The sequence below is a fragment of the Grampus griseus genome, assembly GCF_964374135.1.
Source record: "Grampus griseus genome assembly, chromosome: 14".
NCBI classification, from domain to species: domain Eukaryota; kingdom Metazoa; phylum Chordata; class Mammalia; order Artiodactyla; family Delphinidae; genus Grampus; species Grampus griseus.
Genome location: NC_139008.1, coordinates 7,295,384 through 7,582,322, shown reverse-complemented (window position 1 = coordinate 7,582,322; position 286,939 = coordinate 7,295,384). Strand labels below are relative to the sequence as shown.

The window sequence follows — 286,939 nt, the reverse complement described above, 5'->3', positions numbered from 1 at the left end:
GAATTCTGCCTGAGGTCTGTAGCCTGGACCCCGGCAGGACAGGGGTGGTGGTAAGATGCCCCACTCTCCCTGCCCTAAGGGATAGAGGTCACCCCGCCATGCTCTGTCTTTTAACATCCCAGAGCCCAAGGGTTTAGGTTCTGAGACTGCAGAGCACGAGAGCAAATTACCTACAACTAAAAGCCCTGGGTTGTTGGTGGTAAACAGGTCATTCAACTGTAATCTGTATCCACAACGATTTTGCCAGTCTTTTTTTAGATGATGTTTTCTTAACAACCTACACAGAACTTCAGTCTCCTCCCCTCCTAATCCCCTGCTTTGCACAAACATGAAATTAATCTTCTAAACACCCAAGGCGGTTCCAAAAAGAAGTGAGCAGAGAGAAAGCATGGGGGTGGGCTTGGGGGGAGCCCCACCCTCCCATCATCAGAGATCTCTCTCCTGTTTGACTCACAGCCCAGGAGGGGCAGGTAGCTGAATGGCCACTGATGCTTCATAACATCCCCTGCAGCAAACCCTCTAAGCATCCGTCGGGCCCTGCTTGCATATCTCCAGTGACGGGGGGCTCATCACCTGTAAAGTCAGCTTGTTGTATCTGAAATAACTTTGCCTAGGGCAGAATTCTCCCTCAGAGTAAGCTGGCTTCTGCCCACTTTTGCGCTTCTTCCTTGGGCCTAGCTCTGCCCTCTGGGGATTTTAGGACCAGCACCTTATGCCCCACCCCTGTTATTGATTAGTCCAACCATTAACAAGAAACCTGTTTGCCTGGCCCTTAAAGGGAAATGATCCCTTCCTTGGTGTTGGCCACAGATGGGGAAGCCCATCCCCCCCAGATACCCAGATACCCCCCCATCCCACCTGGAACACATCCTCTTTCCCTGCACCCTGCCCACGCTCAAAGAATATCTTATATAAATTAGAAAAAGATACCCCTGAATCCAGGTAGATACAGCTTCATGCCAGGATCAGGTGTTCAGCCTTTGTGGATCCCTTAGCCAAGTGCCCTTGAGCAGTGAACGACATGCACAACTGTACCAGGTGGCCCTGCACCTGCCCCCTCCTGGGTGCCGGGTCTCAGCAAATGGCCGTGTCATTCCCCTGTGGTGGCTCATGCCGATCAAGTTGGCTGGAACCTTGTTCCCTAGAATCCTCTCCCCTCTAGTTGGCCTGAAGAGAAATTTGTGCTCTGAGGCCATCAAGGCTAGAGGTGGGAGAGACAGACACAGAGATGCCAGCAGGTTCTGGTTTGTCCTTGCCCTTTCCTCTGTCCTCCTTTTGAGGACTGCGGGCCCTGCCGGCTCACAGTGACCTGGGCCTTCCACCAGATGCTTGGCTATGATCTCACAGAGCAGAAGCTGTGAAGGTACTTCCATCAACGTCTACACTGGCTCTGCCTTCCCACTCCAGCAGCCAGACCCACTTGGCTTCCAGATTTTTCTGCAAGCTCCACCTGCACCCCTGCTTAGAGAGGGCTGGCTGGTGACATTCCCGGGTACCATAAAGCTCCTTACTTTGGACCTTTCCTTCCCAGACCCTCCCCAGCGGTGTGGGTGCTAATTCCTATACTATAACCCTCACCGGGGTTCTGCTTCCCTCACTGAGCCCGAATGATGCCCACCCCTTACCCACATCAGAGTAAGTGAGAGCAGCCTGGATGCCCCCTTCGTCGTCAGGTCATAGTTAATTGCTCCCCATGTCCTGTTGGCTGTACGCCCTTATTGCGCCTCTAATTGACACACTCCCCCCATGTGCTCCTCCATCCAGGCCTCTGTTCCTTCTTGCCTGCGCTATTTTTGCACTATTTTATCAGTCTTTTCTGGTTTTCTAGCTCTGGTCCAGCTCTGTGTCTGTGGCTCGTATTTCCCTCTGCCCCAAATCTCTCTGCAGCTCCCAGACACGCACGAGCACCAAGACTTTTACCTGGGGTTCAGGGACCCTGTCAGGCCCACACTCAGCACCTTCACAGGCAAGTCCCCACCATCTCATCCCGTGCCCTGTGTCAGCCACTCCAAATCGCCCCCTCCACCCCCGCTGAATCAGTGTCACTAATGATTGTCCTGGGGGAAACGAGAGGGAAAGGTAGTGTCCTGCAGACAGGCTGTCTGAATCCCACTCCCCACTTTGCTCACCGCTCCCGTGTCTGTCTGGAAAACTCCTATTCATCCTTCAGAACTTCAGCCTCTGTGTTCACCTCCGCTCACTTGTTCTCTGGGCCACACCCTCCCCGCTGGCCCCCATTAGAACGGATCACTCCCTCCGGTTCTCCTGTGGTTCCTTGGGCTTCCAGTGTCCTCGCCCTGTCCCACTGGACGGCAGCGGCGTTTTTCTCTCTGTCTCCCTCTGCCTATGAGTGACCAGTCAGCAGACCTCCCACGTGCCAGGGTGATGGGAGCTGATGCGCTGAGGAGCAAGGGGACATCACGGGGCGGGAGCCACGTGCTCAAACTGTCATCAAAGAACTTGCGAGGGAGCCAGGGCCACACCACTTGGGGACACCAAAGGGGCAAGAGAGTTCTGGGAGAGACCACTGAGGGTGTGTGTCCTGCCTCCCCTCCTGGGAAGCCTGGCCCTGGGCAGTGTGGGCTCACCGGAGTGGACATATAGGAATAAGGGGTGCCTGCCTTGGAAGGAGGGATCAGCTTGGAAGTCACCCAATTTGTCCTGTTCTTCTTCCTCAGCAGCAGCAGTACTGCTAACAATTACCATCGCTTTTGGGATTCAGAGTTTACAAGGTGTAACAATCCCCAGTTGCTCTGAGGTTCTTAAGGGCCCAGCAAGTGGGGTACTGCAAATGCCCACTCGTGGGGGTGGAAGCTAGGACTGGAGTGGAGTCAGGCCTGCATCGGGACCTCTGTTAAGTGTGCTCTGGGTCCCAAGGTGCCCAGAACACCTGGTTAGGCCGAGGGAGGCTGAGAGACAGTGATGACCAGGCTGCACTGAAGTCAGGAGCTGGGCTTTGGGTACCTGCAGCTCAGCCTTTTCTGGGTCTAAACTTAGTTATCCCACAATCTCTCTATGGGAGTCGGGAAAGTCCCTTTTCTTCCCTGGGCCTCAGTTTCCTCATCCACAAAATGGGAATAACAAAGTACAGCTCTGGGTTTGGCCAAGTGACCCACATGGGTAGTGGCTGTGGAGTCGCTTTGAATCCATACATCCGCTTGGTCTGGGAGGGAGGGTTTGGGCCACAGGCTGATGGTTGCAAGGCTCTCTGTGCCCCAGATTGGATGGCTGGAATGCCCTTGCCCTCTTTTTCTCAGGAGCTGCAGAATGCCCCTGTGTGGGTGAAGGGGATTCTCACAGGTGACCCGTCATGCTCATGTGGCCAACGGGGCACACTTTGCACAGAGAAAGAACGGAGTGAGACAGACACTAGCTGTGGGATGGAGTGGTGGTGGTAGTGGTGTGTGTCCTGGACCCAGAGGGATTCTGGGACTATAGCCTGGCCTGGGGATGGGTGGCCAGAGCTGGAGGAGGATCCTGTGTACATAGAGTGAGTGGCACAGACTCTGTAGTTGGACTGCTGGCCCCATCCCGGCTTCTCCATGTCCTAGGCTGTGTGCGCTCCGCTGGTTACTTGCGATGCCTTTACTTACTCCTCTGTACAATGGGGTAATAGCAGCACTGCCCTCTGAGAGTTGCATAAGGATTACTTGAGTTTATATACTATGACCCCAGGCCCATATTAGCTGTTATCATTCCTACAAGCTGCTGACCCGGTGCAGCAGGAAGCCAGCAGGAGGTTCTGGGGAAGGACAATGCATTCTGCAGCCCTGGCCTCCGTGCAGCGTCTTCTCTGGTGATGTGGGGCCCGTCGCCTCCCTCTGAGCCTCAAGTCCCCATTTTGGGTAGCCATGTGGGCTCACTGGGACCCCAGCCACCGAGGGGCTTGTTGGCCAGAAGCCCCGCTCTGACAAAGCCGGCGGTGGAAGCAGATTCTGGACCATCAGACGCTTGTCTCAGGGCTGTCATGCGGGCTTTTATCAGAATAAACAGGTTTTGTTATGCATTTCACAATCTTAGCATCTTTAATTTATCGCACAACAAATTGGAGAGGATTTAGCATGTATTTAATTAATTTGATGAAAATAGTTCAACAACTGTAAACAAGGCTGCAGAAACACTCTTGCCAGGAAGCGGCGCGTCGACTCCTTCAGGGCTTAGAGAGGGGCTGTAGCTTGAGGCTGCGCTGACGCTGCAGGACAGAAGAGGTGACACAGCCTAGGCACGGGGGTGAGGGCTACACGCTGGGCGGGAGGCCAGGGGACAGCCTGGTCACGGACTAACTGGGAGCCTCGGTTTCTTGTGCTCATGAAGGGACAGTAAGCCCTGCCCTGGTTCCTGCTCAGGGGACCAGGTGAGGATTTCCTGAGATGAGGATCTAAGAACGTGAGAGCTTGTTATGGGGTCTTTGATGGGAAACTCCCAGCAGGAGGATGCTTGGCGTGTGCACATGTGCACGTGCATGTGTGTGCATCCCCTCCCGGCTGCCAGTGATGCCTGGATGCCTGACCAGTGACAACCCCACTGGGGTCAGGAGTGCCCCTCATCCTTCCTGGGGGCACATAGGAGCAGACCCTCCTATGACCCCCAATGTACAAGCCCTTCCACTTGAGTGTGTGTGGACCTGTAACTTGCTTTTAACCAAAAAATATGTGGCAGAAGTGATGAGATGTCACTCCCGTGATTATGTTACATTATATAAGACTCCGTTTGCGCAGACTGGAGAGAGACTTTCATTACTGGCTTCCCGAAGTAGTTATGTTGGAGAAGGCCATATGGCAGGGAATGGCACAGAGCCTCTAGGACCTGAGGCCACCTGCAGTGGACTGCCAGCAAAGAGTCCTCAGCCGCACAGACACCAAGAAGTGGAAGGAATTCTGAAAGAGCCAGAATAAGTGTGGGAGCGGATTCTTCCCCAGTCAAGCCTCCAGATGAGAACACAGCCCGGCTGACATCTAGACTGCAAGATGCTGAGCAGGTGACTCAGCCAGCTGTGCCCAGACTCCTGTCCCGAGGAAACTGTCAGATGACAAATGCGTGTGTTGTCTGAGGTCACTAAACCTTTGGTTGTGTTTTTATGTAGCAACAGAAAACTAATTCAGGAGGCATCGGGAAAGAACTGATCTCTGGTGCAGCTGTCCCTCACCTCCGGCAGAACTTACACTCCTCGAGGATCAAGGCCCTCGTTTGTAAGGACGGGTTATCGGAGATTCCCTGGGGTAGCTAAGATCTGAGGTCCACTCAGCACGTAGTAGATGTCAGAACACAATAGGTGGCTTTGTGAAATGCTGAATACGACCGTCTCCAAGAACCATGTGATTTTGGGAAACCGAGCTATGCCTGTACATTTGACCTGAGTATTGTAAGACTTGCTTCCATTATTAGGGACTTTATAGTTTACAAGGAACCTTCCCACTGGGCAGGGGAGCAGGAATTAGCCACGGGCCAGCAGTAACCAGGTAACTAGGACACGTGGTAAAAGGAGCCGAGTTTCTTTGTGGATCTGCTCTGGGCTGCTGGGTCCTGGCCCCAGGTTCCACTTGGCCCATCAGAGACATGCGGCCTCTCCTCTCTGCGAGCTGATGAAACTTGGAGAGCAGGGAACAGGAGGAGTTGGAACTGGTCCCAGCTCCCTGGCTTGGAAGTTTGAATGGATGGTTCTCAGTGATGGGGATGCAGTCAGCATGGGTGTGTGCAGGGAGTGCCTGACTCCCTGATCTGGCTTTGAGGGGCTTCCAGGAAAGAGGCACAGGCTGGAGAGGGGTTCGAGTCCTCCTGGAGGCTGGGAGTCTGCAAGGTGAGGCTGCCCATCGAGGGCTGGACGCCAGCCGGATTACCAACCTCACAGCTGCAGGCAGGGCAGATGCCGAGGAGATCGGGGGATGGGTAGTGCAGTGGTTACTTGCTCAGAGCCTGGAGCTTCTTACTTACTAGCTGGGTGACCTCAGGAAGTCACTTAGCCTCCTCTATAAATGGGGATCCTAACAGACCACTTTCTAGGGTCAGGGTGAAGGTAAAAAGAGGCAGCCCTTAAAGCACTCGACGGAGTTGTCTGGTCCGTCGTAAGCACCAATGAGGCTTGGCTGCTAAGAGTTAAGGCCGAGGAGGGCACTCCGCTGCTTCACTCCAGGCACCCAGCATCACGCAGGAGGTCCTCAACAGGGGTTTGTGAGACTAGTGAAAAGGGAGCCCCAGGGCTCGCTTCCCCTCGTTTGTCCCTTCATCGAGGTTACATCCTGCAGAGGATGTGGGGATGTCCCTGAGTTCAGTGCAGAGCCCCTCCATCTGGGCCGTTCTAGCAGTTCCTCCATTCCTGCCAGGCAGGGTGGAGAGCCGTGGGGTGGGGCCTCTCCTGCCACCCTGGGGTTGGGGGGGCCCTGCCGCTGTATCTCTGCTGACTTCTCACCCTCGGGGTTCGGGGGAGGGAGCTCTGACTCACACCGGCTTCTGAGGCCCCCTGGAATGACTTTCCCAGGCTGGGCATGCCCCCACTGTTTACTCTTGGCAAATGGGACCTTCCTGTTTCTAAGAAAATGGCTTTAATTGGTAATTATCTCATGTCTTCATACAGCATCTTTCATCCACGTGCCTGCAGCACCCAGCTTGTTAAACGGAATCCTTAGAAGGTACTGGGACTTCAAAAGTGCCCCTGGGCCACTGGGGCGCCTTGCAGGTTCCCCACAGTGTGAGCACCCCAAAGTCAACACCGGGCGTGTGCTGCACCATTGGGCCCCAGGGTCTGGTGACGGTGAGAGTGTGACCTCGGGTGGCTTCCCTGAGGACCACGATGTGCCCAGCCCTGCGTGGGCTATACCAGGTCCAAGGCAGAACTGCTCCCCGCCCCATTCCCCTCAGGGCCCCCAAGACTAGGGAGACAGAGGTCGATTCAACAGTACATATTTCTTCTTTTTAATTTCAATTTGTCAGATGTAAGCAGGTCCCTCAATTAGAGGTTGTAATAAGAGTTGTGTAGTTACACAGTTACGCAGGCCTACCCCTCCTCCTGCTCCATTTCTCCCCTGCCGCAGAGGCCACTGCTCTCATTTCTAGCTGATTCTTTCAGAGTTCCCTCCGTAGCACTAAATAACAAGCTTGTGTTGCTACCAGTTGGCTTTTCAGTGTCAAGTTTATCTAAGGACTTCCTACTGTAGGAGGCGAGCACTTATCTACACACACACACACACACACACACGCACGCACGCACACACACGCACACGCACGCACACACACGCACACACACACGCCCTCCACATTTCCCAACCTACCATCCTCCCAATATACCTGTGCTCCATTCCACGTAAGATGCTGACGCTTCCTTGATCTTTCCGGAAGGTCTCAACGAACGGTTATTACACAACTGGGACGAGTTTGAAGCTAATCTGAGTCTTGAACAGTGGAGGATACAAGCCCGGCCTGTGGTCGAGCCAGCGTCTGCAGAAGGAATCAACGCGAAGCAGAGTCCACAGCTGTTGATGACAAGTGCCCGCTGTGTTTCGGGTCCTCTGCTTCGGGCTGGGGTGCAGGCCTGTATTTGCGTGACACAGACACAGCCAGCATTCCCCTGCAAGTTAGCATCTGGAAGTGCAGTGACGTAACAGCCGGCTTATACGCTGGGCCCGAGGACGATCGGGCCACGTGACCTTGCAGTTGGGGGATCTTGTCACTGACAGCCATGTCTTCTGCCAATGACCAGACAGGGTTTGTAGCCCCGACTGATAATCACCGAACATGTTCCAGGCACGACGCTTTAACCCTCATAACAAAGTTGCTGAGTAAATACAACCAATTTCGTTAGCAGAGGCAAAGTATTATATATAGGATGGAGAAACAACAAGGTCCTACTGTACAGCACAGGGAACTATATTCAATATCCTGTGATAAACCATAATGGAAAAGAATATGAAAAAGAATATATATATATGTATGTATAACTGAGTCACTTTGCTGCACAGCAGAAATTAACACAACATTGTAAATCAACTATACTTCAATAAAATTTTTTTTTAAATACAAACAATTTCGGGTTACGGGTAAAGAAACAGAGACCCTGAGGCAATTAAGTGATGTGCACTAGGGTCACAGAGAAGTCAGGCCCAGCAGGACCCGAACCCAGGTCTAATCCCAAATTCAAGCTCTAGTCTATCCACAGCCCCCAGACCCTGGGGAGAAGATTGCAGCTGTACGGCTGTTCCCTGTACAGATCAGCCCACAGGCCCGGGCTCTGGGGAGGGGTGCCTTCTAGGGAGGGCTCTGCTCTCCACTGTCCCTCCACTGTGGGTGCTCCAGCCTGTGGAGCGGGAGGGGGCCCGGCTCCATGATCTCCTTCACAGGGGAAGGAGGCTCCACCTGCAGGCTCTTTTCCTGGGGGGTAGGGGTGGGAGGGGGCATTAAAAAGCGGCCCACCCCTTCCCTGGTAGCGCAGTGGTTGAGAGTCCGCCTGCCGATGCAGGGGACACGGGTTCGTGCCCCGGTCCGGGAAGATCCCACATGCCGCGGAGCGGCTGTGCCCGTGAGCCATGGCCGCTGAGCCTGCGCGTCCGGAGCCTGTGCTCCGCAACGGGAGAGGCCGCAACAGTGAGAGGCCCGCGTATCGCAAAAAAAAAAAAAAAAAAAAAAGTGGCCCACCCCCTGTCCTGGCTTCTGATTCACCCCACCCTGAGCCAGGCGGGGGTGGAAGCTGCTGGATGCTGGGCAACCGGGCTATTTGCTAAGCCAGGGCAGCAGGGCGTGGTTTGACATCATTATAGTTTGTCCTGTTGCCTCTGGCCTGGCTCGCAGGAGAGGCTGTGAGGAGGCCCCGAGCAGCAGAAGGCACACATTAGTGCAGCAAATGGGCCTGCTTGGCAGCCTCCAGGCCCCTGGGGGGGTCCCAGGTCCAAGCATTGCCTGTGCCACCGTCTGCCACCAGGATGTCCCGCATCTCGAAGAGTGGGAAGCCCTTCTGGACGTCCCCGCTGACTCGGCTCCCAGGTGTCTCTTCCAGGATGTGGTAAACGTCTTCCAGTGGCACCTCGAGCCAGCCCTTCCCTGCCTCAGGCCTCAGTTTTCTCAGCTGTCCAATGGGATGAGGTCTGTGCTTTGCGAACCAGGGGGCTGGTCCCCCTCTCCCCTTCCCAGCCCAGACCCCAAACACATGCGTGGTCAAGCCTTCAGATGTTTCCAGTGCTAGCTGTCCGGCCATCCCTGGCCTTAGTCCCAGACATTTCAAAGTAGAGACAAGCCTTCCTTGCTATGCATTTTCTGAATTTCTGACCCATAGAAACAGTGAACACGCCACTGTGATTTGGGTGATTCTTTACGTAGCAATAGCTAATAACCCAAAGTAGAATTAAAATGGGATAACAGAGGGAAAGTTCTTCCCAAGGCACAGAGCTTGGAGAAAAGCCTATGAGCCTGACGGCAAATACCCGGAGGCAGGACAATGGAGGCTGGAGAGCTGAAGAGTGGTCCCAGTTGAGTGGGTACAGGCCATGCATGGCCCAGCTGCTAAACTGCCACAATTATGCTTCCCACCAAGGCTGTTACTCTCCAGCCACAATTCATGTGGCTATCCTCCTAAAAGCCCTCCCCTGCAAAGCTCAGTCCTAGGTTCAAGCCTAAGTTTTCTATTGTTTGTGTAGGTCAACAGAAGGTAGCACCGTCACCTCCCTGTACTGAGGACCTAGACCTCTATTAATGCAACCCAAGAATACCTGCACATGTCTGAGATGAGCTGTGAGCTACAATCCCTAGGTTGCTCCTGTGCTCCTATACATCCCTGCAACTCCTCAGCACAAGTTGTTGCTAGGTCTGACCTGCCTTGTGGCTACTGAGGCTGGGAAGACAAGTCACTGTCATCCTCTGCAGTGACGCGGCAGTGAGAGCCCCCACTTCTACCCGTGGACCCCTGGATCCTCCTGGCTGTGACCTGGTCGCCAAACCGTCCTGTCAAACTCTGTAGCTACTTAACTCTGAGGAAGGCAAGGTGAGCATGTGAGAAGGGTCTCCCCTGGGGGGGCCGGGGGGTGGTCAAGCCCGGGGTCAGGAGGTCTGGCTTCTGATACCTGCTTTTCACCATCCCCCACCTCCTCATCACATCCCCAGTCATGAGATAAGAGACTGGACAAAGGGGTCGGTCCCCTCCCTCTCCCAAGGAGGCTCACCAAATAATCCCTGGGAGGCAGGACCCTAACACCAGGGAGGTGCAAGCTTCCTGAGGACCACTTTCCCCACTCAGAATCCAGACCAGTAAATCCGGCATTGGTCGCGGAACATCCAACACGTGCTGCTGCCACAGTAGTCCCTGTGCTCATGGTGGAGGCATCCGCCCCCTCCCAAGTGACCGGGGGCCAGACGCAGGCCACCACTCTGCAGTTAATGTTTCGAGCAGAACCCAGACTTAGAGCCGATTTACCCTTTGCTCCTTCTTATCCCAAAGGAAATTGCCTTTCACATACATCAACTTTCTAATTAGCAGGTGGGGTGGCCCGAGATCTAAAGGATAATTAGGGGGAGGTCTGTCTTTTCCCAAACTCCCTGCTGTCCCCTCCTCCCCAGGCCCGCCCCTGTCTGGAGCCTTCCTCTAATTTGGAGCCACTTAGAAAAGACAAGGAAGCCTTTAAAGCTAAGAAGAATGTCTCCCAGGATGCCTCCTGCCTGTTTCATAGCAGCGGCAGGAGGGCTGGCCAGTGTGCTCGATCTGCAGAAGCATGGGAGAGGCGCCCCGTTCAAGGGGCCTGTGGCCACAGCATCCTGCTATAAAAATAGCTGCGGGTTTGAAGGCTGCAGGAGGAGAAAGGACGGGATTCCTCTGCTCAGTGGGCCAAGAGTGACCCTAGACCAAGAGAAGAGGGAGCCCCAAGCCCGGTCTGGGAACTCTTTGCTGGGTCCTGCTTGGGGCCTCGAGGTCACCTCTCGATGGTCGGGAGGCCACCTCTGAACAGCCCTGCCCCCTCTGCTCCCGTCTCCCGCTGGGCCCCGGCCCCTCCCACTTGACCCTTCATATCTGAGCAACTCCGTAGGTGCCCCAGGACACCCACACCTTATCTGCTCTCCTCCCAGAGCAGTGACCTCTCCCACTGCGTCTTCCTCATCCTTCAAGGCCCAGTTCATTGGGTCCCAGCCCATAATGTCCCCTCTGAACGGGTGGGCGTTGGCACTTTTTGTCTGGTCCCCTCACTCTCAGAGCCACACCTGTTTTGTTCAGCGCTGTGCCCAGCACCCAATAAATAATTGATGAGTGAATGAAGAAACTCAGCGTACATTGTCTGACTGGGTTACTACAATGACCCAAGCCCAGGAATTGTCAAGGATGAGTTCTTAGTCCCCCAGAACACCCAGTGGAGGGCCACAGTAGAAAATCAATGAGCATTTGCCAATTTGAGTTGCCTTTGCTCGGGAAGTGGTGAGCTCCCCATCACAGGTGGTATGCAAGCAATATCCACTTGATGGGGAGGCTGCAAAAGACACTCAGCAGCTAGCAGGGCTGGACTCAGAGGACTGCTGGTTCCCTCCATGCTCCCATAGGCCAGGTGAGTAGAAGCCTCTAGGTGGGGCAATCGTGGTGAGGGAAAAGCAGGTGGTCCTTGCTCTGCGGAGTAGAGGTTGGAGATAGACAGTGACTCCAGTGGGGGAGGGGAGGGGGCAAAGGCTTGGAGGAAGGAAAATGAAGGAAGGATTTGGAAAGCACTGGAGGTCAAGGTGGTGGCTGGCAGGGGCGGTGGGGGCAGTATCCCGGGGCAGTATCCCAGGGCAGTGGGCCTGGGAGGGCAGGGGACAGCCTGCTGATGACAAAGAGTTAGTGGTGAGAGGTTAGGGGTAAAGTCATCTGCCCCAGCTTGCTCTCATGTGGTCTGGGTGACAGCTGTCACCCTGCAGGGGGGTGGCCTTGTCCTAAGGCAATTGGTCTCTTTCAAGTTCCCATCCTGGCTTGGTCACCCCTGAGACCTCGGGTTGCCCTCTGGAAAGTGGGGTGCCCTTCACAAGCGTCTAAGTCCTCTGACTCCCTGGGGCCCACCTGAAATTCCAGTTCTGAGACTAATTGCTCCTGGAGGCACCTGGCTGGGAGCACAAACCCCTCGGGGGTCTCTCTGACCCCAACAACTGGCCGTCACCCAGTGGTCAGCCGAGCTGAACAATGTGACCTGGTGATGGCAACAGACTTGCCGTGGCCCCATCAGGCAGATGGGGGACTGCGGTGGTAAGTTTCATCAAGAATTCCATCCAGGGACTTCCCTGGTGGCACAGTGGTTAAGAATCAGCCTGCCAATGCAGGGGACAGGGGTTCGAGCCCTGGTCCGGGAAGATCCCACATACCGCGGAGCAGCTAAGCCCGTGCGCCACAACTACTGAGTCCGCGCGCCTAGAGCTCGCGCACCACAACTACCGAGCCCACGCGCCTAGAGCTCGTGCTCCGCAGTAAGAGGAGCCACCGCAATGAGATGCCCGTGCACCGCAACGAAGAGTAGCCCCCGCTCGCTGCAACTAGAGAAAGCTCGCGCGCAGCAATGAAGACCCAACGCAGCCAAAAATAAAAAAATTTATTAAAAAAAGAAAAAGAATTCCATCCACGTGGGGGCTCTGCCCTCCAAACCGGGCCAGTGACTCCTTCCCAGGGCGCGGGGCTGCCTGATGGCTGCTTCCAAGCAGCCAGCTCACTGGCACCATTTCTCAGATGGGGAAGACTGAGGGTCTGTGTGCTGCTGAGAGAGTCCCACCGTGAGGGTGGAACTCAAAGCGTCTTTCTCTCAGGACCGCTGCATGCTCCCCACATCTCCCCCTACTCCCCCCACCCCAGGGACAAGTGTTTCCCGACCATCTCTCCTTGGGGGTTTCCACGGTCTCCACCAGGTTTCTGACTAGCTCTTCCTGCTTTCATAATATGACGGAAGAGGCGGCCAGGGAAGGAAACCACAGGGACTCATTTACTCAGCACTGCGAGCTCTGTGTGACTCACTCCGAGTTTCATTGCGATTCCCTCTTGCAGTTCCCTCCTCCTGGCAGGCTGGGCGGCCCTCGGAGTGCTCAGGACTGTCCTGGGCCCTCAGGAGCCCCTGCACTGTCCTGAGCAGTGATCCCCAGAAGCAGGAGCTCAGGGGCATCCAGGCCTCGCATATGGACACCTCCGGCCAGCAGGAAGCAGGGGTAGTAGCCCCGGATAGCATCATCTCTCCCCTCTCAGCAAGCCCAGAGCCAGGAGGCCCCAGGGCCAGGCTCATGGACCAGGCCAGGAAAGGCTGCTGCCACAGCTGGCATGGACAGTGGCCACCTGCCCCTCCACTCAGGCCCAGAAAGGGGCAGGCGTCTGCCGTGCTCGCCCAGTTCATCTCCCACCGTGGGTGGAGATGGGGCTGCGACTGGAATCCTGGCTCCTGTGCCCAGAGCCAGTTTCCCTTCACCCTGACCTGCTGAACACCTGTAGCCCGTGTGGTTGGTCCCTGCCAGCGGGCAGCATGGCAGGGCCTGGCCCCAGCTCAGGGCGGCAGATTCCATCACAGTTCTCGGGGAGGTCAGAGGGGCTGGTAAGAGTCAGCTGGTCCAGGATGGCTCGGGGAGGGGAGCATCGCCATGGGCACAACCTTCTGGAACCACTAGAAAGGAGCCCTCATCCTGGCACCACTACTTATCAGCCTGGGTGAGTCACTTAACCCGTGTGTGCCCCAGTCTCCTGACCTGGAAAACGGGGTAAAGGAGTCAACGTGAAGACACAAGTTTTAGGGTATAGCCTGACTTGCTGCGCTCCACTAACGTTAGCTACTCTTACTGTTTTCATCGCCATCACGTTCCCTCCCCCAAGACAGGGGATCAGCCGTACCGGGGCCTGGAGGCCTAAGGCCAGCTCCGGGGACAGTTAAGCCGTCCTGCGCCTGGGGCCGGGTGGGACCACAGCCTGAGCCCAGCACTGCCGGCCCTGGCAGCCCGTCAGGCGTGGTGGTCCCAGGTGGGGGCCGACTTGGCTGGGTAGACTGGGCAGCCGGGCTGCTTTGGGGCCCCTGCCATGGGCAGGTGCAGGCTCGGCTTGTCACATGAACTAGAGACTTCTTGGGCCGGCCTAGGCCTGGTGGGGACGGGCTACGTCCCACTATGTGTGTGGCCAGAGCGGATGGGCATGTGATTTCTCAGTTCTCCTTCATCAGAATCACTTCCATTTTTCTTGTCTCTTTGCTCTCTCAACTCCCTGGACTATTTTCAAGGCCCTGGGGGGGCCCAGGCTGGGGTGGGTAATGGTGGCAGTAGTCCTATTGGTTGAGGGGTCCCTGCAGGCCAGGCTGATGCAGAAACGCTCTCCATGGGCTGACCAAGAAGCGTCACGAGCTCCCCGCTTTTCACACGAGAGGCCCGAGCCTTCTGCAGGATGGTGCTCCCCGCTTTTCACACGAGAGGCCCGAGCCTTCTGCAGGATGGTGTCCCACCGAGAGTCACACAGCTCGAGGGCTCGGGCCACGGTGCCGCCCTGAGTCTCCCCAGTTGGCGTGGGTGGCCCTGCCTTGGGAGCTCTCCTGAACTTGCGTGGCCCAAGGCCAAGTCTCCCTAGCTGGCCCCAGGCCTCAGCTTCTCGTGTGCCCTCAGCCAGGAGCCCCTTCCTGGGCCTCGGTCCCTTGGCCGCAGAGATCCTGTTGGCCCTGCACTGGTGGAGATCGTTGTGGTTTGGACAGTCTCTGGATTCCACAACTCCACCCACTCTCAATGGCCCCTGACAGGTGTCTGGCAGGGAGGCCCCCTTCCTGTCCTTTGTCACCTTCCAAACTGTCGTCCGGACGTGGAGCACTATTTAAAGAGCTGTCGCTGCGCTCTCGCAGCCCTGCTGCAGCGCGAGGGAGCCATCCAGACCATGGTAGGCTGGTGCTGCCCCGCCTCCTGACCTTGACCTCATCCTGTGACCTTGACTGCATTTGTGATTCTGACCTTGACCTCATTGCCTGAACTCACCCTGACCTTGACCTTGACCTTGACCTGATGTTGTGCCTGTCCTGACCTTTTCTTCACCCTTGATGTCATCCCTGCACCCGGCCAGTCCATCCTTGTGGGTCCTGATTTGGGTCTCTGCCTTCCTGGACTCGGTGGGGGCTGCTGAGGTGAAAGCTGGGGCGGGGGGCGAGGAAGAGGAGGGTGGAGGGGGACAGGATGGGCCAGGCTTGGAGGTTTCAGGGAAAAGTGGGGCTCTGATATCACTAAGAGAATATGTTTCCTATGGGGGTCGGGGTCACTATTCCAGGACAGCCTGGGTCCTACGGAGCCTGGCATGGGGGCTGCTGGCCTTGCTATGGGGTCCTTCAGGCCATGTGGGGCCTGCCCTGCCACCTTCCCCTTGCCCCTGTGCTCCAGCCCCTTGGGTCTCCCTGTAGGCTCTCAGTGGTGCCGTTCTTTCATGCCCCTGTCTCACTCACCCTCATCGGTCCCTCCTGGCCTGAGAACTCTGTCAAGCCTCAGCTCAGAAGCCACCTCCTCCAGGAGGTCCGCCCTGAGTACCCCAGCGGTACAGAGGCTCCTCTGTGTTCTCAGCATCTTCCCCCCCCCATCACCCTCTAGTGATTGTCTGTCTCCCAGCTGGACTGTGAGCTCCTTGGGGACAAGGACCAGGCCTGATTCAGCTCTAGGTCCCTGGGATTGGGCACAGGGCCTGGCTGGAGGTCAGCAGGTACCTAATACATGTCCGGATGCTTTGAGGGAGACGTCATCTCGGTTTTATAAATGAGGCTCAGGGCAGAAAACTGATTTTCCTAACATCACAGAGGCTGTGAGTAGCAAAGGCAGGATTAGAACTCAGGTCTGGGTGACCCCTTCTGCCCTGAGATGTTCCCTTCAGCGGATTTTTAGAGGCACATTATAAAAGGGAATTTCCAAGACAGCTGGGCTGGAAAGGGTCCTGGCTGGGAGATCAGAAGCCCGGTCAGGGCCCTGGGCCTCAGGTTTGCCTGTGCAGTAGGAGAAAACAGCCCCTTCCTTCCTTGCAAGGTTCTAGAACAGGGTCTGCCACACAGTAGGGTGACGTTTCCCCCAGATGGACTTGAAAGCCTGGGGCGAGACAGGGATGGGGGATGCCGTGGCCAAGGGCAGGTCTGAGGAGAGAAAGGGCAGCATATCCCACAGACGGAAGTGACTGCTTTTTATTAAGGAAATGTATATGTAATTATGTGAGATGAATTCCACAGGGAGGTTCTTTTCTTTATGACGTCTGAAGGGATTTATAAATATTACAGGGGTTTTACAGAATCATAACGTCCTGGCCGCCCTGCCAGCCCCCTTTCAAAGGATTAGTGAAGACAAAGGACCCAGTAAAAGCTAATTATAAGTCATCCGGGCACTGGGGCTCCTGAAGTGAGCCCAGGAACCCAGAGGAGTTGGGGGCAAGTGCGGGGATGGGGACATTGGGCGAGCGGACAGGAGTGAGCCGGGGGAGGGGAGACCACAGAGGCGCTGGGGGCGGGCGCGGGGGCTCCAGGGAAGCCCGGACCCTGGGGTGGGGTGGACGGGGCTGGGCACAGAGGGTGAAAGGGGCTGAGATGGAGGCCCGAGCTGGGTGTGGGACGCCCACATCTGTGGAGGGTCCCCTTCCACCTCCTCCTCTGTGAAGTCCCGCCTGTCCTGTCCCCCCCATCACAAGCCAAGTCTGGGGCTCCTTGCACATGGGGACCTCAGTGACGGCTGCTGAGAGAACGGTCCCTTGGAGGGGTTTGGGAACAGAGAGCTTTCAGCAAATGCCCAGTAGTGGACGACTCTCAGGCACCATGATATCTGGAAAGAAACACACAGAGGCAGGAAGTCTGGCCACAGACACTCCACGTGGGTGGTCACCTGCTCTGCCTGCTGCCCTGAGATATGCCCTGAGCTCTGGGCCGCTACTTCCAAACCAGTCCAGATCGGAGCCAGGCCCTGGGCGGGGGAGGGGAGCCCAGCGGTGAGACAGACACAGGGAGATATGGCCGGACAGTGTGCTACGTGCTACGGGGTGTGGAAGCCCAAGACTCGTGGGGAGGGACAGAGGGGGTGGGGGAGCTCTAAGTTGGCCTTGGGAGGGGTTAGTCAGGGAAGGCTTCTCAGAGGAGGAGGCGGGGGAATTAAGCCTGAAGGATGAGGATTCACCCCGATGGAAGGCAGGGAAGGTGTCCCAGGTAGTGGGAATGGCAGGAGCAAATGTTGGGAGAGAAGGAAGCTCAAAGCAAGTGGGGGGGACCCAGGTTGCCGGGGGAGGATGCTCTGGGAGAGGGAGCAGACGTCGCAGGGCTAAGGGATCTGGGTGTTACCCTGAACACCGGGGAGGGGGGCAGGAGAGGAGGGGCCCCCACACGGTGGCTGGTGCCAGAAAAGACCCCCCTGTCTGCTCCGCATCCTGGGCACTGACCTCCTGCATTCTGGAGTCAGGGGCCTGTCGGGGAAGCCGCAGGTAGCCCTGCGGGGTAGCCGCTCTGTTGGCTTCTCGCCGGGAAGAAGAAGCGGGGAAACGCCCTGCTTCTCTGCCAGCCTTCCTGAGGAGCCTGGTCTGTCTGCTGGGGTCCGTGGGGGTGGGCAGTGTCCTTCAGGAGATGAGCCCTGAGGGTTGAGTGGGGCGAATGGGGGACCTTCCCGGGAAGGGGCTTCTGTAAGGCGTCCCCTGGACCCTCACAGGCACCCAGGGGAGCCCGGAAAAGAGCAGAAGGCGGAGCCAGCTCCAACGTCTTCTCCATGTTCGATCAGTCGCAGATCCAGGAGTTTAAAGAGGTTGGTCAGCCGCCCCCAGGGCCGGGGGAGGGTTACAGGAATGCACGGAAAGCCCTTAGGGAGCCGGCAGGGCGTGGGCTCAGCCCTCAGTCGCTGGGGGGTGATGACATCACTATCCTTAGAGGCTGCCGTGCTATAGCTTAGCCTCTGGAGAGGCGACGAGCTGTCCTTGGGCAGCCTCTACCCCGCCTCTCCCCGAGCCTTTGCTTGCTGTGTGACCTAGGGCAAGCCCTTCCTCTCTCCGAGCCTCAGTTTCACTTTCCGTAAAATGGGGCTGCTGGGAGCATGACATGAGGGACGGGCACGAAGCCCCAGCACGTGCTGGCACACAGCAGGAGCCCAGGGCAGGTTGACCATCACTCTCATGCCGGCGTCATGCTGAGCTGGGTGACCGGGTGGCCAGAGGGCCTGTATTGAGGTTGCCCAGGCAACAGTGGTCGGGAGGACAGCCCCTTGCAGGGAGGGGGGATCTCTCTGGGGAGGGCGCCTGGGCTTGGGCAGGCGGGGGTGGCTGCTCAGTGCCCGTGTCTCTGCCAGGCTTTCACCATCATGGACCAGAACCGGGATGGCTTCATCGACAAGGAGGACCTGAGGGACACCTTTGCTGCCCTGGGTGGGTGCCCAGCAGCCGGAAGCTTGGGGATGGGGGGCAATCCGAGCCCTGGCCATCCAGAAAGGGTCGGCAGCTGGGGGCAGGCCAGGGCGGTTGGCGCAGGGGATGTGAGGGGCTGGTGTTCTCTGGGGGTGCCGAGGAGGGGCGGCCACTGCCTGGCAGGTCAGGGGAGATCCCGGGTGTTAGAGGAGGCCTGGCCAGGGGAGGGAGGGGGGCAGCAGAGCAGGGGGAGACACAGGTGGTGGGGAAGAGGGGCAGTAGTGGCCCGTGCAAAGGCTGGGAGGGGGAGGGGAGGGGGAGGGGTCAGCAGAGCAGGGGGAGACGCAGTGGGTGGGGACGAGGCTGGAGATATCCAGGGGTGGGACTCGGGTTACCGGGCGGTCTTCAGCTGCCAGCGAGGCTTTTGCCTTCTCTGAGGGCCCAGGGATGGGCCTGAAGCCTGGATGGGGGCACTGGGGCTGGGGGACAGGGGCGTAACCAACTCACTTCCGGACTGAGCCTTAAGCCCCCAGAGATCTGCTTGTCCCCTGGGACCGTGAGGAACCCGGGTCCCCGTCCCCTCCCGGGGCACCTGAGCCCTGAGGCCCAGGCCTTCCACCCCTGTGTTCCTCAGCTTCAGCTTCTTTGGGTCTCAGTTTCCTCATCTGTAACATGGGGATAACCACCAACTTGCTCTCCTTTCCAGGGAGGCTGAGGTGGTGGCAGGCGGGTGGTGAGGCTGGGGGCAGCCCCGTGCTGACCACGGCTGGATGTGTCCCCATCCCGAGGTCCCCCAGCAGGGGGGCAGGGCCTTAGGGCTGAGTGGGGGGCGGGTGAGACGGTAGGGCTGGGGGATCCTGCAGGATGCTCTGCTCTCTGGGGCTGCCTGCAGGCCGGGTCCCCTCTGACCCTCCTTGTACTCCTGGGTGCCTCCCCTAGGCCGCATCAACGTAAAGAACGAGGAGCTGGAGGCCATGGTGGAGGAGGCCCCCGGGCCCATCAACTTCACCGTCTTCCTGACCATGTTTGGGGAGAAGCTGAAGGGTGAGTGAGGCCCCAGGGGGCCCTGGGGAGGGGATGGGCGAGTGGGTGTGGGTAGGCAGGGCCCTGCGTGCTGACGTACCCCGCACCGATGCACGATGCAGCCCCAGACACCAGCCCCCGGGGCACACACGCAAGACCCTGCCTCGATTTCCACCTCCATATCACAGAGTGGGGTGAATGTGATGACCCCCAGTTTGCAGGGCTGTGCGGCGCCCAGCGGGACAGTTTGCGAGAAAGCCCTTCGCCCACCGTCAGGATGGCGCCCCAGCCCCAGCCTCACCTTCCTAGCCCTGGGCTCATCTTGGCTGTTCTGCCTTACCGCCCGCTGCTGACAGGAGAAGGTGGTATGGGGGAGGGGCGTTCTGGAAGCTTCTGTGGCCAACCCCAGTACAGGATGGGCTTCTCCTCCAGGGAAAGGATCAGGGGCCTCATTCGTGAGTGAGGAGACCCAGGCTCAGACGGGTCACCACACCTGCTCCAGGTGTCCCAGCATCGAAGTGGCAGGGATGGAACTGTAACCCCGACTCTGGCTCTAACCACTGCACTCCCCTGAGATGCAGCATCAGGCCGGGCTGGGGTTCTGTGGTCAGAAGGAAGGGCCAGCCTGGGCTGCGGCTGCCCTTGCGGGGTGGGGCTCATCGTCATCCCTGCCTGATACCCTCCCCTGGCGCTTCGGCTACAACTGGGCTTAAGACCTGGTCTCACACTGACCCCCAGGGTGACCTTGGGCAAGGCTTATCGGCTCTTTGCACCTCAGTTTTTCTGTCTGTAAAATGGGGGCTGTGTTAGTTTCCCGAGGCTGCTGTAACAGATGACCACGAACTTGACGGCTCAAAAAACCAGCAATGGGGCTTCCCTGGTGGCGTAGTGGTTGAGAGTCCGCCTGCCGATGCAGGGGACACGGGTTCGTGCCCCGGTCTGGGAAGATCCCACATGCCGCGGAGCGGCTGGGCCCGTGAGCCATGGCCGCTGAGCCTGCACGTCCGGAGCCTGTGCTCCGCAACGGGAGAGGCCACAGCAGTGAGAGGCCCGCGTATCGCAAAAAAACAAAACAAAACAAAAAAACCCCAGCAATGTATTCTCTCAGTTCTGGAATCCAGAAATCTGAAATCTGGCGGGTCGGGCTCCCTGCGAGGCTCCAGGGGAGAACCCGTTCTTGACCTTTTCTAGCTTCTGGTCTCTGCTTTGGTCCCATCTCTGCCTCTGTGGTCATACTGCCCCCTCCTCTTCTGTCTCCCTCTGCCTCACTTTTGTAAGGACACTTGTTATTGGATTTAGGGCCCACCCGGATAAGCCAGGGTGATCAGTCCATCTTAAGAGCCTTTCCTTACATCTACAGAGGCCCTTTTGCCAAGTGACATTTCCAGGTCCTGGGGATGAGGACCTGGGTATATCTTTGGGGGGCCACCACTAAACCCACGACAGCCTGGTGTTGTCCAGCTGACAGAACAGTGCCCTCAGGCCCCCCTCTGGGAAGCTGTTAAGGGTTATTCCTGGGACCATGGCCACCTCCTTGAAGAGCGCAGAAGTCCAGGGGGCAGGGCAGGGGCACACTCACAGGCAAAGACATGCGTGACTCCAGCCATGGCTTTAAAGCAAGTCCTGGAGCTCGTGTCCGTCTGCAGCTGAGCTAAGAGCTCCGACCCAGGGCTGCAGCTTTTTCTCATTTTCGCAGGGGCTCCGGGGCTGGAGCTCCAGCTGAGCCTGTCATGCGAACGTGGCTGAGCCTGGGGTGGGGACAGGAGCCGGGGGGCTGGGCAGGCACCACCTCGTCCCTCTAACTGGGACAAGGACACTGTCATGAGGTTCCCAACAGCAGTGAGGGGAAGCAGTCTCTCTGCAGCCCATTTGATGAGGTTTGCAGTCTGCAGAGCAGAGGAGAGAAGGGAGGAGCGGGTGTGGTGAATGTCCAGCCATGGGGCCTGAACCCAGGGCAGCTGGTCCACACACAGCCAGTCCTGAGGAAAGCAGGCTGGAGCCAGGCTGCCCCGGCACAGAGGTCTCTCCGGAGACCCTGGGAGGCAGAGACTGCACAGCAGCTCCCCAAGCATAATCCTGTGGCCAACCCTTCTCCTCCTGCAAGGCCAGGCTGTGACGGGCCCTGGATGGAGCCTCTGGCCTGGGCACACTGGCTCCCTGCCACCCTACCTAGAGGAAGCCCACGGCTCTGCCTCTAGGAGCTCCCAGGCTGGCAAGGTCAGCACTGAGCCCGGCCCAGTCACTCAGGGCCAGTCTCAGAAATGTGGAGTCACTCAGACATCATCCTGTCCTGGATTATCCTGATGTGGGGACACAGCTGGCCCTGACCCAGCCTGATGGGGGAGACACAGATGACGCTGACCCAGTCTGATGGGGGAGACACAGATGACGCTGACCCAGTCTGATGTGGGGACACAGATGACCCTGACCCAGCCTGATGTGGGGGACACAGCTGGCCCTGACCCAGTCTGAGTAACAGGAGCACAGCATGGCAGAACAAGAAGGGGGCTCTGGAGGTTCAAGGAGTTGGCTTCAAACCCTTCCTCCCCTTATATCTGGAGACCTCAGGCAAGTAACAGAGCCTCTCTGAGCCTGAGTTTCCTCTTTGACAAACTGGCGCATCAGGACCTACCACAAGGGGTGTGCTGGAGTCCCATGGGGCACAGTGCCGAAGCTGCGGGATGGACTTGGCACAGAGCGCTCAGATGTGTCTGTGGCCATAATAATGTTGGTCAAGACCTTGCCCATTAATGACCCTTTATCTTAACTGATCCTGGGAGGCGGGCAGCAAACCCCGCCCTTGTCTCCATTTCACCAATGACACAGCTGAGCCTTAAGAAGGAAGGGGACATCCCGTGGTTCCATAGTGAGAAGGGAGGTCAGTGTGACGGGGAGAAGAGCACCAGGTAAGGGTCACCAGGCCACCTGCTGTCGTTCACACAGTCCCTGAGACCTTGGGTGAGACCCTTCCTCTCTCTGGGCTTCAGTTTCCCCATCTGTACCACCAGGAGGCTGGGTATTTAATCCCATTGTGTTAGTAGAACCATTTCTTCTAATGACATCTTTCCCCAAAGCCCACACCATAAAAGTGATAAAACCAGAACTGCTCCGGATGCGCTCTGCCTCTCCTGTCCCCCCACCCTCACTCCCACAAACCTGTGGACCCACCTGCCCCGCCTCTGGCCTGGACAACCTCTCAGACTCCTCCAATGCCGCTGCCAGAGCCCCCACCTCCAGCCCCCAAGTAAAAGCTGTTCTCCTCCATCCGTCGTCGAATCACATAGCATCAGTTGTGAGAACTTGGACGAGTCACTTAACCTCTCTGAGCCCCAGTTTCTTCATCTGTAAAATGGGACCAATGGGCAGGAGGGTTAAGCCCATAGTAAAAGCCTGGTAGGCCTTTCCAGGTGCATCTGTGCAGGCTGATTGTTGCTATATGCAGAGCCCTTGGCTATTATACTGTTCCTTGTTTCTCTGAAACATCCCTTCTCTGGCCTCACTGTGGACTAGAAGCTGGGGAGGAAGCTCCCTGAGCCCTTGGCCTCTGTAGGGGCCATGGGACCTGCCCCAGCCCCAGCCGCTGCCTGGCCTCTTCATCCTGATGCTCCCCCTGCCTGTGTGCGCTGCTTCTAGGTACGGACCCGGAGGAGACCATTCTCCACGCCTTCAATGTGTTCGACACTGAAGGGAAAGGTTTCGTCAAGGTTGATTTGTAAGTCTCCTCGGCCTTCTGTTTTGGTTTTTCTCTCCCCAAAGCCTCAGGTGATAGATGGACTGAGGTCGGGTCAGGGTGGGTCGCAGCCCAGTCTCCTGTCCTGCCTGGAACTCAGGCATCTCAGGCAGCTTCCAGCCAGGAGCCAGGAGGCCGCTGCCCTGCCCAGTTCAGCCATTACTAGATGTCCCTTCCCCTCTCTGGGCCTCAGTGTCCCCATCTGTGTGGATGTGTATGGGGAACATGGGGTCCCCAGGCGAGGACTTCCCAGTAGCGAGGGAGGAACGGGTGGGGGTAGAGGTGGGCCCTGAAGGATGACTAAGGCTCCCCCTGGCTGGAGCACACAGAGGAAGGCAGGGCCTGTGTGGGCCCTGGACCTTGGGTCTGCCCTGGGGGCATGGGAGAGCCTAAGCAGCAGTTAGGCAGGGGCAACATGGAGGCCAGCCTGGAGGAGGAGAAGAGAGGGTTGCAGCGGCCACAAGGGTCTTGGCCATCGGGATGGAGGCGAGTGGATGGGTGAGTGAAATACAAGAGGCCAGCACCAATGGGATCCAGGGTGTTGGGAAGAGGACCAGGTAAGGGTCACCAGGCCACCTGCTGTCATTCACACAGTCCCTGAGACCTTGGGTGAGACCCTTCCTCTTTCTGGGCTTCAGTTTCCCCATCTGTACCACCAGGGTACAGGGGGGTATTTAGTAGATGTTAGCCAGGGCCCAAGTGGATGTGGGGATGGAGGCGTAGCCATGGGAAGGCACCAGCTCAGCTGGGGCCGCAGAGAGAGTGCGGTGGCCGTGGGCAGCTGTCCGGCCTCCACTGGGCTGGCATCACTGAAGGAGGGAGCGCTAATGCCTGCTGTGTCTGGGAGCCTCAGCCCAGGGAGAGCACAGGGCAGACAGCCAAGACTTGCGGGCCGGGGCGGGACGGGCAGAGGCAGCCGGTCCAGGGGCTGAGACACTGAGTGTTCTGAGCCAACCCCTGAGCTGTCCCTTCAGGGCCTCCAAGGCCTCCCTGGGCCTGTGGGTGACCCTGGGCAGGCAAGATTTCTTCCTTAGTCACAGGCTTCGCGACCAATTACTGTGATGCTTGAGGCCTCGGCTGGAGGCTAATTTTGCTTTCTATTCAACGTTAGCATAGCACGTGATGGAGGTGGGGTGGGAGAGGGCAGGGGGGCAGGGAGGAAGTGGCGAGGGTCTATCTTGTCTCTCAGACATTCTTACAGCCCCTCACCCCCCAGAGTTTTGAGTCACATTCTCCTCAGGGGTCGGGGAGGGGTTCCTGAGGTTCCCGAGGGTTTCTTCAGGCCGCAGCCCTCTCCTTCAGCCCTCCCTCAGAGTCCGGGTTCCCACCCCCATCTTGGAGACCTAGGGGGGCACTGGGGGAACCCCTGGGGTGACCCGAACCCACCCCTCTACTGCCACCTACCTTCCCTCCCACTAGAGCAAAGTCAGGGCTGGGAGGAACCCTTTGGAGACCCAGTTTGGGAACCGCGGGCGCCATCCCCAGGCTATGGGATCTGAGAGACACGGCTGCCTGCCAGGCCGGCCACAGAGGAGGCTCTGGTTGAAAGAGAGTCTGTGAAAAATCCCCAGCGTGGAGAGTTGGAAACTGTGACTGTCCTGTAGTAACATAAATAATGGAAAATGTGTGTCGGTCTGGAGCAGGGCGGCGGCTGCCGGCGCCACAGGGCACACGGGTGCTCAGGGCCCTGTTCAGCCCTCTGGTCCCACCCCTGCCCTCTGCACCCCCTGAGAGCTCCCGGGGGCACCAGTCCCTCCCCCACAGCCTCAAATGCCCCACCTCTGGCCATCCCTCCAGGCCCCGGGCAGCTCTGGCCACTGTGGGCAGCTGCTCCTCTGGACCACGCAGGGGGACAGTTTCCCTCTCTGTAAAAGGGGGATAATAGTACTCACTTCCCAGGGCTGCGAGGAGCAAAGGAGGCCTGGGCAGGCGCAGGAGGACGCGGGCCTGGGCAGCCTTCCTGCTCCCTGGCTGAGTGCAAGCACCTCGCACGCTCCGAAACACCTTACAGATGTCCACAAAACTCGTAAGCTGAAGAGGCGGTGCGTCTAGAGCCAGGGCAAAGAGGCTCCCCTCAGTGACCTAGAGGCTGATTATTGGTGCACGATGGGACATCAGAGTGGCCCCCACAGTCATGTCGGGGTCCCAAAGCCATGTCATTGGGTCCCCACCTGATGTGAAGAGGGGAGTCCACGTTACAACGGAGGCTGAGAGCTGAAGTGGCTGCCCGAGGCCACACAGCCATCTGGGGGCTGTAGGGCCAGCCCTGGTTGGGGTCCTCCTGGGCCATCAGCCCCAGGATCTGCGTGTCCACGTCCAGAGTGGCCCTTACCCTGAATGTGACCCTTTCTCTCCCTTGAACAGCATCAAAGAGAAGCTCATGACGCAGGCAGACCGCTTCAGTGAGGACGAGGTGAGCGCCGGCTTTTCAGGTCCTTGCTCAGCACTGACGAGCAGCTTCCTGGGAAGCGCTCTTTCTTTAGTGATCTGCTAAGATGATGCCCCCTTGACTCCTAGGATGGGAACAAGGGTGGTGGGATCCTGGCCTGCTGGCCTGGCCTCTGTGGCCTCCGCCCTGATGCCTCCCTCTCCAAAGAGGGGAGCGACATTCTGCCTAATGCCCTTGGGTGACCCCCGGCTCTGGCCCCCCCTCGGCCCTGGTTGAGGCTGACTCCCGGCTCTTTCCCCAGATCAAGCAGATGTTTGCTGCCTTCCCGCCAGATGTGTGTGGCAATCTGGACTATAGGAACCTGTGTTACGTCATCACGCATGGCGAAGAGAAGGACTAAAAGGGGACCGCCGACGGCCCCCCCCCACCCCATACACACATTCAGAGGCAGCAAACACGGGGCTGGGGGTGGGGGGGAGGGGCGGCCGTTGAGGAGCCCCTGCAGCCAACGTGTGTGTGTAAGGAAAAGGCTCTCTGGCCTGTGGGTCAGGGGCAAAGTAAGAATAAATAATGTAACAAGGTCTGAGGTTTTGTGATTAATGCTCCGGTTGGGGAGAAAGCTAAACATTCCTATGTTGTTGGTTTTTCCAAAATTTTTCACTTCCTGGCTTTGCTCAAATGTTCCTGATGAGCTGGTGTTTAGAACTAATTGATCCCCAGCTGGGGCACAGACACTGTCTTCATTTATGAAGCTTTTATTGAGCACCTAGTGCGTGCCAGCCCTGGTGCCAGGCCCAGCGACATGGACATGAGCCAGCCCTGTTCCTGGGCGGAAATATCATGCAGTGAGAGAGACAAGAACTGGGGTGGGGACACAGTGGGGAGGAGGTGGGAGAGGGCCAGGAGAGACCTGGCAGCTAGAAGCCAGACAGAGGCAAAGAAGGTGGTGGGGGAGGGGGCGGGGGGTGGATTCAAAGGATGTTTATGGAAGACGCAAAGATTTCTTGAACAGGGCACGCATAGCACCAACCATATGATAAAAGGGCAGAAACTGGACTTCAAATTGAAAACTTCCACTCAGCAAAAGATACCATGAAGGGCGTGAAAAGGCAAGCCCAGGCTGGAGAAGATATTGGCAACAACAGATATTGACAAAGATCTTAAATCCCAAATATACTTTTAAAAAAATCCTACACATCAGGACTTCCCTGGTGGTGCAGTGGTTAAGAATCTGCCTGCCAGTGCAGGGGACATGGGTTCGAGCCCTGGCCCGGGAAGATCCCACATGCCGCGGAGCAACTAAGCCCGTCCGCCTCAACTACTAAGCCTGCACTCTAGAGCCCGCAAGCCACAACTACTGAGCCCCTGTGCCACGAGTACTGAAGGCCGCACGCCTAGAGCCCGTGGTCCGCAACAAGAGAAGCCACCACAATGAGAAGCCTGTGCACCACAACGAAGAGTAGCCCAGGCTCGCCACAACTAGAGAAAGCCTGCATGCAGCAACGAAGCAAAATAAATAATAAATAAATTAAAAAAAAAAAAAGGATGTAAGGTCCATGGAAGCAAGGGTTTAAAAAAAAATCCCATACATCAATAAGGGAAAGATAACCAAAACAGAAAACAGAAACAAGGTAGGTGATGAGGTCAATGGCAGAGCTGGGAGTGGACCCAGGCAGCATGGCTCTGAGCCTGTGCCCATAAGCTCTACCCCACACTGCTACATCCTGCACTGGGACATGGGGGCGGGGACTGAATCTGGGGTCACAGTGAGGAGGTCCCTTTCCTTGTCCCTTGCCCTCCTGCACTCCATGTTCCCTCTGGGGGAGGTGGGGAGAGAGGCGTCCCCATCAGCCTGGGGCTCCCAGGCTCAGGACACGAGGGGCGAGATCCGCAGAGCAGGGCTGGGGCAGGCCCGAGGCAGAGGCAGAGGAATATTCCAAAAGATCCCTCCCTCCTCCCAGGCCTCGCTCTCTCTGCTCTCGAAGAGTTTAGCTTTCCTGGAAGTCAAGGACTCGGCTGCCGAGGAACTCGTCAGACCTGTTTGTGTCCCCAGGAACCAGGCCAGAGTCAAGCTTTTGGAGGGAGTGGGAGCCGTGGCTACCTGCTCTCCCGTCCGGCAGCTCCGGGCTGCCCTACTCCGTGACACCAGGCCTGCTGGCCCTGCATCGGCCTGGCTCCACGAGGACACGGGGTGGCCAGTGGGGAAGGCCGGAGGGGCTCCATGCAGCTCAGGAGGGGAGACTGGGAGCCCTTCCTTTGCTCATTCATTCCTCCGCCCTTCAGACAGCTGTCCACTTACACCCACTCTGTTCCAGGGCCCAGACGCACTCAGTAGCGCCTATCACACCCACCTGGGCTCTGGGTGGGGGACCCACAGGGACAGGAGGCACCAGTGGTCTAGGGCAAAGAAGTCGGGAGGGGAGTGGGGGACCAGTCGTGAGGCTATTGGTGGCTCCAAGGCCCTGGCCTCTGCTTCTCTTGGCGTTTTTCACAGCGTTGCTTGCTCGGGACCCCTCCCCCTCCAGCTGGGGCTCATTGGTGGTCTTGGCTGCCCCTGACCTGGGCCTACCACCAGCTTCCTTCAGTCTCCATGACTCTATGTCTAGTTCCCGAGGGACACCTGGGTTGGCACTCCACGACCCCTAGATGGGTTCCTCTGGGTCCTTCTCTGGTCCAGGCAGCTGGGGTGGTCCACAGAGCTGCCCCTTCCAGGGGTGGGGGCTGAGGCTCCTGAAAGCCAGAGAGATATTGACTCCTCCCTCCTGAGTCATCATATCTGGAATCACCTTTTTAAAGGTACAAGAACTACTTGTGGCCTCCCCCACCTGCCCACCTGCCCCTTTACCACCATCTTTATGGTGCTTCCCTGCACAGCCTCATTCAGTTCCTTGAGTGCCCTACATTCCCTCCTGCCACAGGGCCTTTGCATATGCCGCTCCTGTTGCCTAGGATACTCTCTCATTGGATAAGTGCCCAATTACCCCTACTCAGCTTTCTGCTCTCAGCTCCACTTCACATGCCCTGTCCCTGGTGCCTGGAATAGGTCAAATCCCCTTCTGTGTACTTTCATGACACTAAGTACTTTTGCTGGGGAGATGTACATGACGTTGGCCTTCCCCAAAGAGCTGCAAGCCTGGGATCAGGTTGGATTTTGCCCATCACTCTACCCCTAGCAACCCTCACTGGACCTGGCACAAAACAGACTCTTGGGAAACATTTAACCAACTCCAGGCGGCCCAGAAAGTTGATCTTGAGGTGCATGAGGCCTCTGGAGGCGGCTTCCGTGGCCAGCACTGAGGTCTGGGCCTGCAGCCAGGCCAAAGCCATGCCCGAGTCTCCCTGGGACCTGCCTATCTGTCTGGGCCTTAGTCTCCGCATAGGCAGAATGGGACCCTGTGCTTCTCTGGGTCCCAGGGATTTCCAGCTCCTCGGCAGCAGCAAACCCTGAGGCCGTGGCCATCCCCAGAGGTGACCTGTCTCGTAAGCTGGCCGGGTTGGCTCTCCCGGAATGCTTGGTGGCTCCAGCGCGCCCTGGAGGGTGATGGGCAGGAAGCCCAGGCGTGGCCATGGCAGGTCTCCGTGTCCCCAGGGAGTTGCGTGCAGGGATCCTGCCCTGCCCTGGTCCCGCCAGCTCCCCCAGCCAGCTGGGTCTTATTGAGGGTAATTAGCCCAGTGAGACGCCTGGGTCTGGGCCTTTCATTTTCCACTGTGATCCGTTAACTGGGGCCTTCGGACGGTGGCCCCCGTATAAATCACGAGGGGTCACTGTTAGGAGAAATGGCAAATTCCTTCCACCCGTGTGGCTGGCGAAATTGATTCTGAGAGCAGATTCCCTCCTGGCGCTCACTCAAGAATGGCCAAGTCCTTTGAAGGTCTTTCCAGGGTGGACCCCGGGGCTTAGAGCCGGCTGGGCGGGGAATCGGCCCGGGAAGCTCTGCTAACCGCGGGCGGGTGGGGCCCCACCAGGACCTCGTGGCTGCTGGAGGGACCCTGCCTGATGCGGCTCTACCATCACTCTGTCTCCGTGGCAACCCTGGGGGTGACTCTGCACCTCTTCACAGCCGGGAGTGGCAGGGGTGGGGGGCTGGGGGGAGCCAATGGCGTCCTCAGCCAGGAACGGGGGCGCTAGACCTCAGAGCAGTAATGAAACATCCCGGTGGAATTTCAGGCCTGGGGGTGGGGAAGGCAAGCGGTGAGGTTCCGAGGGGACGCCCCAGTAGCCATAGAGTCTGTTTGGTAGGAAAACTACTCCATTCCTTCTGTGAGCTGAGCCCTGGGCTGGGCCAAGATTTCAGTCTGGCTGAGGGTTCATCTGGGGCTCCCGGGACACCCAGGTATCTGTGTCTATTCACCTCTTCCTGTCTGTCTCACGCATCCAGCCCTCAAGTCTCACTTGACAAAGGTGAAGGGAAGCTGAAGGCGGGGAGGCCAGGACCAGGGATGAGGGAGGTTGAGGAGTGTCCTGTGAGTCTGCGCATGCAGGGTGGGGAAAAACTATTTTTTTTTAAATTTATGTATTTATTTATTTTGGGCTGTGTTTGGTCTTCGTTGCTGTGCACGGGCTTTCTCTAGTTGCGGCGAGCAGGGGGCTACTCTTCGTTGCGGTGTGTGGGCTTCTCATTGCGGTGGCTTCTCTTGTTGCCGAGCACGGGCTTTAGGTGCGATGGCTTCAGTAGTTGTGGCACGCGGGCTCAATAGTTGTGGCTCACGGGCTCTAGAGTGCAGGCTTAGTAGTTGTGGCGCAAGGGCTTAGTTGCTTGGCGGCAATGTGGGATCTTTCCGGACCAGGGCTCGAACCCGTGTCCCCTGCATTGGCAGGCGGATTCTTAACCACTGCACCACCAGGGAAGTCTGGTAAAACCTATTTTCAAATCCCTGTCCTGGGGCAAGAGCGTGGAGCTGGCTCAGGTGTCCCACAAGGCAGAGCCGGGCAGGTGTCTGGAGTACAGGGACCCAGGCTTTGGACCTCTCTGGCTTTCTGAGCCATCCTGGGAACAGGCTCCTCAGTAGGGAGTGAACTACCCGTGACTGGAGGTATGCAAGCCGGAGATGGTGAACACGCGGCAGGGATGGGGCTGGCTGGCTTTTAGAACCTGAATTGCTCCTCAGAGCAGAAAGATAGGGGTGCATAAAGCACCTAGCTCGTTGCCTGGTGCACAGTGGGGTATCCCTCTCCCCATACCCACGTGGCTTCACTGTGGTCCAACCAGAATCACAGAGCCCAGGGCAGGCTGAGGCAGAAGAACTCTCGGTGAACAGATGAGGAAGCCGAGGCCCAGAGGGAGCTCCCCCTTCCCAGCTCCAGACCTACCACATTCCTTCTGTCTTTCCGTTCACACTCCTGAACATGGTCAGGATCACATTCCTGTCCAAGACGTGTTATTGGAGTGATGGGTTCTAATGCGTGTGTGTCAGTGGGACAGAGCTGGGGGCATGTTAGCATGCAGCCTCTTGGGTGATGACGGGGGACTGGGAGATGTGATTTGGGGCCTGTAGCAGATCGTGGGGGACCTGGGACTCCTTAGTGACCAGGAAGAGGGCATCCAGGAGATGGGCTGTGTCTTGCTGAGCAGGTCCCTCCGTCTCTGGGCCCCAGACTTCTTGGTACCACGAGGATGCTGGACTGGGCTGGGGAAGCCCGTGGCGTGGGCCTGGCGATGGGGCCGGGAGGGACAGGCCGGCCTGGAGCCGCCCTAATCGGGGGCTTTGCTCCGACTTCAGAGCTGGCGGCTTCAGCTTCACTGGAATTGTCCAGCCATGGTGGGGGTGGAGAGCGGGTGCCTGGTTCCCATCAAGCTCCAGAGGCCCCTTGGAGGGTGGAGTGGGTGGCAGGAGGACAGGGCTGAAGATCTCAGTTGGAGCATCTGGGGTTGGAGAGCCTCAGCGCCTTATGGCTGTGTGACCTCAGGCCAATGGCTTAACCACTCTGGGCCCTCGTATTTCTCATCAGAGAAACAGGGCGAGTGGTACATCCCTCTGAAAGCAGCACCCGGTGTAGGGCCTGGCCCTGGGTGGTGGCCTCAGTCTGCAAGACCTGGTGTGCCGAGCTCTCACTCTGGCCGCGAGGGTGGCCCTTATGGCCGCACAGCGCCATCTATTGACGGATGAGAAGCCTCGCCCGGCTCCGGCTTCCCCAAGGCCTTTCCGGCCTGCATCTTCGAAGCGGCCATGGGTGCAAGGTTAAAAGTGCAATTTGAGGGCAGACAAGTTGGCATGTGAGTCCTGGCTGCCTCAGTTCAATTTCTGGCTGGAAGACAAGGCAAGCTCGTTTACCTCCAGATTCCTGTAAAAGGCGGCAGCAGCACTTAAGAGCACCCTCTGTGTACCAGGCGCTGTGCTTCACATGCATTCACACGTAGAACGCCTCAACAACCACGGGGAGTAGAGCCTACTACCATCCCCTTTTACAGATGGGGAAACTGAGACCAGAGAGGGTAAGACACTGGCCCTAGGCTGCACAGTAAGTGGCAGAGCTGGGATTTGAACGCAGGCAGTCTAGGTCCTCGTCCCCTACTTGTCACCACAGGCTAAGACACAGCATAGCTGCCTTGCAAGGCTGCGGGTAAGAGTTACCCTTGGTAGTTGGGCTGAGACCCTCGGCTCAAGGGGTGTGTCACAGTGACTCCAGCACAGGAGTTGCAGTTGCCCTGGGTTCTCGTCTTGGCTCCACTACTCACTCGCTAGCTGTGGGGCCTGCGTGAGCCGCCCAGCGCTGGTGCCTCAGTGTCCTCATCGATGGCTCAGCGCAAGGGTCAGAGGTGAGGCAAGGAAGGGCCCCCAGCCCCTGGCAACCGTGAGCTCCTCATTGTTCTCAGGCGCCGGGGACGTCCTTGCTCTGAGCAGGTGGGCCCCTGCTGGTCCACGTGTACCCGGAGCTGGTTGGTCCACAAAGCCATCCTCATACTGCCACGGTCCTGCATCCCTGGGGCACCAGAAGGCTGGCAACTGGGGAGGAGCTGGATGTTCAGACGGAAGGGAACTTCATCCTGGTTCCCGCATCCAGGAGAGAGGGCTGAGGCTACCTGAGGCCTGGGGCCGTGAGTGGAGGGGGAAGCAGCCGTGGAGGGACCTCATCTGTCGATCCCGCCTCACACCTTCCTCCAAGTTTGGTGGGAGAAGTTTTCCTCTTCTTGCAGGCCTCTAGGGGTCCCCTGCACAGCCTAACCCTACCACCCACTTGGGAATCCGGGCTCTCCCAGGACAATGATGGGGGTGGGAGGAAATGCCTCCCGCCACCTGTTTGTGATCTGCTCTGAGACCCCTTGTTTTCCGGTCCGCAAAGGGGGTTACATTATAGCTCTCGTCACTTCCAGCTCGAAAGCTCCCGCCTTTCCCCTCCTCCCACAGTGGGCCCATCAAGGTGTTGGATTAGCCAAGGACATGGTCCTAGGCCTCCAGACACCTCCACTGCGGAGCAAGCTTCCTGGCCACCACAGTGGGGGATGGAAGGGCCAAGGAGGAGGCCACAAGGCTCAGGCTGCTAGGATGGCCGTCCCAGTCCAGCCTCCCTCTTTCCACATGGGCCTCCGTTGAGTGGAATGCCCCTTCCTGGAAATGCCCCCATCAGCTCTGTAATTACTGTTTTTTCTCCTTCCTGCCCCACCTCCAAGCTTAAAGTGTTTGCGAGAGATAGGAGTCTGCTGTAGAAGCAGGAGGCCTGGGCCAGCTTGAGCAGCTCCAAATAAAATGGAAAGGGAAGTGGGGGCCCCAGAAACCTGCTGTCCAGTTTGGGAGACTTGGAGACGGGACCATAGATCAAGCTGGCCTAGAGGAGACCTGACCAGGGACCGTGGACACTCCCAGGGCCACCATCCAGAAAGGCCCTCCTGGATGGAACCTGTCTCTATGCAACCTACCAGTGAGGGGGTGAGCTCCCTGTCACCGAGTGCTGGGGACTGGTCGGCCTGAGCCACCTGGTACTTAGCTCTTGACAGTCTCCACCACACTTGGACCCCCCTGCTCTGAGGTTCAGGCCTGCCACCATCTGGGAGGTGGGCCAGGCAGGCAGGAGAGCCCATTTTACAGATGAGAAGGCTGAGGCCCAGAGAGGAAAAGTGACTTGCCTTTGGGCATGCAGGCAGGAAGTGGCAGAATAACCCCCAGAGGCGGAGGCTGAGGGCTCGGGGCCCAGTGTTCTCCCCGTTGCCTGCCCTAGGGGTCTAGTCCCTGGCTCTGGGCTGTTTCCTGGGGGTGGGCACAGAGAACACGGGTGCTCAAAGAGTGTTCAGGGGTGGGGCAGGTCATGGACCCCGAGGCAGACACCAGGGAAACGGTGAAGGTCTAGGATGAGGGGGCATTTTAGACGGCCCGGGGATGAAGCAAAGCGGTGGACTCTGAGAGGCAGGTGATGGGCAGTGCCTGAGGCTGGAGAGAAACTGACAGTTTTTGGACACCTGGGTGCCAGGCCCTGTGCCTGGGGCTTCATGTGGTCGATCTCTCGGAAACCTCTCTTTAGCCCTGTGATAACTGAAAATAGATCTTGACAAAGACCGCATCTCCTAAATACACTTTTTAAAAATGCTACAGATTGGACTTCCCTGGTGGCGCAGTGGTTGAGAGTCCGCCTGCCGATGCAGGGGACACGGGTTCGTGCCCCGGTCCGGGAAGATCCCACATGCCGCGGAGCGGCTAGGCCCGTGAGCCATGGCCGCTGAGCCTGTGCGCCCGGAGCCTGTGCTCCGCAACGGGAGAGGCCACAGCAGTGAGAGGCCCACGTACCGCAAAAAAAAAAAAAAAAAAAAAAAAAAAAATGCTACAGATCAATCACGGAACAACAACAACCCCAAATCTACAAAAACCCAGGTAGGTGATAAAAAAAAAAATCCAGATGGCAAAGAAGGACAAGGTGCTCGACGTCATTCCTCATAAGGAAAACGCAAATGAAAACGTCGATAAGGTACACATCTCCCAGAATGGCTAAAATGAAAAAGATGGTGCATATAGTATTCCCATCCTGCTGATGAGGGAGCTGAGGCTCAGAGAAGCTAAGACCCCCGTCCAATGGCCAAGGATGCCCAGGGCCTCCTGCCCTCCAAGCCCGCCATCTTTCTACTCTTAAGGGTGTGGCCAGACTGCCTTTTGCTGACCAGAGACTTCCTGAATGCATCAGTCACTTTGCAGACCACCAGCGGGCACCTCCTTTGGCAGGTCCATGCTGGGGGCTGGGAGTCAGGGCCAGCTCACCCCTGGTCTCTGTTCCGGAGCAGCTGTGTCCAGAGAGCGGTGGGTGCCTCCATAAACCGCCCACGTATGGGCTGCGCAGAGTCCTGGGGGGTCTGGAGGAGGGACCCCTTGCTGCCAGGGCCAGAGGGAGAAGCAGATTGGCAGAACAGGAGGAGCTTCAGGGGGACCAGCAGATGGCCGAGCTCACGGGTAATCAGGAGGCAGGCCCTGAGACTGGGAGAAGCCCTCAGGGTCAGAGGGCAGGGCCTTGGGCCTCCAGCCAGAGCTGGAGGTTTATCCTGAGGGCACTGGGAGCTGCCCTCCAGGGCTTGGGGGCCCACATGGGCAATGTGGCCCGGCCTTCCCTCTAGGGAATGGATGGCAGGCCAGTACTGCCATCCACAGAAGTCGTGACAGAAGCCACTGCTGGACACGAGGCTGGGCACAGGGAGAGGTGTGCGTGCCCTGTCCTGGTATTCTGTCCTGCGGGCACTCGGAGAAGCCGGAGGCCACTGTCCCGTCTTTGCAGATGGAGCCAAGTAACTGTGCCAGGGGGACAGAGGGCAGTGGCTTCTGTGGCCATCTGAGTTCCATTGCTTCTGGGTCACTTTTGGCTCCCGGGCCATGCCCTATGAGCTCACAGAAAAGTCGGGCCTACCATGAGCTGCTGGCCAGGGAATTCTCCACCCAGGAGGGAGCCAGCTGCTCCCCCTGGCTGGTCCCTCCCCTGCAGAGGGCTGGTGGCCATCAGGGGACAAAGCCCGGACCCAAAGTCCCTCTAGCTCCAGCCCCCAGCTGGGCCCGGTGTGTTATGGCCACCGGTTTGGGGTGGTGTGTGTCTGCCTGGTGTCACCAGTCAGCTTGGTCAAAGTCGACCAACCAGAGTGAACGAACGTGCTGCCGGGTCCCAGGGAGTAGGGCCTAGGGGCCTGGGCCACCTCTGCTCTGGGCGCTCTTCGGGGCCTGTGCCCCAGTCAGGCCTGGGCTTGCCGTCAGGGTGGACACCCTGCTGCCTGCCTCTGCAGCCCGCGGCCCCACCCATCCGCGCCCCTTTCTGGACTGGAATGTGAGTCCATGGAGCGAAGTGTCCGCCAGGCCCTGGAGGCCCGGGGGCCTGTGATTTGTGTCCCGCACATGGGTCATCAAAGGCTTTAGGAGGTCCCCTGGCGGGCCCTCTGCGTTTCCAAAAGGTGAGATCATGCACCTGAAAGCAGGCCCGCCTGGCCCTGCGCCCTGAATGGGCTTCTTGTTCTCCCGAACCCGGCTGTCAGCTTCTGGCTTGTGAAAGGGAGGTGGCTCTGTCAGCCACTCCTGCCCGGCCCGAGGCCCTGCCAGAGGCCAGGCAAGGGTGGGGCAGCTCAGGCGTGACCCTGAAGGTGCCCACCGGTCGGAGGCCCTGATCTCTCCACATCCCTGGTCCCAACAGGCTGGGCGTGGGGTGGGGGTGCCGCATCACGGAAATCTACACTGTTCGGCCCACTCTGCATCCTTGGGGCTGCAGAGCTCCTTTATTCAGAAGCTGGGCTCTGATACCTCCCCTGGGATCCAGCCATTTGCTCTGGAGGTGCTTCCAGCCCAGGAAGCAGAAGGACAATAAGTGGGTCTCAATGGTGTGATACGGCAGGTGGGATCTTAGAAGGATGAGCACAGAGAAGCGGGTGAATGCTGGCCTGCAGGTGGGGGAAGGCTTTGTGTAGGGGGAGCTATGGTAGGGGCGGGGTTGATGGCTGACTCAAAGGCCTGCAGGGGCGCCGGTGGAGGGCAGGAAGGCAGGCAGGGGACGAGGAGGGGGACAGCTGTTGTGACGCCTCCCAGAGAGAGGCATGAGGCCTGAAGCACTGGCCAGGGCAGGATGTGGGGGGGAGGTGGGGGAGGGGAAGGAGGAGGCAGTCTGCCCAGATGCTTCCAAAGCCTTAGCGGGTGACCCTGTCCAGCTGGGCCCTCTTTTCAATTTTTAATCCCTTTCTTCAAAACCCTCCATTGCTCCCCATCAACAGAAAGTTTCATTTTGACCTCTCCTCGAACGCTTTCTCAGCATTCCTCCCATAATTTGTTAAATTTTTGTACTCTCTTTGACCATTTTTATATTTCTTCGAACTTTCAAATAAACAAATAAATAAGCCAAAAAGTCCACAATTTTTCTTTTTTTAATACTTAGTGGACCAAGGAAATAAATGCTTAGAAACACATACAAACCTTTTGATGCCGTGTTTGAAGTTCAAAATGATGATGAACATTTAATGTCCTCCAGCGGGGATTGGTAAGCTTCCTGGAAAGGACCAGACAGTAGATCTTTTAGGCTCTGCAGCCGTTTGGTCTCTGCCACGACCACAGAAGTTGGCCATTGTGCAAAAACAACCAAGGATCATACGTACACAAATGACGCATACCTGTGCTCCAATCCCACTTTACGTACTGAAATTTCAATTTCATATAATCTTCATGCACCAGTCACCGAATCACATCCTTCTTTTGATTTTCAAGCCACTTATAAATGTGAAAACCAGGACTTCCCTGGTGGCACAGTGGTTAAGAATCCACCTGCCAATGCAGGGGACACGGGTTCGAGCCCCAGTCTGGGAAGATCCCACATGCCACGGAGCAACTAAGCCCGTGCGCCGCAACTGCTGAGCCTGCGCTCTAGAGCCCGTGAACCACAACTACTGGGCCCACATGCCGCAACTACTGAGCCCACACACCTAGAGCGCAACAAAGAGAAGCCACCGCAATGAGAAGCCCACACACTGCGTTGAAGAGTAGCCCTTTCTCACCTTGACTAGAGAAAGCCCACGCACAGCAACGAAGACTCAACACAGCCAAAAATAATTAAATAAGTAACATTTTTTTTAAAAAGTAAAAACCATTCTTTCCTTGCAGGTGGCACAAAAACAGGCAGCTGGCTGTTTTCTGTAGTTCTTGGACTCCTGTTCTGTAGTGTAGAATGGTTAATCTTTTGAAAAATAGTAGTTAAATACTTAGAAACGCATACACATCTGGTAAACGCGTATACTATACATTTTAGTTACTTGTTGCTGCAACAGAGTGCTCCAAAATTTGGTCGTTTAAAACAGAAACAATCGTGCTAAATCTCGTGATCCTGTGAGTTGACTGTGCTCAGCTTGGAGGTTCTTCTGCAAGTGATGTTCGTTTGGGCTGCAGCCACCCAGGGGCTCATTCACGTCACAGGCAGCTGATGTGGGAAGTTGGCTGGGACTTTAGCTGCTGCTGTTAACCTGAATGTGGCTTCTCCACATGCTTGACCGTGATGGCTAGATTCCAAGAGGGGGTTTTCTAAGAGGGAAGAAGCAGAAGCGGCCAGTCTCCTTAAAGGCCGGGCCTGGAACTAGCACAGTGTCCCTTCCAGGGCATTCTATGGGTTAAGCACAACCCATCCACTCGAGCAGAAGCTGGCTGAAGCCCATTTAGGGACTTAGGGCTAAAGCAAACCTGCTCCCTGGATTCGAGGAGCTCCTAGGGCAGCCGGCCCATGCATAGTTTGACAGGATCAGGGCAGAGGCCTGTGCTAAGGGCCGGGGGCACCAAACATTCTGGGAGGTGGACTCCGAGTCAGGATTTCGGAGGAGGTGAGGCAGGGCTGAACCTGGAAGAAGGTGCCGGAGCTGGCCAGGTAGAGAAAGAAAAGGCTGTTGATTCCAGGCCCGGGCTGTGCAAGGGACCCCAGGCCACAGCTGCTCGGCCCCATTCTGGGTCAAGCCAGGCATCCTGGGCAGCTGCAGAGGGGGATGGGGGGTGGAGGGGCGGACCAGACCAGGGGAGCTGGCAGGCGTAAATCTGCAGGGCTTTGAGCTCCAGGCTGCAGAGTAGGGACCTTGTCTGAGGCACTGGGGCGACATGAAGGGTACAGATGTGAGGCGGTCTCCCCAAGGAGAGAGGAAGGGTGCTGGCCTTCACCCAGAAGGCCTCTGGGCCCCTCCCATCCTGGATTCCCCCTCAGCATTGTGCCACCCCCTGACGCCATGACCTTGGCCAGGCCTGGGCCCCGGAGTCACCCGTGTCGGGCAGCAGAAAAGCCAGCCAGCCAGAGGCCCACCCACGACTTCCCACCTGGGAGTACAGCCCCGGCTGCCGACGGGCCGCCAGCCACGCTGGGAGACCCCAGGGTCTCCACAGGGGAGGCCCTGGCGCTCCCTAGGCCCGGGTGTGCGGCCCAGGCGCTCAAGTGCCTTTCTGAGAATCCCCGAAGAAGAAAGAAATCAAAGGCTGGGGATTGAAAAACAAGGATGGGGAGGATATAAAACAAGATTTCTACTGAAATAATGTCCTCTAATTGCTGGTAAGAGACATTAATTTTCCTTTTGAGGCTCCCCGCGGCCCCGGGCGCCCCAGGACGTGCCAAGGTGGCAGCCTGTCTAGCCGGATTATCTCAGCGCCCGTCCACAGGGCTGGCACGGCGCCCACAGCAGGGGCGGACTGGGTGCCGCTCAGCCCAGGGTTGGGGGGGCCTGGAGTGGAGAGGGAGGTGGGGAGGGAGGAAGCCCCTGATCTGGGGGCTGAAGAACGAGGGGCCTACGGGGTCTCGGGCAGGCCCCCTGGTCGGGCTCCACCCAGGATGGACGCAGGGATGTTGGGGCCCCGGGAGGCCTGGGCCCCTCTTCTTTGCTGTGGAACCACTGGGCTTTGGACACAGGGCATCGGCGGGGTGGAGGCCTGAGAAACTGCTTCCTCACCTCTTCTGTCCTTGACCGTGGTCCCCACAGAGGACAGGTGAGGCCAGCAAGGGTGAGACCAGGGTGACAGAGGCCTGAGTGAGCACCCGCCTGTCCACGGCTCTGCACAGCTCCCCTGGGGGAGGTACACCTCATTATTATACCCATTTGACAGAGGAGAACACTGAGGTTCCAGATCTGGGATAGGTCCCACTGTAAGAGGGAGGCTGAATGGAGCTTCTGTCCCCAGGCCCAGGGCCCTTCCCATCACACCCCGGTCCTCAGACAGCAGTGGGGAAAAATGCAGGGGACAATCTAGATTCTTTAGCAGTGCATCCAAGGCAGTCCTCATCTGTTCCCACCTCTCTCATCTGTTCTCTAAGTGTCCCTTCTTCTGGTCCCTCCATCAGCTGGGCTGGAGGCTTCCTCTGGGCTCCCCCAGTGCCAGGCTTCCTCTTCCAGCACCCGTCACACACAGCGACTGCCCTGGCCCCTCACTGGCTGGCGCTCCCTCCCTCCTGGGAGCACCTCAGCGTCTGGGCTGCGTCTGAGATACCTCTGTGTCCCACACCAGCATGGGGCCCACGTCCACCAGGGTGCACGGGGGATGCCGGGTGGAAGGAAAGCCCCAGGCTGCGAGGCAGTGGTGTGGAGTCTTTCAGCGGGTGGTGGATCTCATGTCATCTTTTACCCTAAGAGATTTTTCCTTCCCTTTTGATCCCTTGCGATTTATGAAAAATAGAACACATGTGTTCCTGATTAATTTCTACAAAATCACAGAAATGTTGACTTTTTAAGAGAGTCATTTTATGTGGAGGCTCCTCTTAGATTCTTTCAAGACTTCCTCCTCCAGGGAAGTTGAGTTTGGGGAGGAGACGGGTCACCCTGCCAGCCCCCAACCTTCCATTGACACAAGAAGCAGCTGTGTCACAAAGGCTGACCCTGGTGGCCAGGTGTCCGGGGGTGTCCCCACCTCACTTACAGTCCTCCTCGGCTCCTCGTGGCCCTTAGGATAAAGTCCAGGCTCCTTAGCCTGGCATTCAAGGGCTATGCAACCCAGCTCTCCTGGCAACTCTGGGGCGCCCTCTCCTCCCTTGGGCACCCTAATATCCAGCCTCACTGAACTTCTACTTCTTCCTAAAACATTCCATTCCGTTCCTCTCTCTATCCCTTTGCACATACTGTTGGCTCTGCTGGGAATGCTCTCCCTCAACTTTCTCCACCTGACAAACTTCTACTGATCCTTCTAAACCCAGGTTCAACGTCTCCTCATCTGTTCAGCGTTGGCTGCCTAGCCCAGGCAGTCCCCCGTGCTTACCCCAGCATTCTAAGTATTGAGTCCTCATTTGACCAAAGAGGTTCAGTTGCACTGCCTTTGGCCTGCCTCTTAGGGTCACCAACCCGGGCACGCAAAGATGAAAGGCTGGTATGTCATGGTAAGAAGTAATTAAAGGGGACAGGCAAATCCTCCCCAAATGAAAGCCAGGCACAGTGTTTATTTTTGGTGTTTTATGGGGTGATTTTGAGGATGGGAGATGGAAAAAGAGAATTCCACTAGGAATAAGCAGCAGATTTCATCACTGGGCTGGGAGGAAGGAGAGAGGAGAAACAGTCCCTCTGGTCCAGTGCTCACCATTGGGCTCCACCTGGGTCCAGAGGAACTGAGTGGCTGCCCTGGCCCAGAGCTGGTCCCAGGCAGGATTTAAGACCCCAGCAGAGGTCCCCTGGCTCCCCACCTTCCACCCCCGTGCCCACCCCACCCTGAACCCTGTTCTCAAGTGTTTCGTAGCTGATCTTGTGAGCTGGAAAGAATGAGCACAGGTTCCCATTTTACAGATGAGCAAGCTGAGGCCCAGGAATGAAAGCAGCAGCTTAGGCCACGTGCTCAGTTAGTAGCCGGGCAAGGACTGGAACACGGGCATCTGCCCTTACAGCTTAGGCTGATTCTTTCTAGCCCAGCTGTCTCCAGCCATGGGAGAGCGGCCCTCGGGGTCTCCAACCTCCCACCCTGATAGCAGAGGGCACCAAATCAGTCTGTTTCCTCCAGCTGCACCAGGCCCTGGCCTCCCGGACTTCCTGCTTCCAAGCCTTACCATGACCTGCTGCTTCTATGCATGAGGAAGGGGGACAGAAGGTATGAGGAGTTCCAGCTGTGAAATCACATGGCCCAGCTGTGGGAGGCTGTTCAGTGGGCGGGCGGGCTCTGAGACACAGAAGACCCTCATATGCCAGATCACCTCCTCCCTATTCAGCCACAGTTCAGAGAACCACCTACCCTCTCCCCAAACACAAGAGCCAGGGAAATCACAGAGGGCTTCCTGTAGGTGGGGCCCAGCTGTGGGTGGGAGCCATCCTCTTGAGTAATGGGAGCCTGAAGCCGCAATGGAGGCTGGGAGAAACCAGGGGTTGGGAAAGAGTAGGAGCTGCTAAGTGCTGCTAGGAGGAGCGGGTGGTGGGAACGTGAGGGGAGAGAGCTTGGCTCGCAGGGAGCATGCAGTGTATCACGGAAAACTGCGTGACCTTGGGTGAGTCCCACTTCCTGAGCACCTGTTAGGAACCTGGCTCTGTGTCCTTCACAACCAGGCCCCAAGGAAGGCATGACGGCAAATGCTTTATCCATGAGCAGGGACCAACATACACCATTTTGGAAGAGGGCTGGACGTAAATCCCCCATCAGCCAATACCGATCTAGATTCCCCTCTGACATCTTTAGCTTCTACTAGAGCCCTTCCTTGCTGTCTCTTGTGAATTGTGTTTAATTAAGCATTTTCAACCACTCTGGCAGGAATGTAAATGCTCACCAATCAGCCATGTGCGTCTCTGTTTCCCAGCGTCCTTTGCGATTAGCCTGGGGCCATGTGACTGGTTCTGGCCAATAGGATGTGAGCGGACGTGACCCACATCCCTTCTGGGCTGAAGCTCTTATGAGCCAATGTGTCTCCATGTCTCTCTTCTCCCGCTGTGGCAATCTTGGAGGGCCTCACGTTCCAGATAATGAAGCTATGAGATGGAAGAAGACCTCCACATCGGACTTTGCAGCAAAAATTAAACTTCGTGTTGGGCTATGCACAAACTGGGGTTTGAGGCTTCCTCTAACGCTGGTTGCCTGTGCATTGTTACCCTGAATAACACAATCCTGGGGAATAGGGATTATTGTTTCCATCTCACAAATGAGCCCACTGAGGCCCAGAAAAGGGACTTGGCTGAAATCTCTAGAACCACTGTGCCCAACGCCAGACCCTGTGAGGTGTTCCCAGCCCCTCGCATTGTCAGCTTATTAACAATAGCCCACAGAGGCACAAGCCCAGGAGAGGGAGAGGCAGAGAACAGCTACAGCCTGCTTTTAAAAAATTGCATGTTGTGAAAACCCCTTGAGGCTTGTGTAAACCGTGATGTGCAGGGTGACTGCTGTTCAGAAAAGCACAAAGGACGCCCGAAATGGGCCAGACGCCTGGGTCCCTCAGGGGAGCAGCGGGATACACGCGGGGCATGAGGGCAGCGTGTGAGGCCAGCTGCCAGACGCTCCACCTGCGGCATGATGCATGGCAGGTAGGGGCCGGCAGGATGACAGAGACGAGGCAGAGATAGGGCCTGATTTACGGGCACCAGGGAAGAAAATGCAGCCAAGATTTATGGGGGCTCAAGTGACTCGTTGGAGCCGAGTTTATTACCCATCATGTGCATCTGAATGTGTATTTACGGCTTTCCAAATGATTCTGTCTCGCTGAAAATTATGTGCAAAGAACATCAACGGCAGTTCATCTGCATTGAGAACGGCTGATCCAGAGTGGAGTTCAAGGCCTCTCCTCGTCGGCCAGGGAGGCTGGGGGCTGGTCTCCTTTGTGTGTGCACAGGTTCGAGAAGCGGACACGGGTCAATGGACGCTCTGAGCCAGGCCTTGCATTGGAGCCAGTGAGCGGAGATGGACCCATCTCACAGGGCGCTCACTGTCTGCCCGGCACTGTGCCAGGCACTGAGCCAGGTGCTAGAGCTCACAGGTACACTAAGGAGGCAGGGAGGGTGAGAATACTAACTCTGCCACTTCACTGCTGGGTGACCCTGGGCAAGCTACTTAACCTCTCTGAGCCTCAGTTTCTTCACCAAGAAAATGGGAGTAACAATGATGGCTACCCCAGACAGTAAATTAGGAGGCATACAAGACACTGCCTGAAAGTGCCTAGATTCTCTGATCAGAAGGAATTCTTTTCTCTCAGAGTTTTAGGTGCATGTGGGTCTACTGGAACCCCAGGAATGTGGATTCCTAACAGGGGCTTGTCTCAGGACAGAGACAGTTAAAAGTGAAAGAAAAATACTGGGATCACCACACCCCCACCCACCAGGCTCTCAGTCTTGCAAGATGCCCCATTCCTGGTTCTCCTGCCAGAAGACAGAGTTTTTCTTAGAGCTTATTCTGTTTTCATTCACTTCACTTCACTTCCAGGATTTGGGTTATACTAAAGTTTAACCCCGGAGAAAAACAAACAAACAAGCCAGAAAACTCACAGCTATTCCAGTCATCCTTTGCATTTCGATTTCCCTCCCAGTCTACCTCTTAGGACTGACTTTCCAGAGTCCTCAGATGGCGGCTTTATGTATTCTGTCCAAGCTTTTTAATTCTCATCCGTGGGAGAGGTAAGGTGGAGTGTGCTTACACTCTCTTAGCTGGATCCAGGAAGTCCTATAATTGGGTTTGGTATGACACATTCAGTGACCTTGTTAAACTCACTTACTAATGCTCACAAGTTGTTCACAAATTTAAAAAAACAACTTTTAATGCAAAAATCTCTTCAGTGTGAAGAGCAGCAATTTGTTTCCTCCAATCTTTCTATCATTTTCTTGCCTTACCAAAGGGGTTGGCAAACTTTTTCTGTAAGGGCCAGATAGTACATATTTTAGGCTTTGCCGGCCATATGGTTTCTGTTGCAACCACTCAGATCTTCATTGTAGTGTGAAAGCAGCTATAGATAATACATAAATGAATGGGCATGGCTGTGTTCCTATAATATTTTCTGTACACAAACAGGTGGGAGGGAAGCACTTCCGGAACGGCAGAGTAAGGACTTCCAAAAATACGCTGCTTTATAAAAGCAATGAAAATGCTGGCAAAACCTGTCAAAATCAACTTTTTCATGGCTCTAGAAATTAACCAAAGGCTTTCAACACTTGAGCAGTGTTTTATTTTGCTTTGTTTTTTTTTACATTATATGGCCAAATCCCAGTCAGAACAGCAAGCTTTGTGAAGTGTTAACTTGCCTTATTCCCATTTCCCTTTTCACAGCTCCACTGTAGGTTTTGAAAAGCAACAGCCTCACAACTATGGTGGTTGTGAAAACCAGTAGCCCAGCAGCTACTAGAAGGGAAAGAAAAGGTTTGGAGCTTCCCCAAAAACCCCACGGCCAGAGAATTGTCACTGTTTGACCTGTAGGGCAGCTCCCTGAAAAGCAGCATTCTCAGGGATTGTCTTTTATTTGCCCTCAGTCTTTGCTCTGTGTGCCCCAGCTCCAGGGCATTTGTCAAAAACAATCAGCTGCGGGCTTCCCTGGTGGCGCAGTGGTTGGGAGTCCGCCTGCTGATGCAGGGGATGTGGGTTCGTGCCCCGGTCCGGGAGGATCTCACATTTCGCGGAGCGGCTGGGCCCCTGAGCCACAGCCGCTGAGCCTGCGCGTCTGGAGCCTGTGCTCCGCAACAGGAGGAGCCACAGCGGTGAGAGAGGCCCGCGTACCGCAAAAAAACAATCAGCTGCAATTGTTTAATTTTGTAGCTGCCTGAAGTGGCACCAGTTGGGGCTAAAGAAAATATTAAAAGGAAAAGCCGGCAAATGAGATGTCCACAGGGGGCTTTGAAAAGCTCCAACATATTCTTGGGTTGCTTGAAGGCCATATGCACGTGCATAACTCTGCACACGCCCAGGAAAGACCTGGGACGGACCTAATTTCTCACCTCTGACTGACCTTGAGGCTCTGCACAATCAGGAAGTGAAAGCTAAGGCTAGAGCATTGAAGGTATGCCCCATCACATATACAAAGCCCCTCAACAAAGGCTGGAAGACTTACTGGTTTGAAGGGTTTAAGGAAATCTCTATCTAATCATTAGCTGACCACTAAACTAACTGAGCAGAAACTTCAGTGGCCAAACACAGCAAAGAACGCAGATTTTGCGGAATTAGTTCAGGAAAGTCACTAAAGAAATAAACGGTAGCAGCAATAATAACAACAAACCCTTGGCAAATGGTGTTGCATGGGAGGGGGGAGATCTGATTTCCAGATTTGCCTCATCATATTCTTTTTTTTTTTTTTTTTTTTGCGGTAACTGGGCCTCTCACTGTTGTGGCCTCTCCCGTTGCGGAGCACAGGCTCCGGACGCGCAGGCTCAGCGGCCATGGCTCACGGGCCTAGCCGCTCCACGGCATGTGGGATCTTCCCGGACCGGGGCACGAACCCGTGTCCCCTGCATCGGCAGGCGGACTCTCAACCACTGCGCCACCAGGGAAGCCCCATATTCTTTTAAATGTCCAGTTTTCAACAAAAATTCATGAGACCTGCAAAGACACAGGAAAGTATGGCCCATTCACAGGAAAGTGTTCCTGAGGAAGCCTAAACACTGGACTTACTAGACAAAGACTTTATTTATTTTTTAAATTTTTTTATATTTTTGTTGCATTTCTTTTATTTATTTATTATTCATTTACTTATTTTTATTTAGTTTTGGCTGCTTTGGGTCTTCGTTGCTGCGCGCGGGCTTTCTCTAGTTGCGATGAGCGGGGGTTACTCTTTGTTCCGGTGCGCAGACTTCTCACTGCGGTGGCTTCTCTTGTTGTGCAGCACGGGCTCTAGGCGCGAGGGCTTCAGTAGTTGTGGCACGCGGGCTCAGTAGTTGTGGCTCGCAGGCTCTAGAGCACAGGCTCTAGTCGTTGTGGCGCACGGGCTTAGCTGCTCCGCGGCATGTGGGATCTTCCTGAACCAGGGCTCAAACCCGTGTCCCCTGAATTGGCAGGTGGATTCTTAACCACTGCGCCACCACGGAAGCCCTAGACAAAGTCTTTAAATACCCTGTTATAAATATGTGCAAAGAACTAAAGGAAACCAGGTCTAAAGAATTAAAGGAACAACACTCGTAACCAACTGAACCTAAACAGACAACTACAGAGCACTCCAAGCAACATCAGAACCCATATTCTTCTAAAGTGCACATGGAATCATATGTTGGAATCTGCAGTTGGAATCATATGTTAGCCCATAAAACAAGACTAAATAAATTTAAAAGGAATGAAATCATACAGCATGCGTTCTCCTGTCTCAACAGAATGAAATTAGAAATCCATAGCAGAAGTATACTTGTGGAATAATATGTGGAAATTAACTAACACACTCTTAAATAACTAATGGGTCAAAGAAGAAATCACAAGGAAATTAGAAAATACTTTGAGATGAATAAAAATGAAAACACAATATACCCAAACTTGTGAGATGCAGCTAAAGCAGTGCTGAGAGGGAGTGTTATAGTTCTAATTGCCTATATTTAAACAGAATAAAGGTTTCAAACCAATAACCTAAATTTTTACCTTATAGGAATACAATAGAGAAAAAACAAAACACAAAGTTTGGTTCTTTGAAAAGATCAGAAAATTTGACAAACCTTTCGGTAGACTGACCAAGAAAAAAAGAGAGAAGACTCAAATTACTAAAATCAGAAATGAAAGTGGGGACATTATTACTGACTTTACAGAAATAAAAAGGATTATAAGAGAATACCAGGAATAAGTGTATGCCAGAAATTATATAACCTAGATGAAATGGACAAATTTCCAGCAATCACCAATCTGGGTGACTGTATTTTTCTAGTCTAATTACTCTGGGTAGACTCTCCAGTACAATGTTTACTATAAGTGGTGAGAGAGGAAAATCTCATTGCTGTTTTACTGGGCATTTCTTTGATTACCAGCGAAGGTGAATATTTTAAAATATGTTTCTTGCCTTTTTTTATTTCTTCTTTTGTGCATTTCTTTTTAGCCATTTTTCTATTGGAACATTCATTTTTATTTATTTGTAATTGCTTTTTTTAAAGTTTATTTATTTATTTATTATTTATTTTTGGCTGCGTTGGGTCTTTGTTGCTGCGCGCGGGCTTTCTCTAGCTGCGGGGAGCGGGGGCTACTCTTCGATGCGGTGCACGGGCTTCTCACTGTGGTGGCTTCTCTTGTTGCGGAACACAGCCTCTAGGAGCGCAGGCTTCAGTAGTTGTGGTGTGCGGGCTTCAGTATTTGTGGCATGCAGACTCAGTAGTTGTGGTGCACGGGCTTAGTTGCTCCACAGCATGTGGGATATTCCCAGACCAGGGCTCAAACCTGTGTCTCCTGCTTGGCAGACAGATTCTTAACCGCTGCACCACCAGGCAAGTCCTGTAATTGCTTTTTATATATGACCCTTTGTCATATTTGTTGCAACTGGCTTAGCCTTATTTGTAGTTCCCCAATAAATTTAATTAAAAGGGTCTCTAAAACACAAAGAGATTTAAATTTTATGTATTAAATTCTACCTATCTTATTCTTTTTTCCACTGCTTTTATGTTTAGAAGTCTTTAGTCACCCCAAGATCAAATATTTGTCTATAATTTCTTCTAGTTTTTTTTATAATTTCCCTTTTTACATCTAATTCTTTAAATCCTCTGGAATTTATATTGAAGTATGGTGTGAAGGAAAAAGCTAATTTTATTTCTTTCCAAATAGCTAAGCAAATGTCCTGGCATAATTTATTGAATAATCTGTTCTTTCCCCACAGATTTGCAATGCAACCTCAGTAAGTTGAGATGCGGTGATCACCTTGGCAACGGGACTGTGTTAAAAGCATTTGTTCTCACCCAGTGGAGGGCTGGTGCCCAGCAGGGCTCAGTCTGGCCTCACTGCACATCTTCCCTAATTAAGATGCACTTTTTGGTTTTGTCTTTTTTAAAAAACAAAATTCTCCTTTTATAGCCATGATGCCAAAGGAAAATTAAGGCCAAGGTCCTTTCACGTCTGATCTGTTATGAGCTGGGCCTGCCAGAGTAGTTGGAGCATGAGGGGGCGGGGCATGGACGGTGGGGTGAGAAAGTGGAGAGTGATGTACTCCTGATACATCCTGAGGACCTGGATGGATGTCATCAAGGTCCTTGAAAAGCTGGAGGGCGGGGATGAGAATACAACTATGATGTAAAACAAAGCAGAGACTTCCGCTGTTGGCCCAGAGGAGCCCAGCTTGGGGCCCCAAGCATTCCCTTCCCTCCTGGGAAGGCAGCTTCTGCCACCAACAGGCAGCAAAGCCCACACTGCCCGTTCTCTGGGGTTCTGGCCTTAGGTTCCCAGAGTTCTCCTTCCCTGTCAGGTATCTGTGTCCAGGCTGGAGGGGGTGAGACTTGGACCTGAGTTCATTTGCCAAGAGCAGGAGAAGGAGTCCTCCTCTGGGGAGGTGCCAGGGAGCCTGAGCCCTGGAGTGGAGACCGTGAAGATGCTTGATAACAGCCCTGAATGTTGGGTGATCGCAAAGCCACCTGCTGTGAGAAGAGAGTGAGCAAGAGGCCATGGCAAGGGGCTTCCCTGGTGGCGCAGTGTTTGAGAGTCCGCCTGCCGGTGCAGGGGACGTGGGTTCGTGCCCTGATCTGGGAAGATCCCACATGCCGCGGAGCAGCTGGGCCCGTGAGCCATGGCCGCTGAGCCTGCGCGTCCGGAGCCTGTGCTCCGCAACGGGAGAGGCCACAACAGTGAGAGGCCCGCGTACCGCAAAAAAAAAAAAAAAAAAAAAAGAGGCCATGGCAAGCTACAGTGGGAAAATGCAGAAGCCATGGTGGGAAGACGCAGAAGCCGTGGTGGGAACACGCAGAAGCCCTAGGTCTCCAGGCTTAATTAACCACCCACCCCCTTCCTCTTCTCCCTGAGGACCCGGGTACCGAGGCCTGTAGAGCCCGGGTCCAGGCATCCTTCCTCTCGCGCCCTCCCTTCCCCTCCTCAACCAGCGACAGAGGACGGTCTGAAGGCCTGGCCCCTGAAGAGGCAGCATCTCTTCCCGTCTCACACCCAGCAGGAGCATCCTTTGGGTGAGAGCCCTGACGCCCGAGATCAGAGCTTCCCAGCCCTGTGCTGCAGGTGGGCTCCAGGTAGTCTCAGGTGGCGGCCCTCGGAGGCTACCAGGGTGGTGCCGGGACAGCCAGAGACCCCGGGCTGGGCACGTTGCTGGGTGCAGCTCTGCCTGTTTACCCCGAGTGCTGTGCAAATAATATCCTGTTCCCTGTGAGCCGTGTCGTGAGAAAGATCGGGAAGCTCTGCCCCAGGTGAGGGCCAAGCAGCTGCACTTCAGGAGTGACCGGGCCTGACGGCTGCTCTTCCAGCTCCCCCACTGGCGCCCGGCCCCGCCAGCGTTCTTGCCGCTCCAGGAATCTGGTAAAGAGAGAGGACAGTGCCGCGGGCAGAGAGGGTGAGAGATTCTGGCCCCCAAGTCCTACAGAATCTTCGCAGATCAAACCTCAGGGTTTGGCTGAGATTTCTGGAATGTGTCAGTCCTACAGAGGGGCTTTCAGAGCGGCCAGGGACCTTACAGGTCATTGTAGCAGTTAAGCATATAGGTTCTTGTTTTGCCACAAAGAGAAATGAAGCCCTGATACAGCCACAACATGGATGAGCCTTGAAATCATCATACTACGTGAAACACAAAAGTGTCTGATTCCATGTCTATGAAATGTCCAGAGCAGGTAACTCCATAGAGACAGAAAGTAGATCAGTGGTTGCCTAGGGGTGGGGGGGCAGGAGGACTGCGGGGTATCACTAAATGATACGGACGCACATGTTCTCAAGTCAACTGTGGCGATGGTTGCACAGCTCTGAATATACTAAAACCCCCTGAATTGTACGCTTGGAATGGGGGAGTTGAATGGCATGTGAATTATTGCTTGATTTTAAAAAGCTCAATTACAAAAAGGGGGGTGTAGGCTGCAGGGTGAGGTGACCTGGGTTCAAATCCTCGCTCCACGACTTGGTACCTGGGGCAAGTCACTTAACCTCCTGGTGCCTGGATTTGATCACCTGCAACAAATGAAGATGACAAATCCTGGGGCTGGCGTGGGGACTGAATGAGTCAACGCACATGACGGGCTCGGCGTGGCGCCTGACCCGCGGCAGCAGCTGCTCTTACTAGTTCAGTGAAGAAGCCCTTTGTTGGACAAGGAAAACGGAAGCGCCAAGAGGTTAAGTGACTTGCCCAAGGTCACTGTCATAGACTGAAGAACGGCCCCCAAGTGTATGTCCAAGTCCCAATTGCGGAACCTCTGAGCATGACACTATTTTGAAAGAGAGTCTCTGTGGATGGGATTAAGTCAAGGATATTGAGATGAAGAGATCATCCTGGATTACCCAGTGACCAGCGTCCTTATGAGAGACACATAGACGACAAGACAGACATAGGAGACAAGGCCGTGAAGACAGGGACAGAGGTTGGACTGATGGAGTCAGGAGCCAAAGGGACGCCTGGGGCCACTAGAAGCTGGTAAAGGCAAAAATGGATTCTCCCCTGGAGACGTCGGAGGACGCACAGCCCCGCAGACACGTTGATTTCAGATTCCAGCCTCCAGAACCGTGGAGGATACGTTTCTGGCAACCTGTTAACGCAGCCCCGGGAAACTGGTCGGGTCGCTCAGCCTGTGGGAGCAAAGAGCCAGACTTGATTCTAATTATCACTTGATTTTTTAAAAATTCTTTATTGGAGTATAATTGCTTTACAATGGTGTGTTAGTTTCTCCTTATAACAAAGTGAATCAGTTATACATATACATATGTTCCCATATCTCTTCCCTCTTGTGTCTCCCTCCATCCCACCCTCCATATCCCACCTCTCTAGGTGGTCACAAAGCACAGAGCTGATCTCGCTCTGCTATGCGGCTGCTTCCCACTAGCTATCTGTTTTACATTTGGTAGTGTATATATGTCCATGCCACTCTCTCGCTTTGTCACAGCTTACCCTTCCCCCCCCCACCATATCCTCAAGTCCATTCTCTAGTAGGTCTGTGTCTTTATTCCTGTCTTACCCCTAGTTTCTTCATGACATTTTTTTTCTTAAATTGCATATATATGTGTTAGCATACGGTATTTGTCTTTCTCTTTCTGACTTACTTCACTCTGTATGACAGACTCTAGGTTCAAGTTGTATTTATGTGAATAAAAACCAGCTTCGACCCCAGATACCATGAGAGTTCCGGAGGCAGGTTCTGTGATCCCCTTTTAAGATGGGGACACTGAGGCCGGATTATCACTTGCCCATCAATGTGTCACACACCCATCAACATGGGGGAGGGGGAGACCGGGACGTGTGAGCCCAGCCGTCTCCTTCGGGACACACTGGCTCATTAGATTCACCAGCCCCCGCCTGAGAAAGTATTTAATTTGCCTTTTACAATGCACCAACTGCATGTTAATTAACTGGTAATTGAAAGTTATAGGTGGCGTTAGAATTTATTAATAACATTGGAAATAAATCTCCCTGGAATTCACGTAATTGCAAATCTCATGAAATTTTCTTTTTTTTATAGTCCATAAAACAGGTCTGGCAGAGAGGCGTTCCAGAAACCTCGAGATAGTTGGGATTGCAGGTGTGGGATTGCCAGTGGGGAGGAGGCTTCTGTTCTGACCTAGGACCATCTTGGATGCCCACCTGGCCCCCTACCCACCACCTCAGTCACTGCCTCTGGGGTCTGGGAAGGAGTCCCTCTCCTTTGTGAATGTCCTGTGACTCACTGCAGTGACCAGAGCTGGGCACTGGGGATGCACGTGTGACCCTGCCCACAAGAAGATCACAGCCGAGTGAGGGACGTGGGGTGGGGGGTGGAGCTGTGAGGGTGTCTTGTTGATCCAGGGAGGTGAGGGCTTGTGCTGGGGGACCCCAGTAGCACCTGGACCACCTCTGGCTGGGGCCCAGGGCCAGAGTTAGGTAGTTCCTGCCCATCCAGCAGGAGAATCACCTGCTGTGTGTCTTTGGGACATGCCAAGTGCAAGACGAGAAGAATGTGCCCCCAAGTGCCCTTCCCCCCAGCCTGGAGGGGGCCAACCTCACCCAGTGCATTCTGGGAAAAGAGATACAGGTGACCTCTGAACCCCTGGGGGTCAGGCGAGTGTCTGATTAATTTCCAGCCTCACCCTGATTCCCTCCTGGTCCCAGGAAACAGGTCACCATGTTCTCTTGAGTTCCAATCCCAAGGCGGTGCAGCAGGAAACGTGGGGTCTTATTGGAGTGCCCGAGAGGAACCCCAGCCTGGGCTCACCAGGGCTTCTGGCCCACTTCTCAGCTTTTGACCATGACCATCCAGCACCTCCATCCGGCTCCCCATCCCAAGGCAGCACGTCAGCTGTGAATTTCTGCCTGAGGTCAGGATGTGCCCCGAGCAGTGGCAAAGCGTACCCCCTCAGCCCCGGCTCTTGCCATCAGCTTCTCATTGCCGCGTCGGGAGAGATGCTAAAAATATTTTATGATCCGTATGGCACAGGATCCCACCCATCAGAACAGGTCCTCTTCCTAGCACTGGAGCGGGGTCCTAGATTCTGGGGAGGCTACGGGAGGGGTCGGGATGGTGGGGGGCACGTGAGGAGCTGGGTCCGTCAGCACAAGGGTGTTTCGATATTTTAACTACAGGTTTCGCTGCCCCAGTGGGAGCTACTGAAGATCAGCCCAGCCCGAGTCCCCTCCACGCTCACTGTGGCCACCACATCCGGGCACTTGCCAGAGTCACCATCTGACCAAGGGGATCCTGAATTTCTGCTTTGGCTGGTGGCTGACTAAGGGGTCTGGCGGGGGTCCCTGGGTATGAGTTCAGGAGCTGCAACCAGGTCCCACACCTGCCCTGCCCAGGAGACCCTGGGGACCCGCCCACGGAAAGGGGGGCCCGAGCCGGGGCCCTGCCTGAGCCTGTGCCCTTCAGATCCTTGCTTCCCTGGGCTCAGCTACGCAGGAGGGTGAGGAGAAGAGGGTCCTGCAGACTAGGGCTGCTCAGGATTCTGGGGGAGGTGGGTCTGGAAGGGAAGGTGTTAGTAAAGAGCTCTCAGTCCCTGTCGTGGTTTGATCCGGACACTGGGGCACAGGAGAGAAGTGTGTGCAGGAGGCATTGCCTGGAGGGAGGCTGGGTGTGCCCTGAGGCTGGCTGGAGGAATAGAGCAGGCTTGGGGGAGGAGACAGGGAAGGGAGTGAGGGGAGGCGAGGCCAGGGGGTCGGCCTGAGCCAATTCTCCCTCCTTAACCCCCTGGGTGGACCCTGCAGGCGGGGCTGGAGTTAGGAGCTCAGAGATGCCCATCCCCTGCACTGGGCTGACCCTCATGGACCCCGTCCCCAGGAGCTGCAGGGAGAGGGGCAGTTTCAGGCAGAGGAGGGTGCCTGGCCCTGGAAGCCCAGTCATGGATCCTAGGGGCGCTCTGAGCAACGCAGCCCACCATCTGAATCCATCTTGGGACCTGCAGGCTGAACAGGTTAGGGTTTCCACACATCAGCACAAAGACGCTCATGGTCACGACAGCACCAAGGACCAGAGGGACACAGCCCAGCTGTCAGGCTGCAGGGGTCAGAGGAGGTGATGCGTCTGAGGCCTTTGCCCAAAGCCAAGAGCTGTGCTCCCGATGGGGTTGTAAGTGCCGGACGCCCCAGGCACCCCCTGCTCTCCCACGTCCTGCAAGCACCAAGTGCTGGCCTTGCGGGGCACCAGCACCCAGACTGCACAGAGACGAGACCAGGTGGTGGGTCTCTTCTGCAGCCGGCAGCCAGGAGGCTAGAGGCCCGGATGGTGGTACCAGGTTGCAGAGCCCAGGCTGGGGGCCAGAAACAAGGGAGCCACTGCAGGTTCATGATCAAGGGGGGATGCGGCCAGGCTCGCATTCCAGAAAGATCGATCTACCATCCAGACGGAGAGGAGAGGCCAGACGGACAGTGAAAACCGGCCACGGCAGCCCATCCCCTCCGGGTCAGCTTCTCCCCCTCCAGTGTTTAGGGTCCTCCAAGACCTGGCCCCTGGCATCTACTTCAGTCTCCTGCGGGAATTCTGTCTGCTGTCATCTACCTCTGCCCTTTGCTCTCACTTGCCCAGCCCGGCAGTGCTGTCCCTTGGTCTCTTGGTGGACGTGAACTCCACTCTTCCTTCTAGAACCACTCGCTGGGAGGCTGTGCAGGGCACAGCTCCCCTGACCTCTCCAGGTCCACGAATCCTGGTGCCCTGGCCCCATCTGACACCCCGCAGGCTTGGCCTGTCCACCCTGCTGGCACGAGCCCCCCCCTTGGACGTTGGTTCCCTCCTGAACCCCTTCTGCTCCCAGTGGCTCTGAGATGGGCCTGGGAGCACCTGGACATCCAGTCCTGGGGGCAGGGTCACTCCAGACTCTGCCAGCCCCCAACCCAGGCCTGCCCCGGAAAGTGCAGGGTCCAGGGCCAGGGTACAAAGGGAGGCATCGTACGTCTGAATATTTAAAACTTATACGTTCAGCTAATCAACTGTTAAAGAAAAGATGCTCTACACTCCTACTGTGACAAACATCCTTTAGAAGGACCAGGAAGGCCAGGTTGATTTCAGGTTGTGACCTTGCAGAGTTCTGCACTGGCCCGTGACGGCCCGGGCAGAGCCAGGCCCTTGCCCTTTGACCCATCCCACGCCGCCCACGTGCTTCTGTTTGCACTGAGGGCCTTTGTGTGTGCACGTGGGCACCCACTCTGCCCGCCTGTGCTCAGTCTACACCTCCCCACCTCCAAGCAGCAGCCCCTGATCTAAGGATGCTGACGCCTGTGGGGTCTGTCCTTGAGACATTCAGGCTGGGGGCCGCTGGGGCAGCAGATTTGGGGTCCTGGGTAAGGCAGGACAATCTCTCTTAGGGCCCCCCGTCTGCCGCTGGCTCAGCGAGAACGAGATGCCTCGTGTCCTGCTTCACTAAGGGGTGGGGGGGCTTAGCTTGTCAGATGGCATCAGTCCTCGCGTAGCCCCAGGAGGTGCACTGCTCCATGAATGAGGCTTCACCCCACAAAGGGGGGGTGCTCTGGGCAGAGAGGGCTGCACTGTCACTAGATGTGGGCCTCCCGGGGACGGCCTCCTGCAGCACCGGCGGGTCACCGCGGCCGGGCTCGGCAGCAGCCGTCATAGGTGCTCTTGCTGGGTAATGGGGTGGGTGTCCCCATCTGGGGGAAGGCATTCCTTTATTAAGAAACTGACGTCTCATCTGGGCCAGGCCCTCGGCGGGGGCGTGGGCGAGGGAGGTGGGCTGGGAGGATGGAAGTCAGCCAGACCCAGCCCTGCTGTGAGCGAGCCTGCGGGGTGCCAGCTCGGGGCGGGCGAGGATATTCTAGGGAGACAGTGTGGGGCCGGGGGCAGGGGGCACCAAGCCCGAAGCTTCCGGCTGGGAACACAGGGTCTTGCAATGGGAAGGGGGCTGCCATCAGAGCAGGGCTCCCCTGGGTCCCCTCATGTGCGGTGGGGTGGTCCCAGCAAGGGTGAGCTCCGGCTGGACACGGCCTGCAGGAGGCCCCGGGTGGCATTCAGCCAGTCCCCCACCTCGGCTGAGGGCTCAGGGGAAGGTCCGAGACGCTGGGCCCCCAAGTGGACGAAAATGTCCAGGACCCCAGGCCCGGGGCAGGAGCATGGTGGGTAGGGGTCCCTCCGCCCAGAGCCCCGAGCCCTCCCCACTTCACTCTCCATCTAGCAAAGCTGGGCCCAGGCCCAGCCCAGATGCAGCGCTGCTGGGTAGAGGGTGGGGAGCCTCTGAGGGGCTCCCCTCGCTCTCCCAACCCCCCGTGGGGCTCCCGGGGGGCAGAGCCAGGCCTCCCTGCCTCAGGGCCTTGTGGTCCCTTTGGCTCCCGGGGGCTCCCGTCGGACACCCCTGGGGCTGGGCCCGGCCGAAGCTGACCCGGCACAGCCAGCCTCCCCAGAAGCCGCCGCCACAGGACACCAGAGCACAGCGGGGAGAGCACCTTTATTGTCGGAGGGTTACAGGTTTCCCGCCACCTCTGACCGCCCCTCCGTGAAGACAGGCCTGCAGGAAGCCACGTCTTGGCTCCCACACGGCCAGCCCTGCCTCAACGGGGGCAGTCGAGGCCTCAAGGGCAGGGAGAGGTTACCAGGGCCTGGAGGGACCAGGCCACAGCCTCCCCGGTGCAACAAGGGCAGTGGGGACGAGTCGCTCCTGCCACAAGGGGAGATGCACCTGGGGCGGCGCCAGCACCTGTGAATGTCTGAGTTTGCGGCCGTCGCTGAGACAGCGAGAGGAGCACGAGGGCCAGCCCAGGGCACAGGGGACCCGGTGCCGGAGAGGCCTCGAGCGCTGTGGCCTTGAGAGCTGCTCTGGGGCACCGGGGACCTGGGTGTCTGCTGCGGAGCCTGGCTGGGACCACAGCGCCGAGGGTGGGAGCATCTCTCTCCAGCAGGGCCTGGGAATCAGGCAGCAATCCCTCTTCCTCCTTGGGACATAGGACTTGCCGTGTAACGCAGAAGTGGCCAACCCTGTGGCTTCCCAGAGAGCCTGGGAGAGGGCGGGGCTGCAGGGATGGCCCCTGGAGGGTGCACATTTGCATTAAATCCTCCCTCCTCCCAGCTCAACGGGGTCAGAGAGATTGGGATGCGGCGGTGGGCAATGCCAATTCAGTTTGAGGGTCCTTGCACCCCAACGCTCCTCTCTCACGGTCTCCAAGTCCTCGTGACTGTTTCGGGTTTATTCAGGGTCTCCCTGGCCTCCGAGAGTAGCTACAGGCCAAGCTGCTCCCCAACCCGTGGAGCAGACCCCGAGCCCAGGCAGGGGAGTCGAGGGAGGAGGCCCAGGGCCCCCGCTGTCTCGTGCTGGGCAGGGCCCTGCCCTCCTTCCCAGCTGGAACCTCAGGAGCCGCCCGGCCCGACACCCGCCCTGAGTTTCCCCGTGAAGAGGGGAAGCTGGCAGGGTAGAGAGAACATGGGTTCAAACCCTGCCCCAGCCATCCCTGGTCTGGGGACCTTGGGCAGGTGAGTCATCCTCTCCAAGCCTCTGTCCCCCGTGTAAAGTCGGGATAACAAGCCTACCTCCTAAGGGTTAAATGAGACAATGTAGGGAAGCTCCTCAGACAGGCCCGAACGACGCAGGGACCCAGTAAATGATGAGTATGACGACTATTCTCACAGCCCGCCCGGCCCACCAGACCCCGTCTCCAGCAGGGAGTGCAGGTGAGGAGGGAAGGGACCAGGGCAGGGCTCTGGCCTCGGGCCCCTGCCCCTGGAGCTGCCATCTGTCCCCAAGGCCCCCAGCCCCCAGGAGCCAGTGTTCCTGACGATCGTCCAGGCCTGGAGCCCGGTCCCACTCGGGGAGTCCTCAGGTGCCAGTGGCTGCACAGGCCCCGGGGCTGGGTCTCTGGCGGAGTCGGGGCTTGTCCTGGAGCGCTGGCCTCTTACTTCCCGCCGCTGGCCCGGCCAGCGCTCCTCTGCCCAGGGTCGGGGCCAAGCAGGGCAGCCAGGGAGCCGTCGGGTGGGGGGCCACCACGCTTCATCTTGAGGTTGGCTTTCAGAGCGGCGTCCTGGCCGGAGCCTCCGTCAGGGGAGGCCAGGGGATCTGGAAGGAGAGCAGGAGGGTGGGCTTGCACAGGGCCTTGGGAGCAAGCAAAGCACCTTCACTTCCAGCCCCGCCAGCAACGGAAGCTCTGTGCCCAGTGAGGACACGACAAAGCAGCAGCTGGCGTCTACTCCTCACGCATCCATTCACTCACTCACTCATTCATCCATTCACTCGTACACTCATTCACTCATTCATCCACTCATCCGGGCGCTCATTTCATTCATTCTCCCATTTGCTCATCTATCCATTCACCAATTCACTCATTCATCCACTCATCCGGGCGCTCATTTCATTCATTCTCCCATTTGCTCATCTATCCATTCACCAATTCACTCATTCATCCACTCATCCGGGCGCTCATTTCATTCATTCTCCCATTTGCTCATCTATCCATTCATCCATTCTTCCATCCATTCTATCCACTCATTCATCCATTCTTCAACACATGCTAACCAGGGCCAGGCTCCAGGCCCTGCAGAAGTGCTCGGGAGAGTCATGGAAACCTCACGCCATAAGGGAACAGAAGGTTCAGCAGAGAGAGCTTGGTGGGGAGACAGGAAGGCGGCTTCAGGGAGGAAGAGATCCCAGGGCAGGTCCCGAAGCGGGAGCTGGTGCCCAGGAGGCCAAGGGACCAGCCTGAGCAAAGGTGCCGAGGTGGGAAAGGGCCTGGGGTAACCGGATGACGGCTGTGTGTCACTGGACACCAGGTCATGCTGGGGAGGGACTTGGGACCTGGATGTCGGTCACGGGCAGCAGGGAGCCACGGAGGGTCCTTGAGCGGGGGTGGGACAGGGCCAGACTGGCAGCCAAGTGAGGCGCCACTGGGGCAGGGAGAGCAGGCGCCAGAGGCAGCACCACGAGGGCGGCAGGGAGGCGGAACAGGGGGCATTCGGACTCGGCGGCCGCCTGTGGGCCTGCCTGTCCCCAGGTCCTGGTCACCACGCACCGTGGATTCCAATCATGTGCTCCAGGATGAGGACTCTCTCGGCCAGGATCTTCAGCGCCTCCCGCAGCTGCTGCACCCCCTCGCCCTGGGGGGGGGGGGAGGAGGCAGCCAAGGTCAGGGCCGTCCCGCCTCAGTGTACTGTCCCAGCCCTCCCCACGCCCGCCACTTCCCTCCTGCCACTTCCCTCCTCCCAACAGCCATCACAGGGCGGACATCCCGGCGCCAGGGCTGGGGTTCGAATTACTATTCAGAGACACGGAACTTGACGCACAGAGAGGGTAACCAGAGTCCTGTGGCCACACAGCCTGGAAATGGCCAACCGGGGCTTCACACCCAGACCTGTCTGCCTCCAGCCTGGGCTCGTCCTGCTCCCATGGCTGCCTGCTGCTTCCTCTGTGTGCCCTTCTTTCCGGAAAATACTCTGCTGTGGGCAGAGCACCTAGTACGGGCCCACGGGTCGGGGGTGCTTTGCCTGTCTCCTTCCTGGCACTGCCCACCCGAGAGATTTCCAGGGTGGTCACCCGGGAGAGAAAAAGAGAGGGCAGAGCCACGGCTTCTGGGAAGCCAGCAGGAGGACGCGATGATGGCATGTCTGCGTTTCTGGGAGCCAGCCTACACATGGGCGAAGGACCTCGTGTGTCGAGACACGTGAATGAGCTGATTAATCGAGAAGACAGGTGACAAGGCCACTTTGAAATAAAAAGTGATGGTGGAGAGACAAGGCCCCGCCCTGGAGTCAGCAGCAATCAGGCATCTTTGGCTGGTAGAACATGACAGCTCTGTCATGACATTCAGATTAAGTTAGCTTAAAACAAAAGAAAACCCAAAGCAGGCTACTGAGTTGCAAGAGAGAGGCCTTCCCACCACAGGCCGTGAGAAGCCGGGCTGTGGGTGGCGTCTGGGATGGGGGTGTCCCAGCTAGGAGCAGGCGGTCCAGGCCCCCTTTGTCAGGACCCGGCTAAGCCTCGGTCCCTGGGCCACAGGATTCACGCCGATGAGATGGGCCGGGGGAAGTCATGGGTATCCTCTCTGTCTCCCCATCACAAGTGACCCCCGTATCCACATCTTCCTCCCACTGCCTCCTGTGCCCACCACGGTTGCCCTGATTCCAGCCTCTTCCCCCTTCTCCAGTCCCGCAAGGACCTCTGGAATGTCCCCTGGCCCCAGCTTCACCTCTCCAGCCCAGCCCGCCTCCCGCAGCCATCCGCCTCCAACCTCTGCAGATATCCCCACCCCCAGCTTAGAACCTCCCTCAGCTCACTCAGCTGTGTGCCCACTGAGCTGGCCAGCCCGCTGAGCCCTGGCACTCCCACAGGACTCATTCTCAGCTTGCAAGACCTCCCCTGCTGGCCCTACTGCCTCCGCCCCCTTTATCCATCACCCTGGTCCCCAGCCTCCTCTCCTGGTCCCAGAAGGCGTGGCTCCCCACAGCCATGCTCGCACTCCATCTGTGCCCCCTCCCCATCCCATCTTGCCCTGGCCCCTGTGTGCTCCCAACCTCACTCTTTCATCGTCCTCTCCCACATCCGCATGCCCATGCATCCTTCAGTCCACCACAGCGACCTTGGGCACACCCGTGTGCCAGGTGCTGTCATGGGAGAGTCCTGTCCCTGGAGAGGGACGCCACGGCTTGAAGCCTCCTTAAAAGAAAGGTCTTTTCTGCAGGTCCGTGGTTCCTCCGGCCCTCTCCGGCAGGGTCTCCCCCCGACTCAGGCCCCAGGCCGGTCACCCCATCAGTGCTACCCCATTGCAGCCAACTTCACCCTGTGCTGAAGTCGCTATTCACTCAGCTGTCTCCCCCACTGGGCTGGGACCCCATTCACCCCGTGACTGATGCCCGGCTCAGGGCTGACGGTGTCAGTCCAGCTCTGTTGGGTACCCGCTCTCCTGCTGAGACACAGCCAAAGGGCAGGAGGGAAGCACGGGCCCAGGGGCACAGTTACCTCGGCGGTAGCTTTCTCTTCCTCTTCCCCCTTCCCGCCAGGCTCGCCCTGGGAAGAAAGTCGTGCAGTCAATGATGGGTGTGGGGTGGGGCGCTTCTCCACCCTCTCCAGCTTCTCTCCCTGGGCACCCCTGCACAGCCCGGCACAGGGTTGATTTTAGGGGCTTAATTCTGTTTCTAGGGAGGGAGGAGTCAGGTTTGGAACCCCAAGAGCTCAGGTGTTGGCCCTTCTAGGGATCACATCCCCTGCATCTCAGGTCTCTGCTTCCCTGACTCTAAAATGGGGCCAGTAACCCCAGTAACATCAGCCTCACAATAACACCTAGGTGGCCACTTACTCCTGTGTGACCTTGAGCAAGTTACCTTACCTCTCTGTGCCTCGATTTTCCCATCTCCAAAATGGAGGTAATAATAGCCTCATAGAGCTATTAGGAGGATTAAATGAATCAATCTCAATAATAAGCTTGGAGAAGGCATGGCTTTGGAGGCTAACACTCTTGCATTTAAATCTTGGCTCTACCGTTGCCTAGCTGTGTGACCTTGGGCAAGTTGCTTAACCTCTCTGAGCCTTAGCTGCCAGTTCTGGCAAATAGGGAAAATAAAGCACTGTCTCATGGGGTCACTGTGAAGCTTAAACACGCTATGGATGAAGAGGGTTTCCACATAGAAGATGCTCAGCAAAGATCCACCCCTTTGCCCCCAGCCCCATGCTCCTGACATAAGACTTGGGCACGAAGGAGGTACCCACCTCCTTGGCCCTGGAGATAGGGGCTGAGACTCATGAATTCTTATTTCCAAGAGGAGAATTAGAGGTCAGCTATCTATGTCTCTATTCCTAGAAGGTTCAGAGAAGGCAAGGGACTCTGCAGGTCACACAGCACATTAACCCAGGGGCCTGGGCTCCCTGGAAGGGACCTCAGGACTCTCATCTAAGCCTTGCAACAGGAGGCTATTTCAGTCCTTACTTCATACGCTCAGCGAGGGGGCTCCCACCTCCCGAAGTCACCCCTTCTTAACTTGGGCAGCTGGCACTGCAGCCAGGTTGCCCGTTTCTCTCCCCCTGCCCCATCCTGGCTGGGCTGGATCCGGCCATGCCTGGGGAAGCTGGGGGGCTGAACTCAGCCAGGCCGCCTGGGGCAGACGCCCGCCCACCTGGTACCCTGGGCCTGTACCAGAGCCCATCGTCCTGGGGGTGGCCCATCCACACGGCCCCACACTTACAGGCTGCCCTGTCACGCCCCGCTCTCCAGCCAGGCCCTGTAGAAAATCACACAAAGCAAATTAGGCTTTGCCTGCCCTTGACAACCTCTCAGTCCTCCGCTGGCCCTCCCCCTGCACTGGGCTCTGGAAATCTGAAAAATGGATGCGGGGAGGAGGGTGGCGCAGAGCAAACACGAAGGCCACAGCCGGGTGCCTCCCCGGTCCTGGCGCCCCCGCCACTGGCCTGTGAAATGGGGCAATGCCAAGTGTGGTTATCACTCGGAGAAGGGGACCGGATGGCAAAGCACACATCCCCCCAGCACGCGAGAGAGGGGCCCTCAGAGGACGAGTGACAGCAACGGTGATCGTGAGGGTGCCTGCGTGGACTCCCCATCAGCGCTGATGCCCAGCCGGAAGGCTCCCCAGGGCCCCAGACCTGTGCATCCCGCCGTCCTCCAGCACCCTCCCCCGGCCAGCCAGGAGATGCCCCCCCTCAACTTCTCCAAAGTGGAACTCCCGGTTCCCCCCCCCGACCCACCCCCACCCTGCAGTCTCTCCTCTCGGAAACGGAAACGGCTCCACGGTCCCGCAGCTGCTCCCACACACACCTTGGAGCTAACCTTCCCTTTCCCTCCCTCACCAAATTTATTCCATCAGCCAGACCTGTCAGGTTCACTTTCTAAGTATGTCTGTTCACGTTGCCATTTCCTCTGCGCTGCTGTGGCCTCCTCCCTGGTCTCCCTGTCCCACTGCCGCCTCCCCCGCCTTCCATCCCTCCCTCGATAGCCAGAGGGGCCTTGGAAAGCTGTAAATCAGGTCACGGACTCTCCCTCCCTGAACCCCGATGAGTCCCCTTTCCACTGTGACGCAAATCCACACAGCAGCCCTGCAGGTGAGGCCCTGCCCGCTTCCCCACCTCCTCTCACCCCACGCTCTCCTCCGCTCAGTACGCGCCAGGCATTCCCCTGCTTCGAGACCTCTGCACCTGCCCTTCCCTCGACCAGGAACGCTCTTGGCATCTCTGTAGGACTTCCGGTTCCTCGGCTCTCAGTCGGAATGTCACCTCCTCCTGCCTGTCACCCCCTCCTGTCACCATAGGTCCTTTCCCAGTTATTCTCTATCACGTCTGCCTCCTGCACTAGACTATCAGCTACCGGAGGGCAGGGATCCCCACGTCCTTGTTCCTGTGCCCAGTACAGTGTCTAGAGCAACTGAGGTCCCAGGACATACATAGTTAACGAATAGCGTTCATTAAGGGTCTCCGAGGAGCCTGGCATTCTCCACCTGTTTTCCCCATTATTTCTCACAACGAACCTACCCAGAAGGGATTTTTATCCTCAGTTCACAGATGGGGAAACTGAGGCCCAGGGGCTCAGGGACTTGTTTAAGGTCACCCAGCTGGAAATTGGCAGAACCAGGCTTCAAACCCAGGGCTGTCCGTCCTACTCGAGAAAGTCGGGACCACATGGTCCCCTGTTATTGTGCCTTCTCGCTCTTCTTTGACCCCTGACTAGGAGACATCCCTCCCCACAGACCGCCAATTCTCAGAGGCCTCGACTCCTTGGCAAGGATGGAGACGGAGACTGGGTCATCAGACTGGCCCCACCATCCACCATGAAGCCACAGTCCAGCCCACCTCGTGGCCATTCTGACATTGTCAATACTGGGACGATGGAGCCTTGGAACCCAGCCCCATCCCTGCCGTGTAGGGGCCTCGGTGGGTCCTGGCAGTGGGTCCTGGAAGGGGGCCCTTCGACACCTGTTCAGTGGGGCCCGGGGGAGCCAGGGCCATGCCGGGCACTGTCTGGTGACCCTGGCATCCCAGCCCTGGCTACAGACCCTCAGGTTTAAGGAAGGACCACCACAAGGAGGAAAGGGGCCAAGATGCCGCCAGCCTGAAGACGCCCCAGGCTGGTGCCCGGTCACGCCGCCTCGAGCGGGGCTGGACGAGCAGCTCTGACTTGGTCCCCTTGAACCTGTTGGAATCTTGCAGGCCCTGGGTCCCCACAAGGCTGCTGTGGGCACGGTCTGCACAGCCACCCAAGGCAGCCCTGCCCGCAAGGGCCTGGAAGACCCTAAAAATCAGCCAGCCGGCAGGATCAACCACCCCAAAGCACCCACTGCGTTCCTGGCACTCTGCTGTCCTGCTGTGTGACTCTGGCGGGTGACAGAGTCTCTCAGCCTCCACCGCCCCATTGCTGCTGGGACAGAACGATGGGATCCCTTCGCATCGCTGACCTGCCCTGTCGCCGTGCACTTGGGCCTCTGGAGGAGCCCCACTGCCCCCAGCCCTTCCCGTGAGAGTATCTGCCGGCCTTCCACGTGCCCCCCTCCCCCTCTTCCTGCACTTTTGTCAGGGCTGAGCAGGCCCGGCCTGAAGGGAGGGGGGAGCCCCCAGCACCGGAGAAGCAGGAGAGACCGCGCTGCTGGCACGGGGCTCCTGGCGTGTGGAGCTCGGCCAGACGCCCCCTGCCAAGCTCCTGCAGTTCCCGGGGCTCTCCGACCCTCACCGCAGTCCTGTCACTGTCACTGTCCTTCTCTCTCACCTGCCCCCACCCCTTCTCTCTGGGGCCTGGGCCTGTGGCAGGGAGCCTGAGGGGCCAGGAGGGTGCCCTGGGGCGCCCAGACCCCTGGCTAAGCTGGCCACCCCACCTGACTCAGGGGCAGATCAGGTCTGAGGGCCTCCGGTCCCCCCTGCAGCTACCCCCTCCCCCAGGCCCTGCCTGCCGGCCTGGTCTCTACCACACCCACCCTGGTTCTGCCCTACGCCGTGCACCCCACTGGCCCTTCTCCTCCACGCCGCATCCTCCTGGTGTGAAAACACGCGGGGGACAACAGAGAGAGATCAGGAGCCGTGGGACACGGGTTCTTTGACGTCTAGAACATGTGCTCTAGAGGGCTGTCCTGTGGCCCGGGCTCCGGCTGCGTCCTCGGCTGGCGTGGCTGGGGCCCTCCCTGTGTCTGGGGAATATTTGTCAAATGTCTAAAGGGATGAATGAATGTGTGGGACTCCTGAGGTCCCAGCACCCACAGGGCCAAGGCCCGGACCCACCTCCCTTGCAGTGGGAGGGGGGGCACCTCTCAGCCACTCCACCCCACCCGGGGGCCTGAGTTCCAGGGACCTCGGAGCCCTCGGTCTGGACAAGGCCCAGGGGAGGGGCTGCAGGAAGCTCCGTGCAGACATCCCCAGCCGCCTCCCTTGCTGCCTCCACGTCCAGGACCCCCCCCCTCCACGTGACCTCCCCCCCAGGCCCCTGGGCCCCTGCGGCACAAGGCACATCCCCCCGGCAATTTATTTCTCTTTCACTCCCTGTGACAATCCACCAGGGAGGCCCTGTACACCCCGTCTTAGCAGCTGAGGAAGCCGGAGCCCAGAGAGGCTGCCTTTCTGCCCGAGGTCACACAGCTGGGAGGCAGAGCAAGCTGGGGTTCCGGACCACACAGTCAGGCGTCAGAGTGGCCCCCGCACAGGCAGGTCTCCTTGAGGAGGGGCCACGGGCTGGGGTGGACGTTCTGTGATCCTGGCCCAGCTCCACCACACCCTCTGGACGACCTCGGGTGGCACTTGGGTCTCAGCTCACTTATGAACCGGGAGCCATGTTAGCACCTCCCTGGTGTAGGCGGAGTGGGCAGCAGACGGTCGCTGCTGCTAACAAAACCAGGACCCCACGCCTGCCTTCCCCTGGGGCCCGCCGGGACCCAGGTGGGGACCGGCCAGGTGGGCTGGCTCCTTCCTGAGCAACTGTGCTGGTAAGAAGCCTGGCTCCTCCTTTCCTGGCGAGACAATGTCTCCTCCCTTGCCAGAAATGGGAAAGACCTTACCTGGGATCCTGGTGCACCTGGGGGTCCAGGGGGACCGTGTGGTCCAGGGGGACCTGCCGGCAGAGTCACAGATGGTCACCTGGGGCCAGAGAAGCCCGCTGCCCCCATCAGCTCTGGAGAGGACCTTCCCACCCTCCCACCCCAGTCCCTGCCCTGGGTCTGTCTCCATGGGCAGCAAAGGAAGGTGCGGTGAATGAATGGTGGGGGAGGGGGGCACCCGCTCCCTTGGCCTCCCCTGCCCACCGCCAGAGCAGAGAGCCCACCTCCACCCACTCTCCCTGCAGCCCTGACATCACAACCAGAGCCTCATCCTCGGGGCCACCCCGCAGCCCCTCCCCAGCCGGCTAGTCCCCCAGCAAATCTCGAGTCTCTCCCTCCTCGGGACCTCAGACCTGACCCCTCTGAAGCCATCCTTCTTGCCTGGGTTACTGCTGCCTGACCATCTGCCCTCCACGCAGCCCCCCAGAGTGACCTTTCAAATAGGTCCCTCTCAGCCCAGCCTCCTCCACCTTCATCAGTCAGATACCCCCTTCTGGAAAGTTCCTCTGCATCCGTGCCTTTGCCGATGCTGTTGCTTCCTCCTGGAGCTTCTCCAACCCCTCCACACCCCAGCAAACTCTTTGCTACTAGTCTCAGGCTAAGCGTCACCTCCTCCAGGAAGCCTTCCAGGAACCTACCCCGCCTCTTCTCTAGGCAAAGCCCTGACAGACCAGCTGCCACCTCTGGCCACTGTCGGTTTGCATGCCTGCCCCCCACCACGGGCCAGGGAGTGCCCAGAGGGTCAGGCCAGGCCTGACGGGTGCAGCACAGGAAGTGGTGTTCCTGACTGAACTTCCCGAATGCTTGGAAGAGTGAGGCCTCCGTCCCCAGTGGCCGGCACAGGTCTGCGCCTCTTGGGCTGCTAGGCTGTACCAGTGTGCCCCCGGCACGCTTAGGGAGGACCCGCAGGAAAGTGTACCGCTGGTGGGGTGACGATCTGGACTCAGTCTAGCTAAAGGACAAACACCCTCCCAGCTCACTCCCAAATACCACCTTTTAAATGGGGCCACCCCAGCGCAGCTGCTCGCCCAGCCCTGCGTTCTCAGACCCTGTGGGATTCACTGATAGTATGGGGGTGCCGTTCGCCGTCTCCACTAGAATGGAAGTACCATGAGGACGGGGATCTTTGCTTGGTTTATTTAAGTACCCCAGGAACTTAGAACACTGCCCAGCTGAACAGTGCTCGGCGAACACTTCCCGAATTCTGAGAGAGTGAGTGAATGACAGAGAATGAGTGCCCGGGCCTGGAGCCCTAATCAAGAGGCGCCCCACCCGCCGGCCCCCAGGGCCTCTGTTGCTCGTTCATTCACAGGTAGAACCTGTCAGAGGAGACGTCCACACACCTGGGTGCCAGCCCCGCCCCACAGTCCCCTCCTCCCCCAGCGAGGGTCCCATCCCGTCCCCTCCCCACACTCCCCTCCTCCCCCAGCGAGGGTCCCATCCCGTCCCCTCCCCACACTCCCCTCCTCCCCCAGCGAGGGTCCCATCCCGTCCCCTCCCCACACTCCCCTCCTCCCCCAGCGAGGGTCCCATCCCGTCCCCTCCCCACACTCCCCTCCTCCCCCAGCGAGGGTCCCATCCCGTCCCCTCCCCACACTCCCCTCCTCCCCTAGCGAGGGTCCCATCCCGTCCCCTCCCCACACTCCCCTCCTCCCCCAGCGAGGGTCCCATCCCGTCCCCTCCCCACACTCCCCTCCTCCCCCAGCGAGGGTCCCATCCCATGCCCTCCCCCAGGGCCCTGCTCTCTGCCTGCAGGCCCAGGGCCTCCTGTCTCTTATGGGCAACGCCCCACCAGCTCCCTGGGTCTCCCGCATGGCCCCCACACCACCCGTGCAGACCCAGGCCTCCCCACACCCAGAGCATCCCTGCTCCGGCTCACACGAGGGCAGCCCGGGGCTGCATCATGTGGGTGTCAGGCCTTGTTCTGGCAGAAACACTGTGTCCAGTCCCGGGGAAGCTGCCGCCGGGAGCAAGAGGCCCCACCTCAAGCCACTGCTGGCTGGGGCAGACCCAGCGCCCTGCCAAGGCCATGACCCCCACCTGGGCCCCTCAAGGCCCCTTGGTCCAGGCCAAGCCCAGGAGGGGTCACCGGTGGAGACCAGCCTGTGCTGTTGCCCTCTGTGCTCACCTGGAGGGCCGGGGGGGCCCCGGGGCCCCGGGACGCCCGCCAGCACCGTGTCCACGGCGGCAGAGGCCAGCTGCACGTCTGCATCTGTGGGAAGGGCAGAGCGGCCCGTGACCTGGGGGGCAGGGCCGGTGGGGCGGGGGGGCTAGAGCTGAGATCCCCCGGAGCCAGGGTGGGCATGCCCGGCCCCGCCGGGCCTCACAGCAGCCCTGGTGAGCAGACGCCATTGCTCCCACGACTCAAGAGGAGCACACAGAGGCCAAATCAGAGGGCAGGGGAAGCCCCGTGGGCTCCATTTAAAACACAAACTCCTTCCTGAACACTCCAGGCCCTTGACTCTGGCCCCACCTTGCTTACCACCCGGGCTGGACGCTCTTCCAGGGTCCACCCCACATACCCATCCTGACGTACCTGGCTAGCTCACTCCTGTGGGGCCTCCTCCAGGAAGCCCTCCCTGCCCACCCCTCTGAGCTGCAGGGCCCTGGGCTGCCTCCATCAGGGCCCCAGAGCCGGGTGGAGTCTGTCTAGTGGCCTGGGTCTCTCCAGGGTGAGCCCCGTGTGACTTCACTCTGCCCTATTCTCAGAGCCAGGACCAGACAGCCAGGCTTGGAAATGTCTGGATGGGGGTGGCTGCCTCTGCCTCTCCCTCCACTCATGGAAGCCTGGAGAGCCCTTCCATAGGCTTCATGGCGGGTGGCCTCCTACAGGTGCTCAGTCCTGGCCAGCCAGGTGCCCCCACTGGGGCACCCCCCACTGTCCCCAAACATTCACACTTGGGTCTTCCAGGAAAGCTGCCCTCCCTGGAGGGCCCCAGGGCTGGGGAAGAAGGGTCCTGTCTGAGGAGGGCTCCCAGCACTAGACGTGGCAGGCGGGCAGTGCCAGGTGCAGGGCATCGTGCCCAGGCCAGGGCAGGCTGCAGCTCTCCTGGCCCAGGGATGCCGGCTGAGCCCTTAGACTCCCAAGGCACTTTACACGCATCATCCATTCTCCCCACTAGGGGCCACCACTGAGCCCACCGTGAGGGTGAGGCGGTTGGGTCGTCAGGGAGTTAACACTTTCTCCTGCCCCTGTATCTACTGAGGGCAGCCCAGGCCCCTCAGTCCCCTTGGAATGAGCCCCTCCCTCATGGCTGGGAGCTGTGTTTTTTCACCCCCAGAGCAACTCCATCAGGATGTATTACCACCCCTCCTCTACGGATGGGGAAACTGAGGCTCAGAGCGGGACACAGGTCTTAACGCTCAGGGGAGGGCTATGCTGCCGCGGGGCGGAGGGGGCAGAAACACCAGGAGGAGGGTCTTGGGTTTCTCCGACAGCCGACAAAGCGGTCCCTGGGATGTCACCCATTCAGAATTTCAAGTCAATCCTGCTTCTTAAAACCCTTCACACTCCCCAGGGCCCTTAACCAAAACGATGCCCGCCGTGGGCTGCCGGCCCCACCCCCACCCCCGTCCTCGGGGCCTCCCTGGAACCGCCCTCCCCGCGCGCTGGGGCGGCTGTGTGTGTGCTCAGAGGCGCCCTCTCGCGCTAGACTGTAGCCTCTGCAGGCAGGAGGCTGTTTTGCTCACGGCTGTACGAGGCGGGCGGGTAAAGACAGAGTCCCACACGTCGTAGGTGATCAACACATGTCCAGTGGCCTACAGTGAGGGGATTTGTGGAGAGGACACGGGGTAACGGATGACCCGAGGCCAGGCCAGAGAGCGGAGTGACCCGTGGGGGTCAGACCCCGGGGCAGGAGCTGAGCGTGGGTTGCCGCCCCACCCCGCGTCAGTCCCCCCCTGGCGACCCCGCCCCCCACTTGACAGAGCCAAGGCTCCCTTCACTGACAGTCCGCTTGCTTCATGGGGTCCTCTGGGGAGGGCTGGTCCCCCCGAAGACAGGCTCAGGCCCGCCCTCCCTCCCCACCCCTCAGGCATGCCACTCACTGTCCTTGTCTGTCGGCGGCTGCAGGGAGTAGAGGACGCCTTGGGGGCCGTTTGGAGGGAGGCCTGGGCTGCCTGCTGGGCCGGGGGGGCCGGGGGGGCCGGGGCGCCCCATCTCTCCAGGAAGCCCACGGGGCCCTGGCGGCCCCAAGAGGCCTGCAGTGGGGAGGAGAGGAGTCACAGGAGGGCCGGGCCTCGTGGCTGATGTAACAGAGACGAGAAGCAGACCCTGAAGGGGACGGGGCTGGCGAGGGTCGGTGGTGGCCTCCAGGCCCAGGGACACCCTGGCGGCCTCTTCCGGGAGCTAATAACATGACTTCCCCTTCCCAACCCAGTGCACAGGGGACCCGGGGCAGCTGGATGGGAGGTGAGGGAGACAGGAACCACAGAACCAGTGGGGGCTCCGGCCAGATGCCCTCTGCCCGCTCCAGGGACCTCAGCTCTGGGGAAGGGGCGCCGAGGGTGGCAGCCAGCCTGGGCCAGCCCTGTACCTGCCCTGACAGAGCCCAGGAGGAGCTGGGTGGTCTCTGGAGGTGTTGTTTACACGGCTGAGCACAACCCCCAGCCCCCAGGAGCACCCCCGGAAACCTGCGCCCACAACTCCAGAAGCCTTCTCTTCCCACAGCCCGGGGCGAGACGGAGCCCTAAGGTGCTTGGGGTGAGGCTGCCGTGAGGGGGGCAGTGGGAGGAAGTGGGCCTGGAGCCCCCCAAGATGGCAGTCATTAGCCCCAGCAAGAAAGGGGGTGTCTGGGATGCCTCGCCTGCTCAGACAGGGGAGAAACCCCAACTCCCTTCCCCCAGTGGACAGAGTCGGGTTGTGGCGTGTGGGGGTGTGTCCTTACCAGGAGGACCCGCTGGGCCCTTCTCTCCTGCCTGGCCCCGGTCACCTTTGGAGCCTGGGGGACCTGCAGGCCCTGGTGGTCCCGTCTGTCCCGGGGGCCCTGGGGATAGAATGAAATGAGGCCTGAGACACTGTGGGCTGACCTGCGCCCCCCGTGGCTCCAGGCTTGACCACCTGGGCTGTCCGGTCAGACCTGCCTCCAGGAATCCGGCCCACCTGGGGCCCCCCACAATGGGCAAAGGGACCATCACTAGCTCACATCAGTCATTACAGCTTGCAAACCATTTTTGTTCCTATTAACTTCTATGATCTCAAGAGCTACTTGTGTCCCCACTTGACAGATGGGAAAACTGAGGCTCAGAAAGGTGGCCCTTTGCTCAAGGTAGCAGAGCCAGGCTGTACATGAGTCAGAATCCTCTCTCCGCGTCCTGCTGTCTCCTTGCTCAGGCTCAGGAACTGGGCTTCTGGCAAAGAGCTTCCCAATGAGGCCTCCTTAGAGACCCCAGGAAGCCCTGAAGGACATGCCTGCCCAGCTTCACAGTCTCCAGGCCCCACGGGTGGGCAAGAGTAGATGGAGAGGCCAGAGTCCCCCTGTGTGGCCTGGGGACAGCCCCTTCTCTCCCTCTGGAAGCCCTGGGCCTGGGGAGAATGCTCAAAAATGCCTGCTGAACTGATGGAGGCCCTGGAGGTGCCGGTTTCCAGAGAGATTCCCACCTGCTCGCGAGGATTCCAGGGTTCACCCAGGTGTCAGCATTTGTAGGGTTTGTGCTCCACCTGGTGGCCATTCTTGGGAACTGCAGTCCCGGTAAGAAGAAAGGTGCCCCAGGAGACCTGGAACCCATTCCAGCTTCCTCCCTCCCCTCCAGGGGGTGTTGGGGCCTGGGTCCTCCAGGGGATGAGAAGCCCCCCCTTCCCCCAGCCCCCGCTCCCTCCTCAGTCCAAGAAGAAGGATCTGAAGATGAGCATGGGGCAGCCCTCTGGAAATGAGACTTTGGGGAGAGGGGCTAGAGAGGTGCGGGGGGGCGGGGGGGGACCCAAAATGAGATGCCCCCTCCTCTCATAGCAGGCCTAAGCTCACCCCTACACCCTCCCAGCCTGCAGAGACTACAGAATATCTGATGCTTCCCTGGCCCCTGGAATGTCTACCGGAGGCAACTCTCCCACTGCTGGGGGTCTACAGGCAGGGAAGGGGATGGAGCGTGCTCAGAGCTGAGTCTGGGCAGGAGTGCTAAGAAGCTGGGGGCTCAGCCTGGGGACAGGAGGAGGGAAGGCGTCACCTGCAAAGGGCTCCAGTGGGTCCGAGAATCACTGAGTCAAAATGGCCCTGGATCGCTGGGCGACCCCAGGGGTCACTTTTCGGAGCCTCAGTTCTCTCCTCTGTAACCTGAGCTGTACGAGCTTACTGGAATGATTAGCAATGATATCTGTACAGACTAGGGTGATATAAAAATATTTAATAACTGGCACAGCACGGATACTGACCAGTCAGACGAGACCTCAGCCTTAAACCCTTGAGTTCAGCCACACAGACAGTGCCAGCTCACCGCCCAGGGTAAAGCCCCAGCACTTCTCCTGGCACGTGGCAGGCATTCAACAATGCTGACTACCAGTATTACAGTTATTATTACTTTCTGCAGTCCCAGGGAGCAGAGCCCAAACCAATGGATAGAAACTGCAGAGAGAAAACGTTTACCTCTGACTTCAAAGCGTGGTGGGAAGGGTGAAAACAACAGGTGAGTGGATGTCTTCCAACTTGGGTCAGAGAGTTCAGAGAGGATCCGCCAGAAGGGGGGCAGTCAGTAAGCTGCCCGTCCCTGGTGGTATACAGGCAGGGGCTGCTGTAAAATTGGATGGAGCTGGGCTGGGGGCCTAAGTGCAGATGCTAAGGGGAAGCAGGGAAGTCAGTGAGCACAGTAGCTGGACTGTGAGGCAATAAGGAATGGTGAGGACTGCGGCAAACTGCAGACCTTGAACGGGATCTGCAGGGGCAGCTGTGACTTAGCTGCAGCCAATTGTTTCTCTTTTTTAAATTTTTTTTTAATATATATTTTTGGCCAAACCACACGGCATGTGGGATCTTGGTTCCCTGACCAGGGATCAAACCCGTGCCCCTTGTATTGGAAGTGTGGAGTCTTAACCACTGGACCACCAGGGAAGTCCCGGCCAATTGTTTCTGTTAAGAGACAGCCAACCCCAATGGCCAGATCTTCCATTTTTCTAAGAGAAGCGAGAAATCCTGGTTTTTATGTGAAATCCCCCCAGGTTTTAAACATTAGCTCAGTTTTTCAAAATGCCACGTGGGCATGTATGACCTCCTTGTGCAGACCCTGGGAGGCCATGCCTCCCCTGTAGGCCTCACTCACCGGCCGGGCCCGTGGGCCTTCTTCTTTGGGGCCCGGGGTGGGCGAGAGGGAGGGCGTCAGGGAGGAAATCCTCGTTCCAGGGCGGTGGGGTGCTCTGGGGGGTCGGCAGGTCATTGTCTGGGCCTAAGGGCCGCTCTGCTGCTTCCAGAAGGAGAACCTGGGCCGGAAAAGGGCAGAGGGTCAGGCCCAGGCCAGGCCGGGGACACATGTGAATGGGAACGTGTGCCCCAGGAGACAAGCAGCTGCCCGCTGCTCTTGGGACCACCAGTCCCCTCGCTGGAATGTTCTCCCACCCCTGCCCCCCTCCCCTTCCCATTCAGGAAGCCCTCCTGACCCTTGGGCTCAGGCAGGTCCCCTTTGGACACGTTCAGAGTCACCGTACTTTTCTCCTAGAGCGGCTGTCACTGGGATTAGACACTGGCTGTTGGAATAACGACCACGGTCACCTCCACTTCACCGGCTCCTCTCAAGGGAGGGACTGGGCCCGCCTGTCCCCCACACTGCCTGGCTCAGGGCACAAACAACGCAGTCAGGGAATGTTTGTGGATGAACGGATGGATGGAGGGAGGGAGGGAGGGAGGGGCAGAGGGCAAGAAAGGGAAGGGGAAAGGAAAGGAAAGAAAAAAAGAAGAAGAAAGAAAAGAAGGAGGAAGAATAAATAAATGGGTCCAGCTTGATGCACGTTTAGCTGGAACTCCAGAGAAACAGAAGTGGCCGTGGTCACCCAGGGCCAGCCTGGAAAGCAACTGTCCTCTCCCCTGGAGGAAAGCAGGGGTCAAGAACCAAAAGGACCCAGGGCCTCAGTTCACGTGAACTGGGAGCCAGGAGGCCTCAGAGAGGCCCTGCTGTCCCCAGAGAGGCTAGCAGGGGGCGCTGCGTGCCCGGAATCTGCACAGGGCAGGCAGGCAGATGCTAGCACACAGTAGACCCCCCCCACCCCAGCAGAGGCGGCCCTGGGGTTCCCGGGCCATATCAGATGGAGCCCGGCTTCCTGTGCCGATCTGCCAGACAGGAAGGAAGAAGCCCAGTGTCTCACGTCCCCTCCAGCTCTTAGAAACCCGAATCCCGCGTCCTGCTCGAGTCTCCAACTCAGCGTGTGAGATGAAAGTGTTCTGAGTATGGAGCTGAGCACACCCCCGCCGCCCCCCAGGCCCCCCAGCCCCCCCCATTAGAATCACTGGTGTCTAATCCCGCAGGTTTTGCTGCCTGAAGGCATCCAAACTGAAGTCCCCCGGCCTATACCCCACCCCACGCCCACCCCAACGCGGGAGTCCATACTTCCCGGAGGGCCTAATGGGCCCCCAGGCCTCTTCCAGTGCCCCTCCGCCTGCCTGTGGCCCTCGCTCGGCCTGTCATGTCCCCGCTCCCCAGGCCTGTGGCCTCAGGCTCTTCAACAGCCCTCTGCCTCCCCCACCTCCGCCTGCCCCCTCCCTCTCCTGCAGCCCCCGGTCCCCACAATCAACAGCAGTGCATGAGGACCTCCTGCAAAGCAAACCCCCTAAACACCGCCCATATCTCCACACACTTCGTACACAGGCGCCCGCCTTGGCCTCACCTGCGTCTCTTCCACCCGCTCTGCTCCAGCTGCCCTGAACTCTCCCAGTGCCCCTCAAGCCCAAGACGGCCCCACCTCCAAGCCCAAGCTCCTGCAGGGCCCTCCACCAGCCCTGCCCACAACCCCGACCCCCGGAAGATTCTGAGATCCAGTGAGCTGTCCCCTCCTCCCTGTGTCTGTCTGACCCTCTGGGCAGAAGGGGGGCCTCCCCTCCTGTGTGTCCCCTCAGCTCCTGTACAATCACTTTGTGCCCACAGCCAGGGCGGCGGTGGGAGCAATGCCACCAGCCCCGCCCTCAGGAGTAGGGACCACCTGGGGAGGGGGCGCCCTCCTTGCTCTGGGTCCCCAGAGCCCAGCACAGGTTAAGTGCCATGTGATGGGGGAAGCTGAGGCCCTGCTACCAGCCAGGCTGGTTTGAATCCCTGCTCTCCTACTAGGTGACCACTGTGTGACCTTGTGCAAGCATTGTGACCTCTGTGGGCCTCAGTTTTCCCATCAGCAAAATGGGGGTGATAACACTGACCCTGCAGGGCCACGGGAGATCGGGAGCGCTCAACACATGAGCAACCCGGTTAGTCCTGCTGATGCTGGGACGGTGGCCGGGGGGCGGGTCACGGGAACAAACGGCGGCCTTCACAGCACCCAGGCCTGGCTGGCTGGGCTGAGGCTTTGTGGCTGTGCAGACAGGGTCCCTCTGAGCACCCCCTCCCACCAGTTCTGCAGTGTTCCGGGGCCTGGGTGACAGAGTCTCTGAGGACTCTTGGGAATAAAGTGGCACCCCTGCATCAGATCTCAGGTCCCCATCTGTGTTGGGTGGGTGGGTTCCTGACCCTTGAGGCTCTGGTGACTCCCAGGGCCCCTGTCTCTCAGCCCCTCTCCTTTCTGGTCCTCACAAGGGCTCATGAGACAGGAAGGGCCACTGCAGCCCCATCACAGGTGAGGTGGAAATAGAGGCTCAGAGACTGCAAGTGACTTGCCCAAGGTCACCCAGCAAGTAGGTGGTGGGGCCAGGGCCCCATGTGCTGCCTCACCCACCTCCCCACAGCCGGGCCACAACCTTGGCCTCAGTGGAGCTTCACGGAGGCACAGAGAAGGGGAGCGGCTGGCTCAGATCACACAGCGGCTCAGGGGTGGAACCCCATCTCCTGAGCCCTGGAACCCCCTCTAGGAAGGGAGGGTTACAATTCCTGTCCCAACTACTGACTGTCCACTGGGAAGCTGACCGGCCACGGCCAAGTGGAGGAGCTGGGCGGCAGGGGAAGGAGACTTGTCTGTCGGTGCCCATGATTTGGGACCCAGAGCTGTGGGTGTGAGGATGGAGGTGGGGAGAACTGTCAGTACCTGGCGCCCCAGGGCTTGGGGGCAGGAGGGTGGGCGAAGGCAGGGGTAGCTCCCTTGTTTCTGGCCTGGCTCTGGAGATGGTGGGATTGCCTCCAGTCAAACAGGGGCGCAGGAGAGGGCAGGTCTGGGGGTGAAGGTGATCAGTCCAGGGGTGAGTTGAGATGCAGTGTCTCGGGGGAACCTCCAGATGGAAATATTTAACAGGGAGTAGCCAGGAGCAGAAGGGGGTTTGGAGCAGCTTGGAAAGATCAAGGAGGGGGGTCAGGCCCAGCTCCCAAGGGGACCTGCCACCTGCAGCCTTAGCCCTGCACCAGACACCCGGCTCACTTTTTCCTGGGGCACTTCCCACGCAGACACCAAGGCCCACAGAGCCCACGGACCCAGGCAGAGAAGCCCTGGCCACGGTCAAGTTAGAATCAGCCCCCACCAGAGTCCAAGTCCTCCTGGCCTGGCCATGGCCAACCTCCCAGAGAAACTGACCCCATTCCTGCCGGGCATGAGCACACCAGGGCGGGCAGCAGTGGGCGTGGGGACTTAGCCCAAGAAAACCAGACCTTGGCCAGCCTCGGAGGCAGTGGCTCTGATGACGTCATGGCGGCCTGCCTGATTGGCCAGGACACCGCCCTCCTGCACTGGAGAGCAGCCGAATTCCGAGGCTCCTGTGACCCTCACTCAGGGAGATGCCCTCGGGCTGCCTCCCACTCAGTCTGGTCCTTGGAGTCAGAGTGTAAACTGAGGGGCAGGAGAGGAAGGAAGGCAGGAAACTTTGTCTGCTGGCCTTCCACCCCACCATCGCCCAACAGCCATTCCAGCCTGTCCCAGGACAAGAGGGTGGCAGGAATCTAGACGAGCTCCTAGGTCTGGGTCCTTTGGCGACTCGGGCACCGTGCGGAATGTAAATGGAACAGTCCCTTGTGGTCGCCTGGCCTCCAACCTCCTCCTCTTCCCTGGCTCCAGAGCCCCCTACTGTGTGCCTGCGGGTGTGCCCCAGAGGAGGAATCATGAGTGGCCAATTACTCATTTTCCCAGCTCCCTTGCACCTAGGAGGTGGGCATATAGCCCAGTGCTGGCCAATGACACATAATGAATCTGTTGGGGTGCTTTACTTCCCCCCACTACTTCCTGCCTTTGAACAAGGTATAAGGATGTGAGGCCTTGAGCTGCAGCAGCCACTTTGTAACCATGAGGCACTGACCATGAGACCAAAAGCCAATTCACTAAGGAGGTGGAGAGGAAGGCTGTGTGAAGAGTCTGGGTTCTTGAGCCACCAAACCAATCCTGAGACCACTAAGTTCTGGACTTCCTAGTGAACTAACGATAAATGGTAAGGAGTAAGCTGCCAGTGGCTGGGTTTCTGAACACATCCCTTCTGATGCCAAAACAGGTTTCTTGTCTGCAGAAGCAGAAGTTGCAGTGTCCAGGCCTCAGAGTTTCTGCTCTCTTATGCCAGCTGCCTGGGTTCTGACTCCCCATCTGGGGTCTGCCTGCCTGGTCCTGCCTTCGCCCACCTGACCCCAGCCCCTGAGCCCAGCTCCGTGCTCTCTCTGACCCCTGCGGGCTCACCTGGCCTCAGCACAGCCCCTGAGGCTGCAGGGCTGTCCTGGCTGCTAGCCTGGCTTGTGTCCCCCTCCCTCTGCAGGCTGCCGCCTCTCAGGGCCCTCTGACCGGGCTGACGAAGCTCCCAGGGGCCCAGTTCCTCCAGGGGACACTTGGGCACAGAGCAGGCAGGTGGGCAGCTGGAAGGTGATCCAGATAAGACACAGGAGCTGAGACAGGAGTCTCCCACCCCCTACCTGGGGATCCAGAAGAAACGCAGTGGCAGCCACCTCTGCACACCCGTCTCGAGCTACCTCTCCCCTCCCCCACCCAGGAGCCACCGAGCTCACCCCTGTCCACCAGCCTCAGAAGGACCCAGTGAGGGGCCAGGAAATGTCTCCTTCGATTTCCATTTTACAGGGCAGCAGACTGAGGCCCAGAGCTAGGAAGGGACCTGCCAAGGCAGAGCAATTACTGGGACAGCCTGACGCCCCACCTCTGTAGTCCCCTGAGGTCTACAGAGGGGTCATGACCCTCACCCTCAGGGCCAGAGAGTAAGCCCCACCCCCAGCCCGCTGCCGTGGCCTTGGCCATGGTCGTGGTACAGCCTCTCTAGGCAGAGGGAGGTGTCAGGGTGGGAGGACCAGGGGAGGAATTGCTCACGGCGGGAGGGCATGGGCGAGGGCTAAGTGGGCAGGGGACAGCTGGCACGGTGCCTGTCCTCCCCCAGAGCTGTGATTTTTAACACCCCAGTGAGTGTACTGGGCCTGGGCCAGAGCAGGCTGTCAGCCTGGTTTCAGGTGCCTGGAAAATGTCCGTCAGGCCAGCCAGCCTGGGGACCCGACCTTTTCTAAAGTCTCGGGTACCAGAAGTACATCCCAGCATCTTCCCCAGCGTCCCTCACACCTGGGACCCTCAGCTTTCTTGCTCACCCCACTCCCTTCCCAAACCCCAGGAGACTGGCCCGGCCCAGAGAAGGTTACCCCGGGCCACTGAAGCCCCAAACAGCACCCATCCCTCAGGACCAGGCTGCTCAGTCCTGCTGGGCTCCCTGGGGCTGATGCAAGCCCCTCCCCAGCCAGCTCCCTAGGCCCATTATCCCCAGACCATCTGACCTTGGCTTCCAGCGTGGTCAGCCGGTCACTCATGTCACTGAGCCGGGTACAGTTCATGCATTCTGAAAGAGAAGAGGTCAGAGTGGAGTAGATCCTGGGGAGAGAGCAGCCCAGCCACAAGGATAGCCTCTGGTCAGGCAGGCAGGGAAATCTCTGAGCTGTTGCCAGCAAAACTCCTACCATCCTTCAGAGCCTCCTTACCCTTAGCGCCCCCTCCTCCATGCAGTCTGCCTGACCCCTGACCCTCCTTTCTGGGCATCCACAGCACAGAGTACTGTCTGTTTACTCAGTGAATTGTCTGAGCCAGCACCTGGGTTGCCTTGTCAGTCTGTGGGTGCCGTATGGGCGGAGTCTTTGTCTATTTTGTTTGTTCATGCATTTCAGTGCCTGGCACAAAATAGAGGCTCAAAAAAATATCTGATAGTTGCTGAATGGATAGTAAATGAGACACGCTCCCTGACTTTGAGAACTACGGTCTGGGGAAGGACACAGGCAAACAGACACAGGCTGGTAAGGGCTAGAAGAACAGAACGTGCAAAAGAGCGTCATGGGGGATGTCAAAGCCCATCTGGGGTGGGCAGTGGTCCAGGAGGGCTTCTTGGAGGCAGTGGCATCTAAGGTGAGGCCTGAGGGATGCACAATGACTGGTCAGGTTCAGCAGAAGGAAGAATAAGGGCTGAGGCCCCAAGGAGAACAGAACAGGGGAGCGTCTGCCAGCAGCCTGGCCTATCCGAGCACACCTGCGGGCCACCAAGGCTGGAGCAGTGGGCTGGGCCCTGACACAGGAGGCCTGGGGGGAAGAGCTTGGCAGTATCCTGAGGCCAATGGGCTGCTGTTGGAGGGGGTGAAAGCCAAGGTCAGATTTGCATTTTTAAAAGCTCACTCTGGCAGCGGAACTGTCCCATGGGTGGGAGTGGGAGGGCCTGGGAGCCGAAGGCCAATTAGGAGACCAGGAACTGTTAACCTCCCAGGCATACATCTCCCTGGGCTGTAATCATCTATTCATGTCTGTCTCCCCCAGAGACCCAGAGCTCTTTAATGAGGAAATAGATGGTTCAAAGCTGTTCTAAGAAGCTTTTATTGCTCTAGAAGTCAAGAGATGCTTAGATTCCTCCCTCAGTTCAAAGCCTGACCCTACAGGAACCCCATTCTGGTTAAACAGACACACGAGAGCTATTAGGGTAACTCGGCAGGTCCCACTTGGTGTTCAGAGGCCCCTTGGCCACAGCGAGGCCCCCGGCCCCCCATCATCAGCCTTGTCTGTCCCCCATCTTTGTCGCTGAATGCAAACCACCTTGTAAATGTCCCTATTTTAAAATAATGAGTGCTCTGTGAGAGATGTGAGGAGACACCAGGACGTTAGGACCATGGGAACAGGTGATTCAGGCCGTGTCCTCCCCAGGGGCGCCCAGCCTTGGGGCTAGGGGTGCTGACAGCCACTTTCTGCTCACCAGCCCTACCTGGCTTTATGTGGGCTGGCAGGGGTCCCCTCACCCTCATCTCCCTCCCCATCTACCCTGGGCTCGGCCCAGTCAGTGGTTTATAAGCCTTTTGTAGGAACAGAACTCTTTCTCCCCCAATAAAACCTTGTCAGGAACCCCGATACATAAAAGAGATTAAAGACTGAGGCGTAAACACTGAAACTTTAAAACAACCAGAAGAATGTATACAGTTGTCTGACTCGGGGACGGGGCAGGACTTCACAAAGGATCAGCGAGAAAGGAGGCGGTTTTCTGGTTAAACATGGGGACTTGAACACACATGTGTCCCTCTAGTTCCTCCCAGGAAAGGGATGGTGAAGGAAGAAAAAGGTACAAACCACAAAGCAGAGAGATGGGCAGAGGAGACTTCGCAGTGAAAGGCAGCCGGGGGCCGAGTCCCAGGCTCGCAGACACAGGAGGGCTTGGAGATCAGGGAAAGGAGAGGGTCCTCTCTGGGCTCAGCGACCCGCCCAAGGGGAAAGGCCCACAGGCGCTGATACCTAGGGAGGTCCCCTTCCCCGCCCCCCCCACCTCCTGTACAATGGCCTCCAGTCAACAAGGCCAAACACACGGAAAGAGCCCCAGGGGGCTCTTAGTGCCTCCCTCCTAAATACAGAGGGTCCAGGATTCCTGTGCCTCTGAAGGAGGCCCTTCATGGGAAAGACAGACATCAAAACAAACAGGGTTCCATTTGTCATTCCACCCACCCTACCCTCCACCCTCCACCTTACTTTCCACCCACCCACCTTCCCATTCATCCATCCCCCACCCCTCCCTTCACCCCCGGACGCTACCCATCCCCAACCATCCCTTCATCCACCTGGAGGCACCGTGGCTCCCCGTGGGCCCCTTGGTGACCCCGTGCTGATCCTGACGGGTGGGTGGCAGGGCAGCATGGATGGGGTGCCTGCCCTCGCAGCAAAGGCCCAAGAGCATCTCATGGGAGAACAGGCGCTGGCTTTGGAGGAGGGCTGGCCTGGAGAACTTTCCTGTCTGAGCCTCAGCTGTCCCCTCCACACACAGGAGGGCACCGCCCCACCCCGGGGCCCAGCAGGAAGGGGGTGCAGGATGGCCATGGGTGAGGTGTCAGTCAGAGCCCCAGCCCCACCCAGTGAACATTCCTGAGGCATTTAGAGGCTGTGAACACATTTCCAGGGTGTGAGGCAGGGGGGAAGGCCAGCAGAGGAAGGGGTGAGCCTTGGGCCCTCGCAGAAACCCATTTCTGGAAAGTGTGCTGGGCCCGGACCTAGTTTGCTCTGGCTCCGGGCACCCTGCTTGGCCTGTGGGGAGCGGCTTGGCTGTCAGCAGGCACAGGGGGTCCAGCTCCCCAGCCGCAGAGAGGCCCAGCCAGCGGGCAGGGGCGAGGCTGCCAGCTCAGCCTCCCTGTGCCACCTGCCCGGGCAGGCGCTCGGAGACTGGGCGGGTTTCATGGTTCCCCTGGCATTCTGTCATCGACAGCAATTAAATTATGCATTTGACTTTCTCTAACTATTCCTCGGAGCGGTGGAAATACGGAGATGGGCCTGGTGGGGACAGTTCTGGCTGTGTGACTGGCCGAGGCCCTGCCGCCTGGCTCTGGGCCGGTTCCCCCTCCCTGAGACGCAGACTCTAACTCTCTGGGATTCTGAGGATTCCCACGTTCCCAGCACACACAGGCCCACGAGTGTTTCCTCGTTTTGAGGACACAGCGGCAGAACCTGTGTTGGGAATTCTCTGCCAATATATCAGAAGGGTGGATGTGCCAGGCGAACTGGTGTGCGTGTGTGTGTGTGCGTAAGAGAGAGAGAAACTGACTGCTTGGCGTGGTCAGTAGAGAGAGCCCTACAGAGGCCACTAACTCACTGTGTGGCTTGTGAGGCCCTCTTTCTCTCTGCACCTCAGTTTCCCCATCTGTAAAAGGGTTTTACATTGCTCAGCTCCAGGGGCCTCGGCCTCCTGGACTCTTTGCTCCTGCCCTTGCCGGCTGGCTGCCCTCTCTGCCTCTCTCTTTCTGTTCCTCCTCCCAGGGCATCCCACCTTTGTGCCTCCAGCTTCTGCTTACCTCACCCATCCCTTTCCTGCTTGGGCCACGAGACCCTGACAGGTGCAGCCAGGGCACTTGCATGGTCCTGTCCCCAGAGGCCCAGCTCCCTCTGAGAGGTCTCTGAAATGGTCTGCAGGTACGGGACATACGCAGGGTGGATGTCACCTGCAGCCAACCCAACGGGGCCCAGCTGGAAGAGACCCCTATAATCCCCCGGGAGACCTTTGACCCTAGTCAAGACTCCTAGGGGAAAAAACCTCCAAGGAGGTCAATAGGGTAAGATACTGCGGAGACAGGGGTAGGGCAGGCCAGCTAGACTGGCCATGGGTGCACACAGGGCACCACAGGAATAAGGAGGTCCTGAGTGATCTGTTTCCCTAATGTGACAAGAGCTATGGAGGTAAGCTCCCCCCCCCCCCCGCCAAAAGCCTGACTCTAGGGAATGAAAATTGGGGGTAAAGAGGGGTACAGGGGACTCTCCTTTCTCATGGTAAGCCTTGAAGAGCTACTGGCCTTTTTAAAACAATGTATATATTTAATATACGTAATGTAATTTAAACTTTTAACTGGGTGAAAGCATGACATGTGCTCATGATGCTGTGTGGAAAATATACAAAATTGTATCTATTAGTGAGCCGGCAGGAAACAAGCCAGCTGCAGGCTGGAGCTCCAAAGATAGTGCCACCAAGACATGATCGTTCCAGATTCTTCCAGTCCTGGTGTTTCCAGTTCAGCCTGCAGCTCTTAAGTGCCCTCTGCTGCTCTGAGCCTAGCTCCGTGGGTAGCAGCGAGGACCTGGTAGGAATTTTGTAAAATACCTTCCCTGGGGGGCTTCCCTGGTGGCACAGTGGTTAAGAATCTGCCTGCCAATGCAGGGGACACGGGTTCGAGCCCTGCTCCGGGAAGATCCCACATGCCGTGGAGCAGCTAAGCCCGTGCGCCACAACTACTAAGCCCGTGCTCTAGAGCCCGCGAGCCACAACTACTGAAGCCCGCACGCCTAGAGCCCGTGCTCCACAACAAGAGAAGCCACCGCAATGAGAAGCCCGCGCACTGCAACGAAGAGTAGCCCCTGCTCGCCACAACTAGAGAAAGCCCGCACGCAGCAACAAAGACCCAACGCAGCCAAAAATAATTAATTAATTAATTTAAAAAAAAAAACCTTCCCTGGGCCTGGGAAGCCACCTTTCCAGTTAACTTGTAGAGAACCGCTTGTCCAGGTACTTGCAGACAGATCGGATTTTTCTAAGACACATACCCCAGAAGGAAGCGTGGAAAGGACAAGGCCAGGCCAAAGGTGGGGGCCCTACCCTGGGCCCCCCTGTGCTCCTCCACACATGCCAGAGCGACGGAGCCCATCGGGGGTCGGGAGCCTGCTGGTTGGATGGAGCTGTGACTGCTTCCCAGGCCCAGCCGTGGGGCTAATGGACAGGACAGAATAATTAAATTCCATCTTTTTCTCTATCACGGATCACAGAGAAAGCCAGATATTTTTTCAAGAACTTCTGCCAAGAGTTTTTATTGAAAAGTAATTGGAGTTTCTTCTTGGAGAGGGGCAGCCTTGCATGGGTGTCACCGCTGTAGAAACACAAATCCCCAAAGGACCAGCTGCGCTGAAACTGCTCAGCGCACACCGGTAGCTGGCCACCTCCACCCCGACACCAGCAGCCCCTGGACTGCAGAGCTTTCAGAAACCCCCCGTGGGGAAAAGGGACAACACTGGTGAGTGAAACCAATTCACTAATGTTAGTCAGTCACCTACCGGGTGAGAGGCAGAAATGCCCTGGCGTGTGTCCCTCCCTTTATGAGTGAGGATGATGAGATTCAGAGAGGCTCAGGAATGCACTCAAGGTCACACAGCTCGTCGATTAAAGGCCAGAATCAGAACCCAGGCCTCCCTTCCCATAAGCCCATGGTGGGCTGGGCTAGGTGCCCTGGCTGGGGCAGCAACTCTCAACGCGATGTGAAAACAGTGCCTGGACCGTGGCTGGACGTGGGTGAAGTTTGTGATTTCTTCACCCCACCATGGCCCTAAAAACTCTGCTGACCTAACTGGCCAAGTCTGTCTTCCTCCCTCTCTACCTCCACATCCAGCCCAGAGTTCAAGATTGTTGGGTCTTGTACCATGGCTGGATCACACCCCAAAGCATCTTTGCCCCAGTGAAATCTAAAGAGGAATTATTGGAATTATTAAGTTAATTTAGCAAGGTTGATGGAATACAAAGACAGTTTATACAAATCAACCGTATTCCGGGACTTCCCTGGTGGTCCAGCAGTTAAGACTCTGCGCTCTCAATGCAGGGGGCCTGGTTTTGATTCCTCGTCAGGGAACTAGGTCGTGCACGATGCAGCTAAAGATCCCGCATGCTGCACGCCACAACTAAAGATCCCCCATGCCACAACTAAAAAGATCCTGCCTACAGCAACTAAGACCCCGCACAGCCAAATAAATAAATAAATAAATAAAAAGCTTGCCTTCAATTAAAAAGAAAATCAACCATATTTCTATCTATTGACAATAACATCATTCACAAAAAGCATCAAATTATCTAGGAATAAATCTACTGAAAACTATAAAACATCATTGAGAGAAATTAAAGAAGATCTAAATAAATGGAAAGATATGTTCATGGATTGGAAGGCCTTATATTATAGATGTTAACTCTCTCCCACTTGATCTATAAATTCAATGCAGTCCCATTTAAATCTCAGAAGGCTTTGTGTATGTTGTGTGTGTGTGCGTGTAAATTTGCAAGTTGATTCTAAAATATATATGAAAATGCAAAGGTCCAAGAATAGCCAAGGCGATCTAGAACAAATAGAACAAAAGTGGAAGACGTTTAGGACCAGAAACGAGATCTATTATAAAACTACAGTAACTAAAACACTGTATTATTGGTGCAAAGATAGACAAAGAGACCCACACTTAAACATTCACCTGGTTTATTAAAAAGGCACGTACGAGTAGAGGAGAGAAAGGATGGACTTTTCAATAAATGGTGCTGGGTCAATTGGACATCCAAATTGAAAAGTAAAATAAAAAAATCTGACCCCTAACGCACACTACACATGAAAGTCGATTCCAGACGGATTGTAGATCTAAATGTTAAAAGAAGAACAATACAGCTTTTTTTTTTGCAGCGCAGTATGGCTTTCAGGATCTTAGTTCCCCAGACCAGGGATCAAACCCAGGCCCCGGCAGTGAAGACTCCAAGTCCTAACCGCTGGATTGCCAGGGAATTTCCAACAATACCAGTGTTAGAAAAAATGGGTAACTTACCTTCATGACCTCAGAATAGACAAAGGTTTCTTAGGACACAAAAAGCACTAACATTAAAGAAAACTTTGATAAAATGGATCACATTAAATTTAAGAATTTCTTTTCATCAGAATACATCATTAAGAGAATGAAGAGGCCTATCACCGAGTAGAAGAGGTCCTTGGAAGACATAAAACCACAAAATAAGATGCCAAATGATCCCCCTGCCAATGCAGGGGACATGAGTTTGAGCCCTGGTCCGGGAAGATCCCACATGCCGTGGAGCAACTAAGCCCGTTCGCCACAACTACTGAGCCTGTGCTCTAGAGCCTGCGAGCCACAACTACTGAAGATCACGCACCTAGAGTCCGTGCTCCGCAGCAAGAGAAGCCACCGCAATGAGAAGCCCGCGCATCACAATGAAGAGTAGCCCCCGCTCGCCGCAACTAGAGAAAGCCCGCGCGCAGCAACGAAGACCCAATGCAGCCATAAATAAATAAATAAATAAATTTATTAAAAAAAAAAAAATCTTAGTGATGGTGAAGAAATTTAAAAAAAAAAAAGTGCTTCCTTGGTGGCACAGTGGTTAAGAACCCGCCTGCCAATGCAGGGGACACGGGTTCGATCCCTCGTCCGGGAAGATCCCACATGCCACGAAGCAACTAAGCCCACGTGCCACAACTACTGAGCCTGTGCTCTAGAGCCCACGAGCCACAACTACTGAAGCCCGCGCGCCTAAAGCTTGTGCTCCGCAACAAGAGAAGCCGCCACAATGAGAAGCCCGCGCACCGCGAAGAAGAGTAGCCCCCCCGGGCTCACCACAACTAGAGAAAGCCTGCGCGCAGCAACAAAGACCCAACACAGCCAAAAATAAATAAAAATATAATAAATAAAAAAAAAAAAGATGCCAAATGGCCCACAGTCATAGGCGGAGGGGTCAACTCATTAGCCGTATCAGGAAATGCAAATTAAGCCACACCCACAAGAATGGCTAAAATTAAAGACTAACAATGTAGTATCCGAGAGAGTATGAGCCACTGGAACTCTAAGAGAGCGTCAGTGGAACGTCCATGGAATAACCACATTTTTAAAATGTGGCAGTTTCTAATAGGGCTGAGTAGGAGCAATTCCATCTCTAGATACAAAAATGAATAAATCCTTTCACCAAAAGACACGTGCAAGAATGAGCAGCGTTGCTCATAATAACCAAAAATTATAAATAATCCAAATTCCCATCGGTGGCCACCTGGGTAAATTGAATATTCACAAAATGGACTATTGACACTGTAAAAAGCGCACGCAAACCACGTGCAGCCGCGTGGATGAACTTCACAAAGATGACAGAGCCCCCCCCAAAGAGCACACACTGTGTGAGTCCATTTATCGAAGGTTCCAGCACAGGCAGGACAGGTCAAAGGCAGTGGCCTGCGGGTTAGCGGTTATCTTGGGGAGGGCAGTTACCAGAAGAGGCAGGAGAAGGGCTTCTAAGATGATGAAAATATTCTTTCTTGAGCTGGACGCTAGGACACAGGTGTGGTCAGTGTATGTAAAACATGTCAAGCTGCTGTCCTGCCCATCCTAAACCACCAATCTGACCCGTCAGCCCCCAGTGCTCCCCGATGCCCTGAGGACAACCCCCACCCCTGGGATGGGCTACTTGCCATGCTCTGAGCACCTCTAACTCTTCTAGGCCTTTAGCATTTGTCTTGTCATCGCATCTAGAAATGGCTTGCAACCACTCCATTGATGAGCGAATTCCTCGTGAAGCACCACCTCCTCCAGGAAGCCTTCCTTGACCACTCTAGGCAGATTCAGGCACCCACCTTCCCACCAATTGCCATGCATCCTGTGTACACCTTGCTGACAGCACTCGGCGGCGTGGACGGGGAACCTCTTGTGTACCCCTCTTCCCTGTGGGGCCACGTCTCACCCATTCTCGTATTCTGAAAAATGGGGGCAGAATATTCCTCCATCATATGGGGCTGCAAAGATGCTCGTGTGCCCTCTTGGGAAGCAGCAGTTTTGGGGAGGGGGGCGAGCAGATATGGAAGGGGACCCCCAGCTCATTGTCCAGGTAGCCTGCCTTGGAGGACCTCAGGGGGCCCCGGGGGAGGGGAGGGACTGCTCTCCTCCCGCAGGGGGCCGTCTGTCCCAGGTGCACCCTGGCAGCTCTGTGCCGGGAGCTTCCTCACTGTACACGGCAAGCGCTGCAGCCCCTGAGCAGCTGTTTTCCATTTCCACCAAAGTCAGGAAAAACGGAAGGGGTTTAAAGTAGAGATAAGGAAGATGTTTTGATGCTGAAGTTCATTATATTCTGGCTTGTGTCATGGTGGGAGGGGAGGAAGGGAGGAAACGTTCTCTTCCGATTTCACAAGAGCAGAGGGTCTGGCCCATGTGGAGCCATGCAGGTCATAATAATGATCAAAAGAAGAAAAAGCAACTGGAGTTCACAGAGCACTCAATCTGCCAGACGCTAATGGAAGGGCGAGACCTTGATGCACCGCTTTTCATGTAAATTTGTCTAATTCCTGCAACAGCCCAATGAGGGAAGAACCATTATTATCTCTGTTTTACAGATGCGGCAACCCAGGCACAGAGAGGTTAGGTAACTTGCCCAAAGTCACACAGCTAGTAGGTGCCAGAGGCTGGATTCAAACCCGGGGAGTCAGGGGCTGCCACTGGCTCTTAGCCATCATCCTGGCAGCCTCAGGAACTGGCCTGCTGAAAACGCCTGAAGTCCCAGGGGGCTCCTGGAGCCCTGCCCTCAGTGGCCCCCACCCTGCTGTCCTCTGGAAGTCCTACCCCCAGGGTTGTGGGGTGGGGCTCCACAGCCTTTCCCCAGATGCCATCCTGGCCCCTCACCCCAGCTGAGGGCACCACGGCATTTCCTTTCTAAAACATCAGGGCCCTTGACTTCTGTGGGGAAAAGACAGGAATTAAATAAATGCAACTTTTTAAGAAATGAGACCCTTCCCAAAAGTGAGTAGAGGCCCGCTGCTATGTAGGGATGACATGGTCCCTTGGCCCCCCTTCCCCAGAAGGCAGCTGGGCCCTATTGAGAAGAAACCCAATCTGGCAGCGGCATGGCGTGGGGACTGCGGGGCCAGAGGGGCTGGCACGCAGGGAGGGGCATCAGTGGCTCCAAGAGGGTCAGGGCCCTGCTGCTGGGGAGGGGGTGTGGGAGGGGGCATAGAGAGAGACCAACCCACAGGCCACGTCCCTGTACCAGAATGCAGACCTTCAAGGGTGCGCGTGGGAGTGAGCATGAGTGTGGATACACTCAGGTCGAAGGCAGGGGGTCTACATGGGAGTGTCTCTGCGCATGGACATTTGTGTGCACGTTGTGTTTGTGTCTCTGTCTGGTACTATTTCTTTCTTTCTTCTTTTTGGCCGCACCACACGGCATGCGGGATCTTAGTTCCCAGACCAGGGATCGAACCCGTGCCCCCTGCAGTGGAAGCGCAGTGTCTTAACCACTGGACCGCCAGGGAAGTCCGTGTCTGGTCCTATTTCTGACACGTGGGTGGAAGCTCAGAAGCATTCGCCATCTCCACGGGCCCCGGGGTTTACAAAGCCCTTTCGCATCTTTGACATCTCTTGGTACCTTTGTGGCCAGTGAGGCCCCACAATCCATGGTCCCAACTTAAAGCTGTGTCAAGGGCAGCTCAGAGTGGGAGAAGACCTCCCCAGGTCACACAGAACTGCAGCAAAAACCCCAATGTGTTCTGGGGAAGGCCAGGAACCCTCCTCCCACCCCACCTACACCCTCCATGGGGACCCAAATGAGTCAGAAGAGGCTGCAGGAGGAGGAGCTCTTAAATCCAGGGGGCTGGTCCCCTGCTCTGGGAGCATACGCCTTCTGATGGACCAGGAATGGGGTCAGCATTAGGAACTGTGCTGTGTGTCCTCAGGCAGAGTTCAGCCCTCTCTGGGCCTCAACTTCCCATCAGTCAGATGCAGGGATGGACTGGATGCTCCCTTTCAGCCTTTTGTTCTCTGAGTCAGTAACCGTAACTGGAGTCAGAAGGCACATCAGCTGGGCATCCACCTTTCCCCTTCTCTCTCCTGTGGGAAAAGGAGCCAGGCTTTGCTTCCTGCAAGCAAATGGATCATATCACGGTGGCCCATTCCCTGGCTTCTGTGGTGAAAGGTGATCCCCTGGGAAGCATCCTGTTGGGCTGGAGAGGCCACTTGGTGGGCCCGGGCAATCCACAGCCCAGGTGAGGAGCACCCACACCGGGCCCTCAGCTTTCCTCCACAATAAAATGGAACAATAGTCCCTGCCCTGTGTATTCACGAGGCCCAGTCCAGATCTTTGCCATGGGCTTTGGTACTCGCGCTTGCGCAGGAAGGATATGCAGGAAGGGGCAAACTCTCCTGGGTCCATGCTGGGCGAGGCAGTTGCTTGGACGTCCAGAAGCCGTCAGGAGGACAGCACAGCCGGGGAGAGTGCAGCGTCCTCGGGACCCTCCAGGCAGCAAAGATCCAGCCTTCTGGCCAGCAAAGCCTTTGGTATCTGGACCATTTTGGAGAGAAACTCATCTGAGAAGTACTGACTGCCCAGCCGCCAGAGTGGAGGTATACAGCACACCTGTGCTGACCACAGGGCACCCAAGTGTGGAGGGCGCTCACCCCTGAAATGAACGTCTCCACTGCACCCCTCCTTCCGCCCTCACTAACCACCGGGATTCCTGAACCCTGGATTCTGGGTCTGGATTCATGCTCTCCCCGAGTCCCTTCTGTGTTGATGATGACGTAGTAACGAAAGCCATACTTCCTGGGTATCTCTAACGCTCCTCGGGCGTCACCATGTGCATTACGCATCTTCCCCATAGGTGTTTTGGTTCCTCTGTTACAGATGATGAAAACGGAGACTCTGAGAGGTTGTGAAGTTGCCCCAGGCCCCACAGGCAGGGGCAGGAACCAGATCAGAGATGCTCCAAAGCCAGCGCTCTTTCCTTCACGATTCCTGGCCACGTTGGAAACCTCCTCAGCAAGGGAGTTAGAACTGTAGCGCCGGTGAGTGCACCCAAGAAAAGTGTGTGTGCTTTAGTGCCTGGACCCTGGGGCCCCCTGGGGCTGATCCAGCCCTGTCGTGGCTGTGTCTCTGGACAGGTGAGTTATAGCAGGTGATGGCAGGTTTGTTTGACACAATGAATGACTTTCTCATCAGCGCTGCTCCCAACGGGCTGTGGAGTGGCTTCCCTTCAGACTGGCACGGCTGGGGGAAGTCCGTCCCCAGAAACCCCCGGCATGAGAATGGAACAGCCAGAATCCCGCAGCATAAAGGACTTCTTGGTCCTTGGTTGGGGCTGGAGGAGGGCCCCCGCAGCTGGGGGGTGCTTGGGTGAAGGTGGCTGTGGGACCATTTGCTCAGCAGAGCGGTTTCCAGCCTTCCAGGAACATCCCTCAGGACTTAAAGGGGGTTTTATCACAACAGAAATAAGAGATCCAGTCTCTGCAGCCATTTGGGGGATCGAGGAACTGGGGGGAGGGTCATCCCTGCACATGTTTTATCTTTCAGGGTTTTCCGAGGTTTGTGTTCTTAAACTGAAGTTATTGTTTGAAGTGTTCTTCCTCTTTTTTCCTCATCCAGAAAGAAATCATAAATATCTCCAGGGTCCCACAGAGCTGGCAGGCGGCCTTGCCTGGATCTGAAAGCTGACACCAGGCACAGCCCAGGGAGACGAGCTCCGATTCCCGATCCTCTTGGACATGTGGCGTCAGTACTGCCACCATCACTCTGTGTCAGTGGGAAAGAATCCCTTTTAACAAGGCTCCAAGCCCAAGGTCAAGGTTCAGGGCCATAAAGCAAAGCTGGCTGACAGAATATGGGAGGGGCTGCCTGACTCTGCTGGGTAGAGCGCCCACAGCCTTGGCCCCGGGCTGGGGCCTGCCCCTCCTGCAGCGCTGGTCCAGGCTCAGGAGAGGTGATGAGCTCTCCTGGGGAAACAGATGAGGTGCCCCAAAGACAGCAAGAAGGGGCCATAGTCACTTTGGTCTTGGGGCTTTCAGAGGAAAATGGTGGCAGAATTCAAAGTCCCCAGGCGGGAGGTCTGGATGGGGCAGTGCATCAGAGGAAGCCCAGGCAAATCAGCTCTGGCCTTTCCGTGCATGCACCTGGGCAGGCCCCTTCCCCTCTTGGGGTCTCTATCCCTCCAAAGGCAAGGGGAAGGCCCAAGGTAGCTTCAGCTTCTATTCAGGGGTCACCGGGGCTCCAGGAAAGGCTTGGTGTCTTCGTGCCGCCATCTGCCTCTTGACGGTTGTTTAGGGGAGCTGGGACGTGAGTGTGGGATGCTTCCTCTGACACCAGGTCTCCCGAGTTCTCTATAAGAGGTCCAATCTCAGCCTGGAGGACCATGGGCCTGACCTCATGTTGGAGAGAGCCCAGAGCAGCAGTTATCAAATGCCCTTTTCTTTTTTTTTTTTTGGCTGTGCCCCACGGCATGCAGGATCTCAGTACCCCGACCAGGGATCAAACCCGTGCCCCCTGCAATGGAAGCACAGAGTCTTAACCACTGGACCGCCAGGGAAGTCCCATCAAATGCCTTTTTAAAAGAAAGAAGTCTTTTTCCTACACACAATGGCTTCTGGGACCCCAACAGGTACCAAATCAAAGAGAGGCTGCTCCGACTGCAGGGGGTGGGAGCCCAGAGCCCCCAAATCAGCCACCATCTGCCCCCTGGGTTCAAGGTGGGCAAGAGGTAGATGGGTCTCGGTGTCCCCACCCCTGGTTCTCAGACACCCAAGGGAACAGCATGTGAAGAGGCCCATCCCACGTCCAGTGGGGGACGTAGTGCCCACACAGAAGCTTCCTGCTTCGTGACAGGGGGCCGTTTGGACTCAGCTCCCCCAGGCAACGTCTGGGGCTTACATTCTTCCGGGCCTGGCCTGCCCCCTCCCTCAGGGGCCACCATGCACTGGTCAGCTGCCCCTCCACCCTCCTAGCCAGGAGTGGGTCTGGCTGGAGCCCAGGCCCACGTGGCCTCCTGTCGAGACACGGAGGGAGGAGGAGTGGGCAGGTGACAAGACTCCTGACTCCCAGGGTCAAACCTGGACTGCATCCTTCCCAACAGGAGGAGGTTGTCATGGCAACTAAAGGACCACTTGAGATGGGGCCCAGACCTTCACTGGGGATGGATTTTTCTGCTAATTGCCTGTAGTTTCCAGCTCCTGATCTGACTTTCTAGATCACAAGTCAGACACAAGCTGACTCTTTCTTAGAGACACTTTCCCTCCACCGACTGTCCCAATAGCTTAAAACACATTCGAACAACAGAAAGGCATTTGTGCAGGATTTATGGTGTTTGCCTAATAGCTCAAGGCTTAGTCATCTCTCTGGGCCCTGCCCCTCGACAAGAGATGAGGATAATCAAGGCCACCTCCTAGGGCCCCGAACCAGTTAGAGAGAATGCGGGATCAGCACAGAGTACGTGCAGAGAAAAGGCAGCTATTATCTGTACTCATATTAGAAAGCAAATCTCCCATACAATTGTAAAGACCAGAAGCGTCTTAGGGCTATCTCACCGGGCCCTTTCTTTTCACAGATGAGAAAACAGATCTGGGGTGGTAAGTGGTTCATGGCCACAGTCACACATTTGAGGTGGTGGCCCACCCAGGGCTAAAACCCAGTTCTGGGTTTGCACCTTTTCACCTTCCCAGGGCAGGCACCTCATTACTCCCCCTTAGTCATTTACACCATAGTAAGAATGAGTCCATACAGTACCACTGGGAGCACAACACCTTACAAGCACTCTGCCATCCCTCTCTCCTGCCAGAAGAGCCTTAGAGGAAGATAATATAATCCCCATAATTAAGGAGGAGCAAGATGGTCCAGCCCAGAAAGGTAAAATGTGGCCCAGGGTCCGGAAATGCCAATCCTCTTTGCTCAGCGGCTCCATCTGCGTGCAGATTAGAGGAGGGGGATGAGAAACCTTCTGCTCAGGCACGGAGTGCGGTTACTGGGTCGGGGTTCTTATTGGCCACATTTTCCCGCATTCCAGATCCTGGTCTGGAGCAGCGGGAGAAGTTTCTTTTCCAGGAACAGGTCTCATGTCCACACTGGTCCTACCCCAGGCTCCTGGGAGCCCCGCTGGACTCACCAAGTGGCAGATGGGAGAAGGCTCGGGCCAGAAGCAGAGCCATTGCAGAGGAGGTGAGGGGACCGCCAGAGGCTGGCCTCGGTGTCTGATGCCTGCTCCCTGCTCACAGCTGGGCTGCAGTATGCGGGGAGGGAGAGCCCAACCCTCCTCCCTTCAGCCTCTCTGAGCTTTAGGGATATGGGGGGCGGGGGGGCAGGCGGGCCAGGGAATCCGGCAGATTCCAAGGAAGCGGTCTCGCAGAACCCAAGGGCCTGGGGTGGAGGGGCAAAGAGTGGAGCGGGGAGGGGCTGGGGTAGGACCCAAACAGCACCGCTCTGGGACCACTCACCGTCCCAGCCAGAACCAAGTCCAAGGGCGAAAGGAGTCTGAAATGAGCCTCCCTACTGGGAGTGCGGGGCACCCGGTCTCCTCTTCCTCCAACACCGCCCCCTCAGCCCCGTATCCAGGAGCCCCAAGAGGCAGCCGTCCAAGACTACAAAAGTCTGCCCATCTGGTGGGTGTGAAATGCTATCTCATTGTGGTCTGAATTTGCATTTTCCACACCACTGATGAGGCTGAACATTTTTTCATAGGTTTTGGAGCCATTTCTCCCCAGCGCCTCCCCTCCAGCCGTGAAAGGCCTGTCCGTGTTCTTGACCCATTTATCTGTTGGATTTTTCTGTCTTTTCCATATTGATTCACGTGAGTTCTTTCTGTATTTCTGATACCAACCCGTTGTCAATTTTATGCATTGCAAGTATCTCCTCCCAGCCTGTGGCTTCTGTTTTTGCCTTTGGTAAGGCTGCCTTTTGTCAGAGAGAAGTTTCCCAAGCTACTTTTTTTTTTTTTTTTTTTGCCACGCCATGAGGCATGCGGTATGGTAGTTCCCCTGACCAGGGATTGAACCCGTGCCCCCTGCATTGGGAGCTCGGAGCCTTAACCACTGGACCACCAGGGAAGTCCCCCAAACGATTTGCTTTTAATTCCTTTAAAGGTATCAGGTGGAGTCGTGATAGTTCCCTCCCTATCCCGTTCACAATTTAAAGGGGCAATTCTAATGACTCACTCATACTAGCGTGATATTGACTTACTTGGTAGCTGAGTTCTACACGGCCAGAAGTTCCTTCCTCTACCTTGTTTCCCAGGAGTTTCCATCATGAATAGGTGTTGAATTGTATCTCTTAAACTGTTCGTGAGCTGAGTCACATGAATAGATTTTCTAAATTCTCCTTGGTCACAATCTATCACTTTCTGTGCATGGCCAGATTTAAATAGCTAATATTTTATTTCGGATTTTTCACTTGACTCATCTATAGCTCCAACCCAGAACCAACTCGGTGGTCCCAGAACTAGGGTAACTTTCAGTCCTGAACCTGTGGGAGGTTGAAGCCCAAGGCTTTGGTTCCTCAGGCTTATTTTTCCCCTTCCAAAGTCCAGACAGACAAGCTTCCTCGTTACCGTGAGCCAGGGGTGGACTTTTCCTGTCTCTTCTTTCACTACGTCTCAGCTATTGCACCCTGTAACACAGGAGCCCACCCTTTCCCCCTGTTTTGGCTCAGGTATAAAACTCGGTCCCAGATTGCCAGGACCCACTTCCCCGCCTACCACGGGCAATCACAGCAACAGCGTCAGACCCTCTGCTTCCTTAGCTTACTGGGCACCGGAGCTTGAGGGGGCCACAGAGCCTGGATGGATCCTGCGGGCCCCCGCTTGGTCTCTGCCCTGGAGGGGAGGCACAGAAGCATCGGCAACCTCTTCCCTGCTTTTTTCCAAGCTGAAGTTCTATGTAAAATGTAAAAGAAATGGTTCTTGAAAATGCCGATGAATGAGGCAGAAGGATACAATCTTCCTCCTAGTCGACCAGCCGACCCAAGCACAGGGTAACAGTACATGGTTCTTAAGCGCTGGTAGAATTCACAGTAGTCTGATGTGAAGAGGTCACCTGGGCCTGGATTATGGAGAGATTCTCAGTGTGTGAGCTCTGCCCTGGGTTCACACCTTCATGAACAAGGGCTCCTGCTACTGGCCAGAGCCAACTCCCTTGGGCCCAAAGTTCCTTCTGTAGCATACACATATATATAATATATATATATATATGTGCATATATTCATACACACATATACACACATATATATCCCCAAGGACTGATGTCCAAGCTCTGAATGAGCGTGAGGAGTCTGATGCTGGGATCACACACACACACAAACACGCACGCACATACACACACAGGTGCACACATGCACATATACTCACAGCACGTGCAGACGCCCGCACACGCACACTATACATCATGATACTCTCTGATACTCACAGCACGTGCAGACGCCCGCACACGCACACTATACATCATGACACTCTCTGATACTCACAGCACGTGCAGACGCCCGCACACGCACACTATACATCATGACACTCTCTGATACTCACAACGCGTGCAGACGCCCGCACACGCACACTATACATCATGACACTCTCTGAAGTCTTCCTTTTTCTTTTTTTTTTCTGGCTGAGACTTGTGGCTCGTGGAATCTTAGTTCCCAGACCAGGGATTGAACCCAGGTCCCCGGCAGTGAAAGCACTGAGTCCTAACCACTGGACCGCCAGGGAAGTCCCTGAAGCCTTCCATATAGGACATTCCAGGTTGAGACTTGACTCAAAAGCCAAGAGTTGGGACACCCCTCCATCCAGCCCCGAGGCCTGTGGCATGTGAGGGTCTGGGGGAGCCCGGCAGAGACAGCGGCCAGCTCTGGGAGGCAGGCCTGAGGCTGTACGTGAAGGGGAGGCCAGGTCTCAGCACCGATCAGCTCCCAGAGCACTCCCCAGATGGCAATGACCCTGGCAAATTCCGGAACACAGAACTGGGCACTCACAACTGCCCAACATTGGGAGAAATAGATAGTAAATGACCTCACAGATATTCATTTGGCAAACGCTGCCCAGGACCCTGGCACTGGCCCTGGCATTCAAGATTCAGGGAGTGAGAACACAGACCCATGGCCCTGGGAGAGGTAATCTACGGGACCATTATAACAGCGAGCCAAGGAAGCCAAGGGGGTGGGGCAGGGTAGTCAAGGAGGGCTTCCTGAGGGTGGCGGCCAGAATATAAAGAGTAAGTCGGAATTACTGGGAAGGGAAAATGGTACTTAGGTAGTTTCCAAATCTAACTTCGTTCATAATTCCCCAGACTGATGTCAGGAATCCAAGACTCCAGCTCAGGCGTGCCCAGGGCTCCATCAGGTGCCTATTGGTCCAAAGCAGCAGGATCTCTCACCGACCGTAGAACCTCCTTCCCAACAAGTGGGGCTGGTCTGCATTCCCAGGAGTCCATGATGGCTGTAACCACAGTTGGTCCCTCAAGGAACATTGAGGCTAAACTCCATCTTATCTAGATGGGGACAATGGCCCAGAGAGGGTAGGAATCTACCCAAGAAAGCCCAGTCAAGAGCACAGCTGGACCAGAGCCTGTGGCCCACACGCCAGCTCCAGAAGGGCTCAGGCCTCTGCAAGTTCTCCATCCTGCAGTTGTCCTCAGCCCCGTCGGGGTTCCCCAGGCTGTTACCAGCTCCCTTAAGGAAAGTCTCAAATTCTCTGGACAACGGGCTCCCCATCACCTGTGGTGTCAAGTGCAAACCCCTCAGCTTGCCCTTCAACACCCTCACAGAGTGGCTCTGGACACCCCCAGCCAGAATCCCCCACCTGTCACCTTCCCCACATCCTCCCTGTGCATCACATCGCATGGCCTGCAGTTCCCAGAGCAGATCTTGCCCTTCTCTGGCTCCTGAACTTTGCACAGCGTCTCTGTGACAGGGCCCTCCTTGACCCCACTGACAGACGCCTCAATCATGGCCGAGCAATGGACCTGGAAGGACTGGGGCCCCACGTTGGGAGGTTGGTGGTCTCGGGGGACTTTGAGGAAACCATTGCCCCTTGACGCTTTGGGCAGGGTTGGGCTGTGCCCATATATAGCACCACTGTCTATAAGCCGACTGCAGCCCCACCCTAGGACAAGACACGGAGACCACAGTTTTGATCAAAGGCTACAGAACCCAGACCAAGTGCAAATACGAGGAGGCACCAAAGCATCCTTCACCTTTTGAAAAAGGAGGAGGAAGAATTTTACCTTGAATAAAGATAGAGAAATAGACTCAGCAGATGCCAACTATTATATATATAGGATGGATAAACAACAAGGTCCTACTGTATAGCACAGGGAATTATAATGTCCTGTGATAAACCACAACGGAAAAGAATATGAAAAAGAATGTGTGTGAATGTATATATACATATATATATATATATATATATATATATGACTGAATCACTTTGCTGTACAACAGAAATTAACACAACATTGTAAATCAATTATATTTCAATAAAATAAATTAAAACAAATGAAATAGACTCAGAGACTCAAAGAAGAAATGGGAGTTAGACAAGATCACCCCAAAGAAGACAGGGCTTGAACCCCACCTGCCTACCTCCCAGGACGATGCTCCTTCCTCCATCCACACTGCCCACCCCACCCCAGGCCAGGGGGGCTGGAGCTGGGATCCTCAGATGGAGAGTCGGCACCGCTGGACCAGCCATCTGCAGGCCGCAGAACCCCCGCAAGCCTGCAAGGGGACAGCACCTCCCAGCTTCGTGACCTGATGATAAGAAGATGTCTCGAGAAGCATCTCCGTGGGAGAGGCTTCCGTCTCGACATCTGGCCAGGAAGGGCCGTCTCCACATCTGGCCAGGAAGGGCCGAAGGGCTGCCTCCAGCTCTGTGCGTTCTTGGAGGCCCAGCAGCAGAGCCCAGCTGGGGCTCTGGGCAGCTGCAAGTGATGCAGAAACTCAGCAGCTGGAGCCCTTGTGGGTCCGCGAAGTGAGGGAGCCTCAGTCTGCTCCATTCTGGGAAGTGCAGGAGACCGGGCGGCAGGCCGGCATCACACCGCCAAGGCCATGAACCCGGAGGGGCTGGGGCTGGTGCGGAGGAGGGGATGGCTGGTCAGGGGAGTCCACGTCCCACACCCCATCCTCCAGCAGGCGGCCAAGGGCTCTGGGTCACTAAAGCTATTGGGGCTTAGGGAGAGGAAAAGGACTGCACGCTGAGGCCAGGAACAGAGGAGCCCTCAGGAGAATACGTCTATTGGAAAGGCAGGGGGTTATTCCCCTAAATGTCTCACCCAGCCGCACTCGGCAGAGTGCAGTATGCTCGCGTCGGCAGGGCTCAGCAGCTGTGTTACGGCCAGTAGAGGGCTCCAGGCAGGATGGAACCCAGGATGCTTCTCCCTCCACCGTTCACGCGTTCAACCTTCCACCATCCGTTTATGTAACAGATGCTCTACTGTGTCCTGCCACGGGTCAGGGGCTACGACACATAGTGGGTCCAACATGCTCCTTGACCTTGAGTCTGATGGAGGAGACATGGGGTCCCCAGACAGCTCCTGTGATGTCCCGTGTGCTGTCATAGTAGTAGTGATGGGCCATTTGAGAACACGGAGACATCATTTGTCAGCAGAGGCCCCCAGAGCGGGAACAAGCAGGTGAAGACGGCAGGGACGCTGGTTAGGGGAAAGGCCAGCCCGGGCAGGGGCCCCAGAGCGCAGAGAGCCCAGCACGCCCCGGGTCAGGGTAGCTAGAACACGGGCCCCGGTCTCATCATGCCGCGCCCTGCACGCCTGCTAAGGTGCCTGGGATTCATCCTCAGAGCGGCAGAAGCAGATGAACAATTTAAAAGAGGGAATAAGAGGCAGCAGAGGCTTCACCATGAAGCTTAGGCTTCTGGAACCTTCACCTGCAAGGGGTCCTTCAAGAGAGAAACTCTAGGCAATGTGTTCACACGCTCACAGGTTTTTGTAAAATTCACCAAAGTAAGAGTTTTCTATGTATTCTTTCTATTTAAAAGCCCCTCAAGTCGGATAAGCTTCAGAGCCCGTGAACCCGGATCTGCCCCTGGATGATGAGATCAGATCTGGTTGTTAGAAGGTGCTCCCGGCATAAGATGTACGACACCAGGGGTGAGCCCGAGCGTGAGCGATGGACCTTGGTGATTAGGGTGTGTCCGTGTAGGTTCATCCATTGTGACAAATCCACCCGTCTAGCGGGGGATGTCAGTGATGGGGGAGGCTGTGAACGGGTGGTGGCAGGGGGTACAAGGGAACTCTGTGCTTCAGCCCAATTTTGCTGTGACCCTAAAGCTGCTCTGAAAAAAATTAAGTCTTTTAAAAAAACAATTCCTGGGGAATTCCCTGGCGGTCCAGTGGGTAGGACGCTTCCACCGCGGGGGGCATGGGTTCCATCCCTGGTCGGGGCACTAAGGTCCAGCAAGCCGCGCAACGTGGCCAAAAACAAATAAATTAATAAATTAAAAAAAATTGCTGCTGGAAGGTGCTGCCGGGCTGAGTGTGGGAGGTGGACGGGGTCCACTTTCTTAGAAGAGGGTCTTGCCCACTTTTTCTGGACACACAGTAGGGTATTCCGGGAACACGTGCCCCCTTCCCTTTGGGAAAACTTTTCCCAGCCCTGCACTTAGGTGGGTTCCAAATGCTGAGGGCATTTCCGATAGACAAGCAAGATTCCATCACTTGCTCAGCCCCCCTGTGGCCGGTGACCGTGACACCTCCCAGGCCCACACCTGACCCCATGGGATGGGGCAGCTGCAGGGAGCTGGTGGCAGAGTCTGGCCTGGGAAGACCAACGGCATCTAATATTCAGTCTGACATCCTCTGGCTGCAGCTCCCAGAGGCTAAAATTAGGCCGAGGAAGTTTCGGATGCTGTTTCAGATTTCCGAAAACAACAGGGCCGGGGCCGGAGAATGGGTCCTGAGAGAGTTTCTGTGACTCAGTCCCAGCCAGGGAGCAGGTATGAGCTCCACTTAGGGGACGAGGTACAGGAATCGTTTACCCGTTCACTATGAAGGGAGACCCAAGCTCCCTGAGCTAGCACACTCCCACTAGGGGTCTCCTGGTTTATCCCCATTTCACCAGTGGGCCCGAGAGATGCCAGGCCCTGTCCAGGGTCAGCTGGAAGCTGGCTGGGCTCCATCTTGAGCCCCACTCCTCCATACTCCTCCATACTCCTCCTCTCTCTTCCCCCCAAGAACAGAGGTTCCTTTGGGTTTCTTCCCCAGTTATGAGGGATGTGGGGGTCTCCCAAAAGTCCTGCTGCTCTATCAGAACTTAGTGTGTTTACCCCCAAGGATCAGCTGAGAAAGGTCTGGGCCACTCTAGTGGGTAGGCAAGTGCCTGAGAATTTGTGGGGTTTTCGTGGCTTTTTTGGTTTGTTTTTCTATAAATCTATTTATTTTATTTATCTTTGGCTGCGTTGAGTCTTCGTTGCTGCACACGGGCTTCCTCTAGTTGTGGCGAGTGGGGGCACTCTTCGTTGCAGAGCACAGGCTCTAGGTGCACGGGCTTCAGTAGTTGTGGCGCACGGGTTTAGTTGCTCCGCAGAATGTGGGATCTTCCTGGACCAGGGCTCAAACCCGTGTCCTCTGCCTTGGCAGGCGGATTCTTAACCACTGAGCCACCAGGGAAATCCCAAGTGCCCGAGAATTTGAAAAGTGACCCTTATCCCATGTGAAATGGGACCCGGCAAAGATTAGGGGGGGTCTCTCCTTGTTTTCCCACTGAGGCCAAAGGACCTTTGGATGCAGGCTTCTTAATGAGAGATCAGGGAACCCTCGAAGGTTTTCAGTCTCTGAACCCTTGGAAACTGTAAGCAAGATGATCTGTCCTGGGCATGTTTTAGAAGAAACTGTCTGAAGTTTTGTCCAATTCTCAGAGTTGGGGATCCATGACCCCCCTAAATGTTAAGACCACTGCCTTGATTGTCCAGTTCAATCCCTCCTCTTACAGATGAGGAAGGAGGGAAGATTGGTTGGAGATGCTGAAACACACACATGCAGGTCAAAAACTGGTAGAAAGATGGAGCGGAGGAAATATCAGGGCAGAAAATGGAGCCAGGGTTTAAGTGAGGGGATGAAAAATGGAACTGGGAGAACCACCACAATTGTCAACAGTTCGATAGTATGGGGCTCTAGGCGTTCTAAAAGGTAAGACAGAGAATCACATCCCTAGAACAGAAACCACCAGCTGCTGGAGAAAACGGAACTTGCACTTCTGGCAAAGGTCTGAGGAGCTCCTTCAGGGGCCTCCCAAAAAGGAGGGTAAGTGGAAAGGTGACGTCCCCAACGCCTCTGCAGCAGAAAGCCATATCGGCACATAAGGAGCCTCTCCCAGGACCTCCCAAGGCCTCTAAAAGCAAACCTGGGCAAGGCAGCCCCCTTACCTGTCCTGCGGGCCATTCTACTGCCCTCACATGGCTATGGTGAGAATTACAGGCGCGCCCGCTGGCATGAATCCCCACCCCACGCCGAGCCAGGCCCAGAGTAGGCAGGAGCTGTACACAGATGTGAGTTTTCTTCCTCAAAATGAAAAGAACAGGGACTTCCCTGGTGGCACAGTGGTTAGGAATCTGCCTGCCAATGCAGGGGACATGGGTTTGAGCCCTGGTCCGGGAGGATCCCACATGCCGTGGAGCCACTAAGCCCATGTGCCACAACTACTGAGCCTGCTCTCTAGAGCCCGTGAGCCACAACTACTGAGCCTGTGTGCCACAACTACTGAAGCCTGAGCCTACAGCCCGTACTCCGCAACAAGAGAAGCCACCGCAATGAGAAGCCTGCGCACCACCACGAAGAGTAGCCCCCGCTCGCCGCAACTGGAGAAAGCCTGCATGCAGCAACGAAGACCCAACGCAGCCAAAGATAAATAAATAAATACATTTTTTTAAAAAATGAAAAGAACAGGACAAGTCATCATCGAGGACTGTTGAAAGGTAGGGAGAAGCCAGGTGGGCAACTGTTAGGAATTTTCTGGCATCTTCAGCACTGCAGTATTCCGAGAGCATCCCCCAACAGAGCTGTAATCCTGGCAGCGCAGCAGAGACTTGGGTCTGGTCTGGGGATTTCATTTCCAACTCACTGGGCAAATGCTTTCAGAGTTGCAGAATAAACAAACAGGGAGGCGGATGGGAAAACTAACATCCTCCACCCACACCCCCAAACAGCAGATTGAAAGTGTGACTCCAACACAAGGGCTACGGAAGACTGCAGACCCGGAAGATTTTCAGTAGCTCCACCAACGGGAAAGAGAACTGTGCTCTCTGAAGAAGCCAGAGAGGGATCAGCCGTAAGTGGGAGCCAGGAAAGGGCGATACCCCTCCACACTGGCAGAGCCAGCTCAGAACTGGCCTGCCCACGGCAATTACAGCTCAGAACATAGAGCCCTTGAGGGAGCCACGCAGCCTCAGTGTTGAGCAAGCCCAAGGATTCATTTCATAAACAAGGAAACGGAGGCTCAGAGAGCCCAAGGCCTTCCCCACAGCACACGATGGGAAGTGGCAGAGCCAGGGAAAGAACCCAGGCCTTTGAAAAAGACAGAGCCGTAAGTCTCGGCCAGCTGATTTTCATCAAGGGTTCCGAGATCATTCAACAGGGAAAGAAGAGTCTCTTCCACAAATGGTGCTGGGAACACTGGATATCCACGTGCAAAGAATGAACTTAGACCCCCATCTCACACTATATACAAAAATCAACTTGAAGTGGACCAGTGACCTAAATGTAAAGCTGAAACCATAAAACTCTTAGAAGAAAACACAGGGTAAGCCTTCATGGCCTTGGATTCGGCAATAAATCCTTAGATGTGCCACCAAAAGCACAAGCAACAAACGAGACAATGGATCAACTGGGCTTCATCAAAATTAAAAATGTTTGTGCATCAAAGGACATTATCAAGAAAGTGAAAAGACCACCTACAGAATGGGAAAAGTATTTGCAAATCCTATATCTGAAAAGGGTCTAGTGTCCAAAATATCTTGCAACTCAACAACAAAAAGACAAACAACCCAGTTTAAAAAAGAGAAAAGGACCTGAATAGATAGTTCTCCTAAGAAGACATACAAATGGGCAACAAGCACACAAAAAGATGCTCAACATCATTAGTTATTAGGAAAATACAAATCAAAACCACAATGAGCTACCCCTTCACACCCTCTACGATAGTTCATAATAAAAAATTTTTGGAGGAATTCCCCAATGGTCCAGTGGTTAAGACGCTCCGTTTTCATTGCCGAGGGCATGGCTTCGATCTCTGGTCGGGGAACTAAGATCCCACAAGCCTCACGGTGTGGCAAAAAAAAAAGGAAAACCAAAACAAGCAGAAAATAGCAAGTGTGTACGAGGATGTGGAGAAATTTGGAACCCATGTACATTGCTGCTGGGAATGAAAGATGGTCCAGTTGCTATGGAAGACAGCTCGCTGGTTATTCATTAAGGTAAACAAAGAACTACCATATGACATCGTGTAACAGGGAAGAGCTAGATCAGACTCCATGTTCCATCTATTTCTTTGACTTTAACTTTTGCTTTTTGTTGCTTTTGTTATTGTAATCATACCTAATGGCCTGCCTCAAGGAACCCTGGCCACCTGTGAATGGCTGCAAGAAAAAAGAAACTAACACACCCCCTCACCAAGGCTGGTCACTCCAGGACATGTTTTGCAAGACTGATGGCCCTTTTACTTTACTTCCTCACCGCCTCTCCCTCTCTGACTCTATAAAGGAAACTGGCACCCAGACCCAGATAAGTTGGTTTTTCAGAGACGCTAGTCTGCCATCTTCTCGGTCTGCCAGATTTCCGAATAAAGTCGTATTCCTTGCCTTAGCACCTCGTCTCCGATTCACTGGCCTGTCGTCCGGCGAGCAGAGCGAGCTTAGACTCGGTAACGAATTTGGCTTGGCCAGCCGGGCGCCTTGCTGCCTAGCTGGTCCCGCTCGGGGAATGTTGGGGCAAGGCCCTAGCAGCTGCCGGGACCATTTGTCCTGAAGATCTTCCCTTCAAAGTTCCCTTGAAGTGGCACCAGGTACCCCAGCACTTGGCAGTTGAGGCCAGGAACCGAGAAGCTTCCATTTGGGGAACTTTGGTTCCATCTGGGGCTACAAGTCGACGGACTCGATTCGATTCTGGGGGGTAGGTCGCTCTGGCCTGCACGCTGGGAACATATTCCCCCTTCAGTCTGGGCTTTTCCTTTACGGGAAAGCCGATCGGGTCGGGGTACCTGCTGGAGGGGGGAATTGTTGCACTCTACCTGATTCTGGGAACCAGTTCACTGGGAACTAGTTCGTTGGTTTTGTAGGGTAAGTCTACCTGATCTGGGAACGGGTTCGTTGGTCTTGTCTTGGTTTTGCGCGCATCAGTGCTAGAATTTGTGCCTTTTGTGTTGGAATTTGTCTGCGTCTTTTTTTTGCGGTACGCGGGCCTCTCACTGCCGTGGCCTCTCCCGTTGCGGAGCACAGGCTCCGGACGCGCAGGCTCAGCGGCCATGGCTCACGGGCCCAGCCCCTCCGCGGCATGTGGGATCTTCCCGGACCGGGGCACGAACCTGCGTCCCCTGCATCGGCAGGCGGACTCTCGGCCACTGCGCCACCAGGGAAGCCCGTATTAAACTTTTAAAAGTGGAAAATATCTATCCTGAAGGAGAGCCCTTTGGGGAATATATTAGATAAATGGGCAAAACATAGCCGTGAGGCAATGACTAAGAAAGACGTGATGTACTATTGTAATAGGGTGTGGACCCAATATACGTTAGGATCAGAAGAACGATGGCCCCTGAATGGCTCACTTAATTATTACACAATCTCACAGTTAGAAAGGTTCTGCAAAAGAGCAGGGAAGGACCTCTCTGGTGGTGCAGTGGTTAAGAATCCGCCTGCCAATGCAGGGGACATGGGTTCAAGCCCTGGTCCGGGAAGATCCCACATGCGACAGAGAAACTAGGCCCGTGCGCCACAACTACTGAGCCTGCGCTCTAGAGCCCATGAGCCACAACTAATGAAGTCCATGCGCCTAGAGCCGGTGCTCTGAGACAAGAGGAAGCCACCGCAACGAGAAGCCTGCACACCGCAACAAAGACCCAACACAGCCAAAAATAAATAAGTAAATAAATAAATAAATTTACTTAAAAAAAAAAAAGCAGGGAAAAGAGATGAGATTTCATATGTAGGAGCATTTATGCTATTGCATCAGGAGGAAAAGGAGTCAGAGGGCTGCCCCTTTATGGCGCAGCGGTCTGAAAGGAAACCCAAGGGGAAACCTGTTCGAATAGAAAAAAATGAGAGTTGGGGACATGTTTCAAAACTTAACCCCCCTTCCAGCCTATCCAGCTCCCCCAGGGGCTGGGCGAGCTGCACCGGCAGTTGTTCCAACTGCCCCCCTCCCGTGCCGCCGACATATTCACTGCCTCCTATTTCCCCTACCCAAGGGGATCAAATAGAAGTTTCTATGATAACCTCCAGGGCCCAGGGACCTGGTTTAGTACCACCATCTAAGACCCGACAGGGCACCCAATTTGGACCGGGAGCCACTTCTGCAGCAGGGCAATTTCCCTTGCCCCAATATCTGGTAAGAGGCCGGGGGACTCCCTTGCACTTGAGGCGTCTGATTCTGATTTCCCCACAGGGGCCTGGGTAACATTGACAGTGGGGAACAAGTTGATTGATTTTCTAATAAATACGGGTGATCTTAAGAGGCTTGTAGATACTAAACAAAGGGGAAACAAAGTCATCCTAGGAGAAACTTGACTGTATCTTTGAGATACAAATGTCCTATCTGATCTTCTCAAAAACCCTTATCTCTGCCATCTTTTTAAAATGCAAATCTTGAAAAGGCGGGTACAGTAATTTAGAACTTGACTTGTTTTCCTTTCCATAAATATTAGTAGAAAGAGTTTAGTCATCTAGACAAGTGAGCTTGATTTGTTCCATCTGCCAGAAAACTAACTTTAATCCAACCTCTTTTGTAAACTGATGGGTTTTACATTCCTGTACCTGACTCAGGGCTGACATTTTGAAATGAGAACTGTGATGTTTCTCCGTTTGTGTATTTATATGTGTTTGTGTCTTTGGATAACATTGCTGAGGTCAATCTGTAAATGAGCTCTATTCAATTGGCTTAAAGAAAAGTAAACGCTTACAAACCAAACAATTCTACATACAAGAGAAATTAGGGCTTCCCTGGTGGCTCAGTGGTTAAGAATCCACCTGCCAATACAGGGGACACGGGTTCAAGCCCTGGTCCGGGAAGATCCCACATGCCGCGGAGCAACTAAGCCCGTGAGCCACAACTACTTAGCCTGCGCTCTAGAGCCCGCAAGCCACAACTACTGAGCTCGCATGCTACAACTACTGAAGCCCACGTGCCTAGAGCCCGTGCTCTGCAACAAGAGAAGCCACTGCAATGAGAAGCTCGCGCACCGCAATGAAGAGTAGCCCCTGCTCGCCGCAACTAGAGAAAAAGCCCGCTCGCAGCAAAGAAGACCCAACGCAGCCAAAAATAAATAAATAAATATTTTAAAAAAGAGAGAAATTAAGCTAAATGAGTTTCAGGTTCACGTGAACTGGGAAATATATAGTATTAAATTAATACCTGGTATTAATGTTTAAGTTTGTTGATCTAATTAATATAGACATGTCTTTAGAGCCATCAACATTAAGTATAGTACTTTCACTGCACCTAGGTTTAATAAAAGTTAAATAAATCTTGTTATATCTGTTGCAAATTTGTCAGCAAGAAAAATAACTTGATATGATGAAACTTTAAATATAAATGAGATAAGAGCTTTTAGGTAAACTATAAGAATAATTATGGGGCTTTCCTGGTGGTGCCGTGGTTAAGAATCTACCTGCCGATGCATGGGACACAGGTTCGAGCCCTGGTCCAGGAAGATCCCACATGCCACGGAGCAACAATGCCCGTGCGCCACAACTACTGAGCCCGCACACCTAGAGCCCGCGAGTCACAACTACTGAAGCCCACGTGCCACAACTACTGAAGCCCGTGTGTCTAGAGCCCCTGCTCTGCAACAAGAGAAGCCACAACAATGAGAAGCCCTCGCACCACAACGAAGAGTGGCCCCCGCTCGCTGCAATTAAGGAAAGCCCGTGCGCAGCAACAAAGACCCAACACAGTCAAAAACTAAATAAATAAAATAAATAAAAAAAAAAAAAGAATAATTATGTTCTAAAAATCATCAAAAATAGTTTCTCCAGATTTTGGTAACTATTACTTGCCTCTTGGTTGTCACTGGAAATTAAGGTTTTTAAGAATCGGGGATTCTAATTTAAATATATAATTAAAGCTACTGAAAATAAGACATTTCCGTATGGTAGAATGTGTGTTTTCAGTTAAGAAGGTAGTAATGGAATTACATTTTACTGAGAAGGCTTTATACATGGTCAGGATTAACTAAATTTACATTGAAGTTAACTAAGTAAATGAATTTTGCTAAGTAAGCTACTACAAGACTGGAATTTGATCTCTGTTAGACGTGCTCCTTTTCTTTTCTTTTTTTTTTTTTTTTTTTGCGATACGCGGGCCTCTCACTTTTTGTGGCCTCTCCTGTTGCGGAGCACAGGCTCCGGACGCGTAGGCTCAGCGGCCATGGCTCATGGGCCCAGCCGCTCCGCGGCATCTTTCTGGACCAGGGCACGAACCCATGTCCCCTGCATCGGCAGGCGGACACTCACCACTGCGCCACCAGGGAAGCCCAAGACGTGCTCCTTTTGATAATAGATGCTCTGTATTTGTATTCTTTTAATCGTTTTGTGACTTTGGTTAAATGAATAAATACTGTTTCACAGTGACCTACGATCCTGTTGTGTTTCTTTTTTCTTTTTTTTTTGCCCCCCCACCCCTAATTCTATCCTGCTGTGTTAAAACCTTTTTGATATTTTTAACAAACTTCCCAAATATCAAAATCTGACTAAAAGCTTTTTAGCCTCCAGCTGACTCTGGGATACTTCGAAAGAACATCTCTGAGACATCTCAGAGAAAAATGTCAAACTAAGTTTATTTGGTATGTTAAAGTACTTCAAAAACATTGTCAAGTGATTGGAGATGAACCTTAGGTTACAGTGTATGGATAAATGTCATTTATATAGATATTCCAAAATTCACATGGAATCCCTAACATCTGATATGTCCTGATATGTTATCAATCATAATACTAGTTATTCTAAAATGTTATATCCAAGTTTCCTGCTAATTGCGTTGTACTCAAATCTTTAACCATGCTATTTTAAGTTTTGTCCTGACGCTTTTACAACATGAAGATTTTCAAGAAAGACCGATTAAAAAGGAACTTTTTAACAAACGTAAGTTTCTGATAGCTTTTAGATAATATCAGTGGGCTGGGTAACGACTGACAGAACTAATGGGAAACCCGATTATTTTATCCCGATCAATGGGAATTAATTACATGGGACTGAATGAATTGGTAAATATGATTTATAACTTTATGACTTTGGGAAATATACTGGCTTTAATCTTTGTTTTGCGGAAAAACCTTTTCTCTTATGCTATGACCTACACAAGTTGGTAAAGTATGTAAACAAAGACAAAATGTTTATCTTTCTCTCTCTACCTGATCCTGCCAGAATTTGTGGTCTCCAGCTGGCTCTCCTGTGGACTTGATATTATGCTAATCATTGTTTTGATTTGTTCTTCGTTTCCAAATTGTTTGTGCTTTGTCTCCCTGCTGCACTATGTCTCTGTCAATGTTACTAGCTGCATTACTTATATCCTGTCTATTTTATAAGATTGTTGTCTCTTGCAGTACCCAGTGTGTAACCGGGCCTCCCACAAAACTTGTATGGCTAAACATCTTAAGGTAATATATCACTTTATAGCATAAAATAATTGTAATAATGTGATTCTAGGTATGGGAAGAAGCAACGAGGGAAAATGTCTCCTGGATCATAATTAGGGGATCCAGAGAATCTTTAATTATCAATAGGGCCTAATCCGAAAATTAGCACCTGGAGTGACACATCAAGAATTTTCGTCTGACCTGGGATGAGCCTTCCAGCACCGCGGGACAAAATTTGATTGTGAAATGTCTCCCAAACATTGGTCAAATTCCTGACCAAGAGGAGAGGATCAGTCATTGGCGATTGCAGCCCTCCAATGTGAGCCGGTGAACCCTGAGGAAACTCAGGAAGGAGAATACCTTCCGCGTAGCAGCCATCAGACTGCAGCCACTCCCTGTGGCGAGCCCTGAGGAAACTCAGGATATGAGGATACAGGATACAGGCCCCAGATAGCTGAGGTGCATATCAAAGAAATGATTTCAGTAAGCCCAGACTCTTGCCTCTTTCCATACATAGGAAAACACCAAATCCCTTAAGTTGAGATGTGGCCTCCTGGGCTTAAAGTCCTCAAAATTCCTGATAACTCTCAACTTTTAGGTTGTGAATATTTTTAAGTCTGCAGGTGTAAAGCAGACACTTCCAAAGCGGAACGAAAGACAAGTCTCAACAGTTGGAACACTGACACCGGTGGTGGACCCTCCCAGAAAGATCCGTCGGACGGAGCTGTTAGAACGTTGTCACCCCTTGTCCCACAAGACTGTGGAATGGACATTGACAGTGGGGAATTGTCACAGGCAAGAGCTAAATCGACTCCACTTTGGATCTGTTTCTTTGACTTTAACCTTTGCTTTTCGTGGCTTTTGTTATTGTAATCATACCTAATGGCCTGCCTCAAGGAACCCTGGCCACCTGTGAATGGCTGCAAGAAAAAAGAAACTAACACATCCCCTCAGGGAGGCTGGTCATTCCAGGAGACGTTTTGCAAGACTGATGGCCCTTTTACTTATTACTTCCTCACCGCCTCTCCCTCTCTGATCTATAAAAGAGACTGGCACCCAGACCCAGTTAAGATGGTTTTTCAGAGGCACTAGTCTGCCATCTTCTCAGTCTACGGGCTTTCTGAATAAAGTCGTATTCCTTGCCTCAGCACCGTGTTTCCGACTCACTGGCCTGTCGTCCGGCGAGCAGAGCGAGCTTGGACTCGGTAACGTTAGCAATTCTACCCTTAGACCTTAGGTACATGCCAAGAACTGAAAACAGGTCCTCAAACAACCATGCGTACATAGAGGCTAACTGTTCACAACAGCACTATTTCCAAAAGGTGGAAATAGCCCAAATGCCCATCAATAGATGAATGGATAAACAAATTATGGAATACTATTCAGCCACGAAAAGGAATGAAGTACTGGTACATGCTTACAATGTAGAGGAGCCTCCAAAACATTATGAGAAGCGAAAGGAGCCAGATACAAAAGGTCACGCATTGTGTGATTCTATTTATATGAAATGTCAGAATAGATACATCCAGAGACAGAATGTAGATTGGTGGTTGACAGGGGCAGGTGCGGGGCGGCGGGGGTGGGGGCAGTGTGAGGTGGGAAGTAATTGGTTAAGGGGTTTTACTTTGGAGTTATGGAAACATTTTGGAACCAGAGAGAGATGGTAGCTATACAGTATAGTGACTGTGCCAAATGCCACTGAACTGTTCACTTTAAAATGGTTAGATTTATGTTATGCGAAATTTACCTCAATAAATTATTTTTAAAATAAATAAACCTGAAAATCTAGTAGAAACTATAGAATATGCTTCCCTAGGCTGGACAAGACCCCCATCCCATCTCAGGCGCCTGATCCAGTAAGTTGTCTCCAACCGCCCCACGGGGTTGAGCCGAGTGCCCTGAGCTAAGCCACTGAAGGACACAACCAGCCTGACCTCTTAGGCTCTGCTCTGGTGTACGGGCCCCACCCCAAGAATGACGGGCAAAGTCACGCCCCAGCGGGAAAGGATGCTGATCTGAAAAAGCGCTGCTGATGTAAATCCCTCAGGCCCAGACTCCCATCTCCTTTCAGATAATTGCGAACCTCACTAGAGAATTCCTGGCCGCCAGGCAATGCTTCTCTTCCGGACCGATTTACACAGCCTTTCTTATCAGCTGCCTGCACGCAAGCCCCAGGCAGATGCGATGTTTGCAAGATGAAGCTGTGGCTCAGTCTGGTGAGCGACTCTCCAGGGCCACAGCGGGTGACAGAGCTGGGATGTGAGCCCAGGCTTCTGATCCCCAGGCTGCTGTGATGCCCGATGTCAATTTCACTTCCTGTCTCCCAGCATACAATCACATGGCTCCCACAGAGTGGTCATGATGCCAAGACAGACTCAGAGGGCAAAGTCCTGGGTACCGCCCTTCCCTCTGCACCTCCTTAGCATGTCCCTTTCTCAGTCCCTGGGGCTCCAGGCCCTGCCCCCCCCCCCCCACCTCAGGGCAGAAGTCAGCAGCCTGCAGACCATCAGGCTTCTCCACCTCTCCCTCCAGCCCTGCAATCAGTCAGACCTAGGCTCCAATCCTGGATCCACCCCTTACTAGTCGACAGGTATTGAGCACGTTACTTCATCTCCAGGGTCTCAGTGTTCTCGTCTGTAAAATGGGACTGAGATGGGAAGGGGGCAGCGCACAACCTTTGAAAGAATGACATAGCCCAAGGACACAGCATAAACTGATTAACACCTACAAGGTCCAAGATGGCGGACAAGTTGACTTCCACTAGAACCTGAGCCTCATTATACGCTTGTTGTAACACATCAGCAAGCTAAATACACACCTGCAGGCGCCATGACAGTTCCAAGGCCGACCACAAAGGTCAAAAAGTGGGAAGTGGCCCAATTCCTGGAAATCCCCACCCCTTCCCCAAAAATAGCTGGAATACTCCTACCACTCATTAGCCTATGAAATTACCCACCCCTATAAAAACTGACCACCTCATACCTTGGTGCCTCTCTTGCCTTCTGAGATGGCCCACACTCTGTCTGTGGAGTGTGTATCTCCCAGAATAAACCTCCTTTCTCTTTATTATGGCTCGCTCCTGAATTCTTTCCTGTGCGAAGCCAAGAACCCACACTCGGCGGCCGTCCCAGGGACTCGCCTGAGACCTGGGACAGGACCGTCCTCTCTGGCCCCGCTTTTCTTTCCTGCAACAGGACTATGGGTAGGGTTGCTTTTGTTCTTGTAAAAATTCTTGAGGAAGGGCACAGGAGGTGCTCACCATAGTGGGCAATTAATGTGCATTGTTATTATTCATTTTCCCCTTCAGCTTCCTTTTGTAAGAGGGCTTAGTTACTCCGTAAACAATATCGACGAAGGAATATTTATTTTACCATTTTGAACTGAGATCCTGCGTGACGGCTACTTCACTTAAAACCAGTATGAAACAGCAAAATGCTCGAAATGAGTTGAGGTGATTTTCAAGACAAGCTTTGGGAAGGTCCTATTCTGAGGCCAGCATTGGGCTGGGGCCTGAACATTCACACCCTAATAAAACCTCTTTCCTGCTGGCAAGGAGCTCACAGCCCAGGGACATCTAAGGAACAAGGGCTATGCCTGAGGGTCACCCAGGGGCTGGGGGAGCCTGGAGGAGGAAGGGAGGGGACCTGCCTGGCCTTGGTCAGGAAAGGCTTTCTAAGTCCTGAAGTATGAGTAGCTGACCAAAGAAGGGCAGAGTGGTGTGGGAGAGAGGCCGTTCTCAGCAGAAGGAATATATGCAAAGGACCGAGATGTGAGATGATGATGATGATGATAATAATATAATAAAAGATACTAATATAGCATTTCAATGCACCAAGCCCTATTTTATTTTATTTTATTTATTATTTTGGGGGGCTGCACCACGCAGCATGCGGGATCCCCCCTGCAGTGGAAGCACAGAGCCCTAACCACTGGACTACCAGGGAATTCCCCACTAAACCCTCTTTTAAACATTTTACAAATATTAACTCATTTAATCCTCACAAAAACCCAGTGAGGAGGGTCTTATTCTCATCCCTATTCTACAGATGAGGAAACTCATTGCACCCAGAAGGTAAGGAACTTGACAGCCGGCATGTGGTAGAGCTGGGATTCTGTCCCCCAAATCATCCTTAACCATCATGCGTTTGGAGCAGAGACAGCTCAATATCCTTGGAGGGTAAGATGTGAGCGGGTAAAAGGGGCTGGAGATATGAGGGCCCTCAGGAGATGTCTGGATTCGGGCCACTGCGCATGCACAACCCTAGGGGGCGCCATCACCGCCCGGCCATCAGAGATCCGTATATTTATTACAACCATTTTCCAGCAGATGGCAGTCAAGTGCCTTGAGGAAGAAGCACCTTTTCCCAATCTGCACAAAGACACTGTATGCACTAGTGGTGATGCTGTTTGGCTTATATCCAGAAGGGTCTCAAAGAGGGAAAGGGAATGTTTAATTTGCATCTTGGACTGGAGGCTGCTGGGGCGGTCCAGGTGATAGGTGGGCGGGGTCTAACCAGGGGCCAGAGGAGAGAGGATGGGTTCAAAGGCTGTGAACCCACAGGACTTAGGGATCCCTGGAACTGGGGTTGCAAAGGAAAGGAAAGCGTTGGGGCTTTGAGGTTTCTGGACTCAACAGCCGCTAGAGTAACACTCATCCCTAAGCAAGGAGAACCCGAAGTGGTTCTAGGGAGTGATGATGAGTTGGCTTTGGGGCGTGTAGGGGGTGAGGGGACCTTTGGAATCTAAGAAGGACATCAGAGGGTGGTTGGACGTAAAGGAATGAATCTCAGCGCGTGACCCATCAATTCGAGAGGCTAGCACTCTGGCTGGGAATCCCATCTGATCCTAACATCCTGCAGAGCTGTCATGGGAAACCTGGGAGGGAGTGGGATCTTTCTGCGGTCTCAGAGCAAGCCGAGGTGAAGCCAGGATATACTTCCACTGTCACTGAGTCACTGTCCCCCTCCCGTGCCAAGAAGATCCTTAAACATACTCTCTCCATGGGGGCCGCAGAGCCCCCTTACTAATAAGGAGTCCGTGTTGCTGGGAACAAACGGAGCCCTGACACCCCAGAACACTGCAGCTGAACCAAAAAGAACAAAGAGATCCGGCGTCCCACAGCCTGGATGCGGCAGACGCAGGCTGGCACCGAGGGCCCACCTCCAACGTCTGGACAAGCCGCGTGGCCCACCCAAGGTCTGGGATCCCCTTCTTGGCTCCCTTGAGCCGGAGCCGCCGTCGCTGTCCATGGGGGCTGGGCGGGCAGGTCTGGCCTGGGGTGGGTTTGGTTTCTGCTAAGAGGCCCCCACCAGCTCTTTGATTAGCAGCCAAGACATGCTTCTTTCCAAGTCAAAAATAAAATAAAATAAAGCATGTTACAAAGTGACTCCCTCTCCTCGGCTCATTTTAATGCGGTTTTCGGCATCAGCTTATTAGAGAACATGTGTGTGCAATATGGCTGTCACAGCCGGGATCCCGGGAGGCCGCCGGGCCGCATAACCGAGACGAGCAGGAAGCAAGTTGAAGGCATGTCTTTGAGGATCAGGTAATTGGTGACTCTCAACTATTTGTCCTCAAGGCTCTGAACGGGTTGGCTTTTACTGTATCCTTTCCCTTTATAAAATCAAGGCTTTCTCAAGCCTGGTGGAGGGGATGGGGGAAGACAGAGTGGGAGAAATCAAGGGCTGTGGCTTGCGGGGTGGGAGGACAGCCCCGGGTCTGGTTTCTCCTGTCTTAGGGACCTCAGAAGTGGAACAAGTTGGGGAGGGCAGAGCACTCCAGCAGGCGATCAGCAGACCGAAGGTCTAGCCTGTGACAACGCTGTGTTATCCTGGGCAGACGTCTGTTCGTCTCTGGGCTGCTAGGCCTCGGTTTCCCCATCTATAAGAGAAGGTGTTTGACCTAGATGTCAAAAGGTGACTTCCACCTCTGACATTCTCTGGTTTCTCTCGGCTGGAGGCGGGGGGGAGGCGGGACGGTGGAGCAGGGCTGGTGGAGTGGCCCCAGTGCCAACTGGATCTTGTGGGGTCCTTGCAATTAAGTAGAGTCGGAAGGTGACTTAAACGCGATCAAGCCCACCCCAGTGTGCCACGTGACTCTTCGCCTCAATGTCCCCCCACCAACAAGAAGTCCACTGCCTCTCTGGGAACCTGCCAGGGGGTCGTCTCTCCCTCTCTGTCCCTTGGTCCCAGGCGTGCTTGCTGGTCCTCCTTCCCCACCCATGACAGCACTTTAGATGTCTGGGGAGCAGGGACAAGTCTCCTGAACCCTTCGCCCAACATCCCGCTCTGCAGCCTCCACCTGCAGGTCTGGTGTCCATCTGGGGCAGGCTCAGGCGGACAAGAGCCCATTCTGCTAACAGCTCACTCCACCGCTCCCTCCATGGGTGCGTCCAGAGGGAACAGGCAGAGGAGGGCAGGGCACCTCTTGAGCACCTATGATGTGCCAGGCCTGCTTTCCTCACGTTCTGTCATTCCCTCCTCGTGGGGACCCCTGTTTTACAGTCTTGTTACTTGCCCAAAGTCGCCTGATTCGTGCGCAGCACGCAGAAGTATCAGGAGGCAGTGGAGCCCAGTGGTTAGGACCTGAGTCTGAAGATTGGCCTCACCTCTATTTAGCTGTGTGACTCCCGGCAGGTTGCTTAACTTCTCTGAGCCTCAGTTTCCTCATGAGCAAAAGAGAGATAATAATAGGACCCACTTCCTTGGGCTGTAGTGGGATCTAGTTTACGTAAAGCACCTGGTACAGCGTCGCACAGGGAGTGTCACAGTGCAGTGCTGAGGCACCCTGTGGTGATCCCGGATCCATCAGACTCTACAGAACAGTGGGGGACCAGCAGCCACCTCACAAAAGACTCCTTTCAGGGGCGGGGTGGGGGGGCACGAAGGTTGCATTTGCTTCTCTGTGAAATGACAAATCTCTACGGATTCTAGAACACTTCCAAGGATCGGAGGCACAGAGCCCTTGCTCCCTGGGCTGTCACACACCACCTGGGAGGCTCAGGCCGTGAGGGTGAGCCCCAGTCACAGATCCTGCCCTTCCTATCTGTGCATCTTCCTTTTGTTCTACGGATGCCCTGTCCCAACTTACCAGAACCTCCGGGCGCCTGGTTCCAAGGGAGCTGCACTTGCCACTGATGTCAAAATGAAAAGCAAATATTGCAGTTCGTGGTTTCCCATGGTCATCCCAGTCCCCCAGCACCACCAGTGCCATTTCTGAACGGCAGGGGAGGGACAATGTCACACATGTGCTGTGTACAGACATGCACACACATGCACACACACGGGACTCACACGCATGGCCACATCCAGGCCCACTCAGGCCCATCCACATACGTGACTAGATACACAAGCACACACGCGCGCGTGCGCACACACACACTGTGGGCGGGGCTGACAGTGGCCCGAGTCCTTGCTGGAGTCAGAGAATCTGAACAATAATCAAGAGCCCAGGCTGTGACACTTGGTGGCCGGGGACTCTGGGCAAGTCACTGAGCTCCTCTGAGCTCGGGGGCCTTGTGTGTGTAATAAAAAAAACCTCATAAAAACCCTCTCCACCCCGATGGCCTCCCGGGGCCTGGGAAAGAGGACCTACGAGGCAGCAGAGGGAGATGTTCTCTGAATCACACATCAGTGCTCAGCTTTGGTGCCACCTGGGCAGACAGAAATGCTGGAGCCTTGGGCCTGAAGAGGAGCTGGGTGGAAACCGCCTGCATTGGGAATTGCATATGGGGGGACACAGCCTGGACCCCTAAATCCCGAAGCGTGAGGAGGGGTCACCTTGAGGCAAAGAGGGGGCACTGGCTCACGCGAGGCAGTAAACCCAGGGGGGCTGAGAAGCTGGGGTCCGTAGGAGCCAGATGGACATGAGGGTTCAGGTCAAGGCCACCTCCCTTGTCCTGAGCCCGCTGCTGAGAGAAAGGGTCAGCTGGTGCCTTACACACCCCTTCTTCCCAGAAGTCACTGTAAAGGCTGAACAACTGTAAAGCAGGAAGGGGCGTACCCACAGTAGCCCAAACGTGTTTCTATGACAGTTCCGGAGCTGTATTCAATAACCCAAAAGAAGGCTGAGGCGAAGAACTCTCTATGGACAAGAGTAACACCTGCCACGCACACCCCTTTGCTCTCCAACCTGCCCAGTGCCCACGATTTCAGGCTGAAAGACGAAGAGCCCCCACGTCTGGCCTTGAGGCTCCTTCTGTGGGCTCTGTGTTTCATCAGCACCTTTGCTACTCCAGGTGGGGTCCACAGACCAGCAGCATCGCATCTCCCGGGAGCTGTTAGAAATGCAGGCTCTCAGGTGAGGCCCCAGACCTGCCCGGCCCAAATCTGCATTTTACCGAGACCCCAGGCGAGTCATGAGCAATGAGGTAGTTTAAGGAGCACTGGCTCATGCCTTATTTTCCAGCCACGGTTTCTGAGACACAAAGAACCAGGGACAGGGTGACAGGGCGGTGACAGCTGTGCCGCCACCAGTGCCCTGCATCCTCAGCGCCACAGGAAGGAAAGCACTACAGGAGCAAAGGAGAAAGGGAGCCCCGCAGAGTCTCTGCACCTAGAACCCTAGACCTGGGTCCTGCCATGAAGTCCTATCACTGACGAGAGAAGAAATAATGAAAAAGGTGTGTGACAGGAGGGACCCAGTACATGTAGCCCAGGCTCGATTCTTCGGGGGTTATGGGCAAACTGGGGTGGTTCTGGGAGAGCAGGCAGGCGGGGTCCTGGGGAGCCACAGAAGGTACTGGGCCAGTTCACCCTGGGGAGGAGGAGGTGGCCTGCGCCAGCAGATGAGCGCTGGGGACAACCAGAGTGAGCGTGAAGACACCTCGCAGGGCCCCAGTCCCCTCAGAGGAGATGCTCCCTGCAGAGAGCAGTGGCTTCCCCAGGAGGGAGTGTCCATCCTTGGAAGTAGCCAGGAAGAGGGTGGACAGCCACTTGGTGGGCATGCCGAGGGGAGGATTGATCCCCCAAGAACGCATGGGCTGAGGCGCCCATGGGCTGAGCCGCCCACTCACGTGGGGCCAGGGAAGGGGGTTCCTGGCCAAGCCACCTCCAAGGTTGCAGCTGCCAGGCCCTGTTCACGCGTCCCTGAGGACGGTGGGGCTCCAGCCCAACTCCCACCCAAGCCCCGTCTCCTTCCTGGCAGCCACTAGTTCTTCAGAAGTCTCCACCTCTAGCTTTGAAGGAGTTTCAGAGTCGGGGCCCGTAGGTATGGAATGCCCAATACCCCTCTGAACCTCGGTTTCTCCATTTGAACAAAAAGGGGGTTGGACCAAATGACCTCTAAGGCTTTTCAGGGATAATCCGGCCCACGTGTATTTTTCTGGAGAGCTGTTTGAACTGAGACTGCAGAGCCGTGTACACACAGCTCACATACAAGCACTTATGCACACACAGAGTCCTACACACACACATCCTACGTTCACACGCATCCCAAGCACACAGCCCAGGCTTGCACACGAGGGGCACGTACACACCAGGCTTAGGCACACACACACCTAGAATCTGAGCACCAATATAGACCAGGGTGTGTGCTGGGCACGGTGGGGACAAACCCCACGACCATCTTGCCAAAATGGAGCGTGTGGCTGAGCGGGGGATCAAGACCTGGGGCAGAAACAACAGGCAGAGAGTGACAAGAGCTGAAAAGAGGGCAACTCCTAGAGAGAGCCTGGCTGCCACCTGGAGAGACCCAGGTAGGCATCCTGGAGGAGGTGCCCAGTGGATCTGGAAGAAAGAGTAGAAGGTTTTGGGGTGTGAAGAGACAGGCCGTCTCCAAGGGATGTCACCTCTGAGCTCACAGCCCCTCCTGGCCTCACCCCACCGCCGCCACCACCTCCAGACCCAACGGGGTGGCAGTGGGAGCTGCAGCAGGGCCAGCAGTGAGGGTGTGTGCAGGTCTGCCAGCCAGCAGCTCTCACGGCCACCATCCCACTTCCTCCCTAATCCTTCAGGCTTATTTCAGTTGGCAGGTCCCTACATATTTAACGGCCTTGTTTAAATGATCAGGGCAATTTTCTTTTTAATAAGAATAAAAATAAAACACCTCCGGATATGAGGCCCAACTCCTGAGCCTTGCAGTGAGAATCTGGTTCTAATGAAGCGGACGGCCCCGCCCCAGAGGCCTGGCTTCATCCTGGAGCCGATGCTGCTGGACCATTGTGAGGAGATGGTCGGCTTACACAAAGGACACTAAAGATGAGTGTGACTTACAGAGGATCACCCTGGAAGTCTGTGATATAGGATTTGCTGTCAAAAGACCCCCTTCCTCCCCAGATCAGGGGTCCCTGCACAAGGCCAGGCACAGCGGCATTCTCCTTGGGCCTCACCATGATCTGGAAGAGATACCACCAGCCCACCAGGCCCAGTTCCATGCCCACCGGGCTACCTTTCTATGTGCTTCCTGGGGCCTCCGGTACCCAAGCCCTGGGCATGGCAGCCAGTGGAAAGAGAGCCCCCAGCTGGGCATTTTTACACACCCTCCTAAACACACCAACTCCCAGCAGAGGCCTGAGATCCTCAGAGATTCAGGAGGAAAGGGAGTGGTTTGCAAGAACAGCCCTGCTCCTTCCAGCAAGGTGCAGATCAGCAGTTCAGCCTGTGTTAGCGTCTCGAGGCTGCCTTTGCCCCCATGGGCAGGGACATTTCCTGCACGTGAACTCTGGAAAAAGGCAAATCTCGTTCTGGCCCTTATGCCTGGATCAAGGCAGCAAAGCCCAGTGGGTAAACAAAGTCCTGGCAGTGGCCAGCCTCTTGCTGGCTGTGTGACCTTTGACAGGTTACCCAATCTCTCTGAGCCTCAGTTTTGTCATCTGTAAATGGGGATAACAATCGTAATAATATATAATAATATATATTGTTATGTTATATAATTACACATATATTAATGTGATGATATGAAATAAAATAAAATAATATAATATAGCCTGCTTCATGGCGTCGTTGGGAGGATTCAGTGAGAGAACGCTGGCAGCAAGAAAGCGTTCACTAACTGTGGTATTGTTTCCACGATGAATCAGGACGTTCCCACTGGAAGTTTCCACTAAAGCACTAAGCTGTCAAATACCAAAGTGAATTTAGAAACAAACCGTCATGTAGGAAGTTCAAAGCAGGTGACGGAAAACCTCTTAGCTCGCTCCCATCAAAGTATCCAAGAGTTGAGAGGATTTCTGAAGTTTTATTTGGACAGGATGGGGCGTGCTGAGGGACCCCAAAGTGCTGGCCTCTCACCTCAAGTCTGGTGAGCGGGCTTCAATGGGACAGCTGGTCCGGCCACTTGGAGAGCTTAAGGGGAGTTCCTTGTAATTACAGGATACTGAGGCTGTCAGGTGGCCCTGGCCCTGGAAATCTAGAGGATGAGAGGCTGGCAGGCTGGCTGCTTTGGCAGTACCAACAAGAATTGTACGATCAGCCTGCCTGGGCATCATCTTAACTCCTGTCCATCGCAGATGAACAGACCTCAACGGAAGTCAGAGATGGCCTCTGGATTCCCGGCCATTGAAAAGGGCAGAAGCAACTGACAGAAGAGAGTGCATTTGCCCAGGTGATTGGGATGGAGAAGCGAGGGGTGCCCCTCCAAAAAGAAGGCAGCTCTAAGCATGGAAGCCCCACGCAGAGAAGCCATTTATGAGCAATTCACAAGTAGCCACTCTCCTGCCCTTCTGGCCTCGCCTCCACCCCACACCCCTGCTTCAACCCTGGAGAGGCCGGAAACAGTGCTGAGAGAGATGGGGGCATAGCGATGAGGCAGAGAAAGTGAGAATGCCCACTCCACTCTGAGTAGCTCAAGAGCCAGGGCAGAACTCCCACCTTGAATACATTTTAAAGGGAGTGTGGGAGACGATGATCAAGGTGCTTCCTGCCCACATCCACAAGTCCTGCTTCTCACACACCTTCTGGGATAAAGGCATCTGCCCCATGGAAGGGCATGTCCTTTGCTTGTTTCCCAGCATCCTTAGAGGCATGACCAACATTCCAGTGCAGAAAGATAATTAGCATGATAATTATTAATTAATTAATTAATTAATAGTCAATTATGTGGCACTCATAGGTTGTGGGTGATACATGTCATGGGGAGAAATAAAGCAGAGTAAAGGAATAGGTAAAGTGGGCCAGGGGCCACTCTGCTTAGATAGCTTGATAGGAGAGTGTTCCAGCTGGAAGAAACCGTAAGTGCAAAGGCCCTGGGGTGGACGTGGGCTTCTGGTGTTGAGGTACAACCAGGGGGTCAGTGGGGCTGAGATGGAGGGGGCAAGGGGGGCTGAGAGGTGGGGGAGGGAGGCAGATGCCAGAAGTTGCCCTGTTCCGTGGCTGCCCCCCAGGGTGGGCAGAAGCCAAGTTGCAGAAGGGTCCCAAACACCTGAGAACAGATCACACAGGGGTGGGACTCTGGGAGGCGGACGTTTCCCGAAGCATTTCTGGGGCAAGAAGCAAGGGGCCTGGGGGGAGGCAGGAGACCCCAGTCTGTCCCCACTCAGTCTATGACTCAGACCCCAGCAAGCTCCATTACCACCATTGCTCACTGTAAACTGAGTCCTAACACCCACCTTGCAGGATGCGAGGACATGGAGACCACAGCTGGAGACGCAAGGTCTTGGGGTCAGCCTGTGGCCCTGCACCCATGCGGAGAGAGGGGCTGAGGGCCTCCCCCCACCAGCCCGACCTTCCCAGAAAGAAGCATACCTCTGCTCCCCCAATCTGGAAAGCATTGAGACCCATGGCTCCATTTCAAGCGCAATTATTACAAACCCTTCAGGGAATGTGCGTTCCAAAATGAAATCTCTCTGTCAAAACTTTCATTAATGCGCTGTTGCTGTGCGCAGATCAGCTTACACCCATGCCTGCGAGCGTTCAATGGAGACCAGATTCTCGGGGGTGCCGCGTGCGGGGAGCCACTGCACGGCCTCTCTGTCTCCCTCGAGTTTACAAACCCCAAAGAATCCGTCTCCAGTCTGTGTCTCCAAAAGACAATAGCCTTCGCCTTGGGAACACGTCCACTGGGATTTCGCGAAAGCTGGTGACAAACGTGTCAAGGAAAACACACTACTGTTCGCTAGTCTCCAAGAGCCCTTCCTGACCTCAAACCAGCGTCATGAAGTAACTCAGGGGTGGGTGGCATCTTGAGGACACCACGCATGCTGCAGATAGAGAAACGAGGTTTAGCGGCGTGGGATGCTGCAAGACCCACCAGGGAGCTCAGAGCCAACGTGAGAACCTGGAGCTCCCGAGCCCGTGCCCGTTTCTCACAGCTGGATTTCCTCTCTCAATCACTCTGATGTGACTTTGATGGCCCCCGGGGCAGGATGCCCAGGGAAGCACCAATCAACCTAGCACAGGAGGCGCCCTTGGGCTTAGTTTTCCTATAAGGCGAGCTAAGGGCTTTAGTTTGGGGAAATTCCTGGACCAGAAACCTCCTTCCACCAGTCCACATAGCTCTTCTCAAATGGACGTGGTGAGTGAGGGAAACAGCAGAGCAGTGACCACCACTGTCCCTGAATTCCCTCCCCGATCCGGAATCCTCCTCCTGGAACTCCACAGACTTCTTTCCGAAACGTGGGTCTGAGTTCTCCTCGCTTCCCCGCTCACCAGCCTTGAATGGCTCCCCGTCGCCGACGGGACCAAGTTCAAGTCCGCCTGGCCAGGCGGCATCACCGTGGGCAGCCATGCACCCCACACACCCATGCTCCAGAGCTTACAAAGAACCACTCATTTCTCGCTGAATCTGCCTCCATGGTTTTGCATTTGCTGTCCCCCCACCAGGAGGGCTTTCCCAACACATCTCACCTGGCCAATTCCTCCTCGTCTTTCCAGGTACGCCTCCTCGAAGAAGCCCTGCCCCTGGGGGAGCTGGCTGCCCCGCCCCTGAGTGCCCACAGCCTGTGTCCTCCTCTGTTATGGTACATATGAGGTTGTGTCCAGTTTATCTGTCTCTACGTCTGTCCCCTTGCTGACTGGCATGAGCTCCTCTGGGACAAAGACTGGGTCTTATTTCCCTAATTTTCCACTTATTGCCTTACTTCTTGGGGCCATAGATCATTATAGGTTATAAGTTCAAGTCCCGACCCTGGCACTTATGCGCTGGAGTTCAGGCAAACTATTCAACTTCTCTCAGCCTTGAGAGATGAGTTTCCTTGGCTACCAAATGACGCCAGCCTCTCATGGTAGTTGCAGGGATTCAGTGAAGATTAAATGCCTTTAAAGGGCTGAGGCCAGTTCCTGGCACGCAAGGCGCTCAGCCCAGGACAGACAAAATGAGATGAACACAAAATAGGATGAACTTCCTGCCGCCCTAGCCACAGGTCTCAGCTCCAAACACTGGGAGTGCAGAGCGATCGCCTGCCTTGCCCACCAGCAGCCATACAGGCAAGGTCCTACTTTGCTTCCTAAATGCTGCAGACCCATTTTGGTAACAAACTAGACCCAGAGGAAGTAAAAAAAAATAAAGGCTAAGGATGACACAAGTTTTGCAGCCCGCCACAGAGCATGCTGTGAGCCGCAAGCATCCGCCCCTCGGGGACATCTTGCTCTGACGAGGCCATGCTACCTTGGGTGCCTGGCAGGTGCACGTTCCTCCCCCCGATGGAGGCCAATGGCCGAAGCCACTCTTTGCTCCTAAGACCTGATGGCTTCTGCTGGACGTGGCCTGCCCTCAGCCCCATGGCCCTGGCCACAGCCCCCTGGTCCAGGAGTCAGCTGCATTGAGACCTTGCTCCACTCCAGACGGTAGCAAATGATCTTGGCAAGTGTAACGTCAATGTTGCCCCCAGACATGGGGCTGCTACAGGCCAGGTCACATGGAGGAACGCTGAGCCACTTTCTGGTTTCTGCAGGGGGTCTTTGAAGGCTCCGGGCCCAGAGCGTCTGGATGGGGTGCACAGCACCCTGGGCTGTCCACAGTGCATGGCTGTGCCCTTGCGCCAAACCCCACCGCCAGAAGTCCCCTGGAAACTTGGAGAGCTGGACAGCCTCTCTTGGGAAGAAAGGGAAATTGAGGCCACGTGCTTTGCAAAGCCCCGAACTGCCAGAGCTTGGATAACGTTACAACCCTGCACTGCGCGCCAGTGACAGCTGGGGGTGATGGTTCCTCTTCCCAGGCAGCTCCCTGATAGCCTGACATTCTCAGCGGATAGTGTAATGCCTCTTTAAGATAACCCTCGAAGTCTTTTTTCTATGGGCCAGAATAGTATCAGGTCAATTAATTTCTCCAACCGTGGCAGCTCCTTCAGGCTGCACTTGCCAGGAGGAAGGTTTAGAAGCAGGGGGGAAGCTGGGGTGTGATGATTACAGCTCCCCTCCCCCAGAGATAAGATGAATCACAGCCAGTTTGGGGCAGAAAGTGACAAGCACTGATTCAGAGAGGGTGTCTCACCGGACAGCCAGCATACGCCTTCCATCACAGAGCCGGGCTAAGCCACGTCACGTTCACACCATTAAACCAGTACAGGTGGAGGACCAGAGCCTGGGGAAGAGTGGGGCCTGGCCCCCTGCCATGCCTTCCTTCACTTAATTCACTCACTCGCTCACTCACTCATTCAACAAACCTGCTGTTTGCTAGATTCAGCTCGTGTGCATGGTCCAAACCAGGCACGACTCAATGTCCTGGAAATGCAGACGATCCCGGCCCTCAAGGAACCCTGACTCTGGAGCACAGGTTCTTAGCCAGGGTCCAAGGATAGAAATCAGGACTGTATGAACTGTGATGGGAAATAGAATTATATATTTTTTTTAAATAAAATTTATTTATTTATTTTTGGCTGCGTTGGGTCTTTGTTGCTGCGTGCGGGCTTTCTCTAGTTGCAATGAGCGGGGGCTACCCTTTGTTGTGGTGTGCAGGCTTCTCATGGCAGTGGCTTCCCTTGTTGTGCAGCACGGGCTGTAGGCAGGTGGGCTTCAGTAGTTGCGGCACGTGGGCTCAGTAGTTGTGGCTCGCGGGCCCTAGAGCACAGGCTCAGTAGTTGTGGTGCATGGGCTTAGTTGCTACACGGTATGTGGGATCTTCCCGGACCAGGACTCGAACTCGTGTCCCCTGCATTGGCAGGTGGATTCTTAACCCCTGTACCACCAGGGAAGCCCCTAGAATTACATCTTTATTTTCACCAATTTCTAACTGAAATTTGGCATTTCTTTCCATGGTGACCGTCCTAACAGCAACGTGAACGATGCAGAAGTAGAAGTACCTGTATCTTTGTTCCCTCCAGAACTCACAGAGTTCACGTTACAGTTGTCACAGCTATTTAGAAATATTATTTACGCTCAGCACTACTTTGACGTTCTGGGAGCCATTAGGCTCGCTATTAGATCTTCCTATTTGTGTGTTAGTATAGAAACACGTGGGTTATTCTACCTATAATTTGTATTTTTTAAAAGTTGGGGTTTGGGGCTTCCCTGGTGGCGCAGTTGTTGGGGGTCCACCTGCCGACGCAGGGGGCGTGGGTTCGTGTCCCGGTCCAGGAGGATCCCACATACCGCGGAGCGGCTGGGCCCGTGAGCCATGGCCGCTGGGCCTGTGCGTCCGGAGCCTGTGCTCTGCGACGGGAGAGGCCACAGCAGTGAGAGGCCCGCGTACCGCAAAAAAAAAAAAGTTAAAAAAAAAAAAAGTTGGGGTTTGTTTTTTTTGTTGCCAGGCAGTTTGTGGAATCTTAGTTCTCCGACTAGGGATCGAACCCGGGCCCTCAGCAGTGAAAGTGCAGGGTCTAACCATTGGTCCGCCAGGGAATTCCCTAAAAAGATTTTTTGGTAACTGTAGCTTGCAGTACTTTGTAATCCTGATCGTTTCTTTTATGCATTTAAAAACATTATCCTGAGAAAAGACCTGCAGGCTTCTGCAGACAGCCAAAGGGCTTTGTGGCACCAAAAGTGGAAAGGGGCTGGCCGAGATGCCCAGCAGTGTTCACATAGTGTGGCCAGGACTCTGATGATGGAGCAGAGCTGCCATCGCAGGACCCCCGGGGAATCTGGGGCGCTTCACGGAGGAGGTGATTTCTGAGCTGGGTCTTTGCAGAAGAGCAGAGCCTGCTGGGCAAACAGGGAGGGGCTGGGGTGGGAGTCTTTGCCTAAGCTTTGATGGAGGAAGGAAGACGCGTGGCCAGTTTGGAGGGGAGGGGTGGGGAGGGGGCGCAGGTGCTGCGGGGGCAACCAGGGTGCGGTGAGGGTCAGGCTGGTCTGTCCCAGCTTCTCTCTCCCTAGTGCAGTGAGTGGGGCTCAGACAGCTCTGGGTTGGACCCCAGCTCTGGCCTTTTACCCACTGGATGCCCCTCAAAGTGACTGTGCCTCTCCGAATTTGATTTTGCTCCCCCGTGGAAGGGGGATGACAATGCCTGGCTTGTTTGGGCATTGAATGCAACAAGGGGCCATAGTTTGCCGACCACACCTGGCACCTGGCAGCGGCCCAAGAAATGGTGACAAATCGCTGTCATCATTATCCATATTATCTGAACCACTACTTCCATCTACTGTTTTTGTTCTTAAGAAAAAGCAAAGAAGGCTTTTCCCAGAAGGTCCCACTGTCTGGGCAAGAAGAGAGAGTAGGAAATGTCACTTCCAGCAAAGTTCAATTCTTACCCTCTTCTCTTAAATTCCGCACCTGTGCTGATTCTGAGCCACTGGACTCTCCCTCAGGCATCCAGAGCCAGCCTCCAGGCCAGGACCGCCCCCTTGTCAGCCCCTCCAAACCCAGTGATCTTGCATCCTTTTACACCAAAGTGCTCTCACCCCAGAGAGGACAAGTGTCCCAAGTACAGGGCACCAAACACCTGCCATGCATTCGCACAACCTCCAGTGGCGTGCTGCCAAGTGGTTAACAACCGGTTCTCCGCAGGGGCGATCCTTTATTTGTAGTGTTTGCTGGTTTCCGTGGTGGAAATACTGCCCCCCGTGGCCGATTTCAAGCTACCGAAATGACATCACTGAGAACAAAGGTGGATGGTGGTATGCAACATCGGCTCTTGACAGATGAGGAAACTGAGGCTCAAAGGGCTTCCTTGGAGACTCTGAATTTATGTCTCTCTGCTTTACCACGAGGCCTCCCATAAAAGTGCATTATTTTTAGAACAACCCTGGAGAGCTGGCAGAAGGACAGATGGACAAAGAGAGGCTGTGGGGGATGCTGTGATTGCCGGGAGCCAGCTGCAAGGGAGCTCCACTATCCACAGACCCCTGGGAGGGGCCCAGCGTCACACCCACACCACACCCGCCCCACACCGCCCGCCAGTGCAGCCCTGGACTCAAGGTGACCTGCCGGTTCAGACAGCTGCGGAAGGGACCAAGCCTGCAATTTCCCCCAGTGACAGATGCATTTTTTTAACCAAATGAACAGCCACCCAGCAGGCGGTATTTACATTTCCCCTGCAAACGCTTTTTATTGTTTTGGTTTTTTCTTTAACGACTCCCCTTCTTCTGAACCAAACAAAAGCCCATTGTCTGAGCAGTTCCAGGCACCCTGGAAAGTGGTTTGCTCCCCTGGGGACCACTTGGGTCCCTCTGCCTCTTGACCCTCCAATGTCAGTGGGTGGACAGGGCTGGAGGCCTGGGACCCTTAGCCGCTGTCCATCTGGCCACAGTGGGACCTGGGCTGGTCACCTGACCCTCCCGAGGCCCGGGAAGTTCACCTCCACACCTCACAGGGATGTCCCAAGGGTCAACAAGAGCAGATGTGATGGGCCCAGAGTAGGCACTGGCACACAGGAAGCACTCAGGACCTGGCCGGATGCAAACTGGCCCCGGGGCCTTGGCAGTAACACAAGCAAGTTGGCGGGTGACGTGGTCGCAGGAATCCGTCCAGCTCTGGCTGGCTGACTGTGTCATTGCTGTCATTTTCTCCCAGGGTGACAGGATGGAATATATCTGGCATCCCTTTCTCCAGCTCTGACAGCTGAGAAGACCCCAGGCCTTGCCCTTTCTACAGCGGGGTAAAGGCCTCCCCCCACCCCTCCTCCCCACCCCCTCCTCTCCCTTGTGACTTTCTCACCTGTCAGATCTGAGCTCCTCACAGATTCCCAGTGGGGCTAAGGTACAAGGAATCCCCAGCCCTGCTGAGTATCCACATATTCCAACCCCCTGTGGGAATTTGAATTTGGTGAGGAATTTCAGGGGTAAACCACTTCGCCCCCAGCTCCGCAGACTCTAATCTTGTTAAAGGACCAATTCTAGGGCTTCCCTGGTGACGCAGTGATTAAGAACCCGCCTGCCAATGCAGGGCACACGGGTTTGAGCCCTGGTCCGGGAAGATCCCCCATGCCGCAGAGCAACTAAGCCCAAGTGCCACAACTACTGAGCCTGTGCTCTAGAGCCCACGAGCACAACTACTGAGCCCGCGCGCCACAACTACTGAAGCCCACGCGCCTAGAGCCCATGCTCCACCACAGGAGGAGACACCGCAATGAGAAGCCCGCGCACCGCAACGAAGAGTAGCCCCCTCTCGCCACAACTAGAGAAAACCCGTGCGCAGCAGCAAAGACCCAACACAGCCATAAATAAATAAATAAATAAATAAATTTTTAAAAAGGACCAATTCTAACAAAAGGGGAAAAAAGCCATAGTTCTCTAACAAACATAAAATGAACATATGTCAAAGATTTTATTTAACGCATTAATTAAAGAGGGAACAAACCAGTAAGATGGTACAAGCAGTTCAAAGGAAAACTCTGAGAACCACAAGACCATGTAGGCAAATAAGGAATGCTGGGATGAATTTACAAATAAATGCAAACCGACCCATCCCTAGGGCAATAACCAACTGCTTTTCACTGGACTCAATTAATTTATTTTAATACGGACAAGCATCGTTCGCGTTATTCCTAGTTTGGGACAGGTTTACAGAGCTGTAAAGTACCTCAAAGACAACGAGAGGTGGAGATGACCCAGAAGAATGTATTGGTCAGGAGACACAGTCAACTTTTTTTCCCCTTTAAAAGTCTGCAATTTAATTGGGATGATGAAAAAGTTCTGGAGGTGGATGCCGGGTGATGACTGTACAACGTGAATGTACTTAATACCACTGCACTGTGCGCTTAACACTAGTTAAAACGGTCAATTTGATCTTATGTATATTTTACCAGAATTTTTTTTAAAAGGCTTCCACGTGAAAGATACGGCAGTAGCCCCACCAGTGACACGGAGGGTTTGCTTCGTGGCCTCAGAGACCAGTATTGCGAAGGGCTTTGACCTCCCCAGGGGCTCTTTTCTGCTCAGAACCTCTCCATACTCAGCTTCAGGGGGGAGGCGTCCCTCACAGGGGGTGGAAAACTAAAGGGCTAGCATGTGGGCGAGAGGCCTCAGGGCTGCAGGTGAACATGACCGTCCCAGAGGAGGGAGGGGAGCCTTGGACTCCATCCACCTCGAAGCCCCCAGAACACACCGCCAGGCAGGGCAGCTGGTCCTGAGCCCCTCCCCTTCTCGAGAAGGTGTCCAGGATGGCGGGAGAGACCACTGGACACCTGGTCATAAGGGGAGAGGTTGAGGTCACATGGAGGAGACCCTCTGACCCCACCCCCTGGGGCCATGTCAGACCCTAGCCCGCAGGGCCTGGCAGCAGGCAGAGGGGGCAGGCATGACTGGGGAGCCCTACACGGGGTGGTGGGACTCAGACTACAGCCCAGGCTGTCTGGTGAGGAAGGAGCTGCCCACCAGGGTGGAGAGAGCACCTGGGGGCAGGAAGGTCCCAGAGATCTGCCTGGGCCGTGCACCCCTGGAGTGTGTGTGGTCCCGAGGCACAGGGCACAGAAGAGACCCCTGTGTCTCCCCCACCCTCGGGGCCTGAAGGGAGAGAGTTCCCCCGAACCCATGCTCCTAGAGGCTCTTTCTCTAATTCAAACGAAGGTACCCTGCGCGGGGAAGGGACCTGGCAGAGCTGGGGGCAGGCTGGGCAGTGCACTGGACACACTCTGCACTCAGGACCGAAATCCTCAGGCTTCTCCGGAACTTGCACATGTCCACAACACTTCTGATGTGTCTCTCGGGCTCAGTGATGGCTCTGGGCGAAGAATGCCAGCCTCAGCGAGGGGCAGTGACCATGCTAGGGCCAACCGTAAGCAAGAGGACCCGGGTCACCCAGCTCAGCCTCGGGTCCAGGTCTGGTGGCTCCCAGGGCCGTGTTGTTGCTCACATGGCCTTGCCCTCCTCCGGGAGACACCTCCCTGGGGCTTTGTCCCTCCTGGAAGCCCAGGGTCCAAGTTCTCTTCCCCAAGGGCTCAAAAACCGTGGTCCAGTGTCTGTGACCAGTCCCCAGGGGGTTCTGCTCATCTCTGGCTTTTTCGAACATCTTGCGCCTCCCCCTCCTGGCTCTGCATCCTCTCAGCTTCCTTTGTCTCCACCAGCACCCTCTGGCCTCCGCTCCCACGCCTGCCTGGAATTCCCTTAATTGGGAGCTGTCGGCATGGGCTCCCTCCCTCTCCAGCCCCTGGACTGTGCTTGGGTTCCTGGTGCCTGTCTGATGACCAGGGGGGCAAACAGAGAACTCCGGCCTCCCTGGAGATTGCCCAAAGGCTTTAGAATTAATAGTACAGAGTCTGATTCCAAAATAGCATAAATTACATCCTGGAATCCATTACGTTCTGATCTGTTAGGCAGGAGGAAACGTGGTCTGTAGCAAAATAAAAGACATCCTGGAACCCATTATGGAGGCCGATAGAAGACAAAGGCAGCAAAAAAAAGGACATTATGGGATCGAGGTGCCTAATAAACGACGTGTTGGCATCCCCCTTCCCCGGGATGTGGATTAACAACAGATGTACTACACTAATGTCGATTTGTATGCTAATCTAAAACAACTGCGTGGCCTTTGCAGACAGGGTCCTCTTCCCCGCAGCTGCTGGGGACAGAGGCTGCGGCTAGCTGAGGAGCGCGGGTCTGCCTCCAGCCCTTCCCCGCAGAGCCGTCTTGGGGACCCCCATCTCAGGCTCAGAGCCCCAGCCCGCTCTCTTCTCAAGGTCTCTGCTGAGCCTGGTCTGTGAACCCCAAGACCCAGGGTGAACCCCAAGACTGCTGTAAGGTAGACACGGGCAGACTTGGGCTCTGGAGGAGCTGCGGAATCAAGAATTCAGCTGAGGGCTTCCCTGGTGGCTCAGTGGTTAGAGTCCACCTGCCGATGCAGGGTACACGGGTTCGTGCCCCGGTCCGGGAAGATCCCACATGCCGTGGAGCAGCTGGGCCCGTGAGCCATGGCCGCTGAGCCTGCGCGTCCGGAGCCTGTGCTCCGCAACGGGAGAGGCCACAACAGTGAGAGGCCCGCGTACCGCAAAACAAAAAAAAAAAAAAAAAGAATTCAGCTGGGTCCTCTGTGGGGTTTGATCCCTGACCAAACCTTTCCCAAGGTTCAGGCATGCCGGAAGGTGAAGACAGATCCCAGAATCCCAGAGAATCTCAGACCCGCTGGGATCACTTTGCCCCCCAACACCACCATCCAGGATGGGAGTCTGAGAGAGAGAAGTAGCCATCCCAGAGTCACACGAATGCAGCGGCCAGGCCTGGACCCAACCCAAGCCTCCCCTGTCCACTCCCCGACAGCCCAGGCAACACAGGTTTGTAACAACCTGCTCTCAAGGATGTCAGAACAGTCAGTTCTGTCCCACCAAAGAGCCTTTCCTGAGGCCTCTTCAGGGTCAGGCCCTGTCCTGGACACTGAGATAAATTAGATGAAGACGCCAGCTTCCTGAGCAAAGCAGACATGCAAACGAAGGCAGCCACAGGTCAGGGGACAGAGGCTGAGAGCATGAGGACCTTTCTGGTCCATGAGCTCCCAAGTGTATGTCCCAGGGGAGCCTGGGTGGCCCGTGCAAGCACAGCAGCCTATGGCACAAAGGATCCAAACTCACACTTATCACACAGCGTTCATGCCTGACTTTGGAATGTGTCCACAACTACGCATATGTCTGGCACGGCATGACTAGCCCCTGAAGCCAAGGGGTGAAGCCCTCACACAGGTGAATTGGAAGGCTGATCTGCCTCCCCCGCTGCTGGGGCTTCAGGGAGAGGCAGCATCACCTCTCAATGCCAACATGTCCAGTGCTGACCTCTGGGCTCGTCTCACCTCCCTGCATGTTTCTGGCCCTTTTTGTCCCCTGGCAGAAGTAGGTAACATGGAGTCAGAAGGTAGACTAATAAGTGGCTCTACCACGTATTAGAAGTGGCATCTCACATGAGTTCCTTAACCTCTCCAGCTCCTGTTTCTTCATATGCAAAGCTACCTTGAAGCACTGTTGAGAGTTGAGAAAGTAGGACACATGACTGGCACAGTGCCGGACACTTAGAGGGCGTCTGAGAAAAGTTCCTATCTTTCCATCCCGCCTGTGGCAGAGACAGACGTAACCACCCCAGACCCCATTATCTTCATTATATTTCCTCGACTCCTTGGAGTTGACCAGGGCCACATGACTAGGTTGGGATAGTAAGTTATGAGAGACTGAGACAGTGAAAAGTCCATGCACAACTTTCCAGTTCCCCACCTGTTGTACAGGGTGCAGGTGCAGGATGGTGGAACTTCTGTCAACCTAGAGCCCTAAGGAGCGCTGACATGCTGGGTCCTCTGCTGCCCTGCACTGGACATGCGGCTTGAGCAAGAAGGTAACTTCTGTTGGATCAACTGCCCCCAAACTCATGGGACTGTTTGTTACCATCCTGACTGTTACAACATCCTATGTCATGGGGTTATTATATGGATGATATGAAATAATATATATTATTGTAATTAGCATACCATGTGCACCCTTTTAGTTTTATTGCTTTTCCCCCACCTCCCTCTGAGAATAAATACGGTACAATTAAAGATCACAACCTGCACTGGGAGAAAATGAGCTGTTTTATTTTCAAAGGTCTCCAGCGAGTCTACCCACAAATATCAATAAAAAGAAAAAACACATATGATATCAATGTAACAGTAATCATTATTGCTAGCATTTATTGAGTACTTACCCTGTGGCTAGGTCGATTATGTAAATCCTTACTTGATCCTGATAACTCTTTGTAGAAGGCAACATTATTCCTACCTTCTAAGTGGAGAAATTCAGATGGAAGGAGATTAGAGACCTCGGGTTCTAACAAGATGGTGTATAGGAAAATCAGAAAAACGCCTTTCTACAAACACTTAGAAATGTTGGATTAAAATAAAAAGAAATGCTGGACAAAATACAAAAGATTAGTTTAAATGCATAGCTGACTTCCCAAGAAAGAAAGGAGGTATTTACAAGGGTAAAGAGGAAACTGAAAACAGAGTAGCTACTATAAGAGCAGATTGTCTAACTGACCTTGGGGAAGGAGTGAGAAGGTTATCGCCAGGGTAACCTGACTGCTTCAGTGTGGGGTTTCCACACCCATGTGCTTTGAGTGTCCGTGAAGGGGGGAAGGGGACCACTCCCCCACAGAAGATTTTCTAGAAGACTATCTGCCAGTCAGCACAGGGAGGGGATAACGAAGCTGCTCTCTTTTGCCTAAAATTAAACAGAAAATCTCCCCTGGGCTTCCCTGGTGGTGCAATGGTTGAGGGTCTGCCTGCCGATGCAGGGGACGCGGGTTCGTGTCCCTGTCCGGGAGGATCCCACATGCCGCGGAGCTGCTGGGCCCGTGAGCCATGGCCGCTGGGCTTGCGCGTCCGGAGCCTGTGCTCCGCAACGGGAGAGGCCGCAACAGTGAGAGCCCCGCGTACCGCAAAAAAAAAAGAAAATCTCCCTGATGCAGCCAACCTCAGGCCTGTGCCTTGTGTGGATCTCGGGTTTGAATTAATATTATAAACCCAGAAGAATTTACCCAGAAGCCCACAAACCAAGAAATTAACATAAAAATCTATTCCTGGTCAGTGATACTCTGAAGTACCTTACAAAACTTTGTGGGAGAATGGTTCCACAATCCAGGCTACAGGGGATCCTTACAAAAAAAAAAAAAACAAGCAGTGACAAAGAAGAGCTCACCATACAATAAAATTACAGAAGCAACAAGGAAAAAAGCTACCATAAGTGAGAGAGCAAAGAAGACAACCAGGAAGAGTAAACCCCAACAACAGGAGAAAATAAAATTCCAATAAGAAAAAAGATATGAAACATATATAAAGGAAGGATGTAGAGTGCTAAAAGAAAGAAGCTGGAAATTGGATAGAAATAAAAAAGAACTAAATATAATCCATAAAAATCAAAAATATAATCATTAAAAATGAAAATGAAATGGACAGGTTAAAAGGCATGTTGGACACTGCTGAGGAGAAGACTGATAAAATAAAAGTTATATCTGAGGAAATTTTGCCCAAAGTGCAAAAGTGAAACATAAAGAAACAGAAAGAATGAGTGGTTAAGAGACATGGAAGACGAAATGGGGATCCTATCTGCCTAAAAGGAATTTCAGAAGCACCGAATGAAAATGGTAAAGAGGCAAAAATCTGGAGAGAAAATGGCTTGGACTTTTCTGGAATTGATTTAAAAATATATGGATCCTTGGGCTTCCCTGGTGGCGCAGTGGTTGAGAGTCCGCCTGCCGATGCAGGGGACACGGGTTCGTGCCCCGGTCCGGGAAGATCCCACATGCCACGGAGCGGCTGGGCCCGTGAGCCATGGCCGCTGAGCCTGCGCGTCCGGAGGCTGTGCTCCGCAACAGGAGAGGCCACAACAGTGAGAGGCCCGCGTACCGCAAAAAAAAAAAGGATCCTCATATATCAACGATTCCAAGACTGCAATGAGTCCCAAATAGGTAAGTAAACCGATCCAGACCTGGACAAGTCACAGTGAATCTGCAGAACACCAAAGGCAGACAAAAACTTACAATCAACCAAAAAAAAAGATGAACTATCTCCAAAGACGTCTTCAGTAGACCACTCAACAGCAACAACAGAGGCCAGAAGATAATGGTACAGTATCTCCAAAGTGCAGGGGGGAAAGTAACTGTCAACATAGAATTTTATACCCAACTAAACTATCATTCAAGAGTCAGGGCTACATACAAACATTTTTGAACAAACAAAAACAGAAAGAAGCTGTAACTCAGAGGTACTAGGGGAGTGCAGATCTTTAAATTGATATACATTTTTTCATCTAATGGAGTACAAAAAAATCACATCTGGCAACACCAAATACTGGCAAGGCTATAGAGCAATGGGGAACTTTTGTACACTGCCGGTGGAGTGGAAATTGGAACGACGAGATTGGAGAGCAATTTGACGCTATCGCAAAGAGTTAAAGATCAGCATTCTCAGTCTGGGCAAGCCTTTGCTCATGTACAGAAGGACCTGAGGGCATTCTCTGTAGTCTTGATTGTATTTGTGAAAAACGGAAGCAGTACGTCTTTTAGTGGGAGAATGATAGATAAACTCGTGCTGTGGAGTAGTATAGTATAGTCATGCAGTGGAATACTAGAAATCAAAATTGACGAACTAGGGGTAACAAAGTCGTCATGAATAGAGCTCACAAATATCTTAAGTGAAAAAGCAAGCTGCAAAAGGATGCATTCAGCAGAACATCATGTATGCAAATTTTAAAACACATAGTCATATATATTTTTATAGGTATAAATACATATAATAATAGTATAGAAATTTGCCTGAGAAGGGCACACACCAACTTGAGGTTAGTGTTTTGTCTGGGAAGGAAACGTAGAAAAGGCATGGAGAGTGGGGCTTCAGCTGTACCTGGCTTTAGCCATACCTGTTAACATTTTACGTCTTTACGACACTGTTCTGAATTATTTCAAAGTTTCAAAAGAAAAAACTGTTCTGAAGCAAATAAGAGATGATGCTGACGACCGCTGTTTAATCTCAGTGGTGGGTACCTAAGTATCTTATGGGGTGTTTTATGTACTTTTTAATTAGTTTGAAATAGTTCTTATGTACATTTTTTAAATTAAGAGTTTAACTTGACCATTCGTATGCTAAGAGGTACTAAGGGTTACTGAGTTAAGTCGCCCTGTGTCATGACATATGCCTCCACAAAGGGACGTGCCATTTTCCTTGGCTCACCTGTTTTCAGCAGAGATGTCAGATACACATTTGTCCACACTCTCCTGAAACCCCACTAAAGTGACAGGAAGAGTTTTGGGGGTTTGGGTTTCTTAAAGATATAAATTGACAAGGATAAAGAAAATAGGAGAGGCTTCCCTGGTGGCACAGTAGTTAAAAGAGTCCGCCTGCCAATGCAGGGGACACGGGTTCAAGCCCTGGTCCGGGAAGATTCCACATGCCGGGAATCAACTAAGCCCGTGCGCCACAACTACTCAGCCTGCGCTCTGGAGCCCGCGAGCCACAACTACTGAGCCCATGTGCTGCAAATACTAAAGCCCGTGTGCCTAGAGCCCATGCTCTGCAACAAGAGAGGCCACAGCAATGGGAGGCCCGCGTACCACGGTGAAGAGTAGCCCCCACTCGCCGCAACTAGAGAAAGCCTGCGCACAACAATGACGACCCAACACAGCCAAAAATATAAATAAATAAATAAAATTTATTTTTTTAAAAAAGAAAAGAAAATAGGAGAGGAGTCAACTGCAGCAAATGTGAAAAGTGCAAAACAAATGGACAAATGGGAGCTGCCCTTGCTGACTCAAGGGTGTTGAGTCCTGAGTCAGTAGTTGGACCGGCTGAGAAAAGCTCGTTTCCCTCCCCCAGAGGGCAGCGGATCAGGTGCTCAGAAAAGTGAAGCTATATGGAGGTGCTAAAAATAGGACAGATGCAAAGTCTCAAGGAGGAAGAAGTTCCTAGGTCCTCATGCCCACTCAGGCATAAAACTGGAGACTTACTCTCTGGAGAGAAAAAAACAGAATCTCGTGATGGAAGAATACCAGGTGTGATGGAGGGTGAGGGAGCCATACAGAAAGCCTGAGGGTTAAGTGCAAGTTTACAGGCTGAGGGTCAGAACCTCCCCCCCAGCCCTCCTCCCCATCTCAGCTCCCAGTATGCAAGTGGCCAGACGGACACCCTCCAAATTCAAGATTAGACATATTATCTCAGGGGAATCTAACCAGTCCACGAGAACATCATGAAGGGTTTACTACACGCTCACCACACATCTGCACACACCACACACATATAAACCTCACACAGTAATGCACACGTGTGCACAGACATTACACACATCATAATTCACTGCACACATATACCACGTAGACATAAATACCTTACAATTCACTCGCCAAAATACACACCCCTCACACACTCACACGTATCACAAGCACCCCCATGCATAGACAGCACGCCCACCCCTCACACACGTATGCACTTGCACCAGTGTTATGCATACACGGACAATATGCATAGTCACCACACACATCCCATACACACCAGGCACACGCACACATTATAAACAGGACGCAGATGCACATGATATATGCAAACAGCCCTGGTCCACGAGTCCACCTTGTGATCCGGTGGCCTGGACATCCAACCTGGCCCTCGGTCTCTGAATGAGGCATCTGGAGACCTATCCTGATGCCAGAACAACCAGCCAGCCACCTGCTTCTCTTCATCCTTCCCAGGCCTTCTCCCCGAGCCCGGGGAAGCAGAGCCAGCTGCAGCCACAGCGTGACCCTGTATGTAATCTCTCATTCATCCATTCATTTCCTCCTTAGTGTGGAGCAGTTCAAAGGCAAGACCAGGTTTCTGGTCCAGGATCAATCACTTACTAAGCATGTGGCCTTCATCTACGCACTTAACCACTTAGCCTCATCTTTCTCATCTGTAAAATGGGAACATGGCAACCCCTGCCTGTTCCATGGGGTTACCGGGAAGGTAAAAGGAAATCGTGCCCTAGGGCCAGGTGCAAGGCAGCACCTGCTTCTTTCGGGCCAGGCACTGGACTAGTTGAGTGCTCCCAGGAGCTGGGCAGTGAGCTGGGCACTTCCAGAAGCCTCTAGAACCTCCTAAGACCCCTGCAGGGTAAGCCTTAACTTTCCCATTTCATTGCTGGGGAAAGTGAGGCTCTAGGCAATCATTTGCTTGTCCAAAATTTCATACCTAAGAAATACTGGGGCCAGATTTGACTGTAGACCGAGAGGCTCCAAACCCCATTTTTCCTCCTTTGGGTGGCGTCCTTGCAGAACAAAAAGCAGCAGAGAAAGACCCAATCCCCAGGCAGCTCATAGAGTAGTTGGGAAGATGGACATGTAGGCAATTGAGAGAAACAGGAGGAGGAGGACGGGAAGAAGGCGAGAGGGAGGGGCAGGAGGAGAAAACCCCGAGACTGGGAGAGAAGCGCTGAATGAGAGGCCCAGGCAATAAATAACTGTTCAAAGCAGAGTGAGGCACAGAGATTCTGGAACATTCCAACCCCAAGTCCGGAAATGCAGCCTCTCCTGAGGGGCAGTCCAGGCAATGCTTGGCCACAAAGAACATTTAGGAGGTTCTTATGGGAACAGGGGACCCAGGGCCAAATGCACCCCCTCCACAGAGCCTGAGGGTCCCAGGGAGGCCCCTCCGCCCCCTGCAACACTTCAGCTGGAATGACTGAGGGTTTGCGCCATAGACTCCAGTGTTTATGGGCTCCTCAGATAAGCGGGCGCTTCGTAAATGTGATCTGATGGTGAGACAGTTGGCTGAGGGACAGGCTGTCCTCAAACCAGCTGCTCTGTGGTCCCCTGGGGGTCATTTTCCATGTTCAATCACATTTTCATGTGATGAACATGACCCTGGTCCACATGTACAGGGATCGCAGAGTCCGCATCCTTAGCGCATGCAGGGTACCGCTGTCTGGCATCGATGCCTTCATGGGTCGATGGACCCATGATTGCATGGGTCCACGTACACAGCAAAGGCACAAGTGCCCCGCAAAACTAGCCACCCTGTTCAAAAGCTTGGCCATCCCTGTGCCACATGCATGACTGCAGCAGAGCCCTCATGCTGTCAGGTACACAACGTCTGGGAACAGACCCCTGTATTGTGCCCCATGGCTTCTGGCACCATGGAATGTCATTGCCAGACACCAGGGCCTCCCCTGTCTCAAACCTAGGGCCAAGGTGGGCGTCCTCAGCATCTTCGGTATTGTCAATCCCAGCTACAAAGGCCTTCGTGTCTGCGGTATTATAAAATGTATATATTCGATCTCTGTCCCCAGTTCCTGGCACCAAGCTCCTAACACCCTTGGAATTTCCAGAGTGAAGGGAGCATCTTTTGATATACATAAGGAGCCCCTTTCAGTCACACCTGAGTTCATACTAATGAGGTGACTCCTGTTGGGTCCCTAGATAACTTTAGGCGGGGGGCTGGTAGCCAAGGGAACCAACCACGTGATTAGGAGGTTGGAAATTTCGGCCCCAGCCCCGACCTCTGGGGAGGGGAGAGGGGCTGGAGATTGAATTCAATCACCAATTGCCAACGATTAAATCAATCGTGCCTATGTAATGGAACTTCCATAAAGATCCCAGATGGTGGGGTTTGGAGAGCTGGGTGGATGAACACACAGAGGTGCTGGGAGGGTGGTAGACCCAGAGAGGGCGTGGGAGCTCAGCACCCTTCCCCCCACCCCTCGCCCTGTGCATCTGTTCCAGAGTTGTATCCTTTATGAGAAAACTGTAATGGTAAGTCTAGCGCTTTCCTGAGTTCTCTGAGTCATTCTAGTGAATTATCACACTTGAGGGGGTGTCGTGGGAACCCCCAGATTTGTAGTCAGCAGGGTGGCGGAAGTGCAGATAGCCTGGGGACCTCATCTGCAGCTGGCGTCTGAAGTGGGGGGCAGTCTTGTGAGACTGAGCCCTTAACTCGTGGGGTATCCACTAACTCCAGGTAGCTGGCATCAGAACTGAATTGGAGTGTTGAACCCCCAGTCGTGGTCAGGGAGTTGGAGAATTGGTGTTGGAACAATGTATCTGGTGTCAGAAACGAAAACAAAAACACAACAGCGTCCATCGGTGCCACAAAGGTATCCCCTAACTTGCTACCAGCATAACTTTCAGCCTTTTTCACAGAAGGAGACCCCAGGATTTCCGGGCCAGGCCCCCTCACGTCAGCACTTTTCAGCCCCCCAAGCTGGTCCTCTGTCTTGCTACATTTCTCATCACCAAAGCCACAGGAGGTAAGTCTTAAATGCAGAAAGGCATTCCTTCTGCTCCACACGCGTGTCTACTGCTTTGCTCTGCCAGGCCCTAGAGGACTGGTAGGGGGAAACGTTCGTGCAGGAAGCTTCTCTCTTCCGCCCCCATTTTACAGATAAGGAAACTGAGGCCCTGAGAGGTTGGGACTTGCCCAAGGTCCACCCAGCTCAGCAGGGCAGAGCTCCAGCTACCAGGTCTCCGGAAACCAGTGCCGGTCACTTCCTGCTCTGGAGGAAGCTGCCACCTGGGACCAGAGCCTTCATGAGTCCCAAGGGCCTTGCCCCAAAGGCGGTGCCTGCCACCCACAGATGCCAGAGAGGAAGTGAAAAGGGAAGAAAGCGCCTTTCCTCCTCCTCCTCCTCCAAGAACAGCCTTTCCCAGCATATGTTGGAGTCACAGAAATCTCTCGTTAAAGTTTTACAGTCTAACCACTGAACATGCTACTTTGTCTCCATAATTTATACCTGACCTGGGTGTCTAGACATGACATCATGGTAAGGTATGCCTCGTTCTCTGGGAAGTTTACAATAACCAGAGCTCAGCATCATTGTTACAACAGCCTTGCTCCTGCTGAGGGGAGCCCAGAACTGCAGGCTTGCAGACCTCAAAGCTACACCCCTCCCCAGCAGAACAACCGCTTCCAGGGGAGAAACGGATGTGCAGGTGACTTACAAAGGTCGCCTGGCCAGGAATAGTCACAACTTCTGGCCTCGCACCCCAAGCTCTGTCCACACCACCTGCCACCTCCCAGGTTCCATTCCCAGCATCTTTGGTGTTGATCAGCTGCCTTGAAGGGCAATTTGGTTGGACCCCAGCCCCTGGCTGTAAATTTCCACTCCCCAAAGGAGAACAGCACCTCGGCAGGTGGGATCACTCACCTGGCCTTCAGCCTAGGACACCCAGCACCTCCAGCAAGACCAGGGACCCCTGACGCCCTCTCCCTGCTGGGGCTGCTCAGAGTCACTGGCAGCTGAATGAACCCCATTTCTGTGGCCCCTAGTGCCTGGGAAACTGTGGGCCTAATTCTCATGCTGCACTCACATCACAGGCCTGTTCAAAAACAGCAGAGACTGAATCAATCTTTCTCTCTCTCTCTCTCTCACACACACACAAGCGCGCGCGCGCACGTGTGCGTACAAGGACAGAGATCTTAAGGTCCATTTCAGCCCTAAGCACCCGTATTTGGAAGGAAAAGACACCATAATCAGTCGCCGTATATTTCTGGTACCTAGCACTGGGCACCGTGTCTAGCACTGGGCAAGTTGGGAGAACAGTAATAGTAACAAGAATCACTTATTAAGGGCCTCCTATGCCCATCAGGTACTTTTTATTCACCTCATTTGATGTGCAATAGAATTAATAATTCTGCAAGACAAGTATCATTGTACCCACTTTACAGATGAGGAAACTGAGGTTCAGAGAGAGGAACTGACTTGCCTACAGAGCGATTGTGTGGAGCCAGGATTTCAGCCCTTGGTCTGGGTTGAAGCCTGTGGCCTTTCCACTGTCCAAGCGAATGAGGGATACGGAATCTTTCTGCAGGGATAGACTGATTGCTCCTCGGTGCTGGGCGTGTGAATTGTGCTGGGAACCAAGCCTAGATCCCCTGTCTGGGAGCTCTGACTGGGAAACAGCCACCAAGGGCAAAGCAGGACCATAGGAAGGGGGAGAGTGACCAACCCTTCCTTTCCTCCCAGATGGGTGGAAAGCCATTGCCCCGTGGTGCCCAGGGTGCCCTCACTCTGGGCCAGCTGGCCTGGCTCACTCCACACTCCAGGGGATCATGTATGGGTCCTCAGGGAGGTGAGATTTTGTTCTCCACTCTGCTTGTCCTGTTTGTAAAATGACCACACTCTGCCCATGGGTTTCTGGTTACATGGGAAAGGGCCTGATGCCTTATATCACCGCAAGGCGCTTCCTGATGTCTGCGTGGGCTGGAGTTCTCCCCTCCCCTCCCCCAGCCCAGGGCCCAGGGGCTGCAATTCTGTTAAAATGGTGCAGAGAGAACTTTCCTGGGCTCCCGGTGGACCCCAAGCAGGCCTTGGTCGGTCACGTGGCATTGGAAGAAAAACATTTAAATGGAGCCCATGAAGCAACTCAGACTGAAGCTCCGCCCACTGGTCCTGGTAAGTTCATCCACCATGGTCCCCAGGGGCAGGAGAACCAGACAGGGCAGCAAGGATGGAGGCCACCGTGGCCTGTGTGATCTGCTCAGCAAGAGAGGGAGATACTGTATGGCGGGAAACTAAACATGAAGCAGGGCTTACACGCAGACACGGGCTCAGGGGGGTTCGGAGGAGATGTTAAAGAAGCTGCCTCTCTGAGCCCATCCTCCTAGGGCGTGAGGACCCAGGTACCAAACAGCAAGATGGAGAGAGGGATAGGGGGATGCATAGATACGTCACCAAGCAAATACTGGGGGTGGGCCCCCACCATGGGATTAGTGCCTTTACGAGAAGAGACGCCAGAGAGCTCTCTCCCTCTCCCTGCGTCCCCACCATGTGGGGACGTAGCGAGAAGGTGGCCAGGAAGAGAGCTTTCACTGAGAACCGAATCTGCCAGTATCTAGATCTTGGACTGCATAGCTTCCAGAACTATGCAAAACAAATGTCTGTGGTTTAAGCACCCCAGTCTACGGTATTCTGTTACAACAGTGCGAGCTAAGACGAGCAGATCCAAAGAGCCTGTCATTGAGTTCATGAGAATACAAACTGTGCTGTCACCTCATACAGGTAAAGTGGGTCGAGCTTCCCCAAGGGGCACTTGGGCAGCCCAGAGGGTGGCTCTCTATCCTTCCTTGGGGGAGGACAGCCCAGCCACCCTCACAGAACAGTGCCTGATGGGGCTGCATTGTGCTCGCTCCGGGGACCCTGGACGCAGCCTGCGGAGGTTGGAAGAGCGAGCTTCGCGACATCAGGCAGGACTCCAGCATCCCCACCACCTCCTGCCATGACTCCAACATGGCTGGTGAGGATTACGGTCAGGCACCAAGAGTGCAGGCTTGCGCAGCTCTGGCACGTGCTTTGCATACACAGCTGATTCTGTGGTTCCAGGAGACTCAGCTCCCACCAGCCCCTCCTCACCAGGAAGGCCCTGCCATGCTCTCAACTTCCCATCCTGAGAGCTGGCCCCTCTCTGCCCAGCACTAGGATCAACTGTAAGAAAATGTCCTGTCCAGCCTTCAGAAGGGCTGGACTGCCACCCACCTCCATCCTCTTTCTAGAAAAGACTGAGCTGAGGGTCAGGACAGCAGCAGGCTTTAGCAGAGGAAGCCTAGTCCAATGAGCCCACATCTGCTTGTCTCATGGCCTGTCCTTGCCATCTAAGAGGTTTGGATCACTCTTCTGGGGAAGGAGAGAGTGGTTCACAGCCGTGTCACTCTTTAAGGTCATGGGTCACGGTGGGACGCCCTCCCTGTAAGGCCCTCCTCAGCTCAGGCATGGGGCTCATGGTTTGTTTTGCTCAGTCTCATCCTGTGGACACCGCTGTTCTCCAATCTTCAGTATACCCCAGTTATAGGACTATCGTGATGGTCCGGACCTCCCCTCACCCTCCCATGTGTCACCTGGGGTCGAGACACGGAGGTCTCCAATAAGAGTACGGGGAGCTGTTGATGACACTGCAGTCCTGGAGGTCCCAGGAGAAGAAGCAGAAACACTTAGAAGATGGAGTTGTCGGGTCGAAGGTGCTCCCTGGGTGGGGCCCAGACAGCGCCATCCACCATAACAGGCCAAGGCTTCTGCCAAAGCACAGGCAGGCCCCAAACAGTCACCCCTAGACCCTGAGGGTGGGGCTGGGGTGGACCAACAGCCTCTGCCAGCCACTGGCTCTGCCCAGCCTGGACAGCATCGCACGTATAAGCTTATGGCAAATGACCACTGGCCAAGGCCCTTCCCCTCTCCCGGCCACAGCGTGGGTGTGATGTGCTCACTGCCTGGGACCCCAGCCCCATTTGGAAGGTTCTGGAAATGCTTCCCTGCAGCAGGCCAAACCAGTCCTCTCCAGTGCATTGGCCCTGGCAACTACTGCAGCCACCCAAAGCCAAAGTGTGTGACCTTGAGCCCCAGCATGTGGACTTGGCCCCAGAGAAGATCCTAACGAGAAGCAGGAGGTGGAAGAAGAAAACCAACTCCTTGATCTGCTGAATTAGTGTAACTACTCCTCTCTTTATGTTTTCCCCTATTTTCCTAATACCACACCACCCCAGCCCAACTTCTCCCTGCCAACATGCAGGCTGTGCTCTAGAAAGTCCTCCACTCCCTTCCTGAGCGTTCTGGAAAGAAGCCCGCTGGCATCTAGCAGGTCACTTAGGGGACGAACATGTTCTCCCTGGAGCCTCAGCTGTTAATTGAGGGACCCAGTTTCCCCCACAAAGGCTGCCTTGGCCCAGCCACTCAGCGGGAAGAACACACATCTGCTGCCCTTTGCCTGGCCCCTCCTTCTCGCCCATGCACAGCTCCCCGGCATCTCACCCCATACCAGGTTTATGTGGTCCAGCCCCAAGTCTCTGGACTGGCCGATACTCACCTCTCAAAGAGGTGGTTGATTAGAGCAAGAGAGCCTGACTGTCCCAGGCTCTGCCCACCTCAGCAGAGGTCCCCATCTCCCTCCCTGTGCTCAGCACGTCAGAGGGAGTGACAGGAGAGCCTTGTCTTACACCTGGAGCCTCTGCCCCGGAGAGACGCCGGATCCCTGTGGCCAACGGGAAATGTCTAGGTTTCCCTGGAAGTCGTGTCACCCTGGCCAGGAGAGTCTCAGAAAATTCACGAGCTTAGCAATCATCTCCCTTGGCATCACTGTGGCCCCCGCCATGCCCTGTGAGATGCCCGTGGATGCAGAAGCAGCAGCCTCGGGGAGGGCTGAGAGCCCTCTGGGTGCGCAGACAGCCCAGCAGTTGAGCAATGCGCCAGCGACCTGGGCTAGCCCCCACGTAAGCGCTTTCCAGAAAAAGAAAAGGCAGGTGACATCTGTGGATATTTACAGCCCCACACAGCATGACGGGAGGCGCCGAAAGATGCTTGCCTGACAACAAAACCCATCTCGATGGCTGGAACCACTCCAGGCTGGGATGGAGTATCAAAGGGCCCGGAATCTCATCAGTGAGGCCACACTGTCCGTTGGAGCGGACAGCAAGAACAGATGCTGAATGGAGCAGACCCTCAGCTCATTCTCCACGTCAGGCCAGGGCCGGAAGTCTACCAAAGATGCCAGGAAAGAGGCAGGTGTGATAAGCGGTTGAACGGTCAGCGCCCTAGTGGTCCTCCCAGCTCAGCCAGCCAGAGAGCAGGCAGTGGTGATGGTACTTTCTTCCCATCACTCAGTCTCCAGCTCCCCCATGGGCTCCAGCAGGGCCTCACATAAATAATATCAACATTTCTCTAAGCCTCAGTTACTCGTCTCTACAATGGGGGAATCATCCCTCCACCATCTGAACCTCATATCTCACACCCATGAAAACGGCCTTGGTAATCATTCATTTATTCAAGAAATGTATTGCCTTCCAGCTCCCGGCCAGTGACTGGTCACTCAGTGAAAAGACTCTCTGAGTGGTAAGTGGAGCAGAGGTTTTACCTTGCAGGTTGCGGAAGACCCTGGAAGCAAGGAAGCCAAGTCGGGGAAGGCAGGGAAGGCAATTCTTCCAAGAAGCCTGGCCAAGAAAGGAAGCCCGAGGTGGGATGGTGGGTAAAGGGTGGTGCAGATTCAGTAAGATTGTTTTCGTAAAGATGGGAGATGCTTTCTGTGCTGAGGGGAAGAAACCAGTGAGTGAGAAAGACGGAACCCACAGGAGTTAAGGGATGCCCAGAGGAGTGCAGACCTGAGAAAGTGAGCTGGGTTGGACCCAGAGGGTAAGGTCTTGAGCTGGAGGAAGATGGCCCCCGCCCCAATCCCGACCTCGGGTGGGTCCCACAACACCTAGCAAAGCCTTTTTTTGACCAGATCATCTGCTCACCCTCTATCCCTGGCACCCAGCAACACATACACAACCCCCATCTGGGAGCTCCTGAGGTCTCCTTTTCATCAATGTGACCCAAGCATCTTGCACAGTGCCTGGAACCTCCACGCTAATTTGAATATATGGTTCTACTGGCTTGTCCCACCCTTTAATGGCAGCCATGGTAGCAAGTCTCGGAAACATCAGATTCACTGAACGTCATTTCCCTAAAATGCTGAGCTCTGCAGATTGGCCAGGAGGCTACAGCCTCCTCCCAAGAGAACTCCTTCTGGCTTTGAACCCTCAGCCATTCAAAACACAAACACACTCATATACAGAGCTCGAGCCAGGGGTGAAATGTCAGCATCGTCTTGGACTCAAATCAATCAGTTCAGTGCTTGGATGCACTGGCTGAGCCACCTCGCCCCAGGCCTGCCCTTGTCCATATGGAGGCCCAGAGGATTCATTTCCTGTCCTGGCCAGGACTCCAGCTCACACACACACACACAGACACACACACACACACACACACACACACACAGAGGAAACATCCCCTAGTTGAATGAAACTTATCATCTCCTGATGAATTTGAGGCAAAGCTCCTCCACGACACCAAAGCAACATGAAATCCGGCCTTTAAAACACCAGGGACCGGGCCACAGCAGGTACTGCATGAAGGAGCCAGCTGAGAGTCCAGCTGACCTGTCCTTTGTGCTGGGGCAAGTTTGAGTGGGATTTCCCAAGACCTTAAAGGTCACAGGTAACTAAGAGTAAGGGTCATTTAATCAGGAGCAAGAGACCCAGCTTCCAATTCTGCATCAGCCACTTCTCAGCTGGATGAACTTGGCCAAGTTCCTGGGTCACAGGCGTCTGTCTTCTTCATGTGTCTTCACATGGCAGAAGGGCCGAGGGAGACCTCTTGGGTCTCTTTTACAAGGTCACTAATCCCATTCATAAGGGCTCCACCCTCATGATCTAATTACCTCCCAAAGGCCCCTAATATACCTATATTTTGAGGAACAGGTTTCAACATATGAATTTGGCGGGGGTGGGGACACAGACAGTATATAGCAGCATCTATACTGTGCAAATACAGAATAACGTGACTGAAAGCCCTTTTGGAAGTATAAAATACCATTTCAGAGGTGAGGAATACTGACGTGATTATATGATGTTGGTAAAGGTGTTGGTGTCACTTCTGCTGCCAGCCAGTTGAACTCACTGGAGGGACATCTACTGGTGGAATGTGACTTAAGGAACACTTTTTAAATTAGTTCTAGTGATGAAGTTAACGGTACTGTATCCCATGCTTAATGCTGACTCCTCTGATCAGCACTGGCAAAAATCATGTTCCAGATTCAGAGTCAGTCAACAGCCTTTACAGACCCGAAGTGCCAGGCACTGTGTCAGGTACCACAATGGGAAATTAGCCTCTAGAATTTCTCAATATGTCCACAGCAATGTAATCAGCAACCTTTCTAGGGGCTAATTTGGCAGTACGATTCAAAAACCTTGATGTGGGGTGTAGGCTCCTTGACCCAATAATTCTGCTTAGGAATTTATCCTAAGGAAATCATTAAAGGTGTGGACAAAAATTTAACTAAAAAGATGGTCGCAAAGTTCCAGTGCCAGTAAGGATAGAGTAGCTTGTGTCAGACTAATTCCACTTTAGATAAAAATAACAAACTCTAGATAAAAAATTTTAAACAACTATTTGAAGACACTAGAGAGCAACAAAAAGCCAGCAGAAACTGGTGGGAATTCAACCCTTACAAAAAGGGAATAGCACCGAGTGAATTCTACATTACATGGCTTTTCCCCCAAGGGCACACCCCAATTCAAGCAGTGCAGGGTGGCCAAAACTCAAATCAAAAACTGCAGTTGTTTAGTCTTAAGGCTGCCAGAGGACCTGGAAACTGGGGGAAGAAATCTAATTAGGGAGGAACAACATAGAGCAGAGAGCCTCAAACTCTGTGTACAAACTACCCGGAAATCCTTGGCTGGTCCCTGAACTGTGCATGTGTAGCGGAGATTCCAATGAGCTCAGCAGAAAACAACAGTGGGAAGGCTTCAAAAGCTGAGCTGATGTATCAGCTGCTACCCAATAAAAGGAAGGTGATTTAGAGCTTGAGTCTCTCCAAGTTAAGGGGTTTAGTTAACACCTAACTAAGCTTGCCTTTGAAACCAGAGAAAGGCTATGGCTTAGGTGAAAAAGCTATATCCCAGGTCTAAGAGATTTACATATCCACCCCAATAAAGTATAAAAACCAAACCTTCACAAATGTATAGTGATTTAACTGCTTGCTACAACAAAAATCAACACTCTTCCAAGAAACCAGAATCTCTACAAAATATCATTCAAAGGGTCCAGTATACAAGCAAAAGTTGTTAACATGTAAGGTAGGTGGGAAGGAAGAAAGGAAGAAAGAGGGAAAGAGAGAAAGAGGAAGGAAGGGAGGAAGGGAGGAAGAAAGGGGGAAATGCTACCCAAGTCGAGGGAAAAGTATCAATACAAACAAACCATAAGATGACCCACATGTTGGAAATAGAAAACAAGGACCTAAAAGCAGCTATTACATATACATTCTTGGATAAAAAATAAACTATATGCAGAGATCTTATCAGGGAAATATAAACAAAACAAAAAACCGCACACACACACACAGAAATTCTATAACTGAAAAGAATAATATCTGAAATGAAAATTTCACTGGATGGCTTAACAGAAGATTGTAAAAGTCAGAAGAAATAGTCAATGAACTTGAAGACAGATCAACAGAAATTATCCAATCTGAAGAACAGAGGGGAAAAAAGATCTTCAATGACAGTATCAAGCAATCTAACATGTATGCAAATGGAATCTCAAGAGGAGTGGAGAGAATAGGGCAGAAAAATATATTTGAAGAAATAATGGACAAAATTTTCCAAATTTGGTCAAAAACATTGACTTATAGATCCAAGATCCTCAAACAACCCCAAGCAGGATTTCTCAAATCCCACTTGGTAACATCATAGTCAAACTGCTGAAAGGCAAGGATAAAAAAAAATTCTTAAAACAACCAGAGGAGAAAAGGAAACAATCTTAGTGTGGAAACAATATGATGACAGCAGATTCTCACCTGAAATAATGGATGCAAAAAGACAATAGAATGACCAAACTTTAAAATAACTGAAAGAAGAAAAAAAAATCAATCCACAATTATAAACTCAATAAAAATATTTTAAAATTAATGGAAAATGAAGTACTGTAGATAATGTGTAGAAACTGGAGCCCTTGTACATTGCTGGCGGAAATGTGAAATGGTGCAGCCACTATGAAAACAGTTTTGCAGTCTCTCAGCAAGTTAAACAGAAAATTACCACATGATTCAGAAATTCCCAATCCTAAGTATACACCAAAAAGAATCGAAAACAGGCGTTCAAACAAAAACCTGTACATGAATGTGCATAGCCGCACTAATCACAATAGCCAAAAGGTGGAAACAACCTAAATGTCCATCAACTGATGAATGAATAAACAAAAGTAGTGCATCCATATAACGGAATACTATTCATTATTCAGACATATGCCACAACTCGGATAAAGCTTCAAAACATTATGTCAAGGGCTTCCCTGGTGGCACAGTGGTTAAGGATCTGCCTGCCAATGCAGGGGACATGGGTTCAAGCCCTGGTCTGGGAAGATCCCACATGCCACGGAGCAACTATACTACTGAAGCCCACATGCCCTAGAGCCTGCATGCCGCAACTACTGAGCCCACATGCCGCAACTACTGAAGCCCGTGTGCTTAGAGCCCATGTTCTGCAACAAGAGAAACCACCCAACAAGAAGCCTGGGGACTGCAACGAAGAGTAGCCCCCGATCGCTGCAACTGAGAAAGCCCATGCACAGCAATTAAGACCCAATGTACCCCTAAATAAATAAATCTTTAAAACAAATAAATAATAAAGCATATGACAACAATAGCACAAAGGATGGTGGGGTAGATAAATGAACTGTTAAAATTGTACTGTTAAAATTTTCTTTCATTTTACATGGAATAATCCCATGTTTACTATGATAAGTTAAGGATACAGATTTTAATCCTTAGGAGTACTAATACATGATACAGAGAAGTATAACTAAAAACCCAATAAAGGAAAATATGTAACTTCTGCTTCCGGTCATGATAGACTAAGTCATACTGAACTTGCCCTCCCACCATAAACAACTAGAAAATGGGATGAAATTTATGAAACAAATGTCCACAGACATTGAACAATATGAGCACTGATTCCTGAGAGAAGGAAAACAAACAAGGTAATTCCTGGAAGCACTTACTGCACTGGAGCTCATGAGGGTGACACTATGTAGAACATGGCAATCTCTCTGAACTGAAGAGCAAGAAATCAGAGTACAAGGAGGCTGAGGCAAATTTGGTGAGAGGAATACCAGAGAAAAGAGAATTATGTAGAAAATTATTCATTCATGGGGTCAAAACTTATTGAACTGTATACTTCTGGTGTGTGTAAATTAAATACACGTAATGAGTTGTATGCAAATTACACTGCAATAAAGTTAATTTAAAATGTGTAAATAATTATTAAAATAAGAAACAGAAAACATGTGTGGCCCTATATAGATGAAAGAGAATGAATTTGTTATCAAAAACTTCCCCACAAAGAAAACTACAGGTCCAGATGGTTTCACTGTGAACTCAAAGTTCAATTAAACTCTTAAGGAAAAAGCAATATGATCTTAAAACAAAAAAGTTTTCAGAAAATAGAGGAGGAAAAATGCCCAAGTCTTTTTATGAGAACAGCTAAGTCCTCATAATTAAAAACTGACAGACATTAGAAGGAAAGCAAATTACAGATAAATAACAAATACGGAAATATAAAAAAGAATAATGTATCCAAAAGAAGTTTATCCCAGTAATAATAAGGTTATTCCCAGGAACAAAAAGTTAGTTTAGTATTCCAAATCAATGCAATGTGCTATATTGACATAATTAAGGATAAAAATATAATCACCTCAATATAGATGCAGAAAAAGCATTTGATAAGATTCAGCACCTATTCCTGACAAATACTCTCAACAAACTTAGAAGTGACTGTCCTCATCTGATAAATGCATATATAAAAAATCTGCTGCTAATCACATACTTAATAATTAGTTGTGAAATATTGAGAACTTCTCCCCTATGATAAGGAACAAAGCAAGGATATCTGTTCTCACCACTTCTAGTAAACATTTTACTAGAAGTTCTAGCCAGTCCAATAAGGCAAGAAAAAGAAATAAAAGGCAAAATATTTGAAAGGAAAAAGCAAAAATGTTTTTATTCACAGAAGACATGATAGTTTATTTAGAAAATCCAAACAAATCAATAAATAAGCTGCTAGAACTAATAAATGGATTTAGCATGGTTTTCAGACACAAGGTCAATATTCAAAAATCAAATATATTTCTATATAATAACAGCAAAATTATTATAATATGAAAACTTTTAAAGCAATCCCATTTTTTAGAAGCACTAAAAATATGAAATACTTAGAAATACATTTAATAAAAGATAAGCAAGCCCTCCACTGTGAAAACTACAAAGTATTGCTGAGAAAAATTAAAGCCTTATATGAATGGAGAGCTATACCATGATCATGAATCAGAAGATTCACTATTAAGACCTCCATTCTCCCCAAATTGGTCTGCAAATTCATCACAATCCTAACCCCAATTCCAATAGACTTTTTTTTGGAAGACATTGATAAAAGGATTGTAAAATTGTTATGGAAATGCAAAAGAACTAGAGTGGTCAAAACAGTCTTAAAAAAGAAGAAATTACAATTACATACCATTCCATTCTTACTGGAACAGCTAAATTTAAAAAGACTAATAACATCAAATCTTAGCAAGAATGTGGAACAATTGGAACACTGTGCTTGTGAGAGTATAGAATGTTAACATCTCTTTAGAAAACAATTTGGCTGTTTCTTATTAAAATTAAACAACTCAGTTAAAAACGGGCAAAATCTTGAAAAGGCACTTCACAAAAGAATATATACAAATGGCTAGTAAGCACATCAGTTAGGCATACAAAAAGATGCTCAATGGGCTTCCCTGGTGGCGCAGTGGTTGAGAGTCCGCCTGCCGATGCAGGGGACACGGGTTTGTGCCCTGGTCCGGGAAGATCCCACATGCCGCAGAGCGGCTGGGCCCGTGAGCCATGGCCGCTGAGCTCCACAACGGGAGAGGCCACAACAGCGAGAGGCCCGCATACCACACACACACAAAAAAAAAAGATGCTCAACATCATAAGTCAACAGGGAAGAGCAAATTAAAATCACAATGAGAAAGCATTTCATACCCACCAGAATGGCTAAAATTAAAGGCTGACAACACCAAGTGTTGACAAAGATATGGAGCAATTAGAACATACTTTGCTAATAGGAGTGTAACGTGGTAAAACCACTTTAGAAAATAGTTTAGCTCTTTCTTATAAAGTTAAACATACACCACAACCGAGCAACTCCACTCCTAGGGATTTGCCCAAGGGAAGTAAAAACATACATATTGATAGAAAGACATATACAAGAATGTTCACAGAAGCTTAAAGGCTAAAACTAGAAATATCTCAAACATCTATCCACAGGAGAATGGGTGAATAAAATTGTGGTTATTTATACAATGGAACAATACTTAGTAACAAAAATAAACTACTGATACACGTGTAACAACATGAATAAATCTCAAAAACATTATGCTAAGTGAAAGAAACTATACACAAAAGAGTATATACTGTATGGTTCCATTTACATGAGGTTCAAGAATAGGTAAAACTGATCTATGATGATAGAAATCAGAACAGAGGTTGCTAAGTGGGGGGAACTTTCTGGGAGGTGATGGAAACATGTATGCATTTATCAAAACTTATTAAATTGTACACTTAGAATTGGTGTACTCTGTATATGTAAATTTTACCTCAGTTAAAAAAAAAAAGATGTTTACAGCAATTTTTAAAATGGAAACAACTTAAATATCTTCTAGTGGGGGATAGTTAATAAAGTGTATACCCAAACTCCACACCACTGAAAATGATACGAGAGAAAGCACCTTATTGACAAGGAGAGATGTTCATGACAATTTATGTGTAAAAGAAAGTTATCAAACAGCATGTAGAGTACAACAGACATGTAAGCACAGAGAAAGGTCTGGAGGTTTTTCACCAAAGTGAGACTGGAGGTTACCTTAAGAGGTATAATTCTGGATGTTTTCACTTTTTCTACACGGAACACGTACTTGCTTTTGTAATAAGAAAAAAAATATTTCTAGATAGATGTTATAGATCCATAGATACAGTTAATTCTCCTTATTCATGGTAGTTACATTTCATAAAGTCCCCAGAACTCTGAATTAGTGAATACTGAACCATCACTCATGGGAGAAATACAGGATTTGGTTCCTGTGAGCATCTGGTCACAACGTTTTCATCAGCTAATCAATACATAACCTTGTTTTATGTGGGCTTTTATCGAAAGACATCTTATTGAATATATAGTGCTGATTCACTAACATTGAACTCACAGCCAACAGCACTATAACTCATGCCAAACAAAGCTTACTTATCGCATGTATTTTCTCAGGAAGGCACATCATAGTCTTTTTGCACTTAAGAACACTGGACAGCACTATGCTTGGGGACATTTTAGACAAGGGAATTGTCACAAAAAAGGGAGGGGCACAAAAATGCGAAAAACACGGCACTAAACAGACCATGAAAAGGACACTTGTTTGCATGAGAACTGGAACGAGGAAGCAGAGGGTCACCTTGTTCAACCTCAGCTGGTAACACACGTGTTGGGTGACTCAAATTGTCTGTCACTCTGCACATAGCTGTGAATGACCACAAAAGTGGTCACTGATTTGGGGGGGTAACAAATAAATTTTAGCAAGTAGGCCAAATTCACAAATATAGAATCGTCAAAAAGTTAGGATCAACTGTATATAGACTTATCTATGGAGGAAAGTGTCCCCAAGCTTCGGGCCAGCACTCCTGGGGTGTCCAGGGAGGAAAGGGAGGGGGAGACCCAGCAGGGGGGAAGCAGGCCCAGAGACAGGCCACCTGGGAGGCAGGAGCCACCTACCTCCAGGCAGTCCCAGCCCCAAGTCGTAAGACCAGAGACCTGACAACTTGGAAGGAAAGCCAGACACAGCAAAGAAAGATGCATCTCCTGGGGAATCTCATCTGAACCAAAGCAAAACCACAGAGGAGGGCACCCCTGACCTGCTGGCTTTCCAGAGAGGCTGGACTGGGAACCGAGTGGGAGTTCATGGTCCAGACCCCTCCACAACCATCTCAGGAATGTGTCTGAAGTCACGGACACCGCCTTGATTTTGTCTTCTGTCATTACTGTTTCATGCTTGGGAATGCAAAGTCTTTACCAGGGCTTACAGGAGCCAGTCCCGACCTCAGCCCAGGGCCTCACGCTCCCAGGAATTCCTCAGCCCCACAGGGTTCCCAGGACCCTCGTGCTCAGAGCTGGGAAGGGGCTGCTCAACCCTGATACTCCCTGAGAGAGGCAAGCCTCACCCCATGCCCTAAGGTGAACACGCATTCCTCACCGAAGTGGGCGAACCTGGAAGGTTCCTCCACCAGGGAGGGGCTGGCAGAGACTCTGAGGCTGACGGTGTCTGGAGTGGTGCCGACACCTCTTAATAATTAGCTCAGGACGCCGAGACGTTTCTGGGGAGTGCATCGATAATCCACATCCCCGTGGCCTACCAGGTCAGAGCTTTCTTCTGGAGGTGACGTGCCAAGCTCTCAAGGGCGGGCACCTTTGGGGGCACTTGACCAGCTCACAGTTACATCTCCTCTCCCAGGAAGGATGGGCCCCCCAGTCCTGCTAGAACCTACTCCTGTCCCGATGGGCAGAACCTCCCTGAGGACAAGGATTGCCCCCCACACATGCCAGGTCTGCTGCTCGCCAAATGCTGTGCTTCGTCCACTCGGTCTGCAAGAATTACCTAAACATGGACGTGGGCAAAAAGGTGAGGGCCTGACCTTCGAGCGTCACGCTACGGCATTCTCTAAGGAGCCCACCCAGGGGCCATGGGACTTCCTGGGGGAAGTTCACCTTGTCTACTTGCCATTCACTGTGTATGACAGCCAAGGTTCTGCAAAGCTGGATGTTAACTTGTACGAAACTGGGGATATGTAAACGATTTCTGCTCAGTAGAAAGGATAACCCCAAAGGTTTTGTTTTTATTGTCCTGTAGGATCTAACGTAGTGATTTTATTTCAGGTTCTTATTTCATATATATTTTTAAAAAATCATAGTTCCTGTATTTTAATATGTATGAAATATATGCATTCTATATGTGTATATTCATATATATGTGTATACACACACACACACACATCAGTAAAGGATTAACCTAACCCAAAGAGAGGTCTGGCCTTTGCACTTGGCTCCTGGGAGCTATCTCTAAGCTCTTGAAATGTCCTATCTGATAAGAGGGTCTGGGAGCCTTGGGCCAGATAGTCTATGCCAACGTTGTGATTTCTGGGGGCATCCCTTGTGCCAGCTCAACCAGCAGAGGGGCTAGAAACAGCTCAGCCATGCAGGAAGCCACCGTGTATACACGACTGAGTCCCACCAAGAGCTCTGGTTCAGGGCAGCAACCCAAGCGTGGTCTTGGGGACCCCAATCTGCATATGTATCAGTTTCTCTAATCTCTTTTGAATCAGCTTTGCCATGTTGCTGGTTCCACAAGCCATGCGTTCGATACAACGCACGCTCACAAGCCACTTGTGTGAGAATTACGACTTACACATTTTGAGACTGACTACACTTCATCTCGTGGTTCATTCATTCCTCTAATGAAGAGAATATGAAGAGAGATGAAAAACATATACGCTCCAGCACTGCAGTGTTTCCAAGAGAGGAAGGAAGGGGCCCCATGCGGGTGGGGCTTAGTTACCCCTAGAGGAACTGGACAGCCCTGCAGGGTGGCGAGGGGGGGGGGGAGGCCGACGTGAAGACACAGGATCATAGTTGGCCGAGGCGATGACGAGGGGGCGGGTGGGTGGCGGGGGGCGCCCTCAGAGGCTCCGGAGCTGAAAGAAGGACCCAGGAGCCTTCCTGAGGCTTAGGGAGGGCTTCTACAGTTGAAGTCTTGATGGCAAGCCAGGACTTCGTCGGCTGGAGCCAATGGTATTTATTTTATCGGTCACTGAAAAGCGCTGAGTCAGTTACTTAAGGGCAAATCAGTCACTGCCCTTGAAAGCCCTGTGTCCCCAGCCCCCCGCAGAATCCAGAGGACAGGTCTGCTCTACTCTGCTGGAGGGACCAGAGGTCTCTCCCACAGCCATGGTCCAAACCTGCTTCTGAGGGCCTCCGACCTCAACAAGGGACCCAGTGTGAGCCGTGGTCATTCAACACATAAAGCACAAAGTCCTGCCACCCACGCCTTTGCCTGGGGGAGCCAGGCCTCCCCTCAGCCCCTCACACCTGGGGTCCCTTCTGTTTCTCCCCAAAGAAAGGCCCAGGCAGTCCTGCGCCCCCCAAGTATGGGCCAGCCCCTGAGGCTGTCCACCTCCCTTCCCAGAATCAGGCTCACAGACCAGTGAAGGAGGTACCACTGGACGCTGCCATGTCCCAACCCCTTCCTTCAGCTCAGCTCGGGGCCACAGGCTCACTGAAGCACCATCATCGTTACTATTGCTGTCCTTGCTGTTCTTCGGCTATTATGTGTAATCCAATGACTTTTAGGCAGTTTACAATAAAAGCATACACATATAGAGTACTTATATTTTAAATATACGTATAACTAAAATCAGTAAGTTAGGTAATAAAAAAAGATGAGAGAGGATCATTTTGTCAGAAAGTTGAGGTTGAGAACTACTGTTTCCAAATTCAAAACTGACCCCTGAGCCTTGGGACTGCCCAGCTCTCCTGGAAAACCAGGTGGGCTGCAAACCTGTTTGTCAGGCAGGACCCACTGTCCCTGGATGTGGGTGCGGCAGGCATGGGCTCTGTTGCTGTCTCTGAATCCCACCTGAGCGCTGCTCTCTGGGCCCATCAAGTTCCAGAGCCAGACTGAGGCTGGCTCCTGGGTTCAGAAGGAAGGCTCTGGCTCTGGGTCCTGACCTCCCCTCCTCCCTCTGGGCACCTGCCCAGCAACAGGGCCAGGGCAGCAGGGTGAGGCCTTCCTGCTGCTGCCGCCCACCAGGTCCATCTGACTTATTCTACAACCGGCATGGCTTCAAGGCTCCTGGATCCTCATCTGCATTTGCTCAGAGCCCAGATATCCAGCTCTGCCTGCCCTGGCTCTGGGGTAAGTCAGAGCCAGAGCAGAAGACATAGGCTGTACACTGAATCTCCTCCTCAGGCCAGGGCTTACGATTCTCCTTCATGCCTGGCCCAAGCAGTGCACACGGGACCCCACCTCTGTGCCCACAGGCAGGGTGCCAGGCTCTCCCCAGTTTGGCCAGTCCCGAGCATTTGGTTCAGGGATGCTTAGGAAAAAGAAGGAAGGAATGTGGAAGAAAGGAGAGCTGCTTGCAGAAGGAGGGCAGGGGAGGGAGGAGCATCTGTAGACTCTGAAGCTCAGCCCGGCCAGCACCCCCTCCTCTTGCCCCCTGCCCCCGGCAGACTCACCCTCGTCACAGTTGCTCCCGGTAAAGCCAGGGCAGCACCTCCACTCCAGCGCCGTCACTGTGCGGTAGGACACTCTGTACGTGGGTCTGATCAGAGTCCTGTAACTAACACAAGGGCAGAGTCAGGACAGTGTGAGCACCTACCTGCCCACCCCAGATCCCACTCCTGCTGAAACCACCCAGCCTAGGGCTCTGGGAGCCCCCCAGGCAGTAGAGCCCATCATCCTAGCTCTGTGCCCACAGGCTATGTGGCCCTGGGTAAGTGACCACCCCTCTCTGTGTCGGGTGCATTGTAAAGTCCCTTCCAGCTCTGCCTTCCCACAAATCTCCAAGGGCGGCCCCCTAGGGTGGGGAAATGACTGCTACGGACTGAACTGTGTCTCCCAGAAATCATATGTTGAAGCCCTAACCCCCACAATGTGATTGTACTTAAGCATAGGCTCTGAAGAGGTAATTAGGTTAAATGAGGTCAGAGGGGTGGGGCCCTAATCCAATAAGATTGGTGGCCTTTTAAGAAGAGGAGGACAGACAGACATCTCTCTCTGTGCACATGCACACACTGAACAAAGGCCATGTGAGGACACAGAGAGGTGGCTGGCTGAGAAAATTAATTTCTGTGTTGCAGCCATCTGGTCCATGATATTTTGTTAAGGCAGCCCAAGATAATGAATAAGGAAAAGAAAAATATCATTAGAACCTGTACAACTTCCAACCACCCACAAGTCACTTAACTCCAACTTTTTCCCAATCATTATTTCTTTTGGTTGATTCATCCAATGAATATATATATGTATTTTTTTTGGCCGCGCCCCGTGGCATGTGGGATTTTAGTTCCCCAACCAGGGACTGAACCCCTGCCCCCTGCGGTAGAAGCATGGAGTCTTAACCACTGGACTGCCAGGGAAGTCCCCAATGAATATTTATTGAGCATCAACTACAGGCAATACTGTGGTCACAGATTAATAAAATGGAGTCCCATCCTTGAGAAAATCCCAGCCTGATAGATGAGAGAGAGAGACACTCCAGTGAAAACTTGCAGTTCAGTAGTGGGGCCCTTGCAGCAACCAAACGCTCCTGCAAAGCGCTGTGGGATTCCATGGTAAATTTTCACACAATTTTGAAATTTTTCTTGAAAATAAGTTTGATATTATTTTGTGAAACTCCAAGAATAGTGAATATAAAATATATGACCAAACCACACTGAGATATCACCTCACGCCTGTTAGAATGGCTATTATCAAAAAGACAAGAAATAAGTGTTGGTGAGGATACGGAGAAAAGGGAACCTTCATGCCCTGTTGATGGGAACGTAAATTGGAAACCGTGGAAAACAGGACGGTAGTTGCTAAAAAAAAGTTAGAAATAGAACTACCATAACATCCACTTCTGGGTGTTTATCCAAAGGAAATGAAAACACTAACTCAAAAAGATGTCTGAACCCCCATGTGCACTGCAGCAGTATTTGCAATAGCCAAGATATGGAAGCAACCAAAGTACCCATCAACGGGTGAGCGGATAAAGAAAACGTGGCACACGTACACACACACACACGAATATTATTCAGCATAAAAAAGAATGAAATATTGCCATTTTCGACAACGTGGAAAGACCTTGGACAAATACTGTATGATCTCCCTTATAGGTGGAATCTAAAAACAAAAAAAGAAAAACAAACCAAGCTCATAGATACAGAGAACAGACTGGTGGTTGCCAGCAACTGGGGGACGGTGGGCAGGGAGCAGTGCAAAATGGGTGAAGGTGGTCAAAAGGCACAAACTTCCGGTTATAATAAGTCATGGGCTGTAAGGTACAGCATGGCAACTATAGTTAATAATACCGTATTGCATAGTTCAAAATCGCTCAGAGCAGATCTTAAAAGTTCTCATTACAAGAAAAAAAAATTGTGTAACTACTTGTGGTGACAGATGTTGACTAGACCTATTTGTGGTGATCATTTCACAACATACACAAATATCGAATCACTATGTTGCACACATGAAACTAATTCAGTGTTATCTATCACTTACACCTCAATGAACACACACACACACACAAGAACATGTGACTGATTTTCACGAGGGGCAAAAATTCAGCTTTATTATTCGATTTACACGCGTCATTATAACTTGGCTGCTTGATAAAGTCTGCACAACTTCCTCTTGAGAGCAGAACTGCATGACTTCACAGAACTTGCATCTGCTGACACCATGCAACTTAATCGTGAATGGGAAAATTATGAAGTAATTGGTGGCAGCAGGCGTGACGCTTCGAGATGCACTGTTGACAGGAAAATACATAAGTCAGGTTTTGAATTTCAGAAATACTGCACTAAGTCTGAAGAATCCTGCTACACTAATTTTTCTTTCAAAAAAAAAAATCCTCTCACTCATGTTTCGTAAACATTCCGGCAAACCAGCTTCCCTCTGGAGCTCTAAGTGGGAAGCGGGGTGGGGGCAGGGGCTGGCAGTGCGCAGCCAGGGACTGGAACTTTCGAGTGAGGAGCCAGGAGTCTGCACGGAGAAGTGCCCGAGAGCAAAGGCAGGCCTTTGGTCTCTCAGATCCACGGCAGGAAGCAGCTGGCATAGGCCACTGGGGAGGGGGTGGGGGGGTGGCAGAGGACCAGTCATCGTCACCACTCCTTATAGAAGGAGCCTGGTGGGACATAAGTGGGTAGGCGAGCCTGGGTCCGAGGAGTCCCAATAGACTGTCTGTATGACAAACACACACACGATTTCTCATTCACATATACACTCACATGCTCACACACATGCTCACACACACACACACACACACACACGCTCACACCCTCTTCCTGCTGCAAACTTCCCAGCCAGGAACTGGCCCAGCTGGGAAAAGGAAGACGCTTTCATTTCAATTTAAAAAGTCAGTTTTTAAATTAATTCTTGAAAGAAGATTGTTGCTCTGGCTGAGAGGGACCAGAAAAGCTATGGAATCCCTCCCATGACCACTGCACCATGGAAGAGATGGAACCCCGGGCTGTGGGGTCATAAGCTGAGAGTTTAGGGCCCTGCCCCTGATTCACCATGTGAATTGCACACGTTCCTTAACCTCCCTGAGCCCGTTTCCGGGTCTGCACGCCGAGGACCGGGATGCTGGGTGTGAGGCTCCCTGGGAGAGCACGTGCGAGAGCAGAAAGGGACGTGTAGCTGCTGGGCTTGCGAAACACAGATCTGACCCCTTTTTTCCTGGCCAGCACCTTTCGCCTGTCCCCACTGTGGTCAGGAGAGAGTCTGAGCTGTTTAGCCACGGGGCCCAGCCCTTCTCCAGCTGCCACAGCTGCCCTCAGGCCCCCTGTGCCATAGGCTGCCTGTCAGCCTGCAGCCCATAAGCCCTCCAAAGGCGCCAGGCACTCCTCACTTCGTGCCCTGAGTGATGATGGTGATAAAATAATAATAGCTATAGTAAGAGCTTTGCGTACTTACCACGTACCAGGCACCGTGCTGAGTGCTTTACACTTGCTGACTCATAACAACCCTGACAGGTGGATGCTATTACTATTCCTAATTTACAGATGAGGAAACTGAGGCGCCGAGAGCTTCAGTAACTTTATCAAGGTCACCCTGCTAGAAGGTGGTGGAACTTGGTTCCAAACCCAGGCAGAATTAGCAGAACCTAGTAATACTAATTTGTGTTCGTTCAGTACAGGGGAACATTGTTCCTCCCTGCATCTGCACAAGGTACTGATCTCAGGCCCCTGAACCAGAGGGAGAGCTCATCCCCCAGAGAAGGTCTCTTTCTGCCCCCTCCTTCTGAGGGCCACAGGCTGGCCTGTCCCACTGCGGGACCAGAAGCATCATGGTGGCCTGCAAAGTCCAGGAGCAGAGAGAGCCAGTAGGTGGCGCTGCTTCCCCAGCCCAGCAGGCCAGAGCTCAGACCCTCAGATCTCCCCTGAATGCCCAGGGCAGGTGCAAGGGTTCATGGGCTGTCCCCATCTTTTCACCCTCCGTGAAGAACTCCCAGCCCTTCCCCTGGGCTCCAGTCTGCAAACCCACTGATCTTTCTAAAATGCAGATCCGCTTTTGTGACTGCCCTCTCTCAGAACCTTCCATGGCTCCCATAGACTTAAGACCACACTCTCTAGGTCAGCAAATAAGGCCCTGCCTACCTTTCTCCCCTCCACTCCTCCCACCACAGCACAGACAAGCAGCTCTTCCTGCCTCTGGGCCTTTGCACATACATGCAGGCTCCTCTGCCTACTCACCCCTCCTTCTTTACTCTGATGAGAAAAATCCCCAAGGGCCTCCAGGGTGTGACTCCACAACCCCTTCTCTGTGGAGCACCCCCAGCCCCAGCCAGAGCGGACAGGCTCCCTCCTCAGTACCCCCAACACCCTGTACACAGCTTGGTTTTACGTGTGGGGTGCCTGCCATGAGCCGGGCACTGGGAATACGAGAATGAAGGAGGCAGCATGAGCTCCACTCTGCCAGAGCTGGTGGCACTAATCCTGTCTCACACACATAAATATGTGGCCATGCGTGGTGGTCAGTGCCAGGGAGGAAAGCGCTGAGCTCACTCCTCACATTGTAATGGATTTGTTTTCTCTTTTTCAATTAAAATATAATTTACATGCAGTAAAACACAGATGGTCCCCAACTTATGATGGTCTGACTTACAATTTTTTGGATTTCACGATGGTGCGAAAGTGATACGCAGTCAGTAGAGACCACACTTGGAATTTTGAATTTTGATCTTTTCCCCAGGCTAGCCATATGGGGTACGGTACTCTCTGGTGATGATGGGAAGCTCCCAGTCAGCCCTGCGATCACAAGGGTAAACAGCCAATACTCAACTGGTACTGTGTTGCCAGCATTGTTTTCGATACTGTGTTTCGCGTTTTCCCATCCCATCGTGTCTACAAAATGCCCATCTGTGTCTCCTGCTTCTGGTGAGAAGAAGAGGAGGACAATACTCTTGAGATGAAACTCAAGATAACTGCCCAGCATGAAGGCGGTAAGCCAGTAACAGCCATCGCAGGTGAGTTAGGACTTTGGCAATCGACGATCTTGACCATCTTAAAGGATAAGAAGCAAATGAGTGATGCAGTGAAATCATCAGCATTGGTTAAATTCACTGTCATCATGAAGAAAAGGGCTGGGCTGATGGATGACATGGAAAAAAAAAAAAAAACTTGTCTGGGAATTTCGTGGTGGTCCAGTGATTAGGACTCCGCGCTCCCCGCAAGCCGCACCGTGCGGCCAAATAAATAAATAAATAAGAAACAAAGAAAAAGAAAAAAAAAAAATAACTTGTCACGTGGATGGAAGACCAGGTACAGAAGTTCATACCACTTAGCCTACTGACCATCCAGGCTAAGGCAAGAAGTCTATCCATACACTCAAAAAGTGTGTCGATGATTCTACAAATAATGCAAATGTTTATACCGAGTTATGGCCGGTTCCAATGCTTCAAAAGGCAGCATAATTTTCATAATGTGAAAGTCAGCGGTGAGGCAGTAAGTGCCAATACTGACGGTGCCGAAGTTTTTAAGGAAGAGCTGCAGAGGGTAATTGTGGATAAGGAATATTCGCCGGAACAAATATTGAATGTCGAGGAAATGAGCTTGTTCTGGAAGCGAATGCCAGAGCATACGCACATTCATCAAGAGCCCAAGACAATGCCAGGATTCAAGGCATTCGAACACCGTGGAAGGCTGCTTTGGGGTAGAAATGGTGCAGGGTTCGAATGAAAGTTTTTCCTAATCTACCACTCGGAGAGCCCGAGAGCATTCAACTATGTGAGCAAGCATTCATTTCCCGTTTGTTATCGCCATCACAAGAAAGCCTGGATGACATAAGCATTGTTTGAAGCCTGGCTTTTGAAGTGTTTTATCCCTCAGACAAGAGAATATTGAAGACAAAACAACATCCCATTCAAGAGTCTGCTGGTCTTAGACAACACTCCAGGGCATCCGCAGCATACCAGCGACATGCATCCTGATGTCAAGGTTGTGTAGTTGCCACCGAACGCAACTGCACTCATTCAACCCATGGACCATGGTGCCACAGCTACGTTCAAAGCACGCTCTTTACACCAACTGTCTGTTCAGGCTGTTGAAGAGGCGGGATCTGGCCGAACACTCTGAGAGTTTTGGAAAGCTTTTAACATTCTAAATGCTACCCAGACCATCGCTGCCTCGTGGGAAGGAGTCACATGGCAACGCATGAACAGCATTTAGAAGAAAGTCTTAAAGACATGTGTGAACACGTTCAAAGGCTTTAACTAAGATTCTGCTGTGGATGAAATAGTCCCAAGATATTAGTGCTTGGGAAACAGCTAGAATTGGACATTGACGAAGAGGATGTTCATGAGATTGTTGGTATTGAAGCTGAAGAACTTTCCACTGAGGAGCTGATCGAACTGGAGGAAGAAAGAAGGAAGGAAAGAGGAAGAAGTTATGGCTGAGGCACCAGGAAAGTTCACAGTAAAGAGACTGGCAGAGACGTTTGCTGCTATCAGAAGCGGTGTAAGGATGTCAGAAGAAATGGACGTCAATTATGAGACATTAGCAAGAGCTGACAGGCAGATACAGGATGTTCTTCCTTGCTCTAGAGAAATATAAAATGGAAAGAAGAAACAAACCGGACAGTCCAAACTTGATATCTCCCCAAAGAACACTATGCCTGCTAAACCATCAACAAGTGCCGATGCCCCAGTGCCTTCTCCAGGCTATTCTCCAGGCATATCAGAAGAGGGAGAAATTGACGACCTTGTCGCCGTAGCATCCCCATCATGCAGCAATTAATCTTAGTTCAATGCTTCAAACACTCTTCAGGCCCAACGTGCCTTCAGCTGTGTACGATAACGGTGGGTACCCTTCCATTCTGTTCTTCACTTTTAGTACAGTATTCAATAAATTACATGAGACGGCCAACACTTTACTATTAAACGGGGTTTGTATTAGATGAGTTTGCCCAACTGTAGGCTAATGGGAGTGTTCGCAGCATGTTTAAGGCAGGCTAGGCTAAGCTACAATGTTCAGCAGGTGTATTTAATGCATTTTCGACTTGCAATGGGTTTATCGCGAATGTAACCCCATCGTTAAGTCGAGGAAGATCTGTAGATAAATCTAGTGCTTAGCTCAATGAACTCTTACCTATTCAATATGTTTACACCAACATTCCCATTGCTCCAAAGTCCTTTTGTGCCCCTTCCAAATTGATTATCCAGCCCCCAGACATAACCATTCTTCTGACTTCTCTCGCCAGATACTAGTTTTGCCTGTTCTAGAATTTTAGATAAATGGAATCGTACAGCATGCACTCATTTGTGTCTGCCTTCTTTCACTCACCCATCATGTCTGTGAGGTTCATCTATGCTGTTAAGTGTAGCACTCCTTCGTTTCTTTTTATTGCTAAATAATATTCCATTACGCAAATATACCACAATGTGTCTATTCTGTTCATGGACATTTGGATTATTTCCAGTTTTGAGCTTTGATGAATAAAGACGCTAGGAGTGTTTTCGTATAAGTCTTCGTGGACACTTTTTCACTTCTCTAGGGTATATACCTAGAAATAAAATTGATGGGCCATAGGATGGTTATATGTTTAACTTTAGTAGATGCTACCAACACTTGTCCCAAACCTATCTGGATGAACCAAGTTCACATGCCCAGCAGCAGTGTGTGAGTTCCAGTTGCTCTATAACCTCGTCAGCATTTGATATTGTCAATCATTTTCATTTTAGTCATTCTAGGGTGTATGCAGTACTCTTTCATTATGGTTTTAACTTGCAGTTCTTATTGACTAAATTTGAACCCCTTTTCATGCTTGCCAGTTAGATATCTCCTTTTGTGAAGTGCCTGTTCAAGTCTTTTGCCCACTTTTAAACTGGGTTTCGGGTCTTTCTTATTGATTTGTAAGATATATGAGAGACCTTTGTCAGATATATGTATTGTGAATGTTTTCTCCCAATATGTGTCTTGCCTTTTCATTTTCTTAAAGGTGTACTTTTTTATATTAACTTGGAAGTATTTTTGATACCAGTTTTTTTAAAAAAAAATTATTTATTTATGTATGTATATATTTATTTATTTTCACCAGGTCTTAGTTGTGGCAGGCAGGTTTCTTAGTTGTGTCATGAAAACTCTTAGTTGCAGCATGCATGTGGGATCTAGTTCCCTGACCAGGGATTGAACCCGGGTCCCCTCCACTGGGAGTGTGGAGTCTTATCCACTGCGCCACCAGGGAAGTCCCTTAAAGGTGTATTTTTAATGATCAGGTTGTAAATTTTGATCAAGTTCAATTTATCATTTTTAAAATTTTACTATCTGCTAGGTAGGAGTCAAGGTTCATTGTTTTCCATTTGGATATCCACTTGCTACAGCACAATTTATTGAAAAGACCTTCTTTTGGCCTAAATTTTCCCACTAAAATTAAATTATTTAGTGCCTTGTTGAAAATCAAATGATTGTTTAAATATGAGTCTATTTCTTGACTCTCTGTTCTGTTCCGTTGATCTGTTTGTCCATCCTGGCACCAAAACCACACTGCCTTAATTAATATAGCTTACTAGTAAGTCTTGAAATACAGTAATGTAAGTCCTCCAATCTTGTTCTCCTTTAAGGTTGTCTTGGACACCTAGGTCCTTTGCATTCCCATTGACTTTTTTAATTGGCTTATCAATTTCTGCAAAAAAAAAAACCCACTATAATTTTGATAAGGTTATATGGAATCTATAGATCAATTTGTAGAGAACTGACATCTTAATAATCTGAGTCTCCTTATCCGTACATATGGCGTAACTTTCCATTTATTTAAGCCTTCTTTAATTTTTCTCAGCAGTGTACCATCTTTTGTTAAACTTACCCCTAGGTATTTGTATTAGGCTGCTCAGGCTGCCATATCAAAATATCGTAGACTGGATGGTTTAAAACATCCTCACCAACACTTGATCCCGATACATCTCTGCCCATCTGTGAGCCACTGAGCAAGTCCTGCCTCTCTGAACCCCCTGTGAAGTCTGGGCTGAGATGCAAAAACATACAGATCCCTTGTTACCCTGAAATTCTCCAGATCCAATGTGGAGTCTCCCATCTGGTGTCTCACCAGCCCTAGTTGTTTTTTTTTTTTCCAAGACAGACCAATTCTAGGGACTTCTGATCTCTGTGTATTTGTTCCCTCTGTAGGGCAGATCCTGGGACTTCCCTCACTGTCACTCGGCAAATTCAGGGACATATATTCTCCAGGGGGTTGTTATTCACTCAACAAACATCCATGGAGAGCTTGACCCTACCCCTCTCTGGCGCCTCACATCGATGAGTCCAGGGAGGTCACTCACCAAGTAGATCCTACCTGCCCACTGCTCTCCCCCACCCCGCCCTAGTCCAGCCTCCCTCATCACCCTCCCAGACAGCAGCAATGGCCCCTGGCTGGTGCCCAAGCTTCCAGCCTATACACAGAAGCTGGCTCCAGTGATGTTTTCAAAGCACAAATCCCCTCCATGCACCCTTCCTGGCTTCTCTTCAATCTTAGGACAAAAACCAAATCCTTAGTATGACCACGTAGACTTCTAACCACTGCCCACCTTGGCTGCCCCGCTGCTTGCCGTCCCCCCACCCCAGGCTACTCAGAACTCCAGCAGCAATCGGCTTTTGAGTTTCTGAACCCCAGAGCTCCTTCCTACATCAGGGCTTGTCATCCACTGTTCCCTCTGCCCAAGATGTCCACTAACTCCAATGCAGTCTCCAGTGTCACCTCCTCTGAGAAGCCCTCCTTGATCAGCCCACCCATCAATTCCACCCACCCCACTGCAGGCTGAGTCCCTTCGATTTACACTGTCATAGAACCCTGACTTCTAAACACTTATCACCCTTACAAGTATATAAGGGTGATCGCACCTGTGCGATCATTTGTCTGATGTCTGTCTCCTCCACTAACCCCAGGCCTAGTTCAGGGTTTGGCACATCATACATGCTCAATAAAGACTGGTGGAATGAATAAAACAATCGCTGAATAATTTGTACCAGATGGAGTCCCAGGCCAGGAACTGTAATGATAACCAAGATGGGGTGGCTCCCTGGAGGAGCTCAGGATGACATCCATGGAAACCGATGGATGCAGGGAGAGGGAGCAGGGCATGGCCACTTCCATCCACCAGGAGGAGCCGGCAAAGACTTCCCACATGAGGCAACACTGCTGAGCTAAAAAGGTGAGGAGGCAACCAGCACCAGGAGAGCCAGGAAATTTGGGTGAAGTTTGGTGCTTGTGGGGGGCAGTGCTTGGACAGGAAGACAGGGCATTCGGGCGGCTGTGAAAGCCTGTAGTGCAGGCAAAGAGTCTGGACTGCGTCCGTGCAGACTGGCCGTGCTCTCCAGGCATCCAGGGGTGCTCCTGATCAGTGACGTATTTCTGAGCCTGCAAGAGATTCTATTAATTTATACATGTATATATACGGGTATTATTTACCATCTTTGCATGTATAAAAAAACAGTAGAAGGCTTCCCTGGTGGTGCAGTGGTTGAGAGTCCGCCTGCCGATGCAGGGGACACGGGTTCGTGCCCCGGTCTGGGAAGATCCCACATGCCGCGGAGCGGCTGGGCCCGTAAGCCATGGCCGCTGAGCCTGCGCGTCCGGAGCCTGTGCTCCTCAACTGGACAGGCCACAACAGTGAGAGGCCCGCATACCGCAAAAAAAAAAAAAAAATCAGTAGAGCTTAATTTCTCTCTTATTTTGTAGATTAAAAAATAAACAGAAGACTTGATATAGTTTTTCCACCCCTCGACAGACAGCCTTGTGTACCCACGGGGAGACCACCCTTTTCCTGGCCATGGGGAAGCCACCCAGGCACTGTGGCTCAGAAGAACATCATGATCAGATCTGCTTTCAAGAAAGACCCCACCTGTGTTGGCATGGCAGCCGGACTGGACAGGAGAGATGGGAGGTGAGGAAGTGAGTCAGGAGGCTGCTGGCCGAGAAAGAGGGGCCAGCAGGGATGAATGGCCGCACTTGATGGAGGGGAAACTGAGGCCAAAGAGGGGGTCAGATTCCAGGTGATAAAGCAGCAGAGGTTTGACCGAACCAGACCTCCTGATGGGAGCCCCATGTTCTCTCCCGCTCAACAACACATCGAAGCTGCCCCCCGACCCCTCCCAGGAGTCAGAGGAGGTCCTTGCCCTCTGCAGCGTCCCCGGGACCCTCCCAGTGAGCACAGCGGTCATGAGGTGCTCTGAGAGTCCCGGCCGCAGTCCTCCAGCCACTCAGTGACTGTCCTAGATAGGGTGCAGATGAGTCCTGTGTGTCCCCAAAGGTGGCCCTGGGTGCACAAGGTCATGTGAGAGGGAATATGAAGAAAGAGCTCCAGGAGGGGTGAGGTGCCCGTCACTGGAGGTGTGTAAGCCCAGGCCATGGCTCTCTGGCCTTCAAAGGCCATGTCCCCACAGCATCATGAGGTCCTTCAGTGGGTGCCAGGACAGGGCCATCGTCCGGGCATTGCCTGCTGGGAACGGCTCTGCCAGGGCGGAGACCTCATCGGGTGGAGGCGGGGGGCCGCCCTCCCTCACTGGGCACCGCAGCTTGCAGGCCCCGGCTCCTGCCCCAGCCCCACTTCCTCAGCAGGGACCACCACGAGGAGGACCAGACTGGGAGGTACCGAGACAGACTGGAGACTCAACAGGAAACGGGAGTGGGGGTTTCAGAAAGGGAGGCAGGAGATTATTAATCTCTTGATTAATAGCAGCGGGCCGGCGGGGAGGGGGATGGGCAGTCCCACCGCAGTTCTGCGGCAGCCGGCAGGGTCCTCCAGGCTCTGGTCTACCCACAGTCCAAGCTAGTCGTTCCCAAGTGCGGACGGAAGGGACAGAGGCCCAGAGGGCAGTGTCCCCCGCCCAGGCTGCCGCTCCCACTCAAGCACCAAACCACGGTCCAGTCGGGGGGGAGGTGGACACATCGTGGGCTTCTCGAACCACACAGGCTGGCTGAGGAGGGGCAGGAAAGCAGGCCACGTTTTAAGAAAGCACTAAGTCCAGGACTTCATGTGGCCTTGAGGGCCGCAGGCAACCCAACCAGAGGGGGGAGGCGGCCTGGCAGGGGGCCGTCTGGCGGAGGCAGATGAAGTTCCGGCAAACCCCTCGACTCAGCACATCTGGAAAAGGTTGGCTCTAATGCCATCAAAGAGCTTGGAGGGGCCAGGGAGAGAGCTGAGGGCAGGAGAGCCAGGCCGAGGAAAACTTAACCCCCGAGGGCCTGGGGCTCCTCCTTCCAAATCTGTCTGGCCCTGGGGCCCACCCCCTCCAGCAGCTGACCGGGGGCTCGGGAGGGCAGGAGGGCAGCGACGAAAACGTGCGACATCCCGCTGCAGTGAACCAGGCACAGCCAGGGCTGTGATTTCCACCCCAGAGCAAGACGGGAGGGAAAGGGAAACTGAGGCACGGGGGGGCAGCACCCCTAGTCCTCTCCACTGGTTCTGAAGGCCCCTCACAGGGAAGTGTCCCGGTCCAGCCCCTCACTACAAGCCAGGAGGAGAAGCCAGCAGGGAAGAGACTCCCACCCCCCTCCCCCACCCCGGCCAGGGCCCCCTCCCTGGCTGTTCCCTCTCCCCGACCTGCACCCCTTCCTCTAGCGAAATCCCCTCATCCCCCAGATCTCAGCTCAAATGACCCCCAGGGAAACCCCAGAACCAGGTCTTATAGCAGGGACACCCTCCTCCCCCGCATAGCTGTGAGTCTTTGATTGACATGTCCCTCCCTCCACTCGCCCCCCCCCAACTCTGAGAGGGAGGGGCCGTGATCTTTTTGCACACTAGTGCCTGGCGCTTAAGTGCTCATTCAGTACCAAACAAACAGCTAAACAGACCAAACGCATGATCTGAGAAACCCGAGCCAGGGCCGCAGGTCCTGAGACCAGACCCGGCCCGGCGGGACCCCGCTCCACGCCAGCTTGGCCTGACTGGGCGCCGGGCACCGTCCTCTGGGGCCCATGTGAACATTAGTTTTGGGTGTCACCCTCACCTACATACACACAGACACACACACACACACTACAAAAACCCAATATAAGAAAATCATGGGATGGGAAAATCCAAACGGGACCCAGTTGTACTACAATTTTTTTTTTTTTCATTTAACAAGAGGATGGATACGTTTCTTTAATGAACACTTGTTAAGCAGCTTAATGTGCCCAGGCTCTGGGATGAGGACACTGTGGTCCTGCCTTTGAGGTGTCCGTGGGTGGGCGAAAAGAGTCAGCCCTGATGTCAGACCGTCTGGGTGTCACATGGTTGGACCCGCATGGGTGATGGGTGCCCCCAACCCCAGTGTTCTCTCCTAGTGCTGCCCTGACAAAGCCCTCCCCCTCCCTTCCGGGTCCACCCCCCTCTCCTGTCACACCCCCTAACTCCCCCCAACCCGTCACCCCCCACATCCCCCCACCGCCACCCACCCCCACCCCCGGGCAGCTTTGCTCCTACAGCCATCCTCTGCCCGCCTTCACCAGCCGCCTCCCCTCTCTCCCAGGTCATTGCTGGCAGTTACAAACATGCTCCTGTATCTCCTATCTTAAAAACAAACAAAAAAACACCTCCCTGGACCTCTTACTCCCCTCCAGCTACCAAGCCCTATTTAAAAAAAAAATTTTATTGGAGTATAGTTGCTTTACAATATTGTTAGTTTCTACTCTATAGCAAAGTGAATCAGCAATACGTATACATATATCCCCTCTTTCCCATTTCTTCTTTTTGTAATATTTATTTATTTGGCTGCGTTGCGTCTTAGTTGTGGCACGCAGGATCTTCGTTGCCGCGTGTGGGCTCTTCCTTGCGGCATGCAGGATCTTTTTTTTTTTTTAGTTGCAGCATGAGGAATCTTTTAGTTGTGGCATGTGGGGTCTTCACTTGCGGCATATGGGTTCCAGTTCCCTGACCAGGGATCGAACCCAGGGCCCCTGCATTGGGAGTGCGGAGTCCTAGCCACTGGACCACCAGGGCAGTCCCCCAAGCCCCATTTCTCGCTTCCTTCACAGCAAAACTTCTTGAAAGAGTTTTCTATCCTTCGGATCTTCATTTCCTCACCTCTCATTTTTCTCCTCCACCCACGTCATCTCAGCCTCCATCCTCACCACTCCCCAAAACTGCAGTTGCCAGGTCCCCAGTGACTCCACATTGCCAAATCCAATGGTCACTCCTCAGCCCTCATCCCGTCGGCCACCCAGAAGCATTGAAAAGACTCCCACTCTCCCTCCCTCTCATCCCAGAACACTGGGTTTTCTTGATGCTCCTTCTGACCTGGCTGCTTCTTCTCATCTCCTTAGCCCTATCTCAGAGGCTGGGGTACCCAGACTGTTCCGGGGTCAGCACCTCTTCTCTATCTGTTCATCCCCAAGTTCACCTCCAGTCCCATAGCTTTAAATACCATCAAAACGCTTATGATTCTCAACCATCAAGTTTCCCCAATTCTACCATGCACATACTGTTACACTTTAACATCTCTGACATTGGGATTCATGTAACAGTTGATGGTGCACTATAGCTTAATGAGCAACATTCTTAATGACCATAAGGTAATGCACTTCTTCCAAACCAATGGCATCTGAGAATCCATGAAATTCAATATGGCCCCAGGGTCTTCCTGGAACTCCAAACTTTTAAAATCAACCTCTTGCTTGATACCCCTCTCCCCGTGGATGCCCCATGGGCATCTCACACTTCACTTGGCCAAAGCAGAGCTGTTGTTTTCCACCTCCTAGGGGTGACCTCCTGTCAGGGTCCCCAGCTCAATGAATGGCATGCCCAGCCAACCAGCCACTCACACCAGAAGTTTAGGGTTATCCCAAATTGCTCCCGCCCATAAGTAATCAGACACTCCTGCCATCTCAGTTTCCAGAACACCTCCTGAATCCACTCACTTCTCTCCACTTCCCCAGCTATCGCCCGCCATCATCTTGAGCCTGTGTCCACTTTTCCCTCAGCAGCCAGTCATCTTTTCGAAAGCTAAATCAGCCGATCTCAGGAACCTCCAAAAAGCAGAGAAAAAATACACCCAAAGCAAGCACAAGGAAAGACATAGTATACGTAAGAGCGGGAATCAATGAAATTGAAAAGAGAAAAACAATAGAGAAAACTCAATGAAACCAAAAGCTGGTTCTCTGAAAAGATTTTTTAAAAAATGATAAACCTCTAGCAAGACTGACAAAGAAAAAAAGGAGAGAAGACACAAATTATCAATATCAGGAATGACGTTGGGAAGATCATGATACACATAAATTTAACAACTCAGAGGAAAGGGACCAATTCATCAAAAAACACAAATTACCCCAGCTCACTCAATATGAAATAGATCATTTGAATAGCCCTATAACTATTAAGGAAATTGAATTTGTAGCTGAAAAACTCTCCCTAAAGAAATCTCCAGACCCAGATGTTCACTGGAGAATTCTACCAAATGTTTAAGAAGAATTAATACCAATTCTATATAATCTCTTCCAGAATATAAAAGAGGTGGGAGCACTTCCTAACTTATTTTATGAGACCTTGATACCAACGTCAGACAAAGACAGTACAAAACCAGAAAACTACAGACCGATATCCATCATGAATACAGACACAAAAATCCTTAACAAAATATTAGCAAACAGAATTCAGTATTACATTAAAAAAACTATATACCATGGCCAAGTGGAGTCTATTCCAGGGATGCAATGTTGGCTCAATATTGCAAAGTTAGTCAATGTAATCACCATATTCACAAGCTAAAGAAATCACATGACCATGTTAATCAACGCAAAAAAAATTTTTGGACCAAATTCAGTGCCCATGATAAAAACTCCAAGAAAAATAATAATAGAATTTCCTCAACTTGATACAGAACATGCACAAAAACTTTACAGTTAACATTATAGTTGATGGTGGAATGCTTTCCCCCTATAACTGGGAACAAAGCATTCTCTCCACTCATTTATAGGTTCTGGAAGTTCTAGTCAGTGAAAGGTTGAGAAAAGGAAATAACAGACATACAGGTTGGAAACGAGGAATCAAGACTGTCTCTATTTACAGATGACTTGATTGTCTTTGCAGAAAATCTCAAGGAATAGACCCCAAAACTCCCAGAACTGATACATGGATTCAGCAAGGTCACAGGATCCAAGACAAACATACAAAAATCAACTGTGTTTCTACATACTAGCAATTTGACCATTTTTACAATGTTACCAACTGTACCAAAAAAACCTATTTACAATCACTCCAAAAAAAAAAAAAGAATAGAACTTGTATGCCAAAAACTATAAGAAATCCAAGAAATCAATGAAGAAAGATGAAAGAAATAAAAAAATCTAAATAAATGAAAAAAGATCTAAATAAATGAAATCCATAGTTCTGGATTGGAAGAGTCAATGTAATAAAGATATCAATTTTCCCCAAGTGGATATACAGGTTTAATGCAATTCCTGTTAAAATCTCATGAAGATTTTTGGTAGATATAGACAAAATTAGTCTAAAGTTTATATGAAAAGACATAGGAACTATAGTAGCTAAAACAATTTCAAAAGAGATGAATAAAGTGGGAAAAATCAATCTACCCGATTCCAAGACTTGCATAGCTACAGCAATCGAGACCGTGTGATACTGGCAGAACTGCAGACACACATATCAATGGAACAGAAAAGAGAACTTAGAAAGAGACCAACACAACTGTGCCCAAATGATTTTTGACAAACATGCAAAAGCAATTCAATGAAGGAAGGATGTTTTCAACAAATGGTACTGGTGTAGCTGGGATACCCATAGACCAATAAAATGAACCTCTCCCTAAATCACACGCCTCATGCAAAAACCAACCCAACATGGATCACGGACTTATGGGTCAAATATAAAACTTAAAACTTTTAGAAAAAAAAAATAGGAGAAAATGGTCTTAGACTTGACACCGAAAGCATGATCCATAAAATGAAAAATTGATCCACTGGACTTTGTTGAAATTAAAAACTTTGACTCTGCAAAAGAGGGTTAAGAAGATGAAAAGGCAAGCCACAGAGTGGGAGAAAATATTTGCAAAACCACGTATCTGACCATGGGCTAGTATCTAGAATATATAAAGACATCTCAAACCTCCACAGTAAAAAAAAAAAAAAAAAAAAATCCAATTAGAAAATGGGCAAGAGACATGAAGAGACATTTCCCAAAAGAAGATATCTGGATGACAAATAAGCACATGAAAAGATGTTCAACATTATTAGCCCCTAGGGAAATGCAAATTAAAACCACAATTAAACAGACTACACAGAATGGCTAAAATAAAATATTGTGACAACACCAAATGCTGGCAGGGATGCGTGAAACTGGATCACTCAGACGTTGCTGGTGGGAATGTAAAATGGTACAGCCACTCTGGAAACAGTCTGGCAGTTTCTTTAAAAACTAAACATGCAAGTACCATATGACCCAACAATTACACTACTGGGCATTTACCCAAAGAAATAAAAACTGATGTTCACACAAAAACTTGAATGTTTATGAATGTTTATAGCAGCTTTATTCAATATAGCCCCAAACTGGAAACGACCCAGCCGTTTTTAAATGTCTTTTAACAGACACATGGTTAAACTAACTGTGGCACATCCATACTACAGAATACTACTCAGCTATAAAAAGGAAAGAATTCTTGACACACCCAACAGCCTGGAGGAATCTCCAGAGAATTATGAATAAAAAGACCCATTCCTGAAAAGTTATATACTGTGTGATTCCATTCTTGAAATGACAAAACTATAGAAATGGAGAACAGATTAGTGGTAATGGTGGTTTCCAGGGGCTGGAGGGAAGGGAGAATGGGGAGTTATTGTTTAATGGGTATAGAGTTTCAGTTTTACAAGATGCAAAGAATTATGGAGATGGATGGTGGTGATGGCTGCACAGCAGTATAGACATACTTAATACTGCTGAACTGTACACTTAAAAATGGTTAAGATGGCGCGACTTCCCTGGCAGTCCAGTGGTTAAGACTCAACGCTTCCACTGCAGGGGGCATGGGTTCAAGCCCTGATTGGGGAACTAAGATCCCGCATGCCATGTGGTGTGGCCAAAAGAAAGAAATAATGGTTAAGGCAGCAAATTTTGATTTATGTGTATTTTAACACAATTAAATTATGTCTTACAACTGCTTATGAATGTACAATGATCTTGAAATAAAGTTTAATTTTTTTAAAAAACCTAAATCAAGACATTTATCATCAGTCCTCAAAACCTTCAATGACGTCCCAGTACTCTTACAATAAATTCCAAACTTAAGCTTGTTGAGATCAGTCTCTGCCTCTGTATCCTCCTCACCTGCTCTGCTTCTGGACATGGACCTTTCTCTCTGTTCCTTCATCTGGGACCTTGTTGCCTCAGGGCCTTTGCACCAACTATCTCCACCCCATCTTCACACGGAGGCTCTTTCTCACCATTCATGACTCAGCATCAACATCATCTCTTCAAAGAATCTCTCTCCCACGTCCTCTGAAGTAGCCCGGATTTATTCTCAGTCATTACCCTATTTTAATTTCCTGAACTCATTAGGAGGGAATATTTTTTTCCTGTTTTCATATTTGCGTGAATAGAAACTCCATCAGAGAGAGGATTTGGTCTTATTCTCCATCATATTCCCCCCCCCCGGGCACAAAGTAGGCCCTTAATAAATATTTGTTGAGACGCTTGAGTGGTTGAACAAACACAAAGAGGCCTACGTGGAGCTCCTGGGGGAGTGGGTGGGGGCACAGGGAGGGATTGGGGACACATGCCAGTCCTCTAGTGCATTCCAAATCGGCTTCAGTGTGCCCAGATTCTGTTACACTCATGTTTTCATAACCACACCCTCCCTTCCCCCACCTGCACAGTTTTGTCATAAAAATGTCATCGGGGTGTAATGAGATAAGGTGCTGACTTCATAGCGCTCAGCAAAGAGAGGCACCACCAAGGATTATGGTCTCGCTGATCCCCAAATCTAACTCTGCAGAATTGCAGAAACCCCTTCTCCCTGTGGTGGTCCCAGCCCAGAATTCACACTGAGCAGAATGGGCAGCAGGAGGGCGCTGGTGCAGGTGCTCCAACCACTCGGCAGCAACCCTGCTCTGTGTCCCCTCATGAGTCACTTGATATTTATACGTCTTCCCTGGGAGTCATAGCCAACATATCAAGAGCATATCACCAGCAAGACACTGGCCGACACATGCCATCGCCCCAGCACTGAATCCCCCCAATAACTTCATACAACGCATCATTTTTATAAACGAAACAAGTGAGACCCCGATCCCCACCCCTTCTCTTCCTACCCTCAGCTCCATCCCACACTGGGTGTGTGGACCCAGCCTGCACGTCCCAGCTCCATCCATGCGCCTCAGTTCCACAAATAGCCACCCCTCCCCCTCCTCTTAAGGCTTGCGGTGCACCCACCACGGGCACCGTCCCCAAGATTCAAGGAAGAGGCCGGGGCAGGCCTAGAAGCCACTCAGGGCTGGTATCCAGAGAATGGTCTAGAAGTGGGGCATAGGCTCCAGATGGACACATCCCCCTGGCCTCATGGACTCCTTGCCCCATGAGGATGGGCATGGCTGAAGGAGGGCCAGAGTGGCCTCCCTAAAGGGTCCCCTCTGCCTGGGTAGAAGGGCCCTAGGACCCAGGCACTCTGTTCTGCGGGGTAGGGGAGGGGGTGCAGGTAGGCCCCCATCATGCCTGAGTCCGGCTCCATCTCCTACGGCTCTGCAGATGGTAGAGCGGGGCCAGCCTGCTCCTCTGAGAAAACCCAGAGCTCTGAGCCAGCAGGGCACTCCTCAGGCACAAATGTGATGGGTAGAGGGCTTCTCACCCAGCTCACACTCCTTTCTGCCTCCTCCCTCCTGCTTTGGGCTCTCGCTGCCCAAGGTGCTCCCATCAAAGGAGAAAGCAGTCCCTCAGCCAGTTGTCTTGGCAGGAGGGGTGGGGAGATAATTCTATTTAACTGAAGGCTCCTGGACCAGATGCTGCAGAATCGAAGGGAAGGACCGGCTAAGCCCCAACCCCTCAGCTGAGTGCATTAGGCCTGTGGTCCCCCTACCCCTGCTTCATGTGCCCCCCCATCTGTCATCACCCAGCCCCATGCAGGGGTCTGGAGCCCCTGAGCGCCTCCCATTGTGGCCACCAGCTGTTCTGTTTCTTTGCTGCGAGGCCCTGCCTCAGCTCAGACGTCACCTCGTCCCAGGAGCCTTCCCAAGCCCCCTGTCAGGTTGAAGCGCCTGGCTTACCTCGGACCCCAGCCGCCATTCAAACCATCCTTCCTCGCTCCTGGACAGTCATCTCTTTGAAGAGAGACAGTCATGTGCTCTCTTTTGGCCAGGGCCTGGCATAGAGCCGGCCTCCAGGCAAACTTGAATGAATGAATGAATGAATGAGTGAACAAACAAGACATTCCAGGCCTCCTGGGAAGGGATATCCGGGGACAGGGGTTTTCCGAGCACCCCAAATCATGTTACCTATTTCTAGGCAAAGCTAAGCGCACCTCTAGGAGAGGGAGGAGGCCATTGCCTGGACTCCAAGGAGGGGACGCCCGTGGACGGCCGTGTCCAGGTGACTGGGCAGGCCCACCAGCTTCCATTTATTAAATTCGACTCCGGATCGAGCTCACGGTGAGTGAATGGAGTCGGGGGAGAGGGACGGACTAGGATCCGGGCGCAGACTCAGCACCCAAACTGGGGAGAAGGGAGGAGGAGACCAGCAAACAGCCAGGGATGAAGACAGGGCTCCTGACTGGACCACAGGCTCCAGATACACAGGTCAGAGAGCATCCCCTCCCCTCCCCGGGCGGCGCCCAATCACATGCCACCCAGAGCCCCTCGGCTCTCACTTCCTGGCCCCACCCACCGACCAGTCCTTCCCACCAGCAGGCTCACTGCCCGAGACAACAGCCAGGTTACACCCGACATTCTAGCCCTTCTCTACCGGGGCTCAGACACGCTCTCCTGACAGCTAGGCTGGGGCCCCATGTCCTCCCTTCTGGTCACCCTGTCACAGCCACACGAGGGAATTGAGATGGAGCCCCGTTTCCAAACACGGCCAGAAGAAGACAGGACGTTTAGGGTTCTACAAGCTTCCTTGTCATGTTTATTCTTTTCTGGTTGGACTGCCCACAATTCTACACAGGACCTGGTGAAGCCTGGTCCAGGAGTCTTCAGTTAAAGATAAATTCCCTTGAGGTGTGTCACACCTCTGGTGAAGGGATCCAGCTGAGGGAAACCCTTCCTTATAGGGTGGGAGCACCCCAGCCAGTGGGGGAGTGGGGGACAGGAAGCAGAAAGGAGGGGGATGTGGGCAAAACTTTACCAAGTTCATGATAACCTTCTCCAGGCAGACACCCAGGGGATCTCAAAGTGACGAGCAGACACCCCCTGCCCTTGAGGGACAGACTCCAGCAAGAGGAGAGATGGCCAGGCAGACAATTAACTAAAACAAATCCAGCTGTGCTCTAGGAGAGGACAAATAAGATTCTGGGGGAATATAACTGAAGGACTTATCACTTCTGCCTGGGAGGGTGCAGCTGGACCTCCAAGGCAGAAGGAATTCACTGGCCAACAGAAAATAACAGTTAACAAATAACTGTCATTAGCATGTCCCAAAACACATCACACACACAGCACGAACTAGCACTTTCTCTCCTGGAATCCTAACAACCGCCCTATAAGACAGGCATTGTCTCCGTTTTAGAAATAAGGCTCAGAGAGGGCAAGTAACTTGCTCAAAGTCACACAGCTGGTCTTTTTGACTCTGAAGCCCACCTTACTGTATACCCCCCAACCCCTATAACAGGCTATAACGATGGCAAGGAGGCGTGAGATGCATAGAACAAAGTAAACAAAATGCCACAGAGAGAAAGAGAGCGCAGGTGAATTATTCCCAGGACCAAAAGGAAAACTCCTCCAAGAGTCAGAAATGAAGAAGGAAATAAGGGAGGAGAAAAGCAGTGGGGGGAGCCTGGGTGTCTTTAGTATGCGATGGTGAGAACAGCCTCTTCCTTTTCCAGTGAAATGTGGACAAATATCTGTTCAAACACGATCACATCATCTTAGATGACACATTTGGGGGACGTTGTGCACAAGCTAAACTATATCAGCCCCAATCAAAACATTCACGGGGATCTGGACAAATTTGCACCAGCTCTCGTGAGAATGAGTCACCCTCCCTCTTTCTCTTTCCTGTGTCGTCATGACCAGAAAGCTAGATACCGATGCGACGTGATAAGGTATTAGCAAAAGCTACTGCAGCAATTAGACTGTAATATATAAATGTATCAACTTGTACAACTCAAACTTACACAATGTTGTGTGTCAATTATGTCTCCATTTTTTAAAAAAGAAAAAAGGTAAGAAATCTTGGATCTGTTCATGTCCTAGACATCAAAGGGATGGTAAGATGGAGGGTGAAATGGAGAATTGGGAGAGGCAGTCCGCCACTGATCACGCCACAGTCATGTACCATCTTGTTTCCTGTGCAAAATTCTGTGTGAACACAAATCAAAGCATCCAAAATGTTTCCAGAAATGAAGGGAACAGCGGATTGAAGCATGGCAAGACACAGCTGAGTAGCCAGGATTACAAACGAGAGAACACAGCACAATGCGGCTATGGGGGTTCAGCTGGGGTTTGCCACCCTAACCTCAGAATGCGAAATGCAAGCTCAGAGCACGCCCAGGCCTGAACTACCTGCTGGGAGCTGCCTTGGGGTGGTTTTCCTGGGATCTGCTTCTTTATTTATTTTTTTAAATTTTATTGAAGTGTAGTTGATTTACAATGTTGTGTTCATTTCTGCTGTACAGCAAAATGAATCAGTTATACATATATATAGATATATATTCTTTTTCATATTCTTCTCCATTATGGGTTGTCACAGGATACTGAATATAGTTCCCTGTGCTATACAGTAGGACCTTGTTGTTTATCCATCCTATATATAATAGTTTGCCTCTGCTAATCCCAAACTCCCATTCCTGCCCTCCCCTACTCCCCTTCCCCGTTGGCAACCACGAGTCTGTTCTCTCTATCTGTGAGTCTGTTTTTGTTCTTAGCTGAGCCATGGCCCGGCCTCAGGTTGCATTCCCAGAGCACTTCTTACAAGCCAGGGTCTGTGCGGGACTTCCCCCACTGAACTTCAAACCATCCTCCAACAACCTCTTAAGGAGCACTCTATCACTCCCATTTTAGAGGTGGGGAAAGGCAGGCTGAAAGGACAAATCCGGGCCAATGAAACATCAGGGGAATCAGCTGAAGGCTCTGGTAAAGACAATCCTCTCTGATAGGAAAATAACGATGCCAAATCCCCTTTCCTCCTTTTTTGGGACACGGTTATATGAGACGTGATGCCTGGAGCTGCTGCCGCCCTTCTATACTCATGAGGAACCATGTGGCCGACACACAGGGGCTGGCAGAGGGGAAGATAAAGGAGGCCGAGATCTTGAGCATATCATCGGCCCAAATGGAAGCAGCTCTTCCAGATGGTTGTGAGATTAATAGGCTCCTGTTATCGAAGCCTCTTTCAGCAATGTCGTCTATTGTTTTCAGCCCAAGGTATTGTGAGACACGGGAAAACACGCATAACACACAGTCTCTGCCTCAAACGGCTCCCAGGGACCTCCCAAGCTCCTCCCGCCCTGAGGCTCTGCTCTGGGTAATCAGCCCAGCACACAGATTTTGCAGCATGCAGACTCTTAAGAAAACTGTAAAAGTATGCTTTAAAAAATTAGGCGAAGAAACAGTAATCTCGCTGAGACAGTGCTATACAGTCTGCAGCTTTGTCTTTATGTTTTGGCCCCACCACGCGGCATGTGGGATCTTAGTTCCCAGATCAGGGATCGAACCCATGCCCCCTGCCCCTGCGCTGGAAGTGCGGAGTCTTAACCCCTGGATCACCAGGGCAGTCCCTGGAGCTCTTTCTTACCTCGGAAAACTCCCCTCACAGGTTGCCCCAGCTCAGGAAAGCTCTCCCCGTGGGTCTGGGCCCCACTCGGTCTCCACACAGCACCAGGGACAGACATAACTGTGCACTTGATACTGTGCTGCTCTGACTACTGTTCCCCTCCCCAGCCCCACCGTCATCTCTCCAAGTCAGGAACTGGTCTGTGTTCTCACCCACACTCTCCTGGGAGCCTCGGGGCCTGTATACAGGAGGAGGTCTACAAATGTTCATTTGGGGGAAAAGGGAGCTGGGCCTTGAAACCTCAGGAGCATCCCAACGGGGCCTGCTTGATGGGCCAGCATCAAACCCAACCCGGTCCCTGTGACTCTCCTTGTGACCTTGAGCAAGTCATTTTGCCTCTCTGAGCCTCCATCTCCTCATTGCAAGTTTGCAGACCAGTTTAGAAGACAAGAACTTTGCTCCATAAAGATCTGTGCTCACAGCTCACCATCACGCACTCGCTGTGCGCGATTTCAAAGTGTTCTGACAACTTTATCTCATTTCACCCTCCCGACATAGAACCATCAATTCGGTAAGGCTTTTTCAAGGTTTCTTGAGCCCCTGAACGCTAGGCGCTGGGGGTACAGAAGGGAGTAAGACAGCGCCCACCCTCCCCCAGCCCCCAGGCTAGAGGGCCAGGCAGACGATGACCAGCCTGACCACAGGATGAACACTGTGGGTCAGAGAGTGACAAATGCTAAGAATAAGATTAAGCGGGCTAGGGCTTCCCTGGTGGTGTGGTGGTTGAGAATCCGCCCGCCAATGCAGGGGACACAGGTTCGAGTCCTGGTCCAGGAAGATCCCCCATGCCATGGAGCCTGTGCTCTAGAGCCCGCGGGCCACAACTACTGAGCCCGCGTGCCACAACTACTAGGCCTGTGCGCCTGGAGCCCGGGCTCTGCCACGGGAGAAGCTCCCGCAGTGAGAGGCCCATGCACCGCAACGAGGAGTGGCCCCACTCGCCGCAACTAGGGGAAGCCCACGTGCAGCAGCAAAGACTCAACGCAGCTAAAAATAAATCAATTTAAAAAAAAGATTAAGTGGGATAAAGGCTGGAGAATCATGGGGTCTGAGATAAGACAGACGAAGGAGCAGAGAACTGAATCACGTAAGGAGATCCAGCTTTTCCAGTTTCTCGGGGTGAAAGCAGTCGAGGCAAGGGACAAGCAAATTGTGAAGCTCCGAGGAGGGCCGCAGCGTCCAGCCAGCAAGGCCCGTGTGGCCGGAGCCCAGGGAGCGAGGCGGCCCATGAAAGGCCACGGGCTCAGCAAGAGAGCGGGTCCATGTCACACGAGACCTTGGTTGGCCGCAGAGAGAGGTGTGGACTTTTAGGTGAGATGGAAGCTTCTGGAAGATTTGGAGTAGGGTCGTGCCATGATCGGCCAGAAGGAACTGGAGGGGGACAGGAGGGACGTGGGGACACAAGTGAGGTGGCTGCTACAGAAACGATGCATCGTATGTGAAACCAGCGGAACTGGGACCTGAAAGCAGGACGCACGTGATACCCCAGGTCACCAGGGAGCAACCCACCACCCTCCTGCCCAGCCAGCAGCCAGAGACCACAAAGGGGGTACACCCCAGTCCTAACTCAGATGTGTGTTACTGGTGAGGAAGAAAAGTGGGGTAACCCCTCCTTCCTTAACAAGTAACGATAACAGAAGTAGAAATGACAATTACATCAGAAATACAGAATTCCTTGAAAGAATGGGAAATAAATTTTCCTTAACAAAGTTCCTGCTGGCTACGTTTTGAAGGCAGAGGGAAGGCTCGTGACAAATGCACGTCTGCTCTGATTGAACATTCTGTTCTCAGCTCCTGATGCCAAGGAGAGGGAGAGGCCTCCCTGAAAGGCCTGTAAACACCCACCCCAAAGACAAGACCCTGATGCTTCTGAAACCTTATTCCTGTGATTTCTTAAGTCCTAAAGCAAAGGGCAGTTGTGAAAATTAACGATCATTTAACATTTTTTCAGTTGAGGTCAGTAATTCTGTACTTAGCTCGTTTGGCTTTTCTTAAAGGTGCCTTATTGTATTTAGAAAATAGAAAAACCTCAAGCTGTAATTTTGACATTAAGAAAGCCAGCCAACTGTTCCCTTCCTTCCAAGGTTTTTCAGTAAAGGGAATCCTGACAGTTCATTCTCTAAACCCAAATACAATACAATGGCACGTGTGTGTGTGCGCACATGCGTACGTGCTCTTTTTTGCTTCCACCTTGGGAGCTGACCGTGGGGTGCACCCAACACACGGGACTGTGGCTAAAGTCGAGGCATAAACTCTTCGTGTGCCTCAGCTCCAAAGACAATATGAGTTTGCTGAAGTCAAATCCCATGTCTTGGAAAGAGCCACTTCCAAGCTCGGCTCCCCACTTGCAAAAAGCGAGACTGGTGGGGGCGGAACTGTGAGACAGGCATAGCCTTGCTTCTCAGTGGCCTGAATTCTGGGACCAATCAGCAGCTTCGCTGTTTGAAGGGCGGGGCAGCCACTCCAACACTGAGCAGGATCCACAGTCAGGTCCACTTACAGACCAGACTCCAAAGACCCTTCTTCTCAGAAGATGCTCCCAGGATCGGGAGGTGGTGACCTGGTCATCTGACGCTCCCTGATGATGAGAAAGGCAGGAGGTTCTTGGAATTCGGCTCCTGGGAGATGAGGGAGGGAGGGACTCCCTCTGCTGAAAAGAGGGGGGTCAGCATCTTTTCTTCATTATGGATCCATTGGCCATCCCTCTAGCACAGCATTTAAAAGCAGTCCTTTAGGGACTTCCCTGATGGCACAGGGATTAACAATCCGCCTGCCAATGCAGGGGACACAGGTTCGATCCCTGGTCCGGGAAGATCCCACATGCCGTGGAGCAACTAACTCTGTGCGCCACAACTACTGAGCCTGCGCGCTTAGAGCCCGTGCTCCGCAACAAGAGAAGCCACTGCAATGAGAGGCCTGCACACTGCAAGGAAGAGAAGCCCCCACTCACCACAACTAGAGAAAGCCCGCACATAGCAACAAAGACCCAATGCAGCCAAAAATAAAATATAAATAAATAAATAAATTTAAAATAAAATAAAATAAAAGCAGTCTTTTGCCTTCAATTTTTAATGGACGTATCCTTTTACTTAGCCATTCCTCCTGCAGAATGAGTATATAAAAACACTTGTGTACCATGCAGACCCCAAGTTAAGAACCTCTACTACTAAAAAATGATGAAAATAGAAAATCACTATTTGGCCAACACCATAATAATAATTATGGCAAGCGAGAATCACCAATGGATGCTAAAATTACTGGGTGAAAATAGGATGAGGAACAGGACGTTTGTCTAGACTCAGATATCTCCCCACAAGGTACTTATAAATGAAAAAGGGAGAAATAATTACACAACAGTGGAGAAACCTGGCAGACACCACCTTAATCAAGTGATCAAAGTTAACATCACCAGTATTGATTGATGTACCTCTTAATATGATGCCCTGAGAAAGGTACAACATGCCTTTTACAGTCTCCTTGCCAAAAATGCATAACCTCCATCAAATAACTGGCCAGTACTTTCACAGGTGTTAAGGTCGTGAAAGACAAAGTAAGACTAAGAAATGGCCCCAGATTAGAGGAGACTAAGGAGATATGACAACTTAAATGAAAAATGGGGAAAAAAATAACAGAAAAATGATATTAGTGGGACAGTTGGTAAAATTTGAATAAGGTCTTAGTTTACAGTATTGCATTGTTGTTAATTTCTTGGCTTGGATAATTGTACTATGGTTATAGAAGATATTAATCTTTTTTTTAAGATTCTTTTTTATGTGGACCATTTTTAAAGTCTTTATTGAATTTGTTACAATATTGCTTCTGTTTTATGTTCTGGTTTTTTTGGCTGCAAGGCATGTGGGATCTTAGCTCCCCAACCGGGGATCGAACCCGCACCCCCTGCATTGGAAGGCGAAGTCCCAACCACTGGACTGCCAGGGAAGCCCCATAAGATATTAATCTTAGGGTTATGCTATAGACTCAATATTTGTGTCACCCCACTAAATTCATATGTTAAAACCTAATCCCCAGTGTAATGACATTTGGAGGTGGGGACTTTGGGAGGTGATTAGGTCATGAGGGTGGAGCCCTCATGAATGGGATTAGTGCCCTTATAAAAGAGACCCCAGGGAACTCCCTCATCTCCTCTGCCATGTGAAGATACATTGAGAAGAGGGCTGTCTGTGAACCAAGAAAAGAGCTCTCTCCAGACAATGAATCTGCCAGCATCTTGATCTTGGACTTCTCAGCCTCCAGAACTGTGAGAAATAAATGTTTGTTGTTTAAGCCACCCAGTCTACGGTGGTTTGATATAGCAGTCCAAACGGACTAAGACAGGGAAGCTGGGTGAAAGGAAAAGTTATGCAGAAACTCTGTTTACTATTTTTTGCAACACTTACATAAATCTAAAATTGTTCCCCAAAAAAAGTTTGAAGAAAAGAAAAAACACTTGTAGGGACTTCCTTGGTGGTCCAGTGGTTAAGACTCCACGCTCCCAATGCAGGGGGTCCAGGTTCAATCCCTGGTCAGGGAACTAGATCCCACATGCATGCCGCAACTGAGGAGCCCACAAGCTGCAACTAAGGAGCCTGTCTGCTGCAACTAAGAACCAGTGCAACCAAATAAATAAATATTTTTTTAAGAACACTTGTAAAAGTGTTAAAATATATATAATGATGCAATTGAAGCATGGTCTGGAATGGCTAAACTAGGAAACCACTTAAATATCCATCAATTGAGGACATGGGAAATAAATGATGATGCTTTTCTACAGTGGAATACTACACAGCTGTTAAAAATGAGGTGGCTCTATGGGAATATATTTCAAAATATTTTTCTGGGGGAAAAGCAAGTTGTAGAACAAAATAACATCATTTAGTATTTGTTTAAGAAAATACATTTATAATCAGGGACATAGAGAAGAGACTGGTGGTTGCTAAGGGTGGTGGGGAGGGGATTGGGAGCTTGGGATTAGCAGATACAAACTGGTATATATAGAATGGATAAACAACAAGATCCTACTGTATAGCACAGGGAACTATATTCAATATCCTGTGATAAACCATAATGGAAAAGAATATGAAAAGAATGTATATATATGTATAACTGAGTCACTTTGCTGTGCAGCAGTAATTAACACAACATTGTAATTCAACTATACTTCAATAAAACATAAATTTTAAAAAAAAGAAAATATATTTACATATATACGTATAAGGAGAAAAAAGTCTGGAATGACATGTTAATAATGGGATTATGGAGGTGGCATTGGGAGAGGAAAGAATGCTCATTTTTTACCTTATTCAGTTATTACCGAATGTTTGAACTTTTTCTGCAGTGAGTATGTATCATTATCTTTATAATAAAAACAAACAATAATAATTCTGGCCCAGGATCAGATTCTCTGCCACATTTGTGGGTCCCACTAATTCATGCTGCAGGCTGATTCTGGTGTCAGCTCCATGGTGAGCCCCACAGGGGACAGCACTGTGTGGGCACAGGCCCTGACTCATGCATGGGCTCATTCTCCATCTCTGGTGATGAAAACATATCCAACTCATGATGACCCTCTGATGGTTAATTTTATGTGTCAGCTTGGTTGAGTGACAGTACCCAGATATTTGGTCAAATGCCGACGGATGTTGCCATGAAAGTATTTCTTTAGATGAGATTAACATCAAGGTGGTAAACTTTGAGTAAAGCAGATGACCCTCGATAATGTGGTGGGCCTCATCCAATCAGGTGAAGGCTTTCAGAAAAAGACTGACTTCCTCTGAGGAAGAGTAAATTCTGTCATCTGATTGCCTTCTGATTCCTTCTGAAACATCAGTTCTTCTCTGGGTCTCTGGCCCATTAGCCTATCCTGCAGCTTTTGGATGTGCCAACCTCTACCACCACATGAGCCAATTCCTTAAAAATCTCTCCATCTCCTATATATCTATCCAACGCGCACACACACACACACACACACACACACAAACACTTATTCTATTGGTTCTGTTTCTCTGGAGAACCTTGCCTAATACAGACCTCATGCAGTAAGTCCTTTCAGTGGAGGGCACAAAGTGCTCTCTTAACATAGAAGGGAAAGGGATTTGGAGTTTGAGGAGGGTGGTCCCAGGCAGAGATGAGGAAGGGTCTTTGAGGCAGAAATGCAGGGCTGGAGAGGTGTGGGGGTGAGGGTGTAAGGGAAGCCAGTCCCTGGAGCTGGAGCAGGGCCTGGAGGGGGAGAGGACAACGAGGCACTGCAAGCTGGCGTCTCAGAGACCCAGAAAGTCTGGTCATTCATTCAGAGCTCTCCCTGTGAATGCCGAGGAGCTGCTGAGGGCTGGGAGAGGAAGGCACTGGCGAGAGGAGCAAGACTGTGAAAGGGGCCGGGCTTGAGGGGGCGTGGCTGTGGGGGCGGGCCTATGAGGGGGCGGGGCTTGTGGGGAGGTGTGTGAGGGGGCCTCACCTGGCCCTTCTGCTCATCAAATACCCACTGGATTGTGAGGACTCTTCCGTGTGGGGAGCACGTCCCTTTCATCTTTGCGCACGCACACCCCCCAGGCCCCGTACACAAAAGGTGCTCCATAAATGCATGTCCGACTCTGTTTCCGAGAGTCAACCCCCCTATCCCAGCAGCTGTGCGAGGGTTGGATTCATCCAAGGGAACAGACAGGCAAGGCAGAGCTGCTCAGCCCCGCGGCCTTTACCTCACGAGGTTGGCGCAGGGCCCGGGCCACCGGCAGCTCTGGTACACGCGCTGGACCACTGTCTCTGAGCCGTTCTGCACCTGGCAGGACACCGTCCGTGTCACCGTGTGATAGCACCAGTGCCTGTGGGGAGAGCAACAGTCAGGTCAGTCCTGCCTGTTCCTGAGGTGCCGACTGTGGACCAAAAGGCCGTGCGGGCCGAGGAGGGGCCCGTCCACAAGCCTGAGGGACGGTGCTCCTGGGTAAGGGACCCACTGAGACCCTGGGTAAGGGGCCCACTGAGACCCTGCGTACCGGTCTAAGGGGACGGGAGAGTACCCACACCCCCTAGCCATGAAGCCCCAGCATCATTTCAGTCTTCAAACACTCCGTGCGAAATCAGTGATAAAGGCTGTCCCCCTGTCAGGAAATCCCACTCTGGAGGCGAAGACGGTCGGCGAGATGAAGAGAACACACGGGAACACTGGCTCATAGGAACAACCACAGGATGCGCACAGGGAACCATGGGAACCCAGCAGGGCCCCCAACCCAGGTCCTAAGAAAGGCCAATCAGCTGAGAACTGAAAGGTCAGAGTCAGCAGACCCAAAGTGTGGGGGCAATGAGGGGGGACAGTTCACAGAGGAGAGAGCAGGGTGAGCAAGGGAACGTCGGCGAGACGGACTGCAGCTGCCCAGGGACCAGAGTGCAACTAGGCGTGGCCTGAGGCTGGACGAAAGGGAGTAGCCAGGAGAAAGGAAGAGGCGGGGAACCTGCCAGAGGTGGGTCTTATGACATTGGTGGAGAGCCACTGAAGGACTGGGGGGTGGGCGCGGTGGGGAATGACTCAGATGGGTCTGATTTTAGAAAAGCCCCTCTGGTGCAGTGTGTAAGAGCTGAGGAGGCCTGAGCTGGGGCCTGCAGCGGGGAAGAGGGGACATGTGCAAACAATATGGTGATTGGATCAAGATGGCAGACACCTCCCCCTCCCATCTCCAGATCCTAGATATTGAAAATCTAAAAATAAGTCCCCACTGTGACATCGGCAAGATGGTGGGAGAGGAGGGCCCTTACTCAGTACCCTTCAGTAACAGTAATTTAGCAGCCATTCTTGAACAAAAATGCCTTTGTGGGAACTTTAGGATTTTTGCAAAGTATTTATCTGATAACGATTGATATCCAAAATATATAAGGAACTCATAAAACTCAATAGCAAAAAAATAGTAATAATAATCCAATAAAAATGGCCAAAAAATCTGAATAGACATGTTTCCAAAGAATACATATAGATGGCTGACAGGTATATGAAAAGGTGCTCAACATCACTAATCATCAGGGAAATGCAAATCAAAATAAGATATCACCTCACACCTGTTAGGATGGCTATTATCAAAAAGACATGAGACAACAAGAGTGGTTGAAGGTGTGGAGAAAAGGGAACCCTGGTACAGTGCTGGTAGGAATGTAAATTGGTGCAGTCATTATGGTAGGTTCCTCAAAAAATTAAAAATAGAACTACCATATGATCCGGGAATCTCAATTCTGGGTATCTATCCAAAGGAAACAAAATCAGTATCCCAAAGAGATATCTGCACCTCCACGTTCAATGCAGCACTGTTCACAACAGCCAAGATGGAAACAACCTAAGTGTCCATCTACAGATAAATGGATAAAGAAAATGTCATGTATATGTACAATGGAATACAATTATTCGACCATAAAAAAGAAGGTAATCCTACCATTTGTGACAACATGGATGAACCTAGAGGACATTATGCTCAGTGAGTAAGTCGGACAGAGAAAGACAAATCTGTATGATCTCACTTATAAGTGGAGTCCGAAAATGTCAAACTCATAGAACCAGAGAGTAGAATAGTGGTTGCCAGGGGAGGGGGAATAGGAGAGACGGGGAGATGTTGGTCAAAGGATACAAACTTCCAGTTATGAGATGAATAAGTTCTGGGGATCTAATGTACAGATTAGATCTGCACATAGTGATTATAGTTCAAAATACCATATTGTATACTTGAAATTTGCTAAGAGAATAGATCTTAAGTGTTCTTACCACACACATAAAAAAGGTAGCTACGTGAGATGACAGATGTGTTAATAATCCATGGTAATCATTTCACGATGTGTACGCAATTAAATCATCATGTTTTAAACCAAAAAAATCAAGTTGTACGACTTGAATAAACACTTTTTAAATTTGTCAATCGGAGCTCAATAAAGCAGAAAATACAAATAAAGTAAAAATAAGTCCCTAACAGCATTGGAAAACAAAAAGCAGTGGGCCAGATATTTTGAGGAATCCTTGAGAGACTGAAAAGCACATGAGAATAAATTGAAGGAGGAAGTACAGTCCAAAACACACAGGGAAGATTGGGGCTCAAGGTGGGTACAATATAGGAGCAGCAGAGGTGACTGTCAAAGGACCATGGTAGAAGGAGCCAGACAGGTAGGACCAGGATCCCTATCCCTGCTGGTGTCAAGAATCAGGCATCGAACTCACTTGTTTTGTGGCAGGTGTGGTCAGAATGGGTGCCTCAAAGGCTGATGACCTCCAGAAGACACAGGGATCCTCTCAAGGTCAGACAACTGAATTCTTGCACATTCTTTATCCTATACCACCAACCCTCCAAGAGGCAAAGCAGCAGTGAACAGAGAAACAGAGACAAGCTAATGGAAAACCCCAAATGCCAACAATTGCAAATTATTTAAGAAAAAAGGCCAACACCCTGAAAGAAAGGCACTGACTCAACAGATAATAAATCACACTTCAAGAAAAAACAATTAATGAAGCAAATAATGGAGACAGTTTTTTCAAGCACAATTAAAGTCCTTAAAGAGATAGAATTTTTCACTCATAAGAACTATCATGAAATCAAAAAATTAGATATGTTAGAAATGAAATGTATGACTGTGAAAATAAAAAGGCTCGACAGATGGGCTGAAAACACAGAACAGACAAAGCTAAGGAATGAGCTGATGAGCTGGAAATCTGAGCCATGAACTTTCCAAGGATATACTGCAAAGGGACATAGAGATGGAAAATGTATGAGAAAAGGTGAGGTACCTGGAGGACACACCAAATTCCAGCATACATCTATTAGTAGCCCTGGAAGGGGAGACCAGAGAGACCACAGGGAAGTATAGACTTAAAGCGATAATAAAGAATATTTCCCAGAGCTGAAGAAAGACATGAATTCTTTTGTGTGTGTGTGAATAATGTTTATTTTTTAATTGAGATATAGTTGATTTACAATGTTTCAGGTATATAGCAAAGTGATTCAGTTATATATACATATTCTTTTTCAGATTCTTTTCCATTATAGGTTATTACAAGATACTGAGTATAGTTCCCTGTGCTATACAGTAGGTCCTTGTTGTTTATCTATTTTATATATTGTAGTGTGTATCTATTAATCCCAGATTCCTAATTTATCCCTCCCCCCACCTTTCCCCTTGGGCAACCATAAGTTTGTTTTCTATGTCTGTCAGTCTATTTCTGTTTTGTAAATACGTTCGTTTGTATCATGTCTTTAGATTCCACATATAAGTGATATCCTATGATATTTGTAAAAGACATGAATTCTTAATTCAAAAGGGCCCACTGAGTGCTAAGCAAGATGAACAAAGACAGACATATTGCGGTGAAATTTCAGAACACTCAGAATGAAGAGAAAATACTAAACACTGAAGAAAGGAAAGAAAAAACAAATCACCTACAATAAACTGAAATTAGATTTCTTATGAGCAATATCAGAATCGGGAATATAGTGACACAACTGCTTCAAAGTTTTGAGGGGAAATATTTAGAACCCAGAATTCTATACCTGAACAAACTCTTCTTCAAAGGTGAAGGCAAAATAAAGACATTTTCAGATGCACAAGAACTCAGAAAGTTTATCAGTTACCTTTTCTGAAAGAATTACTAGAGGATGTATTCCAACAAACTAACGGACATAGGAGAGCATAGGAGGAATATATTAAACATGAGGAGCAGTTACAAACAAAGAAACAATAATAAGATTTAAAAATAGCCTAGATCTAACATCCAAGGTGATCTAAATATGGACAATGGCAAAGAGGGGACAGAAGGAACTAATATTTGCTGATATTTTTGTCTTGTTTAAGGAAAAGATATAGAAACTGTGCAACTTTAGGTGCAGTAGATAAATATACAATTAAATTTTAAAAATTTAAAAAAATTTTTAATTTTAAGATAAATACTAGAAAGTGTAGGAAGAGGACATAAAACTGACAAACCATGAAAGAAAGAAGTAAAACAAAGATTTGATTAACCCAACAGAATGCTAGAAAAGCAAGAAAGTAGCAACAGAAAACACAGTAATTAGAAGACAATGAAATTAGAAAGGAGAAGAAAGGAATTAACAAAGATGGAAGCAGAAATTAATGAAATAGGGCTTCCCTGGTGGTGCAGTGGTTAAGAATCCACCCCCCAGCACAGGGGACACAGGTTCGCTCCCTGGTCGGGGAAGATCCCACATGCCGTGGAGTAACTAAGCCCGTGCACCGCAACTACTGAGCCTGTGCTCTACAGCCCTCAAGCCACAACTACTGAGCCCACGTGCTGCAACTACTGAAGCCCACGCACCTAGAGCCCGTGCTCCACAACAAGAGAAGCCACCACAATGAGAAGCCCACGCACTGCAACCAAGAGTAGCCCCCACTCGCCACAACTAGAGAAAGCCCGCGTGCAGCAACGAAGACCCAATGCAGCCAAAAATAAATAAAATTTTTTAAAAAAGAAATTAATGAAATAGATTACTTTCAAAAGTGAATCAACAAAATCAAACACAGGTCTAAAAAAAAATCAAACAGACAAAACCTAGACAATTTTTAATGAGAAACAAACAAAAGACATAAGAAGACATTAAGAACAAGAAAAAAATCCCCATAGAGATTAGAAATTGTAAATAAATATTATGTCTGATCTTACATCAACATTTTTCAAAATGTTGACAATTGGACAATTTTCTAGGAGAATATATTGGCACAGTCAAAAAGAACATGAAAAAGGAACCAAAAGTTGATCCCTCTCCCCAAAGGCATCAGGAGACCTGGTTCTGCCACCAGTCTGCTGTGTGACTTGAGCAAAGTGATGTTCCCTCTCTGAGCCTCAGTTAAATAAAAAAATTCTACCTCTCAAGGTTATTGTTGAGGACTGAGTGAGCAGATCCATGTGGCACTACCTACCCCAAGGGGTCATGATTGATTACCTGGCTACTGAAACCCCACAACATTCATACAGGTGTAAGGACTGTCCTTCCTATTTTGCAGATGGGAAAAGAAGTACTGAGAGATGAAACCTCACTGCCCATGGCTCAAATCAGAGGCCGAGCTGGGAAGGGAATCCAATCTTCCTGCCCAGGCGGCCAGTAGGGTCCCACCTGTACAATACAAACCACTGCCTCTGCTCGTTACTCAGGGAAACTGGGTCTGGACCCCTCCTCCATCTCTACCAGGGAGCATCAGTACCACCTCGGGCATTCAGCGTGAGTCTCTTCGGGATGAACTGCTGTCCAATCCAAGGACAGTGCTCCACCCTGAGATCTGCCCCTGGCGATCTGGAACAGACAGAGTCCAGCCACCTCTGGGTCAGAGCTTTCTATAGGGAAATGAGCTATGAACTGGAAAACATTTTCAAATGCCTTGATTCATCATCTCCAGACATTTGATCTTTTAATGGGCTGTAAATGGTTTCCCAAAATTAAAACCTGGCCAAAAACAACGAAGAAGGCAGGCAGAGACAAGCAAAGAGGGCTCCGGGCCTTTTCAGATGGAATTCTAAACCCCATTCATCTCCAGGCACCCGCAGTTCCAGGGAATCTCGGTGTCAGGCACTCTGCTCCCATATGGGGTCCCCCTTAGGATCCCCGTCTCCTGAGTATCATATCTATGTCTCCTGTTTTGTGGGTGGCATCACACCACCGCCCACCACCACCACCAGCCCTGACCATGGTGGGTGCACAGTGATGAGTGAACAAGGCTGTAAGGGCCACAGGATGACTCCGCCCAGAGACAGGCTTGGCAGGAGAAGTACGTCCCTTCTGTGACCCTACTGGAAGGACTGGCCCAGGGGCAGAGATTTGGGGAGTGGCAGGGCTGGTCTTCAAACTGCCTAAGAAGTAAGGGTGGCCTCAGCAGCCTTCATCAGGATGGGGCAGGACTGCCTTTATTTGGGGGCATCATCTCAGCGACCTCCCTTCATCATCTCCCCCCCCCCCCCCCCGCCTCCTCAGCTGAGTTCTCGTGGTGGGTCCAGGATGGGAAACTCACTCCCAGCCTTGGGGACGGATCTGCTCCGCTCCAGGTCTGTCTTATGAGGGGAGGCCCCGCTCCCTGATGGGGAAGAGAAGCTGACTTGGCCCTGCTCCGCCAGGCCTGGGGGCTGCTCCTACAGCAGCTTTTGCCACGCTATGTGTCTGGCTCTGTGGCTTGGCCAAGCCATGAAATCCTTAATTTAGAGTCCTTTGGGAAAACAAGTGCTAAGTGCTTTCAGGAGATCATGTCATGATGGAACGGAGGGGTCTTCAGGACACCACCAGCCCATGCCCACCTCTGAACATAACTAACCAACCCATCTATTTCACCCGGGGCATGCCACCACATCAGCCCTTCTCCCCTTAACCCTGGGACCCCCTCCCGCACCGGCCCATGAGCCCCAGTTCTATCTGAGCTTTGCTTTGGGACCTGATCTCACCTTCCCCTCCACCCCCAGGACCCTGAGCCTGAACCAAGCCCGAGGGCTTTGACAGTGATCTCCCTCCCCAAGAGGACCACCCAGTCTGCCCCCATGTCACTGTCTCATGCTCTGCTCCACCCCAGTGTGGCATCACCTCAATGCTTCCTCTTGAACCCCAACATATGTGCCCCACTTGCATGGACACACATCCTCATAGCCCACGGAACACCTCAGGACACACCATTTCAATCCATCCACTACGGAGACCATCGCTATCCAACCCCTTCTCGCTCCATCTTGGTGACCAGCACCAGTAAGTTCCCGGTCCCCTGACCCAGAACCCCCAGAGGCAAATCGCCACAGAACCCACATTTTCCCTCCCTTACTCTCCACGGCTGATCAGCCCTCACGTCAGGCAAGTCCTGCCTGCATCCCAGCCCTGGTCCCACAGTCCTGATTCCCACAGCCAGGCCCTTGCTGGTCGGCCAGCATCCGCCCTGTTTCCCTGCAATCTCCTCGAGGTGCCACCAGAGGGCGCCCCCTAAACCACAAACCTGGCCCTGTCACCCGGCCTCTGGAAACCCTTTCCCAGCTCCCCATCCTCCACGGTTCCCACCCACCTCCCCGTTGTCACCTCCCACGACGCTCCATCTTGCCATTTATGCTGTCACTTTGTCCTCCCTGGCATGCCATCCCACCTTCTTTCACTCAGCCAACTCTTACCCTACCCGTCTCCATTCAGGCTCTGTCCCCTCCTGGAAGCCCTCCCTGACCCCCTGCTCCACAGGGCCCCCTGCATGCCTCTATCTTAACCCTCATCACACCTGATGACCACAGGCTCCGGACGACAGCAGGCCCCATAAAGGTGTGCTCATCTGACCCCAAGCCCCGCATCCCAGAGGGACCTTTTCCCATCCACATTCACTCACTCTCTTACCAAAAGCTGCTTCTCAGGCTCGGCACCGTGGGGCTTGCTCCTGTGGCTGCAGCCACCCACCTCAAGGTTGGGGGTGTCCTGTGTCAGGCCCCTCTCCACCTGGCCCTCACTATTCTATTACCTGACCACACCTGCCTGACCCCTACAGAGGCCAATTCCAGGGGGGTTGCCTGCCAGCTTGGCTCAAGAAACTCTGTGAGAAATGAGGTTTGCAACCTAAAGGCCATGGCCAAGTGGATAGGCAATTCAGATGACGCTGAGGCCACGCCCATGACAAAGAGCCCACAGGGCCTGGGCTGGTTCCCTGAGAGATGCAGGCAGAGGAGCCAGCTCCCAGCCCCTTCCAGGGACAGGAAGAACAACTCTGGTGCAAGCAGAATCGGCCTGCCAGGATCCTTACCATACAGAGACCCTCTTCCGTGGGCAGAGTCAGGCCCAGTACCCCAAGACCTTTTTTTTTTTTTTTTTTTTTTTTTGCGGTACGCGGGCCTCTCACTGCCGTGGCCCCTCCCGTTGCGGAGCACAGGCTCCGGACGCGCAGGCTCAGCGGCCATGGCTCACGGGCCCAGTCGCTCCGCGGCATGTGGGATCCTCCTGGACCGGGGCACGAACCCATGTCCCCTGCATCGGCAGACGGACTCTCAACCACTGCGCCACCAGGGAAGCCCCCCCAAGACCTGTTTTACAGTTGGCAAAGCAGTTTCACATACTGTTATAGGCTGAATTGTGTCCCCCTCACACACAAATCCATACACTGAAGCCCTAACCCCAATTACCTCAAAATCTGACTGTATTTGGAGATAGGGTCTTTAAAGAGATAATTACATTAAAGTGAGGGCCTTAGGGTGGGTTCTAATCCAATAGGACTGGTGTCATAAGAAGAGGAAGTTTGGGGGCTTCCCTGGTGGCGCAGTGGTTGGGATTCCGCCTGCCGATGCAGGGGACGCCGGTTCATGCCCCGGTCTGGGAAGATCCCACATGCCGCGGAGCGGCTGGGCCCGTGAGCCATGGCCGCTGAGCCTGCGCGTCCGGAGCCTGTGCTCCGCAACAGGAAAGGCCACAGCAGTGAGAGGCCCGCGTACTGCAAAAAACAAAAAAAAAAAGAGGAAGTTTGGATTCGAATGTGAACAACACAGGGAGAAGGTGGCCATCTGAGAGGCCTCAGGAGAAAGCACCCTTGTCAGCACCTTGATCTTGGACTTCCAGCCTCCAGAACTTTAAGGAAATTAACTTCTGTTGTTTCAGCTGCCCCCTGTGTGGTACGTTGTTATGGCTGCCCTAGTCAACTCACACACATACGTGACCTTGTTTAATCTTCTCAACAAGTCTCAGGTAGGAATTCTACAAAGAAGGAGCCCCAGACTGCAGGGGAGACTCGAGGTCACACAGTGATAAGTGATCAGTTTAGGTTCTTTTCTTTTTTTTTGAATTGAAGTATAACTGACCTACAACACTATGTTAGTTCCAGGTGTACAACATAGTGGTTCAATATCTCTATACATCACAAAATGATCACCACGATAAGTCTAGTTACCATCCGTCACCATACAAAGTATTTACGATATCATTGACTATATTCCCCATACTGTACGTTTTCTCCCTGAGATTCGTTTATCTTGTAGCTGGAAGTTTATACCTTTTATCTTAGGTCTTGAAGATCAGCCTTCTAATTCCAAACCCCAGGCTGTATCCACCTTGCCAGTGAGGACAGCAGAGAGTTAGACAGCAAATACAGCATCCCCGGGCAGGCCCTTACGAGCCGTGGGCCTCAGGGGACCACCTCACATGCAAAACAGCAAGCAGAGGGGACGGCCCCCACCTCATGCGTGAAACTATTGGGACACCTGTTGAGGGCAGTTCAGGCCACAGCAGGGCTCACAAGGTGGGCTCCAAGCCGGTCCTGTCCCCTGCCCCCTCTTCCCTGCAGTTACCTAAATCAGACCTCCATTCAGCCTCACACAATCCTGGGTGGTCAGAACTGCTGTTCTGCCAGTTTTCCAGGAAAGGAAACCGAGGCACATCCAAGGCCACCCCACAAGTCAACAGACAACCCAGATTCGAGCCCGGCCCCTAGCCCCCTGACTACCCTGCCGAACTGACTTAGAGCTCACTCTGACTGCGTGGGTCTCAGCATACGGTGGTCTGTCCACCTGGGGCCGTGCTGCCAGGAGACGGCCGTGCCACAGACCATGACGAAGGCAGCGGGGCTGCTGAGAGAAACCGCGGAAGCCCAGGAGCTGGGAGAAGCAGGGCCTGGGTCTTGGGAGGGGGTCAGGATCCAAGCTAGATCTCCCCAGCCCAGAGCAAGGAGCCAAGTCTAACAAGATGAAACATGACCAGGCAAATGTGGAGTCCTGCACTGCAGCCCCAAAACCCAGCGGACAGGCCCCAGATGGGGCGCAGTGGTTCTCGCCAACAATAAGTTCACTGTGAGTCAGAGGTGTGAGTCAGAGGTGTGTGCAGCATGCAGAAAGCAAAGGCAATCTCAGGCCGTCTTAGGAGCAGAATAACGTCGAGAACATCCCCGCTCCCCTCTGCACTGGCCCGCATATGGTGGACCCTGGGCTGTGCCACCCAGATTCCCCTCAGTGAAGGGTCCTTAGACCTCAGCTGCCCAGAACCACCTTGCCCAAGGGCCGGCTCTTCCTGGGGCCCCGTCCAGTGTCTGGTCCCTGCACAAGATGAAAGCCTCAGTCATATGGACCTCAGGACAACTCGAAGGGCCATTGTAGGTGCAGGGCCCCCTGGAGGTCAATGGTAGTTGTCACTGGGTCCACATCAAAGCTCAACTTCTCCTTCTAACTCCTGCTTCTGCCCCTCCCTTCCACGGGCATCAATCTTAAGAGGCGCCCCCAATACACGTCCTCCCTCTTGGACCGCATCTCAGAATCTGCTTCCTGGAGACTCCACCTGGTGTCTGCCGTGAGCCCCAACGGGAAAAGGAACAAACTGAGAGCCAGTGCGCTGGGAGGAGAGGGCTGCGACCGCTGTCCTCTGAGCAGGGGACACATGCAGAGGTGTGAGTGTCCATGGGAGGAGGACAGGTCAGAAGCCCAAGGTTTGGTGACGTGGAGGGGACGGCCCCACGCCCCTCGGGTCCACATCTGCCCTCTCCAGCAGCAGAGGCCTGTCGACGATGGAGCGTTCAGATATACTGAGCAGAAGTAAGCTGACGGCCGTGGTGGCGGGAGGCAGCTCTGGGAGGCCAGCTCTCCCCCCCGCCAGGATAAGTGCAGGGGAGCTAGACAACACTTGCTCGTGGGGCCGCAGAGGGCCCGGAGTCGGGTCAGAACACGACACCCACCAGAAGGCAGACTTCCACTCAGGCTGGGGAGGTACTGCTTCCGGAGGGTGGGCCATGGGTGCAATGAGCTGCCCGCACGTTGGTAGTGGGTGCCCCGTCCTGGGAGGGGAACGGTGAGCAGAGGCAGGACACCCACTTGGCGGATGGAGGGTGAAGATACACAATTGACCCGCAAAGAGCATGGAGATTCACCTATTGGAAAAGAGGAGGTAAGGCAGGGAAGAGTTTTGGGGTTTTCTGGCTGCGCTGTGCGGCTTGCGGGATCTTAGTTCCCCGACTAGGGATCGAACCCAGGCCGCCGGAAGACTCGGAAGATTTTTAAATGAGAGAGGAACCCGGTCAGTGGGGTTCCAGGAGGACCCTCTGGTGGCAGGGGGGAGGGCAGAGGCTGAACCCATTTGGGATAAATGGGCACAGACCCTGAAGGGACCAGCCGAGGCCTGGCGGAAGCCCCCTGAAATGGGCTTTACCACCTGGATCCAAACGGGGCCAACCCACAGACCACTACGCGCTGTCTCCCAACAAGGTAAGTGTCTGTACGGCTGACGCGGCTCTCCACCTCTCAGCTCTCAGCCACCTAAACCACTGTCCGGAGTTAGGGTTTTGTTTATGTAAGGATAGCTGAGTGTACGTTACACTAAGGCCTGATGGGTTTTCAGGGCACAAAAACCAGTAGGAGTGTTTGGATAAGAGGGTCAATTTGCCTGCATCTCCTCACAGGCGTTTTTACTGGAACGGTCCGTTTCAAGGCAACACTGGGGAGGAATTTAAGTACATTTAAGGTCACTGACTTTTAGAGGTAAAGATGTTGATCCGAAAGCCCCGCGGCAACTGACCAAACGTTTCTGTAAAAAAGGAGGGCGATGGCACAGACTCCAGGGTCCCGCGCGCACGGAGGCTTGGAGGGCGAATGCAGATTTGCGTGGGGTGGGGGGGGCTGGAGAGCCGGCAGGCCCCGGGAGCACGGCTGTGCCAGAGGCAGCCTCTGGGCTTCCTCCCACTTAATTATTGTCTGCATTCATCCTCTAGCACCTTCCACAGCTGAGAATTCCTGAGGCCTCCCCCCACTGCGAGGAGGCTGGAGAGAGCCTTGCACAGAACATCAGCTACTTAGGGGTTGAATTACCCATTCAGAGGAGGGCAGCTAAGGGAGTATATGATTTGGCCGAACAGACCATGTGGTTTTGAGCATTTTGCCACAAGTTGTGAGAAGATGGGGCCAAACGCGTTGCATGGGGTCAGCGTTCCTGCCCACGTTTATGAGGACCACGTGCTGAGATGCCCTCTGGCTAAGCACTTTTGTGGTCCCATGACCAGCACTTTCCACGAGAACCCCTGAACCTGGCACATCGTAAGCGCTCCGTATACGTTACTCTTACTCCTGCTTTAGCTTCCAACTTCCTTCAAGTGGATAGGGTCACCTTCCTTCCTCCGCATCACCCGGAAACCTGTTACGCATGCATACTCCTGGGGCCCGTCTTCACAGAATCTGAGTCAGTAGGTGGTTTTGAGAGACGGTGCACTTGAGAAAGACCACGAAGGACTGTGTCTTTGAGAAAGACGCTGCTAGATCCTGTCGTGATCTTGGACACAGGAAAGCTCTGCTTTCCACAGAGGTCACTCACCGACCAAATGCATCCCGGTGCCCCAGTGGACACGAGGACCATTGGCAGGTCCAGAACAAAGGCACGGCACCTTGCTGACTCATTGCGGGGATGAGTAACGTTTACTGAGCACTTCCGTTGATTGTACTTCATAATGGAAATATAATCGTGATCCTGAACTAGCTCTATCTTTTCTGGGACAAAGGAAGACTTTGCTCTTCACCCAATGGTATCTGCATGTTTTTGCTCCACTAGATGATGGACAGTTTCAGAGACTATATCCGGGTCTGTGAGCGTCAGATGCTCTGGCTTGACCACCTCCTTGGTTTGGGCTTTTAGGATCCTTGGGATATAAATGTTTCACTTCCATAAACATCAGCATAGCATGTGCCCCAAGACTCCTACTGCTGAATGCCAACCAAGACGCTGGCCCTGCATGGCGGGGCCGAGGGGGCATCACTCGCCGATTTGCACAAATGTCCACGGAGCCCCTGCCTCATGCAAGGCCCCTGACTAGCTGCGTGACCCCACACACTATGGGATGTGGAAAGTGCCCAGGATGTGGGCGGGTCAGGAGAGCCGGGCTCCAGTCCTGGTTCTGCCCTGCCTAGCTGAACGGGCTTCATGGCACCTGAGCCTCTGGGGCCTCCTCTCTATACTGGGAATAATAACATGCAGTCTGGGATCCACAAAAATAAATGAATGTGTAAGCAGTTTGTCACTTGTAAAGGAGAATCAGTGGTAGTGACCGCCATGCCTACTGCTACCAACAGGTACGGCCAAAGGCCATACAGCAGACTGCTGGGCAAGGAGATGAAAACTACTGGAACATTCCCCTGAGGGCTCAGCCCCTTGGAACTCAGAATGCCCATCTCTGAGAATCTCTGCTGCAACATTCAGGGGAAGGAACGGTGCCCCGTGAGGGAGGGGACACATGGAAAGGCCACCACTCCTAACCTCCCACCACTGCAGATGTGCTGGAAAATTCTCCTGCTTGGTGAAGCAGTCGGAATGTTGTTTAGGTGTATTTTCCAGACGGCATCTTGCTATGGACTTGGATGGAGGATTACGAAAGCTTTGTACAAGAGATTTTGCAGAGAGCATCTTGTCCCAACCCCTTCTCTTTACAGGTGAGAAAAGAAGGGAAGGACCCAAGGTGGATGGCGAGCTGGTGGCAGAGTCGGGGACGAAAGCCAGGACTCCTGTTTTTAATTTTCTCCCCTCCTTCTGCAATCAGCGGGGAGAGTGGTTCCCAGTGTTCACTTGAGGAAAAAAAAACTGATAAGAATCTGAGGAATGTGACGGCTGAAAGGGACTGACTGTGGAATTTGGTATTTGATACCCGCCGAGGATCACACACAATTACAACCAAGCGAGTCTCCTGTGAGCAGAACACCTTCTGGACCTGCATCCCTTTCCAAAGGAAAGGGGTTCCGGCTCTAAACACCAGGCCCAGCTGGGTGGCCCATGACACCCCAGAAACCCACAGCTGTCGGAGTCTCTAAGGAATGCCTCAATTCCCCTGCAAAGGGCAAAATCCAGGAGAATGAGTGCAGTGTTCCGAATGACATTCTGCCGTTTGTGAAGTCTGCCTTTTCGTTGGGATCACCACTTCTCAAGTCTGCCTCTTAGAGGTATCTTGCTATCAGCACTACTCATGGATGGCCCATTAACCCCTCCAGCAGGTAGCCGGGAAACATGGGTAGACAACAGCGGATCCTGCCCTTTCCATCTGAGATCAGCCAGTGGGTTCCAGGGGTCTTCCTCACAGGAGCTTCCAGAGCTCTGGATTGGGGGGTCCAGCTGTAGGAATTGCTGTGTGACTTTGTACAGGCCCCATCCCTCTCTGGGCCTCTGCCTCCTCCTCAGCAGCAGATGGAACTCACAAGGCAGCATCAGAGCTGGGGGACTATTACAGAGGCCATCACCCCCACCTCGGCAGAAGGGCCCGAGCAACACTGCCTCTCTCCCAGAAGCCAGAACAGTTGGGAAACTGGACTGGCCGAGCAAGGTACCACGTCCTCCAGCCGGCCGGGGCCAGGCTTCTACCACCCACAGGACTGGCGGTGTCAGGGAAAGCCTTAGCCCTACATCCTTTCCAGGCAGGTAGTTCTGCAAACACCTGGGTCTCCAAAGTCATCCCCCAGCCAGGGGCTCGGAGAGAACTTCCGGCAAAGCAGAGCCAGCGTGTGGGGCACGTCAGGCACAGAAGTGAACCATTGTCCACTCACCCCGTCTAACTGCGGCTTCCAGAGCAAAGACACTCTGAGCTCCTGAGGGTGGTTCTAAGCCATTTGGTCCATTAACTTTTTCTTTTAATATAAATTTATTTATTTATTTTTGGCTGCGTTGGGTCTTCATTGCTGCGCGCGGGTTTTCTCTGGTTGCGGTGAGCGGGGGCTACTCTTTGTTGCGGTGCATGGGATTCTCACTGTGGTGGCTTCTCTTGTTGCAGAGCACGGGCTCTAGGCGTGCAGGCTTCAGTAGTTGTGGCACTCAGGCTCAGTCGTTGTGGCTCGCGGGCTCTAGAGCGTAGGCTCAGTAGTTGTGGCGCACTGGCTTATTTGCTCCGCGGCATGTGGGACCTTCCCGGACCAGGGCTCGAACCCGTGTCCCCTGCACTGGCAGGCGGATTCCTAACCATTGCGCCACCAGGGAAGTCCCCGTCCATTAACTTTTATTAAGCCCTCTCTAGGCACCAGCCCCTGACGTGGTCACTGGCTGACAGAGCAGGAAGGAGATCTGCGATCTGGGGGAAGGACACAGACAATGTGAAGGGCCACAGAAATAGGAGGCAGGTGATGAGAACAGGCCAGGACCTGGGATGCTGCGGGAGCCCTGAGGAGGAGATGCCTGGCTCTGCCGGGGAGGGATGGTAAGGTCAAACCGCCCCGGCCCTGCCCCACTGCCCAGGGACTCTGAGCCCCCAGAGCCACGTCCTGCCTGGCCCCCCCCAGGGCCCTCCATGCTGGTGGCAGCTCAGTCTTCCCTGGTCCCCCACCAAGATGCTCTGCTGTCCTCCCCTCCCCTCCTCTCCTTTCCCCGCACCTGCAGGCCGCCCACCTCTCAATCCACTGGGAACGCTGAGCCCACAGGCGCACACTGCCTTGGCTTCTTCCCCAGCGTCCTCCAGGCTTACCAGGGCTGAGTCTTCCCCTCCCACTCACCTGGAAGCAGGTGGCCTCTCAGCTGACCTGGGATCAGGAGGCCATGCCAGGTGTCCCCCCACCCCCCAACCCCTATATATTCCATGCTTTCATGTCCATTCTCCACTGGATCTTACTCCAGTGACCTGCATGTTCCAGGCTCTCGCACCAGATCCGGGTCCCCATGCCCAGGGCTCATCCTTCTCTCTCCTCCTCTTCTTCGGGGTCGCAATTCTCAAAAGAGGAGTCCACACGCCCGCGCCTCAGTCCCTGTCTCCCAAATCTCCCCTCCTGACTCTCGGAACCCTGTCAACTTCTCCCCTCCTCCGCCCTCTCTGAGCCTCATCTAGATGTCGGGGTCCTGCAGATCCCATGAACCCTCCCGCGTCTCCCTCTATGCCCGCCTGGAGGGAGCTCGTCCACTCCAGACCTCTATGGGGAAGGCCCCCGGTCATCTTCTCCAGGACGTCCGGGCACTGCACCCTCCCCAGCCTCAGATGCAAACCCAGCATCACACCAAACCGACTCCCCTTCCCCACACCTCGGCCCTTCGTCCGGCAAACAGCACCATCCCCAGCATCCCGGCCCCCTCGCCTGCACCAGGGCTTTATGCTGTCTCCTGAGCACCCACTGGGCTGCTACATCACCCTCCCACTCCTGCTGCCACTGGTCCAGGCCTCCCAGGTCCCTCCCAGGATGCACACCAGCCTGGGCGGAGGGGAAGGACCCGCAGCATCAGCCTGACTCCGAGCCGGGGCTGAGGAACTTTCATGAGCAGGATGGTCACTTGCAAAAGCTTGAAAGCGCTAGAATTGCCGGAGAAGCTGTATGCGGCTGGAGTGGCCTCGGGGTTCCAGCCTTGGCCCGAGGCCGGGGGAGCGCTCAGAACAGATTGTAAGCAAGGGCAGGACGTGAACACAGCTAAGTTCCAGAAGGTTTTCCCCAGAGCCCCTGTGTGCACGACCCCAGGGCTGAGACCCCACCCGAAGGCTGCAGCCTCCAGAGAAGCGTGGTCCAATGTAATTCCTCAGCCCCACTTTGTTCTTCGCTGTGACTGAAGGCAGATGTCCCCCTGTTCGGGCAGCCCACCTTCCCCTCACCTTTCCCCTCTCATCTGGCGGCTTTGCCCAAGTCCTCCAGGCACCACAGGGCCGGCCACAAGAAAGACACAAAATCATCGGAGAAGAACTGCCCCTTTCCCCTGGCATCCGGCAGAGAGACGCACTTTCAAGTTCTTGGTTTGTTTCTGCAGTGCCGTTGTCCCTCCAGGAACGCCCGCAGACAGGTGATTCCCACAGGGCAGCGCAGGAGGCCCTTCCACCTGCAGCTCGTCCGTCCCAGGAGCGCGGCCGCCAGGACCAGGCTACTGCACCCCTATTTGTGGGTTTTGCCATGGAATCAAGAGAGAAAATTAAATGCATCCCAAGCTGCAGGATGCTGTGAACCAGGCCTCCCAACGGTCGTTCACACAAGAAAAAGCTGAAAACTAATGACGTGCAGTTTTCCTGCTAGAAAGGCTTCTTTTAATCAGGCCTGTGGTGGGATGGCAGAGCCTTTGGTTAGAATTCCTCTGGGTGAGGGTCTCTCCCCTCCAGAAGAGACCTCACAACAGTGAGGTCTGGAAACCCGCTTGTTTTCTTTTTCTAAACCATTTTATTGAGGTATGACTGACATACAGAAAGCTGTACATATTTAATGGATCCAACTTGATGAATGCAGAGGCAAGGATACGCTAGGGAAACGATCACTACAATCTATGCCACAAACATATCCATTGCCTCCAAGAGTTTCCTCCTGCCCTACTTATTATCATGATTATTATTACTATTATTCTGTGGTAAGAACACTTAACACAAGATCTACCCTCTTGGCAAATTTTTAAACACACACTACAGCATTGTTAACTACACAGCATCTCTAGAACTTACTCATCTTTGTAGCCTTTGACTAGTACCTCCCCATTGCCCCTCCTCCCACCATTCCACTCTCTGCTTCTATAAATTTGACTAGTTTAGGTCCCTCCTGTAAGTGGCCTCATGCAGTATTTGTCCATCTGCACCGAGCCTATTTCATTCAGTATTCTGTCTTCCAGTTCCATCCATGTTGTCACAAATGGCGGGATTTTCTTCTGTTTAAAGGCTGAATAATATTCCACTGCACATCAATACCACGTGTTCTTTATCCATTCATCCGCTGATGGGCAGAAACCTGCTTTAGGTGACAGAAAGTTCCAGCAACAGCCCAGAAGAATGGAAGGTCTCCTGCTTTCTGACCCCCAGAGCCTTGGAGTCAGGACGTGGGTGCTGTGACCATTCTCCAGATGAAGAGACTGTGGTTCAGAGTGGGGGCATGGTGTGTTGGTGTGCTAGGGCCGCTGTAACAAATTACCATCAACTCAGCAATGTAAAATGATATACATTTATTATCTTACAGCTCTGGAGGCCAGAAGTCCTAAATCAGTCTCCCTGAGCTGGAGTCAAGGTGTCGGCGGGGCTGCCGTTGATGGGGCTGGCTCCCTCTGGAGGCTCTAGGGGAGAATCTGTCCCGCGTCTTTTCCAGGAGGCTGCCTGCAGTTCTTGGCTCAAGGCCCCTTCCTCACATCACTCTGATCTCTTAATTCCATCGTCACGTCTGCCCTGCTGCCTCCCTCTTAGAAGGGCGGTGTGATTAGCTTGTGCTCACCTGGAATCTAGGAACATCTTCCACCTCAACAGCGTTCATTTAGTCACATCTGCAAAGTCGCTTTTATCACGTGAGGTAACATATTCACAGGCTCTGGGGAGTAGAATGTGGACATCTTTGGGGGCTTTTATTCCACCTCCTACGCAGAGTTGGCCCCAGGCCACACAGCCGAGTGGTGGCCACACCAGGCCTGTGGAGGGAGGTGCAGTTCAGACAAGTGGGAACTGGGTCACAGACCTTTGCCACCTTTCCGGGGTTCCCAGATGTGACCATAAGCCTGGTTTTGGGAAACTTGGTCCCTAGTTAATACAGAAGGCGTGCAGTACAAAACAACTGATACGAAAAGAAAGGAACTGTTGGAAGGTGCCTACAGACAGGACGCAGGGGTGGGTGCGGATGGCTCAAAAGGGCCAGACCCGCTGCCCTCGGGGCGCCTCTGCTCCTGCCGTTTCCCCCAATCTGGAGAACTCTCCCGCCTCGGCACCCGCCTCCCACATCCCAGCTCTGCTGTGAAGCCCAGAGTGACTTCTCCCTCCCTGGGCCTCAGTTTCCCTACCTAGAAAATGGGGATAATACCAGCGCCTAACCTGTAGGGTCATTGTGAGGAAAGAGTCAATATATGTAACACAGGAAGAAGACCGCCTGGCACAGAATAAGCACAAATGAAGTGTTTGCCCTTGTAATCAGGCATCGACGATGTTCCAGGGACTTCAGTGAGCAGGACAGACGCTGTCTCTAAGCTCTAAGTCCTCTAGAACTGGGTCCACATGCAGAGATCGCTCCCTCCCCCAGAGAGCCTTGGAGAAGACGAAGACTCTCTTGTCCGCCTGAAGTCTCCTGGGACCAGCTGTCACTCAACCAGATCTGTGCCGACACACCCCCAGGGTACACAGGAACTGGGGGGGTGGGTCACGGCCCCTGCCCGGGATGAATTCACAGCCCAGACAGAGTCAGGCCTTGAGGAAGGTAAACAACAACCAGAATCCCCAGCAGGCCCCAGCACTTCCAGCAAAAAGGGGGTGACCCCCCCCCACTCACACATTCCCACGTGCGCTTGTGTGCAAGCAAACTCCCGAGACTGGAGAAACTCCCCTCTTGTACTGGAACCGGACCCCCGGCGAGGAAAACAAGCTTCTTTTCTTCGCCGTCTGCTCCGGCTCTGAAGGCTGGGGCTCTCCCCATCCCCCTTCCCTTCTGCTTCCCCATCCCCCAGGCATCCGCCAGGCAGCGCTGACCTCGCACAGAAGGCTTTGGTTAGCAGGTCAGGCTGGAGAGGCAGGGTGGGGGCAAAGGGCACAGGCCAAAGAGGAGACCTACAGAGGGGGGATGCTCTTCGGAGGGAATCCTGGAGCCACAGGGGAGGAGAGAGGGGAGCGGAGCTCTGGGGGTGTGTGGGAGGCCCCAGCTGGCCAGGCCCTTTCCCACCCCTCTACCCAAGCCCTCTGCAGCGGGCCCTCAGCTTCCCGGCCCCAGAGAAGCAGTTCCCAATTCCTAAGATCTCACCAGATATTTACATTGAGGCTGCCTCAAGGAATTTTCTGGAAAACTCCTTCTCCGCCCACTCCCACTTCAAAGGAAAAAGCAAGACCCCTAAAGCTGGTGGCCTCTGTGGCTTCTTTAAAGTGGCTTCTGGAAAGCTGGTCTGGTGGGAACAAAGCACAGAAGAGGATTTTGCTCCAGGACCCCTCGGAATTACAGACCTGCCCCTGAGGAGAGGTGAGGCCAGGGCCTCAGTTTCCCGGAAGATGGTGGGTCAGGCGTTCACTTGTGCGTGCACTTATTTGTCCCTTGCTTTTGTCCCCGGTTGTTTGCACCTGTGACTGGGCTGAAGTTTGGGTCTTTGCTCCCAGGGGGTGTCTGACCCCTATGAGCCCCTGGACCAGCAAAGTTGACTTTGCCTCAGTCACCTCCATAGTTCCTGGCACTCATAGGCCCACCTGGAGCGTTTGAGTGTGAATTCCCTACAGGCAATTTTCTCTGTGGCCTTTGAAGAAAGGCTCTGGTTCTTATCTTCCCCAGATGGTCCCTCTTCCCCTTCCCCACCCAAGGCCCTTATCTTGTGCGCAAAATCCTTCCTGGTTCAGCACAACTAATGATGCTGGTTAAAATATCAAAAACACATATTACTGAGTGCATGGCTAAGTTGGAGAGAAAGGAAAGGAATTTGTAAGAGGCCAGAAACTAATAAAATGTATGAATTCAGAGGGATAAGCTCACATTGCTGGGTTTGTGGATCCCTGGCAGTCTAACCTGAGGATGATGGGAAGTCAGTGGGAGACCCTGGTGTAAAGCCCCGTGTACAAGGCAGGCAGGAGAAATATATAAATGTCTCAGCCTTGGCTCTTGGGTAGAACACCTAACCTGAAGCCTCATAAACATGCCACCTTTTCTCAGAAAGCTACTGGAGGATGTGTTCCATCACAATGAGGGAGCAAACCCAAAAGAGTGGATATGAACTGTAGGAAAGAGGGTGCCCAATACAGGGAGGAAGCTTGGGGCAAAGGAAATCCCCAGGCTGTTGGTGAAGAGCAATCCCAAAATTGTAGGTTTCTACCTGCCCAGATCGCAGCAGATCAGAGGTTCAAGGAGCAATTGCTGGAAGAAGATGAAAGTAATGGAATATCTCATGAAGTGTCGGGAGGAAATCTGCACAACTGGGAGAGAGTTTGGAGATGAATTAATAAAAACACAGAAAAGCTAAGTGAACAAAAACAAGAAGGGTCAAAAATGTGTTCAGGAAAAGCCATCATAGTACACTGCATGGCTCAGCTATCACTTGGCATAAAATGTAAGACCTGAGTATTGTGCTAACTAGAATTGTGACATAAAGTGTCTTGGGAAAATGAGGGCACAGGAAATGTGTGTGAAGGGGAGGGCAGCGTGTGGAAGATGCTCCACTCTCACCTTTCATAGTGGAAAACTGATACCTAATGCCCGAAACAGAAAAATCAAGCTGTAGCAATGTAACTACGTATCTTAGAGATGTGGGTGCAAATACTAAAAATATGAAAAGTTAAAAGAGTTGGAGTGGTTGTCTCTGGAGAACATGAGAAAGGAAGTGGATGAGGGAGGGCTGTTGTTTTTCATTTTAAGCCTTGTAGAACTATTTGGTTCTTGAAACTATGTACATATGCAACTTTCATAAAAGTTTACAAATGAAATTAAAAGTTAAAACACATGATCCAAGATGGATAATACCAAGTGCTTTAAAGACTTTTCTTGTTTAATCTTCTCCTCCGGGGCTTCCCTGGTGGCACAGTGGTTAAGAATCCACCTGCCAATGCAGGGGTCACGGGTTCGAGCCCTGGTTCGGGAAGATCCCACATGCCACAGAACAACTAAGCCCATGCGCCACAACTACTGAGCCCGTGTGCCACAACTACTGAGCCTACGTGCCTAGAGCCCTTGCTCTGCAACAAGAGAAGCCACCGCAATGAGAAGCCGACGCACTGCAATGAAGAGTAGCCCTCACTTGCCACAACTAGAGAAAGCCCATGCGCAGCAACAAAGACCCAATGCAGCCAAAAATAAAATTAATTAATTAATTTAAAAAATAATAATAATTCCTAATGTGATAAAGTCTATTATAAATCTTCTCGTCCACTTCTGGGGTAGATATGATGGTTGTCCCCACTTTACAGATGAGGAAATCGAGGCTTGTGGAGAAGAAATGGTTTCTCCTAGGTCACACAGCTGGCAGGTGGTAGAGGCAGGACTCAAACTACGAGTCAGATCCTTGGCCATCAAATTATACTACCCTCAGAAACAAAGCTCCAGGCAAGATCACCTCCCCTGTGCTACATTATGCCTCAGCCTACACAGGCCTTGAAAGAGGGGGGTGGTGAACTGTGACTGGTGAGATATTCTCCAGAAGGTTTTACCATTTGCCATTTTACCATTTTACCATTTGCCAAGTTGTACTCATCTCTCTGCAGACTGGTGACATAGCATGAGCCCCTGACTCTATATGGCTGCAAGGCTCTGATGGGCGTCATATCTGGTGGCCCACATCACTCCACTCCAATCCTTCCAGAACTCAGAGGCTCCTCATGGCCCCCAGGATGAACCATGCTCACCTCCATCCTTGCTTCTGTCTCTCGTTCTCAGAACCCAGGGCCACACCATGCCAGGTCCCCTCCCACCCACTTGCTGGGCGTTTGCTCACTCCTTGTCCTCCGTCTTCCCCATCTCTGCCTCTTCTTCCTCCAGAGGCACCTCAAATGTCACCCCTTTTGGGAAGCCTCCCCAGCTGTCCTGGGTACCACATTGCTCCTGCCTCTGTTTCCTTGTATCCCTTTGTCCAGACTTTTGTGACTCCAGACCTCCTGTGATAATTGTTCATTTAGTCTCCTCTATTGGACTTTGAAGACAGTGACCTTCTCTGAACCATTTCTGCACACTCAGCAACCGTTTAACAGTCCCTGCTAAACCCTGGGCATCTGGAATACCTACATAATGACTGAAGACCACTTCATTGAGGCTTCCAGGTGAATGTGTTAAAAGGCAGGACCCGGGCTTCCCTGGTGGTGCAGTGATTGAGAGTCCGCCTGCCGATGCGGGGGACATGGGTTCATGCCCCGGTCCGGGAAGATCCCACATGCCGCGGAGCGGCTGGGCCCGTGAGCCATGGCCGCTGAGCCTGCGTGTCCGGAGCCTGTGCTCCACAACGGGAGAGGCCACAACAGTGAGAGGCCCGCATACCACCAAAAAAAAAAAAAAAAAAAAAAGGCAGGACCCAAGACTAAATATATTGACTTTCCTCCTTAACAAATCCTGTGTGATCTCAACTGTGCAAAATTATATATATATATATATATGCAAGTACACAGCAAATACCAAAAGAAATATGGCTCTCAAAAATGGAATTATTGGGAAAGGACAGTCTTTTCAACAAAATGTGTTGGGAAAATTGTACACACGTAATAGAATGACGTTGTAATAGAATGACGTTGTAATAGAATGACATTGAACCCTTACCTTACATCATTTACAAAAATTTACTCAAAATAGATCAAAGACTTAAATGTAAGTCCTAAAAGAATAAAACTCCTAGGGCAAAATAGAAAAGAAAATGTAGGGCCAAAGCTTCTTGACACTGGATTTGGCAATGATTTCTTGGATATGACATGAAAAGCACAAGCAACAAAAGAAAATATAGATAAATTGAACTACATCAACATTTAAAACTTTTATGCATCAAAGAACACAGTCAACAGAGTGAAAAGGCAACCCACACAATGGGAGAAAATATTTGCAAATCATATATCTGATGAGGGGTTAATATCCAGAATATATAAAGAACACTGACAATTCAACAAAAAAAACCTGATTCAAAATTGGGCAAAGGACTTAAATAGACATTTCTCTACAGATGATGAACAAATGGCCAATAAGCACGTGAAAAGATGCTAAACATCACTAATCACTGGAGAAATACAAATCAAAACCACCGCTTTACACCCACTAGGATGACGACTATCCAAAAAAATTTACAAAATAACAAGTGTTGGTAAGGATGTGGAGAAATCGGAACCCATTTGCTCTGTTAGTGGGAACATAAAATTGTGCAGCCACCATGGGAAACAGTATGATGGGTCCTCAAAAAAGTTAAAAATAGAACTACCATATGACCCAGCAATTCCACTTCTAGGTATCTAGCCAAAAGAATTGAAAGCAGAGACTCAGAGAAATGTGTACGCCCATGTCCTTATCAGCATTATTTATAACAGCCAGAAGGTGGAAGAAACCCAAGTGTCCATCAACAGATGAATGGATAAACAAAATGTGGTCCACCCAGACGATGGAACATTATTCGGCCTTAAAAATGGAGGAAATTTTGACACATGCTAGAGCATGGGTGAGCCTTGAGGATATTATGCTAAGTGAAATATGCTAGTTACAAAAGGACCAATACTGTATGATTCTACTTATACAAGGTCCCTAGAGTAGTCAAAACCATAGAGAGAGAAGGTAGGATGGCAGCTGCCAGGGGCGGCAGGGAGGAGGAAATGGGGGGTTAGTGTCTAATGGTTGCAGTTTCTGTTTTGCAAGATGAAAAGGGTCTGGAGATGATAGTGGTGATGGTTGCACAGCAATGTGAATACACTTAATGCTAGTGAACTGTTCATGTAAAAGTGATTAAGGTGGTAAATTTTAAGTTGTGTGTATTCTATCACAATAAAAAGAATTTAAATTTTTAAACCTACAAAAATGGAATTATAAATGATTTCTTTCTTTCCACTTTTCCATATTTTCCGAATGGTCTATGATAAATATAATCAGGGGGAAAATAAACCTTTTTTAAAAGAAGATGTCAGGCCCCCTTTCACCTAAACATCTGTGCTGGCCACCGGAGCCCCAACCCCTGCTGCTCCCAGGCCTGCTGGGCCGAGAGCTTCCATCAGCTTTCTCTACCTGACACCAACATTTGGTTTCCATTCCCAACGCTTCACATAATTCTTGGAGATCAGCTCCTGCCGGTTTCGGGTCCAGCGGAAAGAAAGCGGCCCTTGGGAGGGTCAGCTTGCATCCCATCGGGGTGCATTTGGCTGGGCCCGCACTGAGCTGTCTTGCCCAGACACCCCCCAGCCCCCAGAGCCCATCCATCCTGCCGGCTACCCACCCACTGTCAGTGGGGCAGGCGAATTTCCTGGTGCGCGGTAACCCAAGCCCCTCTCTGCTCCCCACGGGCATGGCCAGGCTCTGTTATTAATCTTGGGGCAGATCCTATGTCCGAAGCTGAGACAGCTGTCCCCACATGCAGCTGCCCCGGGCCAGCAGGCAGACAACTTCCAGCCCTCCCGCCTCCCTGCCAACGGCCAGCCAGGGAATTGAGCTTTCCTTCCAAACCCCTTGCTCGTGCAGTGCCTGGACCCTCACACTGCGTCATGGCCCAGCGAGCCCCTGTTCACTCCCTGGTTCATTCCAGGTTAGAATGCAACTCCAGGATCCTGAGTGACTTGGACTTCTTGGCCTAGAAAGCAACTGTGGTGTCCCAGTTGGGCTGTGGTTGAATCAATAAGGGATTGTTTGAGCCCATGCTCCATGCTCAGCCCCGGGTTACCTGCTGGGGCAGACAAAGCCATCTAGGATGGGGATCCTGACCCCAAGGGGCTCGAAGTCCAGCTGCAGGACAAGCACATGAAACAAGAATAAAGCAAACCAGGACAGGACCTGGGGAAAGCTGCCCGTGGCAGCCACACGGCCAGGTGCTCCGCCATCCAGAAGGCAGAACAATCCACCCCAGGGGCCACTGTTCACTCTAGATTCCAAGTAGAACACACAGCCCTGATTCAAACAGCTCACTGAATGCTCCCACAGGAACTGGCTAGGATTAGTCCCATTTCACAGATGTGTAAACTGATGCAAGGTAACAGGAACTTGCCCACAGCGAGACAAGGGGCCACGGTTCTGATGTCAATTTGCCCGACTCCAAAGTTCTGAGTATCATTAGGTCTGTGTTTTGGGGACCACCCACCGCAGCCCAACTTGGCTGAACCTTTATAAACTGACCTGCCTGCCTACTCACAGATGGCACATGCCCACCCAGCATGAACCTACTTGGCTTTATCACCTATTTCTGGCTCCATATGGGCAGATTCCAGTGATATGGCGATAACCAAGGCAGACAATCCCAGGCCCCCCGAAGCTTCCCTGCTAGGATGTGTCAAGATCCCAGGCACTGATGACTTTGGCCCTCTGTATTCTCTGGGACACAGCTGTGACTCAGTCTTAGCTGTCCCTGTGAGTCCCCCACCAACGGGTGCAGAGGACCAGAGTCGGCCCACACGGCCAGCCCCAGTCCATACGAAGCAACTGGACAGCTAACGCAGGGACTAAAATGCAGCTGGCATCAGGCTATAAAAGAGTGTCACGCCAGCCTGAAACACTGCTCTCTCGCCTTAGGCATGCTTTGGGCCACCTGTGGTTTTCAGGGAACACCATCTACCTGAGCACCAGTGTAGAAGGACATAGGTTCATGTTCTTGACTCTGCTAAACAAGATGGCCCTTGGTTTTCATTTTAACTGCATTTCCCGGCATAGGACAAGCTGGGTGGGGGGAGGGAGGAATTCACATGCTCCCCACTCCCAGCTCAGCATCTGCCTCCCCACCCGCTTCAAACAGATGCTGGCTTTGTTAGAGAAAAAGAGACCAAACAGAAGCTGACAGCTCATGGTCTAGGACCAGGGCTGTTTTCAGGAAGAATAAGTTGTGACTGATGGGGAAGGAGAGGGCAGATGCGTGATAATGGCAGAAATAATTTAGCCTCATCAGAATGATTGGCCCTACAAGGAGTCTAGAAACCGCAGTCTATTATTAGGCTATTTGTTTAATAAAGGGGGGATGAGAGGGAGGGAAAGGTGGGTGAATCCTGGGTCCTCGGACTCCAAAAGTATCCCATCTATAAACCAAGAAGTGAGGCAAATAATACCATCATCTTCTAACTGCGTCCAGGACCCACACATTGTCTGCCTCTCTTCAGAGTAAACAAGGAGAAGAGGCAGCAGAGAAGATGACTCTGGGGGAGACCAAACCACAACCCACTTTCCTTTCTCTCTCCTCAGAGCCCTCTACGTCACCATCCTTTGTAAGAAAGATGAAGCCTCATTCTTCCAAGTCAGCCAAGATGTTGACTTACACGGTGACCAACACACACACGCATACACACAAACGTACACACGCATACACACACACGCACACACATTGGAAGACTATAGGATTCTCTACCTCAAAAACCCAAGAGAGCCACCTGAAAAACCATCAAAAAAATTTTTTTAATGCCTTATGGTAGCAGGACATAAAATCAACGTACCCCAAATCAACAGCTTTCCTATTTGCCAGACATCAACATTTAAAAGTGTCAGGGAACATAAAGAACTCATTCACGATAGCAATAAAAACTACAAAATGCCTAAGAATAAATCTAACAAGTTCTGGATAAATGGAGCAGAAAGACTGAAAAACACACAGTATTATAAACATTGAATTCTATTAATCCATTAAGTCAACACAGCCTAGATCAAAATCCCAACAGCATGTTTCATAGAACAAGAAAAGATGATTCTAAAATTCACCCAAGATCTTTCAATTGTGTTCGCTGCTGCCGCCGCGCCGCTGTCACTCTCCAACTCCAGCGCTGCCTCTAGCTCGCGGAGCTCCAGCGGAAGGAGAAGTGGGGTTAAGTCAGGAGGTCTCTTTACCATGGCTCGACTGCCCGCAAAGCGACCAGTGGTCAGGCACCGAGGAAGCAACTGGCTACAGAAGCCGCTCGCAAGAGTGCGCCCTCTACTGGAGGGGTGAAGAAAACTCATTGTTACAGGCCTGGCACCGGGGCGCTCCGCGAAATCAGACGTTATCAGAAGTCCACTGAACTTCTGATTTGCAAACTTCCCTTCCAGCGCCTGGTGCGGGAAATTGCTCAGGACTTCCGAACAGATCTGCGCTTCCAGAGTGCAGCTATTGGTGCTTTGCAGGGGGCAAGTGAGGCCTAGCTGGTTGGCCTTTTTGAAGACCCCAGCCTGCGTGCTATCCGTGCCAAACGTGTAACAATTATGCTAAAAGACATCCAGCTATAGCACGCCGCATACGTGGAGAAGGTGCTTAAGAATCGACTATGATGGGAAACATTTCATTCTTTAAAAGAAAAAAGATTTCTCTTCCTGTTATTGGTAGTTCTGAATGTTAGATTTTCCCCCCCCATGGGGTCCAAAGGTACCTAAGAATATGACTGCAGGTGGAAAAATAGGGGACAGAAATCAGGTAATGGCAGCTTTTCCATTTTCATTTGTGTGTGAATTTTTAATATAAATGTGGGGACATAAAGCATTAATGCAGGTCAAAATGTTTGAGCGAACAAGTTTCAGCAGTTCAACTTTATAACAATTATAAATAAACCTGTCAAATTTTTCTGGACAATGCCAGTATTTGGATTTCTTTTGGATTTTTTTAAAACAAGTAAATTTCTTATTGACTGCAACTAAATGGTGTTTGTAGCATTTTTATCCTACAATAGATTCCATCCATTCACTATACTTTTCTAACTGAGTTGTCCTATATGCAAGTACATGTTTTTAATGTTGTCTGTCTTCTGTGCTCTTCCTGTAAGTTTGCTATTAAAATACATCAAACTATTAAAATAAATAAATAAAATTGTAAAAATAAAATAAAATTCACCCAAAAGTGTACAAATGCTAAGAATATTTTGATAAAGATGAACAGCAAAGAGGAATTGCTCTATCAACTAACAAAACATAGAATAAGGATATAGTAATTACAATAGTGTAGTTTTGGCACCAGATCAGATTAAGAGTTCAGAAAAAGGGCTGTGTACATAGGGAAGTTTAGTATGTGATAAAAGCGGCATTTCAAATTATTGGGAATAGATGGATTTTTCAGTAGAAGTGTGAGGGGAGGTTTGTGGGGAAAGAAACAAAAGTTAAATCCCTACCTCACAGCCTCTGTAAAAACTTCAGTGGGAAGGCTATGCCCTTATCATGACTCTTTACACAAAGCTGAGTCTTAACAGGTTTTTGAGGCTCAAAGCCACTTTCAGTCTTAATACTGTTTGAAATCTAAGCTCAATCCAACTCTTCAAGGCCCCAAATCTTTCACTTTTCATTTCCGTTTGTGCTGTAGGCTAAATAATGCCCCATCCTAACCCCAGGAACCTGTGAATACATTATCTCACACGGTAAAAAGGACTTTGCAGGTGTGATTAAACTAAGGATCTTGAGGTGGGGAGCTGATCCTGGATTATTAAACCGGGTGGGCCCAACCTAATCACAAGGGTCTTATAAAATGGAGGCAGGAGGATCAGAGTCAGAGAGAGAGGTTGGAGGAGGCTCTCTGAAGATGGAGGAAGGATCTATAAGTCAAGGAGTGCCAGCAGCCTCTAGAAGCTGGAAAAAGCAAGGAAACGGATTCTTCCCTGGACCCGACAGAAGGACCAATCCTGCGAATACCTTTTATCCCAGGGAGACCCACTTCAGGCTTCTAGCCCTGAGAACTGTAAGGTAATAAATTTGTGCGGTTTTAAGCCACAAAGTTTATGGCCATTTGTTACAGCAGCAGTAGGAAGCTAACACAGCCTGCAAAGTGGTTAGCCCTTTCCTGGATACTCTCTGTGATCCGGGCACTCTGCAAGAACCAAGAGATACAGCACCAAACAAGATCCCTGCCCTCGGAGAATTTACAGTCATAGCATAGACAACTATTAACTAATTATCAATCAATTAATTAGAGGATTGACTTACAGTTATCATGAACTTCTAATATGAGAGTAAGCTCTGAGGGCTTAACAAAAGGACCTTACCTTACCTTGTGGAGGGGGGCCAGCAAAAGTTTCCCTGAAGATGTGATGTTTAAGCGGATCTCTAAGCTTTGAGCAGGAACTAGCTAGGCCAAGAAAAAGCAAAAACTGATCAAGGCAGTGCAAAGGCCCTGAGGCAGGAAGCAGCTTGAGATTAGAAGGTAGCCAGTGATGAGCAGAGCACCCAGAGAGACAAGAAGCAGGCTAGACGGGGTTGGACTGGGCTCCCTCCAAGCCCCTGATATAGGGGTCTCTCCCATCAGTTCAGCTGCCTTTCCAGGAAGGTACGTATTCAGAGCTCTTGCACGAAGACTTTCAGGATCTGAGCTAATCGTCATCGTCGGCTAGGGGACAAAAGAGAGAGAGAGCCTGGCAAACCCTGTAGAGGCCCAGGATCCCATGACCCCAGAAATAGAGGGTGTCCGGGCAGGTTGAGACCTCTCAGAAGGGAGAATCAGCGGTCTGGCCAAGTCAATCAGGGAGGGGCAGGAAGAGGTAAGTGCCGATTCCCCAGATAAGCCCTTTCAGGAATGACAAAAATGTCAGATGCCAGAGGCAACTGGCGGGGGTGCAGACAGCTGGAGCCAAGTCAGAGGGAAACTGCCACCTTCTCCCCAAAGGCCCTGGCGCCTCCGGGGCCAGCAGGGCCGCAGGGTCAGCGGGCAACCTGCAGCAGGGCCAGATTCCAGAAGGTACTCTCTGGGGAAGAGGGAAGCCTGAGCCTTTCACAATGACTCCAAGCAGAGAAGCCCCTCTGCCGGGCCTCCTGCGTGCTAGGAACTGGGGGACTTCTCAGCAAATGTCACACAGTCCCTGACCTTCCAGAATGTGGAAGGGGGAGGGGACCAGACCCTTTCAAAGACATAAAATGTTTCAGCTGCAAACTGCAGCCAGGCATGGGTGCAAACAACACCACACACACACACACACACACACACACGCACGTGCGCGCAGCAAACATCCATCCTCCGGCAAGTGTTGGTGCCCCCAGGCTTGTTCAGAGGGTGGACTCGGGCTGGAGGGGGCTGCAAAGGTGGGGGCCCTCGGCCAGGGAGCAGGTTGCGCTGAGTAATAATGAGCCTGCATATTTAATAAACACATTTCCTCATTTGATCTTAGCCCAATCCTATTAGTTTCAGGTTACTTGTGAGGCGTTGAGTCAATGAAGGGAAGCACTGGCCTGACTGTGGGTCCCCCGGTCCCTTCTCCCCCATCCTGGGGCCACACAGGGTCCCCTCAGCTGTCACACTCCCGGGACACAAAGCTCCTCAGAATTCCTCAGCCTCTGACTCGCCACTGGCATCTCGGGACCCCAGACCCTCCAACCTGCTCCCCAGTCATACTTTGAGGGCGACCCTCTGTGTTCATCCACCGCCCCACCCCACCCAGTGGTGGAAGCTGGGAGAGAGGACCAGCCCCCATCCCTCACTCTTGGCCTTGAAAACCTGAGCGGGCTCTCAGGGATTCCGAAACCCTGACAGGACCCTCCCTTCTGTGTTTCTCTGGCTCCTCCACAGCACCAGGGTGGGCAACTGCAGGGCGAGGTTGCAAATGACCCCAGCCAGAGGTCCTCTGCAAAAGGCAGAGGGCACCATAACTGCTGAGGCATTTAACCTTGACCCACTAGGCCAGCGTTTCCCAGAGCACCGCGTCTGGAACACCAACCAACACGCTCCCCAGAAACGGATCCAGTGGTCCCAGATGTCTGCGAAACTCCTCTTTTCCCCAAGCTTTGCAAGGTCCATCATCACACTGCCCACTCTGGGAAAGCCTTTACCATTTCATGGGGCTGCATAGAGTGTCTACTAGATACTGTTCTAAGCCCTATATGAACATTAACTCATCGAAGCCCCAGAACGACCTGAGGAAGTAAACCCACGCCCATTTTACATATGAGACTGAGGCACAGAGAGGTCAGATGGTTCGCTCAGGGCCACCCAGCGCGGGGATTCAGACCCAGACCGCCTGGCTCCAGAGTCTGGTCTTCACACCCTCCCTCTTTCTGAAGGAAACCCTTGAGTTTGGTTCACGAGCATTTCCCAGGCTGCTTCTCATAACTTCCATTAACACCTGACGGAACAAGCTTGGCAACATCGTTACAGGCAGCAGGGGAGCCGGCAAAGGTCAGCAGTCAGCTGGCCAGCTCTGACCTTCCCGCCCATCACTCCGGACGCGGCTGGGGGTAGGGCAGACAGAGGCCCGAAGGTGGGAGCCCCCGCCTCTTGCCCAAGTGTTACAGAATTAACCTGGACTGGGCCCAGCTTCTTTCAAGGTGGTCTTGTCCAGGCCACCAAAGAAACATGTAGACCCTGGTTTCAGGGAGGCAGGGAAAGGAAGCCCAGGCGAGGAAGCTGGGGACCCCTGACTCTTCAGAGAGGAGAACAGCGCGCCGTGTGTCTCCTTCCATAGGATCTGCTTCAGGGTTCCTGAAAATCCTCTAACAGTTAGTTATTGTTACTCTATTCCCCTGCTCCAGGCAGAGCTGGTCTGGGTCCAGCTTGCACACTCTCGAAGCAGCACTGAAGTGTCGGACCAGTTCAAGCCAAGAGAAGCCTGCAGCCGTGTTCTTATTGCCATAGGAATTGTTTCTCTGGGAATGGATTTTAAAATAACAGAGAGGCTGAGGGGGGAGAGGTGAGCCAGAGGAAGGGCGAGGAGATTCAGAAAACCCCGGGGCCTTAAGAAAAGGCCTCACCAGATATTTACATCGAGGCCATTCCATGTGATTTTCCACCCAATCCTACTTCAAAGGAAGAAGCAGGACCCCCTAAAGTGGTGGCCTCTGTGGCTCCCCTAAATGTGGCTTCCAGAGCTGGCCTGGTGGGGGGCGGAGCACAGAGAAGGACCTCACTCCAGGACCTCTCAGAAGGACAGAACTGCCCGGGGGCAGAGGCCACCCCCTCGGCTTCCCAGAGGACAGAGGTCAAGGCACTTGTTCACTCACTTGCTCAAAAAGCAACCACGGAACACCTGATACGCGCAAGCCTGCGCTAGATGTTAAAAATACAAGTATTTTACAAAAACACAAGGTGCATGAACACCACGCTTTGTTGCCTTTTCAAAGCTGAGAAAACACTGGGGAGTCTTTGCAAGGTTCCAGGAAGCAAAACAGCCAGCTTCTGGCATCTCACAGGCACTGGGAAAGTCCAGGAGCCCCAGGCTGCAACCTGTTCTGGCCTGTCCGTGGTCCAGCAAGTGGCCAGATGCTGCCAACTGCACAGACTCTGAGCGCTCGTCGCTCGGCGGCTCCCTCCCCACTGCCCCAGCCCTGTTTCAGGGTTCCTGACACTGCCTGTTAGCTGCCTCCCTCCTCCGGCCCCATCTCCTCCATACCAGTAACGCTGACACAGGACCCACTGTGACCCAGCCTCGACCCAAAGTCCAAGCTCCTTAGGGCTGGCAGAAAAGGGGCTTTACCCTCAGGGCCCGAAGGCCCCACCTGCCCCACACTCGCAGCCCTTGGTCCAGCCACTCTGAACCCAACTGCACAAACCATAAATGTCAGACACCGTCACGCCTCCCAGCCCTTACACAGCTGTCCTGTCCACCTGAAATGCCCCCCCAGTCACTGCAGAGAACACCCCCCCTCTCACCCTACAAGACCCACTTCAAACGTGATTCCTCTAGAAAGGCCTTGGCATGTAGCCTTGGTCCACCAGGCCAGCGTTTCCCAAGGTACGGAGTCTGGAACGTCATCCCAACAAAAGGATTCCACAGCCTCATATGTTTGCAAACCCCCCCCTTCTTGGCAATCTTTGCAAGGTTAGCACACCATACACCACAAGCACGAACAGAATGTTTAGTACATATTTCTCTAAGCAATTTATTAATTTTAACTCATCTAAGCCTAGAATAACCTTATGAAGTAGATCATCCCCATTTTACAGAGGAGAAAACCGAGGCACAAAGACACGCCAAACTCCCACACACCTAACTCCCCTAAACAGGTACTTGTTCATACATCCCCTGCCTACCTGGCCCACTTTGCACACATTTGTGTCACAGCAAATTCCACACTTGCTCCTGGGTCTTCCCCAACCAGCCTCCGAGCTCATCAAGGGCAGAGGCTGAGTCTGAATCAGCAGTCATCTCACTACCCCCAGCACCAAGCAGGCAGTAGGTGCTTGTAGTAACTTCCTGAATGTAAGGCTCCAGGGAACCTGGATCCAGTGGCAGGGAAAAGGGGGTGGGGTGGGGTGGAAAGGGGATCATTCACCCCCCTGGAGTTTACAGAGAACCCCTCCCATTCAGGGCTCAGGGCAGAACACCCCTTCCCCCATGGTTCAGCCCCCAGCTTCAGCCTACAACCCACCGACAGTGGGATCGGAAAAGGTTGGGTGGTTAAATGCCCAGCCTGGATAAGCTCACATGTCCAAGAGGCAAGGGTGGATGGCGGGCAGCCCAGGCTCAGGGCACAGGCCCGGCTCATGCACTCATGTCCCAGGTGGGCCCGTCAGGGCCATGCTAGGGACGAAACAGGTAGGAGAAATGATTCCATCTGCGGGGAAGGAGAGCAGGAAGTGAGTTCTCGGTACAAAAACCACAAGCAATCACAGATACAGGAGGCGCAGGGAGCCGCCCACAGAGACGGGAGCAGAGCAGTCCAGGAAGACTTCCTGAAGGAGGGGGGGTGTGACTGCCCCCAGAAGAGGATGGATCCGAGGTATGGGGTGGGGAGCGGAGAGGCCAAGCACCTCAGCTCAGCAGAAAGAACAAGAAAGAGGTTTTGGAGTCAGAGTCTAGAGAACCAGGCAGGGGAACTGGGGTGATGGGGCCAGAAAACCCCTGAATTCCCCCAGGGCACGGGGTCTCCCACTGCAGGTCGTAAGCCAGAGGGGCTGTGGAATCAATTTTCTGAGTCTTGGCAGGCACTTTTTTATGAACTAGATAGAGCACCATAAAAAAGTAAGTATCACATATGGTAATAGTAAGCATGATTCTGTGAAACTTATTTCAGGGGTATGTGTGTGTGCATTTGGGGGGGTGTGTGGGGGTGTGTGTATGTGTGTGTAAGTGCGCACGCATGGACTCAGGCATCATATAAAAGGTATTTCCTACTATGGGTCACGATGAAAGAACCTCAAAAAATTCTGTTCTCCACGCAGTGCTTCCTAAACCTGGTGGCATCCAAAAAAATAAAAAAATAAAACCCGCTTGGGGAGGCCATTAAATACAGCTCTCAGGACCTAGACTTCCTGAGTCACGTGTGGGTCTGGATACCCAATTCTTTAATCACCCCAGTTCATCGTGATGAGCCAGTCAGCGCCCTGCTGTATCTAAAACCAGCTAAATAATCTGTGGGACTCATGGCAAACTGAAGTTAAGGGCCCCCTCATGCAAAAAGCTGGGCCATTAAAGACAGTAAAATACAAAGTGTTTTCCTCTCTTCTGGGGTCTCTGTCTCTCCGTCTCTCTCGACCCGTCATTTGTTTAGTGTTTCATGTGTGCTCCCTCGTGCACAGGGATCTCTGGGGGGCAAGTGCAGACCCCTCCCTGCAACCCCACGGTGTGTAAGTGCGCGTGCCACCCTTCCCACCAGCCAGCGGGCTGAAGCACAGCGCCCCGGTCCGGAGCAGGAAGTGAAGCCAGGCGTAACCCCTTCCCAGGGGCCCACTATCGTACGACGGATGGGCAACGCTTCAGGGTTCTGCGATCTCTCCCCAGGACACACTAGGATCGGTGTGGCCAGAGGCTCTCCCCTGCTGAGTCACCCTTTGAGCACACGGTAGCACTGCCAGCCCAGGGCAGGGACTGCAGCCGCCATGTCCCACTCCAGGGTGGCACGGGGTGCGGGCACCCAATCCCAACCCTCTCTGAGCCCACACCCAGGCTCCAGCCAGAGGCAGAGGGTGGCAGCGGGGGTGGAGAGCGGGAGGCCAGGTGGACCTGGGGTGCCAGAGGGGTGGGGAGTGAGTAGCGGAGAACCCACCCCAGGGAGACGGTAGGAGGTGGTGAGAGGTGGGTCATGGTCAAAGCTGAGGGTCAGTTTCCTGGTGCCCCATGGTCCCATCGGACTTCACTTACAAAACACATTTAAGAATGAGAGTATCGAGAATTTGGAGATGGTGAGCGCAAAGCATGAAACTCCAAGCATGGACCCTGCTGAGCATTGCGCCCTGGCCTCTGCACTGGTCAAATGGCCCTGCCTGGGAAGCCGGGGGTGGGGATGGAGAGGCTGGACCAAGAAGAACGGGGAGGAAACAGCGCGGTCCAGCACTGTCATCACAGCAGGGGTCAGACCCTTTCCAAACCTGACTCCCAGAGAACTTCTCACCGGAAAACCGCAAGCAGTAGTAAGTTCTGAAATCCATCCCATCGTTTCTTAGAATAGTCTGAAAATGGGTAAATACCCCAACGTCAGGCCAGAATATAGCTGTGCTTCTAAAACAGCACGAGCAAGTCCCTGGGAGCCACCCTGAAGCCTCCTTCCCCAAAGCCCCCCGTCATCTCTGAAAGGGGTCTTTACATCCACGCAGAGTATGGGACCCCTGCCACTGGGACTGCAAAGCGACCCCCCGTGGGACCCACATCCACTCTGGATTCAGGGCCTTGGTGGGTCCTTGGTGGATGCGATCCGGTTCACTCCACACAACCGACAGAGCCCGACTCTCTTCTGGGCCCTGGGCTGGGTCGCAAACAGGCAGGTGATTGTCCCACCTGGCGCTCACAGTCTAACGGGGGACATGGCAGGGAGGACACGGGAAGGGAACATCTGGACACAGCGTAGCTCTGTCACCACGACGCAGCCTTTTTTGACCGTGGACATCTGGGGAAAGGCTGTCCAACTTTTGAGGACTCAGGGCACACGTGTCCTTGCTCCATCCCCAAGACTCACTCCACATCCCCCCAGAACTGCCTTAAACCTGGGCGAGAGGAGCCCCATCCTGGGCACTGAGGTTTCAAGGACCCCAATCTGGCCCCTCTCCAGCCACACCACACCGCACAGGGCGAGGAGACCATGGGGCCGAGGGGACGTGACGCTCCAGAGACCACAGCCCCCCTTATGGAGCAAAGGTGGGTACCCAGGGGCCTGGAACTCCCTCCCCAAACAGCTGGGCACACTGAAGCAGGAGGTATGGCCAAGTGGCAGTTGTCAGGGTAAGGAGAGGGGGTTCTGGGCTGGACTAGCGTGTCCACGGGGTGTGGGTGAGGCCTGACCAGGGCGAGGTATCTGGCAGGACACAGAGGGAAGGGGAAGGTGGCTCTTCCTGCACCGCCAAGTTCCCACACAAAATTCATGGAGGCAAGACTTCTAAACCCGAGCCTCGACCCCACCCCCAGGAACGAGAAGGGTGTGTTTGTCAAGGTCAAGGTCAATGACAGAATTTATTTTATGTAACAGTCCGTAAGCTTGAATGATATCTTTTAAATATTTAGACATACACTGTGTGGGCTTCCCTCTGTACCCTTGCCCCAGACCCCTCAAATGAGGAGTGGGTCGGGCTGGCAGGTGGTATAGGCCAGGGAAGGCCGCTCTCACCCCCACAAGGCTATTTGGACCCAGCATTATTGCAGTGTCATCTTCAAATGTATCCCAAGAAAAACCTGCTGATGGGAAACAAAATGGTGTAACTTCTATGGCGGGAAATTTGACACTATCTGGCAGAATTACACATGCATTTTTTACCTTTTCACTCAGAAAATCCGCTTTCAAAAAATGCATCCTAAAGATTCATTTGCAAAAATATGAAATGAATAACTCACAAGGCTATTTATTATGGCATTACACGTGACACAAAAGGTTAGAACGACACGATGTCTATCAGTAGGGGACTTGCTGAAAAAAACCACAGTCATTGGCACCACCGAGAACTACAGAGCTACAAAAATGAATACAGGAGGGCATTCCCTGGAGGTCCAGTTGTTAGGACTCAGCGCTTCCCCTTCAGGGGCCCGGGTTAGATCCCTGGTCGCGGAACTAAGATCTTGCAAGCCGCAGGGCGTGGCCAAAAAAAAAAAAAAAAGAATGCAGGAGATGAACATTCTGGTGATGGCTGGACAACCCTCTGAATGTATTTAATACCACCAAACCGTACACTTAAAGATGGCTAAGATGGTAAGCTTTACGTGTATTTTCACCACAAATTGTCAAATCGTGAAAAACAAAATAAAGGCAGAAGCTATCTATGCCCCGATCTAGAGCAATCTCCACAGTACAATGTGAAACAAAAAAAGCCAAGTGCACAACAGTGTTACTAGTACCACCTCTGCATAAGAAAAAAAGGAAGGAATAAACAACAAGGTTCTACTGTATGGCGCAGGGAACTATATTCAATATCCTGTGATAACCACCATGCAAGGAATATAAAAAAGAATTATGTATATGTATACATACATATGAATCACTTTGCTGTACAGCAGAAATGAACACATTGTAAATCAACTAAACTTCAATAAATTTTTTTTAAAAAGAAAGAAGACACACACACTTACATTTGCAAAATGAAACAATGGAAAGATAAATCAAAAATGAATTCAAAACATGATTCCCTACAAATAGTACATAAGTGGGAAATTATTTATGCAAGTATTCCAGTAATTAAATGAAAAAGAAATGTCAGAATTATAATAGGACCGCTTTGTAACCCTTAATGAAATAATGACCTAGGCAGTGATCATCAACACCTGTTAACATCACAAGAGGAGAGATGACAAGATGTTGTGTGATTCCTGATATGATTCTTTTTTTTTTTTTTTTTTTTCCGGTATGCAGGCCTCTCACTGCTGTGGCCTCTCCTGTTGCGGAGCACAGGCTCCGGACGCGCAGGCTCAGCGGCCATGGCTCACGGGCCCAGCCGCTCCGCGGCACGTGGGATCTTCCCGGACCGGGGCACGAACCCGTGTCCCCTGCATCGGCAGGCAGACTCTCAACCACTGCGCCACCAGGGAAGCCCCCTGATATGATTCTTAATGGAAGAATGCTACACAACCATAGAGGTAATTTTGCCCAAACAAATAATAATAATAAGGAGGAGGAGAAGGAACCAAAATCCAATCGAGCCTCCCCATCCAATTTCCAATTTTCTGGACACACTGAGGACAGGGCAACACGTTAACAGGCACCATGAGGATATAATCAAACAAATCCTGAACAAGGAAAACGCTATCAAAGCCTAGTTTCTTCAAAATAAATTACAAAGTAAAGAGAGCAAAGAAGGAGGGAACCTATAGGCAGTGGTATTCTGGTGAAGGTTTGACACCCAGCTCTCCAGGAGAAAAATGTCATGCTCTCCCATATTAGTCAGCTCAGGCTTTCATAACAAAACACCAGAGACTGGGTGACTTAGGCACCAGACATTTATTTCTCAGATCTGGAGGCTGGGAAATCCAAGATCAAGGCTGATTTAGTTCCTGGTGAGGACCATCTCTTTTGCTTGCACACAGCAGAGTTCTCTCTGTCTTCACATGGGAAGGAGAGAGAGAAAGAGAGAAAAGGCGCCCTGGTCTCTCTTCCTCTTCTTATAAGGGCACAAATCCCATCATGGGGACCCCACCTTCATGATTTCATCTAAACCTTCATCTTCATAATTACCGCCCAAAGGCCCCACCTCTAAATACCATCACATTGAGAGTCAGGGTTTCAACGTATGAATTGCGGGATGGAGGGAATATAAGCATTCAATCCATAACACCTCCGGATATGATATAACACGATGCACTGGACCAACTATAAAGCGTTCTTGTTCTCCCCCACCACCGTCAAAAAAAAAAAAAGATCCTAAATCTAATCAAACATTTACACCTAATCTCTAACATAGAAGAGATACAGGGCATAGAGGACCCAATTATTTACACCACTGGGAAGCAGTCAGGCAAATCTAGAACCTGGGATTCTACAGGACAACTGGCCGTCTTCACCAAGTCAATGGCAGGGGGAAAAGCCTTCTTTTATTAGTTTCTTAAAAGTATTTATTTGTTTGGCTGCGCCGGGTCTTAGTTGCGGCACACAGGATCTTTAGTTGCAGCATGTGGTATCTAGTTCCCTGACCAGGGATCGAACCCAGGCCCCCTGCACTGGGAGTGCAGAGTCTGAACCACTGGACCACCAGGGAGGTCCCTGGAAATGCTTTCTTTTAAAGGAGAGGACTCTCCCGCAATGAAAAAGACTAAAGAGACACAACAACCAATAAGTGGACAGGAAGTTGAAGGTCAAAAAGCAGTGAAGATGGCTGGGCTGTGGGGAGCCTTCCCCCTGCCACCACTTGCCAGAGCAGAGAATTCTAAAGCGTCTAAGAACTCCTCATTTGAAGTTGGCTTTCCAGGTCACTGTGAAGGTATTACTCATCAAGGTTAGAGGATAGGACCTACTTATTTAACCATCCGTTAGCTTGATTCATAACCTGTAGATATTCAGCCATGTAGTATGTGGTCTCTCTTTGTTCTCATGCCTCGGGTCCTGTACAGAAGGAATAGGTTTATGGAATGCGTGCCACTCTTCAGGGCAGAAGCACAAAGCAACTCTGTCCCTCATCCCCTGTCCCACGAACCCGCCCTCTGGGTGTATTCATTCCTTCCTCTGCTTAAAATCCAGGCAGGTCCCACCACTCTTCTGGTTTCTCTTAGGAGAACATTCCCACTCCAAGAATATTAACTTTTATCCAAATTAAAACCTCGCCATCAACAGCTGGGAGATGTGCACCCCAGATGGGGTGCGGGGCCCCCTTTCTGGTTCTCACTCCTCGTGCCCGGAAGACTCGCTGCTATGTTGGACCCTTTAGGGTTGGATACAGATATGAGGAGCAGACAACAGACAAGACTTCTAATCACCATCTGTGAAAGGGAGGGAGGGAATGATCGGGGGAGGGAGGCGGGGAGAAGAGTGAGATATACATCCATTAAAGAGTTTCACCAATGTGTTATCCTTATACTGGGAAGTTCTTCTGGGAAGAAGGGCTGGGCAGCTGAGAGGCTCCATCCTTGTGCAACCCTGCTGGTCAATTAACGTTACATTTCCCTTTAGCTTTCATTTGGCATCCGAACAGCACTGTGGATGACAAAAGTCATGAGTGGCCCAAACACAGGGCTGCAAGATTCTACTGGAAACAGGCCTCTAAGGAATTGGGGTCCTCTTCTTTTTGCCAAAATAGCTTCATCAGAGGGGCCCACCCTGGGCTTGTGATGGAGGTGAGCAGAGCAGAGCATCCCTGGGCAAAGCAAGATGCCCCCAGCACGTGTTAGACACAGACACCCAGCCCAGGAAGGTAGGTACAGGTACACACACATACACACACACACACACACACACACACACAGAAAGGAGAACACAAACTGCCAACAGGAGCAATAACCATGAAATAAAACTATTTGTCGAGAAACAGCCCTATAGCCCTGCCCATCAGCTGAAACCAAGCCACTGTAAACACATGTATGGAGCCAAGCAGAGGCCAAAGCTGTGAAGAGCCCTGTGCCAAACGCCGTCCCCAAGGCTTCTGCTTCTGGAGCGAATAACACACAGGAACATGTGACACCAGGCCAGCTCCAGCCCATAACTTGCCCGGACCTGAATCAGATGCCTGCAGTGCCCACGCAGGGCTTGGCATGGAAGGGCTCAGTTACAGTCCGGAACACCCATCTCAAGCATCTGGAACCCGCCCCAAGTCCTTAACACCCCCCAATATCCTATTCAGAAATCCATTTTCCACAAATTCATCCAGATCCTCCCTGAACCTAATTATACCTTCTCCCTGCTCCCAGCCTGGTAGAAAGAGTTCTGGAAGATTACATTTGTTTGGGCCTCTTTTTATTTGTGCTAAAACTATCCTTTCCAAGTGTCTCTGGAGTCCCCAAGTTCCAGCCCACCGAACGCCAGAACCCCCGTCCCCATTCACTGGCTCCCTTCATGGACTTCCCCTCTGGCCCCTCTCTGCATGCAGAGTCCAGGCTGCAGGAGGCTCTGCCCCCATCCCACCCCCACTCCCAGCCCCCAACACACACACACTTTTGAATTACAAAAGTAATACATGAAAAAAAAAAAAAAAAAAAAAAAGTAATACATGACTATACCCTCCTTGTAAAACATGCAAACAAGACACAAGCAAACAGAGGGAAAAAATGGGAGTCCTCTTTCACTCTCCCCTAGTCCAGCCCCAGGTCTCTCCCTATAGGTAACTGCTAAAAATGGTTTCCTACCAACTTTTTTCCTGGATATAGATAGATAGAGAGATAGAGAGATAGATATCTAGATATAGATCGAATTTTTTTTCATAAGTGAGATCATGCTATACATATCATTCTGCGATTTGAGAAGCTGAGTTTTTAAGATATGCTCCTATGCAAGCGTGCAGAGTCCACACTACTGTGGGTGTTTGGAGAGTAATACTAATAGGAGCCTGGGAGAAGTACTTCCAAACAAAATGAAGGAAATAAAATTGCATGCAAAATTTTCCTGAAGCACTTTAAATGCTCTTCTGAGAACCGCCTTATCCAGCCATTAAGTGTACCGCTCTTCTCAACACAAAATATCCCTGTCTCCTTGATACAAGACGTTGCCAGAATTCATCTTGGTAGCCCTCCCTAGCTTGGTAAACACCATGGAGGACAGAAGAACTGGGACCTTATGGAGCAAGGTTTATGGACCTTGCTCCATAAACGATAAGCAGAGTGGGGCCATAGAAAGGACAGGATTTGGAGAAAGAAGACAAGAGGTGAGCCCTGAGTTGCCACCGAATTTGAGGACCTCTCTCTGAGCCTGTTTCCTCCGTTAAAGGAAAGATAATACTCTAATAGCTAACCCTGGGGTGGTGTTAGGATCAAAAGAGATGGATGCTACCAATGCATGTTGTGTGTTCTAGAAGGCTATTACAGCCGTGTGAGTCGTAATTACTATTAAATGGGAAAAGCTAAATTCGAATGAGTTACGCAGACAGGGATTTGGCAACTTTTACTTGAGTACTTAACGCGTTTTCTGGGGGAATTCAACCACGGATTGAGAAGTTGCTGCCCTAACCGTCCTGGGGTGGCCAGGGCGCCACCTGCCGGCGGAGGAGGAGGCCGCGGGTGGGTCCGGGCACCGCGGGCTCCGTGACCCTGGCTCCCTCTCCGACCCCACCACGGACTCATGCGATCGGAGCCGGCTCCACGTTCTTAGGTGGCTGGGGAGCCGCAGCCGAGGCTCCTCCGCGGGCCCAGCCCCAAAGACCGGACGGAATCGCCCCTCCGGTGTCCCTGGCGGCCGGCGTGAGAGTAGGGGGCCCGGATGCAAGGCCTTGGCATCGCGGGAACCTGCTCCCCAACACAAAGCCCCGGCCGCGCAGGTGAGCTCGGCGGAGCCACGTGAGCCGGTAAACGTCCAGGAACCGAGCCACCGAGCCCCAGCCAGCCACGGTCACCCCTTCGCGCGCCTCCGCCGCAGGTCTGAGCCACCTCCACCCGGATTCGGGAGCCGAAGGGGCGAAGGTTGGGAGAGCAAGGGAAGGAAGTGGGGGTGGGCGCGGCCAGAGACCACCGCAGTCCCAGCCCCGCACCTTCAGTCTCTCCGCCCCGAGCCCCCAGCCCCCACTGTCTGTGCCACGATCACCCCGCGTCCCCAGCCCCCCCAGTCCTCGACCGCCCCACGCCCCCAGCCCCCAATCCCACCTTCCCAAGCCCCAAACCCCGCCCCCGCGCCCCAGCCCCAGACGGCCCCGAGACCCGGCAGCCCGCGCCCCCAACCCCCAATCCCAAGATCCCAAGCCCCAAACCTCACCTCCCCGCGCCCCCAGCCCCGGGCTGCCGCGCGCCCCCAGGTCCCGCCGCCCCCAGCTACTCACCGGCGGCTCCCGTAGCCGCTGCCGGGAGAGCCGGAGCCCTGCTCAGGATAGCCGTGCTGCTGCAGGGCTGCGGCCGGGAAGGGGTAGAGGAAGCCGGTGGCCAGCGCCGACCCGCAGAGGCAGCAGCACGCCCAGGGCAGAAGCAGAGCCAGCTTCATCTTGCGCGGCCGCCCGCGGGGACCCGGAGTCCCGGGCGGGAGGACAGTCGGGAGCGCACCGACGGCCGGACCGAACCCGCGGCCCCCGCCGAGAGCCGAGCGAGCGCGCCGGTGAGCGAGCGGAGCCCAGGTCCGAGCTGGAAATGTCTGGGGGGCGCCCACGCCTCTCAGGGCCGCCTTTTCAAATTCGGCGAGGTGGGCTCTGCGCCGTCAAAGGGGGCGTGGGGCTTTCTCATTAACCCTCGGCGGTCCGGGGCCGAGGAGGCGGCAGTGGCGGCAGAGCTGGGGTTCCTCCTCCGCTGGGGGTCCGGGGAGCCGCGCGCCCCGAAAGCCAGATCTTGTGCCTGGGTCCCCAAACACACGCTCTTTAGAACCTTCCCAACCAAACCCTCTTCGGGTCGCAAGTGCTTACGGAGCACCCACTCTGTGTCTGGCAAGTTCACCTGGGCAATGTTGTTTAATCCCTACAGCACTGCTCTCTATATAAGGTGGTGCCGTTCCATTTTTCAGAGGTACAAACTGAGGCTCAAAAAAGTTAAGCAGAAAAAATACACACTCCTTGTCCAAGGCTCTTTTGACCAAACCATTGCACACCCAGACTTCCCCAGAATTCTATCCCCCTTTCACCTCCAGCCTCTACCTTGCCAGCTGTCTCTCTAAGCTGAGAAGCAGCTGGGAAGGAAGGAAGCAGTTGATGTGGGGTGAGAAGTTGTCCCTGGACTCACAGATTCATGAGGCATCGTATCTGGGAAGGAGCTGGGGGAAGATGTAACACAATCCCACCTTTTACAGATGGGAAGGCTGGGTCTCAGATCGCACACTGAGCCCAAGGCCAGCCTGGCCCCAAGTTGGTCTTTTCTGGACCACAGGATCCCCATAGGGCTTGTACCCAGCACAAAGCAGGGGGGACCCGAAATCCATCCCGTGCCCCACTCCCCCAGGGAGAAAGTCTTTTTCTAATTCTCCCCAGAGCAACCAAGGGTTGGCAGAGGTCCTGAGGCCAGCTCTGTCCCTGCTAACAGTGGGGAACTCCTAGTCCGTAAAATGCCAGTAGGACTGGAGAGAAGCCATCAAGTATGGAAGTGCTCCGTGGACTGCAATCCATTTTGTAAAAGAACTGTGGGACTGTTGTTAAAGGAAGAACCGGAGGATGCTGTTGAAAATGTGGAGGGAAAGGGCCGCTCCCAAGGCTTTTGTCCTCTTGTTTACACATCCCAATACGTATCCATATGTACATTTCCCCTATGTACCCTCTTGAGTACAAATACCAAGATATCATCTCCAACCCCCTTTATCCTCTCCCCAAACCACCCATTCAATTCCCTCAAATCCTACCTGGGCCTTTTCTTTCTTTTTTTTTTTTTTTTGGCCACTAGGCATGCAGAATCTTAGTGGGATCTTAGTTCCCCCACCAGGGATTGAAACCTCACCCCCTGCAGTGGAAGGGTGGAGTCTTAACCACTGGACTGCAGTCCCCTGCCTGGGCCTTTTAAATGGAACTTCCACACTTCCCAAGTCCAGAGTTTCCATCTAGGAATCGGGATGAACAGTCCATCTCAGAGTGGACAGTCCCCTAATGGGAAACGTCACTTGCACCTAGGACCACTTCCTTCATCTTGTCCTCCATCCTTTTCTCAAGGCCTAAAAGATTTGGAGAATTTGGGTTATCAGGGGATTTTCAGTGCCTCCCCCAAAAGGAATCTGAACTGTGTTCCTTGGGCTGTTTTCCAACACCCAATAAATGATGAGGTCATCCTCCCCCCCCACCCCCCGCCAGGAATTTGTAAGCATCTGTCTTCCTCCTTTCCCTCCTTTACTTGCATAGTGAGATCTTAAAGACCAGAGGAATTCCACGTTGCTGTAAATTGGCTTTATGCTGTAGACACTGCAGTAAGGGAACAAGAATTTAGTTTTTATCTTAAATTCATTTTTCCAGTGCCATGGGCTGCACCCAAGCTAGAGGGACCAAGGACAGGAAAAGATACCACTATTCCGTACCTGCAGGATTCTTTTGGCATGAAAAGCTTTAGGAAAAGAATTAATACATCCCAGAAACTTCAGGACTAACCAGGTCTAGTTTGGTCCTCTGTTTCACTTCTAGGACAAAAAGTTCATTCTGGCCCCGTGAACATGTATTGAGAAACTTCTGCGTGTCCAGCACTGTCCTGGTGCAGTGAACGCTCTTAGAGAAGCAAATAACATGGTTCTCACCCTCAGGATGCTTACATTATTCTTGAGGAAGCGTTACAATGGGCTTTTTTTTTTTTTCCTTCAAAAGCCACCAGGGACTTCCCTGGTGATCCAGCGGTTAAGAATCCGCCTTCCAGTGCAGGAGACGTGGGTTCAATCCCTGGCCGGGGAACTAAGACCCCACATGCTGCGGGGCAACTAAGCCTGCACGCCTCAACTAGAGAGCCCACGCGCCCCAACTACTGAGCCCTTGTGCTCTGGAGCCCCTGCCACAACTAGAGAGAAGCCTGCGTGCCACAACGAAAGATCCTGCGTGCCATAACCAGGACCCGACGCAGCCAAAAATAAATAAAAATTTTTTTAAAAGCCAGCAGGCAGTCTGGAGAAACACTCTGCAAACAAGAGGAGGTTCCATATAGAGGGCAAGGGATTAAAAAGACAAAGATGCAGAAAACCAAGAAATGTGATATCACACACACCACCCAGATGCAGAAGCCCCAGGTCTGCTCCTGGTGCCCCTGCTGACTTGCTGGGTGACCTGGAGTAAACCCCTTCCCTCTCCGGTCCTCCCCAGCATCTTCATTTGTAAAATGAAGAGTGGACTGGCTTGTCTCTGAAGACCTTTCCAGTTGTGGCCTTCTATAATTCACTTTCCCTTCATCCTCCACTCCTATCACCAAGGCAGCTGTGGATAAACCCAACCCTAGCAAGCCATCACTCTTGTAGGCAAGATTTCCAGCGGCAGCAGCCCCGTAAGGGGGGCCATGGGAGCCGAGAAGAATGGAGAAGGATTCTGTGGTATCACATTCTAACCCCTCCCTCACCCCCAGAGGACATCAGGTAGTAGAGTCCAACTCCAACCAGTACCAGCTGTGTGACCTTGGACAAGTTACCTAACCTCCCTGAGCTTCTTCATCCGTAAAATCAGAATAATAACTGTACCTTATGTATGGGTTTGCTAAAAGAATTCAATGACTTATTCACACAAAGTGCTTGGAATCATGTGCCTGACACATTGTAATGCTCAATAAATGTTAATGATTATTATTTGCAGAGCTTTGGTGAAGGATAAAACTGAAGAATGGCTCCCTTTTCAAAGCCCCAAGTGGGCTCATACCCAGGAGTGCTTGGAGCTTTCTCAGGAGACTCTGGAGCCCCGGGATAAACCTGGTACATCTTTCTCTGTGGTTGACAGTTTAAAATGAAACTTTATTTTAAAACAAATACGGGGATAGTATTGAATAGAATGCGACATTTGCATTATTTTTCAAGATAAAACATACTTGTGAGCGGCAGCAAAAGCAGGAAAGTTTGAACAGCCCCTAACTGAGGGGCGTACTGGTGCCCTCAGAAGGTCCAGCGCCTCCTCAAACGTCAGCCACCCCGGCTGGCCCCTGATCCAAACTCCACACGAGCACTGGTCTCTGTATTTCTATACTGTGCCCGCGGCACTCACCAAATACCTGCTAAAGCCCCAGGAGAGGCAGAAGCCACTGTTCCCAAGAGCCCAAGAAATCAAACATTGAAGCCTTGGAGTTGCGAACGGGTCGTAGTCTGGCTCCCTCCTCCTCTCTTCCTTGGTGATCTTCAGGCATCATACAGCGTGCCCCCACCCCCAAACCTCGATAAAATGGAAACTGGACAAATGAGGGTCAGCAGGGCGCCACTGAGCCCTTAACTCCTCGACCTCTCACCACAACTCTGACACAATCAGGGTTCTCAGAATCTCCCCAGTTTTCATCATACAAGGAGATGAGAGAAGTGATCTGTCTGCGATCTTGTGCTCTCGCCCCCGTCTGTAAGTTCAAAAGCGCCTTAGAAACGGGGTTGTTTGTACAAAGAGGGATCAGATTTCTTGGTGGAGGTAGACAAAGGCCCCGACACACACACACTGGAGAAGTGGGCTCCTCCGCAACTATGTTTCCAGGCCCTTCTGATAAGAAAATATCAGTCAGCATCCTCTTGAGCAGACAAAAAGCAGATCTTCACTTCTGCTGAAGTCAGCAGAGAGACCAACTGAACGGAGAAGTAAATACTCATCAAGCTGAAGCCAAGGTAAATACTGACCTTCTGGCATGATAAACCCTCCTGTTAATCTAAAACAGAATCTGCCCCTCCCCCGTGAGTACCCTTACAGGACATGGATCCTGCAATCCTCCCAGAAGTTCAGGGAAGCAATAGTAAGGACAGCCTGGTTTTCATACTGATCTCTTTAGCAGCCCATCCTCCCAGCTGTTCCAGATCCCAGGCCAGCACAGGAATGGGCTGGATTGACTCAACGTAGTGGGACGGTTGCAACAAAGGGCCTTCTTTGTTTTGCTCCAAACTTTCTGTACTTGGCCAGGGGCAAAATATGAGAATGTGGATATAATGGAAGACGCCGACTCTGAATTTTCTTCTTTACCTGGACACCCGCAAAATTCCACCCAACCCTATAAAAGGGAACACTTCCTTGCTCAGCATACCTGTTTCCCTAAACTTTGGCAGTGAAATAGATGTTCAGAAGACAGCAAATTAAGACAAATACTTCATGCATCTAGGTCTTTTTTGCATTAACATTCACGTATGGCTTTAGCAAGTCGACTGTCTCTGTCTTCTCTTGTAAGAAATAAAGAAATGATGACACACACACACACACACACACAAAGTAGACAGCAAATTAGATGGTTACCACCATAGCGCATGATCTTAAACACAAATTTGGAAGGGAAAATGAAGTATTAAAAGCAAAACCTAAAAAACACTAAAAACATGGAGTCTGCCCAACTACCAATGCCAAAAGCCCAACTCAAATGTGGTGATAAGAAGTTTGACTGCTGACTAATGCAGCCACAGCTAAACAAATGCTTCCCTAAGAACTTAATGAGATTACTGGGAAAAAATGAAGAAAGGGGATGTCTTTTTCTGGCTGGCTGCTATAACAGAATCCCATAGACGAGGGGGCTTTAAAAAACAGAAATTTATTTCTCACACTTCAGGAGACTGGAAGTCCAAGATCAAGGCACCAGCAGATTCGTAGCCAGGTGAGGACTTGCTTCCTCGTTCACAGAGAGCTGTTTTCTCACTGTGTCCTCACATGGTGGAAGGCGCAAGGGAGCTCTGTGGGGTCTCCTTTATAAGGGCACTAATCTCACTCAGGAGGGCTCCACCGTCATGACCTAATCACCTCCCAATAACCCCACCTCCTAATACCAAAACCTCGGAGGTTAGGATCTCAACATATGCATCTGGGGGGAACACAAACATTCAGTCCATTACAGCTATAAAATAAAGAAGACGCAACACCTGGGGAGTGTTGACTTAACAAGCTTTATCCTTGCACAGGCATGAAGATGTAGGGGGTTTAGACACATTGAACCCATGTCAATGATATCCCTCCCTAGCTGCCCCTAGCTGGGGGTCTGTGGTGGGGGATCTGCTCAGGGCTCCCCACCCTGGTTCTCCATACCCCCTCCACTGCCCAGTTCTGCAGTTCAGCACTTGGGGCTCCTACATGACAGCTTGTTGGTAAAACAAACCATGAGTGAAAAGGAGAGCCATCAGGGCAGGTAGGTAACAAGAGAGACGTTGGGCTTAGAAAAGGAAAGGGGAAAAAAAAAACACGCAGGAAAAAAGAATTAAACTTGTTCTCTGAGTCACAGGGATGAATTGGGGGCCAATGGATGGAAGATGCCAGCTGAATATAAGGAAGAACTTTGAAATAGGTTGGCCACAGTTGGCTTTAGCTGCATGGTGGGTTGAGGGGTGAGTTCCCCATCACTAGCGGGATCCAGCCAGAGAGTGGGGTAGCACCTAGTAGAAACATTATAATTAAGCAGAAAGCACTACCTATGGCCCTGAGACCATGATTCTTGAACCTCAGAGACAAGAAAGGGATTTAATTAACTGTAGAATTTTCCCTGAACAGGCATGAATAAGTATGGTAGACTTTACCAGTGCTCACCAACATCTGGATCTCCTGTCATCTCTGGGCACGAAGAAAACCTCCCTTACCAGCATCTCTTGCAGTTAGGCAAGGTCATGTGACTAGCTCTGGCCAGTGAGCTCTGCGCAGAAAGGAGCTGTGCCACGTCCAGGACAAAGAGGAAAGAAAGAGTATGAGTTCTCTCCAAGCCTTCTCCGTCCCTGCCACAGCAGATGTTCTCCAGGCTGGGCCTTTGTCAGCCTGGATCCCTGAGTGCATCCTCTGCCACCTGTTCCCATCCTGCCTTCCTTGTCTGTCCTGCTGCCACACTACCCCCACTTCCACCTACCCCACCCCCACCCCATGCTCCAGCCACAGAGCAACACTTGCATTCCCTCAACAGGCCGAGATCTTTCCCACTGCCGTGGCTTTGCACAGATTGTTCTCTCTATCTGGCATGTTTTTGGCATAGACTGAATGTTTGTGTCCCCTCCAAATTCTTATGTTGAAATCCTAACCCTTAATGTGATGAGGCCTTTGGGAAGTGATTAGGTCATGAGGGTGGAGCCCTAATGAATAGGATTAGTGCCCTTATAAAAGACCCCGCAGAGCTCCCTCCCCTCTTTGGCCATGTGGGGACACAGCAAGGTGATGACCCTCTATAAACCAGGAATCAGGCCCTCACCAGACACCACATCTGCTGGCACCTTGATCTTGGACTTCCCAACCTCCAGAACCATGAGAATTATCATCCCCCCAGTTCATGATATTATAGCAGCCCAAATGAACTAAGACACTTCCATCCTCACTCAGTCTCCTCCTGGTGAGCCTTCTTCAGGATGCAGCTCGTCACCAAATCCCCCCAACTAGGATTGATACCCATCCTGTGCTCCCAGAGGTCTTTCCACAACCTTCTTAGTCCACACACACTTCCACTTGCCATGGTTACTTCTTAACATGTTTGCTGTCTCCCCTACCACACATTACACACTCTAAGAACAAGGGTAGTTTCCCACCCATCTCTGTCTCCCTGGGCCTAACAGCATCACACTCAGTCCAAGCTAAATAAATATTAGCTGGATATCTGAGTAAATCAATGAACCACTTGGTTCATTTTCCCAAGCCCTCAGGAAGAGGAGGGCCAGTGTTGGGAACCTGAGCAACACAATTGTTTACTCTGTATTCTTCCTTCTTTGTCTGTGACAAAGAAACAGAGAGAAGCACAAATGCAAATGTCAGGTGGGTCCTACAGATGACCAGACCAAAGAAGGGACTTGCCATTCGTTTCAAGAGAGACTGGTATCTACCCCACTCACATCTCTATCCAAAATTGAGTTTATCCTAACTTAAGAAAGGATTGTCAGGTGCAATCTTCAAACCAGAAGTCTCCAGATAGCCCCGTAAATACCAGCCCACCAACATCTTATTAGGATTTACCATGTTGGTCTTTGCTGCACATAATCGAAAACACCTTCCCAGTGCTTCTCGGAAGGCATCTTTTGCTGAAAAGCAGAGAGGAAGGCAGACCATGTTCCCTAAGGGTGGTTTTGCACTGATACCAAGACCCAAAACAAAGAGAATGAAAAGGTTGTTCCACTTGATGAAACCTCAGTGCAGGGAATTCCCTGGTGGTGCAGTGGTTAAGAATCCGCCTGCCAGGGACTTCCCTGGTGGTGCAGTGGTTGGGAATCTGCCTGCCAATGCAGGGAACATGGGTTCGAGCCCTGGTCTGGGAGGATTCTACATGCCGTGGAGCAGCCGGGCCCGTGCGCCACAGCTACTGGGCCTGCGCTCTGGAGCCCGCGAGCCACAACTACTGAAGCCCACGTGCCACCACTGCTGAAGCCCACGTGCCTAGAGCCGGTGCTCCACAACAGGAGAGACCACTGCAATGAGAAGCCCGCGCACTGCAACGAGGAGTGGCCCCCGCTCGCCACAACTAGAGAAAGCCCGCGCGCAGCAGCCAAGACCCAATGCAGCAAAAAATAAATAAATTAATTTAAAAAAAAAAAGAATCCGCCTGCCAATGCAGGGGACACAGGTTCGATCCCTGGTCCAGGAAGATCCCACATGCTGCGGAGCAGCAAAGCTCCTGCACTACAGCTACTGAGCCCGCGAGCCACAGCTACTGAAGCCCGCGCACCTAGAGCCCGTGCTTCCCAACAAGAGAAGACACCGCAATGAGAAGCCCGCGCACCACAACCAAGAGTAGCCCCCGCTCGCCGCAACTAGAGAGAAAGCCCGCACGCAGCAACGAAGACCCAAAGCCGCCAAAAACAGCTAAACAAATAAATTTATTTATTTTTTAAAAAACTCACTTCAATTTACTATCACGAAATATCTGTTTGAAGTCGAGACAAGTTCTAGATAAGCCCTTCATTGAGAAACCAGGAAAAGAGGGAGGGGCGTGAGAAAGCAGCCAGAGTGGAACTCTGATTACAGAGTCATTAATTAAGACCATGACAGTCCATGGAATTGCCTTTGATTGGAAAAATAGATGACTGCAGAATTAAAGGCTTTGGGGGAAAATCTTTTCATGCTTAAGGAGAGCCAAAACTTCTTTCAAGGATTTTAAAATTAAGGCACTATTAAAGCTAAGGCGTTGGTTGTGACCAGAAGACCCTGTCAATTTAATCAAAATCTTATGGGGGACTTCCCTGGTGGCGCAGTGGTTGAGAGTCTGCCTGCTGAGGCAGGGGACATGGGTTCGTGTCCCGGTCCGGGAAGATCCCACATGCCGCGGAGCGGCTGGGCCCGTGAGCCATGGCCGCTGAGCCTGCGCGTCCGGAGCCTGTGCTCCTCAACGGGAGAGGCCACAACAGTGAGAGGCCCGCGTACCGCAAAAAAAAAAAAAAAAAAAAAAAAAATCTTATGGGGAGGAGGGGGACAAAGAAAGTGACCCGTTTTGTTTCAAAGCCCTGTACAACTGTCTGATTCCACACACAGGCTTTTTTAAGGCTGGCCTGGACACCCTCACAGAGCCACCCAGAGGGACCCCACCATGGGATCTTGGGGGGAAGCAGCCCCCAAGTCCAGTGTGCACCTCTCGGTGCTATCCAGAGGCTGCTACCCACCTGGTGTGAGGGTGGGGCTCAGGGTGCAGCACCAGCCTGGTCCCGCCCGAATCTCTCCCTGGTGTCCCCACTGCCATCTCCTGGCCCTCCAGCAAGCATCCAGGCCCAACAGAACCCCAGCTCAGACACTTACTGCAGGGTGCTTTGGGCAACTTTCTTAACCTCCCTGAACTTCAGTTTCCTTCTCTCTCTGTGAGGTGGAAAGAATATTCTCACGCAGGGTCACTAGGAAAATCCATACCTATATCCATTCATACCGACAATATTTGAAAAGAACCGGGCCTATGGAAGCTCCATGTGTATTGGTTCTCTTCCTCACTTCCTCTCTCCAACCCTTCCCTAAGTGACCTTCAGAAAAGATGGTTCTAGAATGCAGATCATATCGTTGCCCTCCAGGACTTTGCAGAGGGTGCCAAGGATTTAGATTTGACTTCACTTTGAGCCTGATGCTCAGACCAAAAGGCCCTCTTGGCCTCACCCTGTGCCCTGCCTGCTTCCCTCAAACACCTGCCATGGCTCCCGATTGCCTAGAGAATAAAGTCTGAACTCTCTGAACTGGCATTTTTCGAAGCCCTTCATGAACTGGCCTCAAACTACCCTTCTGGAATCATCTCTCACTGCTTCCTTCTTTACCAGCACGTATCCCAGAGCAAGCCATATACACAGGGTTGGGAAATTGCATGAGCTAAGATGCAACAGTGCATGGCTCAGTGCCCAGGACCCAGAGGACTTGGGGAGACAGATAAGTGAACCCACAGATACAAGCAGTGTGACACCTGCATGGAGTGTGTAGGGAGTCCCAGGAGAGGGACTGGCTGCTAGACCAGCCTGTGGCAGTTAAAGGTGTCTCAGAAGAGCCCTATGTGAGCTAAGACCTAGGGACGCGTAGGAGTTTGCCCGAGAGAAAGTGGGGACAGTGCACAGAAGGGGAAAGGAGGAGCAGGAGCAGAGAAGATGTGGGCGAGGGCAAGAGATGAGGCCAGTACAGCTGCACCGGCCCAGACACATCATTAGGGGCTTAGTGGGCCAAAGCTGTCTCATTGCAGAGGATGGAGCCCCCTGGAGGAGTTTCAAGAAACAAGGGACAAAAAATAATCAGGTTTGCATTTTAGGAACATTTCTCTGGCTGCAGGATGTAGAGCAAACAGGCACAGGGAAGGTGAGAGGCTGGGAAACCAGTTCAGAAGCTCTTGCAGAAACCTGACTAGAAGTGGAGATGGTGACGAGGGAGCAGATTAGAGAGAATCCCCCAAACTTTCTGCCCAGTCAGAGCTGCACTGCCCAACACAGTAGCCACCAGCCGCTTGTGGCTGTTGAGCTCTGGAGATACACCTGGTCCAAAGTGAGATGGCCTACACATCTGGCATACACAACAGATTTTGAAGAGTTAGTTCAAAAAAATTTTTTTAATATTTTATTTATTTTTGGCTGCGTCAGGTCTTCGTTGTGGCACGCGGGATCTTCGTTGCGGCACGCGGGATCTTTTTGTTGTGGCGCATGGGCTTCTCTCTAGTTGTGGCGTGCGGGTTTTCTCTCTCTAGTTGTGGCGCATGGGATCCAGAGCGCGTGGGCTCCAGAGCGCATAGGCTCTGTAGTTTGCAGCACGCAGACTCTCTAGTTGAGGCACGCGGTCTCAGTAGTTGTGGCACGCGGGCTTAGTTGCCCCACAGCCTGTGGGATCTTAGTTCCCTGACCAGAGATCAAACCCACCTCCGCTGCATTGGAAGGCGGATTCTTTATCACTGGACCACCAGGGAAGTCCCTAGTTCAAAATTTTAAAAAGAATGTAAAATAGGGGCTTCCCTGGTGGCGCAGTGGTTAAGAATCCGCCTGCCAATGCAGGGGACACAGGTTCGAGCCCTGGTTCGGGAAGATCCCACATGCCGCGGAGCAACTAAGCCTGTGCGCCACAACTACTGAGCCCACGTGCTACAACTACTGAAGCCCGCGTGCCTAGAGCCCGTGCTCTGCAACAAGAGAAGCCACCGCAATGAGAAGCCCGCGCACCGCAACGTAGAGTAGCCCCCGCTCGCTGCAACTAGAGAAAAACCATGTGCAGCAACGAAGACCCAATGCAGCCAAAAATAAATTAATTTTAAATAAGAATGTAAAACACCTCACTAATAACTTCTATATTGATTCTACGTTGAGATTATATCTTTGAGATACTGGACTAAATACAAGTGTTAAAATGAACTCTTCGTATTTCTCTCAGATGCTTTTTTTTCTTTTTTCTCTTTTCTCTCCTTAAATGTTTTTAATGTGGCTATTAAAAACTCAAAATCACGTCTAAATCTTACATTCTATTTCTATTGGGTGGTGCTGGATTAGCGGGACCATGGAGGGGGAGGGGGTGCCTACAATGACTCTGGGTATCTGCTCAGGAGACTGAGTGATGATTAGGGTGATAGCGGGTACCACACGCAGCCCCCGCTTCCTGGATGCAGGTATGGTCCTAAGCGCCTTAATCCACATGCTCTTTTCATTCCTCCCAACAATCTAATGAGGCAGATGCCAGTGTTATCTCCATTTTGCAGATGGGAAAACTAAGACACAGAGAGGTCACAGGCAGAGCAGGGATGTGGACCCAGGCAGTCTGACTCCAGGGTCCAGGCTCTTAGTCACAACCGATACTGCACTTCTAGAAGTCCCATGAACTGAGGTTGGGAACGAGGGAGCGGGCTGGGAGGGTGAGAGAAAAAAGGAATTCATTTGGGGATGCGTTGAATGTGGATATGCCTCTAGGATATCCAAGAAGGATATTTCACTGGAAGGACAGGCCTGGAACTCAGCGGGTAAATCCATGCTGGGGACGGAAACTACAAATCACTGCGCAGATCATGATGAGAGAAACAGCTAGGATAACTCTCCACACAGCCTGTCCTGAGCCCCTTCCTTCCTCCCTCACCCCCTAATGGCCCACCTCCGACATATACAGGATCATCGATTTGCTGATTCATCTGACAAATATTTATTGAGCGCCTATGACATGCCAGGCCCTTAAGTGGGACCTCCAGTCATTATGTTTCATAAGATGATGCAATAACACAGCAGCATCCACGAAGAATCCCTGTCTCAAAAAGACACGGAACCTCAATCTCATGAAGCCTCTGCGTTTAACCATGAATTTATTGGAAATACGGGAGACACAGGAACACGTTAAACGATACCAGAGGGAAGCGGTCGGCCAAGTCCAAAGGCAGGATGTCCACCAGGCCAGCTGACCTGGTTTCTCCCAAACACAAAGGGCATGAAGGAAGAAAAATAAGGCGATTAAATTAGATCAAAATTGAGATTAAAGAGACTTAACCAAATGCTATGGTATCCTGGATTGGATCCTGGGACAGAAAAAAAAGATATTAGTGGGGAAAAAAACTGATGAAACCTGAATTAACTCTGAAATTTACTTAATAGTAATGTATTCATGTTAATTTCTTACTTTTGACAAATGCACCATGATTGCCTAAGATATTAACATTAAAGAAAACTGTGTGAAAGGTATACAGGAACTCTTGTACCAGCTTTGTAACTTCTTTATAAATCTAAAATTATTCCAAAATAAAAAGGTTTTTTTTTTAAAGAGAGAGGGGCTTTAGAAGTATAAGAGCCAAATACAATGGAAGGCCCTTGTTTGGATCCTGGTTTGAACAAATCCATTGTAAAAACGTCTTTACAACAATCGGGGAAATTTGAATATGGACTGGATATTAGATGATATTTCTCAGGAATCGTTGTTCATTTTATTAAGTGTGATAATGACATGGTGGTTATGTTTTTTAAAAAGCCCCTATCTGTTAAACACATGTATGTACCGGTGAAATGACATGATGTCTGGGATTTACTCTAAAATACTCCGGGAAAAAAAAGTGGTATGGTAGATAAAATGGGGTCGAAAATGGTTGATAATTGTTAAAGCAAATGATGTGTATATATTTAAGTTGTCCATATTGACAAGTTAAGAGAGGAAGGAAGCGGGGCGGGGGGGGGGGAGGGGGAGGGGAATGTTAATGGGTTTAGAGGCGTCCCTCTGTGATGGAACAGTCTGGTCATCAGCTTGCACTGTTTCCCTGATCAAGACTCACTGCCATTCCCAATGCAGGGGGCCCGGGTTCGATCTCTGGTCAGGGAATTAGATCCCACATGCATGCCGCAACTAAGGAGCAGGTGAGCCACAACTAAGGAGCCTGCCTGCCGCAACTAAGACCCGACGCAACCAAAGAAACAAATAAATATATATTTTTTAAAGTTTGCTCTTAAAAAAAAAAAAAAAGAAGACTCATTGCCAAGCCACCAAGTGACACACATCCCACCCTAATGATGGTACCAGCAAGGTAGCAGGACAGGGTAGCAGCAGGGAGTTGGGTCCTGGCTTCACACAGCCTTCACTCAAACCCCGGATGGCCTCAAACAGTCCCTGTACCTTGGTTCTACCTTCCATAAGACAGAAATGAAGGTAATAATAGTACCTACCTATGAGGTTGCTGAGAATTTTAAAGGAGTGGATAGGTGCAAAGTGCTTCAAGTTGGGTGTGGCACCCGGTAAGGAATCAGCTCATGTTAGCTGATTTCATTACCATTACTACACGTTCCCCAGCCACTGTAACCCGGTGACCATCGTGTTCCCGTCCCCTGCTCCCCAGCCTCTCCTGGACTTTGTAACGTATCCCATATGAATGCTAAGAATTGCCTCAAGTTGTTTGGCTACAACTGTGCCTTTTAGTTTTCACATGCTCCTAATCAGAAACAATTTGATTAATGCCCTTCACCATTTTGAGAGTCTTCAGATGGGTCAAAGAGATCTCTTTTCAAGTAAGAATTTCCCAAACTCTCTGGCCTTTCCTTATAATTAGCTGATGACAGAAGCGATGTGACGGTGATCCTTGATGATTCATTTGCCTGGAGGAGAGGGGACCTCATGTCCTGTGTCACCAGGCTCTCCCGCCGTCTGTGTAGGAGGGAGCACGCCTTTGATTTATGATCTGCTCTGCTGTCCTGCAGCCCAGAGTCCTGTGCAGCCTTTGCAAGACAGCTGTGCCGTGAGCTGAAAGACGTTGAAAGGAATCCTTTGCTGACCCATCCTCATCCGAGCACACTTGCTCTTTGCAAGGCAGGTATGTAACTAGTCAGTTTACATGTGACAGCATCACACAACACAATCAAGCCTCTTTCTGGCTCCTCTTGTGGTTCTAATTTGTAGTAATCTTAAGTGCCTTTCTTAGCAATTTTTCATGCCTATGGAGAAAGACCATTCCACGAAACAGCGTTACCCTGGAGTTGGGCCAGGTTTGCGCAGTTCTAGAAATCTGATGGTGATGGAGCCCTTCTCAGGTACCAGGAACTGAGCTGAGTGCCTGGGGTGGGTTAGCACATTTGTCCTCAGAACAGTCCTACAAAGCAGGTGCTATTATTATGGCCATTTTACAGGCAAGGATACCGAGGCACAAAGCAGTTAAGTAACTGGTCCAAGGTCACCCATCTAGGAAGTCATGGAGGCAAGCTTTGAACTCAGACCGTCCAGCTGCAGAGCCCAAACTCTTTGCGGCACTGCTTTGCACAGCAACTCACCCAACGGGGACAGCCAGGGACTATAAAGTTCCTGTCTGATATGTTGAGATGTTTTTCCGATGGCTACTGAACTGATTGGATCAAACCATTTTGTTGTTGATGACGGTAATGATGCTGTTTGGTTGGTTGGTTGGTTTGGTTGTTTTCCCTGACTGAATTAATTCTGGCTCTGATGTGTCAAGCACCTTCATGTACATTATCTCATTTTATCTTCCCAATGATCCCATGACATGCCGATTACTATTCCTATCTTACAGAGGCTCAAACAAAGACTTATGCTTACCCAAAGTCATATTACTAGTGTTTAGACAGAGTGCAAAAGCTGAGTTGCCAGTGGCTATGGGAGAGGGCCTTCGGCTCAGAGACGAGAGAACATGATCCTGACCTCCAAACTTCCACCAAGAGATTCAGAGAGAAAAGCTGGAGGCGAAAGAGAGCAGGACTCTCCCAAGGCACCCAAGGGAGGAGAGCTACAGGAAACCTGCCTTCTCCTCATGTTTCCTGACTTGCAGTCACCATGACATGAGGAAAACAATCTTCCCTTCCAAAACTTGCTATGAAGATTGATTAGATACCAGAGGCAAAGTGCTTTGAAGGGCAGTGATGGAGGAAACACCCTGTGTTTGTGTTTGGCTTGATTCCCAAGGGACTTCAGACAGCGCTCAAGGCCATTGAATGGATCTGCTCTGGTGGCTGCGCTGCTTTGTGTGAGAAAGGAATTGTTTCCCAAAACATGTCTCCTGGAAGGGCTGCCAAAATCACCAGGCCCTGCTCCACACCCAGGCAAGTCTTCCTTCAGCCTGGCCATCACGCGAGGAAAAGGAAACTCACACAGTCAGTTCCGCCACGGGCTGGTCCATGAAATGTTGACGCGTACTTAGACATCAAAGTGTGCCTTTGGAGAAAACAATTACCAAATGTTTTAGAACATGACTCCAACATGTACATTTTATTGGGAGGGAAGAAGAAGATGAGATCAGTGGAAGAGACACAGTATCAAACCACAGAATCAGGATGGAAGGAGCATCTCAGGACACTTAGTCCAACCACATCCATGGTCTATTCCTCCTCTCCTAGCCAAGGAGTCAACAGCTTGTATCTGAACACCTTACCCACTGGGCAGGTAATGATAAGTAAGAGAAGAAACACATCATAGAAGTTAGCCGATGTTTTCAACATAAATATTCCTATCCCAAGCCATAGGCATCGTTAGTTTGGGAACTTTGAAAGCTGACTTTACAATATACTCTGTGGATGACACTGAATGAAAACAGGGGCTGTTATACATTGCTGGCGGAAATGGCACAATCTAGGTAGAGGTCAAATTAGCTCTATTTATTCAAATCAAAAAGTGCACCTATCCCTGGTAATCCAGTGGTTAAGACTCCATGCTTCCACTGCAAGGGGTCACAGGCTCGATCCCGGTCAGGGAAGTAAGATCCCACATGCCATGGAGTATGGCAAAAAAAAAAAAAAAAAAAAAAAAGTGCATATACCCTTTGACCCACTTCTGGGAATTTATCCTACATATATACCAGCGCATGTCAGAAATGAGATACACATAGTGTTTGTTATTCATTGCAGCACAGTTTGCAATGGTATCATGCTGGAAACCACCAAGTGTACATCAAAACAGATCTGGTTAATTAAAGTATGGTACATCCACATGGCAGAATACTGTGCAGCCGTAGAAAAGAAGACAAAAGCTCTCACTACACTGATATGGAAAGATCTCCAGGCTATACTGCTAAGTGAAGAATAGAAAAGCGTGGAGGAGGATATATAGAGCATGATGCCTTTTGCGCAATAAAGGGAGAAATAAGGCCGTATACTAATATTTGCTTATATGGGGAAACAATGCAAGGTGCATGAGAAATCAAGAAAAGTGGTTCTATGTTTGGGAAAGGGGTTGCAGAGTGGGGGGGGATGGGAACAGGTAGGAGAGAGACTTCCTCCGGATTTTTCTTTTTCTAATTTTTATTTTTAACCATGTGTATTTGTTATCTATTTAAACACACAAATAAACATAAATAAAACAAAATTTAGCCTTAAGTTTTTTGGAAGAAAGTTGGCGAGCAGATGGTAGAGAGTCCCATTGAAGCCAAGGTCTCCTGAGCTTTCTCTTCTCCATCCCCCTCCTAATCCAGCCTTCCAGCTCAGGGATCCACCCCTGCTACGGAACGCTCCATTCCCTCCCCACAGGGAGAGGAGACCTTGCTTTTCTCTCCCTTCCTGGGTCTTGCATCTCCAGGGCCTCAGACTTTGTCCACAGGCTACTGAAGCACTTCCAAGGCCAAGGGGAGGGCTGCACCCTGGTTCCCAGGCTGAGGAAGGCTATTGTGGGCAGGGGGGTTCCTACTTCAGTTTCTCTATCAACCAGCATTGCAGCTAACTTCCTTCCTAATTACTTAAGAAGCAGGCATGTCTCTCCAAGTCAAATAGCAATTGTTTCAGGAGACAACGTGATCTAGTCTCATAGGAGGAAAACATGTTCCTCCTGTCTCTTGGGGAATGATGACCTGGCATTATCTTGCTAGGGCACCTTGGATGCTTCTCCAGTCCGGCCTGGAGGGCAGGTGCTGCCACGAGGAAACAGCTGTTCCCGGCTCCTCTTCCCCGTGTAGGGTGCCACGCAGTACCGCCCAACAAGGGTCTTCCTGACCCCAGCTCTCCCACCTCTAAAAGAGGGACTGAAAGAGTTTTTCTGCACTCCATCACACAATAATTACATCTCCAAATACAACCTGTTAACAAAAGGTTTACCTGATTACTGATATAAAATAAAAAATAGTGATTCAACTGTATTGAGAGGATGGGGAGACAACAGGTGGAGGTGGTAACAAGAAAGTTAATACTGGGACTTCCCTGGCGGTCCAGTGGTTAAGACTCCGCGCTTCCACTGCAGGGGGCACGCGTTCAATCCTCAGTCAGGCAACCAAGATCCCGTGAGCCACATGGTGTGGCCAAATTAAAAAATATACATCAAAAAAAAAGAAAGCTAATACTTCACATATTATCATAACAGAAAAGTCAATCAATACACTATGTCTAAAAATGATATGTTGAGAAAAAAAGCAGTGTAAGCATAAAAATTTTGTATTATAAAGATAACTACCAAAAGAAGTGGGTGGAAGTGGTTGTCTGGGTGACAGGTAGGGGGACAGTGTGGGGAATGCGGTGAGAGGTGAATTCTCACTCTTTTTCATTACAGACTTTAAAAAACACATACGGATATTCCTTTCATACGTTGTTTTAGCTTAAAAATTAAATGTAAGTAAAAGAGAAAAAAAGGTTTAAATATACAGTATTAAAGCAACGAGGAAATCCTTCAACTCATCCATACCGAGTGGCAAAAACAGTCTATAAAAACAAGGACCTTTATTGAAAGTCAAAAGGTACATTTTATAATATGGTAACTACTATTAAGTGATGGGCTTTTGAAGGAACCATGTGCTTCTGATGCTTCAACATCCAGGGCATCGCTGACTCTGGAGAGACCACCCCTCCCCGGACTAGCTAATTCCTAGAGACTGTAAACCACAGGCCTGCCTCTGAGCATGCTTTTCATATGCAAACCAACCAATCCGGAGCCCACATCCCAACCACCTCCTTTCTCTCAAACTCTGGACCACTGTCCCCCCGCCCTAATCACCTGAGGGCCAGGTGTCAGGCAACCAGGGACAGCCCCTACATCCCAGAGCCCCTGAAATGATTCCAACCAGCCAACCCGAATCCTGCTGACCCTGCCTTAGCCTCTCCTTCCTACAGAAACCACAATACAGGCTCCTGCCCACAATTTTCTCTTGCTCCTTCTGTCTTTTCACTGACCCTGGTGCTTCCCCACGTGGTCCCCCATGGGGCGATGTGCACCCTCCTCTTAGGAATTGTGAGAACAAACTCTCTTCCCAATTGCAACCAGCTCCTGATCTGTTGGCCTCACCAGACCTGAATAATAAAGACGACATTTCAAAACAGCTTTATATGAGGGTGGCATTCTTTCAGAAAAGAAGGCTCTAGAATCATCTTGGTTAAATTTCAGATTAAGGGCTGGCCCCAGAAGGGACAACGCATCAGATCTGAAACTGCATTAGGAAAGTAAATCTTTCCATGAATACATAAATGGTGCACACTCCGTAACACAAACCTTCTAAGCAATCCACAGGTGTATCACAGTGTTTCCCGGGCATCGTCAGCTACAGTCTCACATGCCTACAGGATCTAATTTGCTCCTAAACAAAATCTCAGTGTGGGAGGTGAGTTAATGAAGACTTCTTTAGGTAATGCATGGGGCTGGAATTTGCAGCTACCCATTGACTGGACAGTAGCCTTCACTTCAGGCAAACAGAATCTGGAGCAAACTAAGTCGAGAAAGCAGGAAATTAGCGAAGATCAGCAAGAGTGAAGAAACTCTCTATGAAGAAATTTCAACAGGAATATATCATGTGTTAGTCAAGGCATTAACTTATTTGCAATAAGTTAAACATATAAATGCTCCCTCCTCCAAAAGGAGGGGGGAGGGGTACAGCAAAGATAGATTAGTGCTCAAAAGGTACAATCAGTATAGTGGGAAAACTCTTGTGATCAAGGGCATGAAAAGAGTGCATCAAAAACATCGCAAGTGTTATAAAGATCTGAGAGTGCTACAAGTGATGGTAATCGCCAGATATCAACCACCTAATGTACCAGGAACTGGGCTAGATTGCTTGTACGTCTTATCTCATTCAATCCTCCTAAAAATCCTATAGGATTGGTCTAGGAACGCCATTTCACTGGGTGAGACACTAAGGTTCGGTGTTATCTATTGCTACATGACAAATTACCCCAAAACTTAGCACCTTAAAGCAACCATAAACATTTATTATCTCAGTTTCTGTGGGTCAAGAGTTTGGGAGTAGCTTAGCTGGGTGGTTCGGGCTCAGAATCTCTCACAAGGTTGTAGGTAAGATGTTGGCAGAGTTGCAAGTCATCCGAAGGCTTGATTGGACCAGGAGGATCCAGCCAGGATGGCTCACTCACGTGGTCAGCAGGTTGCTGCCAGCTGGTAGGCAGCAGGCTTCAGTTTCTCACCCCATGGGGCTCTCCACACGGTAGCTTGTGTCCTTAAGACATGGCAGCTGGCCTGCCCCAGAACGATTGATCAAAGAGTGTGGAAGACAGAAGTTACACTGTCTTTTTATGACCCAGCCTCAGAAGTCACATATCCCTCACTACCCTGTTGGTTACACAGGTCAGCCCTATTCAGTGCAAGAGGGACTACACAAGAGCATGAAAACCAAGAAGAGAGAGTCATGGGGCCATCTTGAATGCTGGCTCCCACTGAGCCCAAGAGTATAAGTAATCTTCTACGGATCACTCAGCTACTTTCAAATCCCGGCTTACTCCGAAATCAGCGCTCTTGCCACCACACAACTGCCTCCCCAAAGCCTGCATGTAGGACGCTGCCAAATGAAGACAAAAGGTCCTAGTTATGCCACATCCCTGTTTCATTGTTTTCGCCAAAAGTTTTATCTTCAACCCCCTGGGAATTTTTTTTTAATATACATTGAAAGCTTAGCTCAGGCTTTCTAATGGGAATTGACGAAAAATAATTTTATCTTATTGAACTTTCCCTAAACAAACTTGCTGAACCTTATCCTTGGCTAGAGCTTTTTAAAAGACAATAATAAAAATAAGGGCTGCCCGCATTAATAGAAGACAAAATACTTCCAGGTTACAATCCATTTTGTGATCATTCCTATCTTTGAGAGTTCATCCGAATATGTTCAAATCTCTATGTTGTAGGAGGAGGTGATTGAAGGGCATTTTTATTCCCTTGAATAACAGGAAATCCATCATTTACTCTTTAGTAATAAAAACTGCATGTGTAAGAATTGGGACCATGCAAGTCAACTCAAATTAAAGATTTTATGACAGGGCGGTTATATTAAATCTTTTCAACAATTTATAGAAAGGATTTGAAATATGTCAAATGTATTTCTTTGAGTTTTTTCAAGTGAGAGGTTTTATTGCATCAAATCACAGAATCAGGAGAAAAATTACTCTTAGGTCATCCAGGTCTGGTCCCTGCCAATGTCATATTGCTCCCTTCAGGATCAAAGGCTGGGTATTAAGCCATCTGAAGTCAACCTCTTCTAATTAAAATGAAAGTCATAAAGCAAAGTATTTCAGTAATCTGCTATAACAATAATCCCAAATTTATATAGTAACTATATCCAAGAAATGTAAAGCAATTCACAATTTTTATTTCTCTCACCTGGAAACAAAAACTAAAGCCCCCAAGGCAAGTATAAGGGAACTTTCATTAACTTACATATTTATAGAATAAATGAATGTGCATGTGTATGTGTGTCTGCATGCATGTGTGGGGAGAGAGGGAGATGGAACTGAAATTTATTGAGCACCTACTGTGCACCAGGCTTTGAACTGGGTCCAGTGGACCCAAACATGAATAAGACTCTTCAAAGAAGTCACAGGTTGTTAAAGGATGTAGCTTTCCCAGTGAGGCTCAGGAAACACAGGGGCTGAGGAAGCCCTGACTCTGGACCCGACACAGCTGGTGCAGACTGAGAGGCAAAGCCATTTCTGTGCACAGAGGAGACACAGCATCTTTTCACACAGAAAGGAGAACCACTGCAAAGCCTCATGGTTCCTGCCTCCTCCCTGACATCAATTTAGGGTATGGACTCATCACGTGCCTTTTAGTAATAGCTCCAGTTGTGAATTAAAATGAGATTATATTTGGAAAAGCACAAGGTGAAAAGCACGATACAGGTTGGTCTCCCCATCTAGACTCGAGCTCCATATCTTGAGCAAGATGGTAAGATAGTAAATGTATAGGAGTCTACGTATTTTTCAAAACTCAAAGAACACTTAAAATAGGTATAATCGGGCTTCCCTGGTGGCGCAGTGGTTGAGAGTCCGCCTGCTGATGCAGGGGACGCGGGTTCGTGCCCCGGTCCGGGAGTATCCCACATGCCGCGGAGCGGCTGGGCCCCTGAGCCATGGCCGCTGAGCCTGCGCGTCCGGAGCCTGTGCTCTGCAATGGGAGAGGCCACAAGAGTGAGAGGCCCGCGTACCGCAAAAAAAAAATAGGTATACTCTATTATATGTAAATTATGACTAAATAATGTTAATTTTTTTAAAAAAGGACAGACTCAACCAGAAGAGCATATGCTCTTCCCGCTTCTTCTTTCCTTAATTGCAGGCATGATGCCTGGAGGCACAGCAGCCATTGTGACTATGAGGTAACAAGCATGAGGACAAAGACTAAACCTTAGGACAGCAGAGAAAAAAAGGTGTAAAGAACCTGGTGCATGAGGCCATTTTTGTGCTGCTGTACCATCTCTAGACTGTCAACCTTCACACTAGAATACAGTTTTGTTATTTCAGTCAAATTAATTCACACCCAAAATACAAAGGCCCTCCATCCAGATTATTTCCACTCCATCTTCATTTTTCATCAACTGAGAATGCATCCCTCCTCTTCTTCCAGCGCCCCAATCTAAGGATTCAAGCACATAATCTTCAAAGGTGCATTGTGAAAACAGGGGGCTGCCCAGATGCCAGGGGATACAAGTTCTCTGAAGACTCATGTCTCACTTGACCCGAGATGAGCAAACAGCACGCTCTTCAAAGAAATTTTCCCTCTCTCCCTCTTCAACTTCATGACTCTGATAACTTCCAGGTGATGTGCTTAAGTTCTACAGAAAGGGACTAGACGCTGGGAGACACTCAACACCTATTGTCAGCCTTTAAATCTCAGCCAAAATTGGATAGAGTCACCCTTTCAGCATCCTGTTACAGGATGCATTTAGAGCCTTGCAGAATGGGGATTTATAAGATGTATGGAGAAAAATATTGAACGATGCACCCCAGGTTGTAATCATAGCCTCTCCATTGGGAGTTTACTCACTGTCTGTCTCTTCACTAGAATGAAAACTTCAAGCGGTAAAGAGGGAAAGGGAGAGGTCAAGGGTGAGGTAAGGGAGCCAAACAAAAAAAGAAGAAAGAGATTGCCCCGAAAGAAAGCAAACGCACGATCGTATTTAGCCACTTTTACAAAGCTATATGTATGTGTGGTCACGTGTTTAAAGATAGTAAGTGAAAAGTATTTTTAAAAAAATGATCAATGACCTCCACCACATCTGATGGTTGATCCTTCACCTTCCGTGACTTCTCTGGATCTCTTGGAAGCATCTGACAAAATGGATCACTCCCTGTCTTGCAACGCCATCCTGACTTGGCTTGCACGATGCCATACTCTCCTAGTTTCCTTCCTGCCTCTCTGGACGATCCTTTTCAGCTTTCTTTGCTAGATTCTCCTCTAAATAGAAGAGTGTCCCAGGGCACTATCTGTCTACACTTATCTTCTCTGCCAACACTTACCCCCTACGAGTTCTCATCTAGTCCATGGCTTTCATGGCATTCCACATGCTGAGTGATATCTTGTCCAGATTTATAGCTCTAGTCCTTACCTCACCCATCAGGCACAGAATCTTATATCCCATTTCTCCCTCAACAACTAGCAGGCATCTCAAAACTAACATAACCAAAATAGAACTCTTAATCTCCCACCACAAACCCTGCCCCAGTCTTCCCAAGTCTGGAAATGGCAAACATTATTCATGTCAATGAATAATGACATTCATAAGTCAATGTCCTGGGACTCATCCTTAACTCCTCTTTCCCTGACATCTAATCCACCAGCAACTCCTGCTACCTCTACCTTCAAAATGTGTCCCAGATCCAAGCTCCACTGCGGCCCTAGCCAAACCACCATCATCCCTCTCTTAAGCTACCTGAATACCCTCCTAATTGCCATGTATGCATCCACGCTTGTCCCCTTTGCTCCACACGGCAGCCAGTGATCGCTTTTAAACATAAATCAGATCACGTCAATCCACTGCTCAGAATCTTCCATGATGACTTTTTCGGCTGGCCAGTTTCCTAGCCAATATCAACTCCCCATCCCCACTCCCACTCCCACTCTGGGCCCCACTTCTTGGGAAAAGAAATGTACAGAGCTACAATCTATATTTCCCAGATTCCTTTGCAGTTATGGAGGCTACGTGACACAGTTCTAACCAATGAGACAGAAGGAGAAATCACTGGATAGGGATTCTAAGGAAGCCATTGTTTTTCTGAGAAAAGGGAGTCTGTAGTACTGTATATCTTTTGACCTTTTCTCTTCTCCTTTGTTCCTGCCTAGAAAGCAAATACACAAAGGCGGAGCAAAAGACGTCAGGAAAGTAAGGAGATGGCAGATGCATCAGCCCTTGTACGCTCATCCTTGGATTCCTTGTTAGGTGAGAAAATAATGAATCCCTTATTTGGTTAAGTTGCTGTGGTGGAGTTTCTATGACATAGCCAAATACAGTCCTGGCACAGGCTTCCAATCACCCTTAGAATGAATCCCCAACGTCTTATACAACCTCTCCAAGAGCATCTCCTCCCACTCTCCTCCTTACTCTTCCTGCACCGGTGTCACAGGCCCTCCGGGCTATTTTTGGAACATACCACGTTTATTTCCACCTCAGTGTCTTTGCCCTTGCTGTTCTGCTGCATTGCTCATACCCTACATCTTTCAATGCTTTATCTGCACCCTCTCTTTACTCAGTTTTCTGCTTTAATGTCACCTCTGCACCACGGTGTTGCCTTGACTACTCCATCCAAAACTGGCTCCTTCACACTCTTTAACTCTTTAGTGATTTATTTTTATTCATAGCGTTTACCAATATCTAAAATTGTCTCTACCTGAGAGTACTTTTTTTATTAACTTGTTTCCTTAATATCCATCTACTCCACTGGAATGACAGCTTCAAGAGGTACAGGCACATCCCCAGTACCTAGAAGAACACACAGCAGGCATTCATTCAAAAGATATTGATTCGGGTTTCCCTGGTGGCGCAGTGGTTGAGAGTCTGTCTGCCGATGCAGGGGACGCGGGTTTGTGCCCCGGTCCGGGAAGATCCCACATGCTGCGGAGGGGACCGTGAACCACGGCCGCTGAGCCTGCGCATCCGGAGCCTGTGCTCCGCAACGGGAGAGGCCACAACAGTGATAGGCCCGCGTACCGCCAAAAAGAAAAAAAAAAAAAAAAGCAAAGATACTGATTCAATCAATCAGTTAAGGACATCTTGAACTTAAGGCAGACTCTTCCTTACAGTTCACCTTGTTGTTCTTGTTGTTGTTGTTTTTATTGGCTGTGTTGGGTCTTCGTTGCTGTGCTCTGGCTTTCTCTAGTTGCGGCGAGCGGGGGCTACTCTTCGTTGTGCTGCACGGGCTTCTCACTGCAGTGGCTTCTCTTGTTGCGGAGCACGGGCTCTAGGCGAGCCGGCTTCAGTAGTTGTGGCTCGTGGGCCCTAGAGCGCAGGCTCAGTAGTTGTGTCGCACGGGCTTAGTTGCTCCACGGCATGTGGGATCTTCCCGGACCAGGGAACGAACCTGTGTCCCCTGCACTGGCAGGCCGATTCTTAACCACTGAGCCACCAGGGAAGTCCCAGTTCACCTTGTATTGCAAAAAAAGCAGTTTGGTATTAGATTTATTTTGGTTTTGTTGTTGTTCTTGTTGTAGTTGTTATACTAGCACTTCTGGGGGACTAGCGTATTTTGTATCTGCACCCTTAGCATACAATGGCCTCATGGCCTCACCCAAATTTCTGAACCGGCTCCGCCTCCGTAAGTTAAAACTGACTTAGTGACTGAATTTAGCAGCAATGCGTTCAGACACCTGCACTGCCCGTGAACAAGGCCGGGACATTATCATCCTTTTGGTTTCTCCCAGATTATCCAAATGACGGTGAGTGGTGAACCATAGAGACTCATTTTCTCCCTGACCTTTTCTAGACTGGGCCAGGGACATGATAAATCCGTTCTCAGTGTGGACAGTATCATGCCAGAGTGATACAGGCGTCAGATGCCTGGTTCCCACCCCACCTCACCAGCTACTTGGCCCGTTTCAGCTCTCGGGGTTACGGGGAGGAATAAAGGAGATTTGGGACCCCGCGAGCTCTGCGGGCTTCCCCGCTCACAAGTGAATCTGGATCCGGGTTTTTTACTTCCCTCTTACCCTCTTGCTTTGCCTTGCCGCCCAGCCCCAACCCGAAACCCACGCCGCCCACCAGGCGGCCGGCAGACCACCCCAGAGCCCCTCGGGTGCCCGGCCCCCGGCAGAAACCTGCCCACTCCCGTCGGCCCCCGCGGCCGCTCCCGTCTCCATGGGAACGAAGGCAGCCAACCGGCGCGGCGGCTTCCGCTCCGCCCCGACGGAGGCGAGGACTCTGGCAGCGCCTGGGGTTCCGGCGGGTCTGCCGGCTGCGGGCCGCGATGCTGAAGGCCAAGATCCTCTTCGTGGGGCCCTGCGAGGTGAGGCCTGGGCCGGCGGGGCGGCAAGCGGGACCCGGGCGGGCGTGGGGCCCAGGAGCCGGGAGCCCAGTCCCACCGCGGCCATCCTGGTGTGCGCCGCTGGCTTCACCGTGAACTCGGTGTTCCCAGACCTCGACCCGGTTGTACTAAGGCCCGAAGGCCCAAGGTAGTGAGTGGCGTTATGGAATCAGAGCCTAGATCTCACGACTCTCCTTTGCGCCTGTGGCTCTCCCTAATGAGATATGTCTGTGGAACAAGAAAACCAGGAGGAAAGACTGAACCATTACCTGGTCTTGGAGCAGTTAGCTTTTCCATGTGGGTGGTGATGGCGGGGGATTAAATCTACCTGTGTACTTCACACCGTACACAAGAATAAAATTCGGATGGACTAAAAAGCTAAATGTGTAAAAGAACAACTGTGGAAGTAGTAAATGAATAACTCTCCAACTTAAACACCCATCAGAATTGCCTGGTGGTCAGTTGCACAACTCGCTGGTCCTATCCCAGAGTTTTGATTCAGTAGGTCTGGGAGGGACCTGAGAATTTGCATTTTGTTGATGCTGGTCGTCCGGGGACCACTTGCTGGGAACCACTGTAGTAGATGAATATATGGAAAGCTATGTTTTGAATCTTGTGACGGGAAGGTCTTAAACACAACACAAAAACGAAGACGCCTGAAAAGAAATGACAGCAAAGTTAAAGCCAGGGGAAACTATTAGCAAAATGCATGACAAAGAAAGGATTCATAGGTAGAACATACAGGAAAGTTTAAGAATCAATAAAGAAAAGAGAAGCAACTCAAGATAATGTGGCAAAGTCTGTGCACAAGAAATACAACTGACCAATAAGTATGAAAAGTCGCACAGTCGCAGAACACAGAACAAACAGATGGCACTTATGTGCTCATCAGTTTGGATGAGAAAAGTTTAGAATATTGATAACATGCAGTGTTAGAATGCTTTCAGGGAACGGAGTATTCTGGGATTGCAATTTTAAATGTGCACAGCTTTTAGCGTGGCAGTTACGTTTCTCAAAAGCTACTGTAGCTAAGGACTCCTCCACGCTCCCCATGAGTCCTATACAATGTGGAACAGATGGAAACACCCTCGGTGCCCATCAGTGAGCAAATGTCTGGATAAACTAAGGTACATTCTTCCTTTGTGCAGCAGTGAAACAAAATAAGGCAAATCCATGTAAACTGACACAGAGAACTCTCCAAGACTTAAACTGTTAAACAGGCAAGTAACAACAATATGCTCGGAATTATGAAAAGCAAAACAAACACAGGTATCTTTTTTAAATGTAAATTCTCAAACATATACAAGGGGAGAGAGCACAGTGAACCCTAGTATCCATTACCTGGCTTCAACAACAGAATTATTTCTGCACATACACATCTCCCTCTCCCTTACTATTCTTCTAATTTACCAGCCTTTCTAGTCCTTAAATGTGCCGCGTCCATTCCTGCCTGGTGCCTTTGAACTAGCTATTCCCTCTGCTGGGAAGCAGGTGAAGTCACCCAGCAGCAGAGCCAGCACTGAAATCTGTGCTCCCGGCAGCCCAGAGCAGGCTGTGCCCACCCAACCAGAGAGAGAGCCCTCTGCCCTGGTGATCTCAGGGCGGCCGTGGCCTCTACTGCATCCCACCTGGGTCCAGGCTGGCTATTGGAGGGCCTGCTTATGGTTTACTTTTCTGCTCTTCAGCAATGATCTTTCACTGTCTTCATTTTCACAGAGTGGAAAAACTGTTTTGGCCAACTTCCTGACAGAATCTTCTGACATCACCGAATACAACCCAACCCAAGGAGTGAGGTGAGCCCTGACCAGTCCGCGTCCCACGCAGTCCCTGACCATCACCCGCCCCTGACTTTGGCATCCCCAAAGTATATTGTTTCCTAAGGAGAGGTGCTCTTGTTTTTATGTTTAGGATCCTGGAATTTGAGAACCCACACGTTACCAGCAACGACAGAAGCACGGGGTGTGAATTTGAGCTCTGGGACTGTGGTGGCGATCCAAAGTACGTTTCCTTTAGAGCATTTGCTCCATCAAATGATTCCAAAGTCAGCTGCCTGCCAGGCATCTTGGACTTGGGCCTAGCGAGCGCCCTTCCTAGCATGTGTTAGGGGCTCCATCAATTACTGGTGACATGCATTGCTCTTGAAACTTTAGTGACTGGGTTATGATACAGTGAGAGGTCATCCATCCATGATTAATACTTAGACATCGTTTTCAAAGTCCACAGTTAGAAACCAGAACCATTGCTAATACGTGGAATCGAAAAAAAATGGTACGAGTGAACTTATTTATAAAACAGAAATAGAGGGCTTCCCTGGTGGCGCAGTGGTTGAGAGTCCGCCTGCCGATGCAGGGGACACGGGTTCGTGCCCTGGTCCGGGAAGATCCCACATGCCACGGAGCGGCTGGGCCCGTGAGCCATGGCCGCTGAGCCTGCGCGTCCGGAGCCTGTGCTCCGCAACGGGAGAGGCCACAACAGTGAGAGGCCCGCATACCACACACACAAAAAAAAAACAGAAATAGAGTCACAGATGTAAAAAACAAACATATGGTTACCAGGGAGGAAAGTGGCGGGGGGCTGATAAATTGGGAGAGTGGGATTGACATATACACACTACTGTGTATAAAACAGATAACTAATAAGGACCTACTATATTAGCACAGGGGACTCAATACTCTATAATGGCCTATATGGGAAAAGAATCTAAAAAAGAGTGGATATGTGTATATGTATAACTGGATCACTTTGCTGTATAGCAGAAACTAACACAACAGTGTAAATCAACTCTACTCCAATAAAAATTAAAAACAAAACAAATGCAGAAGCCAGAGCCACCTACCCTTCACGCTGCGTCCTTTTCTGCCACGCAGGTTCGAGTCTTGCTGGCCAGCCCTGATGAAGGACTCTCATGGGGTGGTGGTCGTCTTCAATGCTGACATCCCAGGCCACCTGAAGGAAATTGAGATGTGGTATTCCTGCTTCGTCCAGCAGCAGTTTTTACAGGACACTCAATGTCTGTTAATTGCACACCACAAACCAGGCTCTGGAAGTGACAAAGGAAACCTGGCTTTGGGTAGGAAGCCTGGACTTCTCCTTTCTGCTGTAGTCTGAAAAGCTCTGGGCATTTCTATATTGCCCTGTGTCTTGGAAACCAGCAGCCCTGTGCAGTTAAAGAGCATCTGCTGTGTCCTAGACATTTGTTTTTCTTACCACGTAAATCAGAACTGCTGGGTTGGAAGATCTGCTGTACCATCCAGGCCAGGATGCAGACACTTTAAAAGTAGGCAGACACTAAGAGGGGAAAAAAACCTGGTTTTAGCCACTCATCGGTACTATTAGGGACACTCTTTCCTGACTTGCCTTTAAGCTCCAGTTTGCATGTGACACACACCATTACAGAGGTGTCAAAGTGACCATAAAAAACTCAAAATTCAGAAATGCCTTCCTCTGGTGTAAGAACAAAGAGGGCCTGGAAGTGGCTTGGAGAGCTGTGATCCTGTTGCCAGGTGGCAGTGTGATGAAACCTTTCTCTGTTAAATTGTGTCAAGCAAGGCACAACTTTATTTTTGGACTTGGGAAAGTTAAAGAAATTGGCTCCTGTACCACTCAGGTCCTGGGACTTCCCTGGTGGTCCAGTGGTTAAGACTCCTCACTCCCAATGCAGGGGGCCCGCGTTCGATCCCTGGTCAGGGAACTAGACCCTGCGTGCCACAATTAAGACCCAGCTCAGCCAAATAAATAAATAAATATTTTTTTAAAATAAAAAATAAAAGACTCAGGTCCTTTGGAGCTAGGAATAGCCCCTCACTAAAAGTTCCTGCCTAATTACATTATTTTCTTTTTTAAGCACCACCCTTGAACAAGCTGAAGCTGGTGCACTCAAATCTTGAGGATGACCCAGAAGACATCAGAATGGAGTTCGTAAAGTATTTAAGAAGCATAATCAACTCAGTGTCTGAGAGCAGAGACCGGGAGGAGATGTCAATTATCACCTAACCGGCCTTCACCTAGACGCTTCCGCATCCCAAATGAAGTCAATTTCAGTGCAGATCTGAAATCCATCCACCTACTAAGGTTCTCATCTCCCTTTGGCTGTAGAAGACATTTTCCTTATTTAGCCAAAGGTAACAGTCAGCCAGGGAGTTGACTCATACCATCTATTCTCTGTCCTCAGTTCAGCTGAGAAACTCCTGTTATTGAATTCTGATACCTTTGCCCCAGATCTCTCCAGAGAGCTGGAAAACTGAGGTGGTTTTTTTTTCCCCTTCACATTATGCCATACTGTAAAAGTTGTGGAATCATAACTGTCACAGCCCAGTGATACCAACAGTAGTTCAATCCACGTACATTGGTTTAAATGTGATTTTCATTCCTTAATCTGTACAATCTGCCTAGGATATTCTTGAAAAATATTAGCATTTAACCTCTGCAAGATTTTATTTTTATTTAGGTGTCCTTGATATCTGGACACTGTATCACACTGGAAGGTGGAATACATATACATCTTCTAAAAACGTTTTTTATTATCTCAGGGGAATTTAATTCTTTTTTTTTTTGAATTTAATTCTTAAATATTATTTCATGTAATACAGGGAAAAACAATGTGATGTTGTCATAACAACCATTTGTAAAAATAGTCAAAAGATTTAATGCTCAGGATAAGCAAATATGGTGAGTTTATAGCTTATTGTACAAGTGAGTTTGTTTTAGTGATCTTACGAATTATTGTTCTTCCATAATTTGTACTTTTTGAATTTTTTAATACAGCCAACCTGAAAATATATTAAGTAGATCAAAAGTTAGATGTAGGGACTTCCCTGGTGCCGCAGCAGTTAAGAATCCACCTGCCAACTCAGGGGACATGGGTTCCATCCCTGGTCTGGAAGATCCCACATGCCACAGAGCAGCTAAGCCCATGAGCCACAACTACTGAGCCTGTGCTCTAGAGCCCGTGAGCCACAACTACTGAGCCTGCGTGCCCCAACTACTGAAGCCAGTGCGCCTAGAGCCCGTGCTCCACAACAAGAGAAGCCACCACAATGAGACTCCCGCGTACCGCAATGAAGAGTAGCCCCTGCTCGCTGCAACTAGAGAAAGCCTGCACGCAGCAACGAAGTCCCAACGCAGCCAAAAAAAAAAAAAAAAAAGTTAGATGTAGGTCTTTTCAACTGAGAGTGGAAGAAAAGTAGAGACACAAGAGATGAAATATATGCTTGTCTGTGTTTCACTCTTACAATGAAGAGGGCTGTGTGTGGGCAGTCTGCTTGAGAGAGTGGTGTTGGCAGATAACGACAGTTCCCTGGTAAATTTATTTATTTATTTTTAAATTTTATTTTTATTTATTTATTTTTGGCTGCATTGGGTCTTTGTTGCTGTGTGCGGGCTTTCTCTAGTTGCGGCAAGCAGAGGCTAGTCTTCATTGTGGTGCATGGGCTTCTCACTGTGGTGGCTTCTCTTGTTGTGGAGCACGGGTTCTAGGTGCACTGGCTTCAGTAGTTGCGGCACACAGCCTCAGTAGTTGCGGCACACAGCCTCAGTATTTGTGGCTGACGGGCTTTAGAGTGCAGGCTCAGTAGTTGTGGCACACAGGCTTAGTTGCTCCACAGCATGTGGGATATTCCCGGACCAGGGATCGAACCCGTGTCCCCTGCATTTGCAGGAGGATTCTTAACTACTGTGCTACCAGGGAAGCCCCCTGGTAAATTTAGACTGAACTACAGTCAACTCTTAGTAAACTGCCTGGATTATCCGTGAGCACATTTTAGGCCCAGGTTAATTTCCTTCTGCCTGACCTGCTCTCAGTTGGAACTTTTGCAAGGAACACAAGATTACGTTAATGCAAACTGTAGTAAATCTTCTTTACATAATAGCTGCAATAATAATAATTGATCTTGAGACTACAGCTCCAAAACAGAGATTATTTTTATCTGATTTTTAATGATTATCCAAGAGCTCAATAGAAAAATTACCCCAGCAGCTTTCATTTATGTCCATAGCCAGAGTACAACCCTTGTGAGCCCTTGAATCGAGAAAAATGTTTTAAAATTTAAGAGGCCAGGACTTCCCTGGTGGCGCAGTGGTTAAGAATCTGCCTGCCAGGCCAAGGTGTCAGGGTTTGAGCTGCCACTGAAGGATGTTCACTGCAGGTTGATGTGGTCGGATCTCCATGGTAGAAAAGCCCCTCTGACCTCAGTGTGAGGGCTGGATCAGAAGGAGGACGAGTGTAGAGGTGGCTGCTGTCATTCCTTGGTTTGTGGCCCCATCACTCCAGTCTTCAAGGCCAGCATCTTCAAATCTCTCTCTGCTCCATCTTCACATTATCTTCGCCTCTGTGTATCTGACTCAAATCTCCCTCAACCTCATTCTTGTAAGGATACTTAAAATTGCATTGAGGGCCCAGGATAATCTCCCCATCTAAAGATCCTTAATTTAGTCACATCTGCAAAGACGCTTTTTCCAAGCAAAGTATCATTTACAGGATGTGCACGTCACAGGGAGTGGGGTCTGATGTCTTTGCGGGCCATTATTCAGCCTACCACAGATGCTGTTCACTGAGGCATTAATGGAAGAGGACGAGCAGGTTTTGGGGGAGTGACAAAGGACTAGTTCAAGGTGACTCAGCTAGGGAGTTAGGGACTGGGACAGAACTGGATCCCATGCCCCCACTCTTTCCACTGTCTTGTGTAACTGGGCAGATGAGTTTACAAGTGGACCTGGCTAAGAGTCTCACCCTTTGAGACTGAACCTAGTAAAGCAATAACAACCACAGCAACAACAGCAGGGCAGATAACCATTTTTGGAGCTAAACCATCCAGAAAATGGTTTGCAAGTATGTTGCAGATAGATCTAGCATCATATTTCTTTTTTTTTTTTTTTTTTTTGCGGTACGCGGGCCTCTCACTGCTGTGGCCTCTCCCGCTGCGGAGCACAGGCTCCAGACGCGCAGGCTCAGCGGCCATGGCTCACGGGCCCAGCCGCTCCGCGGCATGTGGGATCTTCCCGGACCGGGGCACGAACCCGTGTCCCCTGCATCGGCAGGCAGACTCTCAACCACTGTGCCACCAGGGAAGCCCCATCATATTTCTTGAAACCAATCAAATGACCAAGTAGTATTCTGAAGCTCTGTTGTAAAGAAAATTACAACTTATATTGTAACCTGAATGTCCATATCTCAAAATTGTTCAGGAAAGCTCCTGGAGATCATTATACATTTGCTGGAACGCCAGAAGACCCTTATGTCCAAAGTGTAGGCTAAGTTCCTATAACAACAGATGGAGCTTTGCTGGTAACTGAGAACAAATAAGAGTTAATAAAAGAGCAGTGCTCCTGATACCCATTGAAAAGGTAACTGCATTGGTACCACTTAAGAAAATCATTCTGAACTGTGGCCCTTCTAGATCTTGACTTCAGCGTTCCCCACCTGATTCCTGAGAACTACCTGAATATCCTGGCCGTGGCGGATGCTTTTTCAACAAACGTACTCTTTCCTCAGGCAAGAAATGAAGGATTCTACATTTTAAAAACCAAAACCAAAGAAATAAATGAGGAAGATGGAAACTCTGCTTTTGAATGTTAAGAAGAAATTACGTATTTTTGACTGTGACTTCTAAACTGCTTTATCAGTTAAATAATTCTCTATGTTTATGATCTGGGCCATTCTTCCTACCGAAGTTAAAAGCTAATGGAAATGTTGTGTCTGCCAAGTATTCCCACTTCAAAAGGAAAGTTTCTTGGTGCTTTGATGTGAGCAACACCTCATCTGTCTTCTTACACCGTACAGTTCACTCCTATCTAGGCTTTCTGATAGCCTTTAAAAGTATGCCTCCTTTCTCTAAAGCCTCAGGCAGATTCACTCCACACTTACAGCTCTTTGGATCAAGTGTAATTATAGATCTTAGACTTTCAAAGTGTTGTGTAAAAAAAAAACATCTATTAAGACTGTTTATAATCCTCCCGGAGTTTTGTGATAAGTAATTCATACAAGAACCATCGTGTTGTTGTTTTTTGTTTTAATCTTTTGTGTGACTTTACAAGACCTGGAAAACACCTAGGTGTGAATTAATCAGATCATGTAATGAAATATTTTGTTCAGAGAAATAAAATCCTAATTTTATCAAAGTATGAGGAACTTGGTTTCTACTGATAGAAACCTATTTCAAGTACTTTTCAAGAATATTTTGCAAATCCATCTACACTTGGAATGTACCACCCTTTTGGGGGGGGCAACTGTAAAAAGCAAAAAGTTGTGCTCTGCATTTTTAAAAAGTGGTGGCAATGGGCTTCCCTGGTGGCGCAGTGGTTGAGAGTCCGCCTGCCGATGCAGAGCACACGGGTTCGTGCCCCGGTCCGGGAAAGATCCCACATGCTGCGGAGCGTATGGGCCCGTGAGCCATGGCCGCTGAGCCTGCGCGTCCGGAGTCCGCAACGGGAGAGGCCACAAGAGTGAGAAGCCCGCGTACCGCAAAAAAAAAAAAAAAAAAAAAGTGGTGGCAATGGCTTTAAGATATCAATCACAAATGAGATGAACAATCTAAAGAGAATGGTTCTTACATATGAGGAGACTAGTGTGAGACAGTAGGTGAGAGGTCAAATATACATGCCAGCCGGTTACTTGGTTTTATTAGCTGTGTAAGAGCCCTAAGAGAGCAGGGACAATTACTTTGGTGGCCATGAGGAGAATAGATTTAAGGGAGTGTCTGAAATACAGCACTGAGGGTTGGCACGAAGAGAGAGGGAGAGATTCTGTAAGTATTGGGGAGGTAAACATTGTGTTTGAGTGGAAAAGAAGGGAGAAGCAGGGAGGATTCAATCCCGTATCCTTACTGTAGGTGCTCGAGGTAGTGGCTGTTAATCAATAACTACATTTCCCATAGCCCTTAGGGCAGCGCCATCTGCATTTCCCAGAGGGCTGTGCGATGCTCACGCCGGCCCTGAGCATTGGTGGAAACAAACAGGACGGAGTGTACTCTTTATGTTGCTTTATAAACAAGTTTTCCATCCTCATTCTCTCTTCTATCTCTCTTCTTTGTCTCCAACTCCTCTGCCCACGGGCTTCAGGGGCCCAAATACCCCGGGACTGGTCTGCTTGGCAACAACTCGATGTTACCTTTTCTGTGCCCCGCGCGAGCGTGCCCAGAGGCTCCTGGAAAATGTAGTTCAGCCTCCTCCCGGCGGCCCAGACCCAGCCAAATGGCTCTGCCTCCTCGGGCTCCAGAGTCTAGGGCTGGGTGGCGGGCGTGCGTGGCCGGCCCGTTTGGAAGCCGTGGGGGTAGAGGCTGTTCTGCGTACGGCCACCCGGAGGCCCAGGCCACGGACAGTCTCCGAGCCGACTATCCCGGCCCGTCTCCGTGGTAACCGGCTGGCTGCAGAGGGCTGTGGGAAGTGTAGTTGGGCGGGGCCGGCCCGTGCGCAAGGTCTCTGCCTTTACAGCTCGCTTCCGCGGTCAGAGCGATTTTCCGCCGTCCGGGCGAGCTTCTCCCGCTTTATCTTGACCTCCGAGCACCCCGGCAGGTGGGCGGCCGCCCAGACAGGTAGGGTCAAGGCGGGGGTTCCCTGGGAGTAAGTTTGACTGCGGTTCGTGTAGACTCACACAGTGGATCCTAGTGATGACATGGGGATCCGAGTGAATCAGAGTGGAGCCTTTAGAGAGCATCTAGTCCAGTCCTCTTCTGTTAGAGAAGCGGGTACTGAAGCCCAGAGAGAGTCAGTGATTTGCCCCAGATCTGCCCACGCCTTTATTTCCAGCACAAAACACAGTGCCTGGCACAGAACTGGCGCTCGAGCATTGTGTCATTCCGTTCTAAGGACAAACTGTTGAAATACTTCAACAAATTACTAGATTTTAAAAAAAAATTTTTAAGAGGGAAGTGGACCTGAGGAGACTATCAACCAAATGCAACCTGTAGACCTTATTTGGATTATGATTGTAACAACCAATTGTGGATTTTTTTTTTTTTTTTTTTTTTTTTTTGCAGTACGCGGGCCTCTCACTGTTGTGGCCTCGCCCGTTGCGGAGCACAGGCTCCAGAGGCGCAGGCTCACGGGCCCAGCCGCTCCGCGCGGCATGTGGGATCTTCCCGGACCGGGGCACAAACCCGTGTGCCCTGCATCAGCAGGCGGACTCTCAACCACTGCGCCACCACAGAAGCCCTGTGAATTTTTTTAAAATCAGGAAAATGTGAACATGGACGATATTAAGGAATTACTGTTTAAAATTTTTAGTTGTGATAATGATATTGGGGTTATGCTTTAAAAAGGAAAAGCGTTTTAGAGACACATATTGCCGACTTTATGGGTGAAATGATGTCTGAGATTTGCTTGAAAAATATCCATTGTGGTGGGAGAGGGGAGAGCAGATGAAAGGAGAGTGGCTGGGTGTCTACTGGGGGTGGAGATGGGTACAGGAGATCACTAAACTATTCTGTTATCATACATATTTCCCCAAAACGTCAAATGTAATTTAATTATCTAGAGATACATACTGAGTTACCTATCAGAAAAAAGATACACTGAGATTTACTTTAAAATACTCGACAGACACATACACACACAAAATGTGGTGAGGTGTGGTGGAAACAGGAATGGCAGTAAATGAATAGCTATAGAGGTTAGGTGATGCGAACAGGAGAGTTCGTTGTATCATTATATTCCCTTTAGTGGGATTGAAAATTTCTATAATGAAGGGGTTTTATTTGATTTTTTTTTTTTTTTTTTTTTTTTTTTTTTTTTTTTTGCGGTATGCGGGCCTCTCACTGTTGTGGTCTCTCCCGTTGCGGAGCACAGGCTCCGGACGCGCAGGCTCAGCGGCCATGGCTCACGGGCCCAGCCGCTCCGCGGCATGTGGGATCTTCCCGGACTGGGGCACGAACCTGTGTCCCCTGCATCAGCAGGCGGACTCTCAACCACCGCGCCACCAGGGAAGCCCTATGTGATTTTTTAAAAAACATATTTTATGTATTTCAGAACGTTTCTGAAATTAAGCTCATGAGGAGTTTCTTTGAAATGTAACCCTCCCACGGCACAAGTGAGCTTCCTTGGAAACTTCTCCAGTCAAGAATGACCCTAGCAATGATGGGGGCTGTGTCCTTGGCCCTCCAGATCCAGTCCCTTAGACCAGCATCAGGGAACTTTCCAGAGGGGAGGCCGAGGAGCTGCCCTGCCCCAGAGAAGAGTTTCAAGCAGGAGAGAGAAGAGAGAAGCTGGGAAGGTGACCAGAGTGACCAGAACTGCCGGCCAGGTGAGCTACTTGTCTGCAGCCAGAAAAGTTGTCCAGGCAGAGACCCGATGGATGGAACACGCATGGCTGTAGTTTCTGAGCAGACCCAGCCCTCATTACAAATCAGAGACCACCCAGAAGAGAACCCTCCAGTGTGAGCGTGTGGAATACACTCCCAGGTCACCCAGAACCTGGCGGTTGGGGCCACTGCGAGACCAGGTCAGGAGGGTGCTACTCGGATGGGAGAAGGATGAGCACGTGAGAGAAAGGCAGAGGGGCAGGGACCCCGAGGCTGGGTGCGTGTGAGCTGAAGGACACAGCTAGAGAGAAATGGCCAGGAGGGCAGCCTCCAGGAAGCCTGGTCCCCAGCACGGACCTTCTCAGCGTGGCTCATGCTCCGTGGGTGTGAAATGCCCAGGGCTGCCCGGGCAGCAGCCCTCACCGAGCCACTCAGCTCTCACACTAGCCACCTGGCCTCCGCTTCAGTACCCCCTTGGGGCACTTTTCTGTCACTTCTGCTCTTTTTAAAAAATAATAATAATACATTTTTTTCTCTTATCAACAAAAGTAATACGTGAGCAAGTTTTAAGATACGTATAAACGCGACAAAAAATTTAGTCACCTATTCCAGAGCCTATACCAGAATCACTGGTAACACTGAGTGTCTTTCTAGCATTTTCTTTCTAAGCATATATATACATTTTCTCCACTGTTCAGGTTTCTCAAAAAACAAACAAGAAAACAGGTGGGAACCTCCTGGGGTCCACTGCTCCTTGCAGCCCCAGCTTCATTTCACTGGGCTTCCCCAGCCCAGCGACAGACAACCTAGAGTCCGGCCTGTTTGGGAATACGCGTGCAGTACCTCTTTTGGCCACAAGAGGGGGGTGCCTGCACACGCACGTCCATCCCAAAGCACTCGTGGGGGGACCTTCGGGTCTGCCCTTCACGCACCAGAGGTTTCCTCCTTGGGATCAAGCCACCCGCACTCGGCCCTAGCTTTATTGCTCACTCGGCTCACTGCACCTGTTGGAAACCTCCTTGGTGCACAAGGAAAAACGACAGAACTCACACGCTCTCTCTGACCACATCTGCCCTAGTTAGACAAATCCTCGGACAACTCTCTCCTGGCAGTTGCAGCCCTGGGCTTCCGAGGGAAGGGGTAAACTGCAGACCGCTCGGGGCCTCCCCGCGCTTAACATTCTTCAGGGCTTCCCATTTTGCTCAGGGTCCAGTCTGGGCTCCTTCTAAGGGCCCTGGGTGACCTGGTCCCTCCTCGCGTCCCTCCGTGTCTGCACTGGTTTCCTCACGTCCCTCCGTGTCTGCACTGGTTTCCTCACGTATGTGACACTGGCCCTCTTTCGGCTCTGGCTCCTCCCGCCCTGCCGTCACCCACGGCCCTGCCGTCACCCACAGCCCTGCCGGCGCGGTTGTCTCTGGAAGACGCTTCCCAGCACACACCAGGCTGATGCTTATTCTTTCAGCTCTTACCTGACGCGTCAGCCCTTCCCAGAAGTCAGCCTTAGCGGTGCAGGTCGAGGTTAGGGTTCTCCCCTGGCTTCCCCTTCAAAACGCATAGCCTCCTGGATCACCCACCTCCTTCTAGAATAGAAGTCCCGTGTCCCTCTTCCTCACTCAATCCCCAGCACTGAAGCACAGCGCCTGGCCCTCCATAGGGCTCCGTAGAGATTTGCCTAGTGGATAAAGGGAGGAGTGAATGAATGAGTGTGCCTCTCTCTGCTCCCTAAAGTAGAGTCTACCAAAGCCAGTCCCCTTCTCCCCTTCCATCCCCTTTCCTCCCGCTTCACCAGGGGCCTCCCACTGTCCCCTAAAGGACCCATTCTCTCCCTGTGGTGATGGGAAGACTTTGGGATCAGGAGTGAGACCTGGACCAGCTGTGCCGCGTGACAGCTGCGCATGCACCTAATTTTCTTTATTTACAAAGTGGAGACCATGGATGCCACGCACGCAGGGGGCTCGGAGACAGCACACGCTAGCCTGTCACCTGGGAGGCAGTCATTAGATCAGAGTTCTTCCGCCTCCCTCCCCAGCGCTCTCTCCAAAGCCCCCCTCTGAAACCAGGGACACAGACACCCCTGCAGTCTCGAAGGTGCTGCTGGTTTCCTGATTCCCCTCTCTCTTCCCCAGGGTGGCCCGAGCCACTTGTGGCTGACACCTCCTTTTCCCCTGTCCTTTATCCCAACACAAACAGTGTGCCAGCTACAGAGTAGAGGAGATGCTTGAAAGATATTTGTTGAATGAATGAAGGGACAGGTCACAGCAGCATCCCTTGCGGCGTGTTCGCAAGTTGTCAGATGTAATGGTGGTCACCACCCTCTTGGTGGGCAGATGGCCTCCTGCCCCCTGGGCAGCACCAGTGACAGGTGGGCACGTGGCAGACACAAGGCCAGGACTTTACTGAGGGGAGAGGAAGGAGGAGGGACTATGAAGAAACATCGATATTGAGGCCCTGTGGAAGAGGAAACTGCTGAGAGCTCTGGAGCCTGGCTTCTTCTCCCCTGCACAGCACTAGGTCCCTGGGCAAGTGGACCCCTCGGGCTGCAAGCGAATGACTGTGTCCCCAGAGCAGACTGTCTCCCGAGGGGTGTCTGCATCCCTTCCAGCCCAAGTCTGTCATTCCATTACAGGTGCTAAAAGTGCAAGTTCCAACAAAATCGTTTTCTAAATTTGCCCTTTCATCATGTTTTCCTCTTCCATGACCATTTGATACGACGTGTGCTCTGAGGCCCCTCTGACAGTCCTCCTGGGGCCCTGCATGGTCTCCGTGTTTCCTGAGGCCAGAGAACCCCCAAGAGCCCCCTCATTTATGACGAGCATCTGCCCTCTCTCCAGTTGGAACCTTCGGGTGACGAATGAGGGCTGATTTCTCTTGAAATGATCACCACCCCTGACTCATTACACGAATGAATCCGCAGAAGGACTTGGCCATTGTTGGGTGAGGGTTGTGTTTTCTCGGAGCGCCGTTGTGCTCACGAGGATATAGGTTTTCTCCCGTGTGATGGGCTCCAGGCTGAGCTCTTCGTTTGCGCTGTCTTTGCTTCCCGTGCCCCCAGCCCTCCCCCTGTGAGTTCTCAACTGTGATAGCGGCTGCCTCACTCGGAGGATTTTCCTACATTGGCGCCATTCATAGGGAATCTCTCTAGTATGAATTACGAGATGAATGGAAATTTCCCCTTATTCAGAATAGCCAAAGATTTCCTCTGCCGAATGAATTCTTTGATCTTCTGCCAGAATCCGGTCCAAGTGTTTGGCCACGTGTGTCATGCCGGTGGAGCGAGGTTTGGGCTTAGAGTCTGTGGTTTCCCAAAATAATACCTTCAGCATAAAGGCTCCAGATCCTGGCCTCTGGGGAGCAGCAGCCCCCCAGGATGGCCCCCGCCGTGCTGCTTTGGCAGAAAGGCTGAGCACAGGTGTTGACAGCATGTCCTTGTCCCTGGCCTCACGCTGTGATGACACCGTAGGAAATGAGTGTCACAGGCCCCCACTTTGGCCATGCACAGCTCCGTGCCTGCACGAACCCTCTAGCCTCTGGCTCTTGTGATTACAGCAGCGAGAAGAGGAACCACTGGCTGAATCCTCTGTTTCACAAGGGGGTGATGAGGGAACCATGTTCTGAGCACCCATGGTCATGGCTCACGTGCAGCTCCCCCAGGAATGCAGCCGCCACCACCATCCCTCCGAATGCTGCCCACCCTTCAAGCCCGGCCCAAAGCCCACCTCTTTCATGAAGCCTTCCTGGGACCCTGCACACCTGCAGTTGGGCTCCCAGCCTGCACTGTGCTCACCAGATCCACTGCCCCTGAGCCCCGTCTAGCACCCCGGTAATGCTCTGGTCCTTCGTGACCTTCTCATGCCTTTTTCTTCTCGGACAGACAGAAAGCTCTTCAAGGAAGAACTACATCTTGTCCTTTGTATTCTCCACGGCACCTCTGAGCACCAAGGGACTCGGACGACTTGGGGATTGGCGACTGTATGCAGCTGTGGACACCGCAGTGGACGCAGAGAGATGGATTCGTGATTCAGGGCCATCTCAGATGGAGATGCGCTTACCCTTGACTGAAGACACAGCCTGCCTTCTCTGGGATGGTCATCGGCCATTCTCCTCCAGGTCACACAGGAGGAAGGTCAACTTGTCCTTATTGCCACACCTTCCTCCCGACCCGGAAGCCAGATGAGCCCTGATGTCCGTGAGGTGGCAGGTGCTTGGTCCCCATTGCCTCGGCTCTGCCTGCGAGGCATTGCTGGCTGCCATGCACTGCGCTAACCTTGGGAGTGACCTTGAGAGGGGGAGGCAGGGGACAAACAAGAAACCAGGATGTTGGAGAGCTCGCCCGTGTCCTGGATAAGGATGGCTGGCTCAGGGTCCACCCTCAACATGAAGTTGGAGCTCTTTGAGAACAAGGCCTATGTCTGAAGCATCTCTGTATTCACAGTGCCTCGCTTAACACCTGGCACTGAGTGCTTCTGTGGTTACCAGCAACCAAGGTTACCAGCGTGGAGGTAACCAGGAGAACGATGTTAACGACTGTACTGAAACGTCCCACCTGTGCCACCCCCGCCACGAGTACATCATCCTTTCGTATACGGCGAAGTTCTGGGTCCCAAGCGCAAAGTGCAGGAACATCCCTTGTCTTTTGTTAGCTGCAAAATCTCTACGTCCCCTACCAAAAATGGGGACAGGTTCTGTGTATATATCCAGCGATTTATATAGCCGTGGCGCTCTCTTCTAAATTGCTTTAAAAGCTAGTAAGTTAGAAATGCTCGCGGTGGGGTTGATAAGAGTTAGTCCCTAGTGTTGGCACTGCCCATAAGAACTGCATTTCCTAGAAAGCGGAGGCTGCTTCTGAACAGCTGAACCTTGAACCTGGTGAAGATGTGAGCAGATTGTGGAGCAGTAAGGAGAGGAAGGGGGGCCCCTTGCCAGCTGCCTCTCTGCCTGCTTACCCGAGGCTCACGAGCTCACGCACGCCGCTGTCTCTGGCCAGGAGGACAGCTCCTCACTGGGCTTTCGTGCTCCTGACTTGGACGTGTATAGCTGGAACGTCATTTATACTGGATCTCCAGAACACCCTCTCACATCACTCCTCTAAGGACGATCGCAAGACCAAATCGAGTAAGAAATGATAGAAACAGGTAGAGGAGATTGAAATGACTCATCAAGGCTGTTGGGAGAGCAGGGGACTGGAGGGACACGGACTCTAAGCCCGGAGAGACTAGGGTACTCTGACTCCTGGGGAGCTGGCGAAGGCTGTTCCAAAGGCTTCTAGGAGCTCAAGAAGCTAGAAGGAAAGCTGTAAAGTGCTTTATGGTATGTAAAATAACCCCCCAGCGCCACTCCCCACCACGAGGGGCCCCAGCGGAGCTCCCCGTCAGAACCGCCAAGCCAGCTCTTTCGATGGGGACCGGCAGGCGGGCTCTCCCTGCTGGGGCTCAGCACCACTCACCGGGTACGTGAGAGGCTCTGACTGTAGCAGTGACTCGCGTGCGTTTAGTGCCTCACGTGCAGCATCTCATTTAATCCTCCCAGCAACCCTTGAAATGGGACATTTCTGTCCTCAGATTACAAATGAAGTAACTATCTCCTGGAGAGGTGACATAACTTGCCTAAGGTCACGCAACTAAGAAGTAAAGGAGCAAAGGTTCAAATCCAGGTCTGCCCATTATCCATGCTCTTCAAAGTTCTCGTTTTCCCACTGCGGACTTTTTAATTCCCTTTGCTGGAATCACCGGTCCATCTTCTGTCCGTTACATGGTCATCTTGAATTAGTCCTGCTTCTCCAGTCGGTCTCTTCTGTGGCCTGTCAAAGCCACAAAAGGGTCTCTAAGATACAAGTCCAGTAATGTACCAAATGCTTCCAAGCCCTGTTAAAGCCACGTTCATGAGAATGCCCGGCTTCCTACTAGCAGTCGCTGGAATTTCTGCGGTAGGAGTTTGGGGAGATTCCAGGTGGTGGCAGACTCAGGAATCTGTGACTTATGCTCTCAATTCTGTAAGTCAGGTAACAGGCGGAGCGAAGCAGGAACATCTTATTTCTGCTCCACCATGTCTGGACCTTAAATAGGGTGACCCGAACATCTGGATTCGGCTGGGCAGGTTCAACTGCGGCCGTAAGTCAAGGGCCTTGGTTCTGTCTGCCAGCCAGTTTCCTCTCCTCTTCTCCACATGGCATCCACTAAAATGGGGCTGAAATGTCCAAAAATGGCTTTTTCCCTCCTGTGCCTGGTGCCCCCGTGTTCTGCCTTGTGGCGTCTCTGTGTAGAGTGGCCTGATCTTATCTTGTTTCCCTGGGCTCCAGGAACCCACTGTCTCTGCTCTTCTCCACTCCATTACACCTGCCACACACACACACACAGCCCATCCTGTGGGGAGCGGCCTCATCCAGCCCCCCCGCCAGGTGGCTGTGTTGTATCATATGACCCCACCTCTGTCACCCTCCCCACACCACACACACAGGCAGGTCAGGGGACCAGGATCTCTATAGGCTGGCCAACAACTTTTGAAGTTGCCCGACTCAAAAATGTAAAGGAAGACAGTCAGGCCAGGCAGTTTCCCCTTTTAGGAAATTTGAATCCCCAAATCAGACCGTATAGGCAGCAGTGTGTGACACGATGTCATGAGGGCAAGTAGGGCCATGTGCTGGCCAGAATTACACTGAGGAGGAAAACTGGAGACCGAAGAAAAGCAAACCAAGCTGTGACAGGGAGAAAACGCGATTAGAGTTGGGGGAAGAATGAGCCTCTTGTGGAAGAAGATAAAGGAGGGGATAACCTGAGCAGAGCTGGGGCTCCGTGAAAAAGGCAGAGAGAGGAGCCAGCCCTGGAGCCGCCCTGCTGCCCGGGCTCACCAGGCCTGCCCTGCCCCGCTCCCCAACCCATGCGTTGCACTGCAGCAAGCTCGTAACTTCTTCCCTTTGCTGTCTGTTGGCTTAGAAGTGGGCACAAGACTTAGTTCTGCCAACAAAACTTACAGGGAAATGGCTGGGGGACCTTCTGGGAAGATTTTGCTTTCTGATTAAAGAAGAGAGAGTGAAGAGGCCTGTCCCGTCTTCCTGCTTTGAACAGGGATGTTTGAGACGTGATACTTGGAGCTGTAGCAGCCATCTTGAGACCAGGAGGCAACAAAACCAAGGGAAAAAGCCAACATACCAAGGTTGGCCGAATAGACAGATAAAAAAAAGCCTGGGTCCTTGATGATACTGTTGAGCCACTATACGTATCCTGGAACCACCTACTTCCAGTCTTGTTGGTCGCTGAATTGAATGTCTTTACTTCCTAAGCTGATTTCTGCTCTTCGCAGCCTTTGCCATTCTTAACCAGTACAGCACTCCTCTGAACCTCTCTGTCATCAATTCCTTACAGCCCCATGGCTCTTGGTGTAGCTCCAAATGGAAAATCAGCCCAAGTTTAGACATTGGAAATCTTACTTGTGTGGTAGGAAATGCAGGTCAAGACTGGTCACGGCCTACATAGGCAAGCAACTTTAGCACTTGGTTCCGAGTCCCAGGGCCTACAGGGCACCGACAAGGAAGGAAAGATTCAGGAAAGTTCAGGCGTATGGGCATGTCTTCTAAAATGGGGGTCATCTTCTAAAATGGGGCTGAATGATGAATTTTAGAACAAATCAGTGGGATAGTGGTAGGGGGGTATGAGTCCCTGGGATGCAGAGCCTAAGCAAGGGCCACGGAAGGCACACGGAAGGAGCAGCAAGTTGGAATGGGCAAGGGGTGGGTTGGGTTGGATGAATTCTAGAGAAGGAGGCCAGTCCCATGCAGCAGGATTTTATGAGCCCCACGTACCAGCTGGAAGAAACGTATGGCAGCTAGAACTACACTGGTGCAAAACTAAGCCCTTTAGTTACTCTCCAGCCAGCCTTAGTGACACTGCATATCCTCTTAGGAATAAGGTGCCATGAGTTGTGGCCACTCCCCACTTTCTCCATTCTTTGTCCCTTTTTTCTCAGACTTTTCTTCCTGTCTTCTCTATGCAAAGCCAGGAGCCAGAAATGCACACGACCTGAATCTCTTCTCCCTCGACTGGGGAATGGATATAGTGGTGAGCAAGGGCGTCTTCTAGGAGACTCAGAATCCTAGGCTAGGGGTGAGGAGTCAGGTTGGGAGGAGAGAACACAGTCGGTGGATAAGAACCAGATGAAGCTTCTTCTGATCCAGCTTCCATCAAGCAATGTGGTTTTCGTGTTGCTTCAACACAAGAAAGTGTGCCTGACCCTTCCCTCATGAAATGAGAAGTTGAACTCAAGAACTGTAGCCCTTGCTCTTTAAATGTCTAGTTTTAGATACAAAACAAAGAGGAACTGGCATCCTCCTAATGTAGCCTTCAAATACGAATGATTCCATTACATTCAGAACTTGAGAAAAATCACCACCCCCTCTTCCCATCACAAAATAGTCTTCAGCAGTAGAGATGTGGCCCGTAGAAGTTCCTCGAGTTAATGGGGCCCGAACACAGATATGCTGCAGTCATAGTAGAATTTGCAACCTCCAGATCCTGCCAGGAAGCCTCACCCCCTCAACGCGGTCCTTACACGCTCTGCATGATTTATGGAGTCCTGACCCCGAAGGCCCAAGCCAGGCCGCCTCTGCTGTTTACCTATTGCATTACTTCATTCATTCAGCAGAAACGTACTGAATACCTACTAGAATTAGAAGTTAAGCTTACAAAAGCAAGCTTATAAGCTTATCTTCCTTACTTCCTTAAGGAAGATAAGTCATTAGAGACAAAAAAAATTCTATGAGATAATCAGGGACAGAAATGAAAGCTTTGGTTGCAGTGGAAGAAGCAAAAAGTTTAAACCCCTTCTTAATGCAATTAATGCTTTAATGCGATACTTAATAAACCCTGAATCCCCCACCCCACCCCACCCCGGCAAAGTTTCCCCATATACCACTAAGGATTCTCTGATATCCAATAAGGAAAAGAACTGAAGGCTTTTCCTCAGTCTCCACAATCAAGGTTTTTCTCCAGAATGAATTAGCCTGATTACTGACTAAAAGCTCTCCCACAATCTTTACAACGAGAGTGTTTGTTTCCTGTGAATTCTCCAAAGATGAGAAAGGGCTGCGCTATCCCCAAATGATGCTCCACGTTGGTTTTACTCACAGGCTTCTCTCCAGCATGAATGATCTGACTGACGTCCAGCATACGCCACGCTTCCCCTAGACAGCTTTCCACATTCACACACGCCCGCTTCACATCCCGAATGAATTAGCTGACATTGTCTGAGGCTAGAACTCTGATTGAAGGTTCTTCCTCATCCATCCTGCTCCCAGGGCTCCTATCCGCTCTGAAATCCCAGATGTCTAATTAGCTCTGAGCACTGTCTAAAAGCATTTTCACAGCCATTACGTGAATATGGTTTTTCTCCAGTGTGAATTCTCTGACGTTGAATGAGCTTGACTTTTCCTGAAAGCCCTCACATTTGTCGCATTTGTAGCGTTTCTACTGAATGCAAATTAGCTGATTCCGTGTGGTGTCGGAATGCTGCCAGATGCCTCCTGCAAACAGGGATTCTCTCCAAGATGAATGTTAGAATGTTCAGTAGGCTGGGAGAGAAAAGTGGCCTCTGTACATAACAAATATGTTCTCGCCAATACGCATACTGTAATACTGAATAAATTCTGAATTCTGTTCTAAGAGTTAGCCACATCTATCTTATTTGCGGGTTTTCTCACTTCTAAAAAACATGTGTATAGAATTGCAGATTTTCCCATATTCATCCCATTCATGGGACGGGGTCCCTAATGGTCCTCTAGAATGTCTCTGTATTTACAGACCTCTCGAAACTCAGACCTGATCAGTATCTCACAGGTACCCTCTCAATGCATCTGCCTATGAATCTACGGCTGCAGAAAGTTCCCGTTCAGGCCAGATTGTTGTTCTTGGCCCCAGGCTCGCAATATGAAATTACAGAAAATGTAAATTTCAACTGTTGTCTCTTAAGATAAAATTTCTTGGACTGAGAGTGAAAGATTTGGGGAAACTGATGATAAGAGTGCCTTTGGGCGACTATATAAAGCGATGGTTGTGACAGACTGCTGGTTTCTAATATTCTCTTTTTCTTTCTTAACCCGATTTTGGCCACAGTGAGAAGGTACCCATTAAAAATGCTCACCTTCTCCAGTGACTGGGAAGGAGCACATGGGCAGTTGCAAGGAGGTGGTTCCCACTGTTTCTTGATCTGGGTGCGGGTCAGATGGGTGTGTTCACTTTGTGAAAATCCCTAAGTGGTATACTTTTTACTTTGAAAAGGTTTTTAAAAATCACTTCCCCATCCTCCCAGGCAGCCCCAGGACAGTTCTAGCAGATGAGATGGGATCAGAATTGGGCTTCCAAGAAAACTTGTGACAGGGAGCGAACTCTGAAGCAGAAACCTTTTGCCTTTCCCCTACCTGCCCCCTTCTTTCTGCTGGATCCTGGTCATGATTCCTGGAGGTGCAGCAGCCATCCTGTGAGCACATGCAGGAGGGCCACGTGCAAAAGAAGGCAGTGAGCCTAAGGAAGGTGCCCAGTCCTGGTGGCCTTAAATTTCTCATCTCCGGAATTTTCATTGTTTTTATTCTAGTGGAAGAGAAATGATTTACATTTGATTGTAAGGTTAGGCATCTTTTCCTGTTTTCTGCCTCTTGTTTTATTTTCTGTTTGTCTTTCCCTTTCTTCCTTTGCAAAACGTCTGCACTCATTGAAAATGTTAGCGCTTTGTGTGTCAAATGTGTTACGGATAGCCTTCCAAATGTGGCATTTGTTTTTTGAGTTTATGTGTGTGTTTAAATTAGAGGTTATTGCATTTTTATTTTATGGCTTCTGAATTTTGCATAATTTTTATACTTTTCCCATTCCAGAACTGTTAAAATGCTAACTCTTTTTAATAGTACCTTTATGGTTTCACTTTATTATGTTTAAATCTTGGATCCAAGTGGAATTCAATACAATGTAAAGAATTAGGTCAAGATCCAGGTTTCTACCTCCCATCACCTCGCAACACTGTCTAGGGAATAACTATCTTTGCCCAGCTATTTTGAAATGCTACCTTTATCATGTGTTAAATTCCATTTGAATTTGGGTCTTTTCTTGAATCTCTGTTTACCGGTCTGTACCTCGACCAATATATCATTATCTTAATTATTTTACTTTATAAGTTGTTTCAGTATCTGATAAGGTTACTTCCCTCATGGCTCTACTTTTTCAAAATGCTCACGGGTGAAAATAAGGTGGGTAAGTTGGAGCTGGTGAGAGTCAGAGCTGGAACATTGTCCTCGAGAGAGTCAATGTGGCCAGTCGTGTGTATGACCAAGACATGCAATCAAACGGAAAAGGATGAAAGGAGGATAACGTAACAGCCTCACAAAATATTCTGTTTATTATGACGTCAGGGATGGCACAAAGGTTCTTCGACACAGGTAGCATTTTAACAAGATTCTTATTTTAGGCACTTATCCTTTTCCTCTACAATGTATGCCTGGAACTGTTTTGTAAAAAAGTCATATTTTCTCTTAATAACTCCTCATATCCAGAAACTCAGCATCAAACAGGTTATGGTTCTAATAAATAGGTCATGAAAGCCCAAACAGAAAACTTCGGATGGTCTTTAGTCATATAAAAGGGTAACATTACGTTTCAAGCCCTATTACATGGCCACGTGTGGACTCAAGATGATTCTCCTGCAGGCCTCCATGTACTGTGAAGTCTACATAAAGCACAGACCATTCTATCTAGTCTAAAAATAGCCCCACCTGTGACAAAAGGACAAATATAACATTAACAATTGTGCTTCCCTTTTTGGAATTTCGGAGAGTCATGAGGAATTTATATGTAAGATCCAAGACTCTTCTTAAAATAAGCTTTCCAAAGAAAACTGAAATGGCTCTATTTCTTCTGATAACTTTCCTTGAGACAAACAGAAGCATTCAGAATAATTCCACTGGTCTTATGGCTGCATGTGGTTTTAGGTTTTTCCTAAAAATGGCTATTACAGTATTTAAAGACTTGCTTAGGACATTAGTTTTGAGTGCCCAGAAGTATTAAGAGAACTAGTCTTTCAAATCATGCCTTTTTTTTTCATCTTTTCTGTGTAAATGCTTGATATTGGTGTAATGAATATTAAAATGAAATGTTTGGAAAAATATGGACCCAGTAAAATTTTTTTTTTTTTTCGGCTACGTTGGATCTTCATTGCTGCACATGAGCTTCCTCTAGTTGTGGCGAGCGGGGGCTACTCTTCGTTGCAGTGTGCAGGCTTCTCACTGCAGTGGCTTCTCTTGTTGCGGAGCACGGGCTCTAAGCGCACAGGCTTCAGTAGTTGCAGCACACAGCTCAGTAGTTGTGGTGCATGGGCTTAGTTGCTCTTCCTGGACCAGGGATCGAACACATGTCCCCTGCATTGGCAGGCGGATTCCTAACCACTGCACCACCAGGGAAGTCCAGAGCCAGTAAAAATTAATGCTCTAATAAGTCAGAATTTGTAAGAGGAAAACAAGATCTGATGTAGGTGTAAAAAATGATATTATAATGGCTGCACATAGTGACTTCCTTCCAAAAAGCATAATATGGAAATAGGAGGAGGGGAGGACTTCACAGTGGAGAAGACTGACAAACACTGCCTCAGCCAGGTGACTGACGGTCAACATCACCGGTGATTAGACATGTTGATAGTAGGTACCCTTGATATGATGTGATGACAGCAGCACTTCGCCTCTGTCTGTGGTCTTTATCCCCCAAACCCATAACCCGAGTCTCATCATGAGAAAAACATCAGACAGATCCCAGTTGAGGGACGTTCTACAAAATGCCTGAGTCCTCAAACTGTCAAGGTCATCAAAAACAAGGGAAGTCAGAAACTGTCATATCCAAGAAGAGTGTGAGAAACATGACAAAATGTAATGTTGTATTCTGGATGGCTTCTCAGAACACTGGGTAAAAACTAAGGAAAACTAGATGAAGTATGAACTTTAATAATATATTAGTATTGGTTCATGAATATGACAAATGTACCATAAAATGTTAGTAATAGGAGAAACTAGGTATGGGGTATATGGGAATTCTCTATCTTTGCAACTTTTCTGTAAACCTAAAACTATTCTAAAATTAAAAGTTTATTTTAAAATAACCTAAAAGTATTAAAAGAGGTCAATGATGGTTACAGACAAGATGACATAGACACAGTTTCCTCTATCCCTCCCAGTAAGTACAGCTAAAACCCTGGACATAATGCATAACGTTATAGGAAGAGTCTGAAAGGTAGAGAGAAGAAGGCGACTATCTAGGAATCTTGAAACTCAAGTGATGACACAGCAATGAGTTATCAGATTTTCTTTTTGCTCCCTACATATCCTGGACTAGCACAGAAGAAGCCTGCAACCCAGAAAAGCCAATATGTACAGAAAAAGAAAGAAAAAAAAAGCCCCAGTCAAAGCCTGCTCTCTCTAACTAAAGAACCAGGAAAGGAGCAGCCTGTCAAGACAAACTTATTTTGACAATGTCCGCCCTACTGCAGACCAGCACCATGGGAAAAAACCCCACCCCACCCCGGAACAAACAGAGAAGGAGTGTGAGTCTAGACCCCCCCTCGCTTGGTACTGAGGGGGTGCTCCTCCCCTCCCCACCGTGCCATCAGTGGGGAGCCTAAGCTTTCATCTCTACCCGGTGATAATGAGGCAGCATCCACTTTGCTTCACCAGTATGGTGTCAGCAGAGCCCACTAAGATAGAAGATTTAAATGAGATTCAGAGTCTTGTCTTGTGATACCCCAATTGTCCAGGATACAATAGAAAGTCACTCGTAATACCAAGAATCAGAAAAAAGTCTTCAAAATAGCTAGGTTATTTCTTAAAAGAAACAATGTATTACCTGTAGGTATCAAAATTTGTGGGACACAGCTAAAGCAGTCTGAGAGGGAAACTGGTAACACTAAATGTTCACGAAAAGATCTCAAATCAATAATTTAAGCGACCACCATAAGAAACGAGAAAAAGAAAAGTGAAATAAGGGGACTTCCCTGGCAGTCCAGTGGTTAGGACTCTACACTTCCACTGCCCAGGGGCCCAGGTTCAATCCCTGGTCGCGGAACTAAGATCCTGCAAGCTGCATGATGTGGGAAAGAAAGAAAGGAAAGGAGGGAGGGAGGGAGGAAGGAAAGAAGGAAGGAAGAGAAGGAGGGAGGGAGGGAGGAAGAGAAGGGAAGGGGAGGGGAGGGAGGGAGGGGGAGGGAGGGGAAGGGAGGGGAGGGGAGGGGAGAGGAGGGGAGGGAGGGAGGGAGGGGAGGGGAGGGAGGGGAGGGAGAGGAGGGGAGGGGAGGGGAGGGGAGGGGAGGGGAAGGGAGGGGAGGGGAGGGGAAGGGAGGGGAGGGGAGGGGAAGGGAGGGGAGGGGAAGGGAGAGGAAGGGACGGGAGGGGAGGGGAGGGAAGAGAAAAGAAAAATAAGCCTGAAACAAACAGAAGGAAGGAAAAAATGAAGAGCCAAAATTAATGAAGTGAAAAAGATAAAAACAACAGAAAGGCATTTAAACAAACAAAAAACTGGTTCTTAAAAAAAACAACAAAAAAAACTGGCTCTTTCAAAGACCAATAAACCTCTAGTAAGACTGAAAAAAGAAAAGGAAGACACAAATTGCCGATATCAAGAATAAAACACTGAATGGCTGTGAACTGGTGAATCTAGGACGAGCAAGCAGGCACGTGAGGGTCCAGGCAGGAAACCTCACACTAACTCCATTCCAGGTTGCATGACGTTTCTAAGTTCCTAAGCCCAGGCCTGCCTACCAGGGAAATGGAAGTCCTCGTCAGGAGAGACTGGTGGTGAGAATGATGTCCCTCACCCAATGTTCACCTCCGATCTGCCGAAAGAAGTGGCTGAACACGTAGCCAGAGAAGCAGCAGGTTGTGGCATACAAGACGGTGCCAAGTTAATGGCCCCACAAGGATGCACACAACACGCCACGCAGCGCCATGGTAATAATGCCTGCGGGGTAGTAGCGGAAAGTCTGTGTTAGGTCCCACCTATCCCCCTTCTAGCAATTTCAGAGGAATTAGCCCAGTTTCTTCCAGACCCAGGGCCTCCAGCAAAACATTCTCCCCCATCTGTTGTCCAGAAAACCTACAATAAAATATAAGCATCATCGCTAAAGCTCCTTAGGTCTTAGGTCTCCCCCTTAAGTCTGCCCCTCACCTTGGATAGAACAGAAGATCCACAAACCTCTTCTGAACAAACTACCTACTTAGTTCTACCCCTTGAGGGAAATTCCTGATAATTCTCATCACTTCACCAGTGCCAAGGCCAGGAAATCAATGTCCCACATTTCTGGGCACCCACGCCAAGCACAGCTCAGAGCATACCAGAGTATGGAGGAAAGTGGAAGACATCTGTACGGGTAGTTTTCCAGCCATTGTCACCCTGGTCAATCATCATCTCATCCAAGGTGTACTGAACTGGGTCATTTCCAAAGCACACACATGAGAATCACAGCCACAAACCCACCAGTAAGAACATAAGCACCATGGAGCTGATGCTGGAAAACCAATAGATTTCCAATGTTTGGAGAAAAAAACACCACCAGCATCACCACAACCCCTGTTACTCCAACACACCACTGAAGCCTCAGACCAGCACACGCTGTAAGTGTGGGTGAGGCGGTGACCCACCCAGGCTGTTGGGTTTGACATCCCACACCGAGATACTGGCAAATGTAATTCAGTATCCGTGGAATTCTAAGTGGAAGTCCGAGAGGTCCAAAGCCCTATCTTGTGGTTGTGTGGCAGGAAGCCACTCCCCTCCATGTAGCCCACAAAGCCATGGATTGTCAAGTCATTCACCACAAATTCAAAGCAATACAGCCTTGATGGCCTGGCACAGCTGTGCCGCCTCAAAGAGCTGGTCAGGAGTCAGACAAGGTCTCCTGAGGCATAGGCTTAAAGTAGGGTTGCTTAACCTTGGCGCTGCTGACACTGTGGCTGGATAATTCCCTGCTGTGCAAGGCTGTCCTGTGCACGGTAGGATATTTACCAGCATCCCTGGCCTCTTCCCACTAAATGCCAGTAACCACCCCCAGTGTGACAGTCAAGAATGTCTCCAGGGGCTTCCCTGGTGGCACAGTAGTAAAGAATCCGCCTGCCAATGCAGGGGACATGGGTTCGAGCCCCGGTCTGGGAAGATATCACATGCCGCGGAGCAACTAAGCCCATGCGCCACAACTACTGAGCCTGTGCTCTAGAGCCCACGAGCCACAACTACTGAAGTCCACACACCTAGAGTCCATGCTCCGCAAGAGAAGCCACTGCAATGAGAAGCCCGTGCACTGCGATGAAGAGTAGCCCCCGTTCCCCACAACTAGAGAAAGCCCACACACAGCAACAAAGACCCAACACAGCCAAAAAAAATAAAATAAAATAATTTAAAAAAGAAAAAGAATGTCTCCAGACATTGCCCAATGTCTCTTGGGGGACAAAATTTCCTCCTGTTGAGAACCACTGGGTTAGACTTTATTATGCTGGAGTCTCCAAAAAAGCAAGTATGATTTGACCTAGAGAAAGGAGAGAGGCCAGGAATAAGAAGGTCTGGAGAAGAATAAGCAATAGATCTCTAAGATAGGATTTGCTTTAAAAAAACAAAAACAAAAACAAGCATGACATGGAAGGTTAGGTGGAGAATAAAACAGCCAGTTAAGAGCTGAGAGATAGGTATAGAATGAAACAGAACTACTTAGGAGTGATATCTGGGACCTTATTATCAACAGAGAAGCTTGGAGTCAGGAACCCTGGGCTCTAATATCAGCTCTGCAATTCCCTATACATGTAGTCTTCCTACAGAAACAGACTCAGAGATACAGGAAACAAACTGGCGGTTGTCAGAGGAGAGGAGTTTAGAGGGTTGGGCAAAATAGGTGACAGGGATTAAGAGATACCAACTTCCAGTTTTAAAATAAGTCACAGGGAGATAATGTATAGCATAGGGAATATAATCAATGATACTATGATAACTGTATGGTGACAGATGGTTACTAGACTTATCATGGTGATCATTTTTTATTTAATATATTTAAATGTTGAATCATTATGTTTTACACCTGGAACTAACATAATATTGTATGTCAACTACGCTTCAGTTTTTTTGAAAAAGTATGTTTCTTTCTCAACTCAATGTAAATAATACCACTTGTCTTGACTGCCACATAGGGTTATAGTTAGAATTCCAGTCAGGTAATTTTTCCATAAACGTGCTTTGAAACCAAAAAGAATAAAATATTGGCTATCACTACAGGCTCTGTAGAACATAAATGGATAATAAGGGAACACTATAAACAACTCTACCCATATAAATTCAACAACTTGGATGAAATTAACCAATACCTTGAAAACCACAAACTACCTAAACTCACTCAATATGAAACAGATAATATAAAGAATTGATTTGGGCTTCCCTGGTGGCGCAGTGGTTGAGAGTCCGCCTGCCGATGCAGGGGACACGGGTTCGTGCCCCGGTCCGGGAAGATCCCACATGCCGTGAAGCGGCTGGGCCCGTGAGCCATGGCCGCTGAGCCTGCGCTTCCGGAGCCTGTGCTCCGCAATGGGAGAGGCCACAACAGTGAGAGGCCCGCGTACCACAAAAAAAAAAAAAAAATTGATTTGTAGTTTCAAAAAAACAACTTCCTATCTCAGTGGCCCCACAACTAGTTTGGTGATTCACTGAAAAGACTCACAGGACTCCATATAAAGTTATACTCAAGGTTAAGATTTATTACAGCAAAGGATGCAGTGCAGGAGCAGCAGGAAAAA

At 51.7% G+C, this 286,939-nt stretch overlaps 3 protein-coding genes and 1 pseudogene across 5 annotated transcripts; 3 read left to right on the top strand and 1 right to left on the bottom strand.

Annotated features, from left to right (window-relative positions):
• Nucleotides 1-17,571: 17,571 nt before the first annotated feature.
• MYL10 (myosin light chain 10) lies at nt 17,572-25,810 on the top strand (the record flags this gene model as incomplete). Its single annotated transcript, XM_082671600.1, has 6 exons — nt 17,572-17,676; nt 18,214-18,289; nt 19,208-19,312; nt 22,925-23,003; nt 25,386-25,434; nt 25,712-25,810. The coding sequence occupies exons 1-6, from the start codon at nt 17,641-17,643 to the stop codon at nt 25,808-25,810; spliced, it is 444 nt and encodes a 147-aa protein (XP_082527726.1). The 5' UTR covers nt 17,572-17,640.
• A 31,818-nt stretch (nt 25,811-57,628) lies between these two features.
• COL26A1 (collagen type XXVI alpha 1 chain) lies at nt 57,629-231,814 on the bottom strand (the record flags this gene model as incomplete). 2 transcript variants are annotated; one of them, XM_082671259.1, is made up of 13 exons in its annotated part: nt 57,629-57,789; nt 58,739-58,823; nt 60,682-60,729; nt 61,902-61,937; nt 65,703-65,755; nt 67,870-67,953; nt 69,789-69,941; nt 70,628-70,726; nt 72,990-73,146; nt 78,537-78,598; nt 157,622-157,725; nt 188,241-188,363; nt 231,657-231,814. In XM_082671259.1, 13 exons carry the CDS (start codon nt 231,812-231,814, stop codon nt 57,629-57,631), a joined length of 1,323 nt encoding a protein of 440 aa, XP_082527385.1. The 2 variants fall into 2 exon arrangements, with proteins under 2 accessions (XP_082527385.1, XP_082527386.1); XM_082671260.1 differs by having other exon boundaries at nt 157,622-157,719.
• Nucleotides 201,525-216,204, top strand: LOC309832201 (histone H3.3A-like; annotated as a pseudogene). The gene is made up of 2 exons: nt 201,525-201,544; nt 215,788-216,204. The product of its transcript is annotated as a histone H3.3A-like (transcript).
• Nucleotides 231,815-257,801: 25,987 nt separating the features above from the next.
• Nucleotides 257,802-263,320, top strand: IFT22 (intraflagellar transport 22). The gene is made up of 5 exons (XM_082669824.1): nt 257,802-257,911; nt 259,646-259,722; nt 259,838-259,927; nt 260,797-260,999; nt 261,774-263,320. Exons 1-5 carry the CDS (start codon nt 257,873-257,875, stop codon nt 261,920-261,922), a joined length of 558 nt encoding a protein of 185 aa, XP_082525950.1. The 5' UTR covers nt 257,802-257,872; the 3' UTR covers nt 261,923-263,320.
• Nucleotides 263,321-286,939: the final 23,619 nt, after the last annotated feature.

What these genes read in the sequence shown, in the direction of transcription:
- IFT22 (XM_082669824.1), top strand. Translation starts at nt 257,873, where the DNA reads ATGCTGAAGGCCAAGATCCTCTTCGTGGGGCCCTGCGAG. An exon ending in AACCCAACCCAAGGAGTGAG is followed by an intron (nt 259,723 to 259,837) that starts GTGAGCCCTGAC and finishes TTTTATGTTTAG; the next exon opens with GATCCTGGAATTTGAGAACC. An exon ending in CAAAGGAAACCTGGCTTTGG is followed by an intron (nt 261,000 to 261,773) that starts GTAGGAAGCCTG and finishes TTCTTTTTTAAG; the next exon opens with CACCACCCTTGAACAAGCTG.